This window comes from Rattus rattus, chromosome 4, assembly GCF_011064425.1.
Source record: "Rattus rattus isolate New Zealand chromosome 4, Rrattus_CSIRO_v1, whole genome shotgun sequence".
Taxonomy (NCBI): domain Eukaryota; kingdom Metazoa; phylum Chordata; class Mammalia; order Rodentia; family Muridae; genus Rattus; species Rattus rattus.
Window position 1 is genome coordinate 168,940,309 of NC_046157.1, and position 288,358 is coordinate 169,228,666.

The 288,358-nt window shown below is 41.3% G+C and overlaps 2 protein-coding genes across 2 annotated transcripts; both read right to left on the reverse strand.

Annotated features, from left to right (window-relative positions):
* Nucleotides 1-84,020: 84,020 nt before the first annotated feature.
* Nucleotides 84,021-200,901, reverse strand: LOC116898587. The gene is made up of 12 exons (XM_032899784.1): nucleotides 200,856-200,901; nucleotides 192,959-195,274; nucleotides 187,466-187,657; nucleotides 173,657-173,827; nucleotides 169,639-169,740; nucleotides 152,415-152,525; nucleotides 142,308-142,486; nucleotides 97,043-97,200; nucleotides 95,176-95,218; nucleotides 93,212-93,398; nucleotides 86,393-86,528; nucleotides 84,021-84,385 (listed from the first exon to the last, which is right to left on the reverse strand). The coding sequence occupies exons 1-12, from the start codon at nucleotides 200,899-200,901 to the stop codon at nucleotides 84,286-84,288; spliced, it is 3,741 nt and encodes a 1,246-aa protein (XP_032755675.1). The 3' UTR covers nucleotides 84,021-84,285.
* A 16,945-nt stretch (nucleotides 200,902-217,846) lies between these two features.
* On the reverse strand, nucleotides 217,847-230,750 carry Nudt12 (nudix hydrolase 12). Its single transcript, XM_032901710.1, has 7 exons — nucleotides 230,660-230,750; nucleotides 228,383-228,594; nucleotides 227,064-227,653; nucleotides 225,397-225,564; nucleotides 224,211-224,324; nucleotides 221,348-221,547; nucleotides 217,847-220,332 (listed from the first exon to the last, which is right to left on the reverse strand). Exons 2-7 carry the CDS (start codon nucleotides 228,586-228,588, stop codon nucleotides 220,222-220,224), a joined length of 1,389 nt encoding a protein of 462 aa, XP_032757601.1. The 5' UTR covers nucleotides 228,589-228,594; nucleotides 230,660-230,750; the 3' UTR covers nucleotides 217,847-220,221.
* Between the last annotated feature and the right edge of the window lie 57,608 nt (nucleotides 230,751-288,358).

The following is a 288,358-nucleotide window of genomic DNA, read 5'->3' on the forward strand; positions in this document are numbered from 1 at the left end:
GAAGGCAGGCTGGAAGAATGTGACACGGATGCCTCGGGGATAAGAACATGGGGAGAAATGACAGAGAGTCATTTCTTTTGTGGGTAATATGAGGTTGTATCTGTAGAATGGCCATCACATTCTGACAGGGGGCCCCACACTCACACCTGAAGAGATCCTCGTCTACACATAATAAATTGGAACCATGCAGATTTCCTGGTCATAGTTCAATCTGGAACAACAGAAAAGTAAAATGTAATTGCATTTGGGAGGTAGTCAACACGTTTATTTAAATGCGTCCCTAGAAACAATTTTATTTTGGAAGGTTTTAGAGTTGTTTTTCCCCCTATAGTTGTGGAATAATATTTGAAAATTTTATAAGTGAGTACACAAGTCAAGTGAGTTGGAAAAAAAATGGTTGGCTTCTAGTTCTTCTCCTCCTGGTGTGCACACCCACTAAGAGGTGGAGTCTATTTCTCCACCCTCTTAAATATGGACTAGCAGATAACCTTTTATGTCTCTAGATAACAAGTCAGCAGAATGGCATTTTTCGAATTCAGAAATGTGGACCTCATCAGGTATTGCAAGTTCTGTTTTGACATTCAGCAGTGAGACCTTTGTGGTGGCAGAGTAGTCTAACTTATTGTCAAATGAGCGTCCTTGTGGAGAATGAATGGGTAATATTAGCTACCAACCAGTACTGATATCAGACAAGTGCTTAAGCCTAGTGTTGATCTTTCAGTCGTGTTACTCACCAAAGCCAAGCACCTGACTAAGAGTAGAGATTGCTACAGCCCAGCCACGAGATCATAAAAAAAACACTGAGTCAAGATGCTTGCTCAAGTCTAGGTTGTGCCTTATACAGAAAAATATACTATACCACAAATAAGACCCTAATACTCTTTGGAACTAGACCATGCCTCAACTAAGTGGATACTAAATTAAATAGTGTATTAATGCTTTCTGGAGAGTTCTGTGTAGAAACCGTAACTGTGGAGTGGCTGTTCCATGATCAAGTGTAATCTTATGAAAGTGATGTCTAGTGAAGTAAGGAGCACATGGTAATCTAAGTAATTTGTGAAACTACAAAAGACGGTGTTTCTGCATCAGCTCTTAGTTTACAGGGAAAGAGTATCAGTGCGGTGACTGTCAAACTTGACCCTGTGGATGGTGTAAATTTGCAGCGTGGTCCAACTGTAACTGATTCGGTAAATCATTGCAGTTTCCAAAATGTCCTGAAGGGGAGGAAAATATGCTGGTGGAGTTGAGACTGACAAAGGCTGGAGATACTGTGATGCGTCCACGGAATGGCAGTGATGGGAAAGAGAAAAAACCTAGGCAAGCACACTCCTTATCTTTATGGCTTTGAGTGAGTCTGCGATGCCCACGCAGTCAGACATACGAGATTATTTTTCCTGATGGTAGGCACATTTTACTTCCTAGTTTTTAATATGTATCAGCAGAAATTTGAATTTTATTATAAAATGGAGTCAAGAGTGAAGGTAAATTTTTACAAGATTGCTAACGAAAAGAATCTATTTGCGTGGGGGTATCTGGTACAGTAAATATGTCCTCTTTTCCCCCAAAAGAAAAATGATTAACTACATCATGCAGAAAGAAGAAAGAAGAGCCGACATCTACCGAGACTACAAGGAAGGACAAGTACATTTCGCTTTTGGGTTTTTGAGGGAGAAAGGCTTATATCATCACCTAAATGAAGCATCAAAGATACGTGACATGAAGGGGTCAATTGAAGAGAATGCCGTACTCTTCAAAGCCACACTCGTGCATGGTGTTTAGGGTCAGGGTGCTCTATGCTATGTTATTCTTCCTCAATGCCTTGGAGTCGAAGAAAGTCCTTCAGGTTTTACAGAATCCCATAAAAAGGATCAGCAAGGGCCTCCCCTCCGTGTGTACTCTTTGGTTGGTGGTTAAGTCCCTGGGAGCTCGGGGTGGTCCAGTTAGTTGATATTGTTCTTCCTATGGGGTTGCGATCCCCTTCAGGTCCTGCAGAGGCTTGGTGCCCCAGCATAGGGGGATGCTAGAGCAGAGAGGCAGGAGTGGGTGAGTGGGTGGAGGAGCACCCTCATAGAGGAAAGGGGAGAGAGGAGAGGAGAATGGGGTGGGGATTTGTGAAGGGGTAACCGGGAAGGGGGGTACCATTTAAAGTGTAAATGAATAAAATGATTAATAAAAAAGGAGTCAGAAAAACATGCAAGAGTTGATGTTACATTTTATGAGTATAAGAGAGGCTATGCACAGTATTCGAATCACAAGTTAATCCAAATAATACACTTTTATAAACACAGTTAAAATTGTGAACTCAAAACCACGTCCATCACGTTGTCTAAAAGTGAACTTATTTTAGGGAGGCAAAATATTTTACAATAAAGACAACTAGTTCATGCAGTCAAGGGATTGTTTTATATAATTCCCCAGAACGGAGCCACTCCGCATCTGCACTGACTGTTGTAGTTGTGATCTTGAGCGTTACTGCCTGCACATGTGTCTGGTCACTTACCACCAGGCTGGCATCTTCAAAGGACAGCTTGTGGTTCTGCTTACCAGCCAGAAGTGTTTGCGGTGCTGTGCACAGTTGACGGCTCTTCAAATCATCACCATTGAACTGGCATCTATATTTGTTTTCCTCAACTCAGCCACCAAGCAAGCAAGAGCTTCTTCCCAATCTAGTGGCTTGGCTATTTTGTGTGTGGACATAGGTCACAGTGGAAAATGTTCCATGTGGTCCCAGGTGACTTCAGGGCACTGAGACATATTTTTAATATGTAGTTGAAAACTCCATATATATGGAAAACTAGCAAATATTTGTTAAATGGAAACTGTGAGACCAGGATATTAATAATAGCTGGTATCTCATAGCTAAGTGTCCTGGGTAAGAGATGAACATATGTGTGGCCGTACCAGAGGGGAAAGTCCACTGGAGAGGCTATGCACAGGACCTACAAAGAAAGACAGGATTTAGAGAAGTTGGGAAGCCAGGCTAGGAAAGGAATTCAGTAGCATTCTGTCAAAGTGCCATCCAAACATATGTTTTGAAGAAAGGAGTACGAATTAGTCAGGAAAATTGTGGCCAAACACTGGTACTCCTTGCATTTGAAGGAATTTGGACTTTTCCTTGATATGGGGCATTTCCTTATAGCACCATAAAAGGATTCCATGCAAGAAAAAGTCTTCATCTCAATTAGTTTTTACAACAAGCACAGGTAACTATGTGGAGAATGAACTAGGAGGCAGTCAGAGTCAAAGAAAAGGGTCTCTAGAAAGAATTAAAGGAACTTGGATGATAAAGATGAACCACAACGTGCAAGTGTGTGGGTGTGAGTGTGTGAGTGTGTGCGTGTGTGTGTGTGTGTGGGTGTGTTAGTTTGTGTGTGCTGGTGTGTGTTTGTGGGGGGTGGTTATTGGTTGTAGTGTTTGTGTGGGTGTGTGTGTGTGTGAGTGTGTGTGGGGTGTCTGTGTGTATGTGTGTGTGTGTGTGTGTGTGTGTGTGTGTGTGTGTGTGTGTGTGTGTGTGTGTGTGGTGTGTGTGAGGGGTGTGAGTATGTGTGTGGTGTGTGTGGTGTGGTGTGGGTGTGTGTGAGTGTGGTGTGGTGAGTGTGTGTGTGTGTGTGTGTGTGTGGTGTGTGTGTGTGTGTGTGTGTGTGGTGGGCATATAAAATATATTAAGAAAGAGAATCTATACTCAAAATTTGTTGTACATGTTGAGTTAAGGAGTGAAAGGTGTCAGTGATGTTCTCAGTGTTTCTGCTTGAGGGGCCGTAGGGAATTATCACTGTGGATGACAATGAGTAAATGTAAGAATGATGGGTTGGTTGTTAGGAACTGAAGGACAATTGAATCTTTGGATTTACTAAATCTGAGAAACCAGTGGAGATTGTATTTAATATTCAGATATATGGGCTTGGAAAACAAGAAGCAGGGAAATAGCTTGGATATAAATAGATGTTTTGAAATAATTTTTTATTAATTGGATTTATATTTGACAGTATGAATAGTCTTCTGATTATTCTCACCCCATCTTCTTTTATCTTCTTCCAACCTGGCCAACCACCTCTCCCTGCATGTCCTGTCTCCATGTTTATGTCTTTTTGTTTTATTTTATGACTCACAGAGGTTAACAATGACCTTTCTGCATGGTTGTATGGAGAGTGCGGAACTATTTATTCAGATTGTGAGTTCACCAGTGCGTTTACAGTGAAGACAGTGACTTCCTGTCCCCAGCATCTGTAATGACCAATAGTTCCCTCATTGGAACATGCTAATTTCCCTTTTATGCAGATAGCATGCATGTTGTATTAGAGACAGCCCTAATGATAGCATTTTAATTTGCCTCTTGAAAAGCCTGTGTTCAACCGTGGCACACTCTGACGTACTAGGAGTAGGAACTTTATCATATGAATTTGGGAAGGGCATTATTTAATACACAAAGTCACAGAAATCACTTCACAAAACCTACGTTTTCAGAACAACTCATGATTTCTCTTCATATTCTAATCAGATACACACACAATTTATCCCAGGCATAATAAATCCCAGGTTAATAAAATTGTTTAATGACATCTGACCAAAGTATCCCATGTCTCCAATTCACTAGTGCATGAATTAGTTGTTTATTTAAAATCATGGGGTGACTGTATTGTAACAGAGTAAGGTTATTCACAAGTCCTACACCACTGACAGCTAGAGGCCACATCAGTGTCTGTTCTTTGGACTCTGGCCGGGTTCTGTAAAGCTGTCCTAGATTCCAGTCTTAAATGATTAGTAGCCAATACCTCACGTATCATGGAATACTGCCCCTAGAAGGTTCAGATTGTCATATTAAAGTCCACTATCATGAAATATCTTCTAGAGAGAACACATGCAGGTCACTTGCTGTGCGTCTCAAGCCATTTTTGATCTTTTGCATTCCAACGGAATGTTGCCAATGCAAAAGGTGGGAAATCAAGTCTGGAGAATTGTTTTTGTTCTCTTGAGAATGAAGCATCAGTAAATTCTATAATCGATGGCCGAATAGGCATCTGTTCTCTGTTCTTATTGTGGGAATCTGTGTGTCTAACTACAAACTGGGCCTCATTTTGGTTACTATGATTGTCAGAGGATATCTGTGTCTGAATCTAAAACCAAGAATTAGCTTGTATTCTTGGTTCAGTCTCTCCTCCAGAATCGGAGAAAAGGAAGCCAGCCTGTGTCACATAGAACACGCAGTGAAGTTCCCACGGAAGAATCACCAAGTAACAAGTTGGGAGCGTTGTTTACAGAGAGTCTATGTATCAGAAGACTTGAATCTTTAACTTTAATTAACCAAAAAATAACGATCTTAATGGAATATCAGGATAATGTGGCTTTACTTTGGAGTTGCAGGTGTTACTCTGATGTTAACCCCTTCGAGAACAATGGCAAACATGGAATTTTTTTTTAAAAAAATAACCTTCCTTCTGTTTTTACAACGGTGGTTCTGATATGCGGAGTTCGGTCTTGACGGTTGACCAGGGTCTTGACTTTCATTCCCGTGATGGATGCTCATAATTTCCCTTGGTGCCGTTCTAGGGATGGCACTCACTCTTCGCCTAGGCTTCATGAGCATCCCACATGCACGGCCTCCCTTTTCATGATGCTGAGCGTTGAAGAAGCCCTAGGCATGTTTTGCTATGAATGTTGTGAATGGGAATGAAGTATAGAAGTGTACACATGTGAATTGGGGAGTCAGTAAACAAATAATAGACAATCAGCTGGCTTGTCAGACACTCGTGCATCTTATGAAGGCAATGGGGTGGAAGACAAGATCACAGGAGACTCTCGAGCTCAGCTGGGCGGGGCGGGTCGTTGCTGAGCCTGTGGTAGAGTAGGCAAGAATACGAACGCAGAGTTTTCATCCATGCCTCTGAGGCATTTGTATTCCCAGAGTAAGTTGGCAAACTCTCTTCTTTTAGAAATGTGATGGTTTATAGTGTGACGGTTTAAATGTGGTGGTTTACCAAACACGAATTACTCTCATGTGCAAATAAATGTGTTAGTAACAGACATCTAAGACAACCACGGCTAACGGCTGTGTTTGCCAACTCTGGTTATTTATTAAAATAAAGCGAACAACTATAAGGCGACCTATGGAGAATGTCATTATTATTTCAACATGTAAAACCGTGATGGTTCAGCCGGGCGAGGTGGCTCAGATGTAACCCCACCTCAGGAAGCTTAGCAGGAGAGTGGCTGTGACTTTCTGTCCAGCCTGGGTGGCAGTATAAGAACTTATATTAAATTTTAAAAAACCCTGACAAACAACCCCAGAAGATAATGTGTGGTAAACATTTACTAAACACTCCATTGCCATGTGGTAGTTAATTCTTATAGAAGTCTTCAGAACTGGTGTAATCAATATGGTCATATCAGAAATGAAGTGAGTTAGGCCAAGAGAGAACAGTTTATCCATGTGACACAGCTTGGAAGTTTAGGAGCCGGGATACAAATATATAATCAGAACACTCTCTCACTATGTACACTACCACATTCACAGAACAATCCTTCCTTACACTCAAGGCTTGGGGTGTTAGTATCAGCTGAGATTTTTTCATATGACGTAAGTTTTTTGTTTGTTTTAAGAATGGCACTTTTGTTTTCACAGCCAGTGGCAATCTTTAATGTGGTCTTGGGAGGTTTTTTTTTAAATGTGCTTTTTAGCAGAAAGTCTTCTGTGAGGGGGAAAAATGTGTTATATCAAAGCAATATTCTATGTAAGCAGAAAAGAAAAAAGGGGAAGGAGAGAGAGAGGAGAGAGAGGGAAAAGAGGGGGAAGAGAGAGGGAGACAGAGACAGAGACAGAGAGAGACAGAGAGAGAGACTATAAAGGAGAAAAAGGAAAATGTTATTTAGCAGTAAATAGTTATTTGAACTGAAGCTCCCACATGATTTCCCAAACAACATGAATAATTTAGTTTGAAATGTTAGAATGATACGGGTTATGTTGTAATACTTGTTGGTAAATTATTGCCCTAATCCGAGAAGTCGCTTCTACTTAGGACGGTAACCCATAGCAAAATTTGCAACTCTTGGGATATCGTGTTCTGCTTTTCTTCTTGGAGACTCTTGGCTGGAACACTGTAAGTGCTGGATGCCTGTTTGGTCAGCAGTGTAGCAGAAGTCCACTTCATTTTCTGCAGGCCTCGGAGACCCTCACACATCTAGGACCCACAGGCTCTGTGCGCTTCTTTCTGAGAGCTGGTCCTCTCATCCCGCCTTCACGTCTCAGAGCTACACGCACGTTTCCAGGGTCTGCAAAGAAAGCAAGGCTTTCCGGAACCCAGGATAAGCTGTCAATTTTGCAGGGCAGATCTGTTACTCCTTGGAATTTATGCCCTATGGGATGAGTGCTCTACACAGAATTTTGAAAGCTGACAGCCCAGTGTTGGCAGCTGAGTTTTGACATTCACGCTGTTATCAAAACTCCTTCCAACAGCTGACGCTGTAGGTATGTGGCAGTTAAGCCTTCTGTGAGGCATGTTTATCTAGCAGGAAAAAAGCTGTCAGCCCCTTATTATTCTATTATCCTGAGCGTTTCAGCTGCCTTTCTGTTAATCAACTAAAATGAACACGTTTTTGAGATATCTGCAAAGACAGGGCCAATAAAAAGCCAGGGTTAGGATTATAGTCTTCTCGACACGAGGCCTGTTTGCTTCAAAAGATTTGCTTGGAAAATTTACCTGTGGTTCTGAGAAATGTAGAAGTAATATGAGTTCACAGAGTTCACTGTCCTCATGAATCTCACATATAGTCCTTTCCCTGTGGACTTAGAGGAAATAAACGCTCTATATTTATGTAAGATAGAGCTTATATAATTAGAAATGCCGATACCTGAAAAATATATTCTGTCCAGATAAAGATAAGTTGAAATGTTTGAAAAGGGACACTATGACCCTCAATCTGAATCCTGTTACATGTTGAAACAAATCACAGTTTGATAAGTGAAAGGGGAATTAGAATTCTTTTGAGGAAGTAGGAGTAGGAAGGATCGAAGACATTACTTCTGACACAAATTATTTTTGTTAGTGGAAAAACACAAGCAACCTACTAATGATAAAAAGAATTTATCTTTTAGTAAGAATGTAATTGCCTTCCCACCCTAGGAACATGCAAAATATACATGAGTATGCACACATATACATACATTTATACACACCTACACACAGTCTTACATACACAGTTACACACACTCTTACACATGCCACACACATAGAATTTTCACACATTTTTACACACACACTTTTACACTTATACACATACATACTGTTACACATATCACACTCTTACAACTCTCTTAGACACATACACATTTTTATACTTTCGTACCCTTACATACATACACACTTACACACTCACACTCTTACAGACTCTTACACACATGCACACTCTTACACACATACACACTCTAACACACTCTCTTAGACATGCACACACCTTTATACTTACATATTCTCGCACATACAATACAGTTTTACACACATACACATACTCTTAAACACACACACACACACGCACACACACACACACACTCTTACTCATCTTTATTAACTAACAAGTCAACACAGAGACACAAAAACTTAGCCTCATCAAAGAATGCAGCAAAGAGCCCTATCAGACCCTATAATCCTGAAAAGGCACAATGTGTCTCAAAAATAATTAACACACCCACTGAGAATCTGATGTTCTTCTGTACTGGGAACTTAGTGTGATGAAATGGCTTTGAAATGGATCGTGCCATATTCCCGTATACCCCAAACCAAACAGACAGTCCATCCAGTAAATAAAACTGTAAATGCTCAGTGAAATGGCATGAAGTATATTTAGGAGATATAATGTATTTTCTTATAAAGCTGCCTTGCAGACAGCAATCTTGAACTAAGCAGTGCCCTCTCTAGTCTGAGCTAGAGGCTAGGTTTTAAGTGGATGTATTAATGACTTTCCTCATCGCTGACAAAAAACAACCCAAGAAAGGAAGGTGTACTTTGACTCATGGTTTAAGGGATCCATTCTTTTGAAGCAGGATAGTCATGTCAGCAGGAAAAGGTGTATAGCAGGGATGTGAGGTGGACTGAGGCAGGGGATAGGAAGCAGGGACAACAGACCTCAGGCTGAGATCCACCCATCAAGGTCTATTCCTTGAGAGACCTTCTCCAGCTGGTCCCCACCTCGTTTCTAGAAACTTGGTAACAGTACCATCTGTGGGAGAGCCACGTCTTTAACTCACATGCCTATGTAGGAAATTTTATATGTACACCTTGACAGTGACTTCGCAAGGGAATAATAACTTACAGCAATAATAGAATGTAATATTATTACATTCTATAAATATAATAAAGAATACTTAAAGAGTGTGTGTATTAGCTGTGGTATGGTTTTAAGCCGTGTGTGTGTGTGTGTGTGTGTGTGTGTGTGTGTGTGTGTGTCTGCATGTGTGTGTGTGTGAATATGGGTGTGTGTGTGAATGTGTATGTATTGTGTGTGACTGTGAGTGTGTGTGAATGTGTGTGTGAGTGTATGTGAGTGTGTGTGAGTGTGTCAGTGTGTGTGAGTGTGAATGTGTGTGTGAGTGTGTGTGTGTGTGATGTGTGTGTGTGTGTGTGAGTGTGTGTGTGAATGTGTGTGAGTGTGTGTGTGTGTGAATGTGTATGTGAGTGTGTGTGTGTCTGCATGTGTGTGTGAATATGGGTGTGTGTGTGCGTGTGTGTGTGAGTGTGTGTGTATTGTGTGTGAGTGTGTGTGTGAATATGTGTGTGAGTGTGTGTATGAGTGTGTGTGTGAGAGAGTGTGTGTGTGTGTGTGCATGCACGTTGTATACACATCTGTAGAGATATGCACTCATGTGTAACGTTGGATCTTTAACATGTTTGAATTTGGTAGATGCTGTCACTGCCCCTGCCCCTTCTGAGAGGAGGAAATAAAGGTTTAAAGAAATTAAAGGTCACAAAGTGAGGAGAGTAAGCCTGGACAATCTTGACTGCAAAGCCTGCTCTATTTGTTTATCCTTATTTTCTACTGCACCTTGAGCCACCAGAACATTTACATGTTAAAATATGTTAATCCAAAGTTTATCTGCACTACAGGGATTTCAGAATTCCATATGAGTTCCTTAAAAAATGCCACCAATACAGTGAAAAGGGACGGCCACTACAGTAGTGGGGTTTTCAGGTCTTTCATACAGAATGCCCGGGGGCAGACTCGATAATGGGAAAACATTGATTGAGAGTTGAAAAGGTGATGGACTTCAGCACCGATAACAGCCAAATTCATATCTCTGCGGTTTCCCTCTCATATTTTTTAATTCCCATTTCCACATTTGAAAAGCTGTTTTTTAGAAGCGATGACAGCAGTATTACAGAGTCAGCCCTAATCACGGCTGTCAGCTCAGATTAGCGCAAAGAAAATTTCCTTCAGTCTCTTCTACACATCTGTTCTAGCTTGACTTTTTTTTTTTTTTTTAAGATATGTGACTGGTGGGATGTAGCACGGTGTATAGTATATTCTCTTCTGTATTTAGAGCATTTTTCCGTGTTCTCTGTTGCCTAATTCCCTGAAAGTTGTTCTACTAACACAGCATAGTCACTCAGCTTTAAGCAGGCTCGAAGGAACCAGTGCAACTGAGGATGCTTGCCTCAAGTGGAAGAAAAGAGTCACTGGGACTGAGACCCTCTTGGTTTTGTTGTTTTCATATTTTTGTATGATTTTCCTATGTCATTGTGCACCTCTGAGTTTTGGAGTTATAGGTCTTAATTGCAGTATTAAGGTAATACAAATTGACTTTTTCTTTTTGGAGAAGGCTTCCATTTTTGCCGGAAAATGATATAATCCTGTGTCACTTATTACTAATTTACAGCACACTCGTATGTGTGTATATGTGTGAGCATGATCTGCCCTCATTTATTACTAATTGCAACATTTGTGTGTGTGTGCACGCATGCACGTGGGCACACCTCACACACTAATCTTTGACCGAGCACCAGGTTTTTAGACTGTTTGGTTTTATATTTTCCAAAGGGATTTTCCTAGATATTTTAAAAACACACACATTTATTCGCTTGTTTCCATTCCTGACTGTTGGCATGGAATTGAGCTGGATTCAGAATTTCTAGTAAAGAAGATGATGTGGAAAATCGTCACCCGGATCTCCTCTAAATCTCTGACAGAGAGCATTGTCTTGTGCACAGCTGTGGCCACCATTCCTCTCTTCTTTAGCATCTTCAGAAGAATAGAAGCGGTGGGCATGGTGCTTTTAGTGATTTGCCTATAGGCATATCTAGTAGCGACCGATAATGGGCAAGTATTGATTTGTAAGTTGAAACTCATCAGGATCCATAACAGCCACTTCTATAGCCTAAAACCTTCTACAAAGTCTTTGGCTTCTGGCCAACTCTTGCTCTTTCTAAAAGTCAATCACAAAAACGTGAAAAATACAGGGATTTATACTGACACCTAAGCAGTCTCAAATTCCACTCCAAATCATCCCAGAGATTTGAAATTTCGTTTTACAATTCAGAATGGGGCTATATACTTTCATTTTCCCATAGCCTAAGATGAAGTAAAAACCTGCGAAATTTTCTGGGTCTTTTGATAAATGTTTCTGAGTCTTTTCTCCTTTGTGTGTAGTCTGATAACAATTTCTACTTTTAAAATTATTATAAAGATAATAAAGTAGATAATTGTAAAGAATGAGGAAATATATTTTTTAATTTTATTTATTTATTTATTTATCTATTTATTTATTTTTGGTTGAGCTAAGAAAGAAATTGTTGTGTTCGTTAGGACCCAGCCTTCTGTACTTTATAATGATTGGCATCAGTATTTTTCCAGTATATGGATTGTTTCCTAAGATCACTTGTGGTGCATGGTAAAAATAATAATAAAATCCAATGACCAGGGGATGGTGCCCAGAGAGTACATGTTTAACAACATCAGCCCAGGAGGATCCCTTCCCCTAAAGTCTGTGAGGCATTTACTTACCTTGGATGTACTGAGGGTAAATCAGTTTGCCTTCGAGGTGACAATGTCATCAGTCTGCAACCTCGTTGAATTTAAAGGACGACCAATGAAGCGTCCATGAAATTGATGGGGAGAGAGAAATGGAGGTTTCTCACCCGGTGTTACACAGGCAACAAGGGGCAGGATCTAGGCCCTCGTTTTAGGTGTCCACTCCAGTTGGCCGTGCGATAGTGCAGTTTGTTTCTTCCCAGGGGAGAAACGGGATTTTAGCCATAGCTAGTTTCAGACAGGCGTTCGAATCTACAAACTAGTCTGTGGAAAGCGGTTGTTTTCAAATAGTAGAGTTATTTTAGCTGGGGAGTGCTCAAGGGGGCAGCTCAGAAAACAGTTGGAGTCAGAAGACACTGAAAGTGGAGTAAATTGGGAGACCAGTGCCCTTTCTGTCATATCAGCGGCGTAGCCAAGATTAGCCTTAACAAAACCACACAAATTACCTTTTACAAGGCATCGAGAATGAAATAGTTCCCACAAATACAGCATTGTGAATTTCATTAAAAAAGTTTGCTGGGGTTGGGGATTTAGCTCAGTGGTAGAGCGCTTGCCTAGGAAGCGCAAGGCCCTGGATTCGGTCCCCAGCTCCGAAAAAAAGAACCAAAAAAAAAAAAAAAGTTTGCTTTTTTTTAGTTTTACCTGTTGAATTTTAACATTAATCAAATTAACATGTCAAGTTCCTACAATAGGAATTGTTTTGTGAACTCTATAAAACACAACCATGTTGCAATTTATCTTCTTGTCCTTGGACTTTAATTTTTGTTGATTGTTTAGACTCATTTAAAATGCTTGTTGTTTATTTAACAAATTTGGGTAAACAATAGACTTTTTTCCTTTGAAAATATGTATTTTTTATATGCATACTTGACATTTTTTTATACTATGTAATATGACAGTATTTATTTTTAGATGAACATACTCACTTGGTCATTGTCTTAGGGTTTTACTGCTGTGAACAGGTACCATGACCAAGGCTACTCTTTCTTTTTTAAACATTTATTTTATTTATATGATGTACTGTTGCTGTCTTCAGACACACCAGAAGAGGGCATCGGATCCCATTACAGATGGTTGTGAGCCACCATGTGGTTGCTGGGAATTGAACTCAGGACCTCTGGAAGAACAGTCAGTGCTCTTAACTGCTGAGCCATCTCTCCAGCCCCCAAGGCAACTCTTATAAGGACAACATTTAATAGGAGCTGGCTTACAGGTTCAGAGGTTCAGTCCATTATCATCAAGGTAGGACATGGCAGCATCCAGGCAGGCATGGCACTGGAGGAACCCAGAGTTCTACATCTTCATCTGGAGGCTGCTAGGAGAAAGCTAGGGAGTTAGGATGAGGGTCTTAAAGCCCACACCCACAGTGACATACCTACTCCAAAATGGCCACACCCACTCCAACAAGGCCAATCCTCCTAATAGTGCCACTCCCTGGGCCAAGCATATTCAAATCATCACAGTCATCCTAAGTATTTTTGCCTATTACTGCTTCCCATTTTATACATGTTAAGCACAGAATGGGTAGGTGACTTCTCTTGCCCAAGCCCTAATCATAATGGGATGATTATATGGGATATAGAGATGTCATAATGGGAATTAGGAAGCCTCACTAGGAAATACATCTCCGTTGCTCATCTCCGTGATTTCACTTAAGTATGCACTGGATCTTCACAGTTCTGCCAAATATGATGGGAACAACCTCTAAATACGGAGGAGGACTTGTTAATTTAATTTAATTTTTTTGTTATGTTGGAGTTGGGAATATAGCACAGTAGTAGAATTTGTGTCTGTTGTACTCAGGACCCGGATATAACCTCCAGTACTACAACTCAAAAAAAAAAAAAAAGTGTCCCTTTTTGTGCCCTGGATGCCATTACGGTGCCGCTCCCATCCAAACAGTGACTCAGCAGTTGACTTCTTGCCTCCTGTGGCTGCCAGCTGGAACAAGTCTCCTCCAGGACAAGGATATGAAGGAGGTGGGTACACTGGCTGTTAATTGCCTGGGTTTGTAAGGTCACATGGCAAATATTCAGATTCATTGGATGGCAATGGTCACCTGCTCACCTGCGAGGAGGGTCAGGTAATGGAGAGGAAAGTGGATGTCTTTCCACACTAGCAATTTCCTCTACAGTAAAAAAAAAAATAGGGTTATAAATACAGCAAAACAATATAGAGTACGTTGCATTTACCTATAGGTCCTTATTAGGGAATTAGTTCAATGACCCCAACAATGTACTGTGACTTGAATCAGTTTCTTCATGCACAGGGTAGGCATTATACACAGGAAACCTAACTGATATGGGTGTTGTCACTATGAGGGAAGGTAACAGAAGTGACGATCATATCCCAGTGTTTGGGACTCGGTATAGTGTGGCTATCAGTCGGTGATTCCAGAAACAGGAATTGAGATGAAGCCAAAACACATTTGTAATGAGTAATTTGACATTTATCTATCGCAAAGGAATCAGCACGAGGCTTTATGGAGAATGGACAGTAGAAAGTTTGTGTTTGAAGGCTAGAGTCTGCCGTGGAGCCAACATGAGTGGATGTGTCCCTTCAAGGGTGGTCAGGAAAGAATGCTCTCTCTCTCTCTCTCTCTCTCTCTCTCTCTCTCTCTCTCTCCTGAGTAGCTGTGTACATTTGTTGTGGTAGACCTTCAGGTGGATGGCGGTGCACACTCAGAATATGGAGACTCATGTACTTTATGAGATCTGTTTATCTGAACCATAAAAAAAAAAAAAACCTCTCCCTGAAAGAAACACCCCAGTTTATGTTTGATCAAATATCTGGGTACCTTAGGACCCAGTCATGTTGATTCACGAAATCAGCCATTACAGACATCATCATCATAGTCATCACTGTTGCCATCACCACCATCCTCCCACCCCGCCCCTCCACCACCACCACCATCATCATCATCATCATCATTTTCTTTATTTTCACCACCATCACCATCATCACCATTTCCTTGTTTCTCAAGTTTACTTTTGTTTCTAAAGATTTTTTTTGTTATTTTTTAAAGGTCTAAATTAAAAATTAATTCCAGGGTAGCAATGGATACCCATACCAATTGGAAGTCTGAGTGAAGTCAGATTTGGGTGCCCATAGTGAGTGGATCAAGTTGGGAGCCTTCTTAACTCTCTCTCTCTCTCTCTCTCTCTCTCTCTCTCTCTCTCTCTCTCTCTCTCTCTCTCTCTTTCTCTCTGTCTCTGTCACACACACACACACACACACACACACACACACACACACACAAGGCCTCACTATACAGCCCTTGCTAGCTTTGAACTCACATTTATCAGCCTGTCTCTATTTCCAGAATGTGTGGGGGTCAAAGACTTGTGCTGGGAGACCACGTTTTGATGATCAACAGCTACAAGGGAAAGTGAGCACAGTCAGTTCCTTTAAAGCCTGTAAAGAGCACAGGAAGCAGAACTGACCTGGAAACCAGTACCCTTTGACCTCGTCGCACTGTTAACGGTGGTCTTGTAACACAGTCCAATTTTACCTGGACTTGAGTGACCATGTGGAAACTAATCAGTTCCATCACGCTCAGACTTGCAGTTCACGAAGCCCTCACTGAACTGGTTTCCAGTCAGCCAAGGCGAGGAGGAGGAGATCTGCCCAAACTATTTGGGTTGTTTAAATAAAACAATCAGCTGGTAGACATCATGGATACACAGATGAAGAGATATTCCACAGCCAACTCCATCCCCAAAACACATTGGGCAGACGCAAAAATCCTGGAAAGATACTGTGTTCTTGGTGCCCAGAAGTCTAGCGTGCACAGGTTTTGACAAAATGGTGGAGAAAATAAACCGCAGACACACAATGCTTTCCAGGAAAGGGGCTCATTTTCAGAAAACCAAGCTGGAAAATTCCAAGGAATTGGGCAAGCTACCCTGTCACATCACTGGACTGAACCACCCCATCCACGGTTATGACAGTCAAGTGCACAGGTGGGGAGGGAGATCCGTGGTCAGCAAGGTCTTCCCAAGGAGGGAAGGAAGCCGTACCTCTCAGGCTATCTGTCAGAGTTTGCAGAACAGTTGTTTTGAGATTGCCAACATGATGTGGGTCACCAAAAACGTGGCTTCGCAGCACATACCTGGTGTGTTAGCAAGAAGCATCTATAGGAAAATATTAGTTTTGTTTGAAAATATTAAAAGATAGAATGGCTATGTTTCATGTCACTTTATTCAAAAATAAAATTTAAAAGCTCTCTCTCTCTCTCTCTCTCTCTCTCTCTCTCTCCCTCCATCCCTCCTTCCCTCCCTCCCTCTCTCATGTTGAGACAGGGTTTCTCTCTCTACTCCTGACCATCTTGGAGCTCACTCTGTAGACCGGGATGGTCTCAAACTCACAGAGATCTTCTTGCTTCTACCTCCTGCGTGCTGAAATCCAAGGCATGCCCCACCACAGGTAGAGCAAATGTTCTTCTCTTACCAGATAAAATAAAAGTGTGTGACACACTGACATAGTTTCTATACTTCTATATTTGATATTAAATATTTCTATATTTAAGTTGAGTGATGCGTGAGCTTTGAGTACCACAGGCGTTGGAAGCTCTGTGAGGTGTATTGCTCTGTTCTCTTGCTTTTACTAGTGAGCAAATTCTGTTCTGTGTCCCATGATGCCCTGCTGCTGGAGTTACATAAATGCTGAGCCAGTTATGTGTTGATCTGAACCTTGACCTGACTGTGCTTATAATGCCAATATGTAGTGTGGCACATACCTCAACTACAGGGTGCAAAAGTATGATGAATAAGGAAACAGTATGCTCTTGGCTTATTTCCATTTCCGTTTACCAAAGGAAGGCATCTGCACTGTTCCTCTACAGAGCTACACCGAAAGGCCTGCTCATGTATGCACACCCATCGACATATTGCTTAGGTCAATTTAATTAGGTTCAGCAGAGGAGAACATGCACCACTCTAAATATTTACTCTATGAAGTTCTGTGAGGGTTAAGACAGACATCATAAAAACTCTCATCTGGAAGTCTCTTGCAAAACCAGGTTTTAAAGTGATTCAACTTATGAGATATCATATAGGTGAGGGGTGAGAACTAAACGAAAGGATGTTAGAAATATTTAACAACCAATTTTCTGAAAAGAAGATATGGAAAATTCGTACTTACAGTATATATCGATTTTAACTAATAAAAAAAACTATGCAGTATACCACACGTGATTAAATATTCCCGACTTTGAGTATAATTATAAATTCCACAGTTGTAATGCTTTTATTGTTTATTTTTATTTTTGCCACACATTTGTACTGCCAGTCAAACTATGACTATAGTTAATCAGCCCCTGTAACGGATTCGTTGCTATTTCTAATCAGTAAATAAAGCAAAGGTATATCGTAGAACGCCATTCACTTCTCAGCCATTTGAGTAGCACCCTCACCGATGATGTAATGGTTTGAAAACACTCAATGTAACTGGTAATCTTTAATCACCATGGAAACATTTCTCTGGGTTTGTCTGCGAGGATATTTCCAGAAAGGTTTAGCTGAGGAGGGAAAACCCTTTCTGAATACAGGGACATTTCATCTCACTGTCCTAGAATGGAAAGGAGAAAGAAAGCTGAACCCTAGCGTCCATATCTCTCTGCATCTTGACTGCCCATGCACTGTGTCCAACTGCTTTATACTCCGGCCCCGGCGGATGTAGCCTCCATGATGGACTGTGCCCTCAAGCTGGGAGGCAGAGTCAATCCTTCCCTCTTTACGTTGCTTTTATCAAGGTTTTTTTTTTTTTTTTTTTTTTTTTTTTTTTTTTTTTTTTTTTATCATGTTTTTTTTTTTTTTTTTTTTTTTTTTTGGTCACAGCCATGAGAAGAATAACACACCAGAAGAACACTGTAGGTCTAAATAGCAAGTCAAGCTTTATTTCCAGTCCTCTCTGATTGCAAATGTGTCAATATTTCCACCCTGGTTGAATTCCAGCCATCAATGTGTGATGTCACTGGGTCTGAGGAGAGAGGGTCACCAGTCCACCATTAGGTATTCTCATCATAACGACAGACATGATAAATATCAGTGACATGTGATAAAGCATAAAGAAGTAATGGGTCTATGTTTTTATTGCCTTGTTTTAATCTATGTAATAAGAGTTTAAATCATCTATGTTTTAAATACAAATTGCAGTCTCAGTTGACTCTTGGAAACCCTGAAAAATCAAGCAAGTCCCTGAGCTGGTGGCTCATGCAGGCTCCTGCCTACCACTGGAGTGGGGATAAGACTTTTTTCTTTTTTTAATCAAATGTAGCCTTTAACACTTTTGATTTTTGCCCTAACAACATTTTCTTAACATTTAAAGTCTTCTAAATTTTCCAATAGATTTTTTTAACTTTTAAATCTTGGGACTTCAACACCAGACCAGCAACATCCAGTTCAGTAGACTGAACAAGTACTGGATTCTTGGTCTTTCCACTGGGAGACAGCCATTGTTGGGCTTCTGATACGACAGCCTGTAGGCCAATTCCCATATAGTATGATCCTTTAGAGATACTAAATATGCCCAAGGATAATTTCCATAGGCTTTTAAATCTCTATCTGTCGATCTATCTATCTATCTATCTATCTATCTATCTATCTATCTATCTATCTATCATCTATCTATTTATCTATTTTTTAAGCAGGGTTTCTTTGTGTAGCCATGGTTGGCTTAGAAATTGCTATGTAGACCAGGCTGGTCTTGAACTCACCTGCTTTTGTTCCCATAACTGGCTGCTGGGCTTGAAGACAGCCCCCAGCTCCCATCGATGTTTCATGGTTGTTTTTTAAGGTGGTTTTCCACTTTCACCAGGTGTCAGTCAGAAAAGCATCTCATCTCACTTTGCTATGCCAGAGGTCAGTTGCCCTATTTTAGATTTGGAGTGAAACCAATTATTGTTTAATTTATACCAAAAGTTTACTAGACCCTTTGAACTACACAGGGCCTGACCGTCCACACCTGAGACAGTCCTCTATGTACCGGCCCAGATGCTGGCTCTCAGGCAAGCTAACCTGACCTGACCTGAGACTTCTGACATTGATAGAAGTTCTGTTTTGTAAGGAAGAATTTCCAGTGCTCTGGGCACCTTGGCAAGAGCTATGATGGAGTGACATTAGGAGAAAGAAGGGAGGAATGAGAGGAAACTGTTCCTAGCATTTTGTTCAACATTGGCCCAACCCATGTCAGCTGAGGTCACCATCCATGGCACCTTTCAAGTGAGTTCTGACTCTTGTGACAGGGCAAGCATTTCTGTGATCTCGGTTGCAGCCGCTATACAGAGTTTTCTGTTGTCTTGATTAAAGGTGCTGGTTTTAAGTTCTCTTTCCTCAGAGTCACTTGCCTAAGAGCACAACGCTCCTGGAAAACAAGTATATTGTCTTAAAGCCCTTGCAGTCACAGGCATAGCCTGTAGATCAGGACTGTCTCAGTTATAGCTCTCAGCATGCCTGCAGCATACTGAATCCTCAACTATCATTCACTTCTGCAATTGGAGACAATGACTGTTCATGTATTCAGCCAATAGAAACTGGATAACGGCACGTCCCTAGGTAGGTTTAAGGACTGAGGTCATAGGGACAACCATCACAGCTCTGCAAGAAGTTTATATTCTGGTGGAGAAGCTAAAAAGTAAGTGGTAATTAGGATGCCTCGAGAAACTGTGCCAGGAGTGGGAACACACAGGCTGCCTGTTTCAGCCTCCACCCCCTCGCACTGCTTCCCAGAAGCAGTGTTGAGATGCCATAAAAGGGTCTGAGAAAGTGGCAGTGTGTAGATCCCCGTCTTCTCAGCTCTCTCTGCAACTGAGAAGTGAGATGGGAGCTGAAAAGGTTCAGGACCATATCCAGGTAACTGTTCTCTCTCTTGCTTTCTGCACTAATAGAAGAAGACTGATCTTCACCAGAGGAAAGCTGAGTTGCAGCTGCGGTGGGACGCCTATGAGCTGCAAGAGAGAACCAAGAGCCCAGGAAGACTTTCTCTCTGGCAATGGCCAGGTTGTGACTGAGAGGGGTCGCACAGGGTGCTATAGGAAATTGACTATATCTGTCTTGCTCCGTCTTCGATGGCTCGTTATAGTGAGTTCTGACTTCTTGTGACTCCTCTTTATCTGCAGCATGGAGTTCCTTAGTGCAAGGCACAGAGCTGGCCCTGTCCTCCTCTACATGGCTCCTTAGCAGCAGGCTGGCACTCTTACCAAGCACACATTTTATGTTCTCACAAGATACGCACCATACATGCAGAGTGGTCTGTTTTTCTGTCTCCCTGTGTCTCTGTCTCTGTCTCTGTCTCTGTCTCTCTGTCTCTCTGCCTCTGTATCTGTCTCTCTGTCTCTCTCTGTTTCCCTCTGTCTCTCTGACTCTCTGTCTCTCTGCCTCTGTATCTGTCTCTCTGTCTCTCTCTGTTTCCCTCTGTCTCTCTGACTCTCTGTCTCTGTTTCTGTCTGTCTGTCTTTCTCTCTCTCTCTCTCTCATACACACATACGAGAGAGAGAGAGAGAGAGAGAGAGAGAGAGGAGAGAGAGGAGAGAGAGAGAGAGAGAGATAGAGAGAGAGAGAGATATGAATATATTCTGTGTCCCCCCTCACTCTGGTATCTCAATGTTGTTCTTTCATGGTATTTTTCCTTTGCTTATAGTCTTCCCTTGGCATGTCCTGTCATTATCTCTCTCCCCTCCTCTAGGCAGCAGTTCCTTTTCAGTTCTTTCTGACAGGTTAAATGCTCTCGCTCTAAGGATTGTGAATCTAGTTTAATCTTGCACTGAGCATATTACGTTGCATGTGTATTTCTGCAAGCCTCCCAGCTATGTCTTCTCTATATTTGTATCAACCTAAGCCGAGCGCAGTGCCTGGATGGAATTGCTACTCTAGAAGTATTTGGTTGTATAAAATGAATCAAAGGATCCTTAATTGTCCCCTAAATGAGGAACACTAGACAGTGTCTGTTTGGTTTCCAACTAGAGTCTGGAAGCAGTAGGTGCCTTCATTTAACATTTGGACACAGGAATGTAGCAACCCATAGCCTGCCAGGCTGTATGCACCTGAAAGCCTTAGGAAATCTTGTCACCCTGCATTTTATTATGTGTCTACAGTCCAAGCTGAATGGAGAGAAATGAATCCCGGCCAGTACTGAGCACAATGCCAGGAATAGAACAGTGGGCTATTGCAGTCAGCGAAACAAAAGGTTGCCATGGTGTGGCCAGGCAGTGCTCCTGACCTCTGTTGGAACCACAAGCCTCCTTCCACCATCCCAGAATCTGCTGCCACCCTTGCATTCTGGATGCAGTTTTTTCCTTCAGACTTGCCCCTGTGGAAGGTTGCTGGCCCTCAGAGTCCCTTGGCAGAATAGTGAACAAGATCTCAGCTCCTTCTGGCTGTTCAAATACCACATGACACGTAGTGTGTCAGCCAGGTGACAGATTGAGAGAGCGAGCCACTCTTGTAGCCTCTCTCCTCAGGACTCTGTCCTCTTTCTCTAAACTCAATCTAGTTTGATCTCACTTAGCACTTGACAGAGGAGAGGGTAGGAAGGGTTAACTGAATAAAACCCTGTTTTCTTGTAGGGATGTTGGTCTGAGGGTTTCCATGAGATGGAATGAGCGGGGCCACAAGGCAGGAGAAAACACACAATGCATCCTCAGTGCCTTTTTAGTGATTCCTAGACCTAAGGGAATGGAGAGGGTCTCCCATGATCTGCAATGGAAAGGTCATTCCTGGAATTTGGATGTTTTCCAGCTAAGTGCATTCAGGGTGTCGTTGCTGGCACTGCAAGCTCGAGCCAGCAGCCTCCACACTGTGATTTAACGCAGGGAGTGGCTGAGAATATTTTTGTCAGAGGAATGGTTTCTCTGCTTAGCCTCAATATTTCATAAAAAGCTCATTGCAGCAAATTTTTTCATTTGGCAGCATCTGCTGGGCTATCATCTTGGAATCTTCATAACAAGAGACGCTGTCACTTCAAGGTCAAATGAAGGTCTACTGACAAGGAGCCGTTCATTCTCTATAACATTAGCTCTATATTAAAAAAAAAATAACATGCATTTTCCCCCATAAGAATGCAAGCAAAAGACACAACCAGCAGTGCTTTTTAGGAGGAATAAAAAAGAGTTAGTACTCCTGAAATTGAAGAGAAAATAAAAAAGTCCAATTTTAGGATCAGAGTGGGATGATAGGAAAACTGAAACTGACACTGCCATTTTGGACAAAGTATTTGCATGGTAAGTCTGTTTCTTGGGAGAATGAGCTATGCTACTGTCATCTGTCTGTCTGTCTGTCTGTCTCATAGAATACTAAGGATACTTAGTAAAGGACAGATGGAAGTCTATCAGAGACTCCAGGAAGGAGCTGCAGCAGAGACAGTGGAGGATTGCTGCTTACTGGATTGCTCCACGTAGCTTGTCCAGACGGCTTTCTTGTATAGCCCAGGAGTCACTGACCAGCAGGGGTGGTGCTACCCATAGTGGACTGGGCCCTCCCTTGCTCATAATCATCCATCAAGAAAATGACCCACCTAAAGGTTAACGTAAGATAGGAATCATGGATTTTTATAAGATTAGAAAAAGAGTCCACTGCATTCAGGGACTAAGTTAATAGGAACTAGCCCCTTTCCATTTCCGGTTGAAAGCACTGGGTGCTACAACAATCAAGGGTTTTTTTTCCTAGGGTTCATTCACAATGCCCTCTAGTCTAATAGACCAATGGCAGGGCATGATGTGGGCTGTGCCTTTCCCAATAGCCAACCATGAAATAGCTTAGAAAGAGCTACTTCTAAGCACTCTTGAAAGCAAGGTACTGTTTAAAGTTATGAGTGCTTGATTCTGGAAGTCTGCTTATAGCATTGAACACAGGAAAAGGTCATGACATTATTCAATCAGTGTTTCTATAAAGAACACCAAAAAAAAGAACAGCCATAGATTATGTTACGGGAAGGACAGAAAATGAATTATGAGGGGAGACAACATGTTGCCTGGGATATTGGCTTTGCCTGGAGTGGTTTGGGCACGCTCACTGACAGTAATTAGGAACAATGAGGAACAGTCAGTTAAAGTCTCGGGAACTCTGCCTGTACATGTTGCTGATGGTACACTAGAGTTTGCAATACAGACTTTTGTTTGCTCCTCACAGCCCGAGCATTTTTGCCAAGGTCCTTATTATTTGTAATTGCTTCGTCTCGAGCATCCCCATGAAAGGACATCTTCAGAAGCATCCTCTGCTGGTCTTCTTAACATAGGATCAACCTCATTCTAAAAAACAGACTCACCTCTGGTCTCACAGTTTATAGAATTCACATAAGTGGATGGCCCTTCATGAATGGGTCTAGCAGTTGACAAGTTGGATATGAAGTTAACAATCACCATGAAAATGAGAGGCCACATACATGCGTATCTATAGACCACAATACTTTCTCTGATCTTGGGATATGAAGAAGGTAAAGGCTGGAAAAGTTCAAATCGGTTCTACATCACCCCTCGCCCCATGTGAAATCTGTTTAAATGATTTGTTCATATTTTATATGGGTAAACTTTAATGGGGTTGGGTTTGGGAGGAATAGAAGTTTTGTTATTGGTAAAACCTCATCACCTTTCTACTACCTTTCTTAGCAGGCTTGCCTTAAGGCTTATGTTCTGTGATTTGGACCAATCATGTTCTCTCAGTCTAACATGAGATAGTTGGGTTGGGAAATGAGGTAGGGAAAGAGAAGATGAGGTATGTACATGATCTTTGGTTCAAGTCTTTTTGATTCATGATTTTTGTTTCAAGGAAAGTTGATTTTGCTGTGGTGCACACTCTTGATCCTAGCACTCGGGGCAAGAGTATATCTAAGTTCCGAAAATCTTTTTTTGTTGTTGTTGAAAAGTTGGGGGTCATTTGATACTTTAAAGGTTAGCAAGCTGGAAGTCATGAGGAAAATTTGCTTCACTGCTTGTTTTAAATAAAGTTTTATTAGAATACAGTCAGGGAAATTCATTACATCTTGAGTGCCCATGCTTTTGTACTAAGTCAGCAGAGCAACTCTAAGGCCTGCAAGCTACATTTGCTGCCCTTTCCTGAACGAAATGTCTTGACCCTAATGCAGCTTTCCATAGGTGCTGGTTCTTAGAACTTTGCTGTGATCTTTGGTGATGTGCACAGTTCATGGTTACTCTAAACATGAAGTTTTTGTTTGTTTTCTCTTTTCTTTCTTCTTTTTTCCCTTTTCCTGATTATGATCTGTTTGTTCTTTTATTAGCTACCTTCCCTGACCCCCCCACATATTTTACCCACTTCATTCCTTCTCTGCTTTTGAGACTCTGACTAAATCCGCCCTGTAGCCTCTCATTTCATCCTCCATTGCTTTGGGCATTCTCTGCGTTGTCTACTGTTGAGGGTCCTCATCTGGATTCCAATAGGTATCCCTTTCAGTTCTGTATCCTTTTAAAAACATTTTTAGTTTTTATTAATCATTTCATTTGTTTACACCTCAAATGATATCCCACTTTCCTGTTACCCCCTCCACCAACCTCCCCATCCCACACCCACCCTCCCCCCTCTCTTTAGCCTGTATGAGAGTGTTCCCCCACTCACACTCTCCCACCCCACTGCTCCAGCATCCTCCTATGCTGGGGCATCAAGCCTTCCCTGGACTAAAGGCTTCTCCTCTCATTGCTGTCAGGCAAGGCCATCCCCTGCTATATACGTATCTGGAATGGTGGAACAGGTACACTCCTGGGTTGGTGGTCTAGACTCTGGGAGAACTGGGTGGTCAGTCCAGCCTATGTTGCTCTTCCAATCGGGTTATAATCCCTCTCAGCTCCTCCAGTCCTTCCCACAGCTCCCTCATCAGGTTCCCTGAGCTCAGTCTAATGGTTGGCTCCAAGCATCCACATCTGCCTTGGTCAGTTGCTGGCCTGACCTTCAAAGGAACCTCCACACTCGGTTCTCGTCAGCAAGCGCCTCTTGAACATGGCAACAGTGTAGGGTTTGCTGTCTGCAGACATGATGGATCCCCAGGTGTGGCAGTCACTGGTTGACCCTTCCTTCAGGCTTTGTTCCATTTTTTTGTCCCTGCTCTTTCTTTGGACAGGAACATTTCTGGGTTAAAAACTTCCCCCGACCAGGGGCCATGCCTGTCTACTGGAGGTGGTCTCACCAGGTTCTCTCTCCCGCTTCTCTTGCTCATTTCAGCTAACGTCATCCCCACTGGGTCCTGGAAGCCTCACATTTCCCTGGTGTCTGGGACCCTCCGGTGGCTATGCCCAGCTCCCCATCCCCCATGCTACATATTTTTGTTTGATTTCCTGACCCTCTGTACCTCTCTCACATCTCCTCCAGTTCCTGATACTGCCACCCTTATTTCCTGCCCCTCTTTTTTCCCTCCCCAGTACCCCTTTCCCTCTACCTCCCACAATTGTCCTGTTCCCTCCTCAATGCAGGACTGAAGCATCCACACCCTGGCCTTCCTTCATTCTCCACTCCATATGCTCTATGGGTTGTATTATGGGCATTGTGAGCTTTTGGGCTAATATCCACTTATCAGTGAGTGCGTACCATGTGTGTTCTTTTGTGTCTGTGTTACCTCATTCAGGATGATATTTTCCAGTTACATCCATTTGCCTAATAATTTCATAAAGTCACTGTTCTTAATAGCTGAGTAGTACTCCATTGTATAAATGTACCACATTTTCTGTGTCCATTCCTCTGTTGAGGGACATTTGGGTTGTTTCCAGTTTCTGGCTATTATAAATAAGACTGCTCCGAACGTAGTGGAGCATGTGTCCTTGTTGTATGTTGGAGCATCCTTTGGGTATATGCCCAGGAGTGGTATAGCTGAGTGCTCAGGTAGTTCAATGTCCAATTTTCTCAGAAACTGCCAGACTGATTTCCAAAGTGGTTTTACCAGCTTGTGGCCCCACCAGCAATGGAGGAGTGTTCCTCTTGCTCTACAATCTCACCAACATCTGTTGTCATTGGCATTTTTGATCTTAGCCATTCTGACTGGTGTGAGGTGGAATCTCAGGGTTGTTTTGATTTGCATTTCCCTGATGGTTCGGGATGTTGAACATTTCTGTAAGTGCTCCTCAGCTATTCAAGATTCCTTGGTTGAGAACCCTCTATTTAGCTCTGTACTCCACTTTTTAATAGGGTTATTTGATTCTCTGGAGTCTACCTTCTTGAGTTCTTTGTATGTATTGGATATTTGCCCTCCGTCTGATGTAGGGTTGGTACATATCTTTTCCCAATCTGTGGGTTGCTGTTTTGTCCAAATGACAGTGTCCTTTGATTTACAGAAGCTTTGCAGTCTTATGAGATCCCATTTGTTGATTGTTGCTCTTAAAGCATAAGCCATTGGTGTTCTGTTTAGGAAAATTTCCCTTGTGCTCAATTATTCGAGGCTCTTCCCCCCTTTCTATTAGATTCTGTGTATCTGGTTTTATGTGGAGGTCCTTGATTCACTTTGTCTTGAGCTTGTACAAGGAGGTAAGAATGGATCAATTTGCATTCTTCTACATGCTGACCTCCAGTGAACCACATCATTTGTCGAAGGTGCTATCTTTTTTTCCCACTGGAAGGTTTTAGCTTCTTTGTGAAGATCAAGTGACCATAAGTGCGTGGTTTCATTTCTGAATCTTCAATTCTATCCAGTTGATCTACTTCTTGCCTGTTTTTGTACCAATACTATGCCTTTTTTAAAAATCACTATTGCTCTGTAATACAGCTTGAGGTCAGGGATGGTGATTCCCCCCAGATGTTCTTTTATTGTTGAAAACAGTTTTTGCTATTCTAAGTTTTTGGTTATTCTAAATGAATTTGAGAATTGCTCTTTCTAACTATTTTTACTATACTAATCCTGTCAGTCCATAAGCATGGGAGGTCTTATCCGTCTTCTGAGATCTTCTTCGATTTCTTTCTTCAGGGATTTGAAGTTCTTGTCATACAGATCATCCACTTGCTTGGTTAGAGTCAAACCAAGACATTTTATATTATCTGTGACTATTGTGAAGGGTGTTGTTTCCCTAATTTCTTTCTTAGTCCTTTTATCCTTTGAGTAGAGGAAGACTACTGATTGTTTGAGTTAATTTTATATCCATCCACTTTGCTACAATTGTTTATCAACTGTAGGAGCCATGCAGTATGATTTATGGGGTCATTTATGTATACAATCATATCATCTGCAAATAGTGATATAATGACTTCCTCCTTCCCAATTTGTATTCCTTTGAACTTTTTTTTTTTTTTTGGTTCAATTGCTCTGGCTAGAAATTCAAGTACTATAATGAATAGGTAGGGAGAAAGTGGGCAGCCTTGTCTTGTCCCTGATTTTTTTTAAATTATAAAACACTAATATTATTATAAAAATGGCGTGGCACCTACCAAAAGACTATACATGGACTGACCCTGGACTCCAACCTCATAGGTAGCAATGAATAGCCTAGTAAGAGCACCAGGGGAAGGGGAAGCCCTTGGTCCTGCCAAGACTGAACCCCCAGTGAACGTGATTGTTGGGGGGAGGGTGGTAATGGGGGAAGGATGGGGAGGGGAAGCCCATATAGAAGGGGAGGGGGAGGGGTTAGGGGGATGTTTGCCCAGAAACCGGGAAAGGGAATAACAATCGAAATGTAAATAAGAAATATCCAATTTAATAAAGATGGAGAAAAAAATGGCTTGGCACTTTATTTTTAAAAATCAGAAAAATAAGTCCCAAATTTCTCAGTTCAGAGGCTGTAGTTGAACAACAGAATGGGGCCGTCTCAGGTAAACAGGTACCAGGTTAAGACCGGGAGCCCTGGCCCACACGGCCCAACACTGAGTCACTACCCCTTCACATCTCTCATGTAGCTGGAGGATCTTCAAGTAGACCTAGCATCATCCCACAGGCAAGAAAACTGTGGCCTGAAACGCGGCCAAACAAATCCTCAGTGTGGTCCTGAGTCACCTAAGCCATTGTGCTCAGGGCAGGGAATACATTGGTGGGAAGAGGGAGTGAGGGGGAGACAGGAGAGTGAAGCCTAGGCTGGCCCTTCATCACACATGTCCACCACATACAGGCATACATAAGCATACCACTCACGCCTGCACACATGCACGGGAGACGGAGATGCAAACACAGTGTTGGCAATTAGAGGCACCGCAAGATGCTGAAGGATCCCAACAGCTCCAAGTCCTTAGTGTGGCTGTGTAACCTTGCCCAGGAGTCGTCCATCACAAAGCAGCACATGTGAGGAGCGTAGTAACACCAAGAAGCCTGACAACGGTGGAGGGGACAGTGGGATGACATGGAGTTCATCTCTCCTTCTGATGCGATGGGTCCAATCAGGCAAAGTAGTCTGGAAACAGCCTTGGGGCAGTCTGGGAAACCATTTTAGGCTTAAAGAGAGCCGGCTTTCACTAGTGCAGTCCAATTGTAGCATTAACAAATTCACCCAGGAAGTCATCTACAAGCCTCAGGCTCCAGGACTCACAAATGGGGCTTGGCGGGCCACCCCTGGGGCAGAGTGTCGAGTCCACTGTGACCTCAGGGGCCTGAGGGATGGCCCAATATGGAAGGCCAGGGACGAGCTGACACCAGTCCCAGTAGGGCCTGCCGTTTCAGTTGCTTGTCCCTGATTTTAACGGGATTGGTTTAAGTTTCTTTCCATTTAGTTTGATGTTGGCTATTGGTTTGCTGTATATTGCTTTTGTTATATTTTGGTGTGCACCTTAAATTTCTGACCTCTCCAATCTTTTAACATGAATGGGTGTTGTATTTTGTCAAAGGCCTTTTCAGTATCTAATGAGATGATGATGTGTTTTTTTTTCCCCTTTGAGTTTGTTTACACAGTGGATTACATTGATAGATTTCCATATATTGAACCACCCCTGCATCCCTGAGATGAAGCCTACTTGATCATGGCAGATGATTGTTTTGATGTGTTCTTGGATTCGGTTTGTGAGAATTTTATTGAGTACTTTTCCATTGATATTCATAAGGGAAATTGATCTAAAGGTCTCTTTCTTTGTTGGGTCTTTGTGTGGCTTAGGTATCAGTGTAACTGTGGTTTCATAGAAACAATTGGATAGTGTTCCTTCTGTTTCTATTTTGTGGAATAGTTTGAGTGTTGGTATTAGATTTTCTTTAAGGTCTGATAGACTAAGGGTCTATCTATCTTGTTGATTTTCTCAAATAACCAGCTCGTTTTGTTGATTCTTTGTATAGTCCTTTTTGTTTCTGCTTGGTTGATTTCGGCCCTGAGTTTGATTATTTTCTGCCGTCTACTCCTCCTGGGTGTATTTGTTCTAGAGCTTTCAGATGAGCTGTTAAGCTGCTAGTGTACGATCCCTCCAATTTCTTTTTGTAGACACTCAGAGCTATGAGTTTTCCTCTTAGCACTGCTTTCATTGTGTCTCATAAGTTTGGATATGTTGTGCTTTCATTTTCATTGAGTTCTAAAAAATCTTTAATTTCTTCCATTACTAAGTTATCAATGAGTAGAGAGTTGTATGTGGCTTTCTGTTGTTTTTGATGTTATTGAAGACCAGCCTTAGTCTGTGATGTTCCAATAGAATACATGGGATTAATTCAATGTTTTTGTATCTGTTGATGCTTGTTTTGTGTCCAGGTATATGGTTGAATTTTTATAAGGTACCATGAGGTGCTGAGGAGAAGGTATATTCTTTTGTTTTAGGGTGAAATGTTCTATAGATAGCAATTGAATCCATTTGGTTCATAACTTCTTTAGTTTCACTGTGTCTGTTTAGTTTCTGTTTCCATGATCTGTCCATTGATGAGAGTGGGAGGTTGAATCTCCTACTATTTTTGTGTGAGGTTCAATGTGTGCTTTGAGCTTTAGTAAGGTTTCTTCTATAAATGTCGATACCCTCGAATTTGGGGCATAGATGTTCAGAATTGAGAGTTCATCTTGGTGGATTTTTCCTTTTATGAGTATGAAGTGTCCTTCCCCACCTTTTGATAATTTTTGGTTGAAAGCCATTAGAATGGCTACTCCAGTTTGTTTATTGGGGCCAGTTGCTTGGAAAAAAATTTCCTATCCTTTTACTTTGAGGTAATGTCTATCTTTGACTTTGATGTTGTGTTTCCTGTATGCAACAAAATGCTGGATCCTGTTTACATATCCAGTCTGCTTGCCTATGTCTTTTTATTGGAGATTTGAGTCCATTGATGTTGAGAGATATTAGGGACCAATGATTGTTGCTTCCGGTTATTTTTGTCGTTAGAGGTGGAATTATGTTTGCATGTTTCTCTTTTTTTGGGTTTGTTGTAAAAAGATTAATTTCTTGTTTTTTCTTGGGTGGAGTTTCCCTCCTTATGTTGGACTTTTCCTTCTGTGGGACTGGATTTATTGAAAGATATTGTTTAAATTTGGTTTTGTCTCAAAATATCCTGATTTCTCCATCTATGAAAATTATGAATTTTGCTGAGTATAGCAACCTGGGCTGGCATTTTGTTCTCTTAGGGTCTGTATGCCGAGGATCTTCTGGCTTTTAGAGTCTCCGTTGAGAAGTCAGGTGTTATTCTGATAGATCTTTCTTTATTTGTTACTTGACCTTTTTCCCTTACTGCTTTAAATATTCTTTCTTTGTTATGTACATTTGATGCTTTAATTATTATGTGATGAGAGGAATTTCTTTTCTGGTCCCATCTGTTTGGTGTTCAGTAGGCTTCTTGTGTATTTATGGGCATCTCTCTCTTTAGGTTAGGAAATTTTTCTATAATTTTGTTGAAGATGTTTGCTGGCTGTTTTTGTTGGGAACCTTCGGTCTCTTCTATACTTATTCTTCTCAGGTTTGTTCTTTTCATTGCGTCCTGGATTTCTTGAGTGTTTTGAGATAGGAGCTTTTTGCTTTTTGTATTTTCCTTGACTGTTGTCTGGATGTCTTCTATTGTATCTTCTGCCACTGAGATTGTCTCTTCTATCTCTTGTATTCTGTTGGTGATGCTTGCATCTATGACTCCTGTTCTCGTTCCTAGGTTTTCCATTTCCAGGTCTGTCTGCCTTTGAATTTTCTTTACTGATTCTATTTCCATTTTTAGATTCTGGATGGTTTTGTTCAATTCCTCCACCTGTTTGATTGTCTTCTTCTGTATTTCTTTAAGGGATTTATGCATTTCCTCTTTAAGGGCTTCTACTTGTTTACCTGTGTTGTCCTGTATTTCTTTATGGCCTTCTTAAAGTCCTCCGTCCTCTTCATTAAATGAGAATTTAGCTCTGAATCTTTCTTTACAGGTGTGTTGGGGCATCCATGACTTGCTGTGGTGGGAGAACTGGGTTCTGATGTTGCCAAGTCAAATTGGTGTCTATTGCTTATGTTCTTATGCTTGCCTCTCACCATCTGGTGATCTCTGGTGTTATCTGCCCTCACTGTCCATGACTGGAGCCTTTCCTCTGTGAGCTTGTGAGCCTGGGATCCTGGGATCCTGGATGTGTCAGAATATCTATGGAGTCATGCTGCAACTGGGGGGTGGGCTGTGTGGGTTCAGGTCCAGCACCAGCTGGCCTGGGCACAGATGGGAACCAGAAGGCATGCAGGTCTCTGGCTGGGCCAGGAGTCTTCAGTTCCATATCCTTATTTATTACGTTCTTTTTTTTTTTTTTTTTTTTTTTTTTTTATTGCACTTCATCTATTTCTTCAAGGAAGGCAGAATCAGGCAAGATCTATGGTCAGAGTTCTAGGTCAAGTTTGGTCTATGTAGGGAGTTCCAGGCCAAATAGAGCTACACAGTGAGACTTTGACTCAAAACTTAATTTTTTTTTCATCTTTTGCTTCTAGGTATCCAGTTTTCCCAGCACCATTTGTTGAAAATGTTGTATTTTCTCCCATATGTGTTTTTTTGCCTTTTTGTCAAATATCAGACAGCTGTAGTTACACATGCATCCTAATACATTTGGGGCTTCTATTTTATCCCGTTGGAATAGATGTCTTTTTTTCTCCAATACCATATTGTTTTTATAACTAGAATTCTACCATGATGTTGGACTCTGGAATAATAATCTCTCTGACATTATTGCTTTTGCTCAAGATAGCTTTGGTTATACAGGGCAGTTTTTTGTTTTTTGTTTTGTCTATTTCATATATAGTTTTAGATTTTCTTCCTATTTCTTTGAAGAAAGTTGTGGGTAATTTGATTGGTATTGAACTGAATCTGTAAACTGCTTTTGGTAGGATGGTCATTTTCACAAGTTTATTCTACCAATCCATATACATAGGATTTTCTTTTCCAGTTTCTACTGTATTTCTCAATCTCTTCAGATATTTGAAATTTTCATTGTAGAAGTCTTTCACCTCCTTACTTAAGTTTGTTTCAATATACACATATTGAATATATATATATATATATATATATGTGTGTGTGTGTGTGTATATATACATATGGGTGTCCATGTCTCTCTCAATTTTTTGTTTTTGTTTTTTGTTTTTGTGATAGAAAGGCTACCAATTCTTACAAGTTGATTTTGTACTCTGTCACTTTGATGAAATTGTTGATTGTTTCCAGAAATTTTTGGTAGAATTTTTGGGATCTCTTATGTATAATACCATATGCATATAGGATAATCATATGCAAATGGGGATGATTTGACCTTCTCTTTTCCTATTTGTATTCCTTTATTTTCTCTTTCTTGTTTTATTGCTCCAGCAAGTGCCCCAGCTCTATATTTGAAAGGTATGGGGATAGTGGACAGTCTTGTCTTATTCTAGACTCTAATGGGATTGCTTTACATTTTTCTCAATTTAGGATACATTGGCTTTGTAGCATTTATTCTGTTCCCTCCAGTCCTGCCCTATCTAATACACTTACCGTGAAGTCATGGTGGATTTTGTTAGATGATTTTTCTGCATTTCTTGAAATGATCATGTCATTTTTTTTAGTTGTCGAGTTTAAGAAAGTTTGGTTGTAGTTATTTTTTTGAAAGTATATTAGAATTCCACTGTGAAACCATTGAGACCTCCCCCCCCGAAAACTTTACTTTTTCCATCTCCTCTTTGGACTTGATCTGATTTTTTGAGTGGCATCATAAAGTCACTTATATGATGTGACTGGTCTTTTACTTTAGGCATCTAGGGCTGTAAACTTCCCCTTTACTGTGTCTCATAAGTTCTGTGGTGGTGTCTTCCTTTCCATTCAGCTCCCAGAATGCCTTCATTTTTGTCTTGATTTCTTCTTTGACTTAGTCATCATTCAGTAAACACATGCTTAATCCCTATAATTTTATGCATTTACTGAGATTTTGTGTGATGCTAATTTTAAGTTTTATTGCTCCAAGATCAGATAGGAGACATGGACTTATTTCTGTTTTTTGTATTTTCTAACGTTTGGTGTTCTAGCATATGGTCTGTTTTAGAGAAGCTTCTGTGTGCTGCTGAGTAGAAAATATATTCCTCGACTGTTGAGTAGAATATTATGTTGAGATATGTTATGTCCATTTGATAAAAGATGTTATTTAAATCTGAGTTTTCTCTATTTTTTTTTGTCTAGATGACAAATCTATTGGAGAAAGAGGGACTGAAATCAGTGTTGCTGAACTTGTGTTAATTTATGTCTGTAATTCCATTTATTATTTTTTAAAATAAAATTAGGACACCAGAGTTTGGTGCGTATAAGGCTACTGTTATAATGGTCTTCTTGATTAATCAATCTCTTGATAAGGGTAAAGAGCCCTTCTTTGTGCTGTCTGATGAGTTTTAGTATGAAGTATATATTGTCGGGGATTAGGATGGCAATGTCTGCTTGCTTCTTGATCCCACTTGCTTGGAATACTTCTCTCCATTCTTTGAGATTGTGTGTATCTTAAGCCAAGATAGCTTTCTTGTAGACAACAAGTAGACACCACATGTTTGGACACGGGACTCAGGTGATTCACACTGAGATTAAGCTGTAGCCATCTATCCTGCTATATCCTTCAATGGTTCCAGAAATTACCATATAACTGCCCATGGAGGGAAGAAATTCATAGCCTCAATGACTATGAACCACAATGACCAGTATGTCAATGACTATATATTTATAAATATGCAATAGATGGCACTGATATGTTAGTGGTAACATCTGTCTCATTAGACTTAAGGACTACTTAACTGGGGGGTTATTATGCTTGGTACTTGAAGCCTAGCCAGCTCCCTGGGACTTTAGTGCAGTCGTGGACCTAAAGAAAGAATCTACACAATCAATGTGCTAGATCACCACAATTCCTTACTATGCTCTAAATCTTTATACTCACACATTTTGGCTACCATCCCTCTTTACAACAAATGGAGACCATCACAGAGAACCAGAACTTGATGGTTATGATACAGAGATCAAAGGACCATGGGGAAACCCAACCCCCATAGATATATCCTCAGCACAGCTCCCCATCTTTGGCTTAGGGGACATTGCGTAAGAGAGGCCTGAAAGATGAGAAGACCCAGAATACTAGGAAGTCTGCTGGGAAAGCATTTCTCCTAGGAATGGCTGCATAAGCAAGATTTGGAACAATCACAGTATCAATAGTCATGCTCATGTGGAAGAGGGAAATTTGAGGGATCTGTCACTAGACAAAGAACTCTAGGCAACTACTGATAGGGAGACTTAGATTCTCCCAATGATGAGCCTCCTCATAACTATCCAGTGCAAACTGGTCAGCCCTAAATTCATATACTCTCAAAGAAAAACTGACTAAATAGGTTTGTGCACATATGTGTGTGTATGTAACATTAATACCTAAAGGAAAACAAGCTATCAATTCAAGTCAGGAAACCTAAGAAGAGGGTGTAAGGGGCTGGAGGGAAAAAGGGAAAGATATGTAACTCTATTTTAATAAACATGTATTAGCATAAATTAAAAATTCATTTCTAACTTTATTATTTTGTTTAAAAGCTTACCATTTGCATGTTATTTTTTTCTGGAAAGTATCTACTATATTGAGCACGTACAAGCAAGAAAACAATCCAGTGGCCTGGAAACATAAAAAAAAATTATGGAAAAACTTTAAGAAATCCAGCAATTAAAAGATTCAGCTTTATCGAAATCTCTCTTTTGAGATCTTTAAATTATTAGGCATTTTTTGTAGCAAATAAATGGGCTTAATTGTAATCTTTTCATCCAGTAGGTAAGATACTTTGATCATTTCGTCTTCGTAGGGACCACATTTAATTCTTCTTTTGCAGCCTCTTTCCTTTTTCTAAGTTTCCTTTCCACTCTATCCACAAGTGAACGAAAACATGAAATACTGGCTTTTTTATTTTGCTTAACGTGATCACTAGCTTTAACTATTTTCCTGGAAGAGATGGCATTTGTTCTTTTTAACGCACCCCAAATAATCTACTGTGAATGCATGCTGCATGCTCTAATTCCGTTCACCCACTGATGGGCGGTGGACGCTTGGGCTGAGTTGCTGGGAATAGTAGGTCTATTGTAATCTGACCTCCGTTCTATTGGGTGTGTACCCAGCAGTCGTACAGCTCTGTCATGTTGTGCTTCTAATTTGAGTGTAAGCAGAACAAAGAAAAATTCCACTTCTTGGTGCTTCGCAACAAAACCACGGAACACTAATGAAGAAAAAAGCCTTCAAAGTTGCCAGTAGACAGTGTCAGGCCCCTTTCGAGGGAACGTGTTAGGGTGATCGCTGACATCTTGACACTAGTAATGATCACAGTGGGTCATTGGATTATCATTAACTGTCAAACAGTTCTACATACAGAAGAAAAAAATCCCTAAAAATAAATGTGAAATGATGTCTGTTTTTAAGACAAATGAAAATAAGATATGTTTCTATAACTTATTATCATCATTAGAGGGAATTCTAAGAGAAGTTGAGTCCCATTGGAAGGCCTGAAACAAAGGAATGAAGTGGTGAGGGGAAAGTGAGTAAACAGGAATGCACGCCTATTAGTCAGAATAACAACGTATTGGAGAATCAGATCCCTGCTGGGATACTTAATAATATACACTGCATGGCTAAATTCATGAAGGCTACCTGTAGTCTTTACTGTGTGTTATGAGGGTGAAAGTCGATCAGAACTATTCACTGTATTATTAATATGCTTTCTGTGGATTCCTCCGATGTGTGCCATACTTTACAATAAAGCAAAATAAAACTTTAGTCAACCAACTGATTTCATCCACCCCAACCTCGCGGGCTTCAGTTTCAGTCCACAGAACCCTTGGTGCTCCTGGAAGATTCTCCTGGTCTCCATCGGCATGGGCTGCACTCTCGCTGGAACAAAAGCCAATCTGTCTACTCTCCTACTCTTCCCTCTGCTTACTCCGGACAGCCTGCAATTCCCATCCAATTCCTCAACTTCCTACCACAGAAACTAAGATTTCCTCAACGTCAGAATCTACCTTTCCTGGTTCTCTCCAAACGGTACCTACAGTACCTGCCTCAATCTAAGACGAACCACTCTACGTCTTCCGAGGGATTTATTCTCTCCTCTCTCCCGTCCTCCTTCTTATGCAGCATTGCTCTTCTTAATGGACCCCTGGGTTTAGATGGCATTGAAACCCAGACATGTTGAAACCCGCTTTTTAAAACACACATGCCCCAGTCCTACAGTTATTTTTTTTCTAATAATATCAGTCCAATATGTTTTTCATGGCCAAACCTCTTGAAGACATTTCCCCATGTTGTTATCTTCTCACTCCCTGATCAAGCTGCTAGAATTTCAAATATTTTTATCTCGGTTTCCTTTAGATCAAAGACTGTTGAAAATTATTGATGTCCTAAGTAGCACTTAGGTGGTTATCCAAAAGTTATTTCCTATACTGAAATGTTCAACTTCTCTTTCTAGATAGATACATATGCTGTCTTATATATTTGCACCTGAGCGAACAACACGAGAACAGAAATAACATAGTATTTATTTTGATCTTTCTTGGTTTGGGCTTAGAATTCAGCACTCTTTTTGTTCAATGTGTTGGGTACCTTTGCATTACTATAACAGAATACTTGTGATAATTAAATTATAAGTGGAAAAGCTTAAAGCTAGCAAATGTGGGACGTAAAACCATACTAGGAAGTTTGATAAGGTCGAGCAGGTCAAGCATCAGGGGACACGGTGGGCACACATCTGAGGTTTAGATGACTCCCAGCTCCCTGTCAGACTCCTGACTTGGAACACATGCCATGCTTCTCACATAAAAGAGATGTGATCTGTGGCCATGTAGACCCAAAACAGAATTCTCCATGCTAATGAGTTACACAGACACCTAGAGGGCTTACCCAATAAGCTTCCCTTCCTAGACATCCTTCCCTGCAAAAGGTACTTTAACTCAGACCCACCCTGAGAAGCAGAGTATGGTTTTATGCATCCATTTTCCAGCATGACAATAAACTGTTCAGAACCATGGACTGTCTTTTTTTTCATCAAGATCAGCTGAGGGGAGCCATGAAGAAGGCCTTCGCCTACAGCCTAATCCCCCTTAGAAGGCCTCTCTATGATCCTAGCCCCACCACCCGCAACCTGCCTCTGCTGCGACAAGCCAGAGCTCCCCTTTTCCCCAGCCCCAGCCTAGATGCTGTCCCCAGCTCACGGGCTCCTGACGCCATTCTCTGCTCTTCTGTGACTCCCAAGAACACCTGGATGTCCAAGAGTCTGAGAACCCCATGGCCCTGGCCTTGTCGAAGGCCCAGAGACCTTTGAACCAGCTCTGCTTTCTCATGGCTCAGAAAGTGCTTTCCTATATCCCCAGGCTGCTCTAGACAGACCAGCACCCACCCCAGCCGTGGCATGGGATAAATGCAGTCAGACTTCCCGAGTTCTGCCTCCCCAAGCTGCCGTGCCCTGTGGCAGAATGGACATGGGTCTGCAGGCAAACTCACGGCTTCAGGCCTCTGGCGGGTGTTCTGGATGGCAATGATAGGCACAGACGGCAGAGTACGTGTTTACCTCATAGCCAGGAAGTAGAAGTCAAAGGGGTAGGAGGGCAGAGACTGAACATCCCCTCTCAACGTGTACCCCCAAACTCAGCCTATCACAAGGCCTGTAGCGGCTCCTCTTCATGGCTCATCTGACAGTGTTAAAGTCATCTAAGAGGTTGGTGGATGTTGTGTGACGTTTCTTGAGGAGACATGAAATGATGTCTGTTCTTCCACATAAGGCATCAGGACAGATCAAAGCAGCAATCCCATCACGTCTGTCTTTGTGTACCAATGAGTTCATGAGGGCCTGAGGGGCCTGAGGAACTGAAAGGCAGCTGCACCTCTGGGAAATCTACCCCAGCCTGAGAGCTGACTCCCGAGAGCTGAGCTTGTGGAAACCTTTGCTCTTACTTGCAGGCACCCTTCACGAGACAGCGTCTTCTCTCCCGCAAATGCTTTTTTGCTTCCTAACCTTGTGAGTCTTGTAACTTTCCTAAGTTTCCTGAATCTCATAAGCTGGTCCTCCTTCCTCCGTGATGGAATGTTTTAATTTAGAGGAAACAGCTACAGGACAGATTGGCCTGCCTTGATGGGTCCACGAGGGCCCTTCCAGGGAGGACTTGCTGAGGGAAGAAGACGTACCCTGAGTGTGTACTCTGCCCTGAGTCTGAGAGCCGTCCTCCCAGAGCTGAGCATCTGAAATGAGTAACTGAAAAGGAGACAACAGAGAGAGAGAGAGAGAGAGAGAGAGAGAGAGAGAGAGAGTCTTTCTGCAGTCCTGTCTTCTCGGCACACTGATGGGAACTACTCAGCCTTGCCTCGCCCTACACCAAATCCTCTGAAAATGTGAGCCCAGACACATCATTCCTCCATGAAATTGTTTCTGTCAGGCATTTTGGCAATAATGTTATAAAGCTAACTAAAACAAGGTCCCCTGTCTTAAAGTCCACTGGCCCTTTCAATAGCACTACTGTGGGCCTTGATCTCTTAACATTCCTTTCTTTCTGAGACAAGACCCAAACTGCACAGTCAGTATTGTGTCTGGGTTTATTTTTCCTAATCACTCGGTTCTCTTGGTAAATGTCAAAGAGTTAGCTAAATTGAAATTGAAATTCCCTTTTCTTTTTTTTTTTTCCCCTTTTCTTTTTTGAGGTAGGATCTTACCTATCTCAAGCTGGCCTCAAACTCACTATGTAGTTGATTCTGGCCTTGAATCCCTAATCTTTTCACCTCTGCCTCCCAAATTTTGGGATCAAATTTTGGTGTGCACCACCACACTAGCTGTTAAGTTCCTTTAAGGCAGAAAGGTAGGACAGGAAATGTTTTAAAGAGGAAAGTGAAGAGAAAAAAGAGGGGTAATAGGAGTTGAATATATTAGAATTTATGCATATGCATATAGTGATATTTGCATAATCATTACATATTACATTAACAAGTTTAAAAATCCATTTCAAGCCTTACCACGTGTATGTTTCTTATTTATGTACTTTTTATAGATGTAAGACAAAATGAAAGAATAGTTAAGAAACAGATAAAAAACCAATTCACTCTGATTCAGAAAAAACATGAAGAAGGGAAAAGGATCTAATTGTACACACACTCCAACTTCTATATCTAAGAGACCACCCCAGGTGTCCACAGAGGGCCTTTTGCTTGAGATTCTAATGTGTAAAGATGATTTCTCCGGGGATGATATTACTTTGAAAAATCCATGTTAACATCAAATTAAAATAAAGCAGAAGTACAGTATTAACACTGTAGCGGAATGTTGTGATTTAGTTCCATGGTCCGGGGAAAGGGGTCTGTCAGTGTGCTTGGTGGATGACCCCTTGGTGGCTGCCCAGGTGAATGCTAGTCTGTAACGATTTTGTTACAAGACCATTTGTCCCTTGTCACCGTGAAATGGAGAGTTTTGGTTTTTTTTTAAAGACGACTGTCTCCGAGCATTTATATACATTTTAAATGCATGGGGCAAAAAGGGCTTGCAGGAAGCGTTGCTGTTTGTTTCTGCCCTTTCAAGCTTTATGTTTGATCTGTGGGTAGGTACGTTGTGGTGTTCTTGGAGGTGTATGCAGACTTGGGGTGAGGAGGAAGGGGAGGGAATGGGGTAGGTAGAAGACATGTTCCCGAATGGTTTTGCCGATTTACTATCTGCCTAAACCGTGCTGAGGACATTAGCGACATTGATTGTTATCAATGGGGCGGTGTTAAACGGGATGTACTATGAATGATGACAGTGGATTGGTAAATAAAGGCTGGGTGCCGGGTTACCACCTAAGAAGCTGCCTACTCTGAAATGCAACATAGAATTAAATGGGGATTTCATTCTTTATAAGTGCACCTAGAACAGGCAAACACAATATAAACCTTGATTTCCATCCAAGTCGACTGTTTAAATCTCACGTACACCAAGGCAGGCAGAGAGAGCAGCGTCCCCACAGAAGCCCAAAGCCAGCCCTTTGTGCCCGCCAGCTTCCACGGCGTGCATGGGTTGCCCTAGTGATGAATGTCCTGCTTTGTGTGGTCTCTGCGTTTTCTCTGGAGAGGCTGTTTTAATGAGAAGGTGAACAGAGGGGGCTTCCTTTGAGACTGAAATAGCAGGAGGGTCACTTCTACTAATGCGGGCACAATGCTGCTGTTCCTTCTCACGGAGTTCTGACAGCCCGGGTCTGGGCCTCCGTCTCTGTCTCTCTCAGTCTGTTCCCTTCTCTCATTTTTTATCTTTTATTATTGGGTAGTGTTCGAAGCCCGCCTTGGCTAAGAACTGTCTCAGAATGGTCTATGGATTCACTTTAGAGGAGAAAAAGTAACTAGCCAGTTCACATTCCCTCCCCCTCAACCTCTGCCCTCCCCCCCACTCCCACCCCTGACCCTCGCCTCGGACAAAAAGGAGTGCGTTTGGTTTTCCCAGGCCACACCAACGTCTTTCACCTTCCTGCGCTGAGGGGCTTCCCTTCTCAGCTTTATCCCACACCAGGAAGTATACTGCTTTCAGCTTTAACACCCCTTCTCTCTCAGGATCCATGGTGCAGGGCGGGAGTGGGGGGAACATCTGTAATGGCTGTATCTTAGGACTCGCTTGGGGATAGATTAGATTGAACACACATAGTAAACTTCTGCTCATCCATGCTAATGGAAGGAGTGGTAGTAATTCAGACGACGCGTGTGCTTCCAGCTGACTTTGAAACTGCGCTGTGTGATTTTTTTTAAAAGCAATAGCAGCTGCGGAGACTCGATGCCCCAGCGTAGGGGAATGCTAAGTGGTGGGAGTGGGCAGGTGGGTGGGGGAGCACCCTCATAGAAGCAAGGGGGAGAGGGGTTGGAATAGGAGGTTTTCAGAGGGGAAACCTGGAAAGGGATAACATTTGAAGTGTAAATGAGTAAATAACCAATAAAAAGTTTTTAAAAAGCAATAGCAGGTGGTTTTACTTAGAATGATAATAACGAAATGACTTTTGGGTTGCTAGGGTTTGCCTCTGTAGGTAAAATGGCGGAGAGCTACACTCTGCCTCCTACTCCGCCCTACAAATACCCTCAGCAGATTCCTTGTCCCTTCACTATATTTACTCTTTGTCTTCCCCTTCTATTTCCACAATGAAAACACGGAAGACAGGGAATAGGTGAGGATTATTTAATAGGTAGCCAATTGAAGAACATACTCTCCAGCACTTCTATGTAAGAGCCTAAACCTCCATGCCAAGGTCACAGAATGATACTCAGTACCAATTTGCTGAGTTTCAGGATGTGTTATTGCTGTGATGACTGTGTTGACAGACAGTATGCAATGTCATTTGCTGCGCTTACTGTTATATCGTCATCGCGTAGGACAGTGCTCAGTTCGTTTTTACAGACCGAATGACCAAATGGGTGAGAAACATCATCCTCACTTTCTGTATGTGTGCACGCACGTATGTGTGCAAATGTGCACGCGTGCATGCTTCTGTGTAGACAAATATTAAATAAATATCTGCATCTATCTTGATTGCTATACCTTTTTCAGAGACAGAGACAAGATATTGTATTGAACCCAGAATTAATTGGTTTTTGCTACAGTGTCTGGCTAATGAGCTCCAGGAATCTCTCTCCTCTCTTTACCCCCTGCCACACTGTGTACGTGCGTGTGCATGTGTGCACGTGCATGCTGCCACACCCACTCAGATTTCATGATGCAATGACGATCCAAGTCCATGTCCTTGCGCCTGAGGAGCAGACACTGTCTGAGCCATCTCCCTGGCCCTTTCCCTGGTTCATTTACATATAAAATTATGTATGACCTTCCTTATAAATTGCAATTCCACATAAAGTCTCATGGCATACAGAGCGGTGGGAGGACCTTTCCACGAGTGATCTCACTCAGTTTCTGCGGCTCTCTGCACTTTGCTGGTTTGTCAGACAAAGTTTTCATCATCCTTACCGAGGCGGCGTTCCTCTGGAGATAAGTGACAAACTGGGACGCTGTTTGCAGCCCGTTCCTATCCTGGCACGGAATCTGTCACAGGTTGGTTGTGTATGATAAACCTCTCACTGCACAGACTAATAGGAATCTCACTCCAGCCATGACCCCTTCGGCCATTTTTTTTCCCCCATAATAAATCTTTTATGTGTGCTATGTGAGTTGAGAAGAAACCAGAAGGGACAGATCCAGTTGGGAGGGTAGCACTTGCTTAGAGGGAGATGAGATAGTGGGACACACAGAACCACGTGGCTTCCGGTTCTGCCTGAGGAGCCAGAGGCCCCTCCCCTCCACGCCTTGTGCTGACCTGCAGATTTAGTTGCTTGGTTGTGCAGAAGAGCTGTGACGTGACAGATAATAACCATCTCACACCCCTTTCACGAATGGATATTCCGAGGCCCTTGCAGCTCCCTTCCCTTGTTCAATGGCAGAGTAAACGTCTTAAGGGTCTTCAAAGGGGTTCCCTGCCTTCCACATTCGTTGTGACCCTGAACAGTTCCATTTGTCCGCGTCTACTATGCGTCAGAATCATGGCAAGCAGCTCCAGCCCTCTGTGATTTGATCCTTACACCCACGTGTTTGTCCTGTTGAGGAAACAGAGGCCCAGGGAAGTTAAGTCAAATACTCAGCATCCCAAAGCTTCAGGAGTCCTGGGGAACCAACTCTCTCTCTCTCTCTCTCTCTCTCTCTCTCTCTCTCTCTCTCTCTCTCTCTCTCTCTCTCTCTCTCTCCACTGTATCATGTGGCCTCTCTGGGGTGTCTGGGTCCAAACAATTTAAAGCCATTTTTACAGCTATGGTTCTCAAAAGAAATCCACTTGAATCTCAAAACGTCCACTTGAAGACGTTTGGGGGGGAGCATTTCTCCCAGATCTTCCCCCAACTCCCCAGAAAACAGTGGCTTATTTATTAAGTCAGTTTGGGGGTATCTTCTCTCCTTACTCTTTAGATACTGGTGAGTGACTCAGAGATCTTGTCCCTGCTAGAACCTGTGGAGGTGGGTATTCGATTACACAAAGACCTGCATATTCAGATGTGTTTGTCATGCCATCTCACTGTGAGGTATCTAGAAGAGAATTCCCTTTGTTGACAGATAACGTTTCTCACCCACGATCCAGGAGGGAAGGAGGGATTCAATCCATTCAGGGCCGATTTACATCGAAGAAGCCCAAGTATTGTGCAGCTGCCTTGGAAGGCAGGTTGTCACACTGCCAAGGTTTCCAATCCTTAGGAGACAAAGAGGTGGGGGTGGGGGAGGAGAAGTTGCCTGCCTCCTTTTCAGGGGTGGGCCTGTTTCCTGGCCTTTTTGTGGCAGGAGATAGCTGTCCTGATTCTATTGCCGGGGAATAAGAGCTTGAGGTGCAGCCCGTGGCTAAATATGTCCCAGCTCAGTTCCATTCCATCCTCATTAGCTCCACTTCGTAGCTGGCCAGAGGGAAAGATTAATTTAGTGACCGAGCTTAATAAAAAGACGCTTCAGGTCCCACAGTTCCTGCTTTGCAATCAGAGGCCAGGAGTGCACTGGGAGGTGCCAGCTTCAAGATGCCAAGGGCAAACAGCTGAGCTTGGGGGGAAGTGCAGAGACCTTCTTGCCGAGTGTTGTGAGTTTCCTTCTCCAGCTCATTTTGTAAACACCCAAACCGCAGCTCTGACAAGAAAGAAACATCAATATCCAATACCGGGGCAAATGAAAGACCTTGCTTTGGAATTGGCTCGCCTTTGTGAGACATTGCTACATGCTCTATTCTCCAAACATGTTCTCCAAACATGTTAATCCACCAAGGTGCACTGTTTAAGAAATGGTGGCTTTGTCACTGTATGGCACCCAACATAGAAATCCTTATTCTCTCCCTTCTAAGGGGTCTTGGCAAAAGTTTGTCTTTTGGAAGATGCTTGGTTCCAGGTGGTTGTCTCTAGAGAAAAGTAAGTTTGAAGGATAAGACAGTAAACAACATCATGTTCCTTCCATAGGGGCTGAAGTGAGGCAAGGAAATTCTGAGGTAGGTGCATGATAGCAGCATTACAGAGCATTGTGTGCGCATGCATGAGTGTGTGTGTGTGCAAGTGTGGGTGTGTCCATGCTTGCACGTGGGTACATGTGTGTATACATTTATGTGTACATCATAAACACAATCATAGTCAGGTGATGGGCCTGTACACATGCGAGAATGTGTGCCTGCCCTTGTACATGAACAATTGCAATGCATAATTAATACAGAGCTAAAATTAAACTCCTGTGTGAACAAGATACTGCCATGCCCGAGCAGCAGAGACATGGTAACCTCTGACAGTTTGTTTTCAGCTACTTAAGCACAAACTGCTTTTCAGGGCTGTGTGTGTGTGTGTGTGTGTGTGTGTGTGTGTGTGTGTGTGTGTGTGTGTGTGTACCTGTGAGAGAGTGTGTTTTGTTGTTGTTGTTGCCGTTCCAGCCTTGAGGAATTAGGATTTTTGCAGTTCATGCTTCCTCTATTGTTTGCACAGGGAACAGTGTCAAGGAAACCTTTGTTTCATTGAATCTTGTCCTCAGCCCCCCTGATGTCTTCAGGATTCCAGTTAATTAATCCCTCTCAAATGGGGCTACACACAAAGCAGGCACCAGCCTGGCAAAAGTACAGCTCTTGCCAGTGCAGCCCCTTCCTTCACTCGGTTGGCGGTGACCTGGGATGGAGAAGTACAGGACCCTTAGCTTACAGTACGCTACTGTTTACTATGACCTTGAATACAGGTGACCATGGACATAATTGTTTCCTTGATTATGGATGGAGGCTTGACTTTGGGTACCTTTTAAACAATCATCAAAGAGACAAAGCTTATTTTAATGCGACAAGCCCAAGAATTATTTTAGCGTTTGCATTATGAGTTGTGCTAAATATATATTCTTTTCAATATTTTTTCTTTTCTTTCTTACCTTTCTTTTTTCTTCTCTTTCTCTTCCTCTCCTTCCCTACCTACTTCCCACTCTCTCTCTCTCTCTCTTTCTTTCTTTCTTTCTTTCTTTCTTTCTTTCTTTCTTTCTTTCTTTCTTTCTTTCCTTTCTTTCTTTCTTCCTTCCTTCCTTCCTTCCTTCTTTCCTTCCTTCCTCCCTCCCCTCCCCCCCTCTCTCTTTCAGACAAGTTTTCATTATTTCATCCTTACTAGGCTCCAACTCCCAATCTCTTGCCTTTGGAGTGATGGAGTTACAGACTGGTCCTAAATGTTCAATCTTAAAGAAGACAGAGAAAAATATCATTTTTACCTTTCTTTTCATAATGGATTGAAAGTCACTGACAAGAAGGAGTTAGGCAGACAGCTGGGAAGCAATGGAGCTTCACGTTGGCTTTGGTGCCCACGCGCTGTCGTCTGCAGGGCCTATTTTCTTCGGGTGTTCTCTCCTCTCGTCCCTCTGATCTGCTTGTACAGTCCACACCTTCCGTTTGTTGTCTCCCTTTGAACTCTGATCTGCCTTTGCACTGGGTCTAATAACCTGTATCTCTTGGTCTGTAAGGAAGTTTCTAGAATTTTCCCGCATATTCCAATAACGTGTGCTATATGCTAATCACAACATCCTATGACTTTTTTCCCCTAAATTCCATTGGGGGTGGGGAGAAGAAGAAGAGAGAGGAGGGGAGATATAACAATGTAAGAGAAAAAGAGGGGGAAAGGATGATAGTTTCCTGTAATCGAATCTTCCGTATCAAAGCAGCATGTATTACGCAGCAGAGGATCCAAAACAGACACTCCACCCCAGAGATTGTATCCTGGAATCAGTCAGAATGTGTGTTTTATCACTGGACAGGTTTTTTTTTTTTTTTGACAAAATCGGTTTTCATACCACAACTGTTCCTACTGAATTGTTAACTTTGATAATAGGATTATTTTTCATATTCTCATCAAAACAACTTCTGGAAAAGTTCAAGGAACTTCATGAAAATGCCGTGTCATAAAAATGAAAAATAACAGACTGAAGTAATATTACAAAATATATCATTGGCACATAATTGTATGGTTAGCTATATTCATGGATGGTCATTATTATGATGTTATTTTACTGTTATGTGTTTTACTGTTATGTTTATATTTGTCACATAGTGTTATTTAGTATTGAGACATTTAAATAGTCATTGTAGACCCAGGATGTCTGTAGAAGCAGGGCAGGTCTAGCTGAACAGGGGCCCCAGAGCTGAATTTGAAGTTGTGTTTTCCGGACCTCTCTACTCCCTTGACCTACATTGCTTCTCCAGGTTGAATGATGGGAAATGTACGGTTGCCTTGAAGTTGTATTTTCATTGTGATCATAATTTTATTGCTGGACTGGCTCTTTGATCAGGTTGATAGAGGCGGGGCGGAGCTCCGAGTCTGGTTTTGTCACCACTAAGCATAAATTCTGTATAAGATATATTTAGCAGCTTTGTCAGAAGATGAATACACAGCTTAGACTAGACATGTGAAGATTTCAAATGTTGACACTAGTTTCTAGACTTGGAATGGTTTGCTGTTTTTGCAGAAAGCAGGTGTTTGAGGAACAGCTGAGATTTGCAACTGTGCTCCCTGAATTTAACACACGGGCTGCTACTTTTTCCCAAGACAATATGTATACCAGTGATGCTCGCTCCGCTCCCTTTAAGCTTGAAGCTTGACTAATCTAATAGCTGTTGACCTCTCTATTAAAGATCTGATGAATTTGTAGTTGATACTTCAAACTTTTGTAATGTACAGTGATCATTTCCGAGAACAATGATAGCATCAAGGCAACGGGGAGAGTTTGAATGAAGGTCGGTTATCTACTGGACTTGACGTTAAGCCATTCTGTCCCACAAACCTTCCACTTTACACACGATGCCTAAAACCTTAGCATGCCTAATGTCTTTGTACAAAATTACTAAAATTAAAACACAGCCTGAGAGAAGTTGTAATATATATGTAATAAATCCGTACACTCAGATTTATAGGATTTGTGGCTAAATCTATCCTTGGAAATTCACTCATATTTAATTTTTTACATCAACCAACTAAAGTTTATATGAGGAAGAATGAAAGAACAGAGAGTAATCCTTATTGTGAGTCAATATGATTAATGCAACAATTAATTCTCTGTGAAAGTGTAAGTTCTAAACATCAAGATTACAGTTAAAAACACATTAAGTCTGTACTTTTGATACTAATACCCATTGGGATTGTACAGTGACTCTGCTTTTACCTCCTCTAAGAGCCTAGAGTTTAGGAAAGAGCCCTTCAGAGACAATTATACATGGGCACCAAAACTTAGACTTTAGAGTATCTTAATGGATCTCCCCAACAATATAACCCAGTGTACTTTGAACAGTCATGGGTAGAATTCTGAGAACACAGTCTGACAAGTTCTTATAATCATCCTTCCTTATGAGCAACAGAGAGAGAACAGAAGGAAAAAGAGATCTGACATCAGTATCCTTACAGCCACCAAATAACCACGCTAGACAACAGTAGGAGCCTGTCTGCTCTGTTTTCCCTGCCTCCTTTCCTGAAGTCTGCAAGCACTGAATTAAGGCCACAGTGTGAAGACAGCGTGTACATCCCAGCCCATTGTCTTTCATTTGTGAAGTTTTCAGCTCATCATCAAATTATTCAAGATTTTTAAAAATGGCCACTTTTATTTGGTTTTGGTTTTGTCATCTAAGTCAGGTCTCTTGGAAGAGGGAGGAAAGAAAGAGAAAGAAAAGGAGAGGGAGGAAAAAAGGAAGAGAAGGATCCTATTGATTATGATTATATCTTTTTTTCCTAGCTTTTTTTTACATCCTCCTAGCCCCTCCCTCTCCCCTTATATATGGGTGTTCCCCTCCCCATCCTCTCCCCCCCCCGTTACCACCCTCCCCCCAACAAACATGTTCACTGGGGTTTCAGTCTTGGCAGGACCAAGGGCTTCCCCTTCCACTGGTGCTCTTACTAGTCTATTCATTGCTACCTATGAGGTCAGAGTCCAGGGTCAGTCCATGTATAGTCTTTAGGTAGTGGCTTAGTCCCTGGAAGCTCTGGTTGCTTGGCATTGTTGTTCAAGCCTCTTCCAGCTCTTTCAGTCCTTTCTAAGATTCCTTCAATGGGGGTCCTGTTCTCAGTTCAGTGGTTTAATGATGGTATTCGCCTATGTATTTGCTGTATTGTATTCTGCTGTGTCTCTCAGGAGAGATCTACATCTGGTTCCTGTTGGCCTGCACTTCTTTGCTTCATCCATCTTATCTAGTTTTGTGGCTGTATATGTATGGGCCACATGTGGGGATGATAATATCTTTTAATTGTCACCTTGACTTAATTTAGAATCACCTTGTCTCAGAGAAGGATTGTATCAGGTTGGCTTATGGGAATGTATGTAGAGATCGTCTTGATTATGTTAATTGATGATGAATACTCTGCTATGGGTAGCGCCATTGCCTGGGCAAGGGCTCCTGTGTTGTATTAAAATTTAATCTCAATCAGGAGTTTCTACCCCTGCCTTTGATCATTCAGTTTCCAGATAAAAGACTTTTATATCTAAAACAAGCCGTTAATGCATGAGAGGGAGGCAGATATCTACCCTCTATGCTATTAGAAGGTACTTCCCCATCAATAACCCCAAGTTATAACTTGCCATGTTCCATCTGGGCAGCTCTAACTCCAACTGGTCAACCCTCACAGGCATGTTTTCAAGACTCACCTACCCCATGGTGCCTTCTCCTCTCTCTTCTTAGACTCCCAAGCCTGGGAACCAAAACCCCACCTATGTCTCTTCTGCTTAGTTACAGGCTGCTGACATCTTTTTCAACCCATGGCTTTAAATCAAGGAGCAAAGTCCTGTAGCATCATTGTGTGTATGCGAGGATACACCAGGGTCGGAATTTAGCATTACAATACATAGTAACAGACCAAAGCCCAACAATTCCCCATTTTAGTTCAATAAAAGACCTTTTTCTTTCAAATAAAAATTGAATAAAGTTATAACAATTATGAAAACTATAAGGTATGGTTTACATTCATAATGTCCGGTCCATTTATATTTGACAACATATTCTATTATCTAGCCTATCTTGATGAGTTCAGAGTTTTGTATCTAAATCATTTTCTATCCTAACTGTATTACCTGATGACTAAGGATGTTGAACGTTTCTTTACGTGCTTCTTGGTCATTTGAGATTCCTCCGTTGGGAATTCTCTGCTTAGCTCTGTACCCCATTTTTAAATTGGGTTATTTTGTTTTTTCTGGAGTCTAACTTCTTGAGTTCTTTATATATTTTGGATATTAGCCCTGTATCAGATGTACGGCTAGTGAAGATCTTTTCCCAATCCTTAAGCTGTCATTTTCTCCTATCAATAATGTCCTTACTTACAGAAGTTTTTCAAATTCAAGAGGACCCACTTATCAATCGTTAATCTTTAGAGTCTGAGCTGTTGGTGTTCTGTTCAGGAATTTCTCTCCTGTGTCAATGCATTCAAGGCTATTTCCCACTTTTTCTTCTATTAGATTCAGTGTATCTGATTTTATGTTGATATTCTTGATCCACTTGGACTTGAGCTTATGCAGGGTAACAAATAAATCTCAGTGTAACTCTAACAAAGCAAGTGAAAGAGCTGTGTGACAAGAACTTCAAGTTCCTGAAGAAAGAAATCAAAGAAGACCTCAGAAGATGGAAAGACCTCCCATGCTCATGGATTGGCAGAATTAACATAGTAAAAATGGCCATCTTACCAAAAGCAATCTACAGATTCAATGCGATCCCCATCAAAATTCCAATGCATTTTTTTACAGACCATTAAAGAGCAATTCTCAACTTCATATGGAAAAACAAAAAGCCCAAGGATAGCCAAAACGATTCTGAACAATAAAAGAACTTCAGGGGGAATCACCATCCTTGACCTCAAGCTGTACTACAGAGCAATAGTGTTAAAAACCCACATGGTATTGGTACAGAGACAGACGGGTAGATCAATGGAATAGAATCAAAGACCCAGAAATAAACTCACACACCTATGGACACTTGATCTCAGACAAAGAAGCCAAAACCATACAGTGGAAAAAAGAAAGAACCTTCTAACAAATGGTGCTGGTCTAACTGGTGGTCTGCATGTAGCACAGAAGTTTTTCACAAAGTGAAATGTCCTGCCTTTAAATTATCACCAATATCCGTTTGGATAGCAGATATCGAAAGGCTATAGGAAATCCTCTTTTAAAGGAAACACAGTTGTCCATTGCACAATAACAGGAAAGACTGAAAAATTTGTTTTCTGACAACTTACTATTGGTTGGTATCCTAGAGCACTCATAGGCCAATCATTTGATGTATCTTTGGATAGGATGAGATAGGCGAGGTGAACTGCGGAGTAAAATGGGATCATGTTTTCCTGTAAAATTTCATTTAAAAATTTATTTTTTTAAAAGAGCAAGGAGTAGGACCTAAGCTACCAATAGGGATGGGGACTGTCTTAGAACTTACTAGACAACTTCAACACTCTGGGTTCCACTCTCATACCATCACAGTTGAAGAAATAATACTAATTAAAAAATACAATGTATAGTATATAGTCAGTGCATAAACTGTTGTGACTGGAAATATTTGTGAATCCCCAAAGACCACCAAGGAGTCAATTCTGATGCAATTGCATTAAAGTCTGTTCAAGCTTGAGTTTGGGTCACACCACCCACAGGACATAGGAGAACTGGAGGGGGCAGCCCTAAGCTTATTTTCAGGCGAGCATTTATAGAGACAAGACATGGGTTTCTAGCCTGTCACCCATCTGATTGGGAAGGGGGAGATTATGGCCTTTAACATAATCGGCTGGTGCTTTGAGACAAACCATAAACTTCTACTGTTTTTCCTGATTGGTGGTGGTTAGGAAGTGAAGTGCCAGGGTCAGGCTTGTAACCTGCAGATTCGTTGGGGAAGAACCTGGAAACTTGTGCTAGACACAGACCTTGTTGGTTGGGGGGTAACCTGGAAACTGGTGCTGGGTGCCAGCCTGCTAGTTAGCTTTCAAGTTCAACCTCAGATCAGGTTCTCTAAGATCCGGTCTCTCAAAACCAGCATTGTGTTCATTTATTTTCATTCCCACGTATTATATTTTCCCTACTGGTATGTATGCCATTTTTATGTGAATTCCGTTTATGGAGAGCACGAGAGCATAGGAGGTGTGCTCTCAGAAACGTCACCAGAGACAGGTGTGTTACATTGAAAGGTCTTCTACGTCACTAGGCAACAGGATTTTTTTCAGCATCATCATAATCACGTGGGATTGCTAACTGTTGTCTATGTGCCTAGTTGTTGGCAGGAATGGACACAGATCTTTGTTTGGTTTTCATGTGTCTGCCTGTGTTGTTCAGGTTAAGCAATTTTACCACTGCAGCCATTCAGTGTTACCCAGGACTACAGAAATATGGGAGTGTACTGGTTTATATACAAATTCAATAATTCAAAGACAAAAATCTATTGTGTGGTCCTGAGATCATTTTTGTTGTTGTTGTTCGAGATTGTTAAACATTTCAAACTTTGATAGTGAAGGTCACGTAGCATGTCTCATTTTCCCTTGGGTTCTGGGATGTTGTCAAGCTTAAGAGTTTCGCTCAATTATCATATGCCCTCATAACCCGGGTGTTTCTACTCTGTGTCTTTTTGTGCTTTTATCCCCGATTAAATCATATTTCAGGCTCCTACATTGCAGCCAATTCAAGTTCCTTTTGGATGTGGGAGGGCTGCAAAGTAAACATAATTATTTGGTTAGATGTTTGACTGAGGTGTTTTTAATCGTAGCTATAGCTGAATCAGTACTGGGAGATAGTATGAGATTTTAAATATTAATTAATATTAATATATCTCTCTTGTCTAGAGTGATACTTCACACTCTGATTAGTCGTTTCCCCAGAGTCTTATGATTTGAATAAATTTGATTACCATCTCAGTTTAGAGCATTCTAGAATCCGGGAAGAGCAGAGGATTAGGGTCTGAAGCAGAAGAGATTTCAGGATGAGATCAGTGCCTTCCTTAGCATTGTTGCAAGCGGGGGCATGGCAGTCTGTTCACCACTGCCATCATTCCTGGGTGCCAGGGTGAATGGGTGGTATCATAAAAGGTCCCAGATAGAAAGGAGAAATACATGCAGGTTCAGTTTCTGTGGGACACAGTGAGAGGGCTCAGGGTGAGCCTCCATGCATCATTCACAGAAGCCACCTGAAATCAGGGTAGACTAGGATACAGAGTACTTGCGGTATATGCTTATAAAATAATATGTATATGAGGTATATAATATATACATATACTTATATGTACATATAAGATATGCGTGTGTATAAAATGACTACTATCATTACCCAAGGGCAGAGCTTAAAAAGCCCTTGTAATTTTCTAGCTAATAATGGTGCTGGGGGAAAAAATAAACCCTTCTGCTTGTATATTTTAATATCTGGGTGATAGCGTCTCTAGTCAAATGAGGTGCCTCTTGGTGGGCTTCTAGATGGGGAGCTGTTGCCATGAAAACAAGCTATGGTTAAAATTCTGGAGCTTTTGCCTCACTCCTGTTTGTCAGAGAGGGGTGAGGGCTTGGAACGGAACTAATGCTTGTTCATGTCTATTTACCGAAGCCTCCATAAAAATCCCCAAACTGTGTGAATCAGAGTACCCGACTTGAAAAGCACATGCATATACCAAGAGGTTAAAGAATCCTAAGTAGAACAGAAGCTCCAACACTCAAGACCCTCCCAGACTTTATCCTTATTTAAGTCTTTAATCCTGTTATGTCTCTGGGTTCTGGATCACTTCCTCTGTTTAGCAATCAGTAAACAGACGGAGTGGAGTGTCTCCTACGGAGAAAGAACCTACGGGATTCAAACAATGCAGCGGGGACTTCTGAGAGTCACCAGCTGATAGCCAGTTAATTAGAAGAAGAGGCTACATCCAAGCGTTAAGTGGGCGGAGCTAGGACCACCAGGTAGATAATGTCAGGACTTACAGGACATCCTGTTAGCATTCACTGGGCAAATGTTTGGCTGATATCTTGTAACGTGATAGCAAATGTATGACATCACAGTGTTGTGTGGGACTAGAGGCATGAAAGGAATTTTGTTGTTTTTTTTGTTTTGACCTGTTATACTGCTATCCTATGATACTTAGCCTGGTTCATTTCTTCCTTTTGTGCATTGGTTAGTAGTCACCAAGCTATTCACTCATGCATTTGTTTAGTACCCACTCTAGTCCAGTGTGTGAAGCTCAGAGAGACACAAGGAGAAAGCAAGGTATGATTATTATTTTTAGATCACTTTTATTAATAAATTTACAAAAATTACTTCATAAAAGATCCTCCCAACAAAAGCCCAACAGATAAGCAAACGAAACATAGGGGTAGTGTCACGGCAGGGCTGTATGCCGTTCCTCTTTCTAGGAGTAAAGGATAAGAGATCAGGAAGCATGTCACGGCGGCTAAATAGACCTTAGTATCTGGAAGGTTTCCAGATTAAAGTCACCCATCATGGACAGGCTCCGTGGATAAAGACACTTGTCACCAAGCTTCATGAGCAGAGTCAACTCCTTGAACCCAGGTAGAAGAAAGAGAGAACCAACTCTCACAAACTATGCTATGCTTGACGGGGCACAGGTACACACGTGTGTGCATGTGTGCACATGCACACAGACACACACACATACACACGCATACACATACACTCACACACACACACACACACAGAGACACGCACAGTAAATCGCTAACTGTAAAAACACTTAAGTTGACTGACCTTCAGCCATTTCTATCAGATCCCCATTTAATGTTAAAATCAGTTTTTCTATCACAGTTTGAAAATTTGCCTGGAAAGGGAAGTGTTGGTGAGGATTATGCTTCCATTCTCTGGTCGTCTTTTCTCAATTGAACATACCCCCCCCCCCCCGCTTTTTTTTTTTCAAGAATCCAAACATAAGAAGAATAAAATAGCATGACTGTTGGTTTTTGAACTTTTAGGAATCTTCGAAATAAGCAAATGCGGTAGAGAAAACCCTTCATGGAGGGGGACTAATTAAGGGCTGTAAAGTGGCCACCGCCAAACAAGAAGTTCCCTGCTGCGTGCCTGGATTTTCTTGGTTTCCTGGGTTGGCATTTGAACAAGAAACAATTTCCGGCTGCTGACGTCACGTTGCAGAATGCCCAGGTGTGTTCTCCCACTGTGCGGTCCCAGATCCAGATTGTTTAACTCTGCTTGCTGCCCAGCAGTTCACACATGCAAATGAGGTGGTTCTTTTTTGCCTACTGTGGGAAATTTCTCCCAAATGGTCCTTGCCTGGCATCTTGCCCCAGCTAAAATTGATGTAGTCGAGGCCGTTGAATCTGGGCGCGGGGCCAGCATGCAGGAGTATAATTCTTATTTGGCAGAGAAAGATGGACAGGGGGATCTGCGTGACATTATCTCTAGAGCCACGGGCAGGCTCTAAAACAGAAGAATCACTTTAAAGAATGGACACTGGTACTAGCGATCTTCCCTCCAGCCGTCATACGGAGAGGCGATTCATTGAGCGTTTGTGGAGCGACTCATTCATCGTTCAATTAATCTGTTAAAACATATTTAAATCCCTATAAATATAGTTAGCGTGCTAGCTAGTTTAGAGGACCCAATGTAGAGCCGACTGAGAGAAGGGAACCTCAGTTGAGAAGACGTCTCAATGACATCAGCTTATAAGCAAGCCTGTAGGGCATTTTCTTCGTTTCTTATTGCTGTGAGAGGGCCCAGCCCACTGTGGTCGGTCATACCCCTTGCCTGGTGGTCTTGGGTGCTATCACAAAGCAGGATGAGCAAACTGTAAGGAGCACCATGACCTCTGCATCAGCTTCTGCCTTCGGGTTCCCGCCCTGACTTCATCAGGTGATGGATTGGGATATGGAAGCATATTCAAAATAAAGCCTCTCCTCCCTAAGTCGCTTTTGGCTATGGTGTTTCTTCACAGCAACAGAAACGCTAAGACAAATAGTCGCCGTTACCATTTTGGTAGCGAACAAGGTGTAGACGGTGCCTGCTGTCGCGGAGATGTTTGACATTCTGAAGGGGTGGCGGGGACAGACAAATCCAGCTGAGCAAGGAATGACATGATCAGGTGTTAAGGGCTGTCACTTGTTGGGAAGCACGTGGGTTTTCTGAGGGGCATTAGGAAAGAAAGCCGGATCCTATGGATCCTATGAGTGAAGCTACAGAGTAGTGGAAAGTCAAAGTGTGGATGTGGCCTCCGTTGGTGGCCGTGCTGTGACAGGAACGGTGCGCAAAGGGGATGATCAAGGCTTTCCTCAGCCTGCAAAAAGCGGCCCAAAATCCCCTGAGGCCAACAGGGAGGGCAGCCCCACTCCTCCCAAGAGGTGCAGTGTTTATGCAGGCTGAAACAAACTGCAGATGCGGATTCTCTCAGGAGGCAAGCAGGTGACAGTTTTCAGGAGAATGAGCTGTCTTCCTGCACTCTGTCGTCACCTCCCCCAAGGGTCTAGTCTCACAACACTCACCTTATTCCTTAGAGAGGAGATACGTGATTTCCGTTCTATATATATATATATACACACCCGCTATTAACTTCAGACTGGAAAGAAGTTTTCTCTCACCTTGTGCCTGAGTAGTAAAGCAAATGGCGCATAATGTTAATTAAAAATATTGCCAGCAGCTCCAAGTTTCCTTGCATATTTGTCTAAATGGTTCCACGAGGCCAAACATTTCAAAGCTATCTAAGGTATTTACTCCACCCACCCCATCCATTCATCCCGTATTCCTATTACTTTACTTGGATTTAGGTTTTAAATTTTTAAATTCAACTTGTTGAGTTAATTGCTTACAACATTAGTATAATACAGATGGATGTGTGTGTGTGTGTGTGTGTGTGTTTGTGCAAAAATAATAATTAAAGAACTCATAAACTCGAGAGGGAGTAAAGGGGACACGGAAGGAGTTAGAGGGGAAGAGTGTGGGGTAAGAATGATGTAAACACTATATTCATGTATGAAGATCCTGGCAGAAAATTAATGAAAAGCCCTTACAATGTTGACTGGGCCCACCCATGTTCAAAATGAGTGTTTCAAGGTGACGTCAGGTTTATTTGTGTGTAAGCTGGGCATCCCTAAGAAGCCCAAGTAAAATCGAAATATGAAAAACAATTGTTGAAAGAAATACGAGAAAAAGACGGGGCCAAAAATAGCCCATAAGGATGATGGGCTAGATAGCCGTGAGTCTGACAAAGGCTACGGTCATTTGGAAATAGAGAACTTGGGTTAAGAAAATGTCCCCATCAGATGGACCTGTAGGCGATTCTGTGAGGCATTTTATTGGTTAATGATGTGAGAGGGCCCAGCCCACTACAGGCAACGTTGCCTCTGGTTGGACAAGAAAGCAGGGTAGGCAAGCCATTCATAGCACACAGGCAGCCTGCCTCCGTGGTTTCACTGCTTTGTCAGTGATGGATCGCGATGTGGAAGTGTAAGCCAAGTAGGACCTTTCCTCTCCAAAGTCATTTTGGTGACTGGTATTTTATCACGACAGAAGGTCTTTGGGCCACTTCGGGCCACCATACAGGATTGACTTTGGGGGAAGAAGAGATAAAAAGAATGTTGGGGAGCAAGAGACAGCCGCGGTGCAGGTTGGACGGTCTGAGGTCGTAGAGTGGGTGAGGGGAATCACTTCGCAAGGGCTACGCAGTATAAGCGTTTCCTATTGATCCTTGTGCCCACGATACCGGACATCAGAATTAAGTCAAGCAGGGTCTCAAAAGCCCAGAAGTTAGGGTTGTTACTTGTTCTTCCCAACAGATTCTCTTGAAGGGAATTCTGAGTGGGAGTGCTCTATGGCCATTATAGCAACATAAAGCATTGTTAGAGCTTTTAACAAAATTGTCCTGGGACTAGAGAGATTGTTCAGTGGTGAAATACAGTAGTCACTTTTCCAAAGGATCCAGGTTTGGTTCCAGTAATCACAGGGGATCCTGCTGTCCCGCTTCTGGCCTCCATGGGCTCCAGCCCCACATATAGTACCTATGTACACGTGTGCAGGCAAACCACCTACACATAGAAAAGCGAGCTCTTGCTTTTTCTTCAGCTTTACTTGATCTGCTATTTAATCTATCACTGAATTGTTGGTTTCAAGTATCCAGACTCACTTTTTAGCAGCAATATTTGTTTCTTTTGAGATCCCTTGCTATTCTTTTTTTTTCAGAGTTAGTCTTCCCTTATGTTTTCTATGCAAACCTCTTTAATTATGCCTTTTTCTTTTCTCCTCCTTCTCCTTCTTTGTTATTGTCTCTGCTTCTCATTTATCCTAGACCATTCCTGAATGCGTGTTGTGTGGCCTTTGTTTTTTATTTATTTATACTTATATTTATTTATTTATGATTCAATTCAGACCAATTTACTGCCATCTCATTTTCTAGCAATACTCTGGGCTCAGGATATCTTAATTCCAAGTTGGGGAGTTTCTATGCCATCCCTCTGGAACGGAAAGCATATGTGTGGCACAGTATTGGGCACCCGAGATGTTCATTTTCCCTGTCGAGGGAAGAGTGGGCTTCCCACTTTTGAGACAGATGGCTTGAGGTTTCCTAACCTTTCCTATACGAGGATCCAGCTGTTTTCGGGTGCTGGGATTACATCACGCTTCAAGACACATTTCTGCTCTGTTTTCTTTTGTCCAGTCTCAGTCGTAATCAATGTTTTAAATGTCAGGGCCAACTCCTTTCCCAATCTACCCCGTGTAGATTTTTGATTTTATTTTGCTTTGTTTCTCATTGCATGTATGGGAACTTTGCCTTAGTTTTCAATTTTTTCTTTCCTTTTTTTCTGGATAATTTCTTTATTTAACTTTAAAATTTTTAATTTAGTTTTGCTTTTTACTTAGTCGTTTTACATCCCACTCACTCATTCACTAACCTCTTTCTGATCGCCCCCGTCCCACAATCCTTCCCCATACTCCCTTCTCCTCTGAGTGAGGGGCCCTCCTGGGTATTCCCCAACCCTGGTACTTCAAGTTTCTGCAAGGCTAGGTGCTTCCTTCCCCACTGAGGCCGGACAAGGTAGAACATATCCCAAGTACAGGCAAAAGCATTTGGGATAGCCCCATTCCAGATGTTTGGGGCCCACATGAAGACCAAGCTGCACATCTGCTACATATGTGTGGGAGGCCTAGGCCCAGCCTGTGTGTGTTCTTTGGTTGGTGATTCAGACTCTGAGAGCCCCAAGGTTCCAGGTTAGTTGACTCTGTTGATCTTCCCGTAGAGCTCCTATCCCCTTCGGGACCAGCAATCCTTCCTCCTATTCTTCCATAAAATTCCCCAAGCTCCTTTTACTAGGTTTTTTTTTTTTTTTTTTTTTTTTTTTACTTACAGTATCAGGGTAATTTTTGTTTTATTTTTGTTTTGCTGTATATTCCTTTCTGTTGCTATGAGAGCTGCTATATTATTAACCTGTTGTGTGTTGTTCAGTTTTATTTATTATGTTTTTACAAACTCTTCAGAAGCAGATAGCAAGGTGGAATTTGTTAAGGATTCGTGGGGCAGCAGACAGGATTCAACAGCAGGATTGATGGAAGTACAAGCACTTTGTCGGGAGCTGTGGAGGAAATACTGCCAGGGAGTTGTGATGACGGTCCTCGGTTGTCAGCTTGACGACATCTGGAATTAGCTAAGGCCCAAGTGACTGGGTACATCTGTGGGGAAGTTTTCTTAATTAAATCATTTGAAGATGGAAGGCACACCATCTATCCGGATCTTTGGAGGTGTGGAGATCGACCTTTAGTCTGGACCATCCCTTCTGCTGACAAAGGAAGGTCCTTCTCTCACCTTGCTGCTTCCACCTTTGCTAGCAAATCCCTTCCTTCACCGGCATTAAACAGACACAGACACTCACGGCCAAACAATGGATGGAGCTTGGGGACTCTTACGGAAGAACAGGGACGGGATTGCGGCACCTGAAGGGGATAGGACCTCCTCAGGAAGACCAACAGAATCAACTAACCTGGACCCTTGGGCTCTTAGAGACTGAACCACCAACCAAAGGACATAGACACGCTGGGCCTAGGCCTTGCCACTCATTTGTAGCAGTTGTGGTCTTCATGTAGGTCCAGAACAATTGGAACTAGGGGCTACCTCAGAACTGTCGCCTGTACGTGGGATGTGTTCTTCTCGCTGAGCTGCCTTGTGTCTGGCCTCAGTGGGAAAGGAAGCATCTGGCCTCACAGAGACTTGGGTTGCCAGAGTTGGGAGACACCCAGGGGGGTACCACCCACTCAGAGGAGAAGGGGAAAGGGGAAGAAGGAAAGGGTGAAGGACTGCGGGAGGGGGTGACCAGGAGGGAGGCAGGGAGCTGGATGTGATGTGGATAAGTAAAAAACTAAAATTAAATTAAAAAGGAAGAAAGTTGAGCTAGTCTCAGAAAGACAAATAGTATATGTGACTTCTGTATTTTACGTAGGTTTGTAGAATATAGATCTATATAATTGTGTGTGTATATATGACACGAGATTGGAAGTAAAGCCCTTTAGGGGACAAGGGGATGAATGGGAGCAGTTTAAGGCAGAAAAATATTATATATGTTTATATTATATATATATTATATGTGTTGAATATCTGATATATATTTGTATGAAACTATTCGTATGTAATACAGAGCCGTGTGCAATGAATATATAATGAAAAATAAAAGCCTCCCCCACCCAAAATAATCCCAGTTTGGGTTCCTTCAGTATGAGCTGGTGACTGGGCATTTCTTTTGGAAGCACATTAGCAGAAAATTATTTTATTATCTTTGCAATGCAATAACATACGTTCATATACGGAAGGAGGTTTGGTATTTTCATTTTTATTTTTTAGGAAGTATAAAATAGAAAAAAACTGGTACACATAAACACACACACACACACACACACACACGCACGCACGCACGCACGCACACATGCATGCATGCACGCATGCACACGCACACACATCGAGTTTCCAGCTGTGGGATTCTGCAGGGCATTTGGTGTGGATGCTTGCAAAGCTGGCAATTCTTCCTTTTATCGTCTATGCATCTTAACCATGGAGGATTGAGAGAAATATGTTGACATAGAGTGCACACAGCAAAAGGGAAAGACACACGTGCAGGTTGGGGAGTGGGCCGATCAGACTGAGTGGGTGTACAGAAAGGTGCCCTTTTCTGCAGTTTGCTCGTCCATTCACCCTCATTCTATCCTTGTTTTATCTCACTAGTGAGTGCAATTTTTATCCTCTCAACAACCATACACAGGAGTTCTCTCTACCAAGGAGCACAGGAACAGATTTATGGTCCCTAAAATCATAGCACAGAGCGTTTTAACCTGCATTTGTACACAGGATAAGTGGGTTTGTGACTGGGACAGTGGGAGGCAGGCGGGAGGAGAGGGAGAAGAGACAATGTGGATATAGCAGGTAAAACACTTAGAAACATCAGTAGAGCAAAGGACAGGTCAACAAACTCTGGGGTCATTCAAGGAGCTGACTCTAGGGTAAGGGCAGATACTAACAACCGCAGCATGCTGTCTGATACATATATGTTGTCCTCACCACACACAGGGTAATTTTTTCCCCAGGAGTTTTCATTAAAATTCTAGGCGTGGGACTGGAGAAATGGCTACTCTTCCAGCCATCCCAGGTTTGATTCCTTACCTCCCCATGGTGACTCACGACCATTGCCAGCACCAAACCCAGATCTTGCCTCCGTGAGCAGCAGTGGTACACAGACAAGACACTGCCACACATAGAATAAATAATAATATTTTAGGTGATTCTTCTAGGTGGGGAAAAACATTTGAGGAAGCAAAACAAACCAAAACTAAATGGATGATGTCTGAAAATGATCCCTGAAGCTGTCAGTAGGGCATGAGTCTTCCAGTCTGCATCAACACAAAGAGGCAGGGGGGCTTCAGAGCTGCAGGGGGATGGACCCTCTTGAGCATCAGTGGAGGAAAAGGCTTTAGAACAATAGGAACCCTGTTTGAATATTTTCTGGAAAGGTGTCAGGAAGGGTGTGAGCAAAGCTTTGCCCAAAATAGGTCATCTGAGCGGAGAGAGTATTACTAAGGGACTGACTGGCCTCCTTATTGACTTTTATTTAACTCCTGCAGCAGGCTGCACACGCTGGCAAGAGCTTTGGGGGAAAACGTATCTGATTTCTAACCACAAGAAAAGGCAAAAAAAAAAAAAAAATCCCAAAGCCAAAGCGTCTTCTCAGATCGATCTTTCATCGTGCCTTAATTTAGCCTGCAGGAGAAATGCTTTTTGTGAGCATGGAATTGTTTAAACCTACTAAGGGAAGCTTTCTCTCTCAGTTGCAAACCTGGGATTTACTGAAAAAAAAAAAGTCCTTCTACTATGTCAGAGCAGTTCCCAGTTTCTAGCAGCGCTTGTATTTACGAAGGGACTTACTGCGGATGGGGTGGTGAACTTAACACTAGAGACCTAGCAAACAGTATTTCTTCCTTAGCAAGCAATTGGGGATTCTTTACAAAAATAGGAGTTGCAAAGCCCTAGAGCTATATAAACCATCAGGGGCATAGCTCAAAAATTTAATGTTGAATTAAAAAAGAAAGTGGCAAAGAAATATCTACAGTGTGCTATTTCTGTATATATATGTGTGTGTGTGTGTGTGTGTGTGTGTGTGTGTGTGTGTGTGTATGGATAAAATTTGAAAAACATATATGTCATGTTGCTGGCTCAGGGGAGTGGCCTTTGGGGCCAGAGAACAAGGAGGGAAACGGAGAAGTGAGGTTAGTGTTTGCTCAGGGGAACTTCAGTTCTCTCCTCATATCAATGCCTCCCCTACCTGCCCTTTCCCCTAGAGAATGTATTTGCAGTTTTAGTTGAGATCAAAAACATCTATGTTCCGGGGGAAGAGGCGCATTAACTGACCAACACATGTATATGGTGTGCACATTACATATACATCTTCACATTAACTGTTAACTGCCAAGGGCATGGGAGATACTGGTTTTTATTCTGCCAGTGGGTCCTCAGAAGAAGCCAAGAGAGGAATGACAACACAGGCCTCAGCCAGGTTTGAATGGCCAGGACAAGAAGGACACAGAATCATGTGGCCGAAGGAAATAAAGGCGAGGGGCGGAAAGCAACACCAGGCAACTGGCAAGGAATTCTGAGAGGAGGGCCTACAAGCAGAAGGGCCAAGGTGCTACCCCCAACACTCCTGAGTAATATCTCAATACCAGCCCGTTACATTCTCCTGCCTGTTGGTCAGTATTTTCCCAAACCACGGAAGTTGAAGCCTGCAGCTCCAAAGAGTTTTCATTTGAAACAAATCTCATAAAAACGTATTAGTCCGAAGCGTAGGAAGAATGAGTTTGCAGCACTGGTGTGACTCATGAATCTGACCAAGCATTCTTTGTGTGTCTGGGTTCTCCTTTGAAGTGAGCGCCCACAGAAGGCACTGGCTCTAAGACAGTGGGCAGATGACCCACGGACGGAAGCTTTGATCTCTGACACAGAGGCCCGCAGCACAGGAACAGATTGTCCTGTCTGGGTAAAACTGGCAACTTTTGTCTGGAAAATTCCCCTCTAGCAGTACAGAGACCAAAGCAAAAGTATTGATAGGGCTGGCTAGGGCAAAAGCCCTCACTTTTGTAACATTAGGGGTCCATGGCAGTGTTTTCCAACCTGTGGGTTGCAACCCCTTTGCGTATGTGTGTTAAAGGTCAAATGACCTTTTCCTGGGGTTGCATTTCAGATATTCTGAATCTAGGGTCTTTACCTTACAACTCGCAACAGTGGCAAATTACAGTTATGAAGTTGCACCAAAATAATTTTATGGATGGCGGTCACCACAACATGAGGAACTGTATTAAAGGGTCACAGCATTAGGAAGGTTGAGAACCCCTGGTCTACACACTCCGTTCTATAGCGTCAGAGCATTCCGGTGTTACAAATTAAGCTCCATACACGAAGCCTTATCTTGGGCGAGCTGATGGCGGAGAGCGCCTGCGTACCAGATCACATTAACTCCTTCATTCTGTACCAGGCCAATTCCTGTCTAATAACGTTGTTTAGAATGAAAATGGACAGGCTCTGTGTATCTTTGCTGGTCTCTCCCACTGTTGTCGACCTGGCCATTCACTTCCAGTGAGTAATCAGTCCATTTAGGTTGGATACAGAATTGGGCGAGGCAGGAGTGAGAAAGGATACACTCCCTAGAAAAGGAAAAGGCTAACAAGCTCTAGTGAGGTTCATCTCTCTTGGCTCTTCTCTCCTCCCTCAGGGTCCAACCACACGGCTGCTGCAGTGGGAGCCTAGAGCCTCTGTCTTCTGAGGGCAGGGACAAAGCTTTCTGTGGGAAATGGTGACCAAGTCGAGTTTCGCATCCTGCCCTGGATTTTATTTTCAATAGATTTTTTTTTTTTTAGTTCCAACAGAGAGGTTTTGAAATGCAAGTGTTTATGTGATTTCTTGAAACCAATTAGAGGCTCTAAATATACAGACATCTAATACTATGGAGTTCTCCAACAAAAACAAATGAGGGATTTTATTGATAAGCTGAGGGTCAGACAGGAACTCTGGGCCATTCCGGCTTTAATAAAACATTAAGTGGTTTAATTAAATCATTAATTCCACCCTGCGTTCCATTTTTCAAAAGACAGTATAAAAATAAAACAGGTTGGTTTTTTTTTTTTTAAAGCCTATTCTCTTCCTCTATAATTCATTAGGTTAAGTCCATAGATTGGCTTGATCCTCTGCTGTAAAGCACTTGCGGCCATTTCAAAACACAGCACTTGAAGCAAGATGCTGGCAGGTATTGATCTGAAATTGACCTTTTCCCTCATTTGTCAAAAAAAAAAAAAAAAAAAAAAGAGGTAGGACTTTTATTTTTAAAGAATAGTCTATAAGAGGCACATGAATATAAAGTTTATGTCCCACCTGTAGCAACCATCTTGACACATCATTAAAATAATTTTAGCTTTTGCATATGGGAAATCTCTGAAAGACTCTTAGAAGTTCTCTTAGAAGTTGTTTGGCATGACTATGTGGTAGATTTCATGCGTTAACTTTTAAATTAATGGTTACTTTATGACACTTATCCATGAAAATTGGTGTGAAATCACAAGACACAAAGAAAATTAGGAAGATATGTCTCATTCTCCTCGAGAACCCTAGTCTGTCAGTCCCTTTCTGTCGAGTATAGATCCCGTATGTAATGATCCTTCAAGATTGGGTTAACTCGGGATTACTCTTTTGACCCTTGGATGTGAGAATGAAGAACAGGGAATGTTAGCAATGCCGTTGGGGAAAAGCATCGGTGGCATGTGATGACCACCCCACAGGCGTATAGCGGCCCTGTCACCTTGCTGTGTGACTTCTGCATGTGTGACCGTTGCAATGAGTGAGCGAGCCCGTCGTAAGCAGCACGTGGGTAGGAGGTGAAGTAATCGTTGTTTCTATCTCCTGTTTCCCTGGGGTCAGAGTTCTCACGGGATTGACTTGTCTGTGCGTGGAATCTTGTCATTGAGGCCATTGGTGCTCTCCAAGAAAGGTATCTTCTGTTCCATGTGGAACTGTAATTCTCTCGAAGTCAGAGGAGCATATTGGTAACCCACAAGAGCAAGCAGGACGTGTGGACCACGCAGACTAGGTTTCCTCTTAGTTTTGGAGAGCCTGACAAAGATGTGTAGGTTGGGGTTGGGGTTCAGGGTGAGGTATAGATGAAACCACCAGAAAGGAAACAGTATATGAGTACTGTGAAACTGGATACTACACCAGCGGTGTTTTTGTCTTTAAATTACCTGACATTGGCAAATGAATATGGCCATCTTTGAATATGTGTGGGAGACTTATTCCGAGGGAGTCCTGAAGACTAGAATCTACAGATGCTCAAGTTCCTTCTATAAAATGAAACTTCCATAGTACTTGTATATACTCCATATACAGCTGCCAGTAATCCATCTGCTGCTTAAAATACTTAATATAAAATGGATGTTATATAAATGATTGCAATGTCTGTGTTATTTAAAAGATGACAAAAATATCTGTGGGCATTTGATGAAATTTTTCTCAATATTTTTTTTAAAATCTGTAGTTGGTTAAATTCTTGGGTATGGGGAGAAAGAATGAGTGTCTATAACTCTTAAAACTTCCTCATTTTCATCTCTACGCTAATATAGTTGTAAAACAATTTTGATTCCAAGTCAAGATTTGGGTTATAACGACAAGGGGAATAATTATATTTTTGCTAAGTTAAATGGCTCAGAAATAATATGAATTCTTTATATAATTTTCATTTTTTCTGTTACTATGTTTCAATGTATATTTTTTCTAAGTACTTATTCTAATATTCTTTTTTTCATTGTAGCTTGCAATAGTTTTTCTTCCTCATCAGGGGGTCTATAATATTGTTATTTCCTTCCCGATCCTGGTCCAGCTATGCTAATCTGTATTGTGAGTTTTCCAGCTCGATGATGAATGAGTCCCCGTCTTCTGGTTGCCATAGTTTAGTTGCTCTTGATTAATGCCTTTTTTAATCACCTGGTCAAATCTTCCAAAGAAAAGTGAGGCAAGAAGGTCTGCTTCCCTTATTGCCTTCCTCTTACGCCTGACGAATAGACATTAGATGCTTTTGTTTTCCGATTTAAAAAATCTTTCATTTTGGAAATTTCCCTAAATAACTGAGTGATAACTTGCCGGATAATAACTTACGTGTGTGCACAAAGATTCTAGTCAGAGTCTCTGAGTGCCTGGGGGTGGCGTTCACCTTAGGCAGGGGACTAGTGAACCAACCCTTAGAGCAACATGGTGCTTCTGGTGTTCATAGATGACTTTCTTGAGTCTTCCCCCATTTCTCAGAGGCTATTTATTCATTTTCCTCTATAGCTGAAACGTTGCCTAATTGGTCTTTTTTTGTTTGTTTGTTTGTTTTTGGAGAAGGGAAGAAGGAATTGGCAATGTCAAGCATGAACACCCGACCTCTGTGACTCGCATGTCAATGTCTGGTTACTGGTCCAAATTCTCTGGTTTGAATGCATTGCATGGCTTTTTACAGCAGAAAGAGAGAATAAAATCTCTTGGTTGCAAACATTGTAAAGTTGTACTTGCGGTGGAGTGGACTGGCGAAGAGGAGGATATTCACAGAAGGGCAGGCTGGTGTAGAGTATGGCAAGGTGGAACCTAGATGGCAGAGTATCCATGTGGCTCATGGTCATCTCTGAAGTCTCAGTGTGGCAGGGAGAGGGAGTTTCTCTTCGAAGTACTTAGTGGGACAAAGCACTGAATATCAGAGCCCAGAGGTTTAATGAGGATGTTCTCGTAGGAACAAGGAGTATGACTGTTTAGTATGGAACATCAGAAACTAACAGGTTTCATGAGAGGATTGACAGTGAGTTAAACTGAGAGAGCTTCTCTGATAAATTACTACCAACTATGACGTTAAAGGCAACTGGAATTTGTTTTTTTCCACAGGTATATGGGTTTCATTAAGTTAAAAGCCAGGCTCTTGCAAGGATAATTCCTTCCAGCAGCTCCTGGAAGAATCCATCCTCAAGAGTTTCCCATCTCTGAGTACCTGCTGGCATTTGTGGTACTGCCTTGCTCTGACCCACACTTTCCTTGAACATCCCTTCTTCTATTTTGTTGCTTCTATTGTACCAGAACCCTTGTAATTGGGCGGACCCAAGTGGTTCCTGATAACCTTCTCAATCACAAAGTTCCTGGCTGCATCTAAAAGGGCCCTCTGCCTGCTTGCTTGCTTTCTTTCTTTCCTTCTTTCTTTCTTTCTTTTTTTTCTTTCTTTCTTTCTTTCTTTCTTCCTTCTTTCTTCCTTCCTTCCTTCCTTTTTTTTCTTTCTTTCTTTCTTTCTTTCTTTCTTTCTTTCTTTCTTTCTTTCTTTCTTTCTTTCTTTCTTTCTTTCCCTGAAACGATAATATTCTTAAGCTCAGGAATTAAAAATTCGAATAACTTTGGGCGATTCACATTCCATAAATACGTAAATAAAAATACTTATATGTGTATATGTGTGTTTGTACACCCATACTTGATCAGTTGCTTTGTTTGTTGACGGAGTCTGATACGAGAAATGCTTCAATATCAAGGAGGACCCTAATTTCTAGACCTTGACTTCAGTTGTCGTTTTCCTCTTACAGGTGTGTGTTTTTGAGACAGGATTTTGTTGGATTGGCCAAGGAAGGTTTTGACTCTGGACAAGATACCTATTAAGTAGCTGATGACACTCCTCTTTTCAGTCAGAAAGAACGAGCTTCTTGACAAATTGGCTAATTCCAAGGCTGAAGAAGGGAAAGTACAAGGAATATCATTTTGTCAAAAAGCAAAGGAGATGATAGTAGTAGATAAAATGCCACATAATAAAGTAAGAGGAATAGATATGAATAATATAAATATTGGAATAATATAAATTTAATGGGGGAATAAATTAAAAATTGAGTGAAAGAACAGATGTAAGAGAGTAGTGGGGAGAGGAGAAGATACAATGCTTTCTTGTATGTAAAAATCTGATTTAACGGAGTGTGCCAGGGCAGAGAGTGGTAGGGTGTAGGGTGGAGAGAAAGACAGACAGACAGACAGAGAGAGAGAGAGAGAGAGAGAGAGAGAGAGAGAGAGAGAGAGAGGACTATTTGAGGAAACAAAGGGGCCAGCAAGAAGAATGAAGGAAGCACAGGGGAATAGTGAAGAATAAGAGGCCAATAGAAGCCAACTCTAGTGATGTGTATGCCTGAAACACCACAGTGAAGCCAAAGCTACTTGTGCACTTGGTTCAAATAAGAAGAGGATTCTCTGTAAAACTACTCACTAGACATAGGGCATAAGGAGGAACTTCAGAAAGAAGCCTGGGGGACATCAATGACGGAAATGAATATTAGCTATAATAGTGAGAATAGAGGTTGGGTTTTATCAGCTGGGACGCAAACAGACTAATACAGCTCCATTCTGTTACTCTTTAATAGGCCACGAGTAAATTTTTACAATACTCAATGTCTTCAAGATGGTCACAATAAGATAAGTGACCGTTACTTTTAAAAGTTAAGGAACTGTCCTAGAAGGGAGCTGGAAGAGGCCTGATACTAAACACAACGTGTGTTTTTTTGAAGAGGCTCCTATAAATAACATTATTGACACAATTTTGAAGAGGACCAGAAAAGCAGGTGTTGGTACTTTGCCAATGCGAGTGTCTTTATTTGAAGGTTACGTTGTGCTGCACAACTGTTGCCCTTGTCTGTAGGAGATGTGCATTGAGCAAGTTGAGTGGTGGGGCCTTATCACATAAGAATATGTTTGTGTGACACTTAGAACTTTACCATAAACTTGCAGTGACAATTAGAATTCCTTTAGGAATTAGTGAGGGTTCTCTAGGAAAACAGAACCAAGCGATATGCACGTACACTAAGGTTGGCTTACACTAACAGTTCTGGGTAGTTCAACAATGGCTGACTCCTAGAGAGGGGTTGCTCAGCCTACAAGGCTGGCTTTCTCAGTATTTCTATTAGACACTGTAGGTCTGGATGATACTTGGAAAGCTGTCGGTCTTCAGTCTATGTTGGAAGCCCGAAGAAGCCAGTTCTAATACCAACAGAGAAAGCAGCAATGGTAGCCATAGTATACAGGGCATTATCAGCACATGTGGAGGCAAACAAGTATAAAGTAAAACGCCTCCTCTGTGCCTTATCTGGGACCATCGGAAGCTTCTGCCACATTTATGGTGGACCTTCCTACTTCAAATAGTCTGATCAAGAAAGCCCCTCATGGGAAGACCTGAAGGAGCTGAAGGGGATTGCAACAATAACAACTAACTGGACCCTCCCAGAGTTCCCAGCGACTAAACCACCAACCAAAGAGTATATATTGAGAGTCATGGCTACAGATACATAGTAGCAGAGGATGGCTTTATCTGACATCAGTGGGAGGGGAAGCCCTTGGTCCTGTGAAGATTTGATGCCACAGCTTAGGGGATGCTAGAGCTGTGAGGCAGGAGTGGTGAGTGGGTGGAGTAGCTCCCTCATAGAAGCAAAGGGGAGGGGAGAGAAGGGGGATGCGATGGTGGTTTCTGGAGGGATAACCGGGGAGAGTGATATCATGTGAAATGTAAACAAATAAAATGATTAGTTAATAAAAGAAAGCCCCCTCACAGATGTACCCATCCATTTTGTCTTTTTGGTGACTCCAGACGCAGTCAAATCCACAACCAAGATAAGCCATCACAGTGTCCTAATGTTTGGAGGCTAGCTCATGGCATCGTTTCTCTGGTGCTTGCTATATTGTGCCCTCTGTCAAAGGGCATTCTGAGAGGAGGCTGAAGTACAAAACGAAGCCAGAGGGTAAGGGGGGGGGTGCTATGGGATGCTGTCTTCCAGATAAGACTTCACTGTAGCAGGCAGGAACCCACAGTAGCTGTGTCTACCGGCACAAGAACAATTCAGCCCAAATTCTAGCTTGGCTGGGGAAGGGCTTCTGGGGACCCACCATTAGCTCGGGAGATGCTAATGGATAATGCCTTCTGGAGGAGGGAGAGTCACTTGCTTTTGCGGTGTAGCCACTGTAGGTTACCCATGCTCCAGTGAATGCTCTATACCTATGTACATATGGATAACACTACCTGGAATATAAATACACACACACACACACACACACACACACACACACACACACACACATGAAATTGAACAGAGGATGTGTTAGTTGTGGTCTTAGTGGAATTGGTGGGAGGAATTGGAGTGGCTATTATAAAGATAGATTGTGTTCACATATAAAATTCCCAAATAATAAATACATACATCAAGAATAAAGGACTAAAGCATTATGGAAATATTGTCCCACCAACTCCTATTCACCTCATGGACTGTCTCCCCAGGTTGACTATTTTCTGCCTCATCTTGACTCCTTCTGCCTGCACCACTGAAACTTCAAGTCCTGCACAGAGCTGCTTGGTCACACTTTGTTCCCAGTTCCTAGCCTAGAGTGTGGAACATAGAGGCTCAAAGGCTATTTAAAGAATCGACTAATGTTCTCCGCCATCTAAGTTGAGAAAGAAATCTTTGAAAATGGCAGTTCAGCCAACATTAAGGTTCTAGTCTGAGAACGAAGAAGCAAGAGGATTCTTTGCCCGTTTTACTTTCTGTGTTATTTTTAATGAGACGATTCTATTTGTGGCTTCTCCATCTGCACACTTTTTCCTGAACAGTCCCAAGCAATTAGCTTCCAGGAATATTAGCAGGTGACAAGTTTCTCTTTCCCAGATGTTCTCACTCTTACCTACCGTAGTTACCGCCTCTCGAGACTTTACAGAAGATGCCTTGCAGCTTCCCGTTAGTGTCTCAGTCCAAGTTAACTTCGTCTCCTTGGGTGTAGGGAAATGCTGGGGCTCAGGGGAAGGCGGGAGTGGATAGGAGGGTGGGGGGCACACCTCGTAGAACAGGGGAGGGAGGATGGGATAGGGGTTTCAGGGGAAACTGGGAAAGGGATAACATTAAAATGTAAATAAATAAAATATGGCCCCCCGAAAGATAGTCTTCTTGGGTCTTCATGAGAAGGAAACTTATTACAGCCTCACCTCTGACCAAAACTTTACTTGCTATGCAAATTCTGTTCATTTTCAACTATGAATTAAAATCATAGTAGCTTATATTAAAATTCTAACAGCTGATAGTTGTTATCAATTATCGTTCTAAATTTTCATACTTAATTTGCCTACAGCAAATTTACAGGCTACATATTATTTCTTCCTCTCTCCATCCCTACTCTGTGTTTGCGTGTGGGAGAGAGAGGGAGATGGAGAGGGAGAGGGAGGGAGGGGGAGAGAGAGAGAGAGAGACAGACAGACAGACAGACAGACAGACTGTGGATGCATGAATTCCATGGTACACACGAGGCCAGAGGACAAATCTTAAGTCAACTGTGGTCTGCTTCGAGAAAGCTTTCTTGGATGTTTTTCAATGCAGATGCTGACTGTCCATTCTGTGAGCTTCCGGGATTCTTCTTGTCTCTGCCTGACATGGCCACAGGAGTGTTCAGATCACAAAGCCCGTTATTACAAGCAGTCGAAGACAGAGATATGGAACTGAGTTCTGATGACTCCCAAACCTTCACGGAAGCTGCCACAGAGCTGCTACTCTGCTCTTGGAAGGCTTTAGAGCCAAGCGCTGTTCTTCCAAGTTAGCAGCTACAGACGTGATCTTGCAGCAGGAATGCTCCTGTCTCACCACTCTATTCCAGACTCAGCCTTGTGCATCTGAATTTGACCACATCTGGAGTCTAAGCAGCCACATAATTTGGGAGGCGTCCACCACTGCTTCCTTGCTGTGCAGTAGATAGGAATAAAAAAGGACACTACAGCTCGCCCTTCCTCAGCATATGATAGAACTTCACTGATGGGTTGTTTTAGGCTCGTTCTAGTTAGGGATGATGTATCTGGAGTGGATTTGCTGAGCCATCTTTGAGTGCATCTCACTAAGTGTTGACATCTGAGTACTCAGAATCTTCACAAGCCTATAATTAGTCGAGATGTCAGAGTAAGGATGATTTACATAATTCTATCAGCCCACTTTCTGTTGTTCTTTTCAAAGTCCTAGTAGTTTCCAAGTAGATGATATATTCCTTTGCCCTATACGTTATTCTATGCAGGATAACATAGTTCCTAATTTTGCACACATATTGAAAATAGAGCCTTCAGCCTGTAAATGTTTCAGGATTGTGTGACACTGCTTATTCTCAAGCCAGTACTTGGTTTCAGAGAACATTTATGTCCCTTTGACTGTTTCTTCTGTTCAAATACCATAAAGACGTTATAGTTTGGGTTGGGGATTTAGCTCAGTGGTAGAGTGCTTGCCTAGCAAGCGCAAGGCCCTGGGTTCGGTCACCAGCTCCGAAAAAAAGAAAAGAAAAGAAAAGAAAAAGATGTTATAGTTTAGCACTGTATATGTAAATAGGTCATGAGTCACGTATAGATGGGTGGTGTTCTCTAGGACTCACCCCCTTATTGGGGAGCTTTTGCAATTGATAGTTGCTGAGGGAGGTAGAACCACTGAGTTTGAGGTATGGCCACTACTAAGACTCTCATGCTCCATGCCCAATGGATGCTTTCATACCCAGGCACGTATGGGCTTTAAAAAATAACTTACTAGGGTTATGAAGGAGGAGAATAGACAAGGAGAAGAAGAAGAAGAAGAAGAAGAAGAAGAAGAAGAAGAAGAAGAGGAGGAGGAGGAGGAGGAGGAGGAGGAGGAGGAGGAGGAGAAGGAAGAAGAAGAAGGAGGAGAAGTAGGAGGAGGAAGAAGAAGAAGAGAATGACAAAGTTAAGATGGGAGGCATTGGAGGAAATATAGGAGGAGTTGGAGAATGTACAATGGGGTGTATATGATCATATTTCAGTGTATACAACTATAAAATCTCAAAGGCTTAAAATGATGATTATGTTTAAAAAAGAAAGAAAAATATTTCTAATAATAAACTATTTAACACAATGCATATGATATTTTATCATTTTAAAATGTAGTTGACATAAAAATTATCAACAAAATTCTTCATATTCTGTGAATCATATCTTCTAAACTCAGCACATATTTGATCGTAGCAACACCATTAACCGTGTCTTATAATACTGCCTCAGTGGGCGCAGGTAGATAAGAGTTTGCTTCGGCTCAGAGCATAGTGGCCATGTTTGTTTAAGTCTTGACTCTATTGTATCATGGCGATGCATAGGTCCATGGAGGAGGACTTCATCTGAGGACTCAAGTGCCTAGATCACACAGTCATGTCCTTCTGCCTTTTTCCCCCACCGAGGTTTTTAGACTATACACTGCTGATGTGTTCCAGCTATGCTGAGCTTTATTACAGGAAGTGATTCGGTCTAGATATCTCAGTGCTGGCTGCCTGGGAAATGTGTTTCCTTCAGAAACACAAAGCTGAAAATACCTCTTAAGCATTGCTTTTCCAACCGTAAAATGCTAAAATATATCAATTCTTGGATTTTCTTTCTTCCCATCCAAAAAATTCCTTCCTGTCATCTTGCCCCCTGTTTCTTAGTAGAGACAAAAATGGCCACTAGAACTATATGTGCTATGTTAATTGCCATGTTCTCTTGCTCTGCGACCTGGGCATGGGATATCTCCTGACATTTATGCCTTAGGCATGTATAGCCTGGTTGTGTTTTGAGACCAGGAGAAGCATTCTATCCACAATTTCTTGTGTTGCTTCTTGGTATCGTTATAGAGAACACCACACAGTAGCTCGGTGGCCTTTGGAGTTTTATATCAATGTTCAGTTACGTTATGAAGCAGTACAGCTATTTTCATGGCATGACTCTTGCTTGGGGTGCTTAGTCACTATTCCCTTAGGATACATCTTCCTCAGACACAGCAAGAATTCAGTGCTTTCTGACTAATCTCACTTGGCAATGGCTTTGTGTCAGTGAACTTACTTCAGTTCTTTGAGAGACAGTGAAGGGGAATCTCATGTTTTGTTGGGCCTCCTTTTCACTCTTCATTGTCTGACTTTATTAGAGTTCCTTTTGTGTCAGTGGCTTCCCTAGCTCTCTTTACCATCACAGCCTCCATTTTCTGTGTAATTCACAGCTTCTAGCATCTCTGACTCCAAGACTCTTTGCTAACTTTCAAACAAGTAAATTGTTCAGGTTTCCATAGACTTGTTTTATTCATATTGAAAATAAGGATTTATAAATTATTCATTTTAGACTTTTTTAAAAAGGAAGACAGGAGCTGTAAGGAGTTGGTTACCTCAAAGATTTTTCCTGTTCTGTCATAGGCACCTTGTACATAGTCAGACACTTTTTTTCTATTTTTGGTTTTTTTTTGGGGGGGGTGGTGTTTGTTCATGTTTTTATCGTTTATGTTGTTGGTCTTTTCATACATTTTATTTTTAAGATAATTGGACCCTTACTCCTTTTTATTTCTAGGAATTGGTACTTACTTCTAACCCTTAGAAATAAATTTTAGTAAGTCATTTGGCTTCTTATATGTGCTTATATAGCACAAAGCAGCAATTTCACTACATAAATGAATGTACTGAATATTCTTTGTGTGTAATGCAACTGACCTACTATTCTGTGTTCATGACCTGTGCTTTGATTCAGCTTTGTAGTCGCAGAAGTTTTAAAGCTTTTCTTTCTTTCTCTTTCTTTTTCTTTTTCTCTTTCTTTCTTTTCCTTTTTGAGAAAATGGGTTAATATTTAAAGGGGCAAGTTGAGGACTTACAAGAAAATAAGGCTAATTAAGCTATTAAGAGATTTGACCACTTTAAGACTCACTGCTATTGGCTTGAGTCAGTGGAGCCAAATGGGTCTGGAGTAAATAAAAAAATGATGTATAATAAAACAATTTTACTAGACTAAAGCTATTTAACGACCACCTACATGAGGAGTCAAGCCAAAGGAGTCAGAATCCATCTCTACCGGTTAGTTCAGCTGTACGATGCCACCAGTTAGGAACTGGGAAACATAAAGAAACGTTATACATATTTGCTATATTTTACTTTTAAACTATCAAAACTAGTTTTAACATATGTTAAATTGCAATTTTGAGCAGCAATAGATGCTTTAATGATTAGTGATTTCGTTTAGGAATCTCACTTAGCAAACTTTAAGACCGCAGGTTTACCTCTAAAATAGGTTCACTTTTTGTGTGTATGTGTATGCCAGCGCACACGTGTGCAGATGTGAGTTCATGTGATTTGGGGATCGCATGCCTCGGACAGTCAGATGGCAACCTTGAGTATTCTTTCTCTTGCTCAGACACCATTCAGTTCCTTTTTGGAGAGAGCATCTCTCACTGGCCTGAGTTCCTGGATTAGATTTAGTTGGTTGGCCAGCAAGCCCTGGGATTCCACCTACCCCTCACTCTCCAGTGCTTCGTTCACAAGTACACAGCAATGCCGTTCTGCTTCTTAAGGTGTGCATTAGCTGCTTGTCTTGTAGCTGTGACAGAAGCTCCCTCTGGAAGGCATTTGGTTTACTGTTCCCGAGGATGAAGTCCATTGGCACGGGGACCATTTGGGCAATGGGAACAGGAGGCAGCTGGCCCATTCATGATCAGGAAACACCAAGCAGTGTATAGTTGTGTTCAGGTCGCTTCATTTCCAATTCAGTTCAGATCTCAGCTGATGGAATGGTACCACCCACATTTAGAGTGAGTCTTCCCCAAAGCGTCACAGACATACCCAGAGACTCGTTGCCATGGTGATTCTAAATCTCATCAAGTTGACCATCAAGGTTAAGCACCACATACGGGCTCTGGGGATCAGACCCAGGGCCCCGTGCTCAATTGGCGAGCCTGCGAGTGACCCAGCTGTCTGCTCGCCTGCCCACTTTTCCTTATGAGAGTGTTAACAAAGCGACTTTGCCTTGTCCCCTCTTCCCAGTTCGCATAAGTGTCGGTTTAAAGCTCGCTCTCTGCTTTCTGCGGCCTTGAGGTTCCTACCCTGTTGTCGGCAACTTCTGTTGTTTCTACAAACTCTGCTGTATTTGCTCGATTGAGTTCTGGCTCCAACAGAAATCTGGTTATCCATAAACAGGCTCCTTCACATGTACTGTGTATGCTGCAGTCCGATAGAGGGAATTTAAACGGATTTATTAGTCACTGGGTTGGTTACTTTCCTCCGTGCAGTCATCCCCGTCTGGTTTATTTAATCCACTTGCTCCGTATTTGTCTGACTTGCTGTTGCTTGCTCTTGCTTCTCTGGCTAGGATTCCTCAGTGCGCACTCTGCTCTTAGGGAACTATCACACGAGGAAAGGTTGAAGAATGCAGTTACCTTTGTACTTTGACTAAGCACATTGGTGCTGTAGTCCTAACTTTTTATGTAGCTGTTACAGATTAGCCACTGGAGTTTTGACTTGGTGCTACCCATTTCAGGTGGCTGCCCTTATCTGACTTGGATTCTGAATTCCTGAGGATCTGAGGCGGCACGCGGTGGTGTGACAAACTGATCCTGTGTGGTTCATTTGTTCACTCTCCGTGAGACACTGAAGTTTGATCCGAGTGGCAAGTCAGTGAGCGGCACCTGTGCGCCTTAGCAGAGCTGATGCACACAGGACCCTAATAGGTCATTGTACTTGGTCAGAGGTTGTTGCGATAAATATTAAAAATACCCAAATACCCTTGCTAGATGGCATCGTCATTAGCAGGGTATATTCTTCTCAGCTGCAGCCGGTTCTAATGTGGCACCACTCCACCCCCAGCTACTCTCTGGCCCGTGCAGTCTCTCAGCTCCCATTGCTAGCCGCCCTCTCGCGGCTGTCTCTCTGCCAGAGGGAACTCTCTGGTGGTAAAATCAGAAGTCCCAGCAGTGGTTGCCTATCATGGCTCCCTGCCTCGGACTCTGCCCACACTCCCAGTAACCGCCCCCTGGTCCCAGGGGCAGCTACCCTCTTGCACCTCTCTGCTGCTGCTCTGTTTACATTCCCAGCATCTGCTCCCTAACGGTTATAGCATCAAACACCCAGCCACCCGCTAAAATCAAAACTTCAGATGCTTATAATTCAGCAATCAGATTTATATCAGTAATTCAAACCCCCACAAAATGTCTGCACAATAAGCTCGGAGCCAATTGACGATACAAACCGCTCACCTAAATAAGAGAAATTGACCTAAAAAATCCATCCCTTAAGAAATATCCGTACTCCAGCCATTTAAGACCACGTGGATCTGGGTCGTCCTTCTCTGCCTCCATCTTGGTTCTTCTCCTCTTCCCTTTCTCTCCCCTTACCAAAACTCCGAGCCTGCCCCAGTTTCTCACTGCCCAATCGTAGGCCCTGTCCCATCCTGTGCCAGCCCTCACCTGCATGAAACCAGCAATTCACAGAGGTACAAGTGGTTCCCAAGGTAAAGCACGGTAGTTATGGGTGGAAAAAAAAATGGATATTGTAGAGGGACCTACAAGTGTTAGTGATATATCCTCTCAGGACGGTAGTTATGGGTGGAAAAAAAAATGGATATTGTAGAGGGATCTACAAGTGTTAGTGATATGTCCTCTCAGGACGGTAGTTATGGGTGGAAAAAAAATGGATATTGTAGAGGGATCTACAAGTGTTAGTGATATGTCCTCTCAGGACTGCAGTTGAAAGGGAACTTCACATGCTACTCTTTCAAGGGCTTATGTGTAGGGGGATGCTAGGGCAGTGAGGTAGGAGTCGGAGTCGGTGGATAGGAGGGTGGGGGAGCACCCTCATAGAGGCACGGGGAGGGGGGATGGGATGGTGAGTTTGTGGAGGGGAAATCGGGAAGGGGACAACATTTGAAATATAAGTACATACAATACCCAATGCAGTGTTTTAAAACGTAAGTTCTGTCCATACTCCAGGGTTTAGAAATTTATAAAATAGTTTTACGAAGAATAAACACACACACACATGTCTATTCAAAGATGGGGGGATATTCTTTTGAGAGAATTGAGAATTGAGAAGTAGCATAACTAATGTATTTTAGATCCACATTAATAGGAAATATAATTCTTAAAGCACTAGTACTATTCATAAGTGTATTTGTCTAACAAGAATGTGACCTCGTGTGCAGTTGGCAATGTAGAGGGGACGAGAAGAACCAGAAGGAAGTCCCCGTGAGGGGCACAAGGCTATTGGGTTGAACTACTTCATGTGGCTGCAGACAACAATGTAAAATTCCCGAGAACAAAAGCTCTAAGTTATTTTATAGCACGCACCATTTAAAAATAGCTGTAATTAGAGTGACAGACCGAAGAGATTCGCTGAGCAAAACATTTTATTTATATCTACAGGTTGGGGCTCAGACGAGCCAGGAAGGACAAACGTGTATAATCAGTTGGGAAGGCAGAGGAGGGATGCGAACAACAAAGAGGCCGTGGTGTGTCTCCCTCACATTTACCTAAGCAAGCCCTTCCTTCAAACTCACGTCGCCAGTGGCACGTTTCATTGCTCTGCTGGCAAATCAACATGGTTTTAGTGTTCCGGAAAAGGTCAAGTTTTCAGCTCAGGTTTATTTGAATAATGTACTGCCTCTCCCGTTTTATGGTGCTGTGAGATACCGTTCCTGGGGAGATTTGAACAAGTGTTTATACATAACTCAGATATCTCAGATGGGGAACCAGTGACAGATCACACAAAGGTTAAGAGTCCAATTGTTGAACAAATGAACTTTGCTGTCTTACTTACAGGAGCAGGAGTGACTCAAAGACAGCTGCATCACCAGGTCCTACCCCAGCATGGGTAACAGCTCATGAAAGCTAGAAACCTGAGGTCACTGCACATCCTGCAGGCAGTTCGACAGGTTAGAGAGCATCTTCTCTGGGTAGCTTGGAAGGTCTGGAGTTAATCTATGCAGCTTGGCTGATCTGCCTCTTTCAAAGGCATGTCCTAGACAGCTGGGACAAGGGGACGCCCACATTGCTGCTATGTTTCAAGAGATATTTTATTTTGCTGGAGAGCTATGGCGTCTAAGTCTCCTCCATTAAATTTATGTACGTGGGATTTCTGAGACTTCACTATTTGGAAAAGCAACGATTCTTCCTGCTCACTTCAAACGAACACGGAACTGAGCTGAAGAGTTTCCTAGACCCATTTTTAAATACATCCCCGACCCTCTATTCTTTCAAATGTGATTTATTTCTTAATTTGTTGGAGCTATGATTGATTGATAGAAGTCATTTTCTCCCGAGGAACTAGATATGAGAACAGACACAGCTGTTTCTTTTCTTTTTTTTTTTTTTAAGCAAAAATTCTGGACCAACAGGTAGATAAGAAACTGAAGACTACACATGGTTACTCTACATAGGACTGCTTTGCTCTGAAATGTTCTTTGCTTTGGACATTTCCTACCCAGTAGTGTCTTTTTCTCAAAATATCTGATTGAGGAAGTGGTTTCTGTCAGCACATCATGTTGATGGCAAACAACAGCAGCAAGTGAAGAGCTGCTGTCTGGGTTTCATTCTGGGTTATCACGCCAGTCAGGAGGCTCAGAATTCAAGTATCTAAAAGAGGATGCCGGCAGCATTTACCTGTACGAAGAAGTCAGTTATCTTAGAACTCTGAAGCTCTCTCTCTCAACACTGCTAAGGAGAAACTGAGCCTCCCGTCTGCGTTGCTGGATATCCCTTTGCTCTTATTCCTGACATAAAGAAGAGCTATCCCTTTCCCACTGATCATGATGGAGAATCATCAATGACAGCTCCTGCTGGTGAGGGTGTGGGGTCACAGCAGTCGGATGCAAGCTTGTACAAGCTACTATAAAAACCAAGAGGATGGGAGCCCATCTTCCTCAAGAGCCACTTAAACCACACTTGGGCATATACCCCAGTGGCTCTACATCGTCCTACAGAGACATTTGTCCAACCGTGTTCATTGCTATTCTGTCTGTAATAGGAGAAATTGGAAATAGCCTAGATGTTCATCGGCAGATGAGTGGATAAGAAAAATGCAGTTCATTTACACAACGAACTATTATTCACCTGTTAGAAATGAAATTATGAAACTCACAGCGAAAGGAAGGAAGCCAGGCCAAAATCATCCTAACTGAGATCAGTGACACCTCAGTCATCCTCTGAGAAGTTTCTTCTTGTCGTAGGTGGGAACTAACACAGAGAGGCACAACAGGGCAATGTGTAGAGAGTGAGAGACTTCAGAGAACTCAGTCCTAAACGGAGTGTCTTCTTTTCATCATCCAACCCCAGACCCCTCTCTCCTGGCGCTTAAGGATTGACAAGGAAGAGGAGGTGGGCTGATCAGAGACATGAAGTGCCAGGGTGGGGGGATTCCCAGTGGGGCCCCATCAGCTCAAAGGAGAAGGGGATGGGGGAATGGAAGAGTGGGGGATGGGGAAGGATTGTAGGAGAGGTTGACAGGGAGAGGGGTGGCGGGATGTAAAGCAAATGATCATAATAATAATAATAATAATAATAATAATAATAATAATAATAATAATAAAAGAGCTGTAGGTGGTTGTTGATGCTAAGGAAAGAGTGTCTTTTAGAAACCACAGGACTGATACTCATAAGAATTCTGAGACTGGTAGAACATAGTGAGCCTGCATAGATTCCCAGCATTGAGAAGGGGGAATATAAGATCCCACCCCTAACCAAGAAGCTATCTGAAGCTAAAACTTGCTTGCAAAGGAAAATTAATTTTCTCAGTGGAGTTTCACTGTGTATTAGCCACACTTCATGCAGGCCACATGACCAGGAGTTAATTCACCAACACAAAACAAACTCAATGGTATTTTTTGTAGACTTTTGTCTCTCATAATGCTATGTTTGGGCATTTTTGTCTTACTGTTTTTCTTTCTTGTATATTTTGTTTTCCATTTTTGTGTTTTGTGGTGTGTGTGTGTGTGTGTGTGTGTTTCTTATTTTATTTTTTTTTTGTCTGCTTATGTTTTGTTTGTTTTGGAGAAAGAGAGAGTTGAGAGGTCTGGAGGATCTGAGAGGAGTTAGGGAGAGACCAAGCTTGATAAGAAAACAGAATAAGAAAAAAATCCAGTTAAAATGTTAAAAAATTCAAAAGGAGGAAGATCAATGAACAAATATGCCTAGGTGTTCTCTACAGGTAGATAAGGAAGAGAAGATTACAGGGGCAGTAAACAGTAAAGGCTGAGTCTCTTCTGTCCCAGGCCCTGTTCACAACGCTCCTGGGGTATGTGACAGCATTATCTCTCACTCATTATCTCTCACTCATTATCTCTCACTCATTATCTCTCACTCATTATCTCTCACTCATTATCTCTCACTCATTTTCTCTCACTCATTGTGAGTGTGAGGTTAAGTTCTCTCCCGAAAAGTTCTATGGTTGTAAGTCTTCACGTTGGTCCAAGTTAGAGTTGAAACTCAAAATTAGCAGACTCAAATGTTTCGCATGATTAGATTATCAAATGGAGTTCTTTCATCTGCTTATAAGGAAGTTTTATTTATCATAAATATTAATAGCCTAATATTTATATGGGATTCTGAAGGCTTCTGGGTATATAGTAAGTACCATAGGTATAGACCTTAATCTTTGAAGCTGTCAAATGTTTGCTGCAGATGTACTTTCATTTTGCTTCAAAAGACAGACAAAATAGCTTTCTGGATTTTTTTTTTGCATATGTTTTACAAATACTGGCTATATCTGCCTTAGGGTAGTAGTCTGTGAAGAACTCATTGAAATAAAAATTTTCTGCCCTAAAATGGATTCCACTCTGAAAAGGCAGGTTTGAAAATATGAAAGAGTATTAATATTAGCCAGTGTTGGTGTCAGTGTCTGTGTGTTCATCCATGATGTAAAGTTATTGTAAGAACAGAGAGGCCACTTTTGGGAAAGTGCTTGTAAATGAACTGTTACACCCTGAGGTAGACAGACAAGTCATTGAGAAGGCCTTCCTGTGGTCTCTGGGTAAGCTCACATGATACACACACATCCAGGATGTTAGCTCTGGAGAAAACATTTCCTTCTCTCAAAAGTTTGGGGACATTATTGCTGCAAGCTCTCAAACAAACAGAAGGTGATCTGGGGACCAAGGACGACTGAAGGCCCTTTCTCAGGCTAGTGACATCATTGAGAAACTGAACTAAAATCTAAGCACTTCTTTCTTTAGAAAATAAACTATTGTGTTTTGGATGGTTATTCATCTGTCTCCACTGCATGTAACTCTAATGGGAGCTCCAAGTGCGGTGGTCTAGAGGTTTTCCTGAAGTGTGTGCACTGTCCACAGGAGTAGAACGATAATCAGAGCATCTCACGGGTGCCATGGAGAATTTTGTGAAAACATTAGGATATGGCAGTGGTTCTCAACCTGTGGGTCACAACCCCTTGCGGGGCAGGTACAACCCTTTCACAGCGATTACGTATTAGTTATCAGGCACGTCGGACATTGTACATTACAATTCACGACAGGAAGAGAATGAAGCAAAAAAACAGTTTTATGGTTGGCGGTCACCACAACATGAGGAACTGTGTATTAAAAGGTCACAGTATTAGGAAGATGGAAAACCACTGGGCTAAAGATTGGAGTTTCCTAGGAAGGTAATGGAACGTCGGGTTCTCCAAGGGATGTTGGTACTTGTAAGCCAGTCTTGGTGGTGCTCTATGGGGCCATATTGTGAGACAAGCAAGTTTGTTCTTTTATATCCTGTCTACATAGAATCTTGATGGATCTCTTCTCTATATTTTCCCACTAAACGCTCAGGATACAAGACGTGTGTGTGTGTGTGTGTGTGTGTGTGTGTTCCTGTTCTCAGAGACATGAGGTCTATGTGTAAGTTGACTAGTCCTCACTCATGACACTAAAGATCATCCTAAGAATCTACAGGTTACACACTTTTCTGGGACCTTTTCATAAGTGGTTGCGTTTGTTGAGTTTTCGTAGACACTTGAGACAGGAAAGACCTTATGTAAGGATGAGAGAGCTAAATCCAGGGAAACACAAGTAACCTCCCTCGGGTTATAACCAGAACAAGGTTGGGCTAGAAACAACCCTCTCCCCTGCCCCCAGCCACTTGCTATGCTGCAAATGATCTGTGTGTCTTTTCACCTCCCTGGTAGTCGATTGGTGGCAGTCAGGAAGGATGGCCCAGGATACGTGCTCACTACACATCTACTGGTTGACTGGACTTGTGGAAAGTGCTCCTTGATTTGACAAAAGGCTAATTCAAAGATGTAGGGTAAGATCTTGCTTATGTAGAGGACTGGTCCAATCCTCTTCCCTTCTCTTCACATCTATTGGAGATACAAACCTTCTGGCTGGATCTAGGGAAATATTGTTAGTCTTAGAACTAATAAGTGTATTTTGTTTTCCTTCCTGGATCACATCTCCTCATTCAGTAACACTCACTGCATGAAAATGCTCACCCCGAATTTCTTTTCATTTTAATGTCCATCGTTATTAAGGTCAGCTGAACCTTCCAAGAATAACAAGTTCGGGGCAGTGGCTCTGGGCTTTGAAGGTCGGTATCCTTCACGTTCAAAGAACTTGTGTGCATGCTTGAGTCAGAGGACACTGTATTCACATTTGACTGCGGTATCTGCTTTTGTTTTTCTCCCGCAGGGGAGAGTTCCAGGCCAGTGTTACAGTTGGCTGTGGTCACTAGCTGGCTCCCTAGTAACGGCACAGTTTGTGCATTCCATGGCCAGGATCCAGAGGGGCAGAAACACCACAGGGGAGCAGAAGTGCAAGCCCCAGGCTCTTGACATGAACATTCCTGATGATTCTGCTGAAAGACTTCATTATTGTCCTGGCAGATACTGAGAGAACGAAGGCACCGTTTTCAGGATGGAGAGCTATGTGCTATTAATTCAATGTTTTTTGATTACACCATTAAGTTGGTCGGAGCGTTACAGCTGCTTTTGGGCATGAGTTCATCTGGGCAACTTCTCCCAATCCAGGGAGTAAGTGCCACATCCTTATTTGTTTGCAAGTCTCCTTTATTTTAATTATGACAAATAACAGGTGCAGAAAGTATTTTTTGGGGGGGTGCCATATATATTTCAGGCACGGGGTAGGAAAGAACACAGGACAATAAATTGATTTTGTTATCCTTTCCACTTAAGATCATCTGGCAAAGAATAATATAACTTAAGTCAACATGAGATTCTTCCTTGAGATGTAAGGAATAACTTCTATAGGCTATTGAGAAGAACTCCACTTAAGAAGCCCTGGGAGAGGGATTAGGTCTATTTGTCCTAAGAGAGACTAACAGGATGACTTCCTTTGGCCAAGATACTCACACACCCTGTAAGAAATATCATTTCAATGATTTGAATTTTCTCTAATGTCCTGCTTCATGACCCAGAGATACCCTCCAAAGCTTGTGGCCAAATTCTGAATGAAAGATTTAAAGAAGAATATGAAAGATAAAAATAAGACAAATACATGTTTATTTATGCTTTCAAGGGCTAGAAAGAGGGGACTAAGCTATGCAGATGCAAATGTAAGTCTCAGAGGTTTGACATAAGTGCAGCACTCGAACACTGATATCAGGAAGTTGCTCCAAGATTTACGAACGTAAGGAGTAGATTCATTTGAACAACTGTGATTCAGGACACTGGAGAGAAATGCCTTGCCTCTTTCCTCAAGCTGGGAGCAGCCTCATGGAATCTGTCTTTTTAGTTCAAGTTTCTTCACATTCTGGTCTCCTCTAGAGGTCGATTCATGAACTCCTGAATAGCTTGGTCCAAAGGAAGCCATTTTTTGATAGATGTTTTCAAAGCTGCAATCCAGCTGCAAGAAAAAGAAACCACAGAACAGATCATTAAACCTGTCAGGCCCTGGGGAGATAAGATGTGACAAAATCCTTTAATTTATTTCCTAGTTGTTTCTCTTGGTGATTTATTTGGAATTAATGGGATAAATGAGCTCTGTGGATTTCAGGTTGACTGAGAAAGGAGAAATAGCAAGATGGCTGAATAATGAAAGTGGGGGTGGGGTATAGGAGAGAAGAAGATATTCGTAAGAAGTGATTAACGGAGTTGAGTGGTTTTCAAATTGCTAATAATATTTTGTAGTTCTCACTTAACTTTAAGCTTTGCTGATCAAAATGTACTACCATATCAGCAAAAAGTATTTATTAAATTCTAGAAACTGTACAGCCCTCCAGTTAATTCCCCTTTTCTTTCTCTTGCTTTCCTTTACCTGAACAGTTTTTTATGTAACATCGTTCCTAAGAGCAGATACTTTATTACTAGACGACTAGGAGTAACAACCAGAAACAGTTACCCAAGAGTATCTCCAACAGGCTGTCTCAGAGACACTAATAAATGGAGCTGTGGGTCTCTGGGTGTGGACTGTAATTTCTATAACTTTCTAAGCTCACTTTAGGCATAAGCGGAGTAACATGTAACTCTAAGTTCAATCCAGTTTTTGACTTTTCACTGTTAATGCTTTGAAATATCCAGTGGCTCAATGATTGTCTTTTACTGTTAAGACAAAAAGCTCTATGAATTTAACCGGCCCAGCTATTTAGCTGTGACAGAGAAACTGGTAGGTTTTATCAGACGGGACTTACATCAGCTCAGTGACCCTTGCTCCGCTGTGCTAGTCGGATGCTTACCCTCATTATCTGTTCGCCAGATGTCCAGGAAGAGAGTCATGGCAACTTGCTTAGCAGTGACACACCTGCCTCCTCCCCCAGAACCTTTTTTTAAAAGATTTATTTCTTTTTATTTATATGAGTACACTGTAGCTGTCAGACACACCAGAAGAGGATATTGGATCCCAGATCGTTGTGACCACCATTGTGGTTGCTGGGACTTGAACTTGAGCAGTCAGTGTTCTTAACCACTGAGCCATCTCTCCAGCCCCCAGAACCTCTTTCAAAGGAAAGGCACAAGCAACATCTACATAGAGGAAAAAAAAGGCATCCTCTAATCTCTTGCTAAGTGTCCATTTGAGGGAGATCCCTAAAAATCTCACCTTTGGAGTTTAATTTCTTTGTGTTTAAAATAATATTTCATATATATATATGAAATATATAAATTTAGTCATATATATGTATATATATATGTATATATACATATACACACACACACACATATAGTCATCAAGTGGCTTTACTAAGGAATTTTTTCATGACATCCTTGCAGTTGGGATGAAAAGAGGCCGGAGCAGTTGGGAGATTATTGTGATGCAGGTGAGAGGATGACTTGCTAGAGAAGCCGTGTGAGTGTTGATACTGAGCACCTCCTTCCTCACCTCTAGCGACATCAACATTCTTGTATTTCAGAACCATTCGAACAAAATGTTGCCTTGACAATGACAGCCTGAGATCGAATAGACCACAAATTAAATCCTTTGTATATCCTTCAGTGGCTTGAACTAAACAACCAAATGCAGATGGGACAAATCCATGCACACTGTGGGAAAAGAGACCAAGGGACAGATCTGTGTTTTACCCGATTGGGACGCACTTAATAATTATAGGTTAAAGATCTATGGGTTATTTACAAACTGTAAATGGTGTGGTTGTGTGCGTGCATGCGTGCATGTCGATGCCTGAGTTGTCCACTGTCTTGGCAGGAGTTCAGTTTATTTCCCTCTTCGTTTGGAGGGAAGAAGTGTCCCTAGAGAAGTCACTGAAGAAGGGATGAAAGAAAAATAATCCTGCAGGATCACAAAGACGAAGCTTGCAAAGAAAGCATAGATTTCCCTTAAGAGTGGAGTTGGAAGATCCGGGGATGCGTTTGTTTGTCAAGGCTGACGAGGAGGGAGGGACGGGAGGTCCTGGCTTACCGCTGATTTTCTGTTTTATTTTCTGCACAGAAGTAGAAAGTCTTGAACTCCTCGGATGAAGGTCTGAGCTCAATCACCGGCTGCTCAAAGCCGTGGGTTTGCTCGCTCACGCTGTACCCTTGTAGGTAGAGGCCACCTGCACAGGGTGAAAGCAAGGAAAACGAGACACACGCGTGAGAGCAGGGAAAGCACAGAAGGGAAAGGTGTCAGGGAAGGTGTTAGCCTTCTGGAGGTGAAGGGATGCGTTCCCACTCAGAGGTGGAAGAAGAGCTAACTTCAAAAGACGCCACACGCTGATCAGCGTCCAGCAGCAAGGCTGGTGGCAGAATTCGAACTTCTTGGTTGAACTTCTTGGTAAACAATCAGTGTTTATCTTCTCTGTGCTCGGATAAGCTTCTTCACCGGAAGGACATAGTTTCGAAATGAAATTTCCATTATCAAAGAGGAACAGCTGTAGTACCATCTAAGAAGAAAATTAAACAGTATTTCTTGGGGCAGAGTCATTAAAACATACTTTCTGAAGCAGGATGAAGGCTGCAGGCAGTTTTTACAACCCACACAGACTCTCGCCCTCTTTGCGTAGAGCCTGCAAATCCCACTAAAAATATGAACCCACGGGGTGATACTAAAATGCTAACTCGAATTAGCAATGAGAATAGATGGCTGATTATAAAAACTAATTTTCCTCTCATGAGCCTATAAATCCAAGGATACTGCTTGGTCTGAATTTTGTTCCCATTTTGAGGTTAGTAAGGATCTTGGTCTTGGAGAAGATTCTGGAAGGTTAAAACTCCTGTCCGTTTCTTCTGTTCTAAGGTGACCCAAATCTCAAGCAGAGACTCAGGCATTATTTGCAACAGTGATGGTGATAGTTTGTTCAGAGATTCGCCCCTCCTGGGTAACCTTGTGCCATACCTTAGCACCTCCAACACTGGCCACAGCGCACTTCACTACAAGAGCAAACAAGAAAGCACCATGCTTCACAGGAGAGTCTCTGAGGCGGTAACACGGCAATATGGACGGGGCACTTGACTCTGGCTTCCGGAAAGTCATTGTCACTATCAGCCCACCATAAGAGCAAGATGGGTATTTTCACTTTAAACAGAATGCAGGGTTTTAAACTTTAAGAATTAAACACGGGTTGGTTGATTAAAAAAAAAAATTAATGGTGGATGTAAAAGGTGATATCAGATTTCCGTTTTTAAATTTTCATTTGAAAAGAGTCCATTTTGGAACTCATGAGACAACATTGACTTCGGTAATGGACAGATCTCTCTTTTTTTTTTTTTTTTTCTAGCTTAGTTGGTCTCAGTGATCTGGTGCTTATCAATAGGGCGATACCCTTTGAGACTGGCTGACAGAAGAGGGGTGGACTGGAGGTAAAACAGCACAGTACATCATTACTGACTCCTCATGGGGCGGGTGCAGACCCATGGGCTTACTTTATGTGTAATATTTGTGTAATCATCAGCATAACTTTCGTTATGTCAGAAAGAAACACCCGTCCGTAAACAGTCGCTCCTTATCTGAGCCGCCAACCCAGCTGCTGGTTAGCCCCTCCCTCCTCCCCGTCTCTATGAGAGCAACCGCTCAGCACACGATCCTCCGTGCTTGCTCTCTTTCTCTTAACATAGCGTTTCCAGGGTTCGTCCATGTTACATATCAGATATTCATTAGTACTTTATTTCTTCTCTTTGTAGCATGACATTTCATTGTGCGGACATAGCACTTCACAAATCTGCTGCAGCTACGACTTGCTTTGAGATGGGAAGTCGTCGCCTTCAGTGTTGTAACCGCTGTGTGCTCCAATGGATGGCTCTACGCCCCTGCCGGTGGGGACAGGGATAACATCCACGGGTCACCAAACCAAAGACATGAAATTGGGACGGGGACTTAGAGGAAAGGGTGGGTTCGTGAGGAGGGAGAAGGATAAGAAAGGATCAGACTGTGTATTAGTCATCTCTCTATCGCTGTGGTAAAACACCATGACCAAGTCAACTCAGAATAAGAGTTTATTTGGGACTTTTGGTTCCAGCGAGTCATGACCCATGACAGTGGGGAGAACAGATTGACATGTGGCCGGAGCGGAAAGCTAAGAGCTTTTCCCTTGACCCACAAACAGGAAACAGAGATAATTGGGAATGGTAGTGGCTTTGTACCTCAAAACCTGTCCCCAGAGATACTCTTCCTCTAGCAAGGCCACACCTTCTAACCATACCCAAACAGCCAACATCTGGAGACCAGTTTTCAAATGCCTGGGACTTAGAGGAGACACAACACTCATACCACCACAAAGAGTATAACCAGTATCACTATATACATGCAGGACATAGTAAAAAAACAAATAGATTTTTAAAAATGAAAGAATGCAAAAAACAATTTTGGCGAAACCAAGAAAGCCTTGTAACCATTTTCCTAGTACCTTTCAGGGCATGTAATAATAAGTGGCAGGAAGCTGGTGACTGCAACCCCAGCACTTCATTTAAGGAAATTTCACTGGGTGGTTCATGCCTCTTTGTTATATTAGTAAAAGCAATAACCAGTCCAGTCCACTGTTAGCTGGATGAACTGTGTAAGCATTTGCATACCCTGTTTACTGTAATCCTGTAAAATAATCTTTCTGAGAAGTGCTCACAGACCTTGAAGTGGTTTAGAGACAAACAACAGTCGACAGGCATAATTTGTTATTTCGAGCTTTTTGCTGGAGAGAGATCAAAAGGAATGGGAGAGAAGGCCAAGGGCCTTCAGCCTTATAGAACAGCCCTTGACCAAGGGCCTTTTGAAATGTTATTAATATTACAGGGCACATGAGAGCCAGTAGTGTATTTTGCTAAAGGACAAATACCTCTCTTGACTCTTTGGTAAAGACAGCCATCTGGGAACAGAGGGGACGTCTGTCCAACTCCCTCAGTGCACAGGGGAGCTAGCAATATATACCCAGCTGAATGGGAGACGTGGGGTTAGTGCCTAATATGGTTCTTACTGGAGACCAGGGTCTCACGGTTTTCCACAGCTTGCTTTTCACCCCCGCTTACTTTTACTTTTTTTCATTTCTCTGATTTTTCCTTGTCTGCAGTATCTTTTCAGTGCTGTAAGAGGAAATGCCCTGCCAATAAAGCTACAGCTACATTCAAGACCACGTAAGACGATATGAGGTCTACCAGCCCCGAAGAAGAATCAGTAAACTAACCTTTAGCATATACAAAGCAGTAAAGAGGCTCACATGCTAAGTCAGAGAATAATAGCATGTGATCACTGCAGCCTGGTGTCAAGTTGGGAGCAATGGGTCGCAGCTGCGTTACAGCGGTAATCCGAAAGTGATAACTGTGAAATTTCTGTTTCTCTAGAGAATCCTGGCTAACACAAAGGACAGCTGTTTGTAGACTGTTGTTAGGGACTATGCTGGTTTAGTAAATTAGAGTTTGTAGGTCCTCCTCCAATAACCAGGATTCCAACAGCACTGAGAGTTAACTAGGTTTTGAGCACAAGACACGGTATCTCTCTTGCTGAGCAGATCTTAATGTGAATTACAGAGCTCTTGGTTACCACCAAGATATGTGTGCCTCTACTGGACCTCTGGGGATTTGAAATAGTTCACAAGTCCCAAGAGGTTTAGCAGTACTTAAATGCTTTTTTCTGAGTTTGGAGCAGTCTATGAATCTAGACTTAAACACTTCCTTTATATCTATGTAAATAATCTCTTGAAAATTAGTTTGGTTGGCTTGGTAATAATTTTGGTGTCTTAAAATAACATGCCAAGTCAGTGATGAATCTGTAGTTCTGTTTGATTTGCTTGCATTGACTCTTACTCTACTATCAGCTGTTAAAAGTGGAGCATGTAGCTGTATAAAAACAGCCCGCTCTATCCGTCTGAAAAGGCCTGTTTATCTCATCATAGCTATATGTTCATCTGGGTCACGCCCAAAACATCATTGTGACTAAGAGGAGAGCCATCCCACTCTTCATGCCAAATGATAGAACAATGGGCGAAGGAGTGATGTGACGTGAGCTTTCGATCCCTTTAAACATCCAAGAGAGTTGGAGTTGTCCCTAGATTCTCCCTTCCCATTTGGCATGTCTACTGGTCTTAGCCAAACATGAACATCAGTGCTGAAAAATAGAAATCAAATGGCTCAGGAACCAGAGGTCACATAGCAGACATTTCATGTGGAAACATGGCAGTACTAGTTGGTTTTATTAACAATTATAAGAGGATGATGGGAAAATGGCCCAGATTTAATTGTTGGGTAGGAGGGAGGTCAATACAGAAAGGGGAAAGAAGGTAAATAATACTGAAGATGGGTAAAAGGCCTTAAGGAATCATATCCTTGGAGATCTGTCTAAGAATTTCATATAATACTTATAAGTGTGTATACATACTTTTGTTTAATGAATGTGCGAGGTAGTTTTATGCCAACTTTACCCAAGCTAAATTCATCTAAAAGGAAGGAACCTCAATTTTAAAAACGCTTCCATAAAATGGGGCCATAAGTAAAACTGTGAGGCATTTTCTTAGTGATTGATGGGGGAAGGACCAGCCCATAGTGGTGGTGCCATCCCTGGGGTTGTGGTCCTGAGTTCTGTAAGGAAGCAGTCTAAGCAAGCAAGTAACAGCACCTTCATGACCTCTGCACCAGTTCCTGCCTCCCGGTTCCTGTTCTGTTTGAGTTCCTGTCCTGACTTCCTTCGATGATGAACAGTCGTACAAATAATACCAATAATACAAAAGCAACACAAATAAACCCTTTCCTCTCCGACTTGCTTTTGGCCATGGTGTTTAATCACAGCAATAATTACCCTAAGCCAATGAGGTTACAGCGCTTTATGAGATGATGCTTCTCCCAAGAACCGCAGAGCATCTAACGAAATTCTCTAACACCAGGCACGATAAACCTCCCTTTGAGTTGTTGCTCAGAGGATTCCAAGAGAGTCTACGAACAATATAGGCTATTGCTTCCCTTGATTGCCTTTCAGAAACTAAAGGGAAGTCTTTACTGCTGAAAAGGCCTTGTGATTTGACAAAAAGATTTGAGCTGGCTCTGATCACAAAGCTCCTCCCTTAGGACAAGTTTTATAGTACCAGGAGATGCTCTGCAAGCTGCCAGTGGGTGGGGAGAAGTAATCAATAGTTCTACCCAGCTGTGATACCTACGAACCACAACCATGACCAGTTTGTCAAGAGGTCCCTGAAGCTACAAGAGTGGCACTCCCGTCTGACTAGACTTAAGGCCTGCACAACAGAAGGGAAAGTACTGGAAACCAAGCCAACTCCCCAGGGTCAGGGAAGTCATAGCTCTTAGAAGAGAACCTCGTCCTGCCATTTTAGCAAAGCAGTAAGATTATGGATGGCATCCAAAAGCCACTCCAGATAAGTGCAGCTCTTGTCCTTCTTCAAGGAAGATTCTCTTCCCAGCAGAGTGAGAACCACAACTTGTCAAAATGTAGAGAATAATTGATCATGGAGTGCCCAGCTCCAGTAGATTCATCTACAATCTAAACTCCTACACCTAAGCTCGGGGAATATCATGGAGGAGAGGGCAGGAAGAGTTTAACAGCTAGAGAACCAGGAATTCTGCTGTGAGAGCCTGTCATCTAGAAATAATGGGGAAGTTTCACCCATGATACCTCAACAATATGGCTGCCTACATGGGACCTGTGAGTGGGGATAATGCCCATAGACATGCTAATGTGGGAAGGTGAAGCCTTCTTCTAGACAGAGAACTTTTTAGTTTTTAGAAAGAGACTATGGCAAACAACTAAGACTGAGGAAAGAGGGAGGATTAGCCTTCCCCATGGATGAAAGCCTAATTGCTTATTCGCTACCAAGTAGTCAGCCCTGAAATCACACACACACACACACACACACACACACACACACACACACACACACTCACTCATACACTCACACCACTAGACAAGCTTAGCTTGTGTGTGTGTGTGAGTGTGTGTGTGTGTGTGTGTGTGTGTGTGCGTGTGGTGTAACAACAAAAATTAAATAAGACCACGAATTTAAGAGTGAATGAGAGGGTCATAGGAGGGGTTGGAAGGAGAAGAAAGAAGGGGGGTAAATCGTATAATTATATTTCAATTAACATTTTAAAATACATAAGTTAATTAAATAATCTTTTTCTAAATTCAAGAAAGTCCTTATTTTATTTGTCATATGATCTTTTTATAGCTGTATCCTTTGAATAGCATATATATGTATATATATCACCTTATAATAATGTAAAGCAAAGCTAGGATAAGCAGATGGAATATGTATGAGAGTAGCATCTTGTGTATGGACCACCAAATGTGGAGCTGATATTATTCCCATCGCAGTGCCCTGGCCTTGGCCTTCACAGCACTCTTGTGTAACAGTCAGCTGCTACTTTCATTTTATAAGCAAGGAAAGTAGATTGTGGAAAGTTGAGTCCACTGACCCCGAGAAGCAGATGTTGACCTCCAAATTAGGAAGATGGAGTAAAGGATGATGTTTCAACCCAAGACAATGATGTGCATTGCTTTGGAAAGCCATTGGTGACCAAAGGAATGAGTTTGTGTTTTACCGTCTGGACTCCAAGCGTGAAGCCTTAAGGCCACTGGCTTCAGGGTTACCCTGGCTGTTCAGACCTCAGTAGGTGGCTTACTTCTCCACTTCTAGCCACTCTTCTAATTTGCTAATAGAACAGTAGCTGTCCAACCTTGCCTCTTCTGCAGAGGGTCCGTGGGCAGCTGTCTTATGTGAAACAATGTTACAGGAACTTACAAAGGTTCAGTAGAGCTAAGGCATCCTTCCTGTTACTGTAACTATTTCAAGTGATGTGGATTCCTTACCAGACGCCTGAGTAGAGCGGATGCTAGCATAGAAGTACAAGCAGCCATCCTTCAGGATGCAGTAGTGTTGGATCCATACATCAGTGCTTTTCTCCAGCTGGTGCAGAAGGCCCAGACATTCAGGGTGCTTGATAGCCAGAGGCGGGAGGCTGCTGTTGTGCGCTGTGACATCTTCCCAGACGTGGTTCTGCAGGTGTAGCACAAGGATATGTGAGTAATCATCAAGTCTTTGACCCGCACAGCGGTGACGTGGGCTAAGTTTTGTTTAGCATTAGGGAGCCGCTGCCCCAATCGTTTCTATTGCTAATATAATCTCGAGACTTGAGTAACTACCTAATTAAGCCCTTGATCAGAGAACTCCCTCTTTTCTTTGGCTTCTATTGTATCCTGAAGCAATCAAGAGCATCAGCTGAAGAGCAGGAGATTGGGAATCGGGAGCCAATGGGCGTAGGTACCTCTATCGTTAGTAATGTGTCTGTTTATGAAGTGCTGGTCCGATGTGTGGCTTCTCACATCACAGAGGCTGCTCTCAAAGGCCTGGTCCCTGGTATGTCCACTATGAATAATAACAGCCCCTGGTCTGTGCCTGTCTTTATCTGAAGCCCCACATGTGCAGCAGAACAAGCTAACTGCTCCAGGCCAGCTCTAGGCCTTGGGCTCTCACGGTCACTGAGGTGGAAGACTGATGATAAATGAAGACCCTGTAACCTGGAGGGCAGCCCTCAGTCCGCAGGCCTGGGAAACAGGCTCTTTCTGAGAACTCTGACCCACGGCCAGGAGCCCGGTGTTTTATCTCTTCATCAGAACCGGCCTGTGATTGCCAGTTTCTTTTTGTTCGGTTTTGGTTTTGCCCTTTCGGTTTTCTTTTTTTTTTTTTTTTAACAAGGCAGTGAAAAGCTAGCGGAGTGCAGAGCTTGCTGTATTCTGTGCTGTGAAGTGGGATCCTGCTGGGAGTTTGGCTGATCATTTTTTTTTTCTTCACTTGCTGCAGACACTCTGAGTGCATTAGCAGAATAGATGCCTCTTAGAAGTACCCAGGCTCATTACGGTGCTGTGTTGGAGGGACGGGTGAATGTGTTGAGCGCTGTGTTCTGGGTAAAATGAAATACGAGCCCCACTTTTCATTATATGACAATGCTTGAAACTGTTCTTAAAGGACAGTTTACAAGGCAAGGACACCCAAGCCCCACCCTGAATATCTGCCAATGTGTAAACTCAGAATGTGTAGAGAGGTGACAAGTACACGCCATCTTATGAGGGAATGAATGATTGCATTAAATAAAATATCTATGCTCGTTACAAATCATTACATCCACAGTATAAAATGAAATAGTCGTGCACCGAGAGAGTGTTCTCCAAAACGTGTTATGGTACACACTCAGAAAGAGGGGCTGCCCGGTCTGAAGTGATGGCTTAACTGGTGATGTAATAAAGTCATCTAACGGTTTATAAGTAAAAGCCTAACAGAGTGCTATTGCTCCAAAGTTGACGATCATGGACGTGCAAGAAAAGTGCAAAGGGGCTAACTCGGGGACAGAGCAGGGATGAAAGCATTATTGAGTGTCTGGAAGCAGCACCCTGCATCTCTGACAAGCCGCTCAGACAGCAGCCGCATCCCAAGACATCCGGGAGATCCAGAGAGCGCAAAGAAACAGCGGCGCCGTTTTCTCACTACTGTGGGCTACTGCTTGGCTTTGTGGGAATCAGAAATTACGACCCCGTGTGACTCCACCCCAAATCTTCTGGGAGGGATGTCATAAAAACTCATGAAAATATGAAGAACGGCAGGGCTGAACGCTCCCCTCTCGACTGGGAGGGAAACCCATTTGATGCCAATCCTTTTGCCAGCATTTAGAACAGATCTAAGACATCTCCGACTGGGCTACAGGGTATCTACCTTGCACTTTCCTCCTCTGGAGGGAAACAAACCAAACACAGAGACCAGGATTCCCAGGAACCCTTACCTGGCGGACAGGACGGGCTGCTTTCTGCATTGCCTCAAGCCACCTGAAAGAGTAACAGGAGAGGGGCATTCCACTGGGGACCGTGGCACTGGGAAGGGCTCCCTACTGGCTAGCCTGTCCTTCAGGCAGAGCCGTCCTGAGCCTCAAATGTGTTTCATCCCTCCTGGGTGAAGGTGACTTGTTCTTGTAAGTTTAAATTTGGTATGTGGCAGAACCTTTCCCCATTAGGCATATCTAAAGTAAAATTCACTACTGTTTTATTTTCATAAATAACTCCCTCGGTCCCACGTTTACAATTGTACCTGGGGAATCTCCCGAGATTCTTCTCAACATTCATTTGGCATTCAGATGAACAAACACACTGCCCTGTTAGTTCCAACTTGGTATTGAGTTTTGCTTACTTACTTTTTTCCTTTTGAGATTATAATTATAACGCATCTCCCTTCCCTTTTCTCTCTCCAAACCACTCCCTGCTCTCTTTCAAATCCATGGCCTCTTTTTACCACTAATTGTTAATGCATGCATATATATACATATATATATGTGTGTGTATGTATATGTATGCACATATACATGCATACATATATATACACATATTCTTACATATATACATATGTTCTCAAATGTAACCTGTTCAGTCCATATGATGTAGCATGTATGTGTGTTTTCAGTGCTTACTGCCTGGCACTGGTGTTCTCTGGGGAAGACTGTGTCTTTTTAGCTGCCCACAGTGTTTGTGCAGGGCTGAGGCCTTTGGGGCCTTGCCACCCCTCCTCTAGTGTGTCTATTGATGTCATCTTTGTTCAGCTCACATGTGGGCAGCCAGGTTGGTGAGACTTCATAAGTGTGTCCTCTGACGTTGCTAGGAGACACAGTTAAATAATAAACTCCCTGATCTTTTGGCTCTTCAAATCTCTCTACCTTCCCATTTATATACTTTTGAGGCCAAAGATGGGCTCTTCATTATAAAAACAACCCACAGGAATATTAAAATGCACCCTAGGCATGTCGTATATAAATAAAAGCTGTTCATATCAGACTACCCTGGTAGTCCTTTACTATATGTTTATTTAAATATACAATATTCCATAAGTAGGGACAAGATACTTTCTGCCCAAGATGTTTCTGACCTAGTACTCTCTTTAAGGTTAAAGCTGGGAGAAGGAAGCGTTCATTTAGTTTAGCCATGTTGGCACACTGTCTTCTCTACTGACTTTCTGCTCTGCAGGATGTCCCACTCCTCACTTGAGCTGGTCAGTTCCTTCATTATAGCTTTCATTTGGCTCACTGAAACATCCAGTGAGCTCCATTTCTCAGGGAGACATGTCCAGTGCGTATCTAATGGTCAGAACCCACTGTTATCTTCGTGGACTGCAGGAACACTCTCTATTTGTGGAGTATGTGCTTACACATTGTCAACAGACTTTCCCACCCAAAGTCCTATTCATTTCATCTTCTTCATGCTTCGTTTAGCTCATCTCACTATCGTGTGTTGTTCCATACTTTGCTTCCTCATTTTATGCCAGTAACGATCTGTCTTACAAGACAGATCTGGCGGTTTGCTAGAAATGAGAGGTATGCACAGTTATGGAGCTGTGGCTTTCCTGAGCTTTCCTCTCTTTAAAGAAAGGAAGGAGAGTTGCAGCAGTCACGTTATTAATAGAGTATGCTCATAGTCTCTGGAAATTCTGATTGGGATAAAAAGGAGAAATAACGACATCCCAAGCTTCCTGTACTTAATACAACATACACTACCACTTTTTTGTCCTTTTTCTTATTTCTGCCTCCGAGACTGTGCAAGTCTACTCTTTAGGAAACATTCCCCCTCTAGAAGTGAAAGCAGAGAGGCCTGAGATAACTGAATCACCTCTTCATCTCCTGGTTTGAAGTCGCACAGAGGCAGAATGTTTTACTTCCGGACTGAGGCATGCAGTTAAACACAAATGGTTTTCCCAAGCTGTTGTCGATATCAACTTCTGCTCCTTCTAATTTTATTACATCTACAGGTGGCCACTTCCCTTCATCCTGTAATTAATAAAGAAGGTGATCAGTTAAGAGAGAAAATGAAAAAGAAGGGAATTCCACAATGGTTATTTTAAATTGATTATTTTTCCTTTAACATGAAAAGAAAGTAAAACACATTCAATATACGGCGAAGTAGTTTAAATTATCTGTATGTAATTTTTAAACACCTGTTGAATAGTCATGCTTTTTTTGAATTTTATTGGTTATTTTATTTACATTTTAAATGTTATTCCCCTTCCCAATATCCCCTCCACAAACTCCCCATCTCCCCCCATCCCCCTACTTCTATGAGGGTGCTCCTTCACCTGCCCACCCATTCCTGCCTGCCTTAGCCACTAGCATTCCCCTATGCTGGGTCATCGAGCCTCCACAGGACCAAGGAGCTCCCCTCCCATTGATGTCAGACAAGGTCATCCTCTGCTACATATGCGGCTGGAGCCATGGGTCCTTTCATGTGTACTCTTTGGTTGATGGTTTAGTCCTTGAGAGCTTTGGGAGGGTCTGGTTGGTTGATGTTGTTCTTCTTAGGGTTGCAAACCCCTTCAGCTATTTCAGTCCTTGCTCCATTGGGGTCGCATCTGCATCTGTATTGGTCAGGCTCTAGCAGAGCCTTTCAGGAGACATGCATAGCTGTTCTTAATATGAGCTTTATTTATGCCCATTTGGGAAAGTATTATTAATGCCAGCTTTCCTGTCACGAAAACAGGACATCAAAAGAAGCCTGTATCACACAAGTATACCTGGTCATGATGTGACACATCTGGAGAGCACCTATACTGTGGGTTCCATGCTTACTAAGTGTCAGGCGCCCTGCTAAATTGTTCCCATCCATCCATGAGTGGACAAATGCTCATCAAACAATTATCTTTATCTTCTCTATAATACATCAGAAAACAGTGCTACAAAAACACTAAAGAATATTTTTTCTATAAAGGACATTTTAACATACTGTGATATTAATGTAAAACTAGAATAATTTTTACTAGTAAATTGTTCTTTTACTTTATAGTTCTTTCTTAAAATCTTACCATCCTTATTCCTCTGTGTTTTACCACCTCTGCATGGAGATGCAGCTTACCCAGCATGACTTCATCACTGTATAGTTACATATACGGACATTACCCTTGAGTAAACTTATGGAGAGAGGAAACCACCATTGTCACCTAGTTTCAGAATACTCCCATTAACCTCTACATTTCCTTGGAGCCTATTTTCAGTGAGTTGCTACCATTTCCCAAGCCACAGATAAACAGACATGTTTTGGCCATTATGCATCCACCATTCTTGGGTGTTCAGTATGAGTGGAACTGTATAACTTGTGATTTTCTCCCTTAGTGTGATGTCTCGAAGTGTCTAGCTTGCAGCAGGAATTAGCACTTCATTCTTTTTAAAGACTAGATGGCTTTCTATTGTAGGAGATGCCACATTTTGTTTCTCCATGACTAAGTTGACAGATTTTTTTTTTCTTCTGGCGTGGGGCTATTTTGAGTAGCACTTCTGTGCATATTTATATACGTGCCTTTGGTATATAGGTGAATACATGCAGGGATATTCTCCAACTACAAGTATTACCTCACACTTCTGCAGTGTTCTCAAGCGATCTGTGCTCTGATTGTCACACCAGCTTTCTAGAGGAAGACGACTAGATTCAGTCAGATGCCTCAGCGTCACAGGAATGAGTGGCATAGAAGGAGAATATGATTCCAGCAGTGGCTTTCCATGCTGCATCATCTTTCAAACGTCTGCCTTCTGGGATCACTGGGATATGGGACTGTCGGCTTTTGGGATCAATATTCAACGCATGCGTTATTCAACGTTTTGGTTACTTAGTTACAATTCCAGGAACATTTTAAAGTTGAATTAGAAATGGAAACGAAACCTTAAGGACCTTCGGTGCTCATTTGCTGAAAGCACTGGGTCTGCCTTGCGTGGACCTAGTGTACAGACAGGGAGAATCTGGCCTTAGTGTCAGGGTTGCTTGATTACTCAGGAAATGTCAGGGTCCTTCCACGCCCTTTGATGTAGGAGAATTTGACAAAGTTTACTTGTGGCCCACTATACAACCAGGATGAGAGCCTCTAGTCATTGAAGAGGTCTTCCCTGCTCACGCAAGTCACATGTGCATGAGACGAACGAATGACAACTTAATGGCTACTTTCTCTTACATGCTATGCATCATGGCCGTGTTGGCATTTTTACTGATCTTAGCTGCTGTCTCATGTCTCCCATTGGTGAGCCTTCCGTGTCCCTGGCAGCAGCTGCAGTGACACTTTGGTTCCAGGGCACTGCAGCAGGAGCGTGTTCTTTTGCAGCTGAGCTTTCTGCGCCTGGCGCTCTACCTTGACTTCACTGGTGCAAGAGCATTTAAGTCCCTCTCTTGGTGAGGTCCAGATGTTGAAAAGGAGACTCCGCTCACTCTAACTGTAAGGCTGCTGTGTCGGCACCACTCCCACCAGTCAAAATTTATCTCTAGAAAAAGAAGAACTAAAATCCAGCTTGTATCTTATTGTCAAGCTTTAAAACTGACTTCCTTAAGTAGGATTCGGTCTTTTAGCTTGGCAGTGACTGTTAAGTTGATTCTGTGTGATCCGATCCCTTCCTCACTGCTCTGCCAGAAGTCCCTCTTAGCTCGGATGGGGCAATGAAAATGTCTCCAAGGCTACATTCGCCACAACTTTCTATTCTTTTGTCCAGGGCACAGAAATCCGCTGGCAGCTCTCTCTCTGTTCCCGGTTCACAGGTTCAGCTGCTGCCTGTGTGCAGGATTGATTAAAATAGCACAGATGCCGAGGGGATTTAAATAGGAATTGTTTAGTGATGTCCGAAGGCTATAGACCGAGAATAAAGGAACCCGGGCTGTTTGTGCCGGAGGTCCTTGGATAATGTTGGCGTTTTCTCTCATGGAAATAATATTTTTTACAGAATGAATTCCAAAGGTCAGACTGTCAAGAAAAGAGAAACACCAAGCAATAATGAGGACAAAACCCAACTTAGAGGGAACAAACTGCTAAAATAGATTTTATTTTATTTTATATTTTTTTAATGCAGAAGAATGAAGACAAGGGCATTTGTGTGTTTGTGAGGTTCCCTGCTAAAAAAATCAACCTACCTACAGACGCCTTTGAATTTTTTGTTTTGGTCAAAACTTCAGTTTGAACATGAAAAAAAATTGTTATCGCCAGCTCTCCAAGTCTTCAAAAACAACAACAATAACAACAAACAAACAAACCAAACCCTCCAAAACAAAGATGAAGATACAGTGTGTATGTTTTATTTTTTCTGGAGGTACAACCCTGAAAACCCAAAGACTTGTAAGGAGGCAGGGAAAGGCATCTTTAACCATGAGAAAAAGATCATTCCGAGTGAAGAAAATGAGAGATAGATCTAGACAGGAAGGAGGCTGGTCTTAAAGGGAAACATCTTATGAAAGGGTGAATGAAGTGGACAGCTGAGAGGATAGGAAACTGGAGAGTTGGCGCAAAGCTGACCTTCAGAGCTTTGTTAATGACACTGAGCAGTCTTTGTCCCTAGGTGGAACTTTGGAGCGCCTGCTCCTGGACCACAACTAAAATCACCCTCCTTGATGGCCTTGAGAAGATGCATATGATCAACCAGACTCTTGGCTCAGGACAGCAGCAAAGGGTGTGGTGAGAAAGAAGTGGGAGCGGGAGGAGGAAAGATTTCAATGTTGTGTCTGTTGTCATCATTGTGTCCTGGACAAAGGAAGTCCTGACTCTTGAGGAACTACAAGCTCCTCCCTGCATTGTTTGACATTATTTATGTAGCTATGCATTTATTCCTTTCTTTCTTTCTTTCTTTCTTTCTTTCTTTCTTTCTTTCTTTCTTTCTACCTTTCTACCTACCTTTCTTTCTTTCTTTCTTTCTTTCTTTCTTTCTTTCTTTCTTTCTTTCTTTCTTTCTTTCTTCCTGTACTTATTTGTTTATTTGTTTGCTTGTGGTTTCATCTTTCGTCTCCAGGTAGGCAAGACCCAATAGAAATGTCAGAAATCACAAAGTTAAATAGGCACGAAAATCACACCCTTGTTTACAAGCAATGAGCTTCCCAGTTGAAGCTTCATGACTTTTGTTCTTATTTTGATTGGGTGGCAGGGAACAAGACCAAACCAAACCAAACCAAACAAAAACCCACGAAGGCCAACTGACCTCCTCTAAATTGGCAGCCACCCACCTTTTCAACAGAAGCACGACCATAAGGTTGTTCACCTTTCCCCATAACTGTGGCTTTCTCTGATTGTACACAAATCCCTGGCTGCAGATGTGACGTCAACAGAGGCCACTGGCTCCAATGGAGAGTTTTGTGCTTTCTTTCTGCAGTTTGCCTGGAGTTGGGAATCGGGTTTTCAGTGTGATAAATACCGGCTGACTGCACCATGTTGTTTCCTGGCAGCAGTAAGACTCCAGACTCCGGGAGGCCCTGGGAGCCCTTGCAGCTAAAGTAGCTTGTCATTGGACAAATCCTGATGCTATGCCCAGACAAACAGGTTTTCTTTTTCCTTCTGGAAAGTTAGCCAAAGGGAGGTTTGCCAATAGTATTTGAGTTGGGGCTACCCAAGTTCTACAGCTTTGAAGAGAAATTTATGTTCTCAACTGAATCGCTCATTTGTTAGCATTTCTTCTTGGTTCCTAAATTGCCCTCAGAGGATAACTAGTACCATACAATACTTACCATTACAAAAAAAAAATAATAATGAAGAACTGGGTATGGTGGCATATGGCAGGGCATGAAGACAAGATTAGCAAAAGTTTGAGGCAGGTCTAAACTATATAGGGAGTAGAAGGAAAGCCTGAGGTGTGTGTGTAGCAAGGCCCTGTCTCAACACCCACTATTGAAAAAAATAAAAATAAAAACATCTATGAAACAGTGCAGTGGGTTTGACAGCCTGAAAGCTATGGGTACAGCCACTTAGGCGTCTGCACCGAAAGCACTTAGATGAAATGCTCGCCTTAAAGGGTCGTGTCTAAATGCAGTGCACAAGAGTGCTTGCTTTTCCTCAGAGGAGACAGTCCAAGGACTCCAGTGGATGCCTGAAACAGTGAGTGCAGAACCCTGACCGTAAGCATTTTACAAGCCTGGTATGTGGAGTGTGGCCACCGAATACTAGACTATGTTGATCCTTCTGAGTTTTGTGTTAGTCATTTACATCAATACTTCCCTACATGAAGAACACGACACCCAGGACTCTACGACAGTGGATCTGATCATTGACTTACAGGTGGTAATACATAGAGTGTAGACACACTGCCAAAACGCATGATTTATGTCCAGAGTGGGATGCAGTTGGATGATAAGATATCACATTACTCCGAAAGGCATGCTGTACAACATGAATTATTTATTACTGGAATTTTCCATTTAGGGTTTTTTGAAACACAATTGACTGTAGGTAACGGAAACACTGAACCCTCAGAAAGTAAAACCGTAGTTAAAGGGAGGACTGTCATACTGTTTCTTTGTAGAAAGGCTCTACAGTCAGAGCAATGGACTCTGAGCCTCACGATACTCCTCTCTGTGTCCCTCCAATGACTTGCTGTTGACTTCGTCCTCACCCCATGCCTCAATTTCTTATCTGCAAAATGGGATCATTGTAAGAGTTGACACTTGTGGAAAGTTTTTAAGATGATGCCTGGCATTTCAAACATGATATATAGATATTTGTGCTAAGAAACTCCTGCCACCCCCAGTCAGAGGCTGATTCCACTACAGAGAACCAGGCCATTACTGCTGAGCTGCTCATGGGAGGTAACTTCTGGAACTTTGCCACGCCCTGTCTCTCCCAAGCCTGGCCATTCCTCCGCCAGTCTGTGACTCCTGTATCATCTGCTAGCTGTTACATTGGGCACTCAAGTCCTGCCTGGATGTTAGTGTTAGACCAATTTCTGATTAGGCATCTCACTTATTTATTTGTTTATCTATTCATTCGTTCATTCATTCATTCATTCATTCATTCATTCATTCATTCATTGTATTTTTCACAATTTGGGAGCTTGTCTTGCAAACGCTAGGCAAGCGCTCTGCCGCTGAGCTGCAAGTACTCTCTTACTCGTGCCAATTCTTCCTGCTCTCCTTTCTGGCCTCGTTCTCTGATTGCTGGATCCCCCCCCCCCAAGGTTAGTGTTTTCATTCCCTGTAATCACCGGTTAAGCATTGTGCCCTTGGTGGGAAAGAAATGTCTTAGCCCTGTTCTAGTTTGCAATGGGTTCCGATGTTTATCTACAGACATGATGGGTTACCCCGCCTCTTTGAGCATAGGAAACATGCCTCTCTGCCCCCTCTTTTTAGAATTTTTATTTTTTATTTTCATTTATTTATTTATTTATTTTTGCTTTCTGCAAAGTGAATTGATAGCGTGAAAGGAAAATTCTGCTTTGCTTTTGAAGCCTCTGCCCCAGTCCCATCATTTCTCCCTGACAGTAACTTTGCTCCAGACATTTGGTTCACCTAGAGCTTAGTCCTGAATCCTCTGCCTTTCAAAGTGTGGGCTACAAGTCACAACCTAAAAGGCTCTGACGCTACGTTCCAGGATTCTGGACACAGAGATCAACCAGTTATGTATGAGAACTTAGCTTCTCTGTGTCGGCTTTTTGACTGTTTAGTATGACAAACCTTCTGAGTCTGGTGGATGATTGAAAGAGCCTAAGTAATGCTGTCTTTTCCTGCTCTGTGGCCTTGAGACGTTCTCTAGCGTTAAATGCAGCTTGCCCAGGGCTTTTCCCTGACTCTTATTGTGGACAAAAACTGGCGCGGTGGTGATTCCCAGATGATTCAAACCTGTGTGCTAGTCTAGATTTTTGCTCTGTGTGCTTTTCTTGTATGACTTCAAGTTAGACATTGGATAATCTGCTTTCGCTCCCATAAGAATTACTCAAAAGTACCCTGGACTCCTGAAAAAGAAAGTTTCACCAGCTGCCAGATCCGATAGAATCCCACAATCCACATGCTTTACTCTCCTGCACTTCCTCCTGTTGAAGCATCAGCCATGGCTTTCTGATACTTTGAAAGTTCTGATGACCGCCCTGATGCAGAGCTCCTGTTCTCTTGGCTTCCTGCCTGCATCAGTCACCTGCTTCCCTTTCCCCGCTGGATGTGCTGCATACCTGCATAGCAGCCCTGGTTCACCTGAGCACTGTTATTTTGTTTTTTGTTTTGAATCTGTTGCCCCAGAGATGGCGGATTGGTTTTGGCTGAGCACCCTAGCTACACTGAGCCAAAACAAATGTTTTTAGTGATTTCTGAACACTCCCTTCCAAATGTGTCTTTGCTTTGAGTAATTTTTTTCTTCTGTCTTAAGATACCTTTTAGGATGGATTGATCAATGGAATGGAAGCAAAGAACCCAGAAATAAATCCACACACCCGTGGGCACTTGATATTTGACAAAGAAGCCAAAACCATACAATCAAAATGGAAATCATCTTTAATAAATGGTGCTGGGGTAACTGGATGTTTGCATGTAGAAGAATGCAAATAGACCCATATCTATCCCCCTGCACAGCGCTCAAGTTCAAGTAGATCAAAGACCTCAACATAAAACTAGATACACTAAATAAAGTGGAAGAGAGTGTGGGGAATAGCCTTGAATATACTGGCACAGGAGACAAATTTCTGAAGAATCAGACACTAAGATCAAAAATTAATAAATAGGATCTCATGAAACTGAAAAGCTTTTCTAAGGCTAAGGACACATCAATAGGACAAAATGGCATTCTATAGTAATGGGGAAAGTTTTTCAACCTGACAGAGGACTAATGTCCAAAAGATATAAAGAACTGAAGAAATTAGACATAACAAACCAATTGAAAAATGAGGTACAGACCTAGGCAGAGACTTGTCAAAAGAGGAACCTCAAATGGCTGAGAAGCACTTAAAAGAAATGTCCTTAGTCATTAGGGAAGTCAGAATGACTCTGAGATTCCGTTCTACACCCACCAGCACGGCTAGGATCAAAAACTCAAGTGATAGCACCTGCTATTGAGAGGCGCAAGGAGAACACGCCTCCATTGCTGGTGAGAGGACAAACTTGTATAACTACTTTGGAAATTGGTTTGTCAGTTTCCCAGAAAATTAGAAATAGTTCTACCTCAGGAAACAGCTATACTGCTCCTGGGCACATACCCATTCACCATTCCACAAGGGCACTTGTTCAACTATGCTCAGAGCAGCTTTATTGATAATAGCCAGAGACTAGAAACAACCTGGATGTTCCTCAACTCATGGATAAAGACATGTGATAAATCTACACAATGGAATACTACTCAGCCAGTAAAAACAAAGGCATCATGAAATTTGCAGGCAAATGGATGGAACTTGCGAATATCATACTGAATGAGGTAACCCAGCCCCAGAAAGACAGGGTGGTATATAGTCACTTATACGTGAACCTTAGCCATAAAGTGCAGGATGACCAGGCTACACTCCACAAACACAAGAACTGGGTAATAAGGAGGGCCCAAGGGAGGATGTGTGAATCTTCCTCACAAGGGGAAACTAAATAGTCATCCTAGGTGGATGGAGGGAAGGAAATGGGTGGCAGAAGGGATCAGATGTGGGAAGAGGGGGCAGCAGAGAATGAGAATGGAAATGGGTAGGGGGCATCTCTGGTTCAGCTGGAGGCCTAATACAGGGGAGGCTAAGGGGAGTCTCTGGGCTGGCCCTAGCTGTGATTTCTATCAGCAGGGGGATATAGAGCCTGAAATGGCCACCTCCTATAGCCAGACAGGACTTCCAGTGGAAGGAGTGGGGACACCAAATGAGCCACAAAGACTCCAACCCAAATTTGTCCTGCATACAAGATGCACAGGAATAAAAATGGAGCCTAGACTAAGGGAACGGCCAACAAATGACTGACCCAATTCAGACCTAGTCCATGAGGGAGATTCAATCCCTGACACTGTTAGTGACACTGCTATGCTTGCCGACAGGAGCCCAGCATAACTGTCACCTGAGAGGCCTTATCCAGCAGCTGATGGAAAAGATGGAGAGGCCCACAGCCAAATATCAGGATTATTGTGAAGTGTCTGAAGAGAAGGGGAGGTGGTAATAGGGGAAGGACTTGTAAGGGCTGGATTGGGAGGAGAGGAAAGAGGTGGGATTTGATCTGGATGGAAAGTGAGCAAAAATAATAATAATTTATTGAAAAAAACCCAAAGACACCTGTTTACATTTGTAGTTACTCTCCCATGTCCTTAGGCAGTAGTTCTTTGTATTAAATTTCCTGTTTGAGTTATTTAGTGTGATGATTCCTTTCCTTTGTTAACTTTGCGGTAATTGTTTGGTCAAACAATCCTAAGTGTTGTGGGAAGGTGTCCAGACATGATTAATGTTTGAGTCAAGAGAATTTGAGTTAAGCAGCTTAGCTCTGTAATTTGGAAGAGTTTCAACCAGTTAATTGAATACTAAAGAAGAAATACTGACCTCCTACAAAGAAGAAATTAGTCTTTTCAATTTTTCTCCCTCCCTACCTTCCTTCCTTCCCCCTTCCCCCTTCTTCCCCCTTCCCTTCCCCATTTTCTTCCCCCTTCCCTCCTCTTCTTCCCCCTCCCCTTCCCTTCCTTCCTTCCTTTTTCTTTCTCTCTCTCTTCTGTGCTTGCAATTAGTTCCACAGACTTCTTTGTGCTGCCTAACAACGAAGCTACACCCCAAACCCCACTCTGTTCTGTCCATGTATTCATGAACTCAGTGATACACTTATGAGAACACCAGAAACGAGCACTTTCCTCTAGGCTCTCAGCCGTGCTTTTCATGAGTGTCATTAACAGAACAGTGTGGATTGTCACAGGGTCACATGTTCTTCTCTGGGCTCTATTTGAGTTCCCCGTCACCTTTCCTTTGCCTTCCCTCTTCATTATTCCCGCCATCGCAACCATCCTTCAGGGTCCTGCTTGAAATCTTTTCCTTTCTTCCTGAAATCTTGCCCTCGAAGCCTCTAGCAGTCTCCACCTTCTCAGGAAGGGTGCCGTGTCGCGCAGCTAACTCGGTGCTGAGTTATGCAGGCTGTACATGATCTTCTTTCAAAACAACATGGCCCACGGCTCTTACTGTGCACCGGGATTCCGCTGTGCACTGTTTTTTTCCATGATAACTTTTTAGTGGGAAGCATGATGCCGATGGTGCGGATAATAAGAAATTGCCTTAGTGTGAACTGTTGATTGTCAGCCATTTCTACATGGTCCTGCTTAATTCTCTGACTTAGTAAAAGACTGTCCATATTTTGTGTGTGAGGAAAATGAAGAATAAGGTCTTGTCTGTAGGCATGGGGTTGAAAGAATCCTCAGTAGGAAGAAAATTCAACTCAGGTCATCCTGATACTCCCTTTTCACTAGGTCTAGACATAATTGACAGAAATATTATGAGAGCTTTGTTGAACTAGACCAGGCGAGGGACTGTAGTTAAACTTTTTGTTTATTAAGAACCGTGGTAAAATACTTACTATATAGAACCTAAGACTTTAAACATTTCCAGTGAACTAAACACCATCATTCTTAAGATCTCTCTCTTCATCCTCATAAGCTGAAGCTCTGACTCACCAATAATGAGTCTCCGCTCCCGTAGCTCCATTTCATTTATTATTAGTAGTAGTAATATTAATATTAATTTATTTCTTGAGACAGGGTTTTTCTGTCTGGGCCTGGCTGTCCTGGAACTTGCTGTGTACATCAGGTTGTCCTCAAGCTCAGATACCGTACCTCTGCCTATTAAGTGCTGAAATTCAAGGCATGTGCCACCACCGCCTGGCTTTCGTCATTTTATTAATATTTTATTAAACTTTTATTTTTCTTGGATATATTATATATTTACATTTCAAATGTTATCCCCTCTCTCCCCTCTCCTAAAACCTCTCCCCCTCCCCCTACTTCTATGAGGATGCTCTCACTCCCACCCAACCACGCCCACCTCAACGTCCAGGCACTCCCCTACAAGGGGAAAGGAGCCTTCACAGGACCAAGGGCTTCTCCTTCTATTGACGCCAGACCATGCCATCCTCTGCTACATATATGGCTGGAGCCATGGGTCCCTCTATGTGTACTCATTGATTGGCGGTTTAGTCCCTGGGGGCTCTGATAGGGTCTGGTTGGTTGATATTGTTGTTCTTCCTATGGGGTTGCAAACCCCTTGAGCTCCTTCTGTCCTTTAACTCCTCCATTGGGAACCCTGTGCCCAGTTCAATGCTTAGCTGTGAGCATCCTCCTTTGTATGTGTCAGGCTCTAGCAGAGCCTCTCAGGAGACATCATATCTGGCTCCTGTCAGCAAACACTTCTTGGCATTAGCAATAGTGACTGGGTTTGGTGTCTGCATATGGGATGGATTCCCAGGTGGGGCAGTCTCTGGATGACCTTTTTTTAGTCCTTGTTCCACTCTTTGTCCCTGTTTTCCTACCATGAGCATTTTGTTTTCCCTTCTAATAAGGACTGAAGCATCCACATTTTGGTCTTCCTTCTTCTTGAACTTCGTATGATCTGTGAATTGTTTCTTGGATAATCTGAGCTTTTAAGCTAAATAGCCACTAATTAGTGAGTGCACACCATGTGTGTTCTTTTGTGACTGGACTACCTCACTCAGGATGATATTTTCTAGTTCCATCCATTTGCCTAAGAATTTCATGTAGCCATTGTTTTTAATAGCTGAATAGTATTCCATTGTGTAAATATACCACATTTTTCAGTATCCATTCCTATATTGAAGGGCATCTGGGTCCTTTCCAGCTTCTTCCTATGATAAATAAGGCTGCTATGGACATAGTGGAGCATGTGTCCTTGTTATATGTTGGAGCATCTTTTGGGTATATGCCCAGGAGAGGTATAGCTGGATCCTCAGGCAGTACTATGTCCAATTTTCAGAGGAACTGCCAGGCTGATTTCCAGAGTGGTTGTACCAGCTTGCAATCCCACCAACAATGGAGGAGTGTTCCTCTTTCTCCATATCCTCACCAGCATCTACTGTCACCTGAGTTTTGATCTTAGCCATTCTGACTGGTGTGAGGTGGAATCTCAGGAAAGTTTTGATATGGATTTCCCTGATGACTAAGGATGCTAAACATTTCTTCAGGTGCTTCTCAGCCATTTGGTATTCCTCAACTGAGAATTCTTTGTTTAGTTCTGTACACCATTTTAAATAGGATTATTTCATTCTCTGGAGTCTAACTTCTATATATTAGCCCTCTATTGGATGCAGTATTGGTAAAGATCTTTTACAATCTGTTGGTTGCCATTTTGTCCTATTGACAGTGTCCTTTGCCTTACAGAAGCTTTGTAATTTTTGAGGCCCCATTTGTTGATTCTTGATTTTACAGCATAAGCCATTGGTATTCTGTTCAGGAAAATTTCTCCTGTGCCTATGTCTTCAAGGCTCCTCCCCACTTTCTCTTCTATTAGTATCACTGTATCTGGTTTTATGTGGAGGTCTTTGATCCACTTGGACTTGAGCTTTGTACAAGGAGATAAGAATGGGTCAATTTGCATGCTTCTACATGCTGACCTCCAGTTGAACCAGCACCATTTATTGAAAATGTTGTCTTTTTTCCATTGGATAGTTTTAGCTCCTTTGTCAAAGATCAAGTGACATAGGTGTGTGGGTTCATTGTTGGGTCTTCAGTTTTATTCCATTGATCTACCTGCCTGTCTCTGTACCAATACCATGCAGTTTTCATCACTGTTGCTCTGTAGTAGAGCTTGAGGGAAGTCAGAGATGGTGATTCCCTAGAAGTTCTTTTTGTTGAGAGTAGTTTTCCTTAGACCGGGGTGGGGTGGGTGGAGGTGGGGGTGGGGGGGATGGTATTATTCAAATGAATTTGCAAATTGTTCTTTCTAACTCCTTGAAGAACTGAGGTGGAATTTTGATAGGGATTGCATTGAATCTGTAGATTGGTTTTGGCAAAATGGCCATTTTTACAATATTAATTCTGCCAATCCATGAGCATGGGAGATCTTTTCATTTTCTGAGATCTTCTTCAATTTCTTTCTTCAGAGACTTGAAGTTCTTGTTATATAGATCTTTCACTTGCTTGGCTAGAGTCACACCAAGGTATTTTATATTATTTGTGCTATTGTGAAGGTTATCGTTTCCCTAATTTCTTTCTCAGCCTGTTTATCCTTTGAGTAGAGGAAGGCTATTGATTTGTTTGAGTTAATTTTATACCTAGCCACTTTGTTGAAGTTGTTTATAAGGCTTAGTAGTTCTCTGGTGGAACATTTGGGATCACTTAAGTATACTATCATATCATCCACAAATAGTGATATTTTGATTTATTCCTTTCCAATTTGTATCCCTTTGACCTCTTCTTGTTGTCTAATTGCTCTGACTAGAACTTCAAGTACTATATTGAGTAGGTAGGGAGAGAGTGGGTAGTCTTATCTAGTCCATGATTTTAGGGGAATTGCTTCAAAGTTTCTCTCCATTTAGCTTGATGTTGACTATTGGCTTGCTGAATATTGCTTTTACCATGTTTACACATGGGCCTTGAATTCCTGATCTTTCCAATACTTTTAGCATGAAGGGGTGTTGAATTTTGTCAAATGCTTTCTCAGCACCTAATGAGATGATCATGTGGTTTTTTTCTTTGAGTTTGCTTATATAGTGAATTACATTGATGAATTTCCATACATTGAACCATCCCTGCATCCCTGGGATGAAGCCTACTTGATTATGGTGAATGATCATTTTGATGTGTTCTTGGATCTGGTTTGTGAGAATTTTATTGAGTATTTTTGCACCAGCATTCAGCATTCATAAGGTTTGAAATTGGTCTGAAGTTCTCTTTTTTTGATAGGTCTTTGATAAGCACAATTGTGGCTTCAAAGTACAAATTGGGCAGTGTTCATTCTGTTTTGTGGACTAGTTTGAAGAGTATTGGTATTAGGGTTTTTTTTTTTTTTTTTTTTGAAGGAATGATAGAATTCTGCACTAAACCCATCTGGTCCTCCCTTTTTTGGATTGGGAGACTTTTAATGACTGCTTCTATTTCCTTAGGTGTTATGGGGTTGTTTAACTGGTTTCTCTGGTCCTGATTTAACTTTGGTACCTGTTATTTATCTAGAAAGTTGTCCATTTCATCCACATTTTCCAGTTTTATTGAGTTTAGGCTTTTGTAGTAGGATCTGGTGATTTTTTGAATTTCCTTAGATTCTGTTGTTATGTCTCCCTTTTTTCATTTCTGATTTTGTTAATTTGGATACTCTGAATTTGATTATTTCCTGCCTTCTACTCCTCTTGGGTGTATTTGCTTCTCTTTGTTCTAGTGTTTTCAGGTGTGTTGTCAAGCTGTTAATGTATGCTCTCTCCAGTTTCTTTTCAGAGGCACTCAGAGCTATGAGTTTTCATCTTAGCACCGCTTTCATTGTATCCCATAAGTTTGGGTATGTTGCACCTTCATTTTCATTAAATTCCAAAAAGCCTATTATTTCTTTCTTTATTTCTTCTTTGACCAAGTTGTCATTGAGTAGAGCATTGTTCAGTTTTCATGTGTATGTATTTAGGCTTTCTGTTGTTTTTGTTGTTATTGAAGAGGAGCCTTAGTCCATGGTGATCTGACAGGATGCATGGGATTATTTCAATTTCCTTGCATCTATTGAGGCCTGTGTGACCGTTTATATGGTCAGTTTAGGAGAAAGTACCATGAGGTGCTGAGAAGGAGGTATATTCTTTTGTTTTAGGAAGAAATGTCCTATAGATATCTGTTAAGTCCATTTGGTTCATAACTTCTGTTAGTTTCACCGTGTCTCTGTTTAGTTTCTGTTTCCATGATCTGTCCATTGATGAGAGTGGGGTATTGAAGTCTCCCACTATTATTGTGTGTTGTGCAATGTGTGCTTTGAGCTTTAGTAAAGTAGGTTACCTTGCATTTGGAGCATAGATGTTCAGAATTGAGTGTTCATCTTGGTAGGTTTTTCCTTTAACTAGTATAAAGTGTCCTTTTTTTTGGATAACTTTTGGTTCAAAATTGATTTTATTTGATATTAGAATGGCTACTCCAGCTTGTTTCTTGGTACCATTGGCTTGGAACATTGTTTTCCAGCCTTTTAGTTTTAGGTAGTGACTGTCACCGAGGTGCATTTCCTATCTACAACCAAATGTTGGGTCTGTTAGTCTATGTCTTGTTATTGGGGAATTGAGTCCATTGATGTTAAGAGATATTAAGGAACAGTGATTGTTGTTTCTGTCATTTTTGTTGTTAGAGGTGGAACTTTGTGTAGGTATCTTCTTTTGGGTTTGTTGCAAGATTACTTTCTTGCTTTTACTAGGGTGTAGTTTCCCTCCTTGTGTTGGAGTTTTCCATCTATTTTCCTTTGTAGGGATGGAGTTGTGAAAATATATTGTGTAAATTTGATTTTGTAGTGGAATATCTTGGTTTCTCCATCTATGTTAATTGAGAGTTTTGCTGGATATAGTAGCCTGGGCTGGCATTTGTGTTCTTTTAGGGTCTTTATGACCCTGGATCTTCTAGCTTTCATAGTCTCTGTTGAGAAGTCTGGTGTAATTCTGATAGGTCTGCCTTTATATGTTACTTGACCTTTTTTTCCTTGCTGCTTTTAATATTCTTTCTTTGTTTTGTGCATTTGATGTTTTGACTATTATGTGAAGGGAAGAACTTCTTTTCTGGTCCAATCTGTTTGGAGTTCAGTATGCTTTTTATATGTTCTTGGACATCTCTTTCTTTAGGTTAGGGAAGTTTTCTTCTATAATTTTGTCAAAGATATTTACTGGCCCTTTAAGTTGGGAATCTTTCTTCTCTTCTATACTTATTATTCTTAGGTTTGGTCTTCTCATTGTGTTCTGGATTTCCTGGATGTTTTGGGTTAGGAGATTTTTGCTTTTTACATTTTCGTTGACTATTGTGTCAATGTTTTCTCTGGTATCTTCTATCCCTGAGATTCTCTCTTCTATCTCTTGTATTCTGTTGGTGATGCTTGCTTATATGACTCCTGATCTCTTTCCTAGATTTTCTATCTCCAGGGTTGTCTCCTTTTGTGATTTCTTTATTGTTTCTATTTCCCACTTTAGATCCTGGTTTTGTTCAATCCCTTCACCTGTTTGGCTTTGTTTTCCTATAATTCTATAAGGTATTTTGTGTTTCCTCCTTAAGGGCTTCTACCTATTTACCTGTGTTCTCTTTTATTTCTTTAAGGGAGTTATTTATGTCCTTCTTAAAGTCTTCTATCATCATCATTAGATTTGATTTTAAATCCAAAACTTGCTTTTCTGGTGTGTTGGGACTTTGCTGTTGTGGGAGAACTGGGTTCTGATGATGCCAAGTAGCCTTGGTTTCTGTTGCTTTGGTTCTTGTGCTCGCTTCTTGATATCTGGTTATCTCTGGTGTTAGTTGGTCTCGCTATCTCTGGCTGGAGCTTGTCCCTCCTGTGGGCTCGTGAGCCTGTGAGCCTGTGATCTTAGGAGTGAGATCAGTCCTGGGAGACCAGCTCTCTGTGCACAGGTTTTGGGTCCAGAGGGCTGTGGGACAGCCCCAGCGCTGGGTGCAGATGGAGACCCAAAGCTTCGATTATTTTTTAAATCAAATTTTTATCAATTAATTTTAATAGTTTTCTACATATTTTACTATGAAAGTATGTATTCATTGTAAAGTGAATATATATACATATATATATATATATATACTTTCTTTGGAAAGAATACTTAAACTCTATTATCAGTCATTTTTATTATTTAATCATCTCTTCTAGAACATTTTTGTCATTCCTTTATGTTTAGGCCTGTGTACTCCCTTGATAATCACTGTATAATTAAAAATTCTTCTTTTAACCCCCTCTGAGGCATCAAAGGAGATTAGTAAATTGGAAGTAAAGGTTTATTATTCTCAAGTAAGAAGCTTTAAGATTAGAGTACTCCTTATCAAAATATAGACACATAAATATAAACATGCAGAAGAAAAGAGCACGTGCTAAAATCCTATGGCAAATCTTCATACTTCAAAAAATTATAGAGGCCTGATGATTCAGTGTCTTTAATAAATGGTAGAAAACCATTTCACGGTTTCTCAGAATAGGAGACCTTGTGATTCACAGTAATGCCTCATGGAGATTAGAAGGGTCAGAACACCTGTCTAACTTTACAACAGTTGTTCTGTCACGGCCAGACTCCTGACTGGGAATTTCTATCAAATTCTTTTGTCTAATCTCAAGAAGTTACCTACATAGCTCAGACATTATCACAGGAAATCTTACTAGCCCACTGACAAACGGTAATGCAGATACTTTCTATATGTTCTTTAGCTTTTTCTTCAGTAAAAATGAACTCTTTGGCCCAGATGCCTCTTCCTGAAATATCTTAATAATCCTAAATGATTTTGACAGCATTATAAAAGTCATACATTATGAGCACCGCATTAACTATATTCTATAAACAAAGAAACAGGCAAGCAAAGTTAAATAATTTGACCAAGGAAATGCAGCTAATAGATGGAAAAATCAGGATATGAATCAAAATTTACTCAACCACTGTCTCCATGAAATGAGATTTATTTTATAAATGCCTGAAACTGTAAATGTCACATTCACATTAACCCTGAAGGCCAGAGATGTCATTAATTCCCATCTCTTGTCTGAGAGCAAAGGTTGCATAAGATCCTCAGGGACCCAAGGCTTTTATCTTAGTCTTGATGACCTAGCACCGGCCTTCTTAACCTCTTATTAGGCAATCTGTTTCATCTGGGCCTTGTGGATTCACCTGGCCATAAGCTCGTCAGAGTAGGGTTAGACTGCCCTGGACAGTGCACAGTCCTGAGGAAATGCTTTGTTAACATCTGGTGAACTATGAAAGGAGGCTTCACCCATGGGGCCCAGAATGAAAGTTTCTTGTAAAATAAGTACCTGGCTTCCTGTTGTGTTACTTATCAAGGGTATTTGTCACCCATTGTAGAAGTGAACAGGCTTAATTCTGCTTCTGATAATTTCACCTCTCCTTAAAGTCTGAAAGTTGGGTGAAGGATACTGCTAGTAGTGTTGTTTCAATTTAATACTTAGGTCTCCACTAAGATTGGAGCCTAGCGTGGTAAGCATTCTGTTTGGGACAGATGGCAATATTAGAAAGCATGGGAGCACATTCCTTAATACTTAGAGGGTAATAAGTAAGCGAGCATTTGGTGGACTTGGACACAGTCCAAGGAAGGGTGGCCAGGAAGAAGCTGGCAAATCATTTACTTTTGGAAGGTGAGCTCAATTCTTCAGAGCTTCAGGACAAGGTACTTTCACTGAGATCACATCACCTCTTGTGATGTCCAGCTGAATACACCTGAGTGCTGCTAATTGATTCAGACTCACAGCGCTTCTTTTTAAGTGCATCTTTAGCCTCTGCCATTTTTACTCATTCATTGACGTTGAACTATCATGTTGCTTATGAGAGCCCAGATTGCCACCCATGGGCCTTCACAGTTTCCTCATCCTTCTGCATCATTATATCTCTAGACCTTGTGGATTCACCTGGCTATAGCTGTCCCATTGTTTAGAGAGAAGGTCTCTCCTCAGAGACCTGGATGCCTTTTCTTAGCCAAGCTCCACCCAATTTCAATTCCATTCTACTAATTGCCATTCCCACTCTTAAAGTTAACATTCTATTTAACATTCTACTGATGGAAAGATGATTTTGCCCCACTAGGATGGGAGCCTTTCTTTTCTTCATAACCTCTGCATCCTCGCTATGTTCAACTATGCCTAAATGTAATGCGTTGAGTTAAAGAAGATTATTTCTTCAAAGCAAACTCTGGGAATACTGGATATCATGTTTTGCTCACAGGCTTTTTTGTTTGTCTATGCTGTTAGCTTCTTGAATGAGGGATAATCCCCTCTCATCTCTTGCAATATCTAGGAAGACATGGCTTCCGTGATGCTTCCTAAGTGAATACACAAAAGCAAATGGTACTGAGGCAAGACACTTTTTTTTCTTTTATAGAACAACTGGACACAGCATTAAGCCAAACATATTGAAGCAAATTTGGTTGGACAGATTGTTCTAAGACTCTAAGAGACCACAAATGCCATACCAGAATATTATACCCAGCAAAATGTTCAATCACCATAGGTAGAGAAAAGAAGACATTCCATGATAAAACAAAGTTTAAGCAGTATCCATCTACAAATCCTGTCCTACAGAAGGTATTAGAAGGACAACTCCAATCTAAAGTGCTCAGTTAGAACCATGAAAATAACAAGAAATAAATCTCAGACCAGCAAAAGCAAAAGAAGGAAAGTATGCACACACACACACACACACACACACACACACACACACACACACTACCACCACTACCACCACCACCAATAACAAAGTAGCATGAAACCACAATCATTGGCTATTGCTATTCATTATCAATGTCTTAATTCCCTTATATAGACTAACAGAATGTATATGAAAACAGCATCCATTCATTCTGCTGTATCTAGAAAACATACAATATTAAGGATAGACATTATTTCAGAATAAAAGGTTGGAGAAAGATATTCCAAGAAAATGGACCCAAAAAGCAAGCTGGCATAGTCATCTTAATGAATCATAAGGACAAACTTTAAAAATCTGCACTCCACCAAACTGGAAAATGTAAAAGAAACGGATAATTTTGTCAATAGGTACCACATTAAGTTAAGTTAAATTGAGATCAGATAAGCAATCTGAATTGACCTGTAACCCCCAGTGAAATAGCAAGAGTCATTCACCAAGTCTCCTAACCAAATTTCTACCAGACTTCTTTCTTCCTTTCTCTCTTTCTTTCTCTTTCTTTCTTTCTTTCTTTCTTTCTTTCTTTCTTTCTTTCTTTCTTTCTTTCTTTCTCTTTCTTTCATTGCATATATATTTGATATATATATTTGAAATATATATATATTTCAAATGTTATCCCCTTTCCTGCTTCCCCCCCCTACCAGACTTTCAAAGAAGAATTAACTCCTATACTTCTCAAACTATTCCATGCATAAGAAACAGAAGGAACATTGCCCAATTCATCTTATGAGGCTGCAGTTACCCTTACACCCAAATCACATAAAAAACCACAAAGAAAGATAATTATAGGAAATTTTCTCTTATGAACATAGATGCAGAAATCCTCAATAAAATACTTGGAACCCAAATCCAAAAAGCCCATGTGTCTTGCTAGTGCTGATGGAATTGTTTGATTGATACTACAGGGATGGGAACATGGAGGACTTCAGGAAATACTGCAGGAAAGATCCTAAAGAGGCTTAGGTATAGTCGTTTGGGGTAGATAGTGTTTGTATTATGGTTTGACAACACTGCTGGTCCCCTCTTGGGTATGTTTTCTCGTCTACCTTTCAGTTGTGATTTTAAAAACAGTTATACACCTCAGTGACAGGGCTGTGGACAGAGGCCACAGCCTGAAATCTTGCATCCAGAAAAGTCACATTACGGTCAACCAGGTTGGTCCCCCATTAGAACAAAGCAAAGACTGAAACACAGTGCCCAGGGAGGTCTGAGAAATACTGCACAATTAAATTATTATGTTCCCTCTTTTTTACTATAAAGTATATTATTCTCACTTCATAGAAAGAAGTTCTATACACTTGGAATTACTGTTATTTTTTTTCATCCAGAAAGGCATCCACACTTGTTCTAATTGCCATTCTTGATTTTGCTTTTCTACTTGCTAGGGAGATTCTGGGCTATGAGCTCTGTTTTTCAAGTGGCTAGATGTTTCTGGTGGGTAAGTAAGCTACTTGTCAAATCAGCCACCTGGCAAAGACTGATTTGAGACTGATGGCTGCAATGTGCCAAATAGTACCCAGGGGTCCCTGCTCTGCCGCAGCAAAGAGTGGTTTAGGAGCTGAGGGGATCTGGCAAGCCCAATCAGCCCTACTTCCAAAATACACCCCTAAGCAGATCTCCTTTCCTTAGTGTGCATCTCCGTTATTCCACACAGGTCAATATTGTTGGGATTGATGAAGTCACATGCCTACAGACCTTTTGGTTTCTTTGATCTCCCTTCCTGCTATCTTTATGTTGGAATCTATAGGAGCTTTATTAGCTTCCTGTCGCTGCTGTAAGAAATACGCTACAATACAATGACTTAAACCTACAAAAATGGATTCTTTTATACTTCTGGAGGCCAGGTCTAAAATTAGTTTCAGAGGGTTAAAATCAACATACCAAGAGAGCATTTCATTTTCTGGAGGTTGTGGGGAGAAGACACATCATTTTCTTTTACAACTCTAGTGGCTGGCTGCTTGAGTTCCTAGGTCCCTGTGTCATCAGTCAACTTCTGTATCCCTTGTCACATTCTTCTTTGAGTCTCCCTCTAATAAGGACTCCAAGATGATTCTGAATCTGTCTGGAGCATCCAGGATAGAATCTCCACGCCAACACTCTTAACTAAATTGATCATGTTCACCAATTTCCTTTGCCTAATAGATAATACAGAGACTATCTCTGCTCGGCAGGACAGATGTTTTCCCATATAGATATCGTACTTCTTATTTGGTTACGATCCACTGTTGACTCACCACTGTGAAGCAAAATCCATAGTCTTTCCAAAGCATGTGCGATCAGGGTCATACTTTTCCAGCAAGAAAACCTCCGAGTGTTTAGAGTGTTAGAGGCCACTACTCCTTCAGTTGAATTGCTCCTCGTGTGGTTACCTGGTCACTTACTTTGGGTCTTTGGCCCAATGTTCTATTTTCTGAAAGAACCTTCTTGAGAACAACTATTTTGGTCATCTTACCTACTCTGTGTCAGCAGGTGAGTTAGGTGTTAGCTATCAACCTCACTGAAATGCAAACTCAACAAGAAAAGTCACAGTTTCTTTTATCAATGGTATCTCCAATGTCTATTATTTGGCAAATACCTGACCTCCATCGAATATCTGGTTATTGAAGCAAATAGTGTCAGAATCTTAGGGAGAAGCTACGTATATAATATACTTTTTGCCTTTTTATGTCATTGACTTCTGCTGTTCCAGTTGGTTTGCAGAAATCGTAAGTACTAGATCAGCTAGTGAGAAATAGTGATAGATTCCAATATTCACTATTCTGACAAAGAATTCTTTACTAGCTGACAAAGACATCTTATGTCACTTGAGTAGCTCTCCCAATGACTCTGGCAATGAAATATTCTGAGTCTCTCCAAAAGGAGAAACCAAGGCTCATGTTAACCAACTTACTTAGAATTACAAGACTAGTGGAGGGAAATTTAAATACACATTTTCTGTGACCTAATTCAGTACCTTCATCTGTATAAGTCTCTACATGTAAGAGATAACACAGTCAAGAGAAAAGGGCTAGGATGGATTTACCTGGATGGCCTATCCATGACTCTTGGCATTTGTGTGATCTTGAGCATACCTGCGCTTCTACAGCACATATTACTGCTTTGAAAAACATTAAGGTAAAAAATAAGTATCTAATACAATGTCTGGAGGTAAATCAAATGCTTTCTGTGTGGTAGATCCAAGTAACCATTAACAGAAAGCTACGGCTCAAAGAGGGGGCCTTGTTACTTCTTTGCTATCCTTTCCTTTATAAGGAAATTAAGTGAGAAACTTGACAAGTCACTTGGCCAACAGTCTGTGATCATTTCGTCATTGCTTCTTGTTATATTTGTGCTCAAGCTTAAACTTACTGAAACAGGTTTCCTCACCAGTAACGAACATTTTGCAACCCACTCAGAACTTACAGGAAAGAGACAAAGTTTTTTTTTACCCACATCAAAATACTTCTTTGGGGGAAATAGCACACATGGATCATAAAAAGGGGAGGAAAGATGCTGGGTAGTTTTTGAGGTGAATGACAAACAATTGCTTTTCATTTTCCTAAGACTGACATTCTTGTGAGATACTTCCAGAAGCTATGAATGTTCTATCTGCCTCCCCACCCCCAAAATAGTGAGTGAAGCACCTTAAGCCCATTTGCTAATAATTTCTTTTCTGGCCAATATAGTTCATGCTGCCTTGGCTAAGAGACAAGCCTTAAACAGCTAGAAGCCCCAATAAGTCTTCATGACTTTCAGAATAAATCTCAATCACATCACTGTTTCATGTCTCTCTATGGTTCCTTTTCAGCAGACCTTCAGAATTCTATTTCTTGGCTCAATTCCTATTGTCTCAGAACACTCTTTTCTTTATGGAGAAGGTCCTGGTAGCTACTTCCTTACACTGGGAATTAAATGCACCTTACACAGAAACCTCTATGTTCACAAGAACTTCATGAATAAGAGCTGTCCATTTCAGCAGGACAGAGTTCTTAGGGCCTAGACTCTACAGCATATGGCATGGATTGGTGATCTATGAGTAGTCATTGCCTTTATAAGCTGCAGGGATGGTCCAGACTCTTATGAGAATGGCAGTAAAATAAAGATTTTGGCAAGTTAAAGTTTTTACTCAGCAATTATCAAGTACTCAAAGAAACTTTGTTGGGGTTGGGGATTTAGCTCAGTGGTAGAGCGCTTGCCTAGCAAGCACAAGGCCCTGGGTTCGGTCCCCAGCTCTGAAAAAAAAAAAAAAGAAAAAAAAAAAGAAACTTTGTTCTTGTGAAATTTCAATCATTTAATATAATATTATTTATTTTTGGAGAATTCCATATATTTTGATCATATTCCCCTTTTATTCTAACTCTTCTCAGGTTATTCTTCCCCAATCCAACCATCTTCTCTCTCTCTCTCTCTCTCTCTCTCTCTCTCTCTCTCTCTCTCTCCTCTCAAAGAAAGAAACAAAGAAACAAAATGCTAGACCAAATCAAAGCACAAAGCCATGGTGGGATTAAAATTAAATAACTTCAATCATTGAGCAAGAGTTAAAAAATATCTCAATTTCCTGTGTAGAAACCATCCTGAGAGACATGTGTAACTCGCAGATGTTCATGGCTCTGTCCTTTCAGTTCCTTTATCTAACATGTAGCAGACAACTCCCATGTGCAAGCATTTTCTTGAGGACAGAGGCACATAGAATAGTAGGGTAGAGATAAATACAGCCTGAGGAAACTGAAGGCTCTCGTGCTGAGAGCTGAGAGGTACCAAGCAGAAGGAAGGGGCGGGGGTTTTTGTGTGCTGGGCTAGAGGAGAAAAATCAGAAGAGAGACGCAGCTAGGGAAGGTTTGAAGGTTAGGTTCAAATTATAAATGCCCAGCCAAAGAGTTTGACTGCGTTCGATGAGTGAAGAGGGATTCCTGAATCATTTAGACATAGATGCCATACAATTTCTCATTATTTACATAAAAAAAATCACAGGGAGGAGCCAGCTATGCATTTAAAGTACAACACGGTTTTATCATTTATGTCCCTAAAGCATGCATTTTAAAGGTCTGTCTGAGAAGGCATTTTAAACTCAAATGCAAGGGTTCCAAGGGAAGCACAATAAAAAGGGAGACTTCTGCCTTTTTGTATCTCACACGCAGTCTTGAACAATGTCAATACAATGACCGTTCATGGTCAAGTTCCTGAGCGCCTGAAGGAGCAACCAATTGTCTTAAAGTTATAGTAAAGTTATATATGCACAATGGGACTACGATAATATTATCAATCGACTTAGAAACAGAGCCTCAGATAAATTCCAGAAATACCATATTGCATAGAGTAGCAGGACAGTTTGATTTTGCACCTCAGTAGAGTCTGGGCTCAGTCAGGATGCAACTATGTTGCAGCTTCCTTCCTAAGCCTTACTCTTCTCACTTGTAACTGAGGTAACAATGTTGTTAAGTGGTGGTTGCTAAAATTTAATGCTGTTTAATTGCTTCCTGAGTGTATAATAAGCTCTAACTGTGTGATTTTTGTTAATGTATACTTTAAAAAAAAGTAAAATGCAATGATGAAATAAAATTATTTTCTTAGCTTATTTAGTATACAACACTTTCTTAGGAACAGTAGATATTTGTTATCTGGGGATTCCATATTTATGAATCTGTCTGCTTTCTAAGACTTATTGTAACTCTCCTAGATCAATAGTTACCCCATTGTCATAGTCATTCGCAGGAAATGATCTTTAAAGGAAATCTAAACTCCAGAACATTCTTTGTCATACTGTACCCACAATTCTTTTCTAGTCTTGATGTATTTTATTTTTATTTTGTTTTTCGTAGAATCGAAGAACCAAGGTCTAAGACTTATTGTAACTCTCCTAGATCAATAGTTACCCCATTGTCATAGTCATTCGCAGGAAATGATCTTTAAAGGAAATCTAAACTCCAGAACATTCTTTGTCATAATGTACCCACAATTCTTTTCTAGTCTTGATGTATTTTATTTTTATTTTGTTTTTCGTAGAATCGAAGAACCAAGGATCGAACTGTCTATCAGAGTCACTGTGCCCAAGAAGAAAATAAGAAACACTGATAAATGGATGACATCCCTGACCCCACTGGCTTTTGCTAATCATTTAGATTTTAAACTCTCCAGATTGAGATCATGGCATCCTTGTGATACATGTCCCAGAGACTTAGATATAGGAAGAAAATACTGTAGCTTGTATCTTTATAGCTCATAATATTTGTCTAAAACACAGTAATTAGTTCAGCTTTGGGAGTATTTCCTATAGGATCTGTATTACTGTCATACGGTTTGTGCTTCTGTCCAGATGTCCTGCTAGTGTATGCAATATGGCATTTCTGGAGTTAATCTGAGTCTCTATTTCTAAGTCGGTTGATAATTTTATTGTAGTCCCGTTGGGCAAATATAACTTAACTATGGCTTTAAGACAGTTGGTCACCCCTTCGGGCTCTTAGAAACTTGACCATGAACAGTCACTCTATTGACATAGTTCAAGATTGTGAGATACAGAAAGTCACAATGCAAGTACCTTGTGCTCAATACTCTAGTGACCGAGAGCCTGGTGTGAGCTCCACAGTATGGAGTGCACCTGCACACTCATGGCCAGATGTGTGCTCGATCACTCTCCTCCTCTCCTCAGTGCAGCACTAAATTAGCTTGTAGTTAAGTGTATGGATAAATTATCTTTCCTTATTTAGAAATAAGATGCTTTGTATGGTGTGGGGTATTGCAACCCTGTGCCCAACATAGAAGTATTCTGCTGCTTAATGTAAGAGTCTGCAACTTTAAGATGAATCGCCCACTTATTACTTTCTTTATTTATTTAAAACTTAATAATAACCAATCTTCCACCTCCACTGAGGAGTATGTGCACGTGTGTTCATCTGTGTGTGTTTGATAAGTACCAGTCAGCTGTGTGTTAGACTGAAGAAATGTGAGGGAAAAAAGGAGATTTGATTTGCCCTTTCAAAGTGAAGGATATATATATATATATATATATATATATATATATATATATGTATGTATATATAAACACAGATGAGAAAAAAGTTCATTCATGTTGGGAAGAAAAGAGTTTGATGTCAAAGTTGGCTTAAATAATGGGACTCATCTATGAAACAATCATATCTACATCATAGCGACAGGTGCCTACATCAGCTCTTTGCCACTTCTGTCCTCTACAGATATCCGTCTACCTCCTCCTCAGTGTACATCCCTACACATCTTCAAAGGCAAGAGTCATTACGATGCTAAATCCTACCTTGTATGACCTGACACAACCTTCCATCCCTGGCTTTAGGCTTCATGATTAAACTTCTCCAGTGATTTTTCTTTGCTATTGTTAGCAAGGGCACGCTACAGATTTTCAGAACAATGCCAGAACCACCACTGTTCCCTTCTAATAACACAAGAAAATATTGACTAACTTTTAGCTCTTTGTTTATTAGCTTATGTTTCTATTAAAAGAAAATAAAAGAGCAGTGAGCTCTCCAAGTCCCAGAGTAGGAACAATCTTTCTATCACCAATGCCATTTTATATAGCTACAGGAAGTGAGATAAATGCATGGGAGCTTTAAGGACACACATTCTTTTGAAATTATCATAATTTTCTCCATAGAGTTAAAAAGTAAAGACTTACTGTGCTTTTATTTTCAATTTCTTTGGCCCAAGTGGTGACTTTGGTAAGTTACATAGCAAAGGATATCAGTTTGTGTATGTGTGTCAATATTCTCAGTGCACAGGTCACTCAGTAGGACAGCCAAGAGTCAATTTGAGAGGAAAATGGGCATAGCATGCCTACCCCAGCATATTATCTTTACATTTTCCTGTTAACAGTTTCCTTCATGCCTGCCTCTCTACACCGCCGGATCCTCGATGACCTGATGGGCCTTTCGAAGCCTTATTTCCTCTTGTTCCTATCTACAAGGAAGTGAATCAATGGCGACTTGGCATTCACCCCTGAGAGATATTAGCTTCTGATATGGTGCAATAACAAATGAACTTTGATCCAGGAAGAACACAGAGTATTCTTTATTAAGGAAACAACTGTGCAGAAGAAGATTAGAATGACGTAGAAGTTAAGATTGGTTTTAGCTGCGAGGGCAGTGACATTCTAAAGGCGTTTCAAAGACATGCTCATACAACAGAAACACTCAAAGACAAGAAGTAATAGAATCAGTAAAGTGGCGGCAAGAAATACTTCTGTGGGTGACGGGCAAAGGCAAGGCTGCCTTCAGAAACTGGGAGCAGTGTCACAATGTTCTCCCACAACTGTGAACCCAGATGTTGGAAATCTGGGAACCTTGAGTCCAGCCATGACTCCAACCATAACCTAGGTCCTTGAAGGAACTGTAGTCCCGATCTTTGCCCAGCCTGGGGATTTTAGACACACATTCTTAAATGTGTGAATCAAATGATGTACAATTGCGAAGCAAGCCGACTCCACTGACACACCATTATCCGCAGTACCCAGACATTAGAGGGAACGTGGAGATGATGGTATTTATTTCATTAACATTGTATTATTTGAACTGATTCCTTGTAGTAGTGAACGAACGATGTCAGAGGGTATCCAGTGCTGGGGATGATTTATGACTGGAAAGAGGTACCGGAAAAAAACAAACAAACAAACAAACAAACAAACAAAACAACAGTTATCTGAACAAACACCAATTTAGCCTAAGCTTTGACACCAGTCTCCTTCCTGGGCTCTTAGTGCCACCATTGAAATTCAGCCACTTCGCTTTTGGATCATTTCTTCAATTATCTTATCTCTCCCACCTAATTAAAAGGCCCCTAGCTTACCCTACATCTAAGTGCCCAGAATCACCCCCGTAAGGCTAAAGGATTGCTTCATTTTGTGCTTCTGGAATCAGAGCCAGGGCTCAAGTACAGTGGAGCTTTTAAGTCCGAATTAAGCTTTCTCAGGCATGGCTCTGGTCTGTTCTCAGCCGTAACGTAACCAACTGAACCCCTGACATCTTGTTGGACCCAGCACAGGCCTGCCCGCCTTCTCCTCACCCTGGTCTATCTATTCAGAGTTCCCCTTGCCTCTTATCCCCATACCCTTGCAAATCCTCCCCATGTTAGAGGTTTAAGATCAATCTTCACCTACTATAAGAGGACAGCTTTTTTATTAAACCTTACTTCTAAGGTAATGATCAGCTGCATCCTTCACAAGTAAAAGATTATCAATAAAAACGTTTAAAAAAAATAATGAACTGAAGGAGATTGAACACGGTGCTTCCGCGATCACCTAGATCATGTTTCAGCAGACTAAAATTGTATATTCACATGTTTGTTTGTTTGTTTATAGATGTTTTTTACAGTGAGGTTTTTTTTTAAAGGTTACTTCTACATAGTTTTTAACTTGGGATTCTCTTTTCAAAAACATCGCCTTCCTGTGACCTACACGAGAGTCTGGACTGAACTTCTCACGCCAACCAACTCCGGCTTCCCTGCTCCCCTAGCACCCGTTGGAGAACAACACGGCTTTAGAGCTGCTGATAGTATCAGATGTGACGGGCTCACTGTCCCCGTGAGTTATTCAGAAGCAATTTCAACTCAGCAGAAGTGAATTTCCCTTCCATGAAAAAGGCAAGTTTTGGCCATTTTCACTTTAAAATAACCTAACAATATCGAAGACCAAATAGACGGATACAGAATATTTATCGAGAAATCTCTCCTCTGAAGGCCAAAGTGACCTAAATTCATAACTCTTTGCGGGATTCAAATGCAACCTGATATCTGGATGAAAGAACTGGAGGAGAATTAATATTAAACTGACCTTGAGCTCCCTCTATTTCAAATTTGAAAAGAAAAAAGCTTCAAATTGCAGATGTCCCCTGTGTGGTTTCAGAGCGTATTTTTTTTCCTATTGCTTGACCAGGCACTCCACCTCAAAGCTTTTTATTTTAAGATGTCTCACCCTTTGTAACTCACTCAGTACTGCAATTCTTCACAACCTAAGGCATTCATCCGACTACCACACAAAATGTCAGAGTGCACACAGAGATTTCAGAGCCTCAGCCTGGCTTGCCCTGTCGCTGTGTTTGGCCAAAACAAACTGGAGATGTCAGGCCGTGACATTGTGCAATATTTAGGACAGGGATGACTCAGTTGAAATGGAAACATTATCTTCGTTCTGAAGCGAAAGGGCAGATCTGCAAGTGGATACTCTTCATGTAAACAATGAGGACAAAGCTATCCCACAGGGTAAATAAAAAGGACAGTTACACCTCATGGGTAATTTATCTTAGGAGTCTGCCCTTGAGTGTTTTCCCTATGACTTTCCTGTGATGAATAAAGGCATTTTAGTTGACTGACTCTCCTTCTGTTGAAGTAGCAACTATGTAGTGGTTTAATAGTCTTTGAAAATGGTTTTCAGGTATCTGGACCAAGATTTCCAAAGGCACTGTCATCAGTTACAACTTACTAGAAAGTTCAGTACAAGAAAGAAGTCAGGAGTGGGTGGGGGAGCACCCTCTTAGAGGCAAAGGAAGGGGGGGATAGGATGGGGGTTTGCAGAGGAAAGACTGGGAAGGGGGGGACATTTGACATGTAAATACATAAAATAGTCAATTAAAAAAATAAAGAAGTCAGATCCTCTCCCTTCCTGTTTTTGAGGATATAAGAAATAAGAAAAAAATCATTAAGTTTGTCTGGTGACCATATACCAACCAGACAGCAGACAGCCTGACCTTTCTTTGCCCTTGATTATTGGAGTTGATAGATAGAAGGGTTAGCAAACACACTAATACTTAATTAAAAAGGTAGGTCACCAACCCAAATTTACTTTAGCTTATTTTGCTCAGAGTCTGCCTTCTAAGACAAATGTGAACAGACCAGGTACACAGTCCGATGGTGTTCTTGAAATATCTTCTGCAACACGAGTGGGCAGGGCAGCCTTCCTACCCCCTGGCTCAGTACCACCAGGGCTTCTTCCTCACGGAGCCCCAAGGACAGGATGAGGTGAAGGCTCAAGGCTTCAAGAATTAGAAACTGATCTCAAAACGCCACTATCCATAGGAAAAATAATATTGTAGCCCCAAAGCCTGCCTGATGCCCCAACTTTGCTCAAGTGCAGAAAGAAATCTGCCTCTTTGTAGATTAGCAAGTCCACAATCACCAACATTACCAGTTCTTCTTCATAATGAGAAAGTCAAGGCTCTCTTAACACTAGTGTGTGTGTGTGTGTGTGTGTGTGTGTGTGTGTGTGTGTGTGTGTGAAAATTTTGTGAACTTATCTCTCTCCCCATCTTCTGAAGACTTGTATTACGAGGACGAAGAGCTGTGCTTTCTTGGTTTTGTTTGGTTTTGTATTTTGAGAGGCAAAGGACTGGTAAAAATATCAGGATTCAATAGAGCTCCAGCTGTCTTTTCAGATGCCGATGCCTGGGATCCATGACGAGCTTCTGGGTGAGTCTAATTGTAGCTTTCCATTGATGCTTTTGAAAAAACACAGAAGTTGAGAGGAGACGAACAGGTTGCTTTGTCGGCTCTCTCAGGCATCTGAGTGCCGCCGTTCCACAGTGTGTCCTTCTGCCCAGTTTTTTGTTTTGTTTTGTTATTGTTGTTGCCGTCTTTGTGTTTTGTTTTGTGATGTCCTCCTTCCTCTCAGCAAGTCATCAGGGTTGTCTCAAGAGCTTAGTTCTGTCATGGTAGGAAAAGAGGCACAGTATCTGAATTTCAGTAGGATGCCTCCCTTATACTTCCTTGGGTATCTTTCTTTGTGCCATCCGTAAGAAGCAACTTGATGGACTCTCAATGCTTGTTCAGAAAACGATGACGAAAATGGTTCAGTGTTTCACTTCAGGTCCCCAGTTTCTTCCCACTACATCCTTCACTAGGATCTTTTGACACATTGTTATCGCAGAGACCAGCTGCTTAGTTAGACACAAGAGGAAACACACTTCCAGCCTCAAGCCCCTCCCTCCAATCCACTGTGCCAGTGTCGAAAGTTACTCTGTGTCAATTTTTTGTTTGTATCTTCTCAGGCATAAAGTAAGCTGTCCACAAGTAATTGATGAATAACTGAATGCGTGTAAAACTCCCTAAAGAGTAGCCCTTTTAAAGGTGAACAAAGCCACTGGTCAGTCTGGGAAGACTGGGAAGAACATCATTTGGGAAAAAACATTCTTACAAATTGTGACTTGAACATTGATTTTGTAAAAGGAACGCTGCAAAGAAAAAGCAGAAGGCGGTGGACGAACAAATGTACAGGAGGCCAAGGAGGGGCTTATTCCTATCCGGAAACGTCCCTTTGCAAGGAAAAGCCCTCTTAACACTGTATAAGTAGTTCTAACAGAGAATCTCCGCAGGTACAAGCTCATCCAATCACCTACTGCCTGCCTAACACCCTTTCATACAGGAAGTGGCTGCCTGTGTCACTGCCAACAAGGGCTTCAGAGTGGAAAGTGCCTAAGTCTGTGAGCTTGGGATTCTCAAGGGAGCAATCACCTAACTTAATTAATGGGCTTTATGCTGTATCATCTTCAGTACTCATTTTCTTCTTTTGTTGATTAGTTCTCATTTTCCTTCCAGCATTTACAAGACATGTGTTTCTAACGACGGCAAACTGTAACTTTGAAAACTAACTGTGAGTGAGCTGCGCCACCTACCGGGCGTCGTCTAAATTACACAGAAGGGTTTATGGGAGGAAGATAGACTTGGAGACAGATGGATGATCTCTAAGATTCTGGTGGCAGGCTGGTACAAGCACTCTAGAGATCAGCCTGGCAGTTCCTCAGAAAAGTGGACATAGCACTACCTGAGAACCCAGTGATACCACTCCTGGGCATATACCCAGAAGATGCTCCAACATATAACAAGGACACTTCTATGTTCATAGAAGCCTTATTTAGAATAGCCAGAAGTTGAAAAGAACCCAAATGTCCTTCAGCAGAGGAATAGATACAGACAATGTGGTACATCTACACAATGGAGTACTTACTATCCAGCTATTAAAACAATGACTGCATGAAATTCTTAGGCAAATGGATGGAACTAGAAAATATCCTGAGTGAAGTAACCCAATCACAAAGGAACACACATGGTATGCACCCACTGATAAGTGGATTTTAGCCCAAAAGCTTGGAATACCGGAGATACAATTCACAAACCACATGAAGCTCAAGAAGAAGGAAGACCAAAGTGTGGATGCCTCAGTCCTTCTTAGAAGGGGGAACAAAATTACTCACAGGAGGAAATGCGAAGACAAAGTGTGGAGCAGAGACTGAAGGAAAGGTCATCCAGAGACTGCCCCACCTGGGGATCCATCCCATATACAGTCACCAAACCCAGACAATATTGTGGATGCCAAGATGTACTTGCTGACAGGAGCCAGATATAGCTGTCTCCTGAGGGGCTCTACCAGAGCCTGATCAATACAGAGGTGGATGCTTGCAGTTAACTGTTGGACTGAGAATAGGGTCCCCAATGGAGGAGTTAGAGAAAGGACTGAGGGAGGTGAAGGGGTTTGCAACCCCATAGGAAGAACAATACCAACCAACCAGATACCACCAGAGCTCCCAGACTAAACCACCAACCAATGAATATGTGTGGAAGGGACCCATGATTCCAGCCATATATTCGACAGAGGATGGCATTGTCCAGCATCAATAGGAGGAAAAGCCCTTGGTCCTGTGAAGGCTCGTTTCCCAGTGTAGGGGAATGCCAGGGTGGTGAGGTGGGAGTGGGTGGGTGGGAGTGGGAGCATCGTCATGGAAGCAGGGGGAGGGGGAGGGGTATGGGAGAGAGGGAAAGGGGGTAGCATTTGAAATGTAAATACATAAAATTTCCAATAAAAATGGAAAGAAGAAAACCAAAACCCAAAACGAAAACAAACAACAAACAAACAAACAAAAAAGATTAAAGAGCTTGTCTTTGTGCCCTCTGATGAGTTTAGTGTGAAGTCTATATTGTGGGATATCAGGATGGCAATGCCTGTTTGCTTCTTGGTCCCACTCGCTTGGAACAGTTCTCTCCATCCTTTGAGATGGCGTGAATCTTTAAAGCCAAGGTAACTTTCTTGTAGACAACAAGTAGACATCGCATGTTTGGACATGGGACTCAGAGTCTAAGCTGGAGCTATCTATCCTTCGTCAGTGGTACCAGGAAATACTATATAAGCTGCCAGTGGAGGGAGAGCGGGTTTCTGGACGGGAAATGGAGAAAGGGGATAACAATTAAAATGTAAATATCCCCTCCCCCCAGAAAGAGAGATTTTGGAACCCCGTGAAGGCTTGATGCCTCAGCATAGGGGGATGCCAGTCACGTGGGACAGAAGTGGGTGGGGGAGCACCCTCGTGGAGGCAGGGACAGGGGGATGGAATGGGAGTTTTCGGAGGGGAAACCGGGAAGGGGAATAACATTTTTCTGTTTGGGGTGTTAATTTTTTTTTTCAGAATGAAAACGTATTTTCGGTTAAAAAAAGATTGTGGAGCACATACCTATCTTCAAACCCACCTGTTTCCTTTTTCTGAATGGCTATTTCCCCACCGTGCATTTCTTTGGCTTATTTCTGTGAGTTCAGAAAATGATGAACTCAGTTTTTACAGCACAGTTTTCTCACCTTCTTGTAGACTTAGACCTTTCTTGAGGGCTCAATTTCTTCTTCTTTTTAATTTTATTTTTCCTGGATATTTTATGTATTTACATTTTAAATGTTATCCCCTTTCCTCCTCTCCCATCCCCCTACTCTACCCGCCCCCCCCAGTCCCGCTTCCATGACGATGCTCCCACTCCCACCCACCCACTCCCACCTCCACGCCCTGGCATTCCCCTACACTGGGGAAAGGAGCCTTCACAGGACCAAGGGCTTCTCCTCCTATTGATGCCAGACAATGCCATCCTCTGCTACATATGCGGCTGGAGCCATGGGTCCCTCGTGTGTACTCTTTGGTTGGTGGTTTAGTCCCTGAGAGCTCTGGGGGGGTCTGCTTGGTTGATATTGTTCTTCCTATGGGGTTGCAAACCCCTTGGGCTCCTTCCATCCTTTTCTAACTTTTCCATTGCGGTCCCCGGGCTCAGTCCAATGGTTAGCTGCAGCCATCCTCATGTGTATCAGTAGGGTTCTGGAGAGCCTCTCAGGAGACACCCGTATCTGGCAAGCCCAACTTTTAAAACTGAACTGAACGTTGGGATTGGAGACTAAAGTAAGTTTCCAGCTGTATAAAGGCAAACTTTGGCAGGGAACATGAGAATGAGTCCGGGAGTTTCCAGCAGGGTCTGCGCCATTGCACCTGCGACTTCCTTGCAGTTTTGGCTTTGAGCATAGATGAACACGGTGTTCTACGCACGCCACCACACCGTCTAGGGCCAGCAAACACTGCCCCAGCACCCCGGCCTTAGATTTGAGACTATCGTGTGTTAGAAGGTGCGGTGTATTTACTACAAGCACGGAGGTTTCTGTTCTTGCACAAATCGAAGGATATAATTAAAACATTTTTTGATAAATATTTTAAGCCCTCATTCCTCAGGTATCAAGTTTTATATTTAGAATTGTGTTAGAAATGTATGACTTAAAAATTTCTTTGTTTCAGTTGCTGACTTGAATTTTCCTAGAAAACAACAGCCGAGTTTGGACTTGTGATTAAGACACAATTTCCAATAATTTTGAAATGGCCCTAAACATATTTTTTTTTGCCATTTTGAACTTTTAATTCATATAAAACAACAATTTCATCATTCATCATTTCAAACTCAAGATGTCAATCAACTCAGAAAAAAATGAAGGGGTTATATACACTGGTCCATGAAATATTCAATTATTTTTCTTTTTTCCCCCTCCTCCCTCCCCCTCCCTCCCCCTCCCTCCCTCCCTCCCTTCCCTCCCTCCTCCTTCCTTCCTTCCTTCCTTTCCTAATACTAATGGGTCTCACCATGTAAACCTGGCTGCCCTAGCCCTAGGTCTCACTAGATAAACCAGGCGGGCTCGAACTAACAAAGATCCAGGTGCCTCTGCCTCCCCAGTGCTGAGATTAAAGGAGAACACCAGGCTCACTGAGACTGGAGACGTTTTAGGTGAAACTAAAGGCTCATATCCATCTTTTTGGTGTAAATATTTGCTTTCATATTTAGCAAACAGCATCTGTATACTAAGAAATTGTTTTAGAATTGATTCTCCATGACTTACCCTCAGTAAGTGTTTGGTCTGTATATCTATTTAATGTATTTTCCAACCTAGAGTACCATAAAAATTTTGGGAGATCTTATTGGTAGAAGTTTGAGAAGCCCTGTACTGAAGGATGCCGTCAAGATACGTGAGCAGGTGACCTGAGACAGAGAGAGCCGAGATTTGGAGGAGAGGCACAGCCTTGAGATATGAGCTTGGAGGGCTTTAGGTCAGGGCATATGGTCTCCAAAGACTATTTATTTTTGAGTAGGCACAAAATTGGAACCAAAGCTCTAGGACGTCTTAGAAAAGCAAATCTGAATTTACTTCAATCTGACATAGTTACTTATGAGACAAACACAGGGAGTTTACTGAGAACGGGGTAAAATGGAAAGAGAAGATGAATTCTAGCCCAACATTTGAAACTATGCCTCAGACCCTGCAATGAGTGGTTTACTCGTTAACTTAACCCACATAGAACACTTATCAGGAAAACACGATTTCCTATTACACACCGGTGGCTCGCAGCTTTTCTTCCTCTCCACCGCTCCTGGATCAGTTGAGCGTGCTTCTAACTCCAACCCACATCTGTGTTGCTCAAGCTTGTGATTACAGGGGGTGTTGGTTTACAGTGAGAAAATAGGTGAGAGATAGCTCTTTCAAAATCTTTGAATCATTAAAAAGGATAAATTTCTCCTGCTTAGAAATGTTTATTCAAGGGAATTCATGCCTTTCACACAGGGAGGAAGCAAAGGCAAAAAATGAAAACAAAAAAACAGAAAACAAAAACACAGAGAAGCCAAGCTGAGGGAAGGCCATTCGGAAGGACAGATCCACCCACCTACGAAGGGTGCATTTCCCCGGCAGCTACGTAGGAGTGACGTCTCACTCAGCTGACCGTGAACTCTTGACTGCTCTTGCTTCCCTCACAATTTACGGATGCAGCCTCTGCCCTTGGCCGGAAACTTCCACGTGGGTTTGGTCCTTGGCATTTTCCTACACACCTGCACTGGGGTCTGGGTGGTCTCGTGGTACAGAACGCCATCTACCTGTTCATAGGACTAACCCAAGAGACTCTCACTCTAGATCTCAATCTCAGAGCTCCAGCGCCATCACCACCACCTTCTCATCAGATATCTGATAGTCATATTTAGGGTGACAAATAGAAATCTCACGTATCTATGGAAACCAACTGCTTCCTCCCACAGTCCGGCCAAGCCCATTGGCACTGGTTTTCCTCTGATGAATTTCAGCACTAGGCCCAACCGCTCTATGTTTTTCTGGCAACTGATAGTTAACCCGGAACTGGGACACAAATTCTTCATTGTACGATTGTGGGCTGCAAAGCCAGCCTGACCTTTCGAGCCCACACTGCTCCATTTTTCTGCTCTGCCCACATCTGGTTATTTAACTTGATAGATTTGGAAAGTACATGGACATGTAGCTTAGTGGCAGAGGACTTGGCTAGCAGGCACAAGGTCCCCGACTGGATCCACAGAACGGGGGCATAAAAGAACATGGTAAAAGAATCAGTTGTGATTCACTTTGCTTTGATACAAGAAAATACAAATGAACGAGCCTCTGTTGCAAGAGATATTTAAGACACACAGATAAAACAATCAGATTCCATGCGCTAAATTTTGCTTCCTCTTCAAAAGAAACTCTCTTCTCATCCTGTGCCATGACACGGTCCAACTACTCCTCCAGCAGGGTAATAGCATGGGTTTTGAGTCTAGAATTTTAAGCAAAACAGTGTCTTCTCTCTTTAAGCATCCAAATCCTCGTGTATGCCATGCCTTCTAGTCCTACACACACCCACACCCACATTCAGTTCTGTGCATAGAGATTCGTAGGATGCAACAGTGATTTCTTTTGTGTGACGCACAAGGATTGTCCCCATTTGTTTTGAGCCTGTTTGAAAATTCGGTCCTATCTTTTAGGTAGTCATATCTTCTGCTGTGGCTGGTGAGCTAGATGCAACCTACTTTTTAAAGATGTGATCGATTATATCTGTTATTCCCCTTCTTTTGCGCCTCCATTTTTTTTCTCTGCTTGAGTCTTGCACCACATGACATCATCCACATTTAAACTAATATAGATTTTATGACGAAAACGGCTCTGCCCTGGTACCAACTGCCGTCTCAGGTTTGCTGATGCTCTGTCTATCACAGCAGACTCGATTGGTATCAATCTGACTGCTAGAAAAGAAAGGAGGGAAAGGCTGGAGTATATAAATGTTCTTTGAATATCTCATGGAGCGAGGAAGACCACGGAGACAAATGAAGGCAAAGTCTAGCATAAATTAGCTTAACAGGGGGATCACGTCCATCTAACAAGGCCGAGAAAGGAGCAGAGCACTCGTGGAGTTGACAGCCTATCAAAGAGGTGGAATTTGAGAGGAGGCGGTACTCCCAAGAGTAGAGGGGCAACACAAAGGAGACTCCATGGGCTGGGGAGTTGAAGGTGGGCGGTGCTACAAGAAGACTGGCTATGGGAAAGAGGACATTATGAAATTCTCAAAGAATTGATAGAAAATATATTTTAGAGGTGACTTAAAAAAGAGGTGGTCCTGGTGAATAAGGCTCTAAGGCAGACCTTTAATGGATGACCCTGGAAGCAAGGGTACTGTGTCAAAGGCTCACATGGACTGAATGGGAATCTCCAGCACTCTTTCCTTGTACATGACTGAAACCAAATTGCATAGGATACAAAAGATAGAAAGACTTGGGGAGAATCTAGATAAGGAAATGAATAGGCATAGAGGTTAAGATGACTGTGATTAGCATGTTCAAAAGGAAATAAAGGCCAGATTGATAACCGCACCATAAACAAGAGTCTATAGATTAGAATTAAATGAGAAATAAAGTCGAGAAGGAAGGTTTAAATGAAGAACTCTGAGGAGCAAATAAGCTAATAACTATAGGTAGGAAGAGAGCCAAAGATGTGCACAGCTCTCAGAGGTTGTTCCTTTGGATTTTCTTGTTTCTGTGGATAAGTTAGCTTCTTAGTGTCACCGAGGACAGACTACTCAAAATATTCCTTAAAGAAATAGTGGCCAAACTGAAGGCTCTGTAACCAATTTAAAGATCAGAAAGTAGTAAGGAAAGCTAAAGTAACTGACGGTCACTCAGTAAACAGTGCTGTAACAGAAGGAGAATGATCCGAGGTCACCTGTTTGAAGATCCAGGAAAGAAAGAATTATAGGAGAATGTGGTGAGAATATAGTTAAAAATGGAGTGCATAGAGTCTTAAGCGTATAAAAGAATGTTAACAACGTCTCATAGGTTTATAATATGTATATAGCAAAACCCCACGGCACTGCGAACATATTACATAAGACATGGTTAGATTAAATGCCAGCGTGTCCAATAAATAGTACACATACTCTCAGAAAGCACAGTATTGTTTTTATGCTAGGCTTTATCAGTTTACACACTGCATGGCCATCTTTTAGATAGGCAGGAAAATAATATAATAAAACTAATTTGCTGAAAGGAAGAGAATGAAGAGAACTATTAGGAAGCATCTACTCTACTGTACAACGTAGAAGACATCCATCACTTTGCCCCAAAGCAGTCTGGGTAATGTCGAGTGGGTTCGGTAAGAGCCGATCCATTAACGTGAGTAAACAGTTGAAGACAGCATTCCAAGTCCAGGTTTTTAGAAAGTTTTACGGCGGAAGAGATGAGTCGAGAATAGCGGAATAATGGCTGAAGAACGTTTATTCAGTTTACAATTAGTGCCATTACAAATATAATTGAATTTTAGAATGCCATTATTATGTTTCTTTCTGTCTTCCTCTTCTGTTCTTTCACTTTGTCTGGGAACTCATCACCTTCCTTCCTCTAACTGCAATCTTGTCTTATTTGATGACACATTTCCCCTGGGCTTTGCTTCTCTTTCTCTGAAGTTGCCTTGCCTACTTCTAAAGATGGCTCCCTTAACACCTTTATCAACTAATATAGCTGAATACATCTACCGCCTACCATTTTATATACATTGAATATATATATGTATATATGTATATATATATATATATGTCACATATATTCAATATATAGAGAGAGCTTCCTAGCTGTAACCTTGAATACCCTACCAAGGCAGGCCAATCACACTGCCAATCAAAATAATACATCGGTTCAACCCAAACTTCAGCTCATTTGATCTGCTCTTATTTCAGTGAATTATTAGAATTTTACCTCACCAATCATTCTTTCCAGGAAACTCCAAGCCATCTATCTGTATGTCTGTGCTGTAAACTAAATATCTGTGTCTCTTGGGTTCATATGATGAAATCTAATCCTTACTGAGAAGGAATTTGGAGATAGGATTCCTGAAAGATTAAGTCGTAAGAGCGATCCCCTCAAGGAGGAGGTTAGGGTGTATTAAGCAGCAAAGACTCTCTTTGTCCATGAGAAGACACAGTGAGAAGACAGCCCTGAAACAAGCAGGAATGGGTCCTCTGCAGGCCTGGATTCTAGTGACTTGCTTTAGGGTTTAGTAGCCCCCACCGCGGTGAGAAATACTCGTCTGCAACTTATAGGGTTCCAGTTGGTGGTATTAGGTAAGATGGCTCACCATTCTGCCTGTCACCCCATCCTGCTGATCTTGTCCTGAAACAGCGTCCCAGAGTTCTCCACCCAATCAGGACAGCGATTGCCTGTTGCCTTGGCTGTTCCCCTCCCGCTCTCTCATCCCCTAACTCATTTACAGCACAGCAGGTGGAGTAACCTTGAGAGCATCCCACCACCTGGGCTATTTTCTGGGTTTCTGTTTCCTTCAAAAGGACTCCCCAAAGCCACTGCTCTCATCCCTGGTCCCTGTGTGTCCTTCCCTTCTCTGCTCTCCCCCTTGGGCCCTGGCTGTAGTGGCAGGAGAGGTTTTTAAGTTTCTGCAATGCAACATACCCTTTCTTTTTCTTATTCCCTCTCTCTCTCCCTCTCTTACTCTCTTCCATTTCTTTCTTCTTTCCCTTCCCTTCCCCATCCTCCCTCCCTCCCTCCTTCCCTTCCTTCCTTCCTTCCTTCCTTCCTTCCTTCCTTCCTTCCTTCCTTCCTTCCTTCCTTCCTTTTTAAATACAGCTTAGAGATCTCATATATCTTGGTTTTGGTCTGGATAATAAATGGCTATCACAACTTTTGGCTAGTTAGCTGGCTAACTTTTACTCAACTCTTCGGTCTCAGCTGAAATGCTACATTTCCCCCTACACACACACACACACTCTCCAACAACACATATACACTCACACTCACACATACACCAACACATAGACAACCCACACACTCACACACAGCCACACACAGCCACACAGACACATAACACACACACACACACATACACAGTCACACATACCACACACAGACAACACACAAAAACTCACACACACCAACATACACACACCACACAGACAGCACACACACACTCACTCTCATGTGCGCACACACACACACACACACATCACATCACATACTCCCTATACAACGTACATACTCACATACATACCAACCTCACACAACACACACTCACTCTTACACAAACACAATCACACACATACACAACCACACACACACACACACACACACACACACACACACACACATTGTCTTCATATCTCTCCCTAATGTATCCAAACTTTTCACCTTCCCCAGGTATCAACTTAGTTCTCAGTGTCTCCCAGATTCTAATCATTCCTTACTCTCTGCTTCTCTACTTCCAACATGATGTTTTTATTGATTATCTGGATGCTCCACATAATGGTCCCAATCACATTCACTTCCCTGTCTTTCCAGGTCCCCATCGTTCATTACTTTCTCCCCCAAAAAAAGAAGTTAAGAAAAGAAAAAAAAAGAAAAAAGAAAAGCTGATTCATTTTGTGGTGTTCATATACTCGCTGGAGCATGGTCAAACTCCCAGTGGCCAGGCCCCTTAAAGAAACCTTGGTTTTTATTTTGCTAATGAACTCATTTCATTATCCAGTTCTGTTCTAAGTATGGTGCCGCTAAGATTTCCCAGCAGAGGGCGCTAGAGGAACACTGTAAGGAAGGGAGGCTCTTGCTCTGTCCAGTCCCTGCAGGGTAGGCCAAGAGTGTGTATATGTGACCATCAGTGACCATCAGAAGTTACTTTGTTCCAGCCATGTGCTAGCATGTACTGTCCCTCTGGGACCCTGCAGTTTGAGCAGAGTCTGAGGTCCACTTGCCATGTGGATGAACTTGTGCAGGTCTCCTGTGCACTCTGATGCCCTGACTTTTTGGCGTGCATCTCTCTTCTCCAGGGTTTGTCTGTCCGCTTGCAGCACTTCTCTGACAGAGGCTTCGTGACAGGGGCTTCTCATGTTCCAGGTCTTTCAGCCACACGAGGATTCTCACATCTGTGATATAACTATGCACCAACCACCCACTGAACGTTTCCTGCCTGGTGAGCCCCCCCCCCCAAAAGCTGCTTCCTATTAGCACTGGGCTTGTAAATCGCTCTAGCCTGGCAAACCAGTGAGCTACAGGCTGCCCAGTTGGTTAATTTCAGTTTTTCCTCGAACCTAAGATTTGGAGAGGGGACAGACCTCTTCTGAGTTTGTCCTTCATGGGATATGCCTTCCTAGAAAAATATCCAGTTTTCTTATACTCTATAGTTAGGTTTTTTTTTTTTTCCCCATTTAGCAACTCTACGGCAGAAAGCTGTGTGGTCGTGCTTCTTAATTCGGACAGACTGCTATAACTCCCCTCTTTCTCTATAGCTTTATTTGTAATACTGATCACAGTTACACATTGATTTGTGGATTTGTTTTCTTACATTGGCTTCTCACATGGAACTATGGGTACAAACAGGGCAGGCACCATGTCTGTTCTGCCTTCTTCTGGGTACTTACATAATGGGTGGCGTGTAGAAAGTACCTAATAAATACTTGTTACATGAATGGCTTCCGAATGGGTGAGTTCATTTTCTGCTAATTTATCCCGTTATGTCCGTGGTATGCTTCATTAACTCTTCTCGAACACTGCTATCTGTTTTGCAGATCAGACATAATGTGCTCTGGAATGTGTAGCCCTACAGCACATCTGATTTGGGCTCTTTAAAATGGAAATAAAGTTGTATTTTTATACTTTAGTTACATCAAAGGCCTATGCAGCAATGACATTCACAACCACACTCTTCCTATCAGCCTTTTCTTACCCCTGTGTTAATCACGAGATCCACATCCCTCCCCCCTGACACAGAAGATTAGAAGCAGATAAAGTTTTTTTTTTTAATTTAACTAAAATTGCTACATAATTTTCACATACCTTCCACTGCAGGCTGCATGCTTTCAAATGCCAAAAGTTTGGTAGGTAATGAAAATGAATAGGCAAGGAAATGAAGAATAGCAGGATTGTGGTGAACTACGTAGCATATTCTTCCGAATGCACTTATTTCAAAGAGTCCACGTGAGCCCTGACCTAGAGAACTCAGATGGAGAATACTGGGATCCTTCTGGATCTCAGCGTCAAAGATCTTAAAACAAGAGATGCATGACTCAGTGACGTTTCTTATTTTATTTTGTTGAAGAAGAGCATTAAAAACGAACATCTACTACAAGCCTTATTTCATAATTGGAAATGGAAATGAACCAATGCAGGGAAAAACAGACAACTTCAGGGTTACAATCTCCAGAGGCCGCTGTGCAAGCTCAATTAGTTGGTTTCTCCTCTCCTCCTCCTCCTCTCTTCTCTTCTCTTCTCTTCTCTTCTCTTCTCTTCTCTTCTCTTCTCTTCTCTTCTCTTCTCTTCTCTTCTCTCTTCCTCTTCCTCCTCTTCTTCTCTCCCCGACCTCTGTGTCTCTCTTTTTCTTGTTCATTGTCTATTGCCTTTAGTTTGAAAGACACTTGATTGTGATATTTACTCAATTTACAAATTAGAATTTCCTTTAAACATTTAAAAAGTAAAAAAAAAAGAAAAAAGAAAGAAAGAAAGAAAGAAAGAAAAAAAAAACAAACCAAAAGCGTCAAATTTCCAGGGCTACATTCCTGCCTATTCAGGAGCTCAGGGAAAAGAGACGGTGAGATTGGAGGCATAGCTCCGGGACTCCTGTAGGCTTCTGAAACAGGAATGTATCTGTTTCCACGGATTAGAAACTTGCTTTCTATGTTTCCACAATGTTTCAAGATAGAAAACTTCGCGTCACTTCTGTTTTACTTTAATACTCAGGAAAATAGGAACCCAGGACAGATAGCAATTTCTCATCCTGTTTGGAGAAAATCCTGTTTTCCTGCACTGGAGGGAGACAAAGTTTCTCAAAGGAGCTGTGTGGTTGATTTTCCTATGAAAGGCAGAGCACTCAACAGTGTTCCACAGGTAAGGGGCTCATGATGCAGGAATAGAAACCCCACATAAGTTACAATAATTCAACAGCATATTTTCTTTCACTTTCACAATGCACTGGCTTCCTTACTGTTATTTTTTTTTAGGAAGAAATTAAGTTGCTTATTCATGTACACAAGTGCACGTGTATATATACACACTTAAATACACACACACATATACACACACACAAACACACACAAGAAATGCAAAATAAACACAGAGGGAAAACATAGGATTGTGTCATGAATGAGGTAAGTAGCCAAAATTCTTGTTCTGAACCCCATTTGGAGGTGGGTCGCAAATGTCCCTAAAGTGAAGGCAGCAGAGCCACAAGGCTGCTGGGTGCACAATGCATCCTTTGTTGAATGGGAGCACGCATGCGCTCCTTGTGACAGTGGGTCTATTTAGCTCCCGACAGCTGATGAAAATATTTCACGAGAGGTTGGAAAGTAGGAGTTCGACATGAAATCTCTGTTGTCGCTTTTTAAGCATTCTTGCCATTGCTGAACAAAATCAGACCCTGGATTAAATCTAACTGAGAAAACATACGCGATAGCAAAATGTAAACTGTTCTAGACTCATCTAAAGGAGATTTCTCCAAGCACGTGGGCCCATCTAGCCCAGATTTACTCAGTCGCAAACCTTGGGGAGGAGGACTGCGTTAGCATGGGATTGGGGTTTTCCCCAGCCTCCCCCTAGACTTAGACATTATTGTTCTTATGAAATCTGGAAAGCAAAATAGGTATTCCAGGTGACTTGCCCAGCTCTCTGTTTCAAAGCCTGGACAGCATAGAGTTCTACCAACCATGGCCTGAAGAACTACCCTTTTTTTTTATTGGATATTTTATTTATTTACATTTCAAATGTTATCCCCTTTTCCCAGTTTCCCCTCCAGAAAACCCCTGTCCCCTCGCCCTGCTTCTATGAGGGTGCTCCCCCACCAACTCACCCACCCATCCACCCACTCGTTCCTACCTGCCCTAGCATTCCCCTACACTGGGGCACCGAACCTTCACAGGACCAGGGGCCTCTCCTTCCATTGATGTCTGACAAGATCATCCTCTGCTACATATGCGGCTGGAGAGCTATGTTTTGATCATCTAAGTTTATTTGCTAATGCTACTAGAAACTTAGTTTTGCTCTTATATTCTTTATAGTAATAAGGAAATCTTCATACAGGGTCAAAATCGAAGTAAACAAGAGGAAAGATATGCCTTGATTTGTGCAGTAGAAGAGAGCATAAATTATAATTCTCTGACTTTTGAAAGAAGAAGAACTCCTGGACAGTGGAATGGGAACGTAATGTTTCCAAAGTTCTGCAACATAATGTCTTGAAGGGTAACTCTTGGACATGGGAGAGTCCAAGGAGGTTTTACTTCCCAAGGTCTCTCCTTCTTACCCAGATCAGCTGTTACCCCTCCTCACACTTTACCTTTCTGTGTTTGTAATAGAGGAGAAAGCCGTCGTGCTTCAACACAAACCACCTCTTCCTCCAGCCCTTCACGAAGCCGGAGTGAGTCCTCTTATGCAGGTAACCCCGGCAGGTGGGCCACGGGGTATTAGGACAGCGGCTGATGTCGGATCCCACAACCATAGTCAAGATGTCTGGACCTACAGGCATGAATTTGGGAGAGTTCAGTGACTTGACATTTTATAATCTTCTGGAGGGGCAGTGACTATGCAGAATTAATGATTGGAAAAACAGTCACGACTTTAAAAACAGAGAAACAGAATCCTACCATTAGATTAAACCAGGTCTCTTCGACATTCAAACCTATGTGTTTACGATGAAAATAAGAACAGAGCAGTTACCTCTCAGTTGACTCATAGATCAGTGGTGGGACTTATCTGTGACTCGGGTTTCCTGAACTGTATAAAACTCCTTTATCATAACCCCAATGGTTCTGATGACAGAGTCAAGTCTGAGTGACATCACTAATTATAATATCAAGCCGGTTCCTTAAGTGTCTTCATTTACTTCCTAAGAACATGGGGAGATAAGCTTCATCCTTCTATTTTGCTTTTGTCCCCAACAATTATCCTCCTTGGTCTAAGTCACTACATATGTCTTTTGCTGAAACTCTCCCCCTCATCAAAATCCTTGAGCTGGGAAACAGGAGGTCCCAAGTATCGACCCTTTTCTTTTTCCAGGTTAAGTCAAGACTTAACCTGAGCTTCCAGTTACTGTCTTTCTTGGGGATATCTTCTTGGCTGGACTTCCATGATCCAGGACCGCTCTAGAGTACAGCTTGTGGATATTTTCTCTGTCCCGTTAACACGAGGTCGCTGCCTACCCACTGTGTTTTGTTGCTGCCAGCGTGGACACCACACACCTACCTTTTGATGCCTTAAGACAGCTCCCCGAATGCCATGCAGACAGACAGCAACCCTGACACGCTTTGAAGACTGCAAATGAGGTATGACTTCATTTACAATTCCTCTGAGGGAGAGGCCACATCCCTAAAGGAGGGCATTTGGCCTTGGCCACGCTGACTTCATCATGATGGTTGACATTGAGATTACCGATCTGTTTAGAACTGTCTATGGAAATGGGGGTCAGCGAGGAGACTCATCTTCTATAACTGACAAGCTCCAACCCAGGGGATCATTTCTGCCTGAGCCACATGGCCCTGAAAATAAAGATTTGTCCCAGAAAGGCTGACACAGTCTTAACTTTGGCAGCACGCAAAGTACCTTGGTAATTAAATAACTCTCAGTATGTCAAGATAATTCTTCATTTCCATGTAAATACATTTTAATTTATTGAACTGCCCTTAAGCTCCTGTCAAAAACACATCCAGAAAAATTAGAAGAACTGCTCCAGATTGACCGGCAACCCACAAATGTCTTTGTCTTTGGACTACAGTCCCCAAAGAACTGCACTCCTGGACTAATGTGCGCCGTTGACACATCTGCCAATTTATTTATGGACTGCAGCAGTGGGCTGCCCCCGAGGTCATTTTCCTCTTGCTTACACAGTCTGCATGCTAGTTCCTCTGATACTGATCAGACTGGGCTTATCCTTCAGCCTGGTCATAAACATAACTTGGTGCACCAGGAAAAATTCTCTCTGGGGCAAGGATGCAGCTGGCTCTGCTGCCGCGTGGTTTCATCATGTTAGAGGGACGCTGTTCATACCCAGAGCGAGGACAGGAGCCTGATGCACTGGGAGTTGCTGAGCTCCCAACAGCTGTCGGGAGACGGTGGTTTTATATTCCTCACCACATGCTACTCGGGGCCCGGTGGACTCAGGCTTGACATTCACAGAAGAGCTTGAATGAGAGTTTAGACTTTTGATATTGCGTTTTACACACTATCTGTAGCCATTCTGCTTTATGCGTTAAGGGAACTGAAGATTCAAGGGTCAACATTTAAAACCTCTCCTAGTTATTCACTTAGTAAGCCTAATATTGGGGAATGTCTTGATTTGATAGTTAACAAACCAAGAAACATCAGCCAGTGGCTGGTTAAACTCTGGGCCTTCGTTCAGCAGAAGCCTTGGCAGTCTCTTTTTTTTTTTTTTTTTTTTTTCTGTAGCTGGGGACGAAACTCAGGGCCTTGAGCTTGCTAGGCAAGCGCTCTACCACTGAGCTAAATCCCCAACCCCGGCAGTCTCTTTTTGTAACAAGGTCTCCGTTTGTAGCAAGTTCTCAGATGACGTTCACATTCGTTTCAGTTGCAAGCCTCCAGGCAATCCTGTTCCCAGGAGGCCCTGCTGCTTGACCTTTGCCACTGACTACAATATTTCTTCCTGTCTTTGATATGGTTTAGTTGTCTTGGACCAAATTTACTTTTTAACCCTAGCATATCTCCTTAAAGAATAAAAGAAAGAAAACAAAACGATTAGTTCCTTCCCTCCACATTGCAACTGCTTATCAATATCCTGACCCCGGGGATGAAAATATATAACAAGTGTCTTTATCTAATGGACACCATGCTTGGCGTGAGTAGTACTTGGGATGAAGAATGCAGATAGATGACTGTCTACAGCCTGTAGTGAACCAGTCAAGAAATTCGCCATTTTCGTAAGATAAAGGAGTTTTTAAACCATCTCTTTACCCACCCCAGCTCTTTAGTGACAGAGTCCTTCAAAACAAAAGCTCCCCAGAAATCTCTTCTTTCCTCACATGCTGGCCCAAGTTTGGAAGCGTAGTATTTGGTGAGGTTATTGACAGCTACGGGGAACAGAAAAATAATTTCTTTTTCTAATTCACACTCTCTCCTTGGCTGGCTGTCGTATTATGCCACCAATCTTAAACTGTGTCAGAGTCGCACCTCCGCTGTCAGACAAACTCTACCACCCTTGCAAGTGACAAGGAGAAATGTGCAAGACGTGTTCGGTCCCTGAGGGCGCGCGCCAGAGGCTGCCGCTGAGAACCTGGCCTCCAGGGGAACTTGCGTGTTTGATTTTCCTAAAGCCGGTACTTAGTGAAGAAAAGTCCCCGTAGAGCGAATGCATGCCTGCTCGCTGAGCTTCTGTGTGTTGCTTTACTACCAATATTGCTGATTAGTTGTCACCGTGTCACCGTACTATGATCCTGTGTATGTTGGTGATTAAATCTCGAGTCTGCCAACTATCAGCCCTGTGGAGAGCCAAAGCCATTGTATGAGGGCAACCGGATTCAATAAAGATTCAGTATGGGGCTCCATCCCAGCCCTGATAGCTCAGGGTCAAACAAGGGGATCCCAAATTGAAGGCTGCCCTGGCGTGTTATAAGGAGAACTTGTCTCACAAAAGCAGGCAAACATACAGGGCCCCGAAGAGGCACGTACAGGGTTGCCATGTTCGATATGACGCCGAGTCCCTTTCAAAACTCAGGTTTGGTTTTCCTCGTCAACAGGATAAGGCTAACTTGTACAGATGTCCCCAGTCGGAATCGGTGTCAAGGTCGATCAGGTATGCTCTACAGACCCAGTGTTTCTTAGAGACCTGGTTTGCTTTGCTCAACTTGCTTTCGCAATCATTGCCTGTGTATTTCAGAACAATATTCTAGCCACAGTTATGTTATGGTAGTTTCCACCCACGGGGCATCACTTGTTGCTGTTAAATCGAGGGCAGAGGGCCCGTCATGATACTCGGATGACGCCCCACGATTGCCTTTGGAGTTGTGACTTCCTTGCTTTGCTTTTCATTCTTTCTTCACGGGCTGTAATTTATTTAATTTATTTTGTCTTTCACGCTAGGTTTCACCAGATGGGCTTGATATAGATAGGAATGTCACCATCCTATCCTGGGCAGGTCTGTTTTCTTATTTTTACATAAGCAATGCCATGTTGCTTTTCTGTATGCCTGCCTGCCTCTCCAGTCCCCATTTTGTTTATTCTCGTCCTTTCTTTCTTTTTCAACTTGAAACCATCTTTAAAAAAATATCTTCCCGTGTTGCTTCAAAGTGAGTAGAAAGGCAGAGCCTGCGTGCATTACAACATAGCTTTACACATTCCCCAGTGATGGTCACCCAGGCTGACTCTAATTCCTTTCTAGCACATAAAATACAAATGCCCTTGGATTTGTCCCTTAAGTAGTTTTGGAGTTTATGCGTCCAGAAGTACAACTGCTAGGACCTAAGATTTATTAGGTCCTTCGCTAGGAAGCCCAGATTGCTCTCTAAACTTCCGCATCCCAGTAAGTGCACGGAGAGTCTCCTTTTCTTATCATTGTGCCTGTCAAAGCTGGCTATTGCGTGACACTTTAAAATAATATGGAAACTAAACATCACTTTGTTGACAACTTACATCTTTGGATTAGTGACCAAGCTGGTTCATAGTTTCTTTTACTGACACTGATTTCTAACTTAAAAATCGGGATCAGATGCAACTGAGGTCCGCCGCGGTATATAGAATAATGTATACATCTTTGTCAAATTTCTGATGACTAGTTGAGTATTTTTTGAGTTTCCTAGTCTTCTGCTGATCACTAAACTGTTCTATGTTCCCACAAGACAACCACATTTCTGTACGTTACTATGGGTTTGGGATATACCTTCATATCTGATACGAAAACGTTCTTTTGCCATCTTGCCCTATTTAAAAACAAAGGAGCCTTTAAAGACATTTGCTTTCCTACATGTTTTTCCCTACCATTTTCCCTACCATTCAATTTCAATTAACTTTTAATCCGTCCATTTTAATTAAGTTTTCTTGAGAAATTTCAGAGGGATTTTTTTCGGGGAGAATTTAGATCTTTCAATTTTTAACCTATGAACGCCTAAGCATGGTGTTGATTTCTAGACATTTAGACCCCTCTGTCATTCAGGATTGGACCCAAAGCCTTGAAGAAGGCTCACAGCACTTACGCTGAGCTACGTGTATCCATCCTAGATCTTGTACCTTGAATCCTATTTCCCCCCAAAGCTCTTCATTCTTTGATAGATTAATTCTAAACACTTCAAATTTATTTTTAGTCACATGAAATTTTACCCCTTCTTGTTGATAGTACATGTCTATACTGCTAATTTTTTAAAAAGCTTTATTTTTAAAATTATAAATACATTGTTTCCCCCTTCCCTCTCCTCTCCCCAACCCCTCCCACATACCCCTCTTTGCTCTCTTTTTAAACTCATGGCTTTATTTCTCATTAATTGTTGCTGCATGAATATATGCAGAACTTGCCCAGGCTCTGTGTGTATGTTTTTAAGGCTGTCCATAAATAACTAATTTGATAGGAGATCTTATTTTGCTGAGTCTTTCTCTTTTAGTTGTAAGCTTTGGTCAGCAGTAGTCACAAACTGTCCGGTAAGAATGACTCTGTTTTTTCTTACAATGTATACCACTGTTTCTCTTGCTTGTATTATATTCGCTTCGCCAGGACTTTTGCTATTAGGATGAACAGGTTTGCTGTAAGTAGCACTTCTCTTGTCAATTGCGAAAGAAATATTTCCAAGATTTCTCTGTTAACTATTTTTTGGTCACATGCACGTGCTTTTCTGTTTTAATTGTTTTGGGTTTTTGGTTATACTATGGTTTAGAACTTAAATGTTCTTCAAAATCTTGTATGTTCTAATATTGGTTGCCACACTCTGGTACTGTTAGGAAGTGGACAACCTTGGGAAGTAGGTCTCAATGCAAGGAAGTTATTTCATTGATGGTGGATCTTAGAGGTGTTTACTGGGACTGCAGGCCTCTTTCTCTAGTGTGTTGCTTTTCGGCTATGACAGGGTGAGCATTGTCCTGTAGCCCATGCTCCTGATACAGCAGATACCTCCCCAATTCAAAACATCAGGATCAAATAACCACGGACTGAAACCATGTGTCACAATAAAGTTTCCTTCTTGTAAGCTTGCTGTCTAAGATATCTTTGTCATGGCAATAAAAGGATACCTAGTTAGGTAACGTTTATTAGGGCTGAAAGGGAACTGCTATTTTTCTATGTTTGGAATTTTAAAATTATACTATTGCATTGATCTTTATTAATTTGGCTCAATATATGACTGATAGAATTAATAGGGACTTTAAAATGATTTCTTTACACCTATTTTCTATGCTCAACATGAAGCTATTCTGCTTTTTATTTCTCCTTGGAAATGTGTTGTATCTGAGAGGACTTTAGATGGTCTCTCCAAAGTCACGAATGCCAACAACCCTTGCAGTGCACTTACGCTGAGTAAATCCTTTACCTGGGCATTGGATTTGAGTTTCTTTAATAGTTTGAGAATATTCCATAGTGCTCTGGAATCCTCTGCTATTAAAATCTCTGATTGCATTTCAGGTCTTTTAGAGGTGTTGCACTGTTTCCTCCTGGATGGTTAAATCATCTTCTCTTTATCTTTAATATCCTTAAGTTCCACCACAGTTGCCTGCCTGAGAGTTTCACACCCATTTATTTGATAATATGTGAGCATTTAAAACATTTTTCTTTATTCCATCAATCCTGAAAACATTTCGTTTTGTTTCTTTTAATTTTTTTATGGCCTAGGGAGATAGCGTGGTTTGGGACCCAAGTAGATCTCGGAAATACAGAAACAATATTTTAAGAGCCTCAAGGTCTACGCACTGAGCTGGCTGGGCAACCGGAAACTGGAGTTTAAAAGCCATGCATGGTGTGCTTAGGATTCTAGCACTGGAGAAACCAGGACCAAACTCTTGGACTCACTGGCCAGTCAACCTTGTGGGTTAGTGATTTTCATGCCACTAATAGAGCCTGCCTCACAAAACAAAGGGCGGAGCACCCTTGGAATGACACCTGAAATTGATCTCTGGCTTCTACATGCCTAAGCCCTTCTCTGCATTGCCATAGTCAGGGTTTCTATTCCTGTACAGACATCATGACCAAGAAGCAAGTTGGTAAAGAAAGGGTTTATTTAGCTTACAACTCCCACATTGCTGTTCATCACCAAAGGAAGTCAGGACTGGAACTCAAGCAGGTCAGGAAGCAGGAGCTGATGTAGAGGCCATGGAGGGATGTTACTTACTGACTTGCTTCCCCTGACTTGCTCAGCTTGCTCTCTTATAGAACCCAAGACCACCAGCCCAGAGATGACACCATCCACAAGGGGTCCTCCCACCTTGATCACTAATTGAGAAAATGCCTTACAGCTGGGTCTCATGGAGGCATTTCCTCAAATGAAGCTCCTTTCTCTGTGATAACTCCAGCTTGACATACAAAACCAGCCAGTACACACACCACCAGAAACAAATACACACATACAGGCGCGCGCATGCACACACACACACACACACACACACACACACACACACACACACACTTTGTCTTTTCCATATATTTAATTTTATTTTCCATATATTTAATTTTTCTTCTCCAAGGCATTCTTGATTAAGATAGTGTTTTGTTATTCTTCTGGCTTTGTGTTTAGCTGTTTTTATGTCTGCCTAACCCTTTTTCTTCCCGCCCTCCCTCACTCCCTTCCTCCTTGACACTTTCCATGAGCATTTATACACTAGTTTGTGCTACCTAAGTTATTTTCATTGTATTTATTTCATCATTCTGTTCACATATACTTTTTACAACATTCGTCTTCCTTATACTTAGCACTGACAACGGACTCTTCTTTATAACTGCTTTTCTGTTTCATATCCTATAAATGTCCTCCTTGACCAATTCAATGATGTATATCGATTTATTTTACATTTTCAATGCCCATTCTCTTAGATGTATTTGTTCTGCCCTGGTTATAACAGATTGTTCATACACTGACACCCTTCCCTGCACTGTTTCTCAGATTCCTTATCATTTTTTTTATCAGATAACACCTATTGTTTTGGGATTATTAAAATATTTGGTAAAATCTGCATGGAGCAAGTTTAAACCTGCAATCAACCCTCTTCTGGCACCCGTGCCCCAGCCCTGGTGAGTGTGGTTGTGATCTCCAGGACATCGAACCCCTTGGGTTGTTATCTTGGTCCAGCTGCTGTGTTTGTCTTGTTTGCCTTCATGGCCAAGAATCTCAAGAGAATCTCTTGATTATTGTGCCAGAGATTTCCCTGTTTCTGAATTAAAAGCTATGCCATAGTCAGTTACCCCTAAGTGAGTGCATACAGAATGAGCCGTGCCTCCATCCGGTTGGTGTATCTCATTGACTATACATAATGGTAGCTGTCAACTTTCTAGTATTCAGTGGTACTGAACAAGGCTTGCTAGGAATCCATGAACGACAAAATCAATAACAAATGCTTCTCCCAGTCTATTCCTCACACGAGATACCAAGCCTTCTGGTATTTGATGTAATCCTCACCCTTGCAACAAATATGAGCATGATGTCATCATTTTCTTTCTCTTTCTATATTTTTTTTAAGATTTATTTACTTTATTTATATGAGAACACTATAGCTATCTTCAGACACACCAGAAGAGGGCATCAGATCCCATTATAGATGGTTGTGAGCTACCATGTGGGTCTACGTTTTTTAATATATCAGATCCACAGTTTTTGGTCTGCTTCAAAGATATCTCTACTATTGAATTTGGGGGCTGGCAAAGACATGGGGTCATAGTCTTTTCAAGAGAGGGAAGTTAAGGTTGAGCTCAAATTATAATAGAGTATATGACCCATTCTTTCAAGTAACTTCCAAGAGAAGCAGTACACGCTAAGATGTTGAAATCACTTTCTCCAACTGTCAATGTCATTTCACCATTTTATTCAAAGCCGGAAACTCCTCCACCCCAGGCTTAGAGATGTTCTCTGTTTGCCTTTAACTTCCAGGAATGGTTAAGTGTTATAAACAACATTAAACTTCTTGGAGCAAAATTAAAAAAAAACAAACCCACTAGGAATAAAAGTATTACTAAAATACTATTTGACACAGAAAATGAAATAACAAAGACTTATCTTTGAGAACCGTTAAGTACAAACGTAATGAATAACATTGCCCTAGTGTTTTATACTATCCATTTATCAGTGTAGTCATGATCATAAATCCTGCATTCTTACACTGCTTCCCGAAGGATAAATATTAGGGTAAGACCCATGAGAGTTGTTGCTAATAAAAGCCTTGCATTCCTGGCATATCCAGTACACATCTTATAATGCCATAAAATACTAAGCCAAATTCTACCTGGAAACAATTCAGAACAGTTAAGCAGAATGCATTCGTTGGTGGTTTTCGGATGTTAGTCTGTACCAGAGAACTCTTGGTTCTTGCTAAGTCTACAGCTTGAAAGAAGGCACATGACCCTTGTCAGGGCACCCGCGGCTTATTCCAAAGGCATATTTTAAACACTGTCTCATCGGCTAATAACCCTTCAGGGTATCACCACATCCACATAACCTTCAGGAATTCGGGGGGGGGGGGAAGATGCCATATCGAATAATGCCGTGATGGAGCTCAACGTTTTCTAGTCGAATCTGGTTTTTCCTGTGAGACTTTAAGGACTTATCACATGGTGCCAAAGAGAGTTAGTTATTGGTCAGAGAGAACAATGGCGTCAGTCGGTTGAGCTTTCACTGCGAATGGATGCAGGGGTGTGGGGGATATCTTATCTCTAATCCCGTGGTGGTTCCAACTGTGTTGGAACTCGTGGACACGCAGGCCTCAGGTGGTCCCAAGAGAATCTGAGAGCTTCAGAAATGGAACGTGTCTGTCTGTCTGTCTCTCCATCTCTCAGTCTCTACATGTCTCTCCCTCTCCCCCGCCCTCTCCCTCTCTCTCTCTCTCTCTCTCTCTCTCTCTCTCTCTCTCTCTCTCTCACACACACACACACACACACACACACACACACACGCCATACTAAAATCCTAAGACTTTGTTTACCTCCACAAACATTTTGCAAAGAAATGGAAAGAAGAAGGGAAGGGGTGTATGTAAAAAGAAATGAAATGAAGCCGTAAATGAATCCTTACCATGATGATCTATATTTTTAATTAAAGACATGTCCTTGGAAGTAGAGTGTATTTTGCTAACTGATATTTTCTGGTTTTACTTTGTGGGCAGCGATGCCTGGTGTAGAAGTGGGATTTAATCACGACGATAGAACATGATGTTGATCACCTCTCTCTAGCTACCGCCTTCTCACCTTGGGAATTGCCTGTGCATTGAACTCTCAGCATTTTCAGTGAACACTGCAGTCTGTAACTGGCCCGCCTACCTTTCTTTGCAAGGTGCACAGCTTCTGCATGCTCAACACTGGTGACCTCAGTGCCATTGACAGACAGCACCACGTCTCCGATCTGGAGTCCGGCTTCCTCAGCAGCGCTGTCTGAAAGTAGACAGACAACAGTCTCCTTAACAGAGGGTCCCACATTGAGTGTCCTGCTGTTGTATTTAGAGAAAAAAAAAGGACTTTTCTATAGGGCCTTTCCTTCCTACGTTAGACAATTGCTTATGTCATTAATAAGAAAGAAAGTGTTCTCCTCTCAGCCTCCCTTTCATTTCTAGGACTTAAACATTCAGCCAGGCTTTTGAGAGGCTCCTTTGCAATACAATGGCAAAGCGGCTCTGAAACTCAATCTATTCATCCGCGAGGAGGCCGAGCTACTGCTTCTCCTTCCCCATTGCTGGGAGGTCTCTTTGTAACCCTGAGAAAAATCACTTAACCTCAATATCTTCATCTCTAAGAAGGGGGCTGGGGCAGAGCCTCTCCGCAGGACAGTTCGGGGAACAAGTAATTGAAATACTTATAAAGTTGTGGCAAAAACAGATCTCGGAGTAGTTGGGGGCGGGGTTGAGGGAAGAAACAGCAGCCGAGTTGCTTTCACTTGAATTGTTTAGGCTCTGCTCTGAGCCTTTTCAGATAGGAAATTGAAAGTGGCCTCAGGTTTACGGGACTAAGTTGAGAAGGGTGGGGGCTCTTTCCAGGGGACACTTTGTCCCTTGGGTTTCTATCACTTACACTTCTGCAACAGACTTCCATATGTTCTAAGAGTTAAAAGTCAATATGCTATTTTAAGGTTAATTCGTTTTTAAAAATATGGCCTCCTATATTTGACCAAAATTCTTCTTACAGCAAGTAGTTTCATTCTGCCTTTTCTTTCTTCATTCAGTTAAAACCCACTTCCTCTCTCCTTGACGTGCGTGCGGGGTATATCTGTGCTGTGCATGGGCCCACAGAGAAGCATGAGCAATAGAAAGTTTTAAATATGGAGAAGGTCACACACCTCCTCAAAGAATATTCACTTTAAATATTACCTTTTTGTTTTAATTTTTTTATTATTTTTATGCATAAGAGGGTTTTGCCTGCATGTACATCTGTACACCAAACGGATGTCTGGTGTCTGGAGAGACCAGAAGAGGGAGTCACATCCCCTGGAACTGGAGACACAGATGGTTGTGGTCGCCATGGCTTGCTGGGAATCAAAGCAATATTGTTTGGAAGAATAGCCAGTGATCTTAAACATTGAGCCATATCTCTAGAACCAAAAAAATACTAATTTATGGGGGCTTTTTGATTTTTTTTGTTTTGTTTTTATCTTTTGGTTCTTTGAGATAGGATTTCTCTGTGTAGCCCTGGTTGTCCCAGAACTTCCTCTGTAGACCAAGCTGGCCTCGAACTCGCAGAGCTCTGCCTCCGGAGTGCTGGGATGCTGGGGTTGAGGCATGACTCTCAATGCCTGACCAAGAATGCTAGCTTTAAAATGTGACTCAGTCGCTGAGGGCAACATAACAAATAAGCCATGTCTCATTCAATTCAGAAAGGGGAAAGAAGTAATCTTTGATAGTCCTGCTCATTTATATACTGTTCTGCTTGTAGTCCATTACATCTCATGGTACAGAGCTGATATATTTGAATCAATTGCAATGAATACATTGCTCCATTGTCTTAAAGAGCTCAGAAAATTTGTTTACGGCATTGCAAAATAACAACATAGGTCCAGTGAAATTTCTTATTATTTTCTGTATTCCCCATAACACCAGCTATTGTCTTAAAGGTTAACAGCCATTCAACAAATAGATATTGAGTAGATAAATGAAGCACTCCAAATTATATGATATAGTTCTTTTTTGCCCAGGACCTTCAGTTCTACTGGCAAGGAAAGGAGGAGCAGAGCAGAAAAGGCCATTTCATTTGCAGTATAGCAGGTGATAGATATAAAACAAACTCCAAAAAGAGGATTATATATTGTGATTGTGGAGAAAGGAATTCTGACTCCAATTCATGGTGATTTTAAAATGACTTTTGGGGAAAGGACAATATTAATTGATATTGATGAGTCTGATATTAATGGCTTAGTGAGCTCTGTTTCACAGTGAGTGTTAAGGAGGACAGAGTGGTGGAGACTGCTAGTTTTATATACTTCTAACTCCTCCACTGTCTGGGCTCACAGTCGATCAGTCTTCCTCAGATTCCTCTGCAGTTGCGCATACAATATGTAAAAGGCCTAGCCACTGCAATGTGACCAGAAGTGGGTTCCATTTCTGGGCCTAGACCCTAAATGCACAGGAAAGCCACCCTGTCCTTCTCCCTTTTTCCATCTGTATGGAAAGTACAGTGGCTTCAGAGTCCTGGGGGATGATAGAGTCATAAGGAAAAACGGAACTCACGCAGATCATGAGACACTATGTGGGGTAAAACTCTCTCTAAAGAACATCCGCATTGAGCTACGTCCGTATCTAATGACCTTTTGTTTGGTTTGTCTTGAGTTATGCTAATCTTTTTGTTGCCGAGTTAACATAATTTTGAAAGCACCAGCAAACCCAAACCAGTTGGTATTCTAAACGAAGGTATCCAGACAGAGTTAGTGACTCAGGTGAGATGGCACGGAGGCTGTGGGGTTAAGAGGTGTTGGCCTTGGAGATAACATAAAGGAGTCAGGCAAAGGAGAAAGGGTACTATGGAATAGCATTCTCAAAATATTAAAGAAACGCAAATGCAGTACCCAGGTAAAGGATTTACTCATGGCAAAGGGTTTGTTGGCATTTGTGATTTTGGAGGGACTATCTAAGGTCCTCTGACATTGGGGAGATATTAAACATTGCAAACGTGGTGTGTGTTTTATACTTCAGGCTTTAGGAAGATTACTTTAGACTAGAGATAGATTAAGTGAAACAGACCAGTGTGGACATCATTACTAGAATTTAAGATAACTCTAGAGACGAGCGGAAGCAAACCAGCCTGTCACACGATTGACACACTTAGCCGCACCTGCCTGTCTATCCTTAATGGACCCTAAACATCTCACCAGCAAGGAAAATTCCTCATGTGTTTATCATGGTGTTTTCTATACTCAGATAAGCTCTGATAAGGAAGGGAAACCTAAAACATCGGTTGAATGAGTGTTTGCTTTCAGATACACTGAAATAACCACGGAGAATACAATTTAAAATGTTCATTGGGATGAATGAAAAATGTGTTGGGAAGAGGGAAGCTTAGTGGTAGACGGTTGCCCAGCATGAGTGAGGCCTAGGGTTCAGTCCAGACAAGTGAGAATTTCAAGTATGAGAATTAAGATAGAACCAACAAATCGTAACTCAGACAATGTAAGGAGAGAAATAAAGAGCACTGAAGAAACAATTTTCAAAAAGAGCTACTATTAGTAAGGGAGAGAAAGGGGGTTGGACAAAGAAAAATTTAAGTCAGAGCAGGTAAACCTTAGGAAATAGAGTCAATAGAGACCACAATGAAGACAGGGCTTAGCTGCTACAGCACAGCATGCAGACCTGAGCTTGTATGCCCAGCATCTGTGTAGAAAGCTAGGCAAGGCAGTGGAAAGCTGTAATCACAATGTTGGGAACAGAGACAGGAGACGAATCCCTGGGGCAAGGCTTCCTGGGAGTCAATCAACTCAAAGGTTAGTGAGAGACTTGTCTCAAAAAGTAAGGTGGAAAGCGAGAGAGGGAGGCATGTGATGTTGGCTAACATTCATGAACACATGTGTGCTTGCACAAATACACACACACACACACACACATGCATGTACATGGACACGTATGGACACATAGAGAGGGGGGAGAGAGAGACAGAGAGACAGAAAGAAACAGAGACACATAGAAGCAGAAAAACACAGGAGGGAAAAAAATTCCAACATGAAGAGAATATCAACTTTTCCGTATTGAGGCCGTAAGAGCAATAATAATATCATCATAAGTAACCCCAATCTCTTAAAGACACTGAGGAAAATGAGGACTCCTTTCAGGAGAAGAGCAGGAGGAAGAACGTGGGCATTTGTACGAATCAATGTGCTAAATGACTCACTAGATTTGTCAGTAAACACTAGAAAATCTAAATCCCAGTACGTGTTTAATTGTAAGTTTTCCAAGTAAAATTTACTTTAAAATAAATTTTTATTTAAAGGTTCTATCACTATGAAGATATTTCTATTATGATTATAAAATTTGATTTTTTACTTTTTTTTTTGCAGTGTTGTTCGAGATTCCTTTGCACTCTTGCTAGTATTTATTATCTGGATCTTCGTTTTAACCATACGTGTGAGCAAAATCATTGTATGTGGTTTTTCTTTCTCTGATTAGAAACCCAATAATTTGTTTTTTGATTGTTTGTTTATCTTCTTCAGGTAAATATCTATACACAGACCTGTTCATTTTAAATAGTATTTTATCTATGTTATTTGTTATGATACCAAGTTTTATCACTGTTGGTAGGGGATTAGTACAGATAGCTACTCTCATGGCTAGTTCATAGACCTGCCTCTAATTTTAAATAGTGGGCACGAGCTGTTGTACTGTGGACTGTCAGGCCTCTTCCAAGATTCACCTTTAGCTAATAACGATGCTGGAGTTGTTGAATAAGGGCTCCATTGAGGACAGAGATGGTTCAAGGTGATGTGATAATATAGCACACAAGTGCGTGCTGCATTTGAGGCTGGTCTTGATACAGAAGTAGTCAACATAAATTGCTCAGGAAGGTAAAAGGTAGTAGGAAAACATGACTGTGGTTTTCTAAACTTGCAATTTCCCCCAAATTGATAAACTTCTAAGTTTACGAGGGAAAGCTAAATAGGAGTTACTCCATGCTTTCATGCATATTTACATATAATGCAGATTCCGAAACCCTTCTACTTAAAAAGAAAAAAAAAAGAAGAAGAAGAAGGATGCACTTTTCCCTGTGAAATTGGTAGTCTAACAGTAGCATTTTACATTCTGGAGCTCGAGAAAGTCAGGCTTTGTTCGTCAGTTCCTCCCTTGCTTATCCCGCCTTAAGTGTATAGTTTTCTTTCCGCGTTTGCTCGCTATCAAAGTTGAAACATCTGTTTCTTTTGTTTATGCCAACAGATCTCACAGGCACCCGGGCTTTCACAGAAGCCGTTCATGCAGATGCCAGCCGGGTGTGGGCAATTAGTTGTGTAAGTGCCAAGCAAGCTCACACTCTGTATACTTACAGATAATCATTTCCACCCCACCTACAGGTCTCTTCTCTTTATCTTTTTCATCTTTAGTGTGTAATTAAGCCTCTGTACTGCATCCAGAACAATGTTTTATCGTATGAATAAGATTCTCAGAAGGGCTGAAAATCTGTGTAATTTTAAAGTCCCTCAACCCCTCATTTAGTAGATTTGAGTAGACAATGGATTTCAGAGGGATTCTCAGCGCTGAGAAATGCATTTAAGAAAAAAATGAGAGAACTACACGCAGCAGCTACTCAAATCCCTGCCAGGGCAGCACTTTCTTATGTTGAATAAAATCCTGGGTTAACTATGTATTGTAGCATTTCTGCGACAGAAAAGGCGCTTCAGCTTTCTCATTGCAGAACACCTCAGGGCCCGGTAAATTAAACGGTCCCTGCAGAACACGCAGTATTATTTGTTTTTGTATTAGAATGACAAGAATATAGTTAACCATCACAACTGAATAGTGACAAAGATATCAGCAATTAACTCTCTAATGGTGGGTTTTCATGGTTACATTGACTTGAATCACCAAGGAGACATACTTCTTCGTGTGGATGAATGTGTGCAGTACTATTCTGCCCACTGGCTGGGGTCTCAAATCGAATAAAGAGGAGAAGGGGGAGAGGAGATAGAGAGGAAAGGAAGGAAGGATGAAAGGATGGGAGGAGAGAGAGAGAGAGAGAGAGAGAGAGAGAGAGAGAGAGAGAGAGAGATATCAAGCAGCTAAGTAACAACTCTCAACTCTCTTTGTTTCTGGGTCTGCCCACATATGAAAAGCCCTAGTCCCATACTCCTGTCACCATGGGTTGTATCCTGCCTTCCCTGTCACCATACCTGGTATGCCTTCCTTGCTACCATGACCTGTGCATTAGTCAGCATTCTCTCTAGGAACAGAAGGTATAGAGTGAATACTGGGTTTAAATGAATGTGTGTAGTACTATCCCACCCATGGTTTGGGTCTCAAATTGAATAAAAAGGAGAACAGGGGAGAGGAGTGAGAGTGAAGAGGAGGAGGAGGAGGGAGAGGAGGAAGATGAGAAGAAGAGGAGGAAGAGGAGGAGGAGGAGAGGAGGAAGTGAGATATCAAGCAGCTAAACATCAACTCTCATCACTTCTTGGTCCGCCCAGATAAGAGGAATCCTAATCCTACTCATATACACACATATATGTATATAAATGAATGAATATTATCTATAATATCAAATACAGTGTAATGATTGTATGTTACTTTATTACATATTGATTCATTTAAATATATGTTAGAGAGAGGAAGCAAGCAAAAAGAGCAGGCTTCCTTTCTCTCATGCTCTTTACCTAGGCTGCAAATGGAAGCTGCGACCCAGACCACCGGTGGATCTTCCCACCTCCAGAGATCTATATTAAAAGTGGATCTTCTCGGGGTTGGGGATTTAGCTCAGGGGGAGAGCGCTTGCCTAGGAAGTGCAAGGCCCTGGGTTCGGTCCCCAGCTCCAAAAAAAAAGAACCAAAAAAAAAAAAAAAAAAGTGGATCTTCTCACCTGTAGTGACTCAGTTAAGAGTATAACCTCTCACAGGTGTGCCCAGCTGTTTGAGTTTTAATTAATTCCAGATGTAGTGAAGCTGACAACTGAGTACAGACACCCCAGTGCCACCCCTTGTCAACTTCACCCATAACCATATCTCCTATGTCTTGATTAATTGCTAAAGGGAAAGGGGAAGCTGGTCGAAATTATGGCTATCACGGTGCAATTACATCATGTACAATCACGGATGTAGTTAACCGTGTTACAATTATGCCTAGCACGCTACCCTTTGTATAAAACATAAACACACCATAAACTTCAGAATAGGTGGCAATGTCATTTGAAGGACATTCTTTTAGTGTCATAAACTTAAATATGATAGCCACTGGTACTTCCTTAATTGATGATGTTATATTACATGATAAATGTTCAGGAATAGAAAAGATAAATATCTGTATAAAACACCAGCTCAACAAAATATGACAGAAAACATTCATGTCGATTATAATCTTTATTTCAAACGGTCACATCGCCAGCTGGTGTTTCAAGCTACCCTTTTCCACTATGTACTCCATGCTTCTCCACCTTCAGAAGGTCTTGCTTCTTTTCCTAGACGAGTGACCCGAAGGGTCCTGAAGGGTCCTGTACACTTTGTCATCCTGTATCAGGCTGTTGTAGTTTCCTATTGTTTTTAACCACAGGACATGGTAACACATAGAGATGCCCTAAAGGATCTCCTGAACTCCAGCCATAGTCTTTCTTACCTCCATTATGGAGCCGAAATCCACTTTTGTCTCAGTAATCTGGATCAAGCACACCTACACCTATCTCCCCAACACTGTTCTCTTTCCTAGCTTGCTGGCTTATGGACATCAGAAGCCCAAAGTGGCCAGGGGGAGGCTGCACTTCCAGTTCAATGGACTATTTGTTGTGCCTCCTGGAGGAAGTGCTCCCTGTCTGGAACCAAAGCATTTAGGCTAGCAGAACCTAAGGACAGAGGGACGGGAAGCAAGACTCTTCCTAGTGGGTCATGATCACGGACTCACTGCCCCACTTTTCTGAAGTGGGTTCCTTGGTCAGAAGCAGTGCTGTGTGGAATACTACAACAGCGGATAAGGCATTCTGTACGTCCATCTATGATGGTTTTGGCAGAAGAATTCCATGCAGGGAAGACAAACCCATAACCAGAATAAGTGTCTACTCCGGTAAGGACAAAGTGTCACTACAATGGAGGAGCTGATCTAATGTAGTTAACCTACCACCAGGCCTCTGGCTGGTCACCTGAGGAACTGGTGCCATATCTGAGGTCTCTGATGCTGACAGATGTGTTACTCAGCAGGAGCTACAGCTGTGCCAACCCTGGTGGTGGAAGTACTTTTTAGGAGCCCATGTGTGAGTTCAATCATTGCCGTCATGCAACTTTGCTTACGGGCCCATTGGCCTGAGCAATGAGTGACAGGGATAGCTGGGGAAAGAGCCTTACAGTCCACAGAACCGGTCATCCCATCTATCTGATTACTAAATACTTCTGCTAGAGTTCTCTGAATGAGAATTTATATGGGACACAAGGTATTTTCACATCCTCTGCTCATTTGGAGAGATCAGATCTCTCCACATACTTCTTCCCCAGATCTATCGCTTGCTAGTTTCTTAATTATGGTCTCTTTCAAGCCCCTGACTATCTAGCCAATCCACTGACTACAGGTCAATGAATCAATGAATATCTGGCTGTAACTTCCCGAAGTCCTGCCTGTTCAGTCTTATGGTGTCTTTTAGGGTTTTCCCAGAAAGAGGTTGTGATTTTGCAGCTGTCCATTTCTGGGTAGAGACTCTATATGTGCAGAACCACAAGTAAACCTAGCCCTCACCTCTTCCTCCTCAGTCAGTAGATCGTAGGGCCCACCCAACAAAGTTACATGTGCATGCTTGGCAGCAGATGACATTGTAACAAGGGTAGGAACCATCAGCATTTAGACAACTTGTCAAGTAACACGCTTATACCTTCGGGACATGCTTGGGCCCAGTTACAACTCTGTTTGGTGATGGATTGCTTCTTGGCCCATCTTTTCTTATGACCTGGTGGGTCAGATAGCACTCAGCTCATGATGGGCAGCTCAGGTTGCTTGTTAACTTGGTGTCTCCTTATCAAATGATCAGATTCCACTAAGGCCCGAAAGCAGGCCAAGAGCTGTCTCTCAAAGGGAAAATAGTTGGTTGAAGATGATGATGGAACCTTTCTCCCAAATCCCAAGATCTTATCTGTGTTTCTACGGGACTCCCCAAAGGTTTCAAATGCACCCCATCTGCTCCTGCCACACCAAGTACCACTGGGTCTGCTGGATTGCGTGGTTTAAGAGCCTTCTGTTGTTTAGGGCGCCATTCAAAGCTAGCAGCTTTCCAAGTAACTTGGCATATGGGCCAGAGTAACACGCTCAAGTGAAGAAGAATATACTGTCTCCAGAATCCAAATAGGCCCACAAAGCATTGTGCTTCTTACTTTGCAGTAGGAGGAGCCACACACAATAACGTATCCTTCACCTCAGGAATATCTCTGCGTGTCCACATCACTGGGTTTCTAAAAATTCACCCAGGTAGAGGATTCTTGAATTTCGGCTGGATTTACTTTCCATGCTCTGATACGCATTGTGTGTTACCGACAAACTACCAAAGTGTTTTTGACGCTCCTTTGGTCCAATCAGCAGAAGGTCATCAAGGTAGTGCACACATGTGATCTTTTCTGGAAGAACAGATGGTCACCTTCCCTTTGATTAAGTATGTCACAAGACAGAGGAGTATTATATCCTTGAGGTAAAACTGTAAAGGTATACTGCTGGCCCTGTCAACTGAAAGCAAATTACTTCTAGTGGTGCATATGGACAGGTCCCAAGAAAAGGGTATTTCCTAGGTCAATAACTGCATGCCATGCACCAGGAGAAGGGTTCATCTGCCCAAGGGCAGACACCACATCAGACACAGCAGTGCAATTGGAGTCACTGACTGAGTTTTCAATAGTTATCTGGGGTTCTCCATGATCCATCTGTTTTCTGCTCTGGCCAGGCAGGAAAATTAAAGTGAGATGTGGTGGGGACCACCACCCCTGCATCTTTCGAGTCCTTGGTAGTGGCAGTATTTTATGTAATTCCTCCAGGGTTGTGAGACTGGTTTTGATTCATGATTTCCTTTGGCAGAGGCAACTCTAGAGGCTTCCATTTAGTCTTTCCAACCACAATAGCCCTCACTCCACAGGTCAAGAGTTCTACCAAATTCTGAGTCTATCTACCCCAATTATAGATTCCAGAACTGGTGAAATAATTATAGTTTAAGTTTGGGGACCCACTGGACTCACTGTTAGTCAGACTTCAGTCAAACATCTATTACTCCCCTGACCTCTTTACCTCTTAAACCTCTACTTTAACTGGAGGGCTACAGTGTTTGTTAGAGTCTCCCAGAATCAACATCAGTTCAGAACCTGTATCTAATAGAACCTGAAAAATCTGATTGTTTCCTTTCTCCCTGTGTACATTTACCCTTGTAAAAGGCTGTAGGTCCCTCTGGGAAGCACTAGGAAAAGGCTAACAGTAAAACTCTTAGCTGTTTTGTCAAGGTTCAGCCTCAGGGGAGCCTGTCCTTCCCTGTATTAGAAGGGTTCTGGGCCTGCTAATTGGTTCAAGTCTGGAAATTTGAATCATGTTCTGAGCTTTTCTTTTGTCGCAATCCATTGTAGCTTTTCTTCCATTATTTCTGCTTATCCAGACCAAATAAAATACAGTAGGCTGAAGAGAATATTTCTTGTGTGTTGTGTAGAATTATCAATAAAAATCAGATGACCTATTAGCAAAAAAGCAGGGAATAAGAGGGAATGTTGAGAGAGAAAGAGAGAGAGAGAGAGAGAGAGAGAGAGAGAGAGAGAGAGAGAGAGAGAGAGAGAGAGAGAGAACACTTTGGGAGTTAGTGAATCAGGGAATGATTTGCCTCCCAGACTTGGAGGGAGTCAGAGGTATGAAGATGAGGAAACATAACCAATCAGGTTCACAGAGAATAGCACAACCAGGTTATATAAGTTATGAGTTAGTCAGGGAACAAGCCCAAACTTACAGCCTGGGCAATTATTCATGAATAAATAAGCCCTCGAGTTGTTTTTCCGGAACTTGAGCATGAGTGAAAAAGTCCGAGGTTACAAATGGTGCATTGAACATGGGGCTGGAAGTCCAAGGTAGAGCCTGAGAAATCCTGAATGGAAAATGGTTTCCTAGTCCAGCAGTGGGAAACCACAGAGTCGGTGCGGAAGGTGACTCTTACAAAAGCCCCTGCAGAGTAGAAAAGCTGGCTCTTCAGGGCACATGCTACAGAGAGCCAGGTGATCTGTAGGAAGGGCAAAGCCCAACTCAGGGCCATGGGGTAGGGGCAGGGGCTGGGGCGGGGCTGGGGCAAGGGGCTGGGGCGGGGCGGGGCTGGGGCGGGCTGGGGGCGGGGGCCACTAGACTGCGCTGAAGGGGCAGAGCCAACTGCCAGAGACACATTCTGACCTGAGGAGCCTGCACATGCCCAGTAAGGTAGAAGAAACATTTCCTAGAGCTGCGATGTGACTGAGAGGCTCCACACTTCCGAACTAGTAATGTATACGTTTCAAAAGAGTAAAAAGAGAAACAAATATTTAGCTTGAAAATAATAAGATAAAGTCCTCAAAGAGAGAGTTCAATAATATTAGATGGAAAGAATTCTCCAGAGGAAAGAGTTTAGAGGAAATTAAATAGAGAAAAAGATATTAGGTTTAGAAAGTGTTAAGAGAAATAAAGACATACAAAAGATAAAGCCTCCGAAGAAGAGAAAGAAAGACAGAAATGTTTTAAAAGGTTCATAGATGCTAAATAATTTTTAAAAAACATAGTCATAGAAATACTGAGTTTGTATATAGAAAAATAAAGTTTCCGAAGAAAGGAGCGAGAAAAAGAAATAAAATAAAATCTCCAAAGAAAAGAGAGAAAGAAAAATTAAAAAAAATCTTTGTGAAGAGAGAGAGATTTTAAAAAATATTTTCTGTATTAAAAAGTGGAAAGTGTTGCAGAAGTGGGCATTTGGACCTCAGTAATTGTTTTTATTATGAACATAAAACTAAATATATGTTCAGTAATGATTGCATATATATGCAATATATATGCAATCATTATATATATATAATCTTCTTTTTAAAATAATCAGAATAAAACAGACTTAGATGAGGAGAGGCCTGAAAGATGGACTTTTAGCACAGAGGCCACAGAACAGAGATTAGAAGATGTTTTAAAGAAGAACGTAATCTGAAACCTACGATGACAGTTAAGGGTAGCTACATAGTAAAAAAAAATCCACAAAGGCTTGAGAAATCAGGATGACGACCCACAGAAATGCAATATACCGAGTTAAGAGTACCAATTATGTTTGAAGGCACATTAGAACAATGTCATATAATAAATAGCTTATATGTTTTATTTTGTAGGCTTTCAGAATTTAAAAAATGCACATGTGCTGATACATCACACAGTTGATATATAATCACGATTCGAATATGCTTTTGCCTTGAGTTTTGAAGAGGCTGATTCTGAGAAATTTCTTAGAGATGATGGCTATCTCGGGGATACCTTTACAGATTGGAGCTGACACCACTTCAACATAAGTATCTACTAGAATACAACAATATATTAGACATTATGGCAAAAAACATGTTCCTGGGATAGCTCATAATCCTACAGGACAAGCAACTGTAGAGAGATCTGACAGGACTTTAAAGGAAATACTCATAGAACAGAAGGGGAATGCTGGATCGCCCAGAGAAAGTTTGAATAATGCTCTATTGACCTTGCATTTTTCAAATGTCAATGAGAAAGGAATTACAACTCTTGAAAAGCACTAACTCTTAGAAAGGACTGCTAAATTAGATCAGCATGAATATGTGATAACTCATGTTACGTTGGGGAAGACGTTTTGTCTTTGTTTCAACATGAAAAGAATAGTTATGAATTCCATCAAAATTAATAAAAATTAGATTTGACAAGGGAAGACCTTTTGAAGATCCAGGCTGTATCAACGAAGGAAGAAACCAAGAAAAAAAAAAAAAACAGGTAACAAAAACGCTGACCACACTACAGGAGAAAAGCTCAGACACATGAAAGTGCTCTCTGCATAGGCAATAAATCTTATTGGAGTTCTCAAGACTTATCCTGCCATCCTTTCAAATGGCAATGGGTAGAAATTTATATTACAGTTTGTATATACTGTCCAATGGACTTAAAAAGTTTGATATTTTAAAGTTTTTCTCTCTTCTTTACTAATCAATATTTGTAAGTTATGAGAAGGGGAGAGAATAATAAGCCACAGGTGGGAATATTGCTGGTGAAATGGAGGAGATAAGAGGCGAACATGCCATTTGGAGGTGTCAATAAATAGAAAACAGAAATAGTCAAGAAGGCAGTATATGCTTGATACCTAAGACAGTCTCAAGCTGAGGGAGGAGAAAAGGAAACTAGAAAGGAATTCTGAAATTTAGACATTTATATTGGATGATTTGCAGTTCTGTGATTTTGTGGTTGGTCTACATTTTTAATTGCAAAACAGAGAAATGAAGTCCTTTATTGCCTGAGAGAAACAATAGGATTCATTTTATATTTCACAGAGAGGGAAAATTCATTGGTAAGGGATATGAAGAAAAGTTATTTTATAGTAAACTGATTTTGCTATGCTGAGTCCACAAGTATTTGTATATTAGAGGCACTGACAATCCGGCCAAGTGGCCAGGAACCCATGATGAGATGCATAATGAGTTTACGGTTCCCAACAGTTGAACAAATTAGGCCAATATCTAGTTAAGACAGATTCAAAGGCAATTATGTGATAATAGAATTTTTATGTGTTTGAAGCATGGGTCAGTATGTAGCCTAAGTCAGCCTTGAACTTAAAGCTTTCCTGCCTCACTTGCTGGAATGCTGGGATTACAGGAATGTGCCATGATTGCTGGGATATGGTACATTGTTTTTTTTCCAAAAAGAAAATGATCATATGCCAAATACTAATATACCAAGAAGAGAAAAAAGAAAACCTCTCATTTTTGAATCAACCATGTGATGAAATTTGTGCGATTGTTACTGACAACTCACTGGGTGTTGGGTATCACTGTGGTCAGTATGTCTTGAACTGGGGCTTGCAGTTCACAAGACCATCTCTTCCTGTTTGCTATGATCCAAGGCAGGCTTAGCTTTCTGACAATTCAGTCCCACCATCTCATTCGACCTGACTGAGCCACTTTAGTGTAGTCTCCAAGAGGCGATTTGAGGTTGCAAGCTTGTTTTCTCTCTCTGACTGTGTAGTCGGGGATAGGAAAGCCAGAGCTGCTGAGACTATTTAGGGCCAAGCAGAAGCATGGGACGACAATGAAGAAAAAAATGAAACAAGTCATGGTTCTGATGAAATGACTACGTCACTGAAGCAAACCCAACAGCTGTACTAACTCAGAACCTTTGGCTTTGAGAGTCAGCCCATCTGCTCTGCTGTTTAAACCACTCTGAGTCAGGTATTTGTTTGTGTCTCAGTGAACTATATTGTAGTGACGAAACTCTGCTTCCACAGCTTGAAATTTAAGACTCTTGAATCCTGGTATTTATGGGCATAAAACCTCAGTTGGTAAGTTTCCCACTGACTTTGATCCTAATATAGCTATTTTTTAAAAAAAAATGGGAACAATAATACCAGAAAAATATATAAATATTATATACTTTGCTTAAAAGAGTTCTCCACAATGATTTTCTGAAATACAACATAGTTTTGATATATAAATTCAAATCAGTCAATTCCTAATCTGAAATTATAAGACATTTAAATTAGCTTTTCTAAACTACCGATGAACATTAATGAACTACATGTCCAGATTCTTTGCACCCCTTAGGTTTAAAATAAGGATACTTCACAGGCGTGAAATGATGCATCTATAACAGAACTCCTATACGCAAGGCTCAGGAGACATTGAAGAAGGGTTGGAAAGATTATAAGAACCAGTTATCTGGAAGTCTGTGGATAGAGTGTGTCTTCTAGATATGACAAGCAAGCTATGACAATATGGCTGCCTCGGTAAGATCTGAACAATTCCCAAACCAGTAGATATCACAATATGTATGGGAGAAGTATCACAGATGAAGAGATATAGGCAATTAATGACTGTTTAGAAACTGAATTAGTTTTCCCCAGAAATGAGCCTGTGATGGATTCTATGTGCTTGGCCCAGTGAGTGGCATTATTAGGAGGTGTGGCCTTATCGAGTCACTGTGGGCATGGACTTCAGACCATCCCCCTAGCTGCCTGGAAGTCAGTGTTCCACTAGCAGCCTTCAGATGAAATGTAGAACTTTCAGCTCCTCCTGCACCATAACTGCTTACATTCTATCCTCCTCCCATCTTGAGGATGATGAACTGCAAATCCGTCCAATTAAATGTTGTCCTTTATGTGTCTGTTCACAGCACTAAAACCCTAAGACAGAAGTTAGTATTGCTGCGATAGGCCAGCTTGAGACAGAGCAAGTTCTAGGTAAAGAAAAAGCTTAAATCCACGCATGGTGTTACACATTTTTAATCACAGGAGACAGGCATGTAGATCTCTGAGTTCAAGGTCAATCTATAGAGAAAGTTCTAGGACAGCCAAGCTTAGGAATGAAGGAGTTGAATGAGGATGCTGGGAATAATGTAATAGAACATCAGGGCCATGTTTCAGCTCCAGTAAGCGGTAGAACTCAGCCATGTGCCTCAGGATTAGAAGGAGACGACCGGGACAATTGATGCTGGTCAGCTGGAGCTAAGAAATTAGCAGTGATTAAGGAGACCAGCATCATTGAGGTAAAAATCTTCTGGGAAGTTATTTTCTGAGAGCACAAAGAAGCTGTGTTCCACAGATAGCTAAGGTTGTACCTCGTGCTGCAGCTGGACTTGGTAATGTGTAAGAGTCACCCAGGTGGTACTGGTTTTGAAGGCAAGAAGGGGTCATGAAGAGCAGCTGAGGCTGGGCACTGTGAGAGGCCATGGAAGGCCATTGGTGAAGGTGCAGCCTCAGTTGTAGTTGATGACCCAGGACTGAAGTGGCAGTGGAGTGGATCATCCTGAGCTTCGAGTGCTACAGAGGTCAGAGCTGAAGTGACACCAGCCCTTTGGAGGAGCTCAGAAAATCATGTGTGGATTCCAGACATTGAATCAAGAAGCTGTAACATTGACGTTGCCTTAGAGACCTCAAGATGTTTGAGGTATCAGAACTGAATTATCTGCTGAGGAAAGCTGCTAACAGGGAGTGGAAACAGTCCAGGAGAATACAGTTTGTTGCAGTCATCAGAGATGAAAAAAAAAAAAAAGAATAGAGATCTGAAGACATCAAACATGGAGATGAAGAATTTGGAGTTTGCCCAGCTGGCTTCCTGTCTTGCTTAGGGAATTACAATTAAGTGATTGGATGAATCTCAGAAGAGACTTTGAATGTCAGACTTTTACCATTGTTGAGACTGCTATAGACTATGGGGACTTTTGAAGTTGAACTAAATGTATTTTTGCATTATGCTATGTTTAGGTATGGCCCCCATAGACTCATATGTTTGGACAAGCCTGTGGGGACCAGGAAGTGGAATGTGATGGTTTCTATATGCTTGGCCTAGGGAATGACACTATTAAGAGTTGCTGTCTTGTTGGAGTAGGTGTGTCACTGTGGGTGTGGTCTTAAGACCCTCACCCTAGCTGCCTGGAAGTCAGTCTTCTACTAATAGCCTTCAGATGAAGAACTCTCAGCTCCTCCTGCACCATGCCTACATAGATGCTGCCATGCTCCCATCTTGATGATAATGGACTGAATCTCTGAACCTGTAAGTCAGCCCAATTAAATGTTGTCCTTTATAAGACTTGTATTGGTCACGGTGTCTATTCACAGAAGTAAAACCCTAACCAAGACAAGACAGATCCCTTTAATTTCATATCCAATACTAAGTGTCCAGTGGTAAAAACATAGGTATAAAAACAACACAGAATGGAATCAGCATGTCATGTTTCTATACTTAATAACATTTGTAGCAATATTATTTAAAGCAATATGAGAGAGAGAGAGAGAGAGAGAGAGAGAAAGAGAGAGAGAGAGAGAGAGAGAGAGAGAGCGCAAGCGCACTGGGGTAATGTATGGAGGAATTGAAAGGAGGAATGGGGAATGGGGTGATGTAATACTTTAATTAGCAATAACATTTTAAAAGAACACCCAAAGAGGCACAATGGAACTAGAACTCCCATAGGCCTTTGTATATTGACAAACAGCAACTCTGTGTTTATCAGAGGAGTGCATTCATACAGAAAGCCTGGAATTTAAACCTATACATGGTCATGGTCTGAGAACTTCTCAGTGTTGCTCGCTAAGCAGTCTCAAAAGATGCTTCTATTGCACGTACGCACTTTACAAGAGTACAGGTTATTTGGCACATTTCGATAGGATTGAGAGGGCTGTTTGGGTATGAATTAAACTTTTTTATGAGAGCACTCACTGGTATCCACTTCGGTTACCACGATTGGTTTGGAGAACTGAATCCGGAATCCCCAGGGATAATCTCCGGTTCCTTTGAATAGTCTCACAGTCCGCTCACGAACTGCAAGGGGAGCAAAGAAAGCATTGCTCTGAGTTGACATTCCATATGAAGCACCATTGCAGTGCTGTGCAAGTAGCGTGTTTGCCTTTTGACTGCACGTCAGGCTTAATACATATGTTCCAAGCAATACTAAGTAATAGAATATATTAATTACACAAAATTTTGGGCTTTGCTGTAACATTTTCAAACAGTGTAGTCTAATTTAATTTCCACAACAGATGATGATTGTTAACATATTTTTAGAGAAGAGAATATTGGCATGCAGAGAGCAGAGAGGTTAAATATTTGTGTCTAGAATATAAAGCTTACTACAGTTAAGGAGTGCAGCACTGTAGGATTCACACTGGGCCACTCCGTCATAGCTACCCAAAAAGCAAGCCTAAGGTGCTTAGGTTTGTAAGTAAGAGAACTCATTACAACACTGTTCATGAACAAATGTAAACACAGTCCATTAAGTGATGTTTTACAAGAAGCCAAGAGGAGGAAAAGACTTGGCTTACTAAAAATAAATAAATAAATACAAGAACAATGAGTTTTGAAGAGGTTGGAACTAGTATGTTTGGCTGTGCTGTCAATGAAGAATCCTAAGAACCTCACAGTAAGAGTTCATGAGTTTTTTGAGTCATCTAACTAGCTTTACTTACTGTAGTCCAGTTATCAATCCACTTTTCATCCTGTAATTTTTTTCTGCTACTTTTACATCATCTTTTCTATATCATTCTCGTGTGTGTGTGTGTATGTGCCTGTGTATGTGCGTGTGTGTTCCTCACAAGTTCTGCTTGTTAATCAGTTTAGTTTATTCATGACACCAACCTATCCATCAACCCTCTTGACTTTTCTCTACCTCAATGCACTTTGACCAAAATTCTCCAAGAGAATTCTCCAAGGCTGAATTCCAAATTGTGCCTCACAGATTACAATCTTCTCTGCCCAGAACAACTGCTTGGGGTTATTGTTCCTCAGAAATGAGGAAAAGGTATGGTTCCAGATTGTGAATGACATTAGCACCGGGCTTCGAAGACTTGTAAAGAGTAAGTAATAATAAAGTATAATTGGAAACTTGTCTGAATTTCAGGAGTAGGTTCTTAATGCTAGATCGACTCTGAGGTATTTGTGAAAATGCTAGGCAATTATAAGAAAAGAATACCAGCTATTAAAAAGAATAGCGTAACCTAACATCTTCCAGCAGAAATTTAATAGGATGCCCTTTCATAGACAGGAGGAAAGCATTAGAATTTCTGGGTACTCTATTTTGCTCCTTCTTTTAACCTGCTGCATCTTTTAAGTATGCAGATGTTACTTTTTACTTCTTAGATTGTAACTACATCTCCAGGTTGAAGTGCAAAGAGGTTTCTTTTTTGTAGGTGGCCTTAGCTTAAAGCCTACATTTAAAGGTATTTTCAGATACCTATGTGTAGACAAAATATGGGCAGAATTCAAAGCATGTAGGAAGTTAAAAGAAAAATCCCGAGACTTTGAGGTGTTGGATAACGAGGTTCCCGAAGGTGGTGAGGAATGTGGAATTTCTTTGTAATCATCGCTGACGGATGCTCTTAGATGAAGGTGCCCATCACATTTGTAAAAATATTATTATTATTATAAATTTCTATTACTTTGCAGAGCTTGTAAGATGATTTACTTAATTTTTCGTTCAGATATTCTGGGATGAATCGTTACATGTGAGAGTTAACAAATGTGGCAGAAGGCAAAGCATTCTGCTTAGGTGTGCTCAGCTGTGATGTCCTGTGTGGTCGGATATGGAAGGCAAGCATCTGATATTAACTAGGAGTCCTTTCTTCTTATACACAGGTGCCCTTCGGTCCAAAGCAGGAGTCATTCGTTTACAAATATTTGCTGTGTACTGGTTTACTCCTAGGCATGTTCTTGTGTGATAGGATTACATTACAAAAAGACAGAAAAGCATTGTATCCTCTTGAAGTGTGAGTGCTGGACACTTGTTGCCCAAGCTGGCATTGTTTGGGAGGGATGGAATGATACAGTGTTTCATGTGGATTCTGGAAGAGATGTTTGCTTTTGTAAAATGTCTGAAGAAAACATGTTCTCCTGTTACCAGGAAAAGCATAGTAACATTGCTGAGAAGGTATTCCGTGGGTCCCAGCGCTAAAGTTCTGTTTTCTTTAATGCTCTGTGTCTCTGGGAAAGGTTGTTTCTCATTAAAACAATTCTCTCATGGCACATGTGATTGGACAATGTCTTATTGAATCTCCTAATTTAAGAGGCAGAACTGGGGAATTCAAGGACTTAGGAATTAATATTTCAACACTCTGAGATAGACTGGTAGCTAATCAGGAAAAAAAAATGAAAAGCAGAAATCCATTTCTGACTGCTGTAACAATAATTTTCTAACGTCTCTACTTTTCAAGGTTTCTTGTTCCCTCTAGGTTACTCTCTTGATACTATCTTGTGCTTTTGACAGATTGATTTACCCAACAAATACTTTCTTAATGAGAGATTTTTCTAGGTTGATTCAAATCAAATCATATTTGCTTTTTTTTTTTATGATTCCATGAAACTGTTAAATAGCTGTTGCTTTCCAGGTCATGTTTCTGTGGTTTTGGTTTTTCAGTCAAGCAATTTGACTGTCAACAACATGTATGGAAGAATAAACATTTCAATAAAGTCTTGAAATGGTGAGCTCAACTGTAGAATTCTCCTGTTGGAGGACACGGCCAATGTGTCTGTAACGGGTTCCTTTCCCCTTCTGAAGACAATTTTCTCATATTTTAAGATTTATAGCCCCCCTTTCCCATGGCTCTGTCTACTGAATAATCTATAAGTGCCACACAGCTGCTGACAAGCCACAAATGAATGTCATTGTTGTTTCACAGACTGCGGGTGCATCGTCGAGTAATTTATCCCTCTACACAGCACTTCCCTTGCATCATATTATTGGCTGTAAAAATCCAAATGAAGGGCAAATATTTCCATAAATATGACGAAACTCTCATATTGAAATACCCTACACACAGTGTTGTCCTGGGGAGGTACCTTTGCCTCTTTTCCAGCTCAGAACTTTTTAGGAAATTAAAGATTGGGTTTTGTTTGATAAGAATTAAAATTTAATTTTAGAAAATACATTGCGACACCTGTAACTTAGCATTATAATATCTTTGAAATATTATTAGGTTATTAAAATATTTTTGTAAAAAATCATTCATTTGCCTGCTGCCCACTTCTCCTAATGTCTATGTCCTCCTCTTGATCTCTCAATAACTCCAGAGCCTAACTCCAGAGCTCTGTAGGAGGGGAACTACACTGAGTTGTTTCTCAACCCTGCTTCCATTTTCTGTGTTCAGGGTTTCAGGTATGTACTATTGTGCCCAGCTTACACTAGTTTATATTCCAAATCTGGAGCTACTATTCTGAAGGAACAGTTCTTTTTATTTTATTTTTTGAGAATTTTATATCAGTATATATTTACACAATTTCCCCTCTCCTCCAGTCAACTTTCCCCCATCCCCCTTACTCCCTCTCAAATTCATGGCATCTTATTCTTTAACATATATTACACATATGAATTTATAAATGAAATCTGCTGGATCCATTCATTTAATGTTGTTCTTATGTATATGTGTATAGGTCTAACTATTTGGACTTGTATTATCTATCGGGGGGTTTGTCCCTACAGAAGACTAATTCTTCCTCTCTCAGCAGCTATTAATTACTTGTAGTTCTCCATCGAGGGGTGGGGGCCCTGTGAGATTTCCCCCATCCACACTGATATATTAATCCTTAGTATCACATTTTAAGGAATAGGTCTTAAAATGATAAGAAATTATTTTAGTAATTTCAGATTCTTTAGCACACGCCAACTACCCATATTCTTTAGTGTCCAGGGGTCTAGTTAAGAGTTTGCTAAGATATTTCTGCCTTGCTGTAATTCTGAAATCCTTACCAGCTACTGGTCTTGGCTTTTTACTAAGACACCTGGGGCTGTCTTCGGGATTCCCATCATCACCTCGGAAAACCCATGCCGTTGAATGGAAATTCTCTGTGTAGAATCCTTTTTCTTCAATATCAACTCCCCGAAAGCCAAAATCCACAGAAGGGGCATCGTCTGAGGTGACTGTGGAACAGAAGAGGTGAGAAATGACGTTATACACTGACGGGAAAGAAGAGCCTACGTCCCTCTGATGGTCATGATGAGGACTCATGCAGAAGTGAGGTCCCTAGGGATGAAGAGCTGGATCCCAGGACAGAAAGGAGCATCTAAGTTTGCTGTGCATTTTTCTTGGAAATGATTTACATATTCTTAAAATAAACCACGATCAAAACGAATATCACCCAGGCCTGTAGAGAAGGCTCAGCAGTTAGGAGTGCTTGCTGTTCATCCAAGGATCTAAGTTCAATTCCAAGCACCTACATTAGTAGTTCACAACGACGGCTTGGAACTTTAGTTCCTGGGGATCTGTGACCCTATTCTGACTTCAGCCACTGCACTGATATGTGTACAACCATATCAATATGCATATGTGCATACACGCATACACTCTTACAACATACCACACACACACACACACACACACACACACACACACACACACACGTAAAACAAATCTTCGAAACAATGAGAACACACCTAAATACAAAATATTGCTTCAGAATCTGGGTCCTAGGAGTCTGCACTGGACATATTACTGCAAATACTTTAGTTAAAGATAAATGTTTGCTTTTGGAAAAGAATATATTACTATTTAGAGGTCAGGTTGAAACCAGGTTAGGCTAGGAATTAGCTTTCAGAATCCATTTCAAACCATCGAGTTCAAGGGAAAGGATTATCAGATACAAAATCGCGTTGTTCTCCATGTGCTTGAAGAAGGCACTGGCAGTGTGTTTCTAGAAATCTCACCATGGGCTTATGTAAAGAGAAGTAAGTGCATAGGAAGAGACGTGTGAAGCTTCATCTGTTGGTTCTTCCCTGTGCGGAGGAGTGCTCTGACGGTGTGGACAGCTGTGTCTTTAAAAGAAACGAGCTTGTCTTCCCACGTTACCTTCCATGTATCTTTGTGCCCTGGTTAGCAAGTTCAAACCTGACTAAAATTCATGTCCATCTCTTTCAGTCTTTCATGCAGGCATAGTTGAAAAAAAAATCAAGCTTCACCGAAAGTTATTTGTAAGAAAGCTACATAATTTGTTTGCATAAATTGTTTTAAAAAATAGTATTAGGAGTGAGAGGTTTAAAGAACACAACAACTTTTCCTGTACTGCACAGTGAAAGGAAGCATGGGCTGACCTCCCAATGGCCTGATCTCCTGTCTCATTTGCCCATGTCCTGGGATTCCAGGCATGTGCTTCAGCAATCCTTCCTAAAGCACAACACAACATCTTCCTTCCCTCTCTGTTCCTCCTTATGCACTGTAATGGTTCCTCTGCCTTTCTCATGAAGTGTCTGGGAGAAATCTCTTAGTTCCATCCTCAACTGACCTAGCAAGGCAGAGTTCAACTGTAGGTCGTTTATAGGAAGTCCTCCACCAAGTCCCACCAACGCTCTCAGTTTTCCTTGGAGAATCATTCTTAATGGTTCTTGTTCATTCCCACTTTTGCTTTTCTAGTACCAGACTGAAGAGAATAATTATTACTCATTGTCCTGACACATAGACAAATGAACAATAGATTTCCAACTTCCACGTTTGCTTAAGTTCCGTGAGACTGCGATAGACATTTGATGGCTTGGGTGGTTTCACTCACTGACTTGATTTGAAGTAAACACTCTTCTCCTATAAGGCGGGTGTGATTAATTTTATGTACACTGGGGATACAAGGAGGGGCAAGACATTGTGGGGCAGTGCAAGAGTTCAGAGGAAACGGGTGAGGCAGCTAGCCATAAAGAGAGGCACGGCTAGAGGAAATATATATCCATGATCCATTCAGAGAATCAGGTGGGAAAGAGGAGCGGGTACACAGGGAGGAAACATTCCTATTATTAAATGACAAATTTAACACGTTTTGAGGGTCAGCATACCACCGAAAGTATGAAAATATCACATCTATTCTGCTTGAGAAGTCACTGTTGGAATATAGGTGTAGTACAACTAATATATATATATATATATAAAAGAATTTGCTTTCATATAGACCCTATCCCCAGATACCATGTAATGTCTATAGAAACACTCTAAAGTCCCCCAAATCTGCAATCTACAGTCCATGCAATATTCTACCAATACTTCCATAGGTCATGCTACTGTAGTAGATATACTATGTTATGTTGGATGGAAAAAGATGACATATGACAATAATATACAGTTATGATCTGGAACAGAAATGTTATGAGTCTTAGGGGACATGGTGCTTACTAGAATAAAATGATAAAAGTTTAGGGCAGAATAATACAGATAGTATGAATCAGAACATGATGCCTGCTTCTGCATAGCATATTTCAAAACAGCTTAAAATTAAAAAAAAAAAAAAGCTTCCCTTTTTAGGTAAGCCTGAATGTGACATTTGATCGGGATAGGAAAAGTGAACCAGAATTATGTAATAATCTATTCATGTGCCTTTCTTAGCTTTAAGGCCTTCTTGGCTTCTTAACTTTGCTGCCGTTTAGCTGTAATAGGACTTTCTAAGGTTGTAGATTTGTTTACTATATTCTGTACTTTAATAATTAAAAATTTAGTTATTTTTCAAAATGTTAGTTGATGTGGCTCACACGAAATTTCTGGGGCCATTCGTTTGCCTCATAATACTTTCCCTTGGACAGTTGAAGCCTGTACTGGCTGCCCAGTGGTCCCCTGTCATGTGAGGGTCCGAGGGCAGGCCTTTGTAGGGGTCACTGTTTTATCAATATGCATGAGGCTGTTCGAACAGCTCACTTATTTACAAACAGATGTGACTCCGTGGATGAGTAGCTCTATATTCATTCGGTGAGCAGAACAGAGCTAATGAGCGTCCTCTTACATAAGCTGAGACGTAAAATCTGTGTTAAAACCCAGTGAAGCAGCAAGCCACACACCTGCTGGAAGTTTATAGCTGCGAGAGGTCTCAGCATCTGCTCCTCGCTGAACCTTGATCTACGCAGGGAGCCCAAGCAACTCTTTGTCAGATAAAGTCTGTTACCAAGTTAGGTTGGCTAGATTAAACACTTAATAAACGAGCATTCCGAACATGAGCTCTTAAACGATTTGATATTATTGAAGTTGCACTTTTACTCAAAAAGTAGAGCCATGCTATTTTACTTCCATTTGTAGTTTTAGCCCTAATAATCATAATCATAATCACAACAATAACAGGAACAATAGCAATAAATACTGTTTTTTTGCTATTAGAGTCATAACACGCACAGGGTACCTCTGAGTACTGCATATATCCTTATACTTCTTTCGTTCTATTGCGTCATTTGAAGAGAATGAAAAGGTGGTATGCAAAGAAGCAGGGCCACAAAAGACCAGGATTTTATTTGAGTTCTTCAGATTCAGTAATCGCTGTTTTGGGTAGGAGCATGAATGCCAGTTAGACTACCTGAAGTTGAAATCCAGCTCTGAGACTAATTATGTCCAGCCAGATGACTTGGACCATGTCACTTACCCTCTACAGGAGACCCTGATTAACAAAATGCAGTTGGAGGTACAGTAACATAACTCATAATTCTCGTGGGAATCCCGTCAACAACAAAATGCATCGTGAGTGGCTTAGAATAGAGCGGTATGGTATGGTCACCACACTCCTTAGTTCCTACTGTTAAAAACTCTTAGATAGATATGATTGTAGATTATTTGAGATAGACATGTATTTTATGTGTATGAGTGTTTTGCACGCATGTGTGTTTATACACCAAGGGCATGTCTGGTTCCCGCAGAGGTCAGAAGAGGATCCCGGAGGAGTTTCAGATGGTTGTGAAACATCTTGTGGGTCCTAAGAATGAAGCCTGGATTCCTTGTGATAGCTCATATCCTCTCAGCTGCCCTCCAGTCCACTTAGTGATTATTGGGAATTAGAATTAATTCCCTTCCTTTCTCCTTCTCTCTCTCCCCCTCCCTCTCCCCCTCCCCCTCTCTCTCTCTCTCTCTCTACACACACACACTTCTTTGTTTTCTTTCTTTTTTCTTTGTTTGTGCACTTATTTCTTTCTCAGTGGCACCCAATATTTGCAAAGCACAGTTCCATAATACTTTTGCTAGTAGAATGAGGTATGGGAGGTGCTAAGAGCTATACTCACATGATTAACCCCAGATTCCTGCTACATCTGTTTATGATCCAGGGGCCATTTATGATTATAAAAATCAAAGCCCTGTTTTTCAGTCCTGTCCCGCTCCCATTACTGGCCTTCAGGTTATTTACCTAGTATACCTTAGTCAGCATTCCCCGCAGTCAGATGGATTGATCAACTGTGTCAACACACATAAACATGTCACTCTTAATGTCTTTTCCAGTTACTATGTAGGAAGTCAGAGATGAGTGAGATTAACAGAGGGAAAAACGCCAGAGGTAACGAGGCTCAATAAAACCATCAGGTTTTAAGTCGTATATTAGTAGCATATCCTGACTCTATAAATAAGAAAAAATTCAAACTACACATTTTAAACAATACTAGCCCAAGCAGTTTTGAGTTAATTCCGGGCTATTCTGAAATGTTTCAAGAAATGTAACATGCCTTCACTCTGTGTGTGGCTTGAATAGGCTTAAAGAAGTGGCAGACACTTCTTCTTGTGTCTAAACTCGAACCAAATTGTTAGGATAAGTTTTCATTCAAAACAAAATTTACCCCAAAGAGAACACAATCATTGTTTAATTAAAACCGTGTTTGGCATTACATTTGAATTTATATTAGCATTACAGCTGATCTTGTGTTATTTCAAGTGGACTATTGGTAAATGTTTTAAATAACTTTCCAAATTGAAAAAAGAAAAATCCCTGATTTGCTGTGCTTGATGGTTTTCCTTGTATAAATATTCCCACCATGGCCGCTGTCAAGGTAACGATCTGCTGTCGCTGAGCTGGGGTACAGAGAACCCACACAGCTGGCTTTGTGAGCAGCTGTGAGCTGACCCTGGCACACATGTGATTGTTTCTTATTTCAAAAACTACAGAGCAGACATGAATGTCTAAGACCAATGGTTGGGCAAGATTTGCCATTAAAATGAATGAAACAGACCCTTATTAGGAGTTCAAGTCACTGAAACACCCAATGAGTGAGGAAGGACCAGATCCATATCTATGACATTTGAAGGCCAGCAAAGTCCCCTTTAGGTTTGTATGATAGATGCTATTGCATCAATGATTGATTATTGAGAAGTGTTATGTATCATATAAAGCAAGAAGAAAGAAATTTGAATGTTTTGGTTATAAAGAATTCATAATTTCTTAAGGAGATAGATAAATTCAACTTGATAGTATAGGGAGAGACAATCAGAATAGGTGGGCATTTAGGGGGAAACACTGAAACCTAGGGCAGTGGAAACCTTCTGGAACTCTGAGGGTGACTCTAGTGAGAGTTTCTAGTATCTGAAGGTATAGAGCCTGAACTGTCCATCTTCTGTAACCTGGCTAGGATCCCAGGGGTAGCAATGGGACTCCAACCCAGACACAAAACCTATGACCTACAACCTGTCCTGCCTGCAAGATACACTGGGGCAATGGTGCTTCAGAGATGCACCAACCCATGACTCTCTAACTTGAGGCCCAAGCCATGAGAGGGGGCTGATGCTTCACACTGCCTGGATGGCTAGAATCCAGAAACTGGATGGCTCTGAGAACTATGATAGAACCAAAAAGGACTTAAAAGAAAAACCACTCAATGAAACAATTCCTAATGATATTCTGCTATACTTGAAAAATCGGTGCATACCACTCTCATTAGAGAGGCTTTCTTCAGAAGCTTATGGGATTAGACACAGAGAGCACATTCAAAACATTAGGCAGAGCTTAGGAAATCCCACAGAGAAGGGTGAAGAAGGATTGTAGTAGCCAGAGGAGTAGAGGACACCAGGAGAACATGGCTCACAAAATCAACTATACAGAGCTCATGGGGGCTCACAGAAACTGAAGAGGTATCCATGAAGCTTACATGGGTCTGTCTGTTCTAGGGTCTCTGCATACATACTGTGGTTGCTTAGCTTGGTGTTTTCGTTAGACTCCTAACAGTTAGAATGGGGATGTCTCTGACTCTTTTGCCTGCTCTTGGGATCCTTTTCCTTCTACTGGGTGGCCTCCCCATTCACTCTTGATGTGAGAGTTTATGCCTGGTCGTATTGCATCTTGTTATGCTGTGTTCGTGGGTATTCCGGGATAGCCTGCTCTCTTCTGAAGAGAAATAAAGGTGCTGTGGGTCTGGTGGAGGAGGGAGAGGGGCTGGAAGAAGGGAAAGCAGGGGGACTGACATGAGGATGTATTATATAAGAGAAGAATAAATTAAAAATATATTGCCATATATATTGAACATCACACAGAATTTATGAAGCTGTATACCTTTTATGTCTACTTTAGATTTCATTTAATTGAAAAATTTCTCATGGGCCGTAGATGCTTTGTTATATGCCAATTACTACATGTGCAATTTTTGTCTCTTCTTTTCACAATTATAAGAAAAATTTTTCATCCCTCAGCTTCTTCGCTTTTAGTTTATCAAGATGGATATGTTCTGGCTACTCTCTTGGTGGACTGATAGATAACCTGATATTTTATGCAGGTTGCAGCTTCAAACTGCAGATGAATGTTCTTGATACATGCACACACACACACGCACGCATGCACGCACGCACGCACACACAAATCCCCCCCCAACAAACGCAATTTATTTCAAGGTCCAAAAGAAACCTCAGAAAGAAGAAAACAGTAATAAATAAATATATTTTTTAACAAGGGAAGCATTGCTGTGAAGGGATGCTGCTGATGGCTGCTAGGAAACACAAGTGCCTCGAATTTCACAGATAATGAGGACAAAGATTATTCTGATTGAGGCATCCCAGACCTAAGGAGACAAACATAGTATGTCTTCATTTATATGTGGATATTACCTGTTAAGTCAATGATAACAAAACTACAATCTATAAAGCCACAGAGGTTAGGTTTAGAGTAAGGGCCTGTGGGGTACAGACAGATCTTGTTAAGAAAGAAATAGATGTACACATGGACAGACCCAAGGCTCTAGCTGTATGTGGAGCAGAGGATGACCTTGTTGGGCACTAATGGGAGGAGAAGCCCTTGGTCCTGCCAAGGCTTGATGCCCCAGTGTAGGGGAGTGTCAGGTGGGGGGTGGGAAGGGGTGGGTAGATGGGTGGGGAGAAACATCCTCAGAGAAGAAGGGGGATGGGGATGGGATGGGGGATTCATGGATGGGAAACTGGGAAAGGGGATAACATTTGAAATGTAAATTAAATATATCCAATTATACATATATATGTATATATGTAAAGAGAAATAGAATAGACGGCTATGGATGCATGTAGGGATGGAATAATAGGATCAAATAGAGGGGGAAAAGGAGATGAGAGAAAATTTAGAGAGAGATATCTAATATATATACATATACATATACATATACATATACATATACATATACATATACATATACATATACATATTTGAAGGCAATCTAAATAAAATTGCAAACTTATGGGAGTGACACGGCCCCAACTATACATCTGTTGTCAACAAGTGATGAAGTGTTCGGTACCAGAATTGTGTTACATCTAGTGGAGTTGTTGGTAATAGGGGCCCTATGGAAATCCTCAAATAACTTAGACTGTTGACAAGACTAGACTGTTATTCTCCAACAACTAACAGCAAGGCCTCATGGCTGAAGACAGCTCCTATACAAATCGCTGAACATGGAGAAGTTGGACTCTTGCCTATGTGTTGCCCCTATGTTTTAGCATCTTTGGTACAGTAACATACCTTTCATATTACCAAAGGAGAAACATAAACGCTGAGTCAGCCATAAAATCTTTGGTCTACAGTTCTGCCCTGCCTGGGAGATATGCTAGGGCTATGGTGGCACAAAACTTGTGGGAATAACCCACCAATATCTGATATAATTAAGGTCCACTCCCTAAGGAACCTATACCTGATACTACTTGGCAGACCTAGACCCTGAAACCAGATAGCCCATGGACCTGAGGTAAAACTAAACACACACACGAAAACAGAAGAACAACAAAATGTCAAAACTGTAGCAATACAATGCCTCCTGATGACATTCTGCAATACTCATAGGTCAGTGCCTTGTTCAGTCATCATCAGAGAAGCCTCCTTCTGCAGAAAATGGGATGGAAACAAATACAGAGAGCCACAGACAGATACACAGAGAATACAAGACCTTGGAACATGCAGCTCTGAGTGGAATTTCCCTATCAAATCCCTCTCTTTGGTGCTTGGGGAACCCTGTGGAAGAGAAAGCAGAAAAAGTACAAGAGCCAGAGGGGTTAGAGAACATTAGGAAAACAAAGTTCTATGAACCAACACAATCAAAGCTCATACAAACTCATAAAGACTGAAACAGATTGCACAGGGTTTGCAGGGGTCTGCCCCAAGTACTCTGTGTAGATGTTATGGCTTCCAGTTTAGTGTTTTTATAGGACTCCTGAGTGTGCAAACGAGTGAGCATCTGATTTTTGGCTTCTCTTGGGCTCTTTTCCTTCTGTTTGTCTTGTCCAACTTCGATGTGTTCATTTTGTTTTATCATGTTATATTTTATTAATATTTCTTAGAAACCTGTTTTCTTCATAATGAGAAACAAAAGGGAATAGACGTAGATGGGAGGGGTGGTGGGGAAGAACTGGGAGGAACAGGGGGAAGGAAAACAAGAAAAGAAAAGAAAAGAGAGAAATATTTCTCATCTGGCCTGAAAAATCTTCCCTCCAAAATCCAAACTCTGCCTAAGAAAAGCCCCAACACCAGGCATGTGAAGCCCTCCTTTGAGTTGTTGGGTAGGTTTGTCTAAGAGATTCTCAAGATATTATGGACTATTGCTGTTAGCCTTGGTTGTCTCCTAGATGTGGAAGATAAGTCCCTAGTGCTGAAGAGGCTTTGTGTTTAGACACAAGTCCCAGAACTAGAACTGACCTGAATGCCTCCTCCATGACAATAGCTTTCATGGTACCAGAAAGCGCAACCCAAGGTTCCAAAGGAAGGGTGCGACCAAGAGTCCTATCCAGACATGATGCCATGAATCATAACGATGCCTGGCACGGCATTTAAGGGCTTGGTAGTGGCACCAGCAGGTCTCTAATCAGACTTAAGACACTCTCAACAGGAATGAAAACTATGCCTGGTACCAGAAACCTACCCAACTACTCAGAGGAAGTGAAGCCAAGGAAGTTGGAAGACAATGTACAATCATGACTTTGCTCAACCAGAATAATCCCAGCTATGCTATAAATAATTTGTCTTTATATTCACAGATAAGTGTAGTCTTCTCCCTTTGTCACGGAAACTTCTCTTTGCAGCAGATAGAGACCATGACAGAAAACCACAACCAGTCGAAATGTAGAATTATGGAGCCATTTCCCATATTTCTACAAATTACTCTTGCAACTAAAAATTATGGAGGACTATTGCAGGAGAGAGGGAGGAAGAGTCAGAAAATCAGGAAGTTTGCTGTGAGGTTGTGTCTTCTAGGAATGTCAAAAGCTAAACACATAAAGTCACACCAACATGGTGTTCTACACGTGAGCAGAACAAGAACAACAGAAGACATGCTACAGTGGATGGAGAAGAGCCTAGTAGGCCTCGAACCTTCACGAAAAGCTATGGGTCATGGAGGAATGCCGAGTGGCAGAAGCCATCCTCTTCCAGGGAAGAACACATCAGCTGGTTGGTCCATCACAAATGGCCAGTCCCGGAAACATGCACACGAAGAACATTACACAGACTGAGCAAGTTGTACTGAGGAATATACATGTATGGACATATTCATATAAAAACAATCAATGAAAAGAAGAGGCCATGAATTTGAAAGAGATCAAGGAGGGGTGTATCGACGGGTCCAGAGAGAGGAAATGTAAAAGGAGATATTATAAACTCAAATAATAAAAGAAGTTATCAAAAAGAAAAATGTCAACAAAACTGAATGAACTAATACAGCCAATCAATTCTTCAAGAGAATCCAAAAGGAGACAGTATGCTCCTTTAGATTCTTTTTATTTTAAAACTCTTACACCAGTATCCCTGTCGCATCTAAACTGTTAAAACATAGCTCTTACCCATTTGAACCAAGATTTCATATTGAAAAATCTTAAACCAAATTTTAAATTCCAATGTATTTCAACTTTGTTCCTCTACTGAAGAACATATAGAAGGTATGTTGGGGGGAATGTTCCTTATTCTTGTAGGTATAATAACCCAGGGCTGGCTTATTCATAAGTTGTTTACAACAGCATTAGATAGTAACCTGGTGGTACACTCTAGGAATATGGTATGAAAAAGATGGTGCCCTCTAATAGGTAAAATAAATAATTAAGAAGATCACTGTTTACACAGTTTGGACAGGCCTTCAGGAAACAAAGCATGCTCGATTTGAATTGAGAATATATCTTACAAGAGGGAGCAGATGCTATCAGTTCCAAGAACTTCACATCGTAGAATGCAGTGTGGTGTGGGTCACTGTAGAGGACAGTGCCTTTAGAGACACAGCCGCCCTTGTCCTCCCACTCAGAAAGACCAGGAGCAATATTGTTTGGAACTCATTCCCATAGGCAGTCTCCTGATAGTATTACCAACCAAACCTAATAAAAAGCCAGAACATTCTTGACCCTTGACATAGGCCAAAGAAAAGAAACTCCCGTGCTAGCGAAATAGTGAACAGTAGGAAAGGAATCCAGAGGGACAAAGAAAGGTGTTTTCAGAGATGGTTTTGAGAGAGTGGAATTGGCACAGACCACAGCTACCCATTTTGATAAGTTTTTGGTGCTGTCGTTAAAAAACAAGAATTACTTAGACCCTAATTTCTGCAGGGTTTTTTATTAGAAACACTGCTATGCTCAATGTCATATTTTTAGAAGCAGGGTTAGAATCTGAACTTGATGCACGATAAAAGAAGGAGGTGTTTCAGAGTCCACATAAATATTAGGAAGAAGAGTTGGCCCTCTCTCCCCTGCTCACTTGTGTGTGTGTGTGTGTGTGTGTGTGATGTGTGGTATGTTGTAAGAGGGTAGATGAATTTATGAACAAGACAAAATAAGAATTCACACTATGCCATGAGCTAGGCAGCATCTGAAACCTAGATATCATCTGTAAATCATGATATGAAATCACACCATAGCATATAATGTATAGAGACTGTTTTGATACAGAATCACATGAACATCACTGAGAACGTGGAAAGAGTGAAAAGCCAGGAACTAGAGAGATTCAAGGTGTAAACAAGACAGTGGTAATTTGGGGCACCACCAGAAACTGCAAGGTAATTTCATGCTTGCCCTGCCTGCACTTTTAGACTCACCATGAATCAAGCAGTAGCACTATCTACTCCTAATGTGGACATAAAAATGCTAGAGTCCAAAGACAAGAGATACTGAAATTTCCTGGGCCAGAACTAAATTAGTCACTACAATAGAAGAATCACTGTAGTGAAGAAATCCTGTTACAAGTGGATAGTAGCACAGAAGCTTGCAATACCTAAGAAAGAATTCACAGATCATATGAAGCTCAAGAAGAAGGAAGGCCAAAATGTAGATGCTTCATTCCTTCTTAGAAGGGAGAACAAAATACAGGAGAAAATACAGGGACAAAGAGTGGAACAGGGACTGAAGAAAAGGTCATTCAGAGACTGCCCTACCGGGGGATCCATCCCATATGTGGCCACCAAACCCAGTCACTATTGCTGATGACAAGTGCTTGCTGACAGGAGCCTGATATGGGTGTCTCCTGAGAGGCTTTGCTAGAGCCTTATTGATACAGATGAGGAGACCATTGGACTGAACAAGGGGACTTGTTCAGAGAAAAGACTAAAAGAGCAGAAGGGGTTTGCAACTCCATGGGAAGAACAACAATATCAACCAACTGGACCCCACCAGAGCTCCCAGGGACTAAACCACCAACCAATGAGTACACATGGAGGGACCCTGACTCCAGTCACATATGTAGCAGAGGATGGCATTGTCCAGCATCAATAGGAGGAAAAGCCCTTGGTCCTGTGAAGTGTCATTTCTACAGTGTAGGGGAATGCCAGGGTGTTGAGATTGGAGTGGGTGGGTGGGAGTGGAAGCATCCTTATAGAAGGAGGGGGAGGGGAGAGGATGTGGGAAATAAGAAGGGAAAGGGGATAGCATATGAAATGTAAATACAGAGAATATTCCATTTAAAAAAAGGGAAAAAAAGTAATGGGTACCAAAAAAGATGAGGAAGATCTCTGCAGCATACTAAGTATTAATAACACATTTTAAGAGCATATACAAGATTGCACAATATAAATAAAACTTGATAAAGTAGAGGTGAAACAGAAGGTAGAAGAAAATGAACATTAGAGCCAATTCGCGAAGCAGTAAGATCAGAGCTTTGGGAGTCTAATAAAAGTTGTGTGTTCTAAGGTAGATATTTCCAGGGCATACAAGCAACAGAGGAGACTAGAAACATCTAATACAGCAGTACATGTAGAATATAAATGATACAATCCCAGTTGTACTTCTCGCTGCCCAGCACAAAGGAAGACTTGGAAGAATTAGGCACAGACCAAAGGACAAGAAAAAAAACTTTCAGAACAAAATAAAACATTTGAATTTCATTCTTCACGATCACATAAGAATATCAACTTTCGGGCGGGTAGTACCACAGTATTTGATATTTTCATGTTCTGTATAACCTTTCCCCACAAATATGGCTTCTTTCAACCCCTAGTGTTTTGTCATGCTTCTGTTTTACTATGGCAAAGAAATGATAACATTGCCTGTGATGACACTGGTGTCACCCATCAGCTTGCCCACAGGGTACAGCCCACTATTCTCACTACTGTGTTTTCACAAAGACATTTTTCTGTAGCATAGCAATGTGCTTTTCTTTGTTTACTTCCTTTAAAAAAAATCAACCGTAGTTCACAGAGTAGTTCTCAAAACACTTTGCTTTTGTAAATAATTTTCAAGTAGCACATGCCTACTAGTTGGGCTGGTCTCCATTTACATCAACGGTTGCGATCTCGGATCCACATTAGTTTTAGTATCTACAAAAGGTACTAACTCCCTGCCCCATTCCCCGGGGCATTATTCTGTGTTTTACTTTAGTCAGTTTTCATCAGTGATAACTTATCGTCCATTCTCAGAGGTCATTGTGTGTGAAGCTGAGGTCCAATGTTGGTAAGGAACACACTCTCTATAGCCCGAAGAAGCTGTGTCACAAAAGCACAGATAGTTTTACGACTTCATTTCAGAGATGTTAAAGTGAGAAAAAAATTTCACTTATTATCAGCTACATTGACCTTATCCTTTTACATTATACATATTTTATATAAAGATGTATATAAAAAAAGTAGAGCACAAATTGAACTCAGTAAACAATCCTATAGTTAGCTCTTCCAGTGTCTAAAGAGAAAGGAAGTCTGAGCGCTATACTGCAGGTGTGTTTTCCCAAGGTCATTTCCCAAGTAGTAGCTCCTTAAACGGATAACGAAGAGTTGATTGTTGTAAAAGGCATCTTTCTAAAAAACAAACAAACAAACAACAACAAAACCCCCTATCACCATGTTCAAAGAACAGAATCTGCATTTCAGAGATGAAGCAGCAGGAATTTAGTTCAGACGATAGGCGGCCGCTGCTTAGGAACACGGGTTTCTACTCACCGGAGCCTTCAGTGAAGTTGCTGATGACAGAACTGCCCCCAGCTGAGCTGCATCTCTTGCCGTCTTTGAACTGCTGCCTCCTTCTAGCCCACTGGTCTATTGCTTCTTCCTGGGAACCATCGCTGGCTCTTCCGCCCCTTAGAGCCAATTCCTGTGAGAGCTTCCGGGGGTTATTGATCTCCAAATTCTGATCTAGGTTAAACCATATTAAATATCAAAGTGAGACATCAATTCAAGATGGGATATGTGTTGGTATTCTGTCTAAGCTCCACTCCCACAGCTACCTGGGAACAACCAGGTATGCTCCGCCCCACAGTTGCCTAGCAACAGCCAGCTGTGCCTGACTATATAAGGGGCTGCTTGCCCCCTGCTCCCTCTCTTGCCCTTGCTTCTCTGCTCTCTTCCCCTCTGTCCCTGTCCCTTTACCCCCATTCCCCCTTTCCCTCCACGTGCTCATGGCCCGCCTTTCCTCTCCTCTCCTCTCATTAAACCTGTCCACGTGGAACCATGTTGGCTTGGCATGTTCTGTCCCCCGCACAGGCCGAGGTTTAAACCCTAACAATATGAATCAGGGTTTTAAACATAGAATTGCAAAAAACTTTTCATTCGGTTCCTTCGTGGTCCACTTGCTAAGTTGGAGAGAGCAACAGAGATGAAAATTAAGATGTAGGTTTGTATAGTCGCAAACTACTGCCTTCTGTCATTTATAAGCAATGACTGAATTATTAGAAGAAAAATCTTGCCAATAAAATATCACGGTGCAATTCTAACTGAAAAAAAATTAAAAAAAAAAAAAAAAGAAAGAAAGAAAACCTGGAACACAGAAACATAAAACTCAAAACCTAGAAAATAATTTCATAATTTAGAATTGCTTAAAATTTTACCTTTTAGGCAAACCACATGGTTTTGAAAGCTTGATTGGTTTATTCTGATCCTAGGAACACATGATTTTTGTAATTTTTCTTCGTTTCGATTTAGAATCCTCTCATATATTCAAATTGGGAGAGAGCACATGTCCTGTGCTACGCATGCTCTCATGTATACCTAAGTACCAAACTCCACCAATTGCAAATCATAAATTTATACTCCTGTTGCTTGGTACTCTTAGATTTGCAAAAAAAGTGTCGAGAAATCTCGCCCAACCTCGTGGTATGTACTTGTAGCAGTTAGGTTTTGCCAATTGTACACCAACTACAGTCATGGGGAAAGGGGACATACATCGAGGACGCACCTCCATCAGACTGGACTGTAGCGCGTCTGAGGGGCATTTGCTGGATTAAAGACTGACGTGGGAGTGCCCAGCCGCCTGCAGGCACTGCTACCCCTATGTTTGCTCTTTGGTTGTGTGAGAAAGCAAGCTGAGCCAGCCAGAACAATCAAGTAAGCAGGGTCCCTTCGAGATCTCCACCCAAATTGAGGCTCTCAGCTTTGTCTTGAGTTCCTGCCCTGACTCTTTCAATATCGACTCTAACATAAGCCAAACGACCCTTCCCTACCCCAAGCTGATTTTAGTCCGTGTTTTATTTCAGCAAGAGAGACACAAATTAAGCCAATAATTAAATCCCTTCTACTAATGTGCAGTGCTGTCAATTCAATCAGTGATTAAATATAAAAACCTCCCCAAATTCAAGTTTACTACCGCTTTTCCTCATATACCTCAACTAGATAGAGAGTTTGGTGTGAGGCTTTTAACCTAGGTCTCATCTCTTTCCATGCGTGTGCCTCTCCCTAGGTTCATGAATATCCAGTGTATGCATTGAGTTTTTCTGTGACTCAGATGATGTCGTGGGGCTGGTTTGCAGACACTAAAGCTCCTGGTGGAACCTTGTCAAAAACATAAGCTCTCAGTTTAGTAGGACGATGTATTAATTCATGAAATGCAAACGTTTAAACAAATGTTACGGTTTGAACATATGTGCCCCTGGAAAGCTCCTATTTTGGAAATCAAGACCTAATGTAATCATGTTTGAGATATTGAGACTTTAGTAAGTGATGAAATCTTGCCGTCCTTGACCTCACGGAGAGGGTAATGTCCCACATAATTTCTGAAGAAAACTAGCCCGACCGTGTTGCCTTTCTGTCTTCCACAGCACACGTAGCGCGAGAGGAGATCTCTGTATCAGGAAGAAGGCACACCACCACACTAAACACGGATTCCTTCACCCCGACTCTCCCAGCTTCCCCATGTTTGTTTTGTAAAAATGATCTCACTACTGAAATTTTGCCATATCGCATTGTGACTGGATGGGCACCTTTAGAGCGGATGTAAAAGTAGTCCTCTTGGGAGTATGGGGCATCCAGGAAGTGGGGGAGAAGACCGGGAATTGGAGCGGCACCGGGCCCAAACTGGGACAGGTTGGGCTTTTCACATTAAGAAGCACATGCATGGGAGTCCCAGGTTCGCCGTAAGTTATTTCATCGGAAGCTATCGCAACAGTTGTCATTCTGCGTAAGAGAATAGAGGGGTCTCATCCGTCTCTCTGTTCCTAAGTATTGATTATAAGCTTGGGATCAAAGACCTCGAATCGGTGGCCTTTGCCGGGTCTCTTACAATCACTTGTTTCTTTTTTTTAGAACTACAGGGAAGTCAACTATTGTATAAACGGCATGCAAATTTTGTGTCATATTACATATAAATCACTGTTTAATCATGGCTATGTCTACACCATATAAAATATCACTGAATTTTTTTTTTTTTTTTTTCCGAGCTGAGGACTGAACCTGAGGGGCCTTGCGCCATAGGCAAGCGCCTACCACTGAACTAAATCCTCAGCCCTTACACTGAATTCTTTTATTGTTTGCCATTTTCTCAGGCTGACCTGGTTTGAGTTCGAACTTTATTTTTTTATATAATGTACACCTCCTGGTTCATTGGCATAGATCTTATGCACAGGTTTCAGCTGATTTTTCTCCAAAGAACTTCTACTCCAAGAAGACCATGGCTTATCTGGTAAAGAACTTCGAACTTCATTCTTAAAGGGGTTAAAACACATGCCCTTTCCTTTCTACTGCACGACTCTCTTACTTCCTGACATGCCCAGCCTTGTATCTGGGCTTCTTGATTTGATGCATGTATACAGACTTTGAGTGGGAAAGGATCTCTTGCAAAATGCAAATACCAGGGCTTTTTTGTGCTTACAAAGATGTCTTTTTTAAGCTTCTGGTGAAACAACCCCCAAGTCCTTCAAAACACTGCCTACCCTGAAAAGTTTGTGTGGTTCTGACTTGAAAGGGCAGGACAATAATAGTATTGACAAAGTCTAAAAGTGCTCATAGGAAAACCAAAATTATGAAAGTATTTATACATTTAAATAGAATTTCTGTAACTATTTTATTGATGAACTGCTTTCTGTCTAAAAGTACATGGGTATCGGTAGCAGGGTATTACCCAGAGCAGCCTGATATCACTTCCCCGAATTCAATCAACAAACACTCACTGAGTCTTGATTTTAAAGAGCAGGCACTGTAGAATGCTGTAGATGCATAACTGATACGAAAAGGAAAAAAAAATAAAACCAACCTTCATGAAACGAACAATTTAATTGATAAGGATAATATAAACAAGTAAAATATACAGAATATTAAAAACAAGAAAATGTTATATATGAAAGTAAAATTTGGAAAAAGGATGAACTCAGGCAAGAGCAGCTCAGACTGCAATTGGAAATCTGGTTTCTGAAAACTTCTTACTGTGATTATTATGTGAAGAAAAACCCATAAGGAGACGTGATAAGAATGACCCTGCAACATCAAGGGGAAGTGGGGGAAGGGGTCGTGAAACTGCAAGGAGAGGAGGGAGGGGGCTGTGATCAAAATGTAATGCGAATGAATAAATAAAGTAATGAAAATAAATAATGACCCTGTGGGAATATGGAAAAAGACTGGTCCAAACTGCAGAAGCAGCCCATGGTAAGGAAGTATGGTGGATAGAAGGTTCTAGAAGGTCAAATAGATAATCTGCACCCGGAACAGATTTATCAAGGGGAGAAGAAGTAAAAGATCGTAGAAACAGATTTTTTTTTTTGCTGAAATGTAGGGAACCGTGGTTGTTTACCAAGCAGGGCCAATTTCAGTTTATTGAGAGTAATCTCGTTTGTGGTTGGGTTTTTATTTGGAGTTTTAACTGGGTTGGGAGAAGCAGTCTGTGGAGCAGCACACTTCTGGGAATAAGGAAGACAGCTTGAGAGGGATGTTCATTGAGGTGAGCACATGTCCCCTCTGGGAAGCCTAAGTGCTCACACTCTAGGTCCCCTCGCAGTTCTAAATAACTTCGCGCTGACACAAATCTTGGAATTGATGGGAATGGCCTGGTATCTGGAACCCCACAGGTCCTGGCAGGCAGCCACTGGAATCAGCAGGTTTTGCATTAGGGTTTTGCTACAGTGGAGGGAATTGTGCAGCATATATATATATATATATATATATATATATATATATATATGATTCACTTTTCATAAATCAAATTTCACATTTTACAGCAACATTTATGTAGTGGATTATGCTTCTTGTATTTTATTACTACTCTTAATTAAAAAAAAACAACAACAACTTTGGAGTAAATAATGTTTCTCCTGCTTTTAAACTCTTTCATCGAAAGAGAATGGGAGAACAGGGGTGATGGTGTCTTTCATAAGTTTCTTCGTTCTCGGTCTCATTTCTGAGCACACTGGGCGTGCCACCCGGGATTTGGAAGACGGCTTCAATTTATACCATGAAATAATGCTAACATTAACTATTAAATGATTTGGACTCATTGAGAAACACAGGGATCTTTTATGAAGGGACCAGAACGACCTTTTTGCAGTTCCGAGATTGAAACCAGACAGACAGCATTATGTACTTATGAAAAGCTTCCATATTCGCCCTTTTCGGGGTCTCAAGAGCACCTGGGTTGTATCAACTGTTTGAGGAAGACCAGGCAACGCAAAACAGTGGTTGGAGGGTGATGGAGTTAAAGGTCCTATGGATGGTTCAGTCGGGATTAGTTAAGGGTGTTTCTGGTTTTTGTCCTTGGTTTAATTACTATTCCACATATCCTCTAGAGACATGAAAAACCCTGCCCGGGCAACAACCAGCAAGGCTTAAAAGCACACTTTACTATAAGCATGTTCTTCCTATTCGCTTAAACACGCTTACCTTGCAAGGTCAGAAGAATAGTAGGCTTTTTGAGAGTGGAACAGGCTAACATTTTTAACAAAACTGATCTGCCAATATATCAATCTTTTAGAGGAAAAAAATTATATTAAGCTGCAGCTATGGTGGTTTTTCTACACATTTATGGCTAGAGTTGGTGTTAGTGTAAAGAAACAAGCTGACAGATTCTCCCTCATATTAACTCTAAAATGCTCAATACATTTCACCAATAAAGAAAAAAAATTATCCCAAGCAGTAGATTACTTCACCCAACACTGTTCAAATCTCATATAACAATGTATAACAATATATAACATATAACAATAATAAAATCTAAACATCCCGCATAGCCCATTGTACCTTTGAGGGCCTTATGCTTCTGAGGTGACAACGGTATGTCCACAGGGTGGTAGGAAGCTTCTGTGAAGGTCCTTTCATTTCCATTTTCCTCAGGGTGCACCGTTGGCACGGTCCTTTGGCACTCTGCTGGCTCCTGTCGGAAGTTGCTCAGTCCACAGATGTCGCGGTCTCCATTACTGGTTGGGTCTTCATCACTGGTTAGTGTCTTATCAAGAAGAAACAGCTTTTCTGTAGTGTGTCCGACACAGGCAGACTCAGTAGAGTTTTGGGCAAATTTCATTTGAGAGCCGACTTCATTTTGATTCTCACTAGTTAAGTCTTCGAAATCTTGGTGGCATGCATTCTCCACCACGGCTGGAGCCTGGCATGTGTCGTCTTCGACGTTTTCCAGACAGCTGGTCGACTCTCCAGGGTTTTGTATTGCCACGGGAGAGTTAGAATCAACTGTGCCTTCTTTGTCATTTTGAGTAGTGAGTCTCTGTTCTAGCTCATCAGTTACGAAGGCCGCGGCTGGCACTTCCGTTCTGCTGAGGCCTGCCCTCCCTACATGACGTGCATGACCCTCCGTTTGATCCCATTCCACAGAGCTGCGAATATCGCCATGAAGTGAGCTCTTCGAGATTAGACTGCTGCAGGATGCGGTCCTGACAGCGGGACTCCGTGGGGTCTTCCTTTCTAGCGGTTGTGTGTTTGCAGAAGAGTTGCTATGCAAAACAGCCTTGTGAATATCTCTACAATGTACTTTCTCTTGCTCTGTCTCAAACTCAATGTATTGGCTACAGGAAAATGTGCTCCCAGGAGTCTCTCCGGGTTTTGAGCATCTGGTGCCCCAGTGAGATGGACTGAGTAAAGGAGAAGCTTTTGTAGCCTCTTTGCTGACAGAGGATATAGAATTTGAGCTCTCATAGCCTTCTCCTGGCAGAGTTCTGTCACCTCTGCAGCCAATGCTTTCTGCTTTTTCTCCCAAGAGCTGCAAGGTTAAACAAGACAAAGGACAAAACTCAGATTCTGAGGCATCTTGAACGGGAAGCATGCCGCCCATGGCACTTAGGGGACCATTTGTTCCTGCTGTGCAGAGCGGTACTTGGGATTCTGAGGTGATATTTTCCCTGACATCAGAGCTGCTTTTTCTCTCTTCATCCACATCCCTACAATCCTCAAAAGACATTTTACTTAAATCCCCATTACTTAAACTTGTGATCCTTAAGGTTTCCGAAGAGGGAGGAAGGCAAGTGTCAGCTGTGAAGCCGTGCAGCCCCAGGGGCTTGTCTTGAGTCATTTGTAAGACCTTCTGCTGAGAGGTATCAGAATCTCTCTCTTCAGAGTCACTCAGGGCCGAAGGTGGTGTGCTGGGTTTCTTTGTCTCTCTCCTGGGAGGTGAGCTTAGAGAAGCCACGACTGTGTCTGAATTCTTTTTCTGGTCAGTATTCACACTACAGGGAGCATCAGGCAAAGCCTCTGAATTCTGGTTCTGGTTTCCAGGCCTCTGTTTTTCCACGAGATTTATGCCAGGCTGTGAAGGAGACTCACGGGGTCCATTCGTGGTGTGATTCAAGGAACCTCTGCTACGTTTTGCCGATTTTCCTATGCTTTTAAGATGAGATACATTGATGGATATGTTCTGTTCTTTACTTACGTATTTAACCACAATTTCTTTTCCTACAATGCTTATGTTCATTGAAGGGACCTCACTTCTAGAAATCTCTCTTACTTGTGTAGAGGGAACCCTATGTTTGAATTCTTCTGCCCATACAGACCTGTATTTCGAGAAGCGACGCCGAGATTTGGAGGCTCTCCATACTTGCTGGATGGAATACTGTTGGTGACATGTTGGACATCGCCTTTTTGTGAGGAACTGTGCTCCTGTTTTACAGAAAGTGTTTTCTGTGGTTTCCACTTGCACATTGAAAGTCCCACATTTGACTTCTCTAATAAATTTGCCTTTGGCTGGCTTTAAGACTTCTACTGTGCTAGAGAAGTCCTGTGTTGTAATTTTCCCTGGTAACGATTTTTCACAGTCATTAAACATGGCCACCGACAAGACTTCCTCTAGCTGATGAGAGACGACTGGAGGAGGATAACCATTCTCCATCCTCTTGGGTATGTTGTTGTCAGACGAAGCTTGTTTTTCATCTTCGATGAGAAAGGAGGAGTTCTGTTTTCCATTTATAGAAGCAGATATATAATCATCTCCACTTTCCTTCAATTTCCCTAATGCCCTAGTCTGATGAAACACAGCCTCTGAAGTGTGTCCCTTGATGTCCTCAAAATCTTTTACATTTTTGGGGCATGCTGGACCAGATGGCTGAGATGTACCTAAAAAACGAAGGAGAGAGGAAAGAGAAATGTTTCATGTCCACTTAAAGATGTTCTAAATCATAGGATGAGTATAAGAATATCATCTGTAATCATTTTGGGTAATAGTTTCCATTGGTTTCCATGAAAGTTCTGTCCAAATAAATGTCTTATTTTACATGATTATCCTAGGGTACAGAATAACCTGGTAGTTTAGAGGATACATTTAAGATAATTTCTGAAATTGAATTAAATTCAAAAGAAATGGATGCAACTAATTTTTAAATGCAACTTCTTGATAAGAAGCTAAGTGACATGCCCTGAAATTTAAATGTAGCATTCTTCCACAGGCTATGCTTAACTCCATGAAATTCCACAGAGTTGAAGATCCTGGTGAAGAGGCTACAGGGGAACTCGGTATGCCTCAGAGTCTGCCTTTCAAATACATCACATGGATTCCACTGCCTTAAACTTTTTCTACGGTATCTTCACAAATTCAAATTCCCAGGGCATCCAGGCAACGTTAATAAATAAGGAAGTCTTGGCACCCATATTTATCTCTGACCAATATTTGCTGTGTGGAGGGGGATCACTTACTGCTAGATTCACCCATTTCCCAGGACAGCCCTTAGAATCTCTGCTCATTTCCTCTGAACTAACCTCGCCATTGAGATCAGATCGCTTTGCTAAATCTCTGTCCAAAGCTGAGGTCAACGCAGGCAGACAGCATGGACACCTAAGGATTATCCGCAGACATCGTGCAATCGTTTACTATTTACTAAAATGAAATATTTTACTTTTACTTTATGAAGTTGGTTACCATAGATACGAGGCATCTACTCTTGTATAAAAATACTGTGAACAAAACATATTGTATTTCAAATAATACATAAGGAGATCATTGAAGAAAACAGAAGAAGAAGAATTACCATGGTAATCAATGAAGCAGATGTCCCAAAGCATTCATAGTTTAAATATCGTTTGCCATTAATTAATTAATTAATTGTGTGTGTATGTGTGCTACACACATGCACGCACACAAACACACGCACGCACGCACGCACGCAAGCGCGCACGCACGCATGCGCATGGGCAACTGTGCACCTTGATGTACACATAGAGGTCAGAAGACAGTTTGAGGGAATCAGTTTTGCTGAGGTGAAAATAAAAAGGCTTGTGTCGTGTTCCTGCTCTGTGCTTTCTCTCCAGGGCTCCTTCTGACCTGGACGGTCCGCAAGCTGTTCACTCACAGTTCCCTTGATGGGTTGTTACCACACCAGGCATACACATCCCAGTTCCATGGCAGGCGTGGTGTATCCTGCCACCACACATTCTCTTGAACTCAATTAAATCGCCACATGAAGGAACACACCACACAATAACCTCTGATCCAGTTGATAAGATATAATTTGCCCATCCAGACAGCACAAAATCCTGTACACACCTATCCCTTAAAAATAGTCATAACAACCTGTAACCACACACAGAGAAGAATCTTAACATCTGCCGCCATGTTCTCCCAGCTCCTCCTCCTCCTCGCTCCGGCCCCTCTCATGTGTTTCTCCCTCCGCTTTAAAACCTCTGTTCCCGCCTCTCTTCCTTCTTGTCCAATGACACGCGTCATTTTATCTTGTCTGCCTTCACCTGAATAATGACATTAAACTACACAGTTTGTGTGACATTGAACTCAAGTCACACAATTTGGTGACAAACATACTGAACCATCTCACTGGCTCATCAAAAAGGATTATTTTTTAAAAAAGTGATTTTTTTCATAAATTTATTTTAAACGTTACAAATGTAAACCTAATATACATATATTTATATAGAATATACATTAGTTACATGGATTCCTAGACAAGAAAAGTAGGAAAAGTATACCACAGTAGCTGGGAGACTCTGAGCACACCCATTTGTCCCTCTTCAGCCCTGAAGGAAGAGCTACTCTTGGTACTAGGATAATTTCTATAAGCCTTCTTACAACTGGGAAACTGTCATATGGCTGGTATGGAAGAGGAGACAAGGAGAAAAATCACCCTAAAGGCCATTCACAATCAATCACAATCAATGAAGGACACAGTAACAGTTTATGGGTGGACAGACTTCCTTCCACAACTAAAGACTATGATTGGTTCTTACAGTACTGCATGCCAAGGGCAGTTCAGTATACAGTCCACACTGTTCGATATTTTTACACTTGTACTAATTTTTAGTTGATTGTAGCAGATAAGTCGAGAAGGTTATGTAGCAATGTATTCTCAGCAGATTTTAATAATGCTGAGATTGAAGCGCAAGGCCCTGGGTTCGATCCCCAGCTCCGAAAAAAAGAACCAAAAAAAAAAAAATAATAATAATGCTGAGATTGTTGACGATGTTAAATTCTATTTAAAAGCTTTTAGCCCATGGTACAAATAAGTAATCAGTGATGTGAGAGTACATTATTAGCAGTCAAACCCTGTGGTTTGAAGAAGAGTGGCCCGCTAGAGTCAATATGTTTGGATGCTTGTTCATAGAGGGCGGTGCTATTAGGAGGTGTGGCCTTTTTGGAGTGGGTGTGGTCCCGTTGGAGGAAGATTGTCACTGGAGGCTGGCTTTGAGGTCTCAAGCGCTCAAGCTAGGCCTAGTGGATCGCTGTCTCTTCCTCCTGCCTGTGGGTCCAGATGTGGAACTCTTAGCTCCTTCTCCAGCACCACGTCTGCCGCATGCTTCCCATGATGATGATAATGGACTAAATCTCCCAACTGTAGGCCGACCCCAGTGAGATGTTTTCTCTTATAATAGTCGTGAAGGTCATGGTATCTTTTCACAGCAATACAATCCTAAAACAAAAAATCATTAAACTATTCTAGAGCATTTCTTAATATATCTCTTCCCTTTTTTATACAGATATCTCTGTGATAATGAATGCAGTATATACATGCAGTTAATTTGCACATCCCCTCCACCACACCATCGAAGGGGACTTACAGGCAGTAGTGTTCAAGACTTTCCATTTCCTGCATGCTTTTCTTCTTTTCCTTCTCATTTCTGGGAGCTGTAGGTCCTCAGTTAACTCTACCTTTTGAAAGCACCAAACTCGAAGTTATCTTCAGTCAGAATTTACATTTCATCAAATTACAAATGGGCTCATCTATCAACTTGTCAGCATCCTGTCTTCCTCTGTGGCATTCTGCTTTGACTATATGTCCTTGTCTTATTAAAAATATTTTCTCTTCTTATTTATTTGTTCCTTGACAATCGGAATGCGCCATACCACATGAAAATTCAAACATATGTAACATACACACATATAAATGCATACACAGGCTTTTAGGTGTTTAGAAAGAAAATTGAAAAATTATATTGTTTAACAGATTTTCTAAAATTTATTTACTATAGTTCATATGCATAGTGTTTTTAGGTATGCATATGTACCAAATAAGCACCCAGTGTTTGCAGAGGCCAGCAGAGGCTCCTAGGATTAGAGTTATGGACAGATATTAGTCCCCATGTGGGTGCTGGGACTCAAACCAGCGTCTTCTGCAAGAGGACAATCCACATTTTTAGCCACTGTTTAACTGACTTTTTTGTACTCCTTTTTAACACTAATAAAACATTAGAGTTCTAGCCTCGTTGAATTAAGTGGTGAAGAAGCATGTTTTACCTCCATTACACTATCATCCGACATACTATACTTAAACATTGTGAAACTGGAGACACACATGCTGTTGGCAGTTTTTCCTTGAAGACAAAATTCTTTACCTGTGTTGTAAATCAGTTATGTCCCTGTTGATGATATCTGATGTACCAGCACATATTGGGAAGAGGTATCTGGGAGAATTATTCTCCTAACCACTCAGGTAGCACTGTCGCTCGGCATCTGCTTTTGCATATACCTGCATCTAACTGTCATTACCTTTGTTCCTGACAACCACTAAGTGGTCTGCAAAACCCAGGTAAAGTAGGTTGCATGGATCGGATCGGGGCAGTTTTATGTGTAGGTCTGAGCAAGTTCTGACTGTGGATCAATCGAGCAAGTTGCTCACTTTTCCAAATTGAATGGAGCTGGCTCATGTGGTAAAGATGTACTTAAATTTTCCCTGACTCATTTTTCTCCCTGTCCCTTGTGTCATGGTATCTCCTGATTCCAAAACCTCCTTATTCCCCAAACTCTGGCAACATTATGCCTTTCTGCATATTTCTCTTCCTTAGAGCACCTTTGTCTCTGGAAAAACTGACATCCACTGGCCCTTCCAGCTTTTATTTCTATCCTCTCTCCCAACATGCATGAATCAGTCCTTACAGCTGTTAAAATGATCAATAATATTTTTTCCTTAGAAAGGCGATGTGGGAATTTGATTGGGTACAGATTACAAATGCACAATTTAATATCTTTAATTTGTTATCATTGTTCTATACGGATATTGGGATTTCAAACTTTGAAACTACTTCAGAAGAACTTGTGTGGCTTATAAATGATTTCTTTATGGTTGTATACAGTGGGAGCAGAAACTGTGGCTGCCCCAGTGTACTCAGTGGCAAACACTGTGGATGTTAACTCGGGAGAGCTGGGTTTGCAATCTCTGGGGCTGTTTTCTTCGCCTCTGAGATGAATGAGATTACCTTCTCCATGAAGGAGTAGTCTCTAAGAAGCAGTGGAGAACACTATGATTCATTCCATTCAAATGACTCTTTATGCACTCATATTTTATTAATGAATTGGATCAATGACTAACACTGTACAGTGACTACAAAGTCATTTTGTACAAGGCTGATGAGAAGCTGAGACTCAAACTGAACCTGGACCCAGGCTAGGAAGTAGGTGAATTTTCTCTTTGTGCATGGTTTAGACACCCTGGATTGCTTCTTCTCGTACTGTAAAATTTTGTACTTGATTTGTGTTTTAGCTGTGAGAGAGAGAGAGCACAACACTGTTATAGAAAATTTAATGCACTGTTCAGTGTACACCTAGTATTTTCCATAGTGCTCAGCACGCATGTATGCATGAGTAAATGAATTTCACAGTCCTTGTCAACATATACCTAATTAGGTTTTACAGTAGTTTCCTTTCATGTTTCTCGGTGTGTTTTCTATGCATTTGATTTGTTGGTAGCTAATGAAGTTCTGGTTTTATATCAAAAATATTGAAAATCTCCCCTGTAAGATATCTCCTTTGTTTTCTACTTCTATGAGAGGCACCAGCATGGGCTTGTGGAAGTACCTAGAATCATTGATATATATGAGTCACATGAGCAGAATGAAAGGTTTGATTAATCATATTGTAATGAGGGCAAAGCACCTCTCTCTGTGTGTGGACAGTGTGCTACAACCACAGTGCCTAGCAAAATAAGGGCTTAAAGGAGTTTTTCCTTTAGTATCTCAGACTCCTGTTTCTATACCTTTGTCCCACGTGATCCCTTCAAGTCATTCAATCATTTTAATGCTATCTGTAGCCTCTTTCCTACCTTGAAAAAGAGGAAAATCGTAACAAACCTATCTTCGAGTCCTCAAAGACCATAAACCAGAGGGAGAATGGTTTCACAGCATGAAGGAATTTCAAAAACATTTCAAGAAGTTTTAATGTTGTTGTCACTTGAAAAAAATTAGAATAAAGCCCTCATACCTACTTCAAAGTTGTTTTTAGTTTCATATGGAGATGCCATTTTCATCCCGAAAGTTCTCCACGAGAAAAGAAATTGATAACATTTCCTTCCTTCCTATCTCTTAAGCAGATATTTTTCTTTACTTTCTGACCCCCTACCACCCCTTTTCCTGCCTATGGGAGGATGAACCTGCCACTGGGTCCATGCTGAAATGAAGCTGACTCTGGGTCCCTCTGCTTTCCAACCAACGTGACGGATTTCTCTGAATTTGTATCATCCTCCGTCAAAGTCCTTAATTTGTGGATAATGTAAGCATTTCTTGACAATGTTCCTCTGGACTGTTTTCTTGCAATCACCCTCTCCTTTTCCTCACTTCCCTCTCCAGCTTTACTTCTCCATCAACGTCACATGCCTTTACAACAACACATAGTTAACAACTTGGCTATTTTCTGACTCAACCCTCTTCAACTTTCATCGTTCTTCAAGTTCACTCCAAGCAAGCTGTTATCTCCTCGGACTCTACTGTCAAGGCTGTTGTCCAGGTCGCGACTGACAGCCCGATTGTTACAACTCAGTCACTTCTTGGTTTTCAGTGAATTCACGCTTTCACGCTCTAAGCATTATTTCACACAGAAAAGAAGCTCGCCGCACTGCCTTGACACTGCGATGGCCCAGTGGTCTCTTTTCAGACAAGTTGTCCGATCATCACTGGCTCATTCCTTCATAAACTCTCTCTCTCTCTCTGAGAAATCATCTTTTCTGTATTTTTAACCACCATCCTTCCAAATGTAGAGTTGATAGCTTAGTTCACGAAACTCTCAATTTCAGATGGCTGGAAGTTAAGGATGAAATATGCAGCTGTTAAATAGGTGTGCCATCCTGAAAATTAGGCTGGAATTTTCTCCCACTAATGTCCCCTCCTGAGTCTGCGAAGACCTCTGCTTTTCCAGATCTGTCTCCTATGATGATGCCCAGTCTCTGTCGGCAGCGTCTCCGTCCACTCAGTTACAATCAAGCCCCCACCCATCATCTCCCTTCTCCTCTTTCAATTCACCAGCAAATGTGTCTTAGTCTGTCTCCAAGTGTATATACAGCACATGTATTATATATAAACATAGGTTTAAAAATCTGGATTATTGCAGTAGCTCTTCAAATCCTTTTCTTCCAAATTCATACTCATTTATGATTTACAGAGAAGCCAGACTGATCTTTTAAAATAGGAACTAAGTCATGTCACTTCCCTGCCTAACAATCATTAAGGGTCTCCCATTTCATATTTTAAAACACTTTGATTTGGTGCACGCATACCCAGGATTTAATTCTATTTCAAATAAAATGCATTGCTATCATGCCTTTGGATATATACTGAGGAATCTAGTCTGTTACAGATTTCCTGGGTTTGTACTTTTCATGAATGCTTAATTGTTCTGTTGCGAATCAGCCATAAGGCTCCAAAAGGAAGCAATGGCCGCTGTTGTGTGGGCTGAGTCCTGCCATATGTGGTGTCTTTGTGCTGTACTTTTCCTGCTTCTTTCACAACTGGTCTTAGACTCATTGCCGTAATTCACAAAAGGACGAGGAAGGGTATAAACAGTAAATGCTGGCACTCTGTGTCTCCTGTGGGGACCACGTCATGATACCAGTATGCTCAGAAAACAGAAAGCATTGTTAAAAGTTTTCACTGCTGTCAGAGACCTGACGAACTGCTTAAAATTCTTCTATGTTATCGCCAAGCTGAATCGTTTCCATGAAACAATGGAATATAATATTATATTACCAAGAAAAGAAGAAAAGTTCACAAAGGGTAGATAATTCTCACTGTTAAGAGTCTAGAAGACTAAATGATAGAATAAATTCATATATTAAATGCTCAAATTCCAAGGCAGGGTATCATCTAGTCCCTCTTGCGAAGCCAACTGGCTTCGGTTTCTAGGAATTCAGTAAGAAATCAAATTTCTTTGTTTATATTGTTCCTAGATTTAAGCACAAAGTTTGTAGCAGGAAGACGGTAAGGGTACGCGTGTCTGTGTGAGTGTGCATGTACACACACAGGCATCCAGAGGCCAGAGGTAGATGCTATATGTCTCCCTCAATTGTTCCCTACACTGGCGTGTTTTATGTCAACTTGACACAAGCTTGATTAATTTTGGAAGAGGGCCCCTGCACTGAAAAATATTCCCACCAGAGTCCGTGGTGCATATTTTTGATTGACAGTTGATGTGGGAGAACTTAACTCTCTGTGGGTGGTGCCACCCCTGGGGTGGTGGTCCTGGGTGTTTTAAGAAAGCAGAATGAGCAACCCCTGGAGAACAAGACGGTGAGCTGAACGCCTCCACGGCTTCTGTTTCAGTTCCTAACTCCAGGTTCCCGCCCTGAGACCCTTGGATGACAAACTACAACCCTAAGAGAAAATAAACCCCTTTATTCCCAAATAGCTTTGGTCACAGTGTTTTAGCACAGCAATAGAAACCCACAGGAAGAGACCCTGCATCCTAATATCTTGATGAACTCAGAGCTCATCAATCGGGCTAGGCTGCAAGAATCTTGAAGAGCCCAGAGCTCATCAATCGGGCTAGGCTGCAAGAATCTTGAAGAGCCCAGAGCTCATCAATCGGGCTAGGCTGCAAGAATCTTGAAGAGCCCAGAGCTCATCTATCTGGAAGGTCAAAGGGCTCCAGGAGTCCTACTCCCCATTTCCCCAGTGCTGGATGAAAACACACACACTGTTTGTCACTCCGCTGTTTTCCACGGGCTTTGGGGATCCAAGCTAAAGCCCTCATACTTTTGTGAAAAGCACTTTCCTGGCTGAGCCACTTCTCCAAGACACTGTACGTTAAAAAACAAAACAAACAAAAAAAAAAACAAAAAAAAAGTTATCATTAAAACAAATTCCGAAAAGTCTAAGTTTAAAAATATTAAAAGTCTAATATTCAAATTTACTTTTGCAAATATGCTCAAAGCATAAAATCCTGACTTTAAACATCATGCCTGACTTTGGGTGGCATGGGAGTTAAAACTATAGTCTTTTGTCTGTAATTTATAAAAACACATAAGGAGGAGAAAAGAAGAATTTGTAGGAATAAAGCTATCACACTAATGTCCATACATCACTGCACACCGGCATTCCATGAGCATAGGGTGATGAGGAGTAGAGCTTCCAGATGTGGGCTGTGCGGCTAGTTCTTGCTGAATGGTCTACTCGTGTCTTGGAATTAAGTACCCTTAGGGAACATCGTTTGAGAAAGCCTTGATGCATTTTAAAAGTTATTCTTTACACCTTTGCTTCTTCGCCCTTGTGAAACAGTGACTTGTTTATATTTTTATTTATACACATTTACATGCATTTGAACATGCTTAGTTGAAGTAAAAACAACCACATCTCATAACTAGTACAACTGATTTCCCTTTCTCCAAACATTTTACAATCAAGTTTCTGAGGTGCCCAAAAGGGTGGTTAGGTCAACCCACTAATGAGGCCTCTGGTGTTCCCAGGTACGTAAATCTCTTAGGGTCGTGAGTTCTGAGAACTAGGTATGAAAGAGTCCTAACATGAACATAAATGTCACCATCCCCTTTGACCCATAGTAGACCAAATGCAACTACTGTATGAAGGTAATTCCTGACGAGTAGAAAAGTCTACTACCCCATGAATATTAAATTACAGTCTCTCCTACAGTCTTAAGGAATGAAATGCAGATGGGAGAGGATACTGCCTAGGATAATTTGCTATTATTTATTATTATTTGTGTATTAAGGTTCTGGGAGACAGAATTATACTAGTAAACCAAAGGAAATGAATTCCTCATGTAGGAAAGTCCGATACATTAGGTGACACCAGGAAGGAAAGGGTGAACCAGAATAAGATTCTAAGTGTCCATCGTGTGTTTGAGAACTTCCTCTACCCACCCTCATTTCTTCTCAGAGGAAATAAGAAGGTTGCAAAGTCTCCAAGGAAATGATGGACAGAGTAGCTACATTTTCCTCTTCACCATGCCAGGCCCTAAAAGCCAAGGATGCTTTTACTTGATGTGTTTTAAGAATTCCCACTGCCTTGCTCTGTTAAATACAGGGGATCTTCTCTGACATCATTGGGTACTTTTGTCTCCTACTTTCCTAGAGAAGGACTTTGGTGATGGAAGTCTAATTAGAAAAGAGAAAACCTAGTATATTTATAAGAATTAATCTTTAACTTTACATTGATCTAGGGGCTGGGCTATGAGATAAACTTGATATAAAAATGTAAATATGATGCAAATTTCAAGGGCTTTATAGAACAGCACAGGGATTCTCCGATTTGAATTTATTTGAGCTGAGAAACATAATAAATATGTAGATTTAGAGCCCCATCTTGAAGTCTTAAGATCCAAAATATGCATTTTTAAAATACATACCCATTTTTTTTTTGTTCAACCTAAACCAAGTGCTTTTGACTCAGAAACTTCCATTCAGATAAAAAAAAAGGTAGAATTGGACAGGGTGAATGACAATTCATCCAGAGAATCTTGGTGACTTTAATGTGTCAGGGTCTGGAAGCCTAGAGGAAACTTGCTGAGTTCAGGTCGCCTTTGTTCTACCCTATTTCCCTCCTCTACCTACCTTTGCACGCTAAAGCTTATATATTTTCCAATGTTGTCTTGGTGTAAGAGCAGATTCTATTTCTTTCTGTATCAACAAGTTCCTAGCAAGAAGGCTCAGTGACAGATAATTAAATTTTCCCCCCTCAGCTCCGTGAATGTTCACAGGCTGTACCCAAACTGTGTTCTAATCTCAGGTGTTAGCTCTCCAATATCCTTTCATCTCCTGCTAACCATGACTTGTGACAAAAAAAAATCTCGCAAGTCAAATTAGCGGGCCAGGGCTGTTGGAGTAAGAAGACAAATCATGGTGACTTTTTGATTGCTTGCCTTCCCTGTGACATTGTGTTGACATTCAGCTTCACAGAGTCAAAGGGTTCCTGTGCTTTGATCCTAAGTGCCTGTCTGAGCTGAAACTGTCGGTGAGTACATCAGTACATCGGGGGGTTACAGTGTAACGGAAGTGCTTGGATTGCTCAGTGCAGGGCCCCTGAAGCATCATTCTTGTTTTCTTCCCGAGGCTCAAGATATACTGATTTATAACCACATCGATCAGTTGTGGACAGTAATAAAACTCTTATTATTATATTCTTAATAAATACCAATCTTTATTCCCTAAACAAAGCCCTGCTTTGCTCATCAGAGACTAAGATGTGTCTGTGACTAAATTCTACATCTTTAAGTCTTTTCGATGAATGTGGTAAATATGTTATTTAAATGTTTTCATCTCAATTCTATTGCATTTGGTGCGTATTGAGCCAAATGCTTTAAGCATTATTTAGAGCACCGTGAGCAATGTCAACCTCATTGCTTTTTTCTTTTTTTTTAAATTTTCATGTTAGGCACCTTGAAATTGTTTGTTACACCAGAGTAAATAATTTGGTGACAGTATTAATGTCAGTGGGATGAGATGCTCCAGTGGGGGTTGAGCTAAGACTTAATAGAGAAATTTCTGATGAGTTTGGAGTTGCCGCTTAAAATAGTTTCCACATTCACTTTAGTCACTAAGTAACTTTCTGTAGCATAATCAAGACTAATACTTAAAAAAAAAACTAATACATTTGTTTGCAAGAAAGAAGGTGTTACAAAGACATATGCTTGGTTTTTTTTGCATGCTTTTTTTTTTAAAGATTGGACTAGCAGGATGACTCTGTGTGTAAAGCAGTTTGCCTCTACAGAGCCCAATGATCTGAGTTCGAGTCCCTGAGCTTACATGGTAGAATAAAAGAACGGACTCCAGAACATTTTTCTCATACCTTCACATGTGCTCACCACATACGAACAAAGTCACACAGACACACTGAACACATACATACATACACACATGCATGCATACATACACGCATGCATGCATACATACATACAAACACACACTGATACATACACGCACAGACAAATATGCACAGACACAAACAGACAAACACATACACTTAATGTTTGCAAATTGCAATCTTGTCAATGTCGAAGGAAAAATGGAAAGTTGTTTAGAATTAATTTGTCAGCTTAACTTGATTACTTTAGGACTATGGATACATTAGACAGCTAATCCGTGCTAACATACCATCTCAGACTCACTGAGGTCTGGCCAGTCTCAGCACACATGTATTTCCCAAGTGCGATCACATCCAGAACTTTTATCCTGCACTTTGCAATAAATAATCAAGAAGCAGCCCATGAAAGAAGCACATTCTATGAAGGAGTTTAGTGGCTCCTCCCGCAAAGCCTCTTGGTGGTGTGGGCCTGTAGTCCCAGCTACTTGGGAGGCTGAGACAGGAGGATAGCTTGCATTCAGGAGTTCTGGGCTGTATTGTACTATGCTGATCAGATGTTAGTACCAAGTTTAGTATCAGTGTGGTGACCTCCCAGGAGTGGGGAACCACTAGGTTGGGTGAGGGAGGTATGAACCAGTCCGGGTCAGAAACGTTAGTTTATTTTAGGAAGATCTAATTAGAGATAATTTATCCCAAACACCATGGTCAGAGTATTTTGCTCTTACCCCAAACACCATGTCAGAATAAAATTGACCTAAATAAATTAGCAATTGAGATTGTCATTAAAAATGTAATGTCCTTGAGTTTTTCTTTCTCTTGAGTGCAAGTTAATGTTCTGGATAATTAATATAAGGCACAATGACCCCTCTAAGTAATATTAACTATAAAATGAAGAAACATTCTGTGAACACAGAGGGAGCCATTTTTTATGTTTAATTTTGTAGTAGAAACCAGGCAGTGTAAGAATTCAAAACAAGGTCTACAGCTTAGAATGAAACTGACCCTTCCTGCATTCAGAGTGAATTTCAATTATGCCGAGAAGCCTTGCTTGTCAACTGCATTTTTCTTGCTTTCCAAATGCACAATTTATTTGGAATAACCAAATTAGGGTATGGATAATGCCTCTTCAGACGAATATGCGATGTCGTTCTTAGCATAAATAACAACAGCTTAAATACATTGTGTAGGCTACTTTTCTGGATGTCTCCATCGTATTGGTTAACAGAGTTAAGTTACAAACAGCTGTTGGAGAGCTTCACACATGACGTTCAAGCCATTTTCCTTGGCTATTTTCCTTTGTCAAACAAACATTTCAGAGCAGCAAATGTTAAAATAGACACTATTCCGATTCTGAAATATACACATACACATAATCATACAACATATAATCAGCTTACCTGGGCAAAGCCGTCACGAATTGCTCAGCTCTGAGAGAAACATTGATAAAATGCAAATACGTAGTTTGAAAGGCAAGAAGATAAAGTAGGATTTGGGTGGCGAGTCTTGTTCTATTTTGGTTTTATCTGGCTTTTCTAGGTCCCAAATCTGATTAGCATATTTAATCTTATGCAATGTCAGGAACGCTTTAACTGTCCCTTAATCAGTCTATTATTAGCCGTCTTAATTGTTCCTAATAACTTATATTTAAACACACCATTGGTATACAAGGATGCACTGTGGATTTTCATGATTTGGAATTTTGATAGGGGGTGTGTGAGACACTTGGGCATGGTGATCACACGGTGAATAGGGGAGAAACTTACACCAGAATGAAAATGTAAATGATGAATTTCACTGCTTATATGAGTTGGGTTAATTAATAAGAGATCGACATAATTTCATGTTGCTGTTCTGGATCAAAGCAGCCTATTGACTTAGAGCTGATGGAGATTTTGATTTGGAAGACAAAAACTGAAATCCCATTTCCACATTTGATGACATGGACTTTTTGAAAGTTTGAAAGGTGTAGTGTTTAGAATTTTTAAATGAGTGAAACATTATTTTCATTTGTGCTGTAACGTCAGAGAAGGAGAAAAAGAGTTGGAAGAGGAGGTAGAGTCTTCAGAGGCGGCTTAAAACTTTCAAACACTAACACTTCAGCGACCCCCAAATTGCTTGCCATGCTAAAACAAAATTAATCATTTAGAAGCTCCGGGTCCTAGACTGGGAACAAAATGGGGGGCCAAACTGCTGACAATTAATATAATGGGAGGTTCCCTCCTGGCCCAAAGCTAAGGAAAGCTGAAAAGTGAGCCCAGGTAACAAGTGAGGCTAACCATCCCCTGTCAAGGAGCCATCCCAAGTGTGGGGCTGCACACCACAGCCATTAATTGGAGGGAATGTTAAAGCTAACAGTAATGGGATGTGGCTAATATTATTTCCCTGTTGGTGAGAGTGGGATATTAGTAATGTGTGTGTGTGTGTGTGTGTGTGTGTGTGTGTGTGTGTGTGTGTGTCTGAAACTCCTTTTGTCCTGGGCAGTACAGTGGTCATTTCCAGGCACATCCAGCCTTCCATGCAGAATGTCCCGACTTAGACTTTATTAAAAGCTTCCTTGTCCTGTTCTCTGTACTTGTGTTTATTCCTCAGTAAGATGTCATTGAGGGCAGATGGTCTTAACCTTAGATTGCCTCACCCAAGTGCCAAGCAGACGATGCCCCATTTCTTCAGAAAGAGGTGCATTTGACTATGACGTTGGCCATAATTACTAAGGTTCTTATCTTTTGTTTTAAAAATTGAGACCCAGGATTGTCTTAAACTCGAGGCCTGTTAAGGAGTCTCAGCTACCCAAAGGCCTCTTCATTTTTACAGAATGTTACTACTGCCTAAAAATTAGTGGTTTTCTTTCATTCTTTTAAGGATTTTAAATTATGACCCATGAGTTTCAAAGTAAACAGTGAATTAAACTGGGGAGCTGAGTTATACCAAGGAGTAGTGCTCTTCCCTTCCCCCAAAGAGGCTTCTTTTAGAAATCTTTCAAAAAATGTTTATTTTATTTTTATCGTGAGCATGTAGATGTGGATGTGGATATGGGGCGAATATGTGGGTACTGGTGCTGTGATTCCCCTGGAGCTGAAGTTGCAGGCAGGTAGGGTCCTTGGTGTGTGTGCTGGCAGATGGATGTGGGTCCTCCAAGGTCACACTCTTAACCACTGGGCCTCTCTCCAGACCTTCAGAGTTTTCGGTAAGACCAAAGGATGAGATTATTTCCTTAGAAAGTATCTTTGTTTGTACAATAAAGAATGAATTTAGAATAAAACTGAGTGCAGTGGAAGGTGATATAGAAACCAGATGAATGGTGGGAAATGGTGGTAGTGGTGAACGAGGAGCAACAAGAAGGGGTGAGGAAAGGGGAGGACGAGGAAGGGGAGGAGGAGAGGGAGGAGGGGAAGGAAGAATGGAGGAGGAGGAGGAAGAAAGTGTAGTTGTGGAGGAAAGGTGGGTATTGATATTCAAGCATTAAGGAGAAAAGGGAGGCAGTGCTGTGAGGTATTTATGTAAAGGAGTTACCAACCATGATGCCCAGACTTCCATGTTGGACAAGATTTCTGACAAGGGATCCAGAAGCAGAAACCTGCTGGGGAGGAAAGGTGACATAAAGGTAAAGCATTTGCGGGGCTCGGTGACACCTGAGGTTGTTGAAGAGCAGTTACAGAAAATAAAACAGTAGAAATATATAGTAGCAGGGATAGACGACCAAACCCTGAAAAGGAGCCATCCTTCAGATGTAGTTAGGAAACTGGGGCTGAAAGTGTTTTGTTCTCTGCTAAGCACTAACACCTATCTAGATTTGTCTTAAGCTCTGATTTATCCATTTATAAGCAATGTGCCTTTATGAATGATATCCTCTGTTTAGACAATTGTAAACCTGTGATAATACAACAAGCATTTCATAAAGCAGCTGCGAGATCCAAGTTTCAAAGCCAAGAAAGGAAGAGAGTCACAGGAGGCAGAAGAGGATGCAGAAATCATAAGGAAATGTACATACTTTTATGCACATGGAGTGTGGTAGTTTGAATATGCTTGGCCCAGGGAGAGAGGGGGTGTGGCCTTGTTGGAGTAGTTGTGGCCTTGTTGGACGAAGTGTGTTACTGTCAGCGTGGGCTTTGAGACCCTCCTCCTAGCTGCCTGAAAATAGTCCACTCCTGGCCTCCTTTTGATGAGGATGTAGAACTCTCAGCTCCTCCTGCACCATGCCTGCCTGGACACTGCCATATTGCTACCTTGATGATGATGGACAGCACCTCTGAACCTGTAAGCTAGCCCCAATGAAATATTGTGCTTTGGTCATGGTGTCTTTTCATAGCAGTAGAACCCTAACTAAGATATGGGGTGAAGGTTACCCTAGATGCCAATAGGCACCAGGCAGCAGACATGGGTTGCTCACAGTTGGGCAAAGTCACAAATGCAGACACACACACACACACACACACACACACACACACACACACACACACACACACACACACACACAGGCCACAGGTAGGAACACCCAGGCAAAGGTATAAGCTAAAGTGAAGTGACTCGTTTTGGACCTCAAGGGTATGTTTACACAAACCTCATGAAGTGACATTCTGCCAGAAATGCTTATTTTATAGATTACATCACAGTCATCTTTAGCTGATATCCGGAGTTGGCCATGCTTTACCTGAATCTTACCGGAAATCCTTATCAAAGTCATAGCGTGAGCTTCCAAAGGCCCCTGTATCCCTCGGTTCTCTACACTTCTGTGTTTATTCTTCACGTTGCTGCAACACAATACCTGACAGAATGGACATTAGGAAAGGTGTGTTTTATTTTGTCTCAGAGCAGCATGGTACGGGAGGGTGTGGCGGTAGAGGTGTGAGACTTGTGTGCCCCATTCACAGGGAGGCAGGGCAAAGGACAGTAGTACCCTACTGCATCCTCCTCCTTAGTGTGGAACTGCATCCTGTAGAATGGTGCTACCCTTATGCGTTTGCTGAGGACTTGATCAGTGTGCCTTGTAGGTGATTCTAGATCCTGTCAAGCTGACAGTTAACAAGCATAACAGGTTACTTCAGGGTAAAACTATTGGTACACTGACTACATATTTTCCTGTGCAAGTCTCACTGTAAGAATAAGGCAACCAGAGAGTTGTGTCCTTGGTAGCTAGTATAATAGGGTGTGACATGTTACCCAAAGGCTCATGTGTCTGTATACTTGGTCCCCAGATGATGGTATTACTTGGGGAATACATAGCCCATTAGGAGGGAGAGCCTTGCTGGAGGAAATATGTCACTGAGGAAAGGCCATAAAGTTTTCTGGCTGGATCCCTTTTCCTGCTTGCTGACTGTGGGTCAAACGAGACTACTAGCCTCCCATGTTTAGCTCCTAAGTGACTAGGAACGTAAGAGCTTAGTATGACAAACTGAATAATTTGTACAAAACAAATTAAGGGTCTTACTGGAAGTGATTCTTAGAAACCATTACAGCCATGGTAACGTCCAGGTTCCAAGTTGAATTTTTTCTTTTTTTTCTTTCTTTTCTTTTTTTTTTTTAAATCATTGGACAGCAAGTTCCTACTGGCTTCACATTTATAGTCACCCTTCCAGCAGAGCCCTTATCCATGAAGCAGAGGGTATGGCAGTTGTCAGTATCGACCAAGCCCCTGGAGTTTCAATTTGATAACATGTCTTTGGGGCACCGAATAAGGGGACCCCCAATGGAGGACTTAGAGAAAAGACTGAAGGAGTTGAAGGGGTTTGCAACTCCATATGAAGAACAACAATATCAACCACCCATACCCCACCAGAGCTCCCAGGGACTAAACCACCAACCAGTGAGTACACATGGAGGGACCCGTGACTCCAGCCACATATGTAGCAGAGGATGGCCTTGTCTAGTGTCAATAGGAGGAAACGCCCTTGGTACTGCGAAGTATTGTTTCCCCAATGTAGGGGAATGTCAGGGTGCTGAGGTGGGAATGTGGGAGTGGGTGGGTAGGAGTAGGAACATCCTCACAGAAGCAGAGGGAAGAGAGAGGGGGTAAGGGAGAGAGGGGAAAGAGGATAACATTTGAATGTAAATACATAAAATATCCAAGAAAAATAAAATATAAAAAATGATGTTCATCATATTAAAAGAAAACAAAAAGAAAAGTGAATAAAAAAATATCAAAAACGCCCCCACCCAAAACTGGAACTAACCAGAACTCCAGAATCTTTGAACGCATTCAACAAATATGAGGAAACCTAACTAAGACACAAACCAACTTCAGCCAAGCTGCTGTGCCAATGGCATTGAAAATCACTGTTATCTTCACGGACAGAGATGACGTCAGCTCTTCGCCGCCTGAGTAAATAAATATTTATAAGGTGCTGTAAGTCTGAAGAATGTCACGCTGCTCCAATAGATGATGTTTTCCAGGCTGGAATGAAATAGGCAGGTTCTTTAAGACACCATCAACAACAGCCCCGTCACCACATTTGATCAGTTGTCCATTCTCTTTTCTAATACAGGTAAGAGTGCTATTTTCAATTTCTACTCCTTGGTGGAAAGTCATCCTGAAATTGAAGCCACTTCACAGTCTAAGTGGTTAGGAGAGAGTTAATCTATCAGGACTGGGAGACTAAGTTGGACAAGTATAGTTCCCTTGAGCAAACAGGGAAAGCCAGGACAGGTTTTTTTATTCCTTTAGCTGCAGTTTTTCTATCAGGTTTCTAGTTAGAAGAAAAAAGAAACCCATTAACAGGCTGTTTTTGTTGTTTGGCTGGGTTTTTTTTTTTAAACTTATAGTTTATGATAAAATTTCATAGCCACCTCCACTCTTCTGGGGAGGATTGCTGTCATGGGAATCGTGAAAAAGAGAGATGCCCCTTGGTGGTTACTTCAGGCTTGCTAAACAATAAAAGTCTGTGAAATATTGTCAGGGAGAGCTAGGAAAAGTCGCGGTGCTACCTGCACCAGTGGATAGCTGGTCCTGGACCAGCCTCAGCCTGGGAGAGAGTCCTGAGGAAGGGGTGTTAGGGAGTGGTGGATAAAAGACTCAGAGTTAGTGATGGATGCAAGCTGACAGCTCTGTGCTCTGCTAGAGATGGCTCTCTGCTTGCTTGAGATCACTCTTTTTTGGTAGACCAAAGTCCAACCTTTATTTTGCATAAGCTACTTCCTTAGGAAATTCAGTTCAGTCATTTAACCCAGGTTCCATTTTTTTTTTAACACTTTTTATTGGATTTTCTAAATTTACATTTCAAATGTTACCCCTTTCCTGGTTTCCCATCCATAGACCCCCTATCCCATCCCCCCATTCTTCTACAAGGGTGTTCCTCCACCCATCCACCTACCTCTTCCCACCTCCCTGCCTTGACATTCCCCTACCTTAGCAGGACCAAGGGCTTCTCCTCCCATTGATGCCCAACAAGGCCATCCTCTGCTACTTATGCAGTCGGAGCCATGGGTCAGTCCATGTGTAAGCTTTGGATGGTGGTTTAGTCCCTGGGAGCTCTGGTTGGTTGGTATTGCTGTCCTTATGGGGTTACAAACCCCTTCAGCTCCTCCAATCCTTTCTCTAACTCTTCCAATGGGGACCCCATTCTCAGTTTAATCAACATTTGCCTCTGTATTTGTCATGCTCTGGTATAGACTCTCAGGAGACAACTATATCAGGCTCCTGTCAGCATGCACTTCTTGGCATCAGCAATATTGTCTGGGTTTACTGGCTGTATGTGTATGAGCTGTACATCCATGTGGGGCAGGCTCTGAATGGCCATTCCTTCAGGCTCTGCTTCAAACTCTGTCTCTGTATCTCTTCCTATGAATATTTTTGATTTTTGTTCCCCCTTTTAAAAACGACTGAAGCATCCACACTTTAGTTGTCCTTCTTCTAGAGCTTCATGTGGTCTGTGGATTGCATCTTGGGTAATCCGAGGTTTTTTTTTTTTTTTTTTTTTTTTGTGACTGGGTTACCTCACTCCCATTGGTATAGTCACTATACATCCCAGTGGTATAGTCACTGAGATGTTGCCCATCCTCCAGTAAATAAGAACATGATATTTTCTTTTTCTATCCATTTGCCTATGAATTTCATGAAGTCATTGTTTTTAATAGCTGAGTAGTACTCCATTGTGTAAATGTACCACATTTTCTGTATCCATTCCTCTGTCGAAGGACATCTGGGTTCTTTCCAGCTTCTGGCTACTATAAATAAGGCTGCTATGAACATAGTGGAGCATTTGTTCTTGTCAATTATTGGAGCATCTTCTGGGTATATGCCCAGGAGTAGTATACCTGGGTCCTCAGGTGCAATTTTCTCCAGACTGATTTCCAGAGTGGTTGTACCAGTCTGCAATCCCACCAACAATGGAGGAGTGTCCTTCTTTCTCCACAACCTCACCAGCATCTGTTGTTACCTGAGTTTTTGATCTTAGCCATTCTGACTGGTGTGAGGTAGACCCTCAGAGTTGTTTTGATTTGCATTTCCTTGATGACTAAGGATGTTGAGCATTTCTTTAGGTACTTCTCAGCCATTCAATATTCTGCACCTGAGAATTCTTTGTTTAGCTCCGTACCCCATTTGATTCTCTGGAGTCTAACTTTTTGAGTTCTTTTATGTATTGGATATCAGCCCTCTATTGGATATAAGATTGGTAAAGATCTTTTCCCAATCTGTTTATTGCCCTTTTGTCCTAATGACAGTGTCCTTTGTCTTACAGAAGCTTTGCAGTTTTATGAGGTCCCATTTGTCGATTCTTGGTCTTAGAGCGTAAGTCATTGGTGTTCTGTTCAGGAAATTTTCCCTAGTGCCCATGTGTTCGAGGCTTTTCCCCACCAGGTTCCAGTTTTGATTATCTCACAAATCAACATTTAATGACCTTAGGCCTTTGATTCTAAAGTCAGAGTCACAAGGCCAGAAGCTGCCAGTTCTGTGCTTTGGAGCTGAAAAATGGCCCTATTTTTCTACTACATTATCACTAGCCTTCTGTTTTCCAACTCCTTCACTGCCTAAGCTTGGCTGTCCTGGAATTTGCTCTGTAGACAGACCTTGAACCCAGAGATTTTCATGACTCTGTTTTCTGAATGCTCGGATTAGAGGTATGTGCCACCATGACTGGACCTAAGCTTTTCTTTTTCCTAGAACATGCTCGGTTCCAGGCTGGCCTTGAAGTTAGAAATCTGCTTGTCTTTGTCTCCTGGCATTAAAGGTGTGTACCACTATTCATGGGCCTAAACTTTCCATGGCTACTATTCTTCAGGATCCAGATCAAAAGCCTGTGTTTCCCAGCCTCAAGATCTGGATAAGTATGCTTTCCGTTTCTGGATTGTAGTTTATTCCAGTTAAACTACAAGTCTAAACTATTCCTTGTTCAACTGAAAACACAAACAATAAGTTAGCTTGATGGGGTCTTGCCCTGAGACCAATACTCCATAAATTTCTTTATCTCCTTCCTTAATATCTTTCTGACAAAGCTGGTTCAGTCAGTGCAGCTGCCTCTGTTTTTTTCAGGTCCATGAAACCCCTGATACAGTTTATATTTCATCCTTATATTTTGTATAGTTGAGAAATCCTATAAAAAACAGTTCTTACATTGCTTAATATATTCTTGAACTCATGTTTTCAGAGTTTTTTCCTACAGCCTTAAGGGCTATTCTGAAGAACACTGTGTTGATGATTTTGCCAAGGAACCAGACATATTCTTGCTTCCTGGAATCATGCTGTTTCTCATTATCATGGAGTAGGGAGAACAATGTGAGATAAACTTGGCAGGGAGAATATTCCCCAAATGAGGAATATTAAAAAACGATATACATTATTATATAAACAAGCCTTATGCCTACAGCAAATATCAGCACTGGAGAAGACCCCACCCTGCTAGCTCTGCTCCAGGGGCAGGAACCCTGTCATAATGTCCCTTCTTTGGCCATGCTGAGCCTGGCAGTGGATACCCTTTCAGCCAAACAGAATAAGCCATTTCTATACTGGTTCAGTTTACAGATGCTTATTCTGCAGCTGAAAATTAATGCTTTTCAAAAAGAATTTAGGTTGATGATTACACATTTCCCTGTGCCATCTTTGACCATTTTTTAAATAACAAAAAAATTATTTGAAAATCTGCTATGTATTATAAGATTCTGCACAAAATTTAATCAGCATTTCAGCATAGATGGAGAGAGGGCCAGGACTCCTCAATTCTCCCTGAGAGACTATTGCCAGTTGATGTTGGCTTGGGGTTGGGGGTCTGTGGGCAGAGTCAGGTGTGTGTGTGTGTGTGTGTGTGTGTGTGTGTGTGTGTGTGTGTGTGTGATTTTCTCCAGTGGTATAGTCACTGAGATGTTGCCCATCCTCCAGTAAATAACCCCACACTGAAGATCACTCAAGCAACTTCAATTAAACTCATGGCTCACACACAAAAGGGGACAAAAGATTTGTTGTAAGATGAGGGAGGAAATGAAAGACAGAAATGGAGATGGGAAGTAGTTATATTTCATTACATTCATCCATGTATGAAACCATAGAAAGAATGTAAAATAAAAAAAATAAATCAGTGTTTTCTTTTGGAAAATGTTTGATTTCTACCCTAGTATTTGAAGAAGGGAGAGAACAAAGAATGGTATAGAAGAGGGAGGATTGAATTTGGTATTTATTTTCACATTACTTTCTGCAGTTCTTACCTATTTGACAACTTTGGGAAAATTCAGGCATTTGCCCACATGACACACAACCTTTGCCTCCTCGAAATAGCCCTAGCTCCCATAGTCTCTTGTGTTATCAAAGCTTGCGTTTCCTCCTTTTGTCTTGTGGTCTCACATTTTTCCATTCTGTCTTCTCTTCCCATGGATGTTAAAGATACCTACATGTATCTTTAACAGGCTAATTTCCACACCAATGTAAGTTTTAAGTGCTGAGAATGTATGTGTATGTTATTGTGTTTTGAATCATGTGACCTGTGAGTGTTCTATCTTTGAGCAATATCCTTACCTTGTTTCTTAATTATTAATTTAGATGGGATCTCACTAGGTTGTTCAGTGTGGTTTCAAAGTCACTTTGCCGTTAGGCAGGTCTTGAATTTGCAATCCTCCAGCCTTCAGCCTGATTATCAGCAATTTCAGGCTTGCTTTGCCAGGTCAGGCTGTGAGCTTTCAATTCATCACAAACTACAAACAAGTGAATATTTCAAAGTGCAAATATTGACCACAGTAGACAAGTAATTAAGGTAGACTGTGCTACATACATAGCTTTAAGTCTGAAGACTTTAATTATTCACAACGTAAGATCTCACAAACCCGTTTGTTCACACATTTTACCCCAAACTACAAAACTTAAGATTCAAAATAGACATTAAAAAAATGCTTGGGTTTAAACCCAATACCTTGGAGGCATTGCACAAGTAAATTACTCTTGGGCTAAGTTTGTGCACCAAATCAAAATTTTAATTCTTTGGCCAGATATAGTGGATCCCACCTGTAATCCAAGAATTATATAGGTTGGGCTACAGTGAAATCAAAGCTCAAAAACAAAAGAGAGAGATTTGTACATTTGCTTATGGACACCATTAATAAACCAATGATACAGACTAAAATTTATACTTCTGTCAAAAAATTCATCAAAACATTTAAAACACACCATACACAGAGTATATTTTAATGTGTTGTTACATTGATATCTATTGCCTCTTGAGAACTGGTTAAGGTAGCAACCTTTCATATTTACAGTGTATCCTCACCTCTCCAATGTCAAAACTTAGGAATGATTATTAAAAACAGTAATTTACTCACTAATTTTCCCAAGTACAGTAGGAATTTAAAACTAAATTTGTACATTTTTAACATGTGTATTTTACTTTGCCATTTAACATTAATGACGTGGGGAGTTTATAATGTAATATAAGAATGGACAAATATTAAAAGCATATTTGGAGCAAAGATGAACTTCAACTGATATTTCATAATACTCAAAGTATAACTTTTAACATAATTATATAGGTCCAAATTACCACATATATAAATGTTCTGTGTAGGTCCTATTTTGGTCAAAGCACTGATTTTAATAAAGCTTCATTAACTGCTAAGCAACAGTATTCATTAGTAAAGTAAATTCTCTAAGAAAGTTACATTATTTAGGTTAAATAAATGTTAAGCCTTATACTTAAATTTTCAATTAAAAACATCTAATAAGCTAAGTTCATTCTTCCTATCATCACTTTTTTCACTTACTGTGTGTGTATGCCTGTGTGTGGGAATGTGTGCACACACGTGTGTGTGTGTTGGGGGGGTGTAGGGCAGAGACAGAAGTCAGGTGTGTTCTTCAATCTTTCTATTTATGTGTCTGTGTCTTCGGTAAATGCTCATGTAGACGCTTGCAGAGGCCAGAATAGGGTATTGGATACCCTGAAGTTGTAGCTGCAGGGGGTTGTGTCCTGTCTGAGGAGGACCTTGGGAACTAAACCCTGGTTCCACAGGAATGACAGGTGCTCTTCACATTGGATCCATCTCCATCTTTCCACCTTACGTTTTGAGACAAGGTCTGTTATTCCAATCAGTGAGTCACCAGACTGACTGACCAACAAGCCCTCGGGATACTCACATCTCTGCCTCTTTAGGTCTGGGGTTAGAGTTGGATGGTGCCGAACACAGCTTTTGAAACGGTTGCAGAGAATCTGAACTCAAGGACTCATGCTTGCACAGCAAGCACCTTAATGACCAAGTCATTTTTCTGGCTCCTTAGTCTACAGATACTTTTAGTAATAGCTTCTGTTTCCTGCTGCACTGGAGATCTAGGTCTTAGATGCATACTATTAAAATGATGATGCTCAACATCTATTGTGTTCATGCTCTCTTCAAGTTCTACCAGACTAGAAAAAGAGGCAACATATGTAAATTTATATAGTTAAGACAACTGCAGGACAATCAAGTAAAATATATGCATCTATATTGTAAAACTGAAATGCTGCACTAACTATCCATAGAGCTGAGCAGCCCCATTCTAAGGTGTGCTACTTAAGGCTCTGAGGATATGATGAGAAAGGTTAGTGCCAAGCTACTGTATTTTATAAGTGAATACTGACATTAATTATTATAATTATAAAATAATTTTCAACACTGGTCATATCAAACTAGGACTAATAGTACAACAGTACTACCAGTAGACAAAAGACCAGGAGGATGATAACTGGATGACTAAATATTATGGACGCTCAAAATTCACCAAAGTTATCTTGACACATATCTCCAATAAAGGGTCCACTCTTTACAAAGATTAAGGTTTATCTCATTTCTGGAGCACACTTCATCCCAACATGATCTTTCTTGGTAGACATACAATTAGTTTTCTGAGATAAAATTGGGAAACACAACAAAAATGTTCACAGGCTGCCTCCAAATTTATGAAAAAATTTGAGGCATCATTCCATTTTATAAAACTGTGAATTTTGTAGTTAATAATGGAAAGAACACTGAAAACAGTTTTGAAGCTCCCAAGTTTTATGTTAAAATATTCTAAAGATCAGTAAATATATCTATTCTTTCTTGAGATATAAGTAGTGTTAAAAATTAGGTGATATTCGACAGAGGCTAGCATTTTTCATTTAGAGACTGGGGTTCATGCCAACCCAGTGCTTGATTAACTGATGTGCAATAGCTCGGCTTGGTGGCACGAAGAATGCTTGCTGCTTCCCTTTGGTAAGAACATCCACCACCTGAAACACAGTCATAATGAACTCGTTAGAGGCCAGCTAATGTAGTGCTTCCAGTTCTGCAGTGAATCCCGTTTTCAATTTTTCAATGTTTCAGAAAGGCATATGAAAACAAGGCCACGGATAAAATATATGTCCTGCATTTAACTTCAAAGGGAAGACAACCTGGTGGTATGGGGTCCTTTTCCCACAATTCTGAAACAACCATCTGATTTCTTTAGTGAATATAAGATAACAATTTCGTGTGGACAAAGCCATAAACGAGTCTCCATTTTTAATATATATTGTGTTCATGTTCTATACAATTTTTGAAACATTTCAATTATTTATCTTTGTGACTTAGAGGTATAATTTTTAAAAGTTCTTATAAATATATATTATGACAATTATGACATATATCTATGTATTTAGTTACACCTATGTTTTTTGTGCCTTTCATTTTTCTTTCTTTGCACTTCATACACACACACACACACACACACACACACATGCACATGTGCACACACACATCCCATATATATTATTTTAAAGATGGAGTCTCATTATGGAGCCCAGGATGGCCTGGGACTCACCATGTATTGCTCTCAAACTCTCGGTAATTCATGTGCTTCAGCACTAGCTTTCAAAATACACAAAAACTTCAAGCATTTTACCGACTTCTTTTTGAAAGCTATTGGCTTTAACATAAAGGTCTGAGATTAATATTTGTGATGTCTGAACTAACATGAAGACTTTAATTCACTGAAAGGGATTATCATTCATTCATCAACAGGTCCAACATGTGAAATCTGAACTGGCACAGCAGCATCATTCTAGAAGAATCTCGCGGAATGAGTCGGGGGACACATTAACAACGCACATTTTCTATACGGGATCATCAGTTACATTATAATCCATTCATAATGAGAGGGCTGCAGCCATCCGTTCGACTTGCTGAAAATATGCTTCCATGCTGCATGCCCAAACCAATACTATCATGGAACAATCAATACAACAAGGAAATTAAATTGAACTTTACCTGTTCTCTAGTGAACCATCGGGCATCCTCTATTTCATTCTTGTCAACTTTAATTTCTGTAGACACTGCCACAGCTAAACAGCCAATCATTAAAGAGGAGGGCATTGGCCATGGCTGACAAGAGACATACTGAACATGGCCAACTTTGACTCCACTTTCCTCTTCTACCTCTCTCCGCACAGCATCTTCTATTGTCTCCCCTAATCAGATGAGGCAAAAGAACAAGTGGTGTCAGCATGACTTGGGCACTGTGAGCTCCAAACAGTCCAAACATTTTGAAATCACTCTGGAAAGAGCCCCAATTCAATGAATGCTCATTCTAGAATGGAAGCCAAGGTAAGTATTGCATTTGCAAGTATGTGGCCACAAAGCGAGGGTCAAAATGCCTCGGGCAACTTTCATTTCTTAAGAGTCACAATTTGGCAGTTACATAAAGGAAATAATTACAAATTCTGCAACTATCATGTAACATTGACTAAATCTTATGGAAAATTTTATTATCTCATGCATCGCCATTCCTATGGTGCTATATCATGAGTTTATAAATGGTTAGTTCTTCCCTCCATTAAAACTCTGTTTTATTTTGAGATAGGGACTTTATGTAGCTATGTTGGCTTTGAACTTGCTATGTAGCTGAGACTCTCCCCCACCCAGATTCTAGTTCCTTCACTTCCCAAGTTTGGGGTTACAGACAACCGTGCATGCCCTATGACACCCAGCTTTTAGCAAAACCTGGAAACTCAAATCACAATGGAGTATTTCCAAGCACTGTTTTACTTGTGAATGAGCGTTCTGAGTTTGTTAGAAATGATTTTAAGTATTTGGGTGCTTAGAAATTTTAAAATTTATAACAGTATTTAATGAGACACATTTTTAAATATAGCATTTATTTCAAACAGATTGACGTCTCTCCTATACACAAGTTCTCGTGTTTACTCCAAGAAGTACACAGTGACGAGAAGTCTTAGACTAGTGGAGAAGATTTGACTGAGCACAGTAACAGTACATGCCTGCATTCAGTGTTAACAAAGGCTAAAACGATGGAACACAACAGACAGAGGACACAAATATCTACCACGAAAAGAACAGGAACACTGGATGTGTAAGGGGCATTTTACAACGACGTTCCATCAGAAGAACAATGGGAATTCACACAGAAATGACTCTATTCTTACCTCTCTGAACACAAAGTACAAAATCTGAAAACTGAAACACACATGCTGGGCCTGGTGGGCACTTCCCTATAATAACTGTAGCACTTGGGCAGCCAAGGCAAGAGGACTGCTAAAGTGAAGTTTAGTGTGCTAATGTATGCTGTGATAACTCTATCATAAAGAGATGAACAAAAACACTCACTACCGTGCCCTTTTCAATAGCCAAAGTTTTGAAATAAATTAAATATCCATAGCAGAACACGTGACTATAATAAGGAAACTCAAGGGAAATACAACTTAGTAGTTTTAAAATGGCTTATAATTTAATTTTTTTTATTTATTTTCTTTCATTTATCATGCTTTGATTTTGTTCTTCTCCCCAAGTTGTTCCAAGATCCTCCCAATCTCTGTACCTATCCAACTTCATGTTCTTTTTCTTTCGAAAAAAACAAAACTATAACAAAATCAAAACAGAGAGAGAGAGAGAGAGAGAGAGAGAGAGAGAATGAGAGAGAAAGAGAAAGAGAAAGAGAGCGAGGAGAAAGAAGAAGAGGAGGATGCTGATAATAATATAATAACAACAAAATAAAGTACGAAAATCCACTGACTCCATTTTGTGTTGTCCTGGAGAGTGACTGATATGCTCAGTGACACTGCACTGGAGAAAACTGGTTTTCCCTTTCACAGAATGCATCAATGGCTCATTGTTTCTTCATTAAAGGTGGTGCTTTGTGTCCACCTCCCGTTCTCAGTACAACATGGTGACTAGAAGCAAGGACTGAGAAGTGACTGCCTGGGTTTGAGTCCCTTGTCTATCATCAGTGATTTGGGCCTAGGCAGTCCTTGTGCCACAGTGCCCTCACCTGAGGAAGTGCTGTAACAGTGCCCACTCCAGGAGGCTGTAAAAGGCTGACAGGATTCCAACTGAGGGCCAGGTAATACATGTTTAGTCCTGTCATTACCTCACGGTGCAGGTTAGCATTGCGTGATGAGACTGAACATTACTGATCCAGATGTGTTCATTCATCTGCTCGGGGATGATACCTAGTAAAATCCGGTGCACGTGAAGTATTGCCTCTAACTGACTTATGAAAGTGGATGAGGGAGATCATTTTATCTCCCGGAACTGGCATGCCGCAGAAGTCGACAATCTAAGCATACGTATTCTAAGGCGGTGTTGACTACTATAGGCAGGGTCAGGCAGGATGCCTGGGACTGTGAATGCACCTATGGAGCCTAATGACTCTATATAGGACAGTCATATGACCCATAGAAAAGGTGACACATCTAGCACAGAAGAGAAGTGTAAGCCACCCGAATGGCTTGGTAAAAAGCAATGTTTAACATTGTACAAATTCTAAATAAACAAATGATTTTACTTTGAAAATCTGAAAGTGATACAATGCTAAATTACACGATTAAAATACTATTGAAAATATGTGGGGATCGGCAAGATGGTTCTGCAGGCAGGTACTTGCCACCAGGCCTGTTGGCTTAAGTCTGGCACTCACATGACATAAGTTGAAAACAGACAAAGTTATTCTCTGACTTCAGCAGTGCACCTTGTACACACACACATTTGCACATAAAGAAGAACGCAGCATAAAATTAAAGTTTTTTTCTGTTCTCTATCATGGTGCTGACTAAATTATATATCTCGCATGCTACCTGTCCTTTAAAATTCTAAAAATTAGTCGGTATAGGCTTACCAGGCTCGATAAATCCAGCGAGACAAGTGAACATGCCCGGGGGAAATCTCTTTTGCCGGCCTAAAAGACACTTGGTTCCGTCTGGATGGATGACCTGCATAATTACGACTGGATCTGTTTGGAGACGAAGAAAAACAGACACCCAGGCAATAGTAAATATAATTAGACTCACTGTGCCATAGTAACAGGTAGGTTTATCTCTTACAAGAACAAGGCTCCTGCTTATAAGACATTCCTCCTCCTGCTCCGATGTGCTTAATAATTATCTGAGCATTTGCAAAGACCAACTTTAGCAAGGGAAAGGGCGATGATTTTTGCCGTCCTTACTTCTGATCCTTGCAACATTTACTGTGTGCCTAGGGTTTCCCGGGCACAAGTATGTGTAGATGTTATATGGGCATTGAAAATGAAAGTTTACTAAATAATGCATTGTTTTCCCTTTTCATCCCAATCCTCAAGATTTACAGGTGGGCGTGGCTCTTCAGTGAGGTTTGAATCTCTGAAATAATACCCCTGAGGTATCAGTTCATCTCTCCAGATATCAACCTAGAAACTCCTCCTTCTTAGGAGCCCAGGAATGAAAGCAAGAGACTCATTCATTATGCACTCCACTCCTCTTTGGTGACGTCGATAGGGACTGCTCAATCAGTCCACTTCTCTCATGGTTTCAAGGGCTGGATTTTGGGATTTCTCCGGTTAGAGAAGAAACACAGCAAGCAGCACCTAGGAGGAAAGCGGTGCAGAGGAAACGAGCCCGGATGAAAAACTAGCTTCCGACCCCACGGCTGGGTAATGTCTCCAGGAGGTCCTGAAACACTGGAGACTTTATTACCGCTGCATAAGAGTGAAAACTGGACTAGCTTTGAAATGCTGCAGAGGCGTCCCTGGTTAAGAACATGTGTGGAAGCGGGTCAGTGGTTAGCGCTCACGGCTCTCACAGAGGCCCAGTTTGTAATGTAGCACCCACACTGGGCAGTTCTCAGTGAAGTGTGAACGTGGCTCAAAGGTACGACACCCTCTTCCGCTCATACGTTACACCTGCACACATGCATTCACACCTATATGCACACACACACATTGTATGTATATTCACACACACACACACACACACACACACACACACACACACACACACACACACACACACACACACACACACACACTTTAAAGAAAGAAAAGCCCTTACCAACTCTCGGGTAAGAAGTGTTGTGGACGCCATGGAGACTAGGGCAGTTTTCTCGAACACACACTCTTTTGTAGCCACCTTCTTCAATTTTAGTCGTGCTGCCGCAGGTTGGGCAGAACTTGTATCGACTGTGCCACGCAAGCACCGATCTTGCTTGAGCCACAACCCCTTAGAGAGATAAGTACAAGAACTTTTATTTCCAGGAGAAGCTGGGGGTAATACAGACATACAATGTTTTAAAGCAACAGTATGCGCGCATATTGTTTTCTGAGTCGCTGTTTGGTCAGTGGCTTTAGCACTTAAACTATAATGCAACAACATTTAAAGTGGGAATAGTGTATAAAAATTATGACAATCATATTGAAAGAACTGCAGGTATAATTAACCATTTGCCTGCTACCTTAGAATATGTAACCTAATTTATACCACAGTATTTACTATCTATCCGAATCTATATACAAAAATGTTTTTAGTATTTTATATACACCTTACACACACACACACACACACACATATATATATATATATATATATATATATATATATATATATATATCCATTTGATATTCTCAGCAGCCCTCTGAGGAGGGAAACTATGATTATTCTTTTTTTCTAGAAGGGGAAATGGAGGCATAGAGAAGTGGAAGGTTATATACTAAAGTAGTTATTGCTATTTAATCACTAGTAAAATAAAGAAAGAAAGTGTGCTCATTTAGAACATGGACTTATCATAAAGTTATGCATATGGATCAAAACATGACTTTTGTTATCTAAGTCCCTTATTATTCCCCCCCCCGTCTCTGCTCTTACTCTAGTCTGCCTACCAACCATGGTTCTACCATTTCTTTCAGTTAGAACACTCCAATCTACAGAGCGAGTCACGTGATTGCTACCTCTGTAGTCCCTCACACTATCCTGTAAGTTCTGTCTTCATTACCACCATTCCTACCCACGCTCTCTCCTAAGCCACTGCAGTAACTAATCCATTTATAATAAGGCTCCTGGGGTTGGGGATTTAGCTCAGTGGTAGAGCGCTTGCCTAGGAAGCGCAAGGCCCTGGGTTGGTCCCCAGCTCCGGAAAAAAAAAAAGAAAAAAAAAAAAAAAAAAAAAAAAAATAATAAGGCTCCTGACCTCCACTCTAGCTGTACAACTACAATTCATACTTGATGAAGTAGCCAGCATTAACCTTGTTCTTTAATACACACACACACACACACACACACACACACACACACACACACACACACGCCGTGGACATTTCAAATAAAACTCAAGTTCGTTCCTTCATTCGTTCGTTCCTTCCCTCCCTTCTTCCTTTTTTTCTATCTCTTTTTAAAGATGATATCGAAAAGCCCAACTACAGAAAACAAAACAGCCCAGGTCATTGGCATCATGCTCCAAGCACAGTAGGGACTCGAACATTACTCACAAGAGTATCAAATGAAAGGACAACACATGGACGTGAACTGTGGCTGACTGAAACGGCTGCCAGGCCTACCAGAGCGCCCTGGAGTGAAACCCTGACTGGGTTCTTATGTTTCCTCCTCACTGACATGCGCCACCCAGATGCTACACAAACCCACAGCTCTAAACTGGACCGTTACCTACACAGGCAGGCATTATTCATTCATTCATTCATTCATTCATTCATTCATTCATTCCTCACCAGCCTCTTTTTCTTTCAACTGCAGAAGAGCGGGCATTGGCGGGTGGAGAAAGTAACAGTTTTCATGTCTTTGCTTAAACTCCTCAGCTGCACCAGGTTCTATGCCAAGAGCAAACCATGCAACCAAACCATCTTCCTCTTCCTCTGGGACTCCGCAGGCAGGGGCGTGGGAGCCTTTTCTCATTTCAAGCTCGACTCCAAGGAACACCAAGGTGATCTTCTCAGGCTGAGCCAAGTAATCCTTTATGTCCGCGTAGTTCAGCTGGCAGAGCCTGACTTCCGGCTGCTGCGAGCTTTCTTTATTACCACCTAGAGTAACCAGGGGGTTCAAGTCAGAGAAAAGGATATAAACTGTGGCGGGGTGGCTCTCTTTAGCTTGCAGCCAGTCAGAATTAGTCCTTTTGTCACTCCTCCGGTCCAGCAGTGTTCTGCTAAAATAATTTTCACATCCGTCTATGTCACCGGTTAGGAACCAGGGCTTCTTCCCGCCTTTGGCGTTAGCCAATAAGTTAGCTATATGCTTATAACCCCAAAATACCGCAATATCCAGGGCGGTTTGCCTCGATTTATTGACAAACGATCTGTCACATCTACACAGAAGAAAAATGGGGAGAAAAAATAAAATAAATGTTTCTCTTGTATTCATTTTAGTATAAAATACGCATATAGCCCTGTTATTTAATGGTATATATTTTTTTCCTTTTTTGTCATTTGGCTCCTAGATCACTACGGAAGGTTGAAAGAATCTTAAAATAATTGAAAGAAATAGAAGATTAATGATAGTACACCTTTAAATAAGATGAAAATAAAAGGTCTTTATGTGAAAACGTTCTGTATCATGGTAGCCATAATGAGGTGCACGAGTTTTTATCTAAAGAGGGGAATTAAACTCCTCCTGGGCATTGTTTTCAACTAAGTACCAGAGGGTTAAGTTCTCAATTAAGAAAGCTGATTCTTTTTTTTTCTTTTTTCTTTTTTTCGGAGCTGGGGACCGAACCCAGGGCCTTGCGCTTGCTAGGCAAGCGCTCTACCACTGAGCTAAATCCCCAAACCTGAAAGCTGACTCTTAAATGTAGCTCGGAGTTACAGTTCTTGTCTGATATGCCTTGGGTTCAATCCCTAACAGTGAGCCCCGCCCCCGCCCCCGCCCCCGCCCCCAAATGTTGCTTTAGTGAGAAATTAGGCCACCTTTCATAAACTTGCAGTGACCTATTTCCTAGCCCATTGATATAGTTATGTCTACAGAAAAATGTGAAAGGACACGACACCAGAAATTAAAGCGGAAACATTTTTAGGTGGTGCAGGCCTAAGACGTTTACCCTTTCTCAAGCAGAAACTGGACAGCATCGGGATGCCCGTTCCTGGCGGCATACATTAAAGCAGTCCATCCGTTTTCAGAAGTCTCGTTGAGAAGAGATGGAGAGTGACTGAGAATTCCTGCTAACTTCGCGACGTCTCCTTCTGCGGCTGAACTGTGGAGTTCAGAAATTATTTCCCTTTTGGGATTTCTTTTGACAGAAGACATTTCTTCCTTTTAAAAAAAAGTGAGAAAAAAACCGCCATATTTACAATTGCTTTTTGCATGAATGGGTGGGCATTATTTAAAGGCCGATCTCAGAAAGACGGTCTGTTTCCAAACCAATACACCTGTCAAAAGGTAATTCGTAGTCAACTGCTATTGGGTTTATAGAAGAGGCACAGAGCCCAGGCATGGAGGGGAGGGGGTTAAAGCAGACAGAATTACAGGCAGATGCTTACGAGGGTGGTAAGTACTATTTCTGATTCTATACTGTGCTATAGATGCCATCCCTCAAAGAAATTATGGCCCCACAGTTATTCAAGAGCTCTTAAAGCTTCACATAAAAACAATTTACTGGTTAACCTTATATAATTAATTTTGCCATCCATATGGTACTGAGTTTTGTTCGTGGTGTGAGGTGGACTAGGTCAGGATTTTTTTTAATTCACGGATAATTGCTGACTCAGCACCTTTCTTGACATTATCTTTGTCTGGCGGCAGGGCTTCCCTTGTCACGAATTAGATGACAAAGCGTTTCTGTGTCTATTGTTGGATGCAGGTTCTGTTGGCCTCTCTATTGACCTTGAGGCAGTTCTAAAAATGACTAACATTGTCTGACCTGTCATGCTTTTTGGGTGTAAACAGAGCAGTCATGTTTCCTAATGAATGCTATGTAGTCCCTAATTCTGTTAAAAGAATACAGGTAAAAAATAATTCAAGTCAAAACGGTTTCAAGTGTTGGCTTCAAAATATTCTTCCTTCCTTCTCAGTACTGCTGAGCCTTCTCTCCTGGATTTTGAAACAGCAATGTGGCTGGTCAAATACACAGCCTAGTCTGCACAAAGTTGAGGAAAACAATGGGTCGAAGAATAACTTTCCGATTTGGTTTGTGCTTTCCCGTTTGTGTCTTCTGTTTACAAATAATTTAAAACTGCTTAAGGCAATCCAAAACACCTGCCCAAAAAAATCTGTGCACCAATGAAATTAGGAGTAACCTCTACATATATCAATTTACTTTCATTTGGTGTGTTTTGCTTATTTTCCCATTTTTTATCATATCAAAAGTCTTAAAATTCTTTAAGATACTGTAGTCTCCGTGGCGATACTCCAGGACGTTATTTAGAAGCACCGCTAAGTGTCTTCCTAAACTCCTTCTCTTTTAACTCACTTTGCCAAACTCCTGCTACAGTTTCTCCTGTTAAAAGTTTACCTTTAACACCTCGCCTTTCCCTGTTCAGAAGTCATGGTTTCAGAGGTCACGGTCACCCCCTCACTGCTCTCAGAGATCACTTTAGGTGACATCAACACTGCACATCCAAACACGCCGTGTCATGCACTACCACCTAGGCAATATATATGCATAAAACATCCTCTGGACTACGAGGTGAAACAATAAGCCCCTTCCTCTAGCGTTTTCAATTCCAGTCATTTAATAATACTGCCATGACTCCTTCCAGGGACGCTCGGCAGACATGACCTGTCGCTGTACTACTTGCTAATCACTTATTGGCAGGTTCTGTGGAAGGTGAGGACAAGAAGGTAGTCTAAAGCGTCACCCAAGTTTTCCAGGGCTACTTGGAGAGGTCAACTAGAAGAGACCTGACTTTTAAAGGAACTATATTTTAACCAAACCAACATTCATTTTTACTAATAAGTAACTTCATGTCCAAGGGTGCCCAGCACGGCTCCAGCAGGCTCCAACCTGGCCTCATAGTGGACCTGTCAATTAACCCACCCACAATCATTTAATATATTCCACCCGCTGGAACTGTCCAGACCAATTTAACCCATTACGTGCAACCCACGCAAGCACGGTCTCTCCCACCGGCCAAGTGCCTTGAATAGTTATTTTTCGTCCATTGTAAGATCCCTTCTTTCAAGCAGGGGACACCTCCGAAGTAGTTTGTTTTACCCCATCCAAAACTTGGCTGGGAATCTTAGCAGCCACCTGCGGGCAGGCAGCGTCAGATCGGGGTCTCGCGCCTGCGCCCTCTCTAGCCCGAGCAAGGCTGCACCTCAAGCCCGCGAGGGGACGCCCTCGTCCTCGAACGTCCCGGGGCCGACTAACGCTACTAACCCAAGAGTGACCAAAGAAACCGCGACCGGGACAGAAGACTCCTCGTCAAACTCAGTTGTCAGTTTTCCCAGTACAGGAGGCAGCCTTCCGGACTTCCGGGGGAGGGCCGCTGTCCTCGCACAGCTTTATGGGAGGTGTAGTTTAAAGGCCATCGACAGGTCCAGGCTGCAGATTAAGGTGCAAGTAGGGAAGGGGTGGGGACTGGACTTCGGAATTCAGGAACTGGGAAAGACCACTAATTCTTCCCCGAGATGGAAGTGTGTGGAGCCAAGTGGTGGCGTCATGATAACGAGGTCTGTGGAAATGATTTTGTTTTCTACTGTTTCTCACCCAGCTCCCCAACTTTCCTTCAGACAATTCAGTTCCGTGCCATTGAGTTTTCTATACTCTCATGAACACATTAATGCCTGATCACAAATTAAGTTAGGAGCAACCTCTACATAGCTACATATGATTTGATTGATCTCGTTTTTCAGTTTTTTATATTGAAGTTTCTTTTTTCTTTTCTTTTCTTTTTTTTTTCTTTTTTTTTATGTGTAGCCCAGGCTGGCCTCCAACTTGTGATCCTCCTACCTCTGTCTCCTTCAGCAAATTCTACTGGCGTGCTCCACCCAAAACCGGCATATATATATGTTTTAAAATAATTTAAAATAATAAAATAAAATTGTGATCTTTCAGGACTTCATTTTCTTCCAACCTGCCTTCTCTTAAATCGCTCACCATAAACTCGTGCTGCACAGTTTGTGAAATTTACTTAGCTGCACAAGTCACTTAGATATGTGGCCTTAAGCAGGTCTCTCGTCTCTGTAGCAGTCCCACTTCACATTTTATAAAATGCCACCACAGTGTCTACCTTATTAAATAATCCTTATAAAGATATGTTTGGAGCTTCCATAATCCCTCCATGACTGTCGGGTTACAGAAGATAATGCATGAAAACCTCCTGGGACCAGAGATGATACCCACCTTACAATATTCTTGCTTTTATCAATTTAATTTCCTACAATTTCATTCTCCAAAGCCTACAACAATTATGTGACTCTCTGAATAGCTTGGTCTTTAGTGGTCTTCTAATCCCCAAACCAGGGAATGGACTTGCCCCTCAGCAATGGCTGCAGGAGTATTTTAAGGAGTATTGACCATTGCTTTCTGTACTTTCCAGGTCCTTCCTCACACCAAGGTTGCACATATCTGTGGACGGTGTGATGCTTGGACTAGGGATTGAACCCAGAGTGTTTTGGGTGCATGGTAAATGTTCTATTGTATTCAACCTACTACCAACTATAGTTCTATGAATGCTTCTCTAAGTTTGTCCTGTGCTCCTTTCTGTAGGTAGTTGTGTTCGTTGGAAAAGAATGGCCTCCACAGGCTCATGTATTTGCATACTTGGTCCTCAGTTGGTAGAACTCCTTAGGAAGGATTAGGGGGTGTGACTTTGTTGGACTAGGTGTGTTATTGGGAGTGGGATTTGAAGTTTCAAAAGCCCATAGCACCCTCCATTTAGTCTCCTTTATCCAGACACCTGTCTCCTACTCGCAGATAAGCATGTGAGCCTTCAGCTATCTATGGCTTCCGCACCACACCTGGCTGCCTATCTGCTGCCACACTCTCCACCACGATGCTCACAGATCCATCTGCTGAAGCTGTGAGCTCCCCCATCAACTCTTTTCATGTAAGGTGCCTTCAGCATAGTGTTTGGTCACAGCATAGAAAGGGAAGTGAAGCAGATACAATTACCAGACACATACGAGATGTAGCTGCTAGACATTTCCCAAACGCACACTTTATTCTCCCTGCTCCACCATATGTTAATGGCAGCATCTTTCTTGTAATGCTAGCAGGGGCCCTCCTCCTTGGCTACTGCTCTGTCAGCTTCATATAGCTACCTTTTAGATTCCCCTGTAGGTCCCACTCTCAGTTCTTTTACTAGATCCATGGATATGTGGGGGCCTTGAAGGTACCCTAAGTGGCTGTTCCAAACCTTTGGGGAAAACACAAGCATATCCTTATTTCAACATTAGCATGGGGGATGGGCCAAGCCACTTTTCCTTCATAGGTTTTTGCACTTATCCCTTTTTTTTAAAGATTTATTTTATTTATATGGGTACACTGTAGCTCTCTTCAGACACACAGAAGAGGGCATCGGGTCCCATTAAAGATGGTCGTGAGCCACCATGTGGTTGCTGGGAATTGAACTCAGGACCTCTGGAAGAGCAGACAGTGCTCTTAACCACTGAGCCATCTCTCCAGCCCTGCACTTATCCTTTGATAACCAGTGTTGCTCGCAGGAGTGAGATCATCCTCTGAGATTTACAAAACTTAGTGTAAACAAAGTTTTGTTTAAAGCACTGGTAGCGGGAGAGGATTCTTCCCCTTTTAGTTTTTTTAAATTGTTGTTTGGAACATCCATGGAGCATCTCTCCAGTAGCTTGTCCCTTTGGGTTGTATGGAATGCCTGTGTCGTGAACTATTTTGTGTTGGGTACAAAAGTTTTGGTAGGCAGAAGAGGTAAAGAAAGGACATTGTCTGCCTTGAGGAACTCTGGACAGCCCAGAGAGCATTGCCTAGCCTGTTGTAAAGAGATGGAAAATTCCTTTCAGAAAAAGAGAGGTATTGTGATGGTACAGAAAACCCATGAATATCATGAGCTTGTATTACAGTGGGCTGCATAGTGGCAGGGAAGCAGAATAAGGACCTCAAGGCGAAGGAGACACCATGACCAAGGCAACTCTTTTATTTTATTTATTTTTTTTCTTTGACCCAATTGGTAAGATATAATTGCCCACCTAAACATACAAAGCCCAGTCCCATCCATCCCTTAAGAACATTAATAACAGCCTGTAAATACGGAGTGGAATCTTAATGTCACCTGCCATGGCTCCTTTCCCTCTCCCTTCTTTCCCTCTCCGTCCTGTCTCCACTACAAGGCAACTCCTTTAAGAGAAAGCATTTAATTGAGGGTTGGCTCGCAGTTTCAGAGCTTCAGTCCATTATTATCATGGCTGCACCCATGATGCCGAAGCAGTGGCTGAGAGTTATATCCTCATCCACAGGACCAGAGAGACACTAGGTCTGGAGTGGACTTTTGAAGACTTAAAGTCTACCCCAGTAAGGCTACACCTCCTAATCCTTCTAACCCTAGACTTCCACTACCTGGTAACTAAACGTTCAAATATATGAGTTCGTGGAGGCCATGCTTATTTAATCTGTCACAGTGGAAACAAACAAACAACAACAAAGCAACCCTTTAGATTAGCTATAATTAATTGAAAACAGGACTATGTCAGTCTTGACTAAGGAGACACCATTGCTTGCATATCTCTGTAGCTCTTAAATCCTGTAACAGCCTCCGTTTGCCTGCTTTCTTTCTTTCTTTTTATAATAAAGATAGAGATGTTCAAAGGACTATTGTACCCTTCTATGTACCCACTCTGTAATTACTTCTCCTCCGAGACACTGGAAGCAGTCAATTTACCAACCCTGAGTCCTACTATGCCTGGCAACTAGGGCTCATATATTCCAGTATAGGGATGACTTGGATCCCCAGTTAGGGTTTGCAATAAGTTGGTAGGTAATGCTGAGGTCTAATCCCCTACTGCCTGATGTTGTTTAATGGAGCTGATGGATGGTGCATTTTGGTGTCTGTGTTGTTGGTTCTTGGGGCTCCCCAGGATGATATACCCTATTGATTCACTGGGGTAGGGCAGGCCACAGAGTCTGTTTGCCCAGCTCACCAGAGGCTGTCCTTGAGTATTCATTGTGAACAACTTTCATTATCTCAGTGGATTCTTATCTGACGTCCCAGACACAGGGCTGTGGAGACCCTCCAGGGGATGGAAGACCCTGCTTCTTTTTAAATGTGAAGTCCCCGTGGCTCTCTCATTGGCAGAATGTCTCGGTTCTTCCTGTGCACAGCAGACATCACTTGTTCTCTCAGGGGATACAACTTCCTTAAAGGGAGACAAGAGAGCCACGGATCTTGAAGGTGGCTAGGACTTACATTAGCACACAATCTAATCATTCCAAGAGGTGGGCCATAAAATCTGTATACAACTCTTCCAGGACCTGGTGAGTATCAGTGAGGAGGATTTTTCCCCTTGTCTGGGTAAATGTCTTCATGCCCTTAAGGTGGTTATACTAATTTGTTGGTAGGCCTGTGTAATTTGTAATTTGCTGGTAGGGTACTGTTGTAATTGGTTGTCAGCCTCTTCATAAAGTCAGGTACCTTGAAACACGTCTGGGACTATAGAAATTCCATAGTTTCAAAATTATGTTGCCTGTGGTCCTGACATAATTCTATAAACCTAGTTTTAATTAACAAGTAACTGCCTGGATGGACGATGAATTTTTGCTATGGTTAACTAATCAGAGGGAGGTCAGGACGTGTTACTGAGGATCCTCTGAACAAGTCCTTGGTTATATGGAGCAGCAAACCCAGAAAGAATGTGAATTGTTTCATCTTAAGGATTTAAAAGGCAGAGTCTCATGGTGCTGTGGCATTTGCCTGGGTTTATTCAGTAGGGATTGCCCAAATATGGGTAAAAATTCTCCTTTGCATCCCTTCATGGTCCAGGAAAAATAGCACCATGGGTTGGGTGGCCCTGTCCCCTCAATCATAAGCTTCAGTGTCAGTGTTTGTGACATCAGGTTTGACCCACAGATCTCTATCACTGGCTGTTTCTTGGGGAGAAGGGGTAGGTTCTTGGTAATCTGAGGGGAAAGTCTTATGAGGCCAGACTTCTCTCCAACCATCTGGAAGAAGTCTGCCTTCTGTGAGGTAGGACTGTGCATCTACGGAATCACAGTATAAGGCTCCATAAACGGGAAGTGTAAATGGAAATGTGTTCATGTCCATTGGCCCTGGATAGACTCTTTAGCTTTTCTTCATATTCTCTCCCAACTGGCCAAGTCTACTGTTCCTTTTTTCTGGAAACCATCATGTCCCCTGAACATAATCTGAGAATTGCTTGACCTGTAAGGTTTTTGCTCTGCATCCATAATTTCTCAGTCTAACATATGATTACCTATCTCTCGATTCTACTTGTCTCATACCCACTAACTGTATTTGCTTCTCTATCCCTTTATTTTCTTTCTTCCTTCCTTCCTTCCTTCCTTCCTTCCTTCCTTCCTTCCTTCCTTTCTTTCTTTCTTTCTTTCTTTCTTTCTTTCTTTCTCTCTCCTTCTCTGCCTTGCTTTCTACCTTTTCCTTTATTTCTTTAACTGTCTAAGAGCACTTCTCTTGGGAGTTCTCCCTGTCTAGTTGATAAGAATTCTCCACAGCTAGGGTCTACATCCTTGTCCCTGTTCTGGTGTCACTTGCTGCATTCAGTGTTGCTCCAGGGATGGACTGACTGGGTCAGTGCAGGAATGAGGAAAAGACAAACACAGAAACACAAGAAGCACACAGAAAACCTGGGACCAGCTGGACTGGGCTCCCTGTCGGAGCAGCTCCACACCAGAGAGCTCAGTGTATTGCACACAGTTGGACAGGACTTGCTGTTATTGCCCACAGATGAACAAAGAGTCGAGGTTAGCTCCTCTCTGTGGGAGCAGTCTCTGTATGGGATCAGCCTTAAAGTCATCAATACCCAGTGGAGGGAAACTGTGGTGGACATTTTCTGCCCACACTATCAACATCTGCACCTGGATCCCAGGAAGACTTCGCCATCCCTCTGAGCCTCAGAGCTGAGGAGAAGGCTTTGCTATTTTCTCCCATGGATCTGAGGCTAGAGTTCATGATGTGACCAGCTCAGGCCAACAAAATACATTAACTCAGCCCCTGACATACTTAGTTGTTCCTTCATGCTTAGTAATACTTTAACTTTCTATATGGTTCTTCATACAAGACAGTTTGACATGTTACCTCAAATGAAGGAGTTTCTATTTTTCCTGACATGCATCAACATATGTGTCTATATAGGAAAGGAAAGCTACTACAAACTGAGAAATATACATATTGCAATTTGGAATATGCCAGGTTGGCCCTGCCCTTGGAACTTTGGATTTAGCAATTTTCTCTTTTTGCAATAATCCTTCCCTAGATTTTCTAATTATAAGACCCTTCTTGTCATTCACGTTCAAGTTCAGATATTCTTTGAAATCTCCCCTGTTTGCTGGATTTAACTGTACCTCCCCATTGCTAGTACTTGTGTCCCCCTCAGACTCTGGGACCATTTGGGAGACAGGTACCTGTGCATTTGTGTGGAAAATTACCTCCTGTACTTTATTAATGGAGGTGGCACTACCCTGTCACTGTGGGTGGCACTGTTCTCTTGCTGGGATCCTGAGTGGTTTAAGTGGGCAAAGGAAGCTGAAAGGAAACGTTGAATTCATTATACACCATCCGAACTGTGAATGGCTTTTCATCAAAAGCTTGAAGTGTCTTCTGCTCGGACTTTCCTGCCCCGAGAGTTCACCCTTGCACTGTGAGTCAGGATAGACTCTTTCTCCTTAAAGTAGTCTTTGTCGGTGTATTTTATCACAGCCACAAGGAAGAGAAACTGAAACCATTGCTTATTGTTATTTCCTTTTCTTTCATATATATATTTTTTTGGTCTCTGGTGTTTACACAGTGCACTTCCTGGTTTGAATGTGGCTACTGCATAAGAAGACCCTCCTCTTCCTCATTTACTGTTTTTTGGGTCTGCAGTCTTCACTTGGCATGTAAAAGACATTCGGTGAATATCTACTGATGTTGAACAAGTGACTGTCTTCATATTAAGTCTGGTATATTTGGAATAGTGCCACCACACTTTCTCAAATAACATTTGTCAGGAGTTCTTTTTCTGTTTCAAGGTTATGTTTGCTTTTTGCCTATAGAGGTCAGGTGGTGAAATATGTTTTTGTTTGTTTGTTTGCTTTATAGTTCCTTGTACTGGGAAAGCAAGTGCTCTTCGTACAGCATACAGGATACAGATATGCAGGGAAGGGTCAGAATAGCTATAGTCGGAGCTTGGCTTAACCTCTGACCCGGTCTACCTGGAGGGATCTTCTGCAAAGAAAGTATGACTCAAGCCCCTTGCATAGCCTTGGGATTTGATAATTTCTAGTTCATACACTACAACAGAAGTGGTGCCCTTCTGGCCGAAGCCTTTAAGAGGCAGTTTACAACCCACAGACCTTTCTCACCCTGCTGTTGCAATCTGGAAGCAGACTGAGATAAAGTCACAAGGAGACAAGACTGGCGTTCATCCTTGGAAGACAGGTGTCACAGAATGCTGGCAGACCTTCAAGAGATTTGTATGAGCAAGAAGTGAACCTTTGTATAATAAGCTACGAAGTCAGGCTTGAACTAGCACCGTGCATTCTTAGCAGTGCAGAACACAGCAAGGGGATGACCTCCAAACTGAGATCCAAAGGGCCAGTCACAGGGAAGTCACAGAGGGGAGATTCTTTGCCAAAGGCTTTTCCACACCTCAGTAGAACCCTGTCATTTGGGATCCTTGTCCACCTACTGGGTTGCCTCATCCAGCATCAATATGAGGGGAGGTACCTAGTCCTACTACACCTTATGTGCCATGTTTGGTTGATATGCCTGGGAGACCTGCCCTTTTCTGAAGGAAAACCACAGGGAGTGGATAGGGGGAAGGGAGGTGGGGGAGGGACTGGAAAGAGAGGAGGGAGGAGAAACTGCAGTCAGGATGTAATATATGAAAGACTACATTAATAAAAAAAATACAAAAGAGGAGTGCCGAGATAGGAGTTAAAAGTAAGTTGAAGGCTCAAGATGCTAAGAGTGTACTAGCACCGGATGTATCAAGAACCACGCCAGACCATCTTGACATAACGTTCTGATATTCAAGAGTCCTGGCTGGGTGGTGGGGATAGATGTACGGCCCACTCTGCCCTTCTTACCTTGTCTGCACGATGGCCTCTCCTGCTCACTCTGCTTCTGCAAACACCTCCTCCTTCACGGAAAATGACAGCACCTAATAGCAGTCAGCAGAGATGATCAGATTGAAGCGTCTTACCCTTTGCACTGTGTCCATCCAAAAGTGCCCTTAATCTTTCAATGCACTCATTGACGGTTTTTATGGGTACCAAGCTGCTTCTGTTTGCTGCGATGGTGATTTCGTCTGTCTTCTAATTTTTTTCTTCAAGACAATTTTCAGTTTTTCACTCTTGGAAGTACATGGAAATGACTGTATTTTTCCACACAAACATCAATTTACTTTATGCATTTAGTTCCCAAACATCAGTTTATTCTTATTTACAGATCATTTCTCCACTTTGGCTGTATGAGTTAATGTCTTAGGAAGCAGCCACCATGAAGCGAGGAAGAGTTTGACGATCAGAGGCAGGATTAACACTGCTCGAGAGAGCAGCATTCTCTCTGTGTACCCGAGTTAATTGGTGCCGTGATTTAATCACGGAGCTGCCGTTCACATCTCATGCGTATTTTGTGTAAGTCACTTACACTCGATTTTTTTTCTTCCTTCTTTTTTAGAATGTCTAGGTTGATGAGCATTTAAATGGATTGGTAGCATTTTAAAATGTCCTCAAAGCTGACTGCAGCGTGACATCCATCAGATTCTGTATTCAGTTTTAGTTTAGTTATTTTTGAAGCTTTCAGATGAAAAAAAAATCTACATTTAATATTCTGCAACAGGTTGGCCCATCACCTTGCCAAAGCCCAGCGGAGTGCAACATATTTTTTTTTCCTTCTGAATCTCACTATTCTTCTTCTTCTTCTTTTTTTTTTTTACCTCGGGATATTTTTGACCCTAGATACTTTTCCCTTTAAATTTGATGGAACTGTGATCATGGCTCTGACCTCTAACCTTGAAAGAAGACGAGTTATGCCTCTCAGGAGTGATGCCTCAGGCACTTTGCAAGCCGGCTGGCTGGCAAGGATTATTTCTCAGGCTGTGAAGTGATGACCTTCTACCGAGAGTGAGTGTCTGCATCACACGTAAATTCTACCAGCCATGATGGAGAGCCTTACGTTTGTTACCTGCTCTATGAATCAGAGTCCATTTTTTTTTTCTCTCTACAGCGGATGGGTAATTTAGTGCTGTATTTAAAGCCGTATGTTACATGAGCACATGTGGGTTAATTTACTGTTGCCCGTGATTACATTCTGTTTTCGTGTGCCCCATATAAGGTTACTTCGGAGGTAAATCTAGAATTTTGGAATAAATGACTGGAATGAGGTGCCTGGTGATCCGAGGACACCTTCCCTATTATTTCTAAACACAGTGCTCTGTCCTGCTCTTCCGGCTGCCCACAGCTCCCCTGATTTTAGTTTCTCAGAGAGGATCTCTGTTGATTCCTCAGCTGTCATTACAACAATAATATGTTGCTGATTGCCAAGATATTTTCAGAATACATTAAAAAAAAAAGAGGAATAACATTTAGAGTGATTAGTGAACACTTTTTGAATCTGCCAGAGAACGTTTGTTTTTATTCTCTCAACAGAGCTGTCAATCTGAACTCAATGTATTTACAGAGTTTTGAAAAACAATTTTTAATATTCTATCTCATTTTCCTAAGGAATATAGTCCTTCTAAAAGCCATGAATATATGTATATATGTTTATTAGCTATACATATACATATCTATCTGAAATACATATCTATACATACATATGGATAGATGATGATGGTAGATGATAGATAGATAGATAGATAGATAGATAGATAGATAGATAGATAGATAGATAGATGATAGATAAAATGGATTTCCGGCATTTTCTAATGACTTTTAATGTTGTGGTCAAATGTTTTATCTATTTTCGTGGAAGATTCTTGAAAATCTATTTTTTGTCAATGTACTGTTTATCCAGTTCCAATATAAATTCAACAGACAGGATTGTGGGGATGCTAAAGTTGTTAAGGAAGGTCATGTGAAGTTCTCAGAAAGCTAGGATGAAGAGCTGTTACCTGTTTAAAAAGCGCTGGGGGCAGTGGCTCCTATCACGTTCCGTTCAGTCTTAGTTCAAAGGTTGTCCGTTGTTGGTAAAAAAAATACCTCCAGCGTGAAGCACACTGAGCTCTCCTGGCAGGTGTGACACAGCCTAGGAAGGATCAGGCTCCTTGACCTGCAGTACTCTTTAAACTATGACTTATTCATTTATTCAAAAAACCCATAAGGAGTTCTTAAAATGTTGATGAATAGAGCCCGCAGGAAGGTCAAAATGGATCAATTTCTGTTACCAAATCTTTCCCTTTTCCAGAGTTGAAACTTACTGAAGATCAGCTATACAAAATATCTCTAATCTGTTAAAAACAAATATTTAATCTCCACCAGGGCCATCTGTGTTGGTTGTTTTGTTTTTTTACTTTTTTGGGGGCTTATTTTCTTCTTTCCTTAGGAAAGGAAATTTGATACATTTGGATACAGATCTATTTGCAAAGCCTTAGCCTTTGGAACCTGTCAGAGAAACAGTACCACCTTGCTCATCCTTCAGGATGATGCGGGAACTAATTCAATGCTGCAGTCTATTGTGTGTTAGCCAGTAGCATCCGCTTCACTTCCACATGATCTCTGCCTCCCTCCTGTTCTCCACAATCAAGTTTTAATTCCACTTAGCTGGGAAAGATTAAAAAAAATCTATCATAAAATGGTAAGGATTGATTACATTTATTTTAAAAAATTTTATCATGAAATCATATTTTTATCATTGTGTTTTTGTGATCTCAGATAGGATAGTATATTATAGCTTGACTTGGAAGCCTACGTTTTGGAAGGACATGGAATTATGTAGGGCCAGAATGTAATGGATAATGGAAGTCACCATGATTTATAGTTTATAAACTCCAATAATCAGTCTAGGCCTTGCCCTTGGCCTTTTGACTAGACCAAAATCATCATCAAGGGCTTCCCCCTGAGACTGTTATCTTGGCTTTGCAGTGACCCCCCTCCCAATATGTGTTTACATTTACCTGCCAGAAGAGAGCCAAGTGGTCTTTTGAAATCTGTTTGTTCTTTAGTTTTCTAAAATGTTTAATTACTATTCGTTAAATTCAAGAGAGCACATAGAAGGTCCTTCCTTTTTTTAACTGCAATGCCACTAATTAAAATATATTTATATATTATTTACTTATATAGTATATAAGTATATATATGTGTATGTATACATATATATATATATAAGGTTTAAAATGCTAAGATGCTATATATCTATTCTGTTTATGGAGCTAAAAAGTGGGGTGGTATTTTAACAATATCATTTCATTTTATTATTTATTTAACAGTACTTGTTTTAACAGTAAACATTTCTTTTCACATACTTGTTTGTCTTGTGAATCCCTAGTTCCACTTATCCACAGTTTTGGCAAACTCCATCAGTCCCATTTGCTGTGTATCTTAGAGAAATAATCATATAATTAAAGAGGCGATGGTGTTTCAACTTTCACTTCTTTTGGTAGAAACACCTAACTCTCCCGTCTCTCCTCTTCCCTGTACACCATTTCCTTGTGTACGTCTAACTTTCTATCTAAGACTAAGCCTTGTGCTTGTTGGCATCTCAGGGAAACAACTGTATCCTACTATCTGTTTCCACCAATGCACTATAAACTAACACTTCCTCTTATCATACATCTTTTGTCATACTTTTCAAAAAGTTCTTTGAGAGTATGGCAGAACATGCTTTGATTATATTTAGCTCTCTTGCACAACTTTTCCAAGATCTACCCCTCTTTCCTATCCATGTAACTTTGTGGTTTTAAAACTTTTTTAACTGCCAAGACCAATTTGTGCTGCCTAGATATTCTCTCTGTGTGTGGTCTTCCACGGGACTATGTCAAGTTGCCAGAGGTTACATTCATCTTTCTCATAGAAGCTAGAAATTGACAACAGTGCCCTGGCTAGGGATGGGACTTTGTATTCACCTCCCATCTCTACGTAGAAGCCATCCCATCTTCTGTGACATCAGTAAGATTAGGAGTTCCTTTAAGAAACAACTATCTTTTCATCTTTACATTTTTAGATGTGTCTAACTCTTGTCATATCCTACACAGTCTGTCAGGTTAGGAGGGGAAAAAAGAGAGGGGAAAGAGGAAGGGGAGGTAAATTTAATAGGAATGTTGATAAGGGGTAGACAGGGCCCAGGGCTCAATGCTTAAAGGTGCTTGCTGCCAAGACGGGTGACCTGAGTTTTTCCCTCAGGATCCACATGTTGGAAGGGAAGCACCTATTTCCACAAGTTGGCTTTTGACCTTCGCATGTGCACCAGGTCATGTATACTCTACCTACACGAAGAGGAACATACTTAACAAGACATATAAGATACGCGTTTACTGGTAGAAGTGTGATTTTAATCTTTATTTTATGGTTCTTGCATGATCCATGGTAAATATTCTAGGAATGAAACTTCATTAATTACTTACCACTACCAATCTTTATGTAAACGTTTCATTCTCTTGGTTTAAAACATTTTTTTTCTATTGACAGTTTCATTGCTGTCATTTAAAAAAAATAGTATTTTTCTCTCAGCCCAGACTTCTGTGATCTGCCCAGTTTATATCTATAGATCCAGACTATTCTCAGTCCTAGTTAAAGAGGCTTGCTCTTGTGGTGGGCAGCAGTCAGCAGAGGGAGGGAAAACTGATCAAAATGCCAAGGAACTGAATGCTCTGTCTTAAGTGAGGCATAGATATTAATCCCCTCTCCCAGGGGAAGAGATGGAAATGGGAAGGAATGCTGGGAAATGTCTCCTTAACGTGACGTGGCTCTCACAAACGTGAACCCACACTAATGCTATTGCATTAGTTACTTGCACAGGACCTACACGTTATCAAGTCAGTCAAAATTGCAGCATAGGCTAGGTAGATGATCTCCTATCCCTACCTCCCCCATACCTTCTGAGGACATACTGACAGTATATAGTTGCAGAATGAAAAAAAATTATTGTTATTGATTATTATTATAATTACTATTGATGATGATGTTGACATTGTTGTTGTTGATGATGATGATGATGGTGATGATGATGATTGTGGTGATGATGATGATGTGGCCACTGGTAGATAGCCCATGCTCTAGCACACAAGAAATTGGGAGAAAGGAATGTTGTTGCATGTGGGGATGTGCGAGGAGATAGAGGTGGGGGGAAGAGGGTGGGTATGACTGTATTACATTGTATACACTTGTGGACGTCTCAAACATAAAGAAAAATTAAGGATATTTTCTGTTAGTTTCATATAATGTCGCAAGACTAGCATGTCCTCAAAGTTATTTTCCAAACGAGTGAGGATAGAGTGGATCACGGGAAACATATTACGGGTAAGGATAATGTATTCTGATGATATTCAAATTCATTCAGCAAAGTCTAAATAAGTCAGAGCAGATTTGCTGGTTCATCAGTTGTGCTGCTTCTGCATTCTTAGGAGTAAACTGTAACACATTTTACAAAGACTCAATTTCCCCCCACAGGTCACAGATCTAGGTTAAGCCTAAAGAGCAAGTTTCATTATAGATCACTTATTGAAAGTGGAGTGAAGCAATTATGATAGCTCTCTGAAGAAGTATATTGGCTACACATTCTCCTTTGGAGCAGTTCGTGATGGCGGATTAGTTATTTAATACTTTAGATATGATTGAAACTTATAGACGTCCCCCTGAACTTACTGACAGTGTTAGAAAAGCAACAGATACACGATGGGAAAAAAACCTTCACCGAGGCTCTTAAAAATGAACACATAGGCATCTTCCAATTACTGTTTTGGAAAGGAAACTTGCTTTGTGGATACAGAAGCAGATATTCAGTGATTTAATTCACAGTGGTAATCTTTATTCAGCGGCATATTGATACGACCCATTTTCCGTTCTTCTGATAGATTGATTCTGGAAAAATTTGGATATAAAATGTATGGGATTTATTTATAGGTAGCATATCTGTGTTGCAGTAACCTCTCCAACCCGAATATGCCCGTGCAAAGAAAACACAACTCAATTAATATGAATACAAGCTCGTGCCTAGATTGGGCAGATCCACCACTACATTGTCCTACCCCAGCTCTGAAATCCTTCATGACTTGTGGTTTCTCCGTGCCACGTGCTTCGGCTCCATCTTCCTCCTTCTCCGCTGACCCCCTCTCTCCTCCTCTTCCTCCAACTTCCTGTGAGAAGGTTCTGATAAAGTCACCTGAGTCCTGAGTAGTGACTAGGCAGCTGTCCTTGGAGCAGCGAAACTAAAATCAAAATATAGATAACTCCAGGGCAAACCATAACACATCTGAACTTTTTTTCATTCAAATTTACTTTTTAAAAAATAAGATCTTTTCTTGTAACCACCAGAATTTCAATTGTGGATCGTTTAAGGAAAATTAGTTCTTTGAAAGAATCTAATAGTCTTCTTCTAAGAGTGGCTCATGCAGGTAATAAACTTTTGCCACCTTTGCTGATATATTCTTTTGTATTTCTTTGAATGCTAAAATGGAAATTATATGTATATATCAAATTTGAGCTCCTTAAATGAAACTATATTTTGTGATTGTTTCTTGAAGTTTACAGATATTCAAACGTGGAAATATGTAGATTTTGTCAACAATGAATGATTTCTCAAGTCACAGATAGCCTATCTCTTCAACAAAAACAACAGCTTTTGAGAAATTGCCAATGGTGTTCACATCTCAGTCTAAGAATATTTAAGTATATTCACACTGTTGTTATGTGTTTCCATTGATAATATCATGACTCATTTTTGTATTATCATTGCCATATATTTTGATTAATTAACTAAGTAATCAGTGGTACCAGGGTTTGAAACCAGAGCTTTGTAAATGCGCTCACTGAGCTAGACCCCTGCCTGTATGCATTCATTCTTTAAAGGTGTGAGAGTCATGCACTGTCTATATATTCGGGATGCATTCCTATGGCATACTGTGTTGCAACGATGATATGTTCTAGGTGCTGCAGCCATTCCTTGCTGTTACATATTTGCTATACTCTTATTTGTTCCTGGTTCTAACTTTTTCAGCTATATGTTTTCATTACCGAGAATAAAATCTGTTTTATCAGTACATATTTTCTATCCCCATCAGCGAAATAAAAAAATGGATTCTTCAAAGACAACAAAGGAAATACATTATAGCCGTTGTTTTAGTTTTCTTTCTGGCTGCTGTGATGAAATACCCTGCTAAAAGCAACTTAAGGAAGAAAGGGTTTATTTGGTTTACGGTCCCAGGTTACAGTTCATCATGGAGCGTAAATCAAGGTAGCGGGAACTTGAAGCAGTTAATCAAATCGCATTCATGGTTAAGTGCAAAAAGCAGTGAAATAAGTCTTGTATGCTAGCATGGAACAACTCTCTTCTTCTCCTTCAGCTCACAGCCCAGCCCTGAAATGGTGCCACATACATTCAGGGCGCGTCTTCTCACCTTAACTAATCTCTCACAGGCATATTCAGAGACTAATGTAAACTACACTGTTCTTATTGAGTCCCCTTTCCCAGGTGACGTGACAGTGATGGAAATAACAGATTCAGATGAAGAACCCATAATGGTTGGGTTCACAGCCATTTCTGTTCCCCGACAGTTTGACTCCATTGTGCATATGTAGATAACATGGACTGATAAAGAGTTTTAATACTGCCTGTCTGGGTTCAAGCTTCTTTTGCTGTTTATAATATATGATTTTTGAGGCAGTTAATTAACCTGTGCCTTGGTTTTCTTTTATAAATATCGGATGTTTAGTATTATTTACCTCACACAATCACTACATGGTTACAAGTATACATGTGAAAAGCACTTGGCTAGTTCTTAATCTCTTTATTGGTATGGACATGAATCCAAGTTCTTGCAATGGAGAGCAGTTATCAAGTGGTCCTGTAGAATATTAAAGGGCACTGAAGAAGTGAGTTCTCTCATGGACGTGGTTTATTGTGGTTGTCATGATTTGGTGAGGGGAGATGTACCAATGGTCTTTAACAGAATTTGGTGACACAAACCTGTAACTGCTAGATGGAAGCGATATCAAGGAAAGCCAGGCTTACACAGAACACTTCAGGCCAGTTAGGCCCACATAGCAAGAGTGTCTCAAAAGAGAAAAAATATAAAGGAAGAAAAAAGGAAGGTCATGGTTCTTCAATAGTCTAAGGTTTGTACATGATTTAGGTAACTAAATCAGGCTGTCGATTCTTTGGTTTCTCCCACGGCCCCATCGCTCCCTTTTGAAGATTAGGATTCACAGTTACGTGCCAATAGCCATTGAGTTAAACCTCTTGCAGGTACAGTGGCCAACCCCTAGGTGCCTGAGACTGATCCACAATTGTGATGCCTTTATGAAACCAGAAAACATAGTGTGATGTTTCCTCCTCTATGCAATAGGCAAAACTTACACAGTTTTTTTTTTTTTTTTTTTTTGGGGTGAAATCTTACCAGCTTAGAGCTTTAATGTGGCTCATCTGGGATCAGAGAGCTGGTCACATGACAGACTATAGAACTGGCCTCACATTTACTCTACTGTCTATTTGATAATTTTTATGGTTACAGAAAAAACCCTATGAAATATAGCATTGTGAAAAATGTAGCTTCAGGGGTGGCGGGATGGCTTAGCTGGCGAAAGTGCTCGCCGCCAACCCTGATACCCGAGTTGGATTCTTGGTATCCATAGGATGAAAAGAGTGAACCAGGTCTTTTATTTTCCCTTTTACAATTTTACAAACACACCGATAACCCAGGAAAACTTTGTAAAACATGGGGAGGAGGGGACACGGGTTACAGCAAGCAGGACACTTCCATTTTACATCCCAGCACCATCGATATTAAGTTCATCTTAAGAGAAAGAACCTTAAAACTAAATGTATTCAGCCTTGGATAGCTTGGACTACACAGAATGTAATTGCTTTTGGAAACCTTCAGGTTTCCACACCCACTCAGGGTTCATTCTACATCCTTTCCTTATCATTTTAGAAATAACTACTCATTGCTTTAGAACGAAGCTTTCTCCTTAGAAAGGCATACTCTTCACTACCTGCCTACTCCTCTTTTTTATGTGTTCTGGCTTTTTAAAAATTTTTATTGGTTATTTTACTTATTTACATTTCAAATCTTATCCTCTTTCCCGGTTCCCCTCTGCAGCTCCCCTATCCCATCCCCCTCCCCCTGCTTCTATGAAGATGCTCCCCCCCCCAACCCATCCACTCCCACTTCAACATCCTGGCATTCCCCTACACTCAGGAAACAAGCCTTCACAGGACCAAGGGCTTTTCCTCCTATTGATGCTGGACAATGCCATCCTCTGCTACATATGCAGCTGGAGCCATGGTACTCACTGGTTGATGGTTTAGTCCCTTGGAGCTCTGGGGGGTTTGGTTGGTTGATATTGTTCTTCCTATTGGGTTGCAAACCCCTTCAGCTGCTTCAGTCCTTTCTCTAACTCCTCCACTGGGGTCCCTATGCTCCATCTGGTTGACTGCAAACATCCACATCTGTATCAGTAAGGCTCTGGCAAAGCCTCTCAGGAGACAGCTATATCAGGCTCCTGTCAGCAAGCACTTGGCATCAGCAATAGTGTCTGGGTTTGATGGCTGCATATGGGATGGATCCCCGGGTGAAGCGGTCTTTGGATGACGTTTCCTTCAGTCTCTGCTCTACTCTTTGTCCCTGTATTTCCTTTAGTCAGGAGCAATTCTGATTTAAAATTTTAGAGATGGGTGGGTGGCCCCATACCTCAACCAGGGACAGTGCCTAAACTTTGAATATGGTCTCTACAGGTTCTCTCTCCCCTTTGTTGGGTATTTTGACTAATGTCATCCAGGTTGGGTCCTGGGAGCCTCTTGCTTTCTTGGCATCTGGGACTTTATGGTGGCTACCCCCAGTTCCCCATCCCCCCCCTCCCCACGATACACAGCTTTGTTCAATTTCCTGAAAACCAAGACTTGCAAGCCATTCTCTGACCTCCGTATGTACACCGAGGTATGTGTCTCCCTAAATAAACTAGTAAATAGCTTCTTATAATATACACATAACAGTTCTAATTTGATGAAGCTAGGTCTTCACTACATTTAAAGCAATAGTCATAGAACAGCTGGGAGTAAGGCTGGTGTGAAGTTGGTTCTGTTGCAGTTGGAATTGTACTGTTCGAAAGTGTCAGAGTCCTTGTTGTTAGATGTTTGCATAATATGCAAGGGATCTATAGCACCTGCCAAGAACATTTTCTTTATTTTTTGTTTTAAAAAGTAATGTTCAGATTTTAGTAAAGAACAGATGATAAAATTAAAATGTCTTTAGGAAATATACTTTAGGAATAATTGGCTTATTAAGATTCATTTTAATCTCTCTCTCTCTCTCTCTGTGTGTGTGTGTGTGTGTGTGTGTGTGTGTGTGTGTGTGTGTGTGTTTATGTCTATGTTTCTGCATACCCTGTACATACAGGTACCATCAGGTCAGAAAAGGTGTTGGATCCCTGGAGCTGGACATAAAGTGCTTGTGAGCTGTTCAGCATAGGGGCAGGGATCACATAAGGGTCTTCTGGAAGATCAGTAAGTGTTCTTAATGGCTGGGCTTTCTCTTCAGTCCCAGAAATAGGGCCTTTTGATAAATGTATTGTCAATTTTTAGAAACTTGGATGAATTTATTATCCTCTAGCAAACACTGTGGGCAAAGAGTTTTAAAATCATTAACAGCATGATTGCTTGAAATCTAAAAGGGTATATTTAAAGTGCAAGCTTATTAGTAATGAGTAAATGAACCTCACAGTGAAATATTCACATTCTTGTCCCTTATCATTTCTCCTAATGAGGATCTATTTGAGACAGTCATAAGTCAGTCTAGCCATGTTATATTATGTACTAATCCATCCCCAAATTCCAGTTCTAACAATGGAGGCCTATTTCTTATTCTTGTAATGTGTCTATTGGAGGCTGACTTGGAAGAGGTTCTCATGCTGTTGTCCTTACCTGATCAAAGAGGAAGAAGGCCACCAAGGAATGGCAGTGGTGCTGTGACTGTACTAATTGGTGTCTTAGGAAATGTGTTAAATCCTTTCTGATTGTCCCGAATGCATATCACATTGTCAAACCTGGGATAGAGGAGGTAGACTTCTTTCCATGATGGCTTGCTGCAGAGGGGTTCATAAGAAACACAGGTAAACACTTAGAATGAATATAATCCACTAAAGGCATTTATAAGTCCTAGACATGAACCCCACTCAAGATAAATATGGTTTTCTGTGAGGGATACTTTTCTCTAAAATTTGATGTTAGGATTAAATATCTACATATTTCTGTGCTTTCTCATTGACTAGGACTCTAGTTTTTGTTGCCGTTGGATCATATGTTTTCCTGCATTTCTTGTGTCAGTAAATTGTTGGGGGTCAAAGATTTTGGGGTTAAGAAGAGAATCTCATATGAAACTTGTGTTAGTGCAATAGACAGAGGTATGTGGAATGTAGGGCCTGTGTTTCGGAAGCTGCACACAGACGCACCTGTGTGCTCCTAGAGGACTGAGAAGCTGCCAGTAGTTGTTGATCCTTTTTATATGCAAGTCTTCTTCTTTTCTTCTATATGTGTTTCTCTTGTTACTTTTTATATATGGACATTTCTGCTTATTTCCATAGACTTAGCACTTAATGACAGCTCCATAGGTTGCCTCTTGCTACTACAAAACAACACGAAGACTGAACTTTTGTTTCTGAATCCGTATTTAGAATTCTCAGAGGAGGGAAGCAGCAGCTGGTAGAGCTCATGGCTAGTGGGGACTAAGTTTGTATGCATAGAGAAAAAGGGAAAATTCCAGGAAGAGGATGGATAAACCAAAAGCTGTCTGATACTCAATGGTTACGTTTCTATTTCAATGAAAGGTTTAAAAATGAAGTTTCATTTTAAATAATAATAAAATTCTCAATCCTCATGAAGAAGTACTTTGAAAGTTCTTTATTTTTTTTCCCTATCTGTTGGGAAACTAAAGTACTTTGATAATGTTTTAAAGGCAACTAAACTGACAGCTTTGAAGCTGTTAAATTGTTAAAGAAAAAAAAAAAGCACTGGGCATTCTCAAGTTCTTTTATAGGATTTGTTGCAGCCTTACCCCAGAGACAGTGTTAGGTCAATGCTCCAACAACACAACTGGGCACCTCCTGAGAGATGTAAGGCTTCTGCAAATCATGCTTCTCTGAAGTCATGGAGGGGAGAAGTTCTTACTATTGTCTAGAAAAACATCCCTGCCCTTCCCAGACTTTAGAATATCTATTAAGTGTGTCAATGTCAATATTCCTTCGGGGTCCAAGATGTCACCAGGGGATCAGGGTCCCTTTTATGAGTCTTGGTTTCATTGATCAAAACAATTTTCAAATGTCCTGAAAGGATGGAAGACAATGCGTTTCTAAGAAAACCACAAGGGATGTAGCTAGAAACTGCAGGAAGCAGGAGATGGATCATGGAGAGGGAGAGCAGTCACAGGCAGAGGACATCATCAGGCCTAGTGAATTAGAATGCAGGGAAGTCAGTAGGTTCGTCCATGGAGCTCTGTTAGCAGTTGTGAAAGTGGGAGGTCCACCAAAGAAGAGGGAGAATGTCTAGATCTCGAGGCATGGATATTTAAATAGTAATGTTTATTATTATTAAAACTCCTTTGCTGAGGATTTTTGGCTTGAATTCAAAGAGGAGGAAAGGTTGTGTTCTTTTAGTTAGAACACAGACAAGAAGACAGGCTTCAAATGTATTGGAGGGCTCTCTTAGGACACATAACTACATTATCTCATTATGGACACAACTACTCTTCCCTCCTGAGTGCACCTTCAGGTGAATCAGCTTCCGTGTGACCTCCTGCCCATTTGTCTTCATTAGGGTTTCTCTTGCTTTGTTCAAATACTACGGCCGGAAAAAAAAATCCCAACCCACCCATCCCGCCCAACCCAACCCAACCCAACCAACCAACCAACCAATCAACCAACCAACCAATCAAACAAACAAACAAACAAACAAAAAAGTTGGGCGAGGAAGGATTTATTTTAGCTTATAGTTCCACCACATGATTTATCAATGAGGGCAATTAGGGCAGAAATAGAGGCAGAAGCTGATGCAGAAGCTATGGAGGAGTGCTGCTTCCTGGCTTGCTCTTCATGGACTTTTCAGCCAGCTTTCTCTCCTGTCTTCTCCTGCCCTCTCCTGTCCTCTCCTGTCCTCTTCTGTCCTCTCCTGTCCTCTCCTTTCCTCTCTTGTCCTCTTCTGTCCTCTCCTGTCCTCTCCTGTCCTCTCCTGTCCTGTCCTGTCCTGTCCTCTCCTCTCCTCTCCTCTCCTCTTCTCTTCTCCCTCTCCTCTCTCTCTATATATGTAAACATATAAATTTATATATACTATATATTAAATATATAAATATATAAATAAATATAAACATATATTATATATATTATATATTTGTACATATATGTATTTATATATGTATATGTATTTACATACCCACACACAAACATATCTGTATCTCTCTGTGTCTGCCTCTGTCTGTCTACTCCCCATCTCCCCTTGTCAGCCTTCCTATAGAAGCAGGACTACCAGCTCAGGGGTGCCATGGGCCGGAGTTAGCTGGGCTTTCCCACATCAATTATCAATCAAAAAAACTCCACAGGCTTGGTCGGGGCATTTTCCCAGTTAAGGTTTCCTGTTCCAAAGTGATGCTAGCTAGTGTCAAGTTGACACGAAACAAGATAACATACCATCCAATCAAGGGAACAGAAATATATCATTGTAGTCTTATGTTTCGGGTAGCTTAGAATGTCATGTCTCCACTCTGGGTCCAAAGTAGAACTGCGTTTCTAATCTATTTACCAACAGGAATTTATTTAATTTCATTAAATGCCCTCAACAAAGTTCGGATACCCACACTCTTCTCAGTTTCCTGTGGGATCTTAAATCTATTTCAGGCGAACTCCAGTCCTGTAATGTCTGTAGAGCTGCCCCACGGCTCCAGGTGAAACGCCGATTCAAAATGTCTTTTCCCCCCTCAGCTTCTTTTCTTTAGAAATGTGTCTAATCCTAAGGAAGACAAGGGTTAGAACAGTGAGTTCCCACATCTTCATCAGCCGGATGCACCAGCATTAGATCAATGGGTTGAATATCTCCTTGTAGGCTCATGTCTCCCTGTGTACATTAAACACTGTTTTCTCAGAAGGAAATCTGTTATTTCTCCCAGAAGAACCCACCCTCACAGCTGCTGCTCCCTGGCTTCTCAGTGCTGCACCTCTCCCCACCCCCTTTTGACTTATTAAAACATGCATCTTTTTAAAAAATACCCAAATCAAATATAAATCAGCACAAAGATTCAGGAGAACTTTCAGTCTCCTGTTTTAGCAGAGGTATAACCTACCTCGTTGTCAGAAAAAAAGACATCAGCAGCTTGCACAGAAAACATCTTTAGTATCTATCATCCTGACGTTTGTTTTCTAACAATGTACTCGTTTGTTTATTTTCCTATTTGGTTTGTAAATTTTTATTAAAAACTTTTCATACAATATATTTTTTTCCCTTCAGTTCCTCCCAGATTCTTCTAACCTCTCTACCCATTCAACTTCTTGTTTCTGTTCTCTTAATTCTGTTACTCGATGCTAGGAAATTATTTGTAGTCAACAGCAGGTGGCAGTGGTAGCTAAGGTTGTGTTTCTTGTACCCAGCTTGAAAAGGCGTTAGCTTTCAAAAACCTTTGTGAGTAATACAGTTAACAACGAATATTTAAATAAAGATGCCTATTTGTCTATAATTAAATTCAACTCTAGAATTACCTTAGAAATAAGTTGAAAACGGTGAGACAAATGTATTTCAAATTGACGTTTTAGACACCGAATTTCAGTATAATTGTGTCTCAAGTAATAGGGAGTACCCATGTTTTGTCTCCTTCCTTGCCTATTCATAACCAGAGGAAAAAAAGAGAAAATTTTCAATTAGAAACATTAGGCAGCTCGGATCCCGTTAAAAATTATAGGAGAAATGTCACGGCAACATCATTTATTCCTATCGATGAGCGGTAGTTGTTTTGAAATTTCATGGCAAAGTTCAGGAAATCTATTTGAAAACAGAACTGCTGTGGTGCAACAGGGTAACCGTTTTTTGAACATTTAAATTGCTCTTGACATTTATCAGAGTAACTAAAAAGTCATTAGTAATAATTTGTTGCATAAACTACAGTTTCTGCCCCCCCCCCCCACTTCCTTTCTTCATCTTCCTTCATTTTCAGGAACCCCGGTGAGAAAGACGATTTTATTTCTATTCTGCTTTCTATTTCATTTCTTATGTTTTTGTTCATTTTACTAGCAGCAAGGAGGACTTTTTGAGGATGACTTCAAAAACCCATTTTGTGTTGCTAGGACTTTGATAATGAATTTTATATGGGATTTTAATAACTTACATGTGCCTTAACCAAATTTTCATGTTTATGGAGTCATGCGTGACTTCGATATCACGTTTGTGGTTTTAATAGGTTGTAGAGTGAGGTCGGCTGTCAATGTGTTTACTCCATTTATAAAGAGCTCAGAACAGTTAAAAATCAGAACCGAACTCTGAGGTTACACAGTTTAGTGGCATCATTGCTCAGAGGAAGGAACTGAGCTCCACAAAAGAGCGTAATAAGAAGAGACCAATGTGAAAGACTTAGTGCTGTGGACAGACCCTGTTGAAATCCGACTTGACCTTTGTTGCCTCAGGAATGATGCAGATGCGAATTATGGTTAAACTCAACCATGCTGTCAGGACACCAGCTTTCACTGGGACTTGCATTTCTCTTTAGAAAGAAAACAAGTTTGACTGAAGCTGTATCCTGGTTGGTAGAATGCTTGCCCAGGAGAGAGGAAGCTGTGGTTTGCATCCCCAGTACCAGATAAAATGGGTTAGTTGGTACGTATCTGTAATTCTGGGACTTGGGAGGTGGGAGCAAGAGAATCAAAAGTGTAAGACCATAGTTGGTTACATTGTGAGTTCTAGGCCAGCCTGGGATGCATGAGACTGTCTCAAAATAAGACAAGACAGACAGACAGGCAGGCAGGCAGGCAGGCAGGCACGCACGCACGCACGCACGCACGCACGCACGCACGCACGCACACACACACACACACACAGAGAGAGAGAGAGAGAGAGAGAGAGAGAGAGAGAGAGAGAGAGAGAGAGAGAGAATGATGTTATTCTATCTTCTCCAAGAATCAAGTGTTAAGTACCTGATTGACCATCCTTTACATTTGTTTGATGTGCAATTAAATTTTGGTGAGTCTTTCTGAAACCCACATTCTGGGCTTTCTAAAAAGGTACCCTGTGCTGTTGAAACTTTCATTGTCCCTAACTTTTAAGAATGTCAATGAAAAACTTGAAAAAAAAACCAAAACAAAACAAAGTATCTAAACCACAGAAAAATAAGAGAGCAAGTCATCAGGAGATTTGAGGAGGGAAAAAAAAATGCAGGTTAATTATCGAGTCCCATAGAACTTACCCCCAGCATGAAGACAGAGCCAAACCTTAGCTTTTCCTTCAACATTACATTAGAAATAGGAAGTGAGACGATAATACTGTCTGCATTGTTTGTAGGTTAAACCATTTTCAAATACAGATGCCGTCTCTTAATAAGACATCAATGGTTTATTGAATTGATTAAGTCAAGCACACATGTTTTGGGAGACCATCAAATTTAGTTATAATTACATTCTTTATCCTTACTCTTTTAAAACCTATTATTTACATAAAGCCGTGCTTATTAAGGTTAAGAAAAAAAAATCACTGTTTCTTGAAAATTCTCAGGTTAAGTGTACGGTCAAACGAAAGAGCTTTAGAAATAGAATTTTCTTCTTTATCCTGAGTAATCTATGCCTTAAATTACAGTACAACTCATTCCAAATCAATGTAATGGATTGATCTGTAAATGTTTCAGTCAGGACAGCTTTCCTTGGGTTTTTGTCTATTGAATGCACAATGCAGTTAAATCATCTTTCTTTCTGCATAATTAAGTCTATGTTCTTGGCCTATCACAGGGTTTAAACTGGTCTTAAAAGGCAAAAGTGTATGTTAAAGCAATATTATGCACACCCATTATTCTTAGTCTTATAAATATTGAAACATAGTTTTTTGTATGTGTGTGTGAGAAATAGAAGAGAGAAAAAATGTGAATTCCCTTGGCTTTAGTGTCCTTTTCTGAGGACATTTTATTTAAAGTATTTTAATTCTTAAAAAACCCGAACTTAATGCCCCCAAGTGCCTAAATTGTTTGAATACACAGTGGCTTTCATTATTTTTATAGCTGCGGTTATGTTTAATTTATAACATATGACAGAAAGTAAAAAAAAATGGTAATTTGAATTTTGAGAATTCTGAAAGCATTTTCAGTTAATACATAAATGGAAATAGATGCTGTGAAAAATAAACTCAAGTAACATTTATTGGGCGTAGCTAGTCATTTCTTCTGTGCATCAGGCACTGGGCTCCTACTCTCTGCTGTCTGTAGGATACCAACATGTATTTCATGTTGCTAGGACAATGTATAGCAATGGTAAAGGGAAGGGAATTGTTTATGATAAATAGAAATGAGTTTTTAATTACTCAGTATGAAATATATAAATCTAAATAAGCAAAAGTAATGATGTATGTCAGATTTGAAGGGCCTGGAACTCCTAGGTAAGTGCTTTGGAACAACGTCCATTGGCTTCCTAAAAGGCTTTTTATGTGAGTATGAGTACATTTAATAGTTGCGTAACTTGAACCTCAGTCAAATGATTAAATCTCCAACTCACATGAGCTTTAATCCATCAAGTATTTGCACAGTAAACTTGTAATGGATATATTGGCAGGGTGCATTTTAATAGTAGTTATTCTCAATGTGCACTCAAAGAGAGCATTTAAAGATGAGTTTCAACGTTCAGTGTGGGTTATTGTGACAGAGTGAATATAGGACAGTGTTGGTGCTGACCATTTGGCAATTTCACAGCATCCTCAGTGTTCATGAGACGGCAGTGTGGGACCATGTACAATAGCACCCATGGCTGCCGTGTAAGGCAGGTGCTCCCAGCCTCCCTAGGGTTTTACATTTTGGAAGTATAGCTTTTAGTACTTTAACTCTAAAACCTTCATGTTCTTATGGATGGGTCTGCTGTGTTTTCGTTCAACACACATGGAGCTGTACATTGCCATAGTAAGATATGACCTTGAAGAGTTTGAGAGCCTGGTAAGCCCTGTTTTTGACTGATGCTAGAAATAATCACATTTTCAGACAGACCACTCAGAATTTCATTTAAATATTATATGTGTGTGTGTGTGTGTGTGTGTGTGTGTGTGTGTGTGTGTTTGCTTGTATGGAAATGCATCTGTGAGTCCAGGTGCCCTCAGAGGCCAGAGAGGGTGTCAGAGCCCCTCAAGCTGGAGGTGCACGTGGTGGTAATAGGTCAAGCATGGGCGCCGGGAATGGAACTCAGGTGCTCTTAACCAGAGCCATCTCTTTCGCCCTGATTTGGTTTTAAAATTCACCTGCTATTTAGAAATTAATGAAAACTTTAAATATTTGCCACACCATCCTGTATGATATCGGAGTTCCATCAGACATTATTTTGTGTTTTGTCTTTCAAGGTGTTACTCATTTAGATGCTCCTTTTGGTGTCCTTAATGATAGTAGCTGAAATTTTGGTATTTGTCTGTTTGTTTATTTATTTAAGAGGGGATCCCATGTCTGTCAGGCTGGCTTCTACCATACAACGTAATTAAGCTATGTCTTATCTAGTGAGTTCTCTGATTACAGATATGTACTACTACACCCAAATAATATTTTATTTTGAAATCCAAATTATTGCCCCCCCACACACTGAGAGAGAGACAGAGAGAGGGGGAAATAGAGAAAGAAAGAAGAGAAAGAGGATGCAGAATATCACATTCTTTTCTGCTGAAGGGGTGACCTTTGTATAAATTAGGGATATAAGATTCACAGAGGTCTCATGTTGTCCTTCTCCAGTGTGTACCATCAGCCCCGAGTGGGGTGGGATCACCCAGGAATGCTTTGCTTGTTGTAAACGTTTCACTCATTTTCTGACGTGATCACGTTTATCAGTTGTTTTCTTTATCAGAAAGCCTGTGTGTGTCCCTTATCATTGTCAACAGCATAAACTCAGGAATTAGGCCTGTAATTACAGGGGAGATGGCTATGAATCCGAGTGCATGATGAACAGGTATGTAAAAGAAACAATGAAACAGTAGATGGTGTGATGAATATCTGCTAATAAAATGGGGAGATATCTTAAGATTAAATTTTCCTATTTTCTGAGTGCTATGTGCGCATGAAAGTGTAAGTAATTGAAGCAAGGAGGGCAATTTTTATTATTGGTACAAAATTAAATGTAATAGAAAGGTAATGATTAGTCATTAGATTTATAATGATCTGTGGATTAAGGTTTCTGAGATAGCATATAACTAAGTTATAAAATTTGTGTGTGTGTGTGTCTGTGTGTGTGTGTGTGTGTGTGTGTGTGTGTGTGTGTGTGTGTGTGTTGGTTAATCTTGCTATTGATAATTAGAAAGCCTCATTTCCATTCATTTTAGGATACCAGGAGGATAACAGGTCGTTGCTATGGCTTGCACAAGTAGGCTCAAATGGATTCTACTGACTTTAGCATGCTACTACATTAGTATCGGCAAGTAGGGTCTCTGATAGCAATTGGAGTTCTTACTGTTGAACTATTTTGTGCCTAGGGGGCAGGATCTTAAAATCGTATTAGCCTGTTAATATATCAGAGACAATTGGAAAATATAGAGTGTTTCTAGTCATTGTCCTACCCCCAACTCTATTTCCTCAACCGCGTGAAGAGGTATGAGCTTCAATTACTGTCTGAGATTATGAAGGCTCTGGATTATGAAGATTTAAAGGGGCAAAGTGTGTACATGCCATCATTTTAATAAAAATTCAAATGTACAAGATGAGCTCTTTGAATAGCCTTGAATAACTTGTTCTTAATAAAGAGAATCTGAAATCGACCATTAGAGGGTGCAGGGGCATTGCGGAAATGAAGGATCTCTTCCCAGGGTGAAGCATACTCGGAAGTATATTGTCTCCACCGAATGCTTAATAGTTGAGAAAGCATTCACCCCTTTAAGAGTGTGCCCTTGAATGTGATGAGTGTATACTCCTCTGAGGATAATCCCACTTTTATTACTTGATTTCTTCTGTTTGGGCAAATTGTCACCATACTGGTTTTGAAGAGCTTAAATAGGGTAAATTTGCAAAGCGGTGTTAAAGGAGGTGGAAAATGCATTCCAGTTGCTGCTATTCAAACAGCTTTGGCTTTCTTAAGTCACAGTTGACCACTTTAGAAAAATTTTAGACCCTGACTCTTCTTGCTCCTTTTCTGTAAAAATTGACAGTTGATTGGGGATAGGAAATTGATTCTTAGGAAAAGGTTTGGGAAATTTTCTGAAACAGCGAAGTGCTGAAAATCATCTTAACTAAATACAAAATGAAAAAATATTTCCATTTATTTTTAAATTTTGGCTTTAAAATTATTTGCCAGGTTTGTGTAACAGACCTGTATGGTCACTAATAGAATAATTTTTTTCTCGGTAAAGTAGAAAGAAGCAAAATTGACCTAAACAAAATATAATATGATTATAAATATTACTAGATGGACAGAAAGAAAATGCAAATTGCTTCTAAGTGTGCATCAGTGTTTTATACATTGTAACTGTGTGGTCTTAGCTACACAATTAAGTGATGTTAACTTTAAAAATGTAATGGATTGTTCTTATTTATTCTGTGATACAAATGGAAAAATTTATGACCCATCTCTTCTTAGTTATAAGGTGAAACCCAAATATATGATTGTTAAACAGCTTGTTTGAAAGTTGTAGCTGAAGGAACTACTTTAGAAATAATCTCTGTGGTGATTTTACAGCAGTTTTTAAAAATAAAATCTAATTTTGAGGTGACTCATAGGAAATAATGAGTCAGTGAACATTTTTCTTGTTCTTGTAGTTTGTCATTGACTGAAGGGAAGCTCCAAAGTTCACAGAATTTCTTACTTTCTTCACTCCCAGGGTTCTTAGACCTCAGGACAAACCGAAGAATCTTAGTTCCTGTTGGATGGCCGTCATTCATCAGAGCTGAGTTAGGAGAAGGTTAGGTAAGCTGGTTCTCCACACTGGCATAAATTTGGGAAGCAAACTCACTGAGATTGCTCATAGGAATGTGCATCTGACCATAGCCCATGGGGTCTAAGAATAGCAGAGCCTTGGATTCACCTCTGTGTAGTTTCATTGTAGCGAGATAATTATGGAGAATTCTGGAGTGGTCACATACACCGCAGGATCATTGGGGTTTGTGATGCTCTTCTCTGACCTTCGCATTTCTAATTGTAGCCGAGGAAGGTGGTTAGCTTAGAGGATAAGTTAATCCTCCATGAATTCTCAAAACTGTATTCCAGCTGTGACTTGGAAGACCCAAAGTTTCCAGAATTAAAACCAAACCGAACAAAACAACCACTGAAAACCTCAGCTATGTAAAAAAAAAAAAAAAAAAGCTATTGCTATACTCATAGGCAATCCTCTTCTGAAATGAAAATGAAAACAGTTTCACCAACCCAGATTTCATGCCTGAAGGGCGGTGAGTTTGGGTGTGTTTTAAGGGCTCAGACAACCTTTCTCTACAAGGCCGAAGTATATACATCTAACTGTGGTCTACCCGCTCAACATTTAGTTATTAACTGCCAGGCATTGACCAACCAAGTCTCAGCTAGCATGTGTGTGGAAGTATTTCTTAAATTAATTTCCATGTGATACATTCTGATCATAGTTTCCCTTCCCCCAACTCCTTCCAGGTCCTCCCTACTCACCCAACTCTACACACTCCCTTTTTCTCTTTAGAAAACAAACAGGCAAGTGGATAAACAACTCAGAATTCAAAGGAAAAAGAAGAAAAACAAGAAACACACATATATACACAAAATCTTTTACAACGTAAACCCAGAGACCATTATATACAAGCAAAGACCAGTAAGACAAAAAAAAAATTAAAAAATCCCCAAACAATGTGAGACAAAAATGTGAACAAAAATACCATTAAATTCAGTTTATGTAGGACATCTACTGTGGGGGATAGCGACTGACCTTAAGTTAATATAACACATGAGACTCCATTGGAGAAAACAATTTTTTTTGCATGTAGGTTTGCAGTTGAAAATAGCTTCTTGATAATAGATAGCAGCCCAGGTCTGCTTCCACTATGTAAAATTTTAAGGAGATAAAATGACTTCTCTTTAGACTCTATCCATTCAGAAGACAATGATATCTTAGTAATTATACTTAAATACCCTGCTCACCCTGGGTAATTTTGGGAAAGGTCAAATCCAGGTGTGAAGGTGGGATGAAAGGTGCTTGAGTTCTCCAATCTCTGTGGACTTTGGCTTTGTATAGACTCATCATGGTACGTTGGCATCGTGTCTAGTAATGCAATAATCAATTAGGGTTGATCCTTAAATGCACAGAATTTGTGTTGATTTGACACCTAATGTCAGAGTGGCAGGGAAATTCATTTCTCAAAAGAGGAAAGAGAAATCCTGGAAATAAAGAGTTGATGTTTAAAAGGAATGGCTTCATGTTTATATCACGGGTTTATCCTTTTCCCCTTACTCATGAGAGTGAGGGCCACCAATTATTACTTATTTCCTTCACTAACCTATCTGGAGCATGGAATTCTTCAAGCTCAGATTGGCAGCTAGCTTTTTCTAAAGGTGTCCGGGGATAGGAAATCTATAAGCTACCAGGTGACTCATCCTAGTGTGGAATAATTCTTAATCATTTAGTTTTATGTAAAGCTGATATTTATGGTCAGCCTTCTCGAGAGTGTGAAGGCAATTGCATAGTACTTCTACTCCTTTATGGAGAAGTTGCATGGTTTTTGGTAGCTTTAACCTATTCCTTCTGTTCTGGCCAAGGTAACAGTTCAGTCCTGTGATTGTTAAATGAAAAACTGAAATAAGAGTAGTTGTTAGGTATGTGTATGACTTGAGAGGATGAGAGGTCAGGAATATTTCTGACTCTCTTCTTTACACCTTAAAATCAAAACCAAGCCAAAAGAAAACCCTATAGTTCTTTGTTTGACTGTCCCTAGTCACATTTATTTCCTCCAACCCTCCATTAGAGGACACAGCCTTTGATATTAACAAGGTGTGGCGCTGTCTCAAATGCTGTGACACTGACCTTAAAAGAACTAACCTAAAAGGGCGAGACTGGATTGGCTTAGATTGTCGATGGAGGCCTAGGATACAATAGCTAGGTAGTGGGTATAGGAATCCCATTCTGAGAAGAATCACGGAGAGTGGACTTGCTTTTACGGTATCTTAATTCCCTGTTCTGAAGCTTTCCGGGGTGGGGGTGGCGGTTGATAAACTCGATCTATGTAAAATGCAGCCATTATAGTTTCCAGAGTTATACAAAGAGAATTTTTTAAGTTACAAATTGCCATTCCAGAGAAATTTAATCTTACTCTTCATCTGCAAAGATTATCAGTTGCTCTGAGAGAAAGAACTGATTTTCTTACAAGACTCTGGGGGTGACCCCTGATCTCATGGCTACAGAAATCATTATATGGAGATTCGAAGAAAACAAGATACCAGTGTATATATGTGTGTGCGTGTGCGTGTATGTGTGTGTTTGTCAGATATAAAACTCTCATTTGAATAATATAGTAATTCTGACTAACCTCTCAGGAGGTGGTCTGTTCAAGACTTTTGTGGATGCTGTGCAGTTTTAATGAAGCCACCCAGAGAAATGCATCCCTTTTCTACATAATCAAGCTGTGGTAATGTCTCCATTGAATACTACATCAGCGTTCTGTGATCTCCCTGGCTCCAGATGAAATTTAAGGTCTTGATTATGAATTATGAAGTCCCAAATTATTTGAATCTTGACTACTTAGCCCCTGCTTGATGAGACATTGCAGTTTCCCCTTCTCAGGGCATGCGAGCTGCTAGATTTTATGTTTCATTGATGAGAACGAGGGCTGAAATTTGCCTTTGATGCATACATCGTTCCTACGGAATGCTGGCCGGCTGTTGTATACAGGAGCGCACATCTTCCAAGCATCTAAACATCTGTTGCTATTGAGCTTCTGTTGAAACTGAATTTTATTTCAACTTTCAAATATTTAAAATATTTCTGGTAACTCTAGTGCTTTACATTTCAAGTGTTTTGCATATAAAGCTTTGTCCTTTAAGTTAAATGCAGGTTTCGCTTATGCTAAGAAACCATACATTTCTTGCTAAGGCTAGAGGTGAGAAAGAGAGCAATGTAAAATATGGAAATATTACTCTTCTGTTCTTTCCTTGAGATGTGTTACCGAACTGTAGTTATTTCAATATGTCCTTTGCTCTCGTGCACCCCGCCTGGCAGCTCTTAGGAAGTGGACTTCCTTCTATGTCATGCTTGGGAGCGTTACCTGTTTCCTATCACCCAGACAAAAACTTATAAATCTCATACAGATAATTTCCCTTTCCTTTTTACCCATATTTAAACATTTAACAATTCTCATACCTATACTCTTTTCCCCCATTTGTGCTGTAGGCTTTCCCCCTGTTGCCCAGTGTGGCCTCCAAGCCATGATCTTCCTACTTCCACCAGCACGGTGGTTGTAAGCAGTGCTGACATAGACAGTAGCCAGCTGCCAAATGTCTGTCTGTCTGTCTTTCTTTCTCTTTCTTTCTTTCTTTCTTTCTTTCTTTCTTTCTTTCTTTCTTTCTTTCTTTCTTTCTTTCTTTCTTCCGTTCTTTCTTTTTTCTTTTTCTTTTTCTTTCTTTCTTTTTTTTTAGGGTTCACAGAATTTATTGATTCAACAATGAACAGCAAAGGAAATGTTAACTATCACTCCAGGGCTGTCATGTAGCCGTGAAAGCGACCCTTGGAAAAGCGCCAAAGGTGTTTCTTTCCTGCCCTTCTCACTCATGTTTCCTGCAGTCCGACCCACCACCATGTCTTGCCTTCATGGCTCAGCTCCCATAATTGAAGCCCTACTCCCATTCTAGCTATATTCCAGTTTGCTTTATTCATCCTGGCCAGCACTTTGAAATCAATAGGTTTTTTATTTTTCTTTCAAGAGTGGTGGTAGACAAACAGGACAAGATTTAAATCCAAATTGTGATTTTTTTTGAAGCTATGAAATGACCGTATATTAAATGACTCAAAACACACCACAATCTGCCAAAAGCAAAATGACTAGGAAAGTAACAATATCAACCACAAAACTTCAAAAGAAAATGAAAAAAAAATGCTAGAGTTGCCAGGAATTGAAGGATAAACAAGGGGGAAAATGGGTAGAAAGAACCCAGACAACATTTAGAGCAGTAAAACAGCTCTGTATGATACAGTCATCCTGAGTATGTGTCTGTCAAAAGCAAAACGACAAAGTTGATGTGTAAAACATGAAACTTGTGCATTCCTTCTCGTTCCTTCTGTTTGAGGAAAACAAAAATAGTTGAAAAAGCAACGTTATTTTTATAAAGGAGCAGAATTCACTTTTAGAAAAAGTTTGATGAGCGTGCCCTTTTTTCTTGTGTCAGGGTTTTTTTCTGCCAGGGATTTGGGTTTTTAAGATTGCCCTGGCGCTTTTAGGTCTTAAAAAGTTGCTCATTTGTGTCAGCAAAAGCTGTTTCAGCCTGCGCCGTTCCTCATTTGCAGTTTTCTCTTCTCTTTCTCACCTTTACTACTCCAACTCATTTAAACTATGTATTCTTGCTGTAAATGATTCCTTCTACCAACGCGAGGTTATGTTCTAATGGTGATATTTGTTACGGTCCTGCTTGAGTTTATAGGGATGCGAGGAGGGCAGACCTGGGGGAGCCCATACATGTCACATTAATTCCTGTTGTGTCGTTTCTCAGCAAAGGAAGCTTTCCAGAAGGAAAGCAAAGGTTTCATAAGCTTGTGAATGCTACTCAGTTCCACCCCCCACTTCCTCAGCCATGGTTTACTCTGAAAATCCGACAGAGTGTCCTGTCTCCCTGTAGTCCAGAATCTCACCACATTGCCAGTTTGCTGTGTCCAGATATGCATACGACCCCATGACAACTTGAGGATAGACTGGAGAGCTCTTGGTCCTTGTGGGTCAAGCAATTATTCTTCCTTCGTTTCATTACAACAACTAACCAGGAATGTGGTCCTCGAAGTGATCACATATTTAACCTTGGGAAGCCACCAGGACCAGCGACACTGTGTTTTATCCCTGTTTGCCTCAGTCACCTTAAAAAGACTGAGAATCTTCGATTACCCATTGTCACCTGGGCATAAGCCCGAATACGATGGCCCCTCCAATCAACCTTCACTCACTCCCCCAAACTTGTCCACGGTGCTCTTCCGGGATCATGAAAATTTAAAACCTCTGATGTCTTCAACTTCTGTCTTTCAGTTCCTTGTCTCTCACTAGCATCTAGCTGTCTCTGAGGACACCGATAACTTTACTTCCTCTCTGCTAGTGTTTTCTTTCATTGTCTGGCCTCTGCTGGATCATCCATGTCTCGATGTTCCTACAGAAGACGCAGTCCTGTGAAGCGCATCCCTTTCTGGGGTCCCTACCAAATTCTTTTTCATTTACTGAGGTTTCGAGTACCTAGATTGCCATCAGGGACTTTATTACTGGATAAACCCACTCCACACTGTTTCACTCCACCTATGCCTCACTCTCCCTGAACCCATGTCCACCCGAGTTATGCTGTGTATCACCAGCAAATTTCACTAAGTTGGACCCAGTATCACCTAACGTATGCATCTCTGGATGGGTCTGGGAAGTTCTTTCCAGAATGAATGTACCAAGGGGAAATGACATTTTGCCAAAGTCTGTAGGGCCCTTCAGTGGAGCCTACGTATGAATAACTCCGAGGATGATCAGTCTTGCTTGCCTGTCCTCACAGTGTACTGGTGAGTGCGTCCATCCCATGATTGATGCCACCCTTCACAGAGCAGTCATTAGCTCCTTGGCTTTCCAATGTGGAAGGAGGAGCAAAGATTCTTGGCAAAGCTTCAGGCCTTTTTGTTGCTAGAGTGAAACTCCTGAGCCACCCAGCTTCGTGGACTAGAGATAAAAGATTATCAATCTGTTCCTAATGAAAGCTATATGAAAGCTATTGCTTGACTGTATAGCCCTGATCATGCAAGCCAAGTGAATAAAATCATGTATTAATACATACATAGTAAATATATAAACATCTATATGCATAATATGTAGGTATACACACACACACACACACACACACACACACGCTATACTTCTGTTCCTCTAGAACACTGTCAAAATATTGAATTTAAAAAGCAGCTATTAAAAAGCCTACGTAGGTTAAACAAAACCATTACGAAATCTTATAGTACAGACTCAAGACACCTAAAACGGGTCTCACAAGCCCAAGAAACAGATCTAATCAGAGATGAGCTGCTTTTCTTACACTGGACAATGTGTTTCCCTGGATTTCTCAGCGTCTATACCCATCTGTTTGCTGTGGCTCGTGACCCCCCATTCCTTCTTCAAAGCCAGCAGTGTGGCATCTTACCAAGATTTCTCTTTGGCCCTCCCTTGGCTCTCTGATCCTGGTGATCTCCAGTGAAAGAATTCAGACAAGATACCCAGAACATAATATAGAAGGTTGACTATATTGTAAAGGGAAAAGTGGGATGTCATAAAGGGATAGGAGGGGGAGGCCATCAAAGAGTTCATTGTGGAGAAAAATAATTTCATAGAATCAGAGTGCATAATGGCCCGAGAGACCACTGTGCAGGGAGGTGAGATGAACAGTGACCACAGGAAACATTGTGCCAATTTCCATTCCCAGGTTGCTTTTATGATATTTGTTCAAGTCTCTAGAATAGACAGCTTTACCAAGGAGGCATTGTCCTGTCCAGATGACAGGCAGAGCAGTTTGGATTAATTCTTAAGGAAAGGGACAGCAATGTATCTTTCTCTACCTGAAAGTCTCCTGTGACAGAGTGACTTTACAGTCTTTCAGGAACCTCACTTAAAACCTTTAGCAGGGGAAACTGTAGCCTTTGTCTCCCTTCCTTTGCATGGCATTTGAATTTCAAAAGGGGAGGATTTCATATTTATCTGTTTTTCTCCTATCATTCTTCTTCATTTATAGAAGTAGTGTGTTAACAGGGAGGTAGGGCTGGATGTGGATTATGAAGGGCAGGGATATTTATATTCTTAAAAGCTGGCAATTCCTGACTACCTGGTGACCTGTCTCTGACCTACAGTTCCTATTGTCACATTTTTATTCTCTTTATATTTTCAAATAAAAGCTTCTTTATGAACCTTTCTGATTATCCCAGGCCCACGCAGGTGAGTCCAAGGAAACCTCACCGCATCAGCATCCTTAATTAAATCACATCTACAAATTCCCTTTTGCCTTGGAGGTAAGGTAACTTATTCACAGGTTCTGGGAAGTAGGACGTAGGTATCCGGAGTCAGCTATTATGCTCTCTGTCATTGAATTATCTGATATTTCCAGGCCACTTACCGAATATCTGTCTCTTCCTTTATTGTAACACTTACTCATTATTTTAATGGACTTGGCTTCTCCTTATCCAGTTTATATCTCATAGTCTGTCAGTGCAATCGCTTCCTGTAGACACCTCTATCACTTCTCTTCCCATACCCTCCTCCATTCCTACCTTCTGGAACTCTCAGAGTCCTCCATATCTCCTTCTCCTGCTTCCCTCCCTAAGGAATGTTGGTGACAGACCTTTCCTATCTCTTTTTTACCTCATTCACTCTGCATTAGGGGATCAGCAGTGACTTTGGTTACTTATGAACCTCAAAGGGATTGAGAGCATCAATTTCTACCCATCTGGGATTGCCTGCCTACAGGAAGCAACAGGTCTCTCCAGACCACTTTTTTTACTTTGCCTCTCCAAGAGGAGCCTGATAATATGGGACTGTACGGTTTCTAACACTGAGAACAAATGACTTGGTGTTGTCTCTACAGCTTAGGGTTTCCGTGTTGGGAAGTCATGGTCACAGCTATCAGGTCCGTTTCACTGAGTCAGCATTATCAAGAAAAGTTGTGTCATTTAGTTTCTTACTCATGTTTTTTTCTCAATGAACATATAACTTTTATGTATTGGTCATTGAGTTTCTTCACCAAATTCTGAGTAATCTGACTAAAATAATTTACTTTCACTCCTGATTACCTTGTCCCCCTGCCCCCTTTTGAAATTCTACAGTATTTACCCACAGGAGACTTAGAGCATTTGTTTGTTTTCGCTGTTAAACAAAGGTTTGCATTTATTTCCAGTACTTGGAATAGTTTTTGCATCTTGCCCCGTTGTCTGCCTATGCCCTAACATTGTTGAAGGCGTAAATATGGAAATATTTTTAGTATCATCTATGGGTTCGATGTATTAAAAATACATCACTCTCCATTATCCAGGGAAACATTCATTGACATGGAGATAAACGTGGTGCAAAGTAAGAGTAGACAGTGCATGCATATTATGATTTCAATCTGAAAGGCGCCCCCTGAGGTTTATGCGTCTTGGTCTTTAATGGGTGGCACTGTCGGAGAGGCTATGGAAAATTTTGGGATCTGAAGCTCAGCCAGTAGAAGAGATCCACCAGAAGTGGGCCTTGGAAGGTTCTCTCTATCTGCTTTCAGTCTGCTATGTGCTCTCTGCTTTCTGATCTGCCAAGATGTGAGCAAGGTATAGCCAGTTGTTGCCTCTCTAGATTGTAGGCCACACTGCGTTAGGCTCCATGCTTCCCCACCATGATACTCTGCGTGCCCTGGGGCTGTGAACAAAATAACCCTCTCCTTCCTTGAGGTCTTTCCCAACAGGTACTTTTGCATCAACTATGACAGAAGTAATGATCTATAAAAAGTTAAAATAAAGGGAATTGCCAAAATGTCTGCATGCTAGAGTCTTTAAAAAAAAAACCCTCTCAAAACATTTACTTATGTGTCATGTGTGTTTATGGGCCAAGGTGCACATGTAAAGGGTGAAGGGTCCCCATGTAAGTCCTGGGGATGAAACTCAAATTGTCAGGCTTGGTGGTAGGTGCCTTTACCCACTAACCACCTTGCTGGCCTGAAGTCTATATTTTAAAGTTGGTTTTAGTAACTAACACGTCAGATCTATTTTAAGTTGACGATCCTGACCAACGTATCAGCCAGAAGTATTGAATAATGATTTGAGTATTGGTGATAACTCCAACGAATGACTAGTGTCTTTTTCTTTATAAAAGTACACGGCTGTTCAAGGCCTTCTGCCAACTTGAAGAAATTCACAGGCCAATACACACTGAACCTGTCCTTTCAGGAATGAAGCACTGCAGAACCAGACGGTAGGCATTAGAGCTATGGTCTGGACCATAGCCGTCGATACCCCTTCATGGCCATTTTGATTCTTTTTTTTTTTTTTTTTTTTTTTTTTTTTTTTTTTGGAGCTGGGGGCCGAACCCAGGGCCTTGCCCTTCCTAGGCAAGCGCCTCTCCCACTGAGCTAAATCCCCAACCCCGGCCATTTTGATTCTTATAATCCACAGATCCTTCGAGTAATCTATTAGCTCAGTCCATTCAGACCACTACCCGGCATGCCTCACCGCACACACTCAAGTGGGTAACGTGAAATTGTTGAGCAAGTACAAACATCAGCAACTGCCTTAAAGGTCTTCAAAAAACCGATTGGCTCAGGATGAAGGGCAGGGGGCGGGGCTTCATTACAGCTTCTGCTATATCACAATTTCATCATCAGGAAATAGCCAGAACTAATGTCAAAGCAAATTGACTCTTTGGGACCCACTTCCTTCTAACCCCTTTGTCCTAAAATCCCTTTTTTTCAATATAGAAAAACAAAGCTGGACTGCTTGCTCCCAGAGTGTCCTCTGATGAAATTATCAGTGAGCCTTGTATTCTATATTCTGCCTTCATAAATCTGATAAACTGAGACCCCCCCTCTCCTCTAAACTCTACAAATGTAAGAGGGGCTGTTAATGGATCCCCTGTCTCAAGTGTTATAGTAGATGCATCCTGAAATTAATCTCAGTGTATCACTTCACTGACATTGGAGAGAGTATTTATTATTTAAGACAGTGTTGAGTATAGTGTAAGTTCTCTGCCTAGGCTACTGCGATCTGTGTTAAAATCAAGGCTTCTGTTGAAGTCACTGGACTGATGTCTATATTTATCTGGAGTAGATTCTCATAGCAAAGTATGAGACTGATGTATGATGTATGATTAAAGTAAGTTCACCAAAAAGGAATTTTCAAATATTTAATTTCCCCCCAAAATTCTTTGTATGATAAGTTTATAAGTTTACTAATCTTATTTCTTTTAAGAAATTACAAAAATTACCATAATATGTACTGGGTAGAAAGCTTTTTGAAGTTCCCTAGATTTTGTTTTCCTTCATAGAAGCATTTTAAATGGTGTTCTAACTGATGAAGTTTAAGAAATATAGAATAATTTATCTATCTTCTATATATTCAATATCTAGAAAACACTATGTCTTCATCAATAACAAGTGGCAGTCTCTATGAAAATGGGTTTAGTTTCTGACTTCAGACATTTTTATTGTCATTTTTCTATCATCATATTTCAGTACTGCCAAGAGTTCCCTGCCAATCTTCCATTTAAATCTCAGTTTATTTATGAAACATGGTAGGAAAATGTAATATATAGTATAAGTTTACTTCTTACTTTATACAGCTAATTTTATGCTTTGGGGACTATTATTAGGTTGTAGTTGATATATTTCTTCCTAACTCTTTTTCATGTTTATTAAGTCTTGAGTGATAGCATAGATAATAATTAATTCTGGCCATTCTGATTTCTCACATACTATTTTTTTTTTCCGGAGCTGGGACTGAACCCAGGGCCTTGTGTTTGCTAGGCAAGCGCTCTACCACTGAGCTAAATCCCCAACCCCTCACATACTATTTTGATTAATCCTCCCTGACCCAGAGTTTCCCTGTGTTCCTGAAACTGACTCCTTGATTGGGCTGGACTCAAACTGTGGCAATCCACCTGTCTCTGCCTCCTGAAGCTGGGATGACAATAGATCACGACCATACCTGACTTTATAAATTTACCTTTAAACTCAAGACAGACTGAATCATTCCAAAGTTCTTACCTCCAATTATTTTTGTGAGAAATATGAACATCCTGTGTTTCTTTTGATGCGATTTTTCCTCGAATTTTAGCATTTTATGATTTCTTTTGACAATCCTTCAAATAGCATATCAGTTTGCTTTATCTCTAGCGATCATTTATCAAAATTTCTGCAGTGAAATGATCATTTGAAAAATTATTTTCATGGGGTTGATTGCGATAGAGAATTTGGGCGAAATGTCCTGAAATTGTCATTTAGTCATAGAGGGCTGTAGCTTTACTGAGATGGATTGAATGTAGAACTAAAAAATAGAGTCAAATTCTCACAATCTCATTGGAAGCCCTGAATCCTGCTGTGCTTAAAAGGCAGAGGTTCCAAATTGGTTTCCCAGGGAAGGAAAGTTAGAAGCACAGATTAGCATTGGGGAAATATGCTAAGGAGTGCTTTCTGGGTCAGCCTCTGGGAAACCTGGCAAGGGAAGCAGACTTGCTAGCCAGCAAAGCTCTTCTAGTGACTGGAATGCCTCAGCCTTGCTCAACACTTTTTCTAGCACCAGAGAACTAAGGGTACTGAATTATAATTACAAGCTTATATTTAAAAAAAAAATCACAAAAGGAAAAAGTAGGTGGTAGAGACTAGTAATAAATTCATAGCTAGTGGCAAATTCTTAGGAACGCTGCATAATAAAGGACTGCCTCCTAGTGACTGTTCAGGTCACTAAGGTGTGGGTTTGTTTTCCCATGGAATATGTGGGACATGATTACAGGGCTGTTTCTAGCCCCACTGTGTAGAGTTTTCTGGTCTACCAGTCACCAGGACTTTAGCATGATGTTTGTTTCTCCTTTCTAGTTCTTTGGAGAAGCCTCATCAGTTCATTTGTGAATGTTAGATTTCGTTTAACTCTTCTTGGTTCTGACTATTAAAATGAAATAAAAATAATACTCACAAATATGAATGGCTAAATGCATGTTTTTGCTGAGTAACAAACAGACTGGACTGTCTATGGGAGAGTCTCCAAACAGGGTTTGCCCTTGCAGTCCATATGACATGTGTCTCCTCTCTCACTTTGATATCTAAGATTACATGGAGTGTTCAGGCAATTCCGGTTTTCTCCAAATGACTTGAAGAAAAATATAAGCCCTTCTAACAGGCCTCAGAGCTGGCTACACAGGAATTTTGTACAAAACCGCACAGAACAAGCATTCTCCAGGTGTATTTCCTCTTCTTCATAAACTATCTCATACTTTCAATTTAGTTTACTCAGTGCCATTCAGCTGTAGACCCTACTGCAAGAAGCAAGAAGAATAAATCAGATAGGATAATTACTGGAGCAGTTGGAGTTTACTTAAACAATTGTAGAGAAAAGAACTTGGTGTCCCGACACTTGAGCCGAAAATCTACAATGTAACAGTGGACATTATGAAGAATCTCAGGTAGGCAAACAATGGCATAGAAAATAAACAGGATGTGCAGTTCGACCTTCATGTGGGTTCCGAACAACTGGAGCAGGGGCTATCCCAAAAGCTGTTGCCTGTACATGGGATACGTTCTTCTAGCTGGGCTGCTTTGTCTGGCCTCAGAAGGAGAAGAAGCATCTAGCGTAGCCTTTCAGACACTTGAAATGCCATGGTTGGAGAGGGAATAGCCAGGGGTCCCCCACCTGCTAAGGGGAGGAGAGGGAGATACTGTGGGAAGGATTTTGGGAGGGGTTGAGAAGGAGAGGGACAGTGAGTGGGATATAAAGTAAATAAGTAAAAAAAAAAATTAAGTTAAATTAAAATGTAAACAGTAGAGAAGGGAGAAGCTATAGGTAGGAGGCAAATCATATGCAGTGTTACAGACAAAAGGAGGACACTTAAACTTAGATCGTAATTACAGGACAGTTCCATTGGATGCATGTCAGAAAGGTAACACTATAATTTGATCCATGATGTGAAATGACTGCTCTAGAATTGAGGGAATATCATATATCATGGACCAAGAAAAATGGTAGAAAAGCAGGTTTGCTAGGGTAGAAATCTGAAAGAGAGATGGTGATGGCTTGGGTTTGTGGGATGTCAGAGAACATGATGAGCAATGGTTAGAGCTAACATATACTTTGAAGGTCTGAGCGGAAGGCTAGTGACCGAGAGGATGGTCGGGAAATGGTAGAGCAGAGAAGAGAAGTTCCAAGGATGATTGCTGTCCTGTTGCTTTTTTTCCTCAAGTTGTCTCCTCGTTGGATATTTCCCTGTGCTTCACCACATAGTGTTAATCATGAACCCCTGGTCACATTGCCTACAGAAACCCTCCTCAGGAAGTCAGATCTGTCTTCTGCTGTTTACCTCCTTCTTGAGAGTCGGCCTCCAGAGATTCTTCACTGAAGCCTCTACTCTAACAATATCTCATTTATCTGCCTCTGTTCTTGCTGTTAACTCTCCCTTTCACTGTTCAACCTCTCTCTTTGGTCTTCCTTCAAACTTCTCTCACCTCTACAAAGACATTTTTGTTCTTCAAAGATTGTCACTTTCTTTAGTTTTCTCTATTGTCATCCATGGAGTTAGTGGCAGTGCTTTCAAATCTTTGTATTATTTCAGTTATTTCAGCAGATGTTTTAGTATTTTAGTGGACTACCTGACATATTACATTTTTGTTCCTTTATTATTTTCTTTCTCAATATAGTCTAAGCTATTTAAGAGTAAAGAAAATGAAACGTGCGGTTTCATCCCTGGATTTCAGACAAGAACATGCTACACTCTAGACTCTGCTAAATGTGCTTATACAGTTGAAAGGACTGCGTGCATTTATATCATATCTCCATTTATTTTAGTTGATAACCCCTTAAATAAGGACAATATTAAGAAAAGCATTCAACTATAATGTCTTACAAAACAATTATTTATGTGGTCAAGGTCCATCTGAGGGAACCTTGAAAACGTCTCATTGTGCATTTCCAACGTCCAATAACTTTGCTGTACTGGAGTTAACAGATGGCTCAGGAAGATAAATTTTACATGTTTAGTGTAGAAAAACAGATGAGGGGTTGGGGATTTAGCTCAGTGGTTAGAGCGCTGGCCAAGGAAGCGCAAGGCCCTGGGTTCGGACCCCAGCTCCGAAAAAAAAAACCAAAAAAAAAAAAAAAGAAAAAAAAGAAAAACAGATGAATATTCATTGGCATCTAGCCTTGTTTCCCCCACGAACCCTCTGATGTCATTTCTCAAAAGCTTCAGCTTTGTACTCCTAGATGAAAACTTGTCATCAGCCCATGTAGAGCTCATTGGTTCATGTGAATTTTCCTGAAGGATGGAAGGATGGAATACCAAGCCACATACAGGCTTCTCTAGAGGATCTCCTAACAGTGAGTGGAGAGAGGCTGGTGCTGAGCAAGGTGCTGGGTGCAGGAGAAATTGAGATGCTTTAATCCAGATTTGTCTCCTGAAAATAAATCCACTACTTTCAATTAAAGAGAGGTATATATTTTTTCCTTCTAAATTTGGAAGATAAAGCTTATTTTAAGAAAACAGCCCAGAGAAGCAACTTGATAATTATGGTTGGAAAATGTGAGGCAACCGCACATGTCAAATGTTGGCAGGAAGGAGCAGAGAGACAAACACACCTATCACATTTTCTCAAGGTGATGATTACCCTAACTTAAAAGGCTAACTAAGAGATAGCGTCTGTTGGTAAAATATGTTTTAAAAAGTAACAAATCATTAGCAGGGTCAAATAAACATTTTATTTCCGTGTTAATCACCGAAGGCAAACACGAAGGACTATGTTTTCATGAAGAAGTCAATTGAGTATTGTGCTGTGGGCTGGAGAGATGGCTATGCTCTTAAAGGCTAAACTCACAGCCAAAACATCAGGAGAATTGTGCCACTGTCATTAGCCTCTAAAGCAGTGTGTAAATTGGAATAAGTCTCTGTCTTCGAGTCTGAAATGTCTTACTGCTTTTGAAACAACCTAGTATTACACCATCTCTCAGCAAAACTTAACTCCATCCTCCTTTCTCTGCCTCTTATTTTTCCTCAGCAGAAGAAAGCAAGCACTTTCAATCTCCGATTTCCTTCCCCATGTGCTTCTTATACTCACCCTTCTCAGGCTCTTGCCACTCTCCATCCTGCCATTGTTTCTTTTATCAAGGTCAACAAAGACCCTCAGGCACCAAACCCAATTCTCAGCCCTCATCTTCCTTGACCCATTAACAGCATTTCACACAGATGACGATTCCTATCTTCACTCATCTTCCTGGATACCACAGTGCTCTGAATTACTTTAAGTAGGACCTGGTGTCTTTTACCTCTTCATTTTCATTTTTGATTTGTCTGTATGTATATTGACCTCTTAGTCTTATTTTGGTTCAGAATTGAGACGTTGGTCTTCTGTCTGTCTCTACTCCTTTGCTGATATGTTAAATAGATGAGTACTACAGTCTTTCATCCCCATTTACTTTATTAAGAGTGTTCACTAAGGGGAGTAATTTTGACTCCAAATTCCTTTTTCTCGGGGCCAAGATATGGATAACCTATGACAACATACATGCTTATCATGTTCACATACAAACTTTTAGAGAACCTATTGACCAGAATCTTGCTACCACTCATACTCTTTTCTACGACTATAGGTGCCACCTTCCAGTCTTCCCGAATGGTAGGACTAGCCTTGTTTTCTGACTGCTCTTGCTACTGCATACCTCTTCTCTCCAGTGTGTTTTCAGTTTTTAAAAAATGACTTTATTCAAAGCAAAACAATAGTGTAAATTAAAAAGGGAGATACTTGTAAAAATTGACATTGGGCCACATTAAAGGACTGCTAGAATTTCAGTAGCACCCCCAAGAATCTTGTGAAATTCCTTCAACATGGAGATGTCAAGCTGGTGCCTAGACAGAGCCTTTATTCCTACATTCTACCATCTTTGGTACAGGAAGATATTCTACGTGCTGTAAAAATATCTTTTATTCACCTGATGATTTGATATCTCAGAGGCTTACTGTTGAATAAACTCACCCTTTCTAGTTCTTTCTGGATTCTGGTTGGTCGGTTCAACTCAGCTGTTCTGTTTTAAACTCTTCTCCAAGCTGACTGATTCAATCTGACTTCTCTCAGCTTCTCATTGAATTGCTCTGCTTGAAAAAACTGCCTCTGAATCCTAACTCCCAGCTGACTGAGCTCCACTGCCCTGAACCCAACCGACTGAACTCAACTCAACTGAATTCTGCTAAATGAACTGCCCTCACTTTCAAACATCACTGCTTCTTTCTATCAAATCGATTTTACCTAACTTGTCTGCGTTCCAGCCAGGGGTATCACATGTGTGTCTGTGTTCCAGCTGGACCACACAGACCTACAAGTCTTTTGATATGATCCCTTGCCAGAGAAGTCATGTTGCTGGATTAAAATCCCTCTACAGCATGCTATCAAAATAGAAACGTAAACACCAAACCAACCACATAATCCTCATCTACAATGGTGCAAATGACAAACAAAGTATCCTAGGGCAACGTTGGCACAGTTTATGGCAGTAACCAACCAATAACTGATTTGGCTTAAGGCCCACTCCACGAGATGGAGCCCATGCCCAGAACCTATGGTAAATTTGCTTTACTTACGGTTAAAACAAATAATACTCATCTAAAAAATGTAAAGGTAGCAATGAAAGGTCTTAATGATATTCTGTTATACTTGTAGATCAGTGCCTTGTTCATGCATCATCCTGTAGACTCTGGGAATAAATACAGAGACCCCTCCCCCCAACCAGACATTTACTCAGTCAATGAGAAACCTTGGAAAACTCAGCCCTAGATGTGATGTCTCCATCCATCCCCTCCCCAGTAGCTCAGGGAACTGTAGGACAGATGAGGCAGAATGAGTGTGAGAGCCAGAGGGAACAGGGGACACCGTGAAAATAAGGAGCTCTAAATCAACTCGATCAAAGCTTGAACGAACCCACAGAGACTGGAGCAGCACTCACAGGACCTGGAGACATCTGCACCTGTGTTTATATCCAGGCTTCCAGTCCAGCATTTCCATGGGATGTCTGAGTGTGTGAATGAATGACTCTCTAATTCTTCTACCTTTTCTTGAGCTCTTTACTTCCTGCTTGGCTCGTCTGCCTTCAGTGTGTTTTATCCTATTACATTTTATTTTTGTTATATTTAAAAAAAAATGAATGACCTAATGGATGAAAACCTAGCCACTACAGTAAAGATTAATGCCTGACCTGTCATTTATACCCGCTGGGAAAATGAGTTTTCCCCAAAGGGGTGACATTGATTATGTTCCCCATTCCAGTATAAGCATCATGCTCAGGGAGAGTTGGCCAACATAGGGACTCCAAAAAAAAAAAAAATACCCTTAACTTCAATTTGGGATTCTCTGTTCTTTCCAGAAGCACAGAATGTCTTTTCAATGGCTTGTACAACTCTGTTAGGTTCTTGAGTTCTCAAATATTCTCCTCAGTTACTCTGGACAGCCCACCACTGTCTCCTGTGCTCTGTTGAACCTACCAAGTATGCTCTACATTAAGGCTCTGAGCTATCTGTTTTCTCATGAATTATCGTTACCTCAGGTAATGTTTGCCTGTATGTTATACTCCTTTTAAAACTTCACTTTCTGCTTTTGCTTCAGTAATGCACGCCCTGAAATGAACCCTTTCCCTGTATTTCTGATGCTTTTTCCCTCACAGCATATTTTCTATGGCATTATTTTATATCTGCTATGTATAGAATTCAAAGGCAGCGCGCTGCTGTGCCATCATTCTCAGTTCTTCAACATAAGCCTTCATTCCTTCTCATGGCTGCCCTCAAACTCTTGGACTCAAATGACTCAGCTACTAATTGTGAGGACTACAGACACAGGCATGTTTCCTGGAAAGGATATGTTTATAAATCCAACAGAAGATTATCAGGGACATAATGTGTACTATTCTGTGTTGAAGTAGTGATTTGCATCAAGAAGAGCTCAATGCCCCATAGCCTCTACATGAGGTATTTAGTGCCTGGATTGGCCCTTATTGGTAGAAAGATGATGATCAAATCTACACACAGACTCTGCTTAATGAGATCTCTAACCCCCCCTACTCTAATTGTTGGCCTGAAGGTTAGTGTTCAAATCTCTGAGCCTGGTGTTACCAACCCACTGTCGACCTCATCCACATTGTCTCCATACGTCTCTCTCTTGGCTATGAGTAGGAAAGAAGAGTTTTGCCGGGTTGTTCGAAGATGATATGCACTTTCTCTGATGCTAAACTCAATCCCACACAAGTGTTTTCAGGAGTCCACTCTAGTTGCCTCCCTAGTTAGTGCTATACGAGACATGCTGTGTGTCAGGCTAGTAGTTTGAGATTTTTTTTTTCTTTTTCTCACTCCTTTAAAAATAGTTTTGTCTGTATTCTCATTCTCTCTCTCTCTCTCTCTCTGTCTCTCTGTCTCTGTCTCTCTCTGTCTCTCTGTCTCTCTCTGTCTCTCTCTGTCTCTCTGTCTCTCTCTCTGTCTGTCTCTCTGTCTCTCTCTCTGTCTGTCTCTCTGTCTCTCTCTCTCTCTCTCTCTCTCTCTGTCTCTCTGTCTCTCTGTGTGTTTTAGTATAAGCAATGCATTAGTCACAAAAACACATGAGGTAAAATGACGGGAGCAGCTCAAACTTAAGCAACGGTCTCTATGTGAACAACTTCAGTAAACATTTTGGGCTGCTTTCATTATTCCAGCGGTCCTCCCTGCAACCAATGTGCGTGTTCCATTGCATTGCCCATTGCGGGGTGTCGGGGGGACCGTGTTGTTGCAGCTGGAGTCCAAAGCAAAGAATGGCCGCTGCTCAGTGGTTTCCGAAGGCGAGGGTCCGTGAGAAGCCTGAATTGGTGTTCTGGAAATTGAAGGACAAAGAGATGTCTCTAAGAGAGAAGATAATTGCAGCGAAACACAAGCAAGAGATCAAACCAGACAGAGGGGAATTTTCCCATTCTGAAGTAAGACGCGGACAAAGAGTTTTGCGGTTTCCAGAAGCAGCAATAGCTGCTCTTTGCTTCTTAAACATGGATCAATACTTTTCCAGCAGGATGAGCAAACACACACAGCCTGGGGCCAAGTCTGTCTGCCTGTCTTTCTTTAGAAATAAACGGGGCTGAAATGTATCCAGGCCGGCTTATTTAACCATCGACGATGGCTGCTTTCCTACTGTAGAGACAGAGTTGAGGAACCCTCATAGACTGTATGGCTCCTGCAACACCGGAAACATTTACTCTAATGCTCTTTAAACAATGTTTGCTGGCTTCCTGCGCTGTGCTGGTTGTTGTGATCAAATATAATTTAGGCTATTTGATCTTAATCCGATATTCAGAAAATTATTTCTGTGGCCTCTGCCTCATAAATTTTGTACAATATTTTAAGAGTTGTACATTAAGTCAATTCTTGAATAGATTTCTGGTGTTGAACGTCACTATAAAAAGATCAAATATCCCTGTGACTTCTAGTCATACATCTTTTACCTCACAGAAATAAAAATAAGTCAAAAATAGTTTTCTATTTTTAATAGATAATTATTTTAATGTAGATTCTGGATGCATGACATTTGCTTTTAGCATTATCTGCCACGTACTTCCTCTTTTTATTAACAAGCAATAGTTACTTTGCCACCTGGCCGTAGTTACTGATTCATCTTCCCTTGTAGAAATTCAAAATGGTCCCAAGGACGGATATTCCCAGTCTCCCCTGTGAAGGCGCTGCCTACTTTCTCTGGTGTCTGCTGAAGAAGAGTTGATTTTCAGCAAACATATTCGAGTCAAGGACTCTTTGCCTAGTTTCTGGTGGTCATTTTCTGTCCCAAGAGGGTCTGACCAAGAGGTGGAAATAATTTTGTTTATTGTGCTCCAAATCTTTTGCAAAATTACTATCTTCATACATTTTACTGACATTTATTTGGCTCAGGCAACAAGGTCCCCATAATAATTTATGATCTAAATGTAGCCTGTAATAGCAGAATTACTTGTGGTGCTTAGAAATTAATCACAAATCACTGTCTAAAGTGTAATGACTTATTGTTGATTTTGAACCATGTTGCTGGAGCCTATGAATATTAATTAAGAATTACAGCAGAAGGTCGAATAGAATCTGGTACAATTTCATGTTTCTGCAGAATGACCAGTTATCAAAGCATCTGAAGATAATGGGACTTTTATATTTCATATCAGGGTGAATGACATCGCATGATGTCTGAGGGTCTGAATCATATCAACACCAGACACTCCCTATTGGTAGTGATTCCCAGTAAAAGAATATGTTCCCCTTCTATGTGTTTTTTTTAAAAATAAGAAATTTGTATCCAGTAAATAAAACTCGGTAGTTCTAAAATCAAAGCGAGGTTTAAAGAGGTTTATAAGTAAGGAAAGATGGTTTAATTCACATGTTTAAAAATAATATTGTTTTATTTTTGATATAATAAAATTGCATCATTTCTCCCCTATCTTTTCCTCCATTCAAATTCCCCCTTATCTTCTCTTTGCTTTCTTTCAAATCATGGGCTCTTTCTTCATTAACTGTTGTTAAATGCATGTATATATATATGTGTGTGTATGTGTATATATATACTATATATGTAGTATATATATTTAAATATAGTGAACTCAGTTTGTACAATGATATTTGTATGTGCACTTTCAGAGTTGACCATATGGTATTGGGTAATTTGTGTGCTTTCTCCTGGAGGAAAACCAATCCTTCCACTGTCAGCAATCCTTAGCTGCCTATAATTCTTTGTATAAGGCTGAAGCCTCTCTGTCCTCTCCATCCTCTTTGGCAGGTCTATTGGTGTTACCCTTGTTCGGCTCGTGTTAGTCACATTAGTGAGACGTCGTGGGTGCAGTTTGTGACACTCCTAGGAGAAACAGTACTGGCTCCTGGCACCTGTGCGTTCGTTATCTGAGAGTTAATTCTTTGTCAGCAACCAGAGTAACTGTGAGCCTTGGCCTTTCAGGCGAGACCACACCTTACTTATTTCTAAGTATAAAATATAGTCTAAATCTCACTTGATAAATTGTAATTCTTTGCTTATACAGGCAAAATGGAAAAAATCTTATCAGACCTTTTCAAAGTATTTTCTCATGAAACTTTTCTAATATTGAAAGCCCTTCGGATTATTTGTAGCCACTTGAATCCTATTATTTAGGTATTTTAAAGATTAAAAGGGCTTTCTCCCTATTTATCACCCAACCCACTGTTTTACTGGAATAAGATACTATGTTAGTAATTGGGGGAAATGGAGACATTGTTGGACAAAGACGAATTCTTTGTCAGATTGGAATGAACTGTATACCTCACGAGACTTCTGAATTATTCATGGCTTTATATTAACATTGCAGTAAGATATCGCCTCTGATTTGTGCTGCCAGAGTAGGTGGAGTTTTAATAATTGAGATCATTTTTTAAAATACATGTTTTTATGTTTTTGAAATTAATATAATTACATCATTTCTTCTGCTCCCTTTTCTCCCCTCCCACCCCATCCATATTTCCATCTCTTTTTTCTTATATAAATTCATGGCCACTTTCTCTTTAATTGTTCACACACACACACACACACACACACACACACACACACACACACACACACACACCCCACTCAGTCTGTGTAATGTGACTAGACCAGTTGGTATTGAATAATCGATTGCTGTCCACATCGCTGGGGACTAGGTTTCCTGCTCTCAGGAGTCCTCTGCTTCCTGTACCTAGTTTTTTTTTCCTTTCTTTTTTTGTACGTTTGAGAACTCCTGAGCTTTCTCCATTCTCCCTTAGAATATTTATTGGTACCATCCTTCTTCATGTCACGTTTAAGTAGCCCTGTTAGTAAGACTTCGTGAGTATAGTTTCTCTGACATTTCTAGGAGACACAATTTCATAGCAAACTCCCCCTTCTGGTTTTAACGAACTTCCCACCACCCTCTTCTGCAACGATCCCCAAGCCTTGGGTGCAGGAGTTCTGTTGTAGATGTATCAGTCACTGAGATTTTTAACTTTTCAAAATTATTTCTACCTTCCCTATTGGGAATGTTTCACTTTAATTAAAATATTCTGGTCCCAGCTGCCCCAGTGCACTGACTCAGTGGTTCGTATACTTTGCACAACTTGAATTTTGTCCTCTTTTGAAGCTCGTGTCCTCAGTAAGTAGATAGGCAGTCATCAGGAAGGCTACCCACTAAACGTGGCTGACTCAGTGCAACTTAAATAGCATATTTCCTTCAAACACGGGCAGCAATATTAAAAAGAAATGTCCTTATATGATCCTATGAGCTAAGAAATCATTCTCCCCTTAATAAGGTAGTATTTGGGAAAAGAAATGAAGCCACAGAGAATAACTCTGGTTTTATTTAAGTAAGACGAGACTTCTATTACAGGGAAGGGATATTTCAATCTGCCGAAGAATGGGAACTAGAAGTGATGTCTCGCTGTCGAGAGGTAGCTTGCACATTTGATGGAAAATTACTGAAGAGAAGCAGTCACAGTTCAGTGTCTCAAACCTGTTAGGGAGTGAGAGCAGTTTCTTTCCGTGGAAGTGTTACTGTGGAAAAAAAAAAAACCTGGCTAGCTCATAGCACTGGGGTGCTTGACTTCAAGCCCACGTTTATATTGGGTCTTCAACAAGGTGTGCAGCTGTAATAGGATGTGCTGGCTTGATATCGCGTAGTTTATAAACTGGATCCTTAAAAGCCCGTGACTTTCTGCTGAGAATTCTCTGCTCTGATTTTTGTCAGGTCGGAAATACGTGGGGTGGGGGTGGGGGTAAATATTTTGAGTTGTTAAACAGATGGATGTATTTCTTGAACATCTCTCCTACAGCTTACTCTAGCTAGTTTTAGTTATTGTAAAAAATTGAGAATTTGACTGTCTGTTGCTTATTAAGTTTCAAATGTTAAAAATGTCTTTAATGATCTTGACATGCTGTAGTTCTCATATTTTGATTTTTTTAGAAGGGACATTAAAAATAAGGCTAATTACAATAAGGCTGCAGATTCCTAGGAATTTCTTTCTTTTATAAGGGGGTAAGATTTCTCGAAAACATCCATTTATTTGGTTTCCTATCAGTGAGATAGTAACTGCCAGCCTTCAAACAGTCCTCATAAACATGGCAGTTTTGTTTCTGTATAGAATTCTGTGTTTCACAGTCTGTGAAACACCTATTCTTACATAAAAATTCTAATTCCAGTACAACTACTTGAACCTCCACATTCCATTTATTTTCATAACATTTTAATGCAATTTAGTTAAATGTAATAATTTATTTTCTTTCTCGGGGGGATTGAAATTTTATCTGACTGATAAGTAAGAGGAATCGCAGTTGGCGTTTTGCGCAGATGTTATCTGAATATCTTGTATTTCTAAATTTTGAAGTCAATGATGTATTATTAGGGACTAGACGCTAGGTTCTGTATTTACAATACCTCAGTTTAAATATGTACTGAGGTATTCAACTGTGCCCCAAAGTTTTGCTATTCTGCACAGATATTTAAGGCAGCCACTGGAATGCTGCTTTCATGGTTTTGCAGCAAACGTGGTCAGTGACTGTTCCTGTTTTTGTAAGAAGAAATGTCAAAATGGATGGGCCACTTGGGACAAAAATGCTGTCATACTGAGAATGCTGCTATTGACAGAGCCAGTGTTAAGACCCCTGGTAAATCTGTCCTTTCATGTGGATAATATTCCTTGCATTTCAGTTTTTCAATCCAACAGATAAATGTTTATTGGTGAAACACACACACACACACATACACACACACACACACACACACACACACACAAATGTGGAACCTTTTAACACTGTTCATGTTATAATATCCATTTTAATATATAATGACTTCTCCTGTTTTATTTATTCTCCTTATTACAGAACAGATATTGCAGGTAAAAAAAAATAACACTAAAGGTTGAACATTGTAGATCAAAGACTTGACAGGTGTTATAAAGAGAACCAATGGTAAAGTGAGTATATCCTGAGAGCAAACAGGACATGAGAAAATGCAAAGAAAGCTTGAAGGTTAAGTGGAATGATAATTTTGGGAGCCAAACGAATTTAAAACTCCTTTCAGTACTATCCCAACTGTTCACAAGCAGGTCCTTGACGCGAAGTCTGCCTTTATGAGGAGGTGTCTCAAGAGCTCAGGATGACCACGCATACAGTTTAATTTCGTTTTCCTCAGGTTTTCTGTAGGCCAAAAGAAAGTTTAAACAGTTGTAATTATGGCTGATATCCGGGTCACCGCTTTGCAACGCCTACTTTATTGTTAATTTGAATTGTCATCCTTCCTAAAGGTAGTCAACACGTGTCAATTAAAGAAGGGGTATTAAATTTTCTAAAGATACCTGGTACCCTGGAATAGAGTTCTGCATTAGGATGGCTAGGTCTTGTATCTATTATCTGTATGGAACTATGAGTTTTACCATTGCATTAGGCTAACATTGTTTTGTCTTCCTATTAATCTTCCTTGCTTTGAGTTCAGGGTCACTGGGCTCCGTCAGGGACATGTTCATCCGTTTCTGTCTTTTTCTTTAACTATGGATGCTCTGCTGGGTCATCAGTCCACTTTTTTTCTTTTATTATTATCTTTAATCTTTTTTTCTTTTTGTACAGAACAGTCGTTATCTCCCTCCAGTGTGCTCTCCGACAGTTCCTCATCCCGTTCCTCCTCACCCCCCCCCCATCTCCAAGAGGATGTCCTCACCCCCAAGTTTCTACACCTCTATCCCCCATCCCACCTCACAAGACCTCCCCACTCCTTGGGCCCTCAAGTCTCTCAAGGGTTAGGTGCGTCTTCTCTCACTGAGGCCAGACCAGGCAGTCCTCTGCTGTATCTGTGTTGGGGGCTTCATATCAGCTGCTGTATGCTGCCTGGTTGGTGGCTCAGTGTCTGAGAGATCTTGGGGGTTCAGGTTAATTGAGACTGCTGCTCTTCTTATGGGGTCACCCTCATCCTCAGCTTCTTCCAGCTTCTTCGTAATTCAACCTTAGGGCTCCCGAATTTTACTCCATTGGTTAGGTGTAAGTATCTGTGTCTGTCTCTGTAAGCTGTTTGTTGGGCCTCTTGGAGGACAGCCCCTGTTGTAAACACACTAAAGCGTCACCCTACTTTTAAGTAAGGAACTGTGAGTGAAGTGACGGTGAGCTGGTAGCTTCTAGATCACAAGGAACATTAGGAAAACACCCTCATCATGATTGGTTTGTGTGAGGAAGAAACGAAGATGCTGCAATGAGCACAGGGCTGGGGATCTTATTTTATCGATGCTGAGCTATCTAGATTTCAACAATATCAAATTTAATAGTTTTCATCGCAATGGATAATTGGGGAGGAGAAACCAATAAAGATAGTATAACACACCTTACCTGGACTGTTAACACTTCCTTCCAATACCACACCATTCTCGATGTAGTTTCAGAGGGGAAGTATGACTTGTGTGTGCTGGCTTTGCTTGAGTCTTGTCACAGCCATGCTGTGAGGGAAGTGACCAGTTTAATGATATCGTGAATAAAACATTTCACATCCAAAGTTAGTATTGAGGAGGCTCCATGTAATGCAGTTATGGGAAAGCAGAGAATCTGAATCTTCTTTCCCAGGGGAATGTGGGGACATTTACATGGAGAGCAAAGGAAATGATTCATGTTAGAATAGTGCTGAAGTTCTGGGCAAACACATTCAAGGTTGACAAGCCATTTTAGGAATCTTGTTACTCGCTAGAAATGATATAATCTTTGAAAGTAAAACTTAAGTTAATAAACAAATCTACACGACTTGCGATAATGGATCTACCTTTATTTCTGCTTTTGATAAAAACTAGTAACTTAGTAACTACAAGAAACGAATGAAGCCTGAAAGTGGGAGCAAAGGTCTTTGCAAAGGAAGAGCACACCAATTGGTTATCCAAAACCGAGCGGCCAGCCCTGAAAATGTACATACGAGTAACATTCTACAGACTGAGCAGGGTTTTGTTGGGGGGATCATTTTTATTTTATTTTTTATCTGTTCAATTTACTGTCCCTCTCCTGGTCATCCACCTCCCACAATATTCCTCCCTCTTCCTTTTCTCCACTGAGCAGGTGGGGGCTCTCTGCTTATCTCCCTCACCCCCTGACCCCTGGCAAATAAAATCTCTTCAGGGCTATGCGAATCCCCTTCTACTAAGGACAGACAAAGGAACCCAGCTAGAAGGACATATCCCACAGACAGGCAACAGCTTCTGGGATAGTCCCCACTGCATTTGTTTGGTACCTACACAAAGACCAAGCTGCACATCTCCTACATATGTGCAGGAAGGCCCAGTCTAGCCTGTGTATATTCTTTGGCTGGTGGTTTCTTTATGAAGGCTCTTAGGGTTATGAGCTTTCCTCTTAGCACTGCTGTCATTCTGTCCCATAAATTTTGGTAGGTTGTGCCTTCATTTTCATTGTGTTCTAGAAAGTCTTTTATTCTTTTTTTTTTTTTCTTTATTTCTTCCCTGACTCAGAGATCATTGGGTAGAGAGTTTTCCATGTGTTTGTAGGCTTTCTGGTGTTTCTGTTATAATTGATATCCATTTTTAATCCACGGTGGTTTGCTAAAATACAAGGTGTTATTTCAATGTTCTTTTACCTGTTCAGGCTTGCTTTGTAACCAACTATATGTTCAGTTTTGGCGAAGGATTCATAATGTGCTGAGAAGAAGGTAGATTCTTTTGTGTTTGGGTGAAATATTCTATAGATTTATGTTAGGTTCATTTGATTTATAATATCTGTTTTGTTATTTCTCTTTTTAATGTTTGTCTGGATGATCTGTCAATTGGTGAAATTTCCTACTGTTAATGTGTGGGGTTTGATGTAGATTTTAAGCTTTAGAAATGTTTCTTTTACAAATGTAGTTGACCTTGTGTTTGGGGCACAGATGTTCAGAATTGAGATATCATCTTGGTAGATCTTTTCTTTGATGAGTATAAAATGTCCTTCCCTGTCTCTTTTGATTAATATTGGTTGAAAGCCTACTTACTTGATATTAGAATGGCTATTCCAGCTTGCTTCTTAGGTATGTTTACTTGGAAAAGTTCTTCCCAGCCCTTTACTCTGAGGTAGTATCTATCTTTATTGCTGAGGTGTGTTTCTTGTATGCAGCAGTATGATGGATCCCATTTTCACAACCATTCTCTTAGCCTTTGACTTTTTATTGGGTAATTGAGTCATTGAGCAGGTTTAATTTAGTGATGTATATGTATAAATGAGCACATATACTTATATGCATGTAAAAATAGTTAATGAAAACCAAGGAGTGGTATATGGGGTGATTTAAATAGAGAAAAAGTGAGAGGTAAATAATATAATTATATTATAATCTCAAAACTTAAAAACAGTAAAAATAAAATGTAGAAATTGTGTCAGAAAGTGATTACAAGATATACATGAAGCATTTAATTCAGACAAACAAGCCAGTATTGCTCTAAGAAAAACACAGCACATGTAAGTGTAGTGGGAGAGCAAGGATCAGTTAAGAAAGAAAGGACACCATGCTCCTGAGTTTTCACTTTTTTGTCATTTAGAAGTGACAGGAAGAGGATTTTGGAAACTGGATAATTTAAAGCAATGCCTATGCACATTATGTTCAGTTTCCTGGAGCTTTTGAAACAATATGATGTGTGGGTCATGATGTTAAACCACATAGAAAGAAAATAATATTTGCTTTGCTACTGAAATGTTTCTGTTTCTCTAATTATGTGAAGGACAAAATACTGTGCTAATAGGTTCAGTCTTGGTTCATTTCTGCCCTTGAGGTATCCAGGCACCATTGCATACATGGCTGGACTGGAAAGAAGAAACCTTGGTTAGGCAGATTGGTTCCAGCAAGACCCTGGTCAGCTGCAAGTGTAGGGAGAAACAGCCTTCTCTGAGATGGTTTTCAGTGAAACAGCGCCCCCCCTCTCTTTCTCATGGTTTTTGACCTTTCTTTTTTTTAATTGAGTATTTTTTATTTACATTTCAAATGCTTACATTCCCTTTCCTGGTTTCCCTGCCATAAGCCCCCTTCCCCTTCTTCTATAAGGGTGTTCCTCCTCCTCAAACACCCCCTTCCCCCACATTCCCCCACATACAGCATTGACAGGACCAAGGGCTTCTAACAGCTCTCCTTTTATTGATGGTAACAAGGGCTATACAAATCTTAGGGAGTGAGTAGGCGTTTTCATGGTGAGTGTACTTTATTGGCTGGTGCTGAGGTGCTGGGAATGCCTCATTTGTATGAAGAAGAATTCCAGATGCATGCTGGGTATGTCTTTTTAGAAAGAGTGTAAGTTTGTAATTTGGGCTGCAGGTTAAATGGCTACTTTCAGGGTGACAGAGGTGGGAGTTGTACAGGTTACATGCACCAGAACATGCAGGCCCAGAGCAAGGAGGGAATTGTCCTAGCTCCTGCTGGTCTCAGGAGGAGATGGGATTTGGACACATCCTGACATCACTCTTGTTCTGGACTGGCGCTTCAAGTTACACAGCTTTCTTGCACTACATAGCCCTTGCTCATGGTTCTTTTTAATGATGGGAGACCAGGCCTTTATGTGTGTGTGTGTGTGTGTGTGTGTGTGTGTGTGTGTGTGTGTGTGTGTGTGTGTGTGTGTTGTGTGCATGGATGGGAAGAGAACAACCTTGGTTTCCAGTGCTTTGCTGTTATTCATTGTCGAGCACGCCAGACTTGGTAGCCCACAGGCTTCAGAGAATTGTTTCTACCCAGTGTCATTGTGAGCACTGGGATTACAGAGAAAGCCT

Bases quoted from the DNA above. Each gene is read 5' to 3' on its own strand.
- LOC116898587 (XM_032899784.1), bottom strand. From the start codon at position 200,901: ATGAAAATGGCATCTCCATATGAAACTAAAAACAACTTTGAAGTAG. The intron at 152,526-169,638 runs GTGAGTGCTCTC...GTCTACTTTCAG, and splicing joins GGTAACCGAAGTGGATACCA to ACAGCGCTGCTGAGGAAGCC. The intron at 86,529-93,211 runs GTAAGGAATCCA...CACCCTGTGCAG, and splicing joins CCGCTCTACTCAGGCGTCTG to GTGGCCTCTACCTACAAGGG.
- Nudt12 (XM_032901710.1), bottom strand. From the start codon at position 228,588: ATGTCTTCTGTCAAAAGAAATCCCAAAAGGGAAATAATTTCTGAACTC. The intron at 224,325-225,396 runs GTAAGGGCTTTT...GTCTCCAAACAG, and splicing joins CACTTCTTACCCGAGAGTTG to ATCCAGTCGTAATTATGCAG. The intron at 221,548-224,210 runs GTAAGCCTATAC...TCATCTGATTAG, and splicing joins CGCTGGATTTATCGAGCCTG to GGGAGACAATAGAAGATGCT.